The sequence below is a fragment of the Panthera leo genome, chromosome F3 (assembly GCF_018350215.1).
Source record: "Panthera leo isolate Ple1 chromosome F3, P.leo_Ple1_pat1.1, whole genome shotgun sequence".
Lineage (NCBI taxonomy): Eukaryota > Metazoa > Chordata > Mammalia > Carnivora > Felidae > Panthera > Panthera leo.
The window spans coordinates 45,984,186-46,272,543 of NC_056696.1; the positions used below are offsets into that span (position 1 = coordinate 45,984,186).

The window sequence follows — 288,358 nt, forward strand, 5'->3', positions numbered from 1 at the left end:
CAGATTGCCCTCATTTGTAAATAAGAAAATTGGAGTGATTTTTCAGTGCCTACAAGTCTGTCATGTGTTTGATTTGATGAATCATGCTTTGATTTCTGTTTCCTCCAGCATTTTTTTATTACATATATACATGGATAAATTCCTGGCTGTTTGTTATATTTTACTTTATTTTAAATTATTTATTTATTTATCTTTAATTTACCTCCAAGTTAGTTAGCATATAGTGCAACAATGATTTTAGGAGTAGATTCCTTAATGCACCTTTCCCATTTAGCCCATCCCCTCTCCCACAACCCCTCCAGCAACCCTCTGTTTGTTCTATATATAAAGAGTCTCTTATGTTTTGTCCCTCTCCCTGTTTTTATATCATTTTTGCTTCCCTTCCCTTATGTTTATCTGTTCTGTGTGTTAAAGTCCTCATATGAGTGAAGTCATATGATATTTGTCTTTCTCTGACTAAGTTCGCTTAGTATAATACCCTCCAAGTCCATCCACGTAGTTGCAAATGGCAAGATTTCATTCTTTTTGATTGCCGAGTAATATACCACATCTTCTTTATCCATTCATCCATTGATGGACATTTGGGCTCTTTCCATACTTTGGCTATTGTTGATAGTGCTGCTATAAACATGGGGGTGCCTGTGTCCCTTCGAAAAAGCACACCTGTATCCCATGGATAAATACCTTGTAGTGCAATCGCTGGGTCATAGGGTAGTTCTATTTTTAGTTTTTTGAGGAACCTCCATACTGTTTTCCAGAGTGGCTGCATCAGCTTGCTTTGGCACCAACAATGCAAAAGAGATCCTGTCTGTCCACATCCTTGCCAGCATCTGTTGTTGCCTGAGTTAATGTTAGTCCTTCTAACAGGTGTAAGGTGGTATCTCATTGTGGTTTTGATTTGTATTTCCCTGATGTTGAGTGATGTTGAGCATTTTTTCATGTGTTGATTGGCCATCTGGATGTCTTCTTTGGAGAAGTGTCTATTCATGTCTTTTGCCCATTTATTCACTGGATTATTTGTTTTTTGGGTGTTGAGTTTGGTAAATTCTTTATAGATTTTGGATACTAATGCTTTATCTGATATGTCATTTGCAAATATTGTCTCCCATTCTGTCGGTTGCCTTTTAGTTTTGCTGAATGTTTCCTTCGCTGTGCAGAAGCTTTTGATTTTGATGAGGTCCCAGAAGTTCATTTTTGCTTTTGTTTCCCTTGCCTCCAGAGACATGTTGAGTAAGAAGTTGCTGCGGCCAAGATCAAACAGGTTTTTGCCTGCTTTCTCCTCGAGGATTTTGATGGCTTCCGTCTTCCATTGAGGTATTTCATCCATTTTGAGCTTATTTTTGTGTCTGGTGTAAGAAAGTGGTCCAGGTTCATTGTTCTGCATGTCACTCTCCAGTTTTCCCAGCACCACTTGCTGAAGAGACTGACTTTATTCCATTGGATATTCTTTCCTGCTTTGTCAAAGATTAGTTGGCCATATTTTTGTGGGTCCATTTCTCAGTTCTCTATTCTTCCATTGATCTATGGGTCTATTCTTGTGCCACTACGATCCTGTCTTGATTGTTACAGCTTTGTAAACGGCTTGAGGTTTGGGATTCTGATGCCTCCTGCTTTTTCTTTTTCAAGATTGCTTTGGATATTTTCTGGTTCCATACAAACTTTAGGATTGTTGTAGCTCTGTGAAGAATTCTGGTGTTATTTTGATAGAGATTGCACCGAATATGTAGATTGCTTTGAGTAATATCGACATTTTAACAATATTTGTTCTTCCTATCCAGGAGCATGGAATCTTTTTCCATTTTTTTGTGTCTTCTTCAATTTCTTTCATAAGCTTTCTATAGTTTTCAGCGTATAGATTTTTCACCTCTTTGGTTAGATTTATTCCTAGGTATGTTATGGTTTTGGGTGCAATTGTAAATGGGATTGATTTCTCTTTCTGTTGGGTTCATTTTTGGTGTGTAGGAATGCAACCGATTTCTATGCATTGATTTTATATCCTGCAACTTTGCTGAATTCATGAATCAGTTCTAGCAGTTTTTTAGTGAAATCTTTTGGGTTTTCCATATACAGTATCATGTTATCTGCAAAGAGTGAAAGTTTGATATCCTCCTGGATTATTTGGATGCCTTTTATGTCTTTGTGTTGTCTGATTGTTGTGGCTAAGACTTCCAATACTATGTTGAATAATAGTGGTGAGAATGGACATCCCTGTCTTGTTCCTGACCTTAAGGGGAAAGCTGTCAGTTTTTCCCCATGGAGGATGATATTAGCATTGGGTCATTCATATATGGCTTTTTATGATCTCGAGGTATGATCCTTCTATCTCTACTTTCTTGGCGGTTTTTATGAAGAAAGGATGCTGTATTTTGTCAAATGCTTTCTTTGCATCTATTGAGAGGATCATCTGGTTCTTGTCCTTTCTTTTACTATGTGATGAATCACATTGGTTGTTTTGTGGATATTAAACCAGCCCTGCATCCCAGGTATAAATCCCACTTGGTCGTGGTGAATAATATTTTTTAGTGTATTGTTGGATCTGGTTGGCTACTCTCTTGTGGAGGATTTTTGCCTCCATGTTCATCAGGGAAAGTGGTATAGTTCTCCTTTTTAGTGGGGTCTTTGGTTTTGGAATCAGGGTAATTCTGGCTTCACAGAAAGAGTTTGGAAGTTTTCCTTCCATTTCTATTTTTTGGAATAGCTTCAGGAGAATAGGATGCCTGGGTGGCTGAGTCTGTTAAACGTTGACTCTTGATTTTGGCTCAGGTCATGATCCCAGGATTGTGGGACTGAGTTCCCGGTTGGGCTTCACACTGAGGATGGAGCCTGCTTGAGATTCTCTCTCCCTCCACTCCTCTCCCTTGCTTGTGCTGCCTCTAGAAAACAAACAAACAAACAAACAAACAAAAAACTAAAAAACAAAAAACAAAAAACCATTTCTACTAGAAAATTATCAACAGAGATTATAATTGACTGTTTATCATTTAACTATTGTTTATATTATGAATATGTTTGTTGATATTAATCAATGTTTAAAATGAAAGTAAAATATATAGGATTAAAATACCTTTAACATTTGTTTTAATAGAACATAGACAGCATAGACAGCATGAGAAAAATGAAAAAAAAAACATATAAAATGGCATATTTAATAATTTCCTCTGATTAGAACTCCGTTATCAAGTATAACCTAATTCTCAATTTCATACCAACCTTATTTGGAATCGTCTTGTTCAACGAATAATTATTCACCAAATACACAAAATATAACATACCATGCTATGTATAATAATTATACCTTTTTGGATTATTGGAAGGATTTAGAGAATGGGTATTTTGTATGCTACCTGGTTTTTACAGTCCCAACTTGGCTACATGATCTGGCTCAATAACGCAAAAGCTAAAACTAAAAGTTAGCTCAAACAACTAAAAGGTAACAGACACTATAAGACTGAAATTTATATTGCATATATATGTAATATATGTATATGTGTTATATTAGTATGTAATATATGTAATATATGTATGTATATAAGTTAGATACAGGCTGGCTCATGATATGTTTCAAACTTGGCTACAGAACTATTTTAATCACAAAGCAGTACACGTTGCCTTTTATTGGCTATGAATCAGCATTATGGTTCAAGCATGTCTAGAGATAAATTCAGATTTGCAACAAAGCAACTGAGAATAACCCTATGTATGTATGTGTATATATGTGTATATGTATATATATATATACACACATATATATCAATATCATTTAAAGATCTCAACACAGTGGATTTTAATAGAATACAACACAAAACCAATTAAATTATCTAAAAACCCATTTATCCTCTTTACACACACGTATTAATTGATTTGGAATTTAGGTTTAAATTTAAATTTAAACTATTTTAAATAAATTCTATAAAGAAAGGAGAAACTGTAATAGCATTAAAAGAATTCCGAGAAGAGGGTGCTGAGAATGCATGTTTGTGCATCTGTCAGTCCGTGTATCCTTGTTTTTGCCCATGTGGCTTTCAGTGCTGCTCTCTGGCAACACATAGGAAAGCCTGCCCTGAATTTCCAGCCCGCTGCCATGGTGGATGGTTCCTTCGAGGAGATGAAGCTTTCTGACTACAGATGGAAATACTTGGTCCTCTTTGTCTACCTGCTGGACTTCACCCTGGGTGACCCACAGTGATCATCGCTTTCAGTGAACATGCTGAGGATTTACTCAGGCTGGACTGTGAGGTGCTGGGGGTCTCTGTCGACTCTCAGTTCATCCCCCTGGTGGGGATCAACAAGCCCAGGAAAGAAGGCAGCTTGCCTCACCCCCCAACATCCCTCTGCTGGCAGGTGTAACCAGAAGCTTGTCCCAAGATTATGGTGTGCTGAAGGAAGATTGAAGGCATTGCATACAGGGGCCTCTTTATCACTGATGGCAGCAGTGTCCTTCGCCAGATCACTGTCAATGATTTGCCTGTGGGGAGCTCAGTGGAGGAAGCTCCTGCACCTGGTCCAGGTCTTCAGTACAGGAATGAGAGTGGGGAAGTCTGTCCACCACAGGAACGAACACGGGGAAGTCCGTCCAGTACAGGAATTAACACGGGGAAATTTGTCCTGCCGGCTGGAAGTCAGGCAGTGACACAATCAAGCCCAACGTATACAACAGCAAGGGATACTTCTCCAAACACAGCAAGGGTGGCACACAAATGGAAAGCTTGGGATGTTGGCCTGCACCTGTGCCTCTGCCTGGATACCCCATGCCAACTCAGGAAAGGTCAGACCTGCCTCTTTAAACTCCACAGTCAGTGACCCTGGAGGGTTAGACCAAGGCTGTCTCATTTTCCCAGCTGGGCTGGTCAGTGGTGAGCCCCTCCCTGAAGCCCACCTAACTAGGCACAGGCCTAGAGGTGATTCATAAAGTATTAGGACAGAAAAAAACAAACAAACCAAACCAACAACAACAACAAAAAATCCCAGAAGGGAAGGCCTTATGATAGTACACTTTTGCAATGAGAAGAAAATATGTACACACTTAGGTTTGATAAAAGACCTGTGTCTAGAATATATAAGGAATGTCTATGTCTCTTACATGTTACAAAGAAAATACACAGTTGGCCAACAGACACATGAAAATGCTCAAAATCATTAGTCATTGGAGAAGTGAAAATGAAAACCACGATATCATACCATTCCACACCATTCCACAGGCTGACATTCAAACAACTGATACTAGTGAAGATGTGGAGTTCGTAAGAATGTCAAAATGTAGAGCCACTTTGGAACATAGGTTGGTGGTTTTCTATAAAGGTAAACAATATACTTTCCTACCCAATAATCTCACCTTTCAGGTGACATGAAAATGCTAATCCATGCAAATTCTTAGACCCCAAATAATTTAGGATTACTCTTGTAGACTTACTCTTTGGGAGCTTTCAAAAGATGCTTTGTTAAAATCCCGAGAGAAAGATTCAGGATGGTTTTACTGCATAACTAGAGCACACAAAGTGAAGTATTGGTCACACCGCAAACCTGTTTTTAGTCTCTTGTGTCGCACTGGCTACAATCTCCACTCACTCAACTTGCCTTCAATTCTCCTGGTTTAAGAGTTGTCTTGGTCATGTTAATGTTATTCATGACTAAGAATTCCAGGAGAAAGGAAGGGCAAGAATCTCGAGTTGCTTCTGAAAATCTTTAACAGACATCGTTAAGTTTTAAGTTAGAATTTTAAGATTTGCTCAGAAGAAAAGTATTCGATTTTGTGTGGATACTGGTGGAAAACAATAAGATTAGTTTAAGTGATTATAAGTCTTATATAAAAAGAGTGTGTACTTAAATGTACTCAGATGAATAGAAAAAAGATTGTTATTTTGTCAATCTTAATAAATGAGCAATATTAATAAGTATGCCTTCAGATTATATTTCAAATATGATAGTCTATAGAAACAGTGAGTTTAATAAAGGGATTACTGAATAAGTAAAATAACAATTTTATTTGATTACAAGTATCTTTTAATTTCTGGGGCACCTGGGTGGCTCAGTTGGTTGGGTAAGCATCCAATTCTTGATTTCTGCTCAAGTCATGATCTCATGGTTGGTGGGATCGAGCCCCACACTGGGCTCTGTGCTGACAGTGTGGAGCCTGCTTGGGATTCTCTCTCCCTCTCTTTCTGCCCCTTCACCATGGGCATGCATGCTCATACACACTCTCTCTCTCTAAAAATAAATAAACATTTAAAAATAAATAAATAAAATCTCTTTTAGAAAAACAAATATCTTCTTATATCTTTCATCTTGTATTAAAAAGTAAAATTTTGGTTATAATAAATTCTTTGAATTATTGCATATAAAATGCAAGATACTTTATACTTGTGTGTGCATATATGTTTTTGTGTGTATCCTTTCTTTTCTATAAAAGTAGAAACTCTTTTGTTAAAAAATGATTCAATATCATGACCTTTGCAAAATTAAATCTTAAAATGAAAATAACTCTTTTACTTTGGAATTTAGTAAGATAATTACAATAGATATCGGCTCTTGCTTTGACTACCCAATAATCTTTGAATATCCTTTTAATGTTTCTTATAAATTTCAACTTTCAGATTCATGACTTTCTGAGATGAAACTAAAATCAAAGCAAACAAAACAAAAACCCTACCTTTCACAGTGTGATCCATATTTTGTAGTATTAATGCCTGCTGAAAGTAGGCATATTCTGTGACAGTAGGCAGCAATGAAAATGAAAAGTCTTCAGACACATTCAACAAACTGAATAAAACTTACAAACATGATGCTGAGTGAAAAGAAATCCATAAAAAAAGAGAATGTATTGCATGCTTCCATTAGTATAAAGTTAAAAAAATCAAAACTAAAGGATGGAGTTTGCCATCAAGGCAGCAGTTAAATTGGGGCAGGATAAATGGAACACTAATAGGAGAGGGTAAATGAGAATTCTGGGGTGACGTTGCAGTTACACCTTTTGTGGTAGCATTTACCAGGTCATATTCACTCTGTAATATTTCTGTAAATAGTAAAATTATAAATTAAGTACTTTAAATTTTTTTAAGAGAGATACAGAGACAAAGGGAGGGGCAGAGAGAGGGAGACGAAGAATCTGAAGCAGGCTTCAGGCTCTGGGCTGTCAGCACAGAGCCTGACTTGGGTCTTGAACCCATAAACTGCGAGATCATGACCTGAGCCGACATCACTGCTTAACAGACTGAACTTTTTTCTGTGTGCTTTTTTCTAAATTATGTACTTTTTTCTATGCATAATATGCTTCATTATAATTGTTTACAGAGTTTTAAGAAACACCTCTAACTGCTGGGGGTGGAGGGGAAGCCAGGTTCTTTCACACATGGCAAAGCTAGGTTCTGGGAAGCAGATTCACATACGTATGATAAGGATGAGGAAGAACATATTACATTAAATTGTTATGATGGTAATAAATTTTGTGTTCCTTATTAATATTTTAAAGATTTATTTATTTTTGAGAGAGAGAACACAAGTGGAGAAGGAGTAGAGAGAGGGGGACAGAAGATCCCAAGCAGGCTCTGCGCTGTCAGCCACCGGCCCAATACTGGGCTCAAACTCAGGAACTGTGAGATCCTGACTTGAGCCCAAGTCCGATGCTCAACTGACTGAGCCACCCAGGTGTCCCTTGTTCCTTATTAATTTTAAAGTCTATCTCCTTATAAAAAGTTCTGATTTAACCTGATAGAGTAGGAAATTAGCATACATTTGTATCCTAAGACCAAAATAAATATATAATGGTTTGCAAAACAGATCAGAGGATGGGGGTTTGGGTTGTCACTGTTGAAACGCATATTTTAACAAATTTTGTGAAGAGAAGAAAATCAGAAGAGAAATGGAATAAAGGCAGAGGATTGACAATGTAGAATCAGGGTATTGCTAAGGAGGTGGTTGATTCTAACAATAGCAAATATTAGTTTCTTCAACTCAGATACAAAATGTCCTATGCTGTGCAGGATATTTCTATATAATAAAACATTTTCTTACCCAAAATGCTTTTACTACATTCACTGAGAAAGCGGCCAGAGAGATAAGCATATTTATTGTGTGTAACTTTGCTGACATTTGTCCATTGAGATAAGCACATGAGTAAATTGTTTCTCTGTTGACATTTGTTCTCAATGAAAGTTTCCTTTTTCTTTTCTAGTAGGTAATGCCCTCACAGTGTCCACGGGGTATTAAAACTGTGTCTTTTGAAATTGGCAAAGTGGTTTTTTACACTTACAAAGTTAAATTTCTCGTTGTTTGAGGGCTTAAAAAAACACCCTTTTAGTATTCTAGCAGTATTTACAGGTTTCTAGTCAGTTGGATATTAGGAAGCTTATGACTATTATGGCATTATTTAAATTAAATGAGTAATTTATTGAAATAGTTCAGAAGCCTCCCGGAAACATTAATTAATTTCACTATATTGTGATCCCTTTTCTGAGCAGCTTGTGCTTTCAAAATTTTTCTTCAGAAGCAGAAAATATGTAAGAAGTGCTCAACTAAATGAGAATATTGCATTATTGGGGAGCCCAGCTGGCTCAGTTGGTAAATCATGTGACTCTTGATGTCAAGGTTGTGAGTTAGAGCCCCACATTGAGTGTGGAGATTGCTTAAAAAATAAAATTTAAAAAAATCTTTAATAAAGAATATTACATTATTATTTTTAACCAAATAAGTTACCTCAATTTGGATAGATGGATGATAGATAGATGATAGATAGATAGATAGATAGATAGATAGATAGATAGACAGACAAAGGGAGAGTGGGGCAGGGATTAACCTTTCTCAATGGAAAATGAGATTAGGGTTTGTAAGATTGCCTTGAAATCTAAATTGAAGTGATGGAAATAAAAGAACATTCAAGTTTCTAAGGCTTTCAGCAAATTCAGTAGTATTGAAAAAAAGAGAAAGGTAATCATGGCAGAAATTCTTCCCAGGAACAGATTGTGTGAATGTTCGGATCTTACTTTGCATAAAATCTTACTAATATCACCAAATGTGGAAAGACATCACACAAAGACGTGGCCCAAATAAACTCTACAGTTGGACCCTGTCTAAAATGCACTATAGGCAGGAAAACTGCAAGAAAGTGCAGAAACATTGTAATTGCCCATAGTTAGTTTTCTCCAATAAACAGAGGTTTTGGAAAACAGAAGTCAAAAGAGAAAATGAATAAAAAGATTTGTCAAGACAGTGGTGGCAATGGGAGAGACCTGTGCAGAGGGTTCTTTTTGGAAGTAACCTGGCTCTAACACTTAACCCAACCCTCTTGCAATTAGCATGCCCATTATTATCAATATTCTGGACATTGTTATAAAAGAAGTAGTAAGTGGAAGTGTGTTGCCTTTAGCTTTGTTTTCTCAAGATTCTTCAGCTATTCAGGAGCTTCTGTAGTTCCATACAAATTTCAGAATTGGCTTTTCTATCTCTGTGAAAAACGCCATTGGAATTTTGATAGGAATTAAATTGAACTTATCACTTTGGGTAGTATGGACACTTTAACAATACTTTTCAAATCCGTGAACACGGGCTATCTTTTCATTTATTTGAAACTTCTTCAGTTTCTTTCATCAGTATCTTACAGTTTTTGGTGTACATCTTTCACCTTCTTGGATAAGTTTATTCCTATTTTATTTTTTTCTTCATATGTTCATAAATGGGGTTGCTTTTATTTTTCTAAGGCTAGTCAAATGAAGCAGTGAGAGTCAAGAAGAAATAAATCTGTAACTGGTTGTGATCAATTAATCGTAAACACCACTGCACTTGGATCAGCTAGAATTGTTTTCTTGACTTCCTTTTGTTGGTATAAAAAATGCAACTGGTTTTTATGTGTTGATTCTGTTTTCTGCAACTTTACTGAATTTATTAGTTCTAACAGGTTTTTTTTTTTTTTTGAGACTTTAGAGTTTTCTGCATTTTGGATTATGTCATTTGCAAGCAGATATTTTTACTTGTCACTTTCCAATTTGAATGCCTTCTATTTCTTTTTCCTTTTTTCTCTTCTGGTTGCTCATCTTAGTGCTTTCAGTACTATGTTACATAGAAGTGGGGAGGGTAAGCATTCTTGCTTTATAGAAAATTTTAGAGGAAACACTTTCACTTTTTCTCCATTAATTATGATGTTAGCTGTGGATTTTTAAAATAAATGGTCTCATTGTGTTGAGGAGGTTTCCTTTTATAGCTATTTTGTTGAGAGTTTTTATCATATACATTTATACTGAACTTTTCAAATGCTTTTTCTGCTTTTATTAAGATGACATTTTAGTCTTTTATTCTGTTACTGTGGTATATCATGTCGATTGGTTTGCATATGTTAAAACAATCTTTCATCCCAGGGATAAACCCTACTTGGTCTTGGTGCAAATTCTTTTTGATATACTGTCAAATTTAATTTGCTAGTATTTTATTGAGAACTTTTGTATCTATGTTATTTATTTTGAGCCCATTTGACAGGTATGATATACGTTACTTCTTTGTCCTAAAGAAGGTATTTTATAATACAAAAAATACTTTGGCTTAATAAACAAATAAAATTAAACAAATAATTAACAGCATTCAAAAGTGACGGGGCAAGTGTCAGAGTACTGATGAAATGCTAAATTTATTTTCTACACGAAGGATTAAATGTTATGTATATTTAGGAAAAAGTGAAATAACCATAAGCACATAGATAGTTTTATAATAGCTTAAATATATTATGAGAGTGACACATATTAATTATTTATCTTAATATGAAAGGTGAAATTAATATCCAAAACAAAAAGGCAAGTACTAAATCAGAGATGTTTTTTCTTTCATCTTTTTATTTATTATTAGTAGTAAATATTATTTTCAGAATTCTTTTTTTTTTTTTCATTTTTTTAAGTTTAGTCATTTCAAGAGAGACAGGGAGAGTGAGTGGCAGTGGGGAAGAGAGAGAGGGAGAGAGAGAGAATCCGAAGCAGGCTCTGCACTCTCAGGCTGGAGCTGCATGTGGGACTTGAACTCAAGAAATGCAAGACCATGACCTGAGCCGAACCCAAGAGTTGGTTGCTTAACCAACTGAGCCACCCAGGATCCCCAACCTTTATCAGAATTCTTATTTGAGATATTTGTGCAATTCATCAAAAAACAAAAACAATTAAATTATTCCTTTAGAAAATAAAAATTCAGTAAAATAACTGTTGTCATCATCGAGAGATTAAACAAATGATATCAAGTTTAGCTCAGTGTTGTGTCTTTTCAACATTTTTCTTTAATAGCAGCTCTTTTTTAAATCTAACTTATGATTTCTTATGTAAAAATATAATTATAACTTTTCAAATTAATTAAGTTCTAGTGTATGAAATTTTTTTTTCAGTCAAAAAAAATGAGAGAATATTAAGAGCACCAGAATACTACCTATGTGCAGAAAGCAGAGGTACTTTCTGAACTCATAGGCTGTTATTTGACTCATCACATCTTTAATTAGATGGAAAAAATAATAGAGTCTCAAAGACTATATTACAGTATTTCTTAAGAGAGTAAACTTTACAGTCAGATAAAAAACAGAAAATTATGAATCCTTAAGGCTTTAGTTGTGAGGACAACTCACTGTGATGTATGAAGCTTTTATTATTAATATACCAGGGCACATTTGTAGCAATTTTACATGACATTCAGATGTGACCAAAAAAAAAAAAAAAAAAAGATATAAAAGGTTTAGCTGTTTCTAAGGTTTTTGAGGTATTTATCTTATCAGTTAAAATGCAGTGATTTAAAAATAATAAAATAAAATAAAATACATGAAATACAAAGTGATTATTTTTATATGTAAGGATGATTTAAGTCATAGAAGGTATGTCTTTTTATTCATTTATCGAATATTTGTGAAATGGCTGCTATGTAGCGTACTGTTCAATAACTGTGTGTGTGTGTGTGTGTGTGTGTGTGTGTGTGTGTGTGTGTGTGTGTGTTTAACAGCAGTGCCTAACTTAGGCACTGAGTATATACCCAATTAAAAAATATATATAGGGGTGCCTGGGTGGCTTGGTCGGTTAAGCGTCCGACTTCGGCTCAGGTCATGATCTCACGGTCCGTGGGTTCGAGCCCCGCGTCGGGCTCTGTGGTGACAGCTCAGAGCCTGGAGCCTGTTTCAGATTCTGTGTCTCCCTCTCTCTGACCCTTTCCCGTTCATGCTCTGTCTCTCTCTATCTCAAAAATGAATAAACGTTAAAAAAAAATTAAAAAAAATATATATATATACACATACACTTGAAGGAGCTCATGATCTAGTAATACACGTATTGAGTAAGTTAAACCCCAACAGAAAATTTATAGACTAGGGAGTAAATTGAACTGACAAGGGAGAACTGGATTGAGAGCAAGTTCAATGATGGTAAGTCCAATATGTCTGGGTGTCAATTAGCAACTTCAAGTGCAAGATGGTTCAGTTTAACAGCTAATTGTGAATGAAGAGTCTCTTTTCCCTATCACTTCCTGAAATGTCAAAAAATGTTGCAGATTCTACTGTAAAGCCTTAAAAGGATTCCAAAAACACCACAAAATAAGCAAAAATGCTATTAACTTAAATTGAATTAAGAAGGAACTCTGTCTCTTCTCCAGAGAAAGAGAGAGAGTGGGAGGGTTGGAAGAGAAGGGGAAGGGAAGAGGAAGAGGGGGACAAGAAGGGTGAATTCAGCAAGAAGTAGGAAAAATCAGGAGAGGGGAGGAAAGAAGAGAGATGCATTCGTATTTCATAATAAAAGTAATAAGCATTAACTGTGAAATGTTTGGAGAATATCAAAATGCATAAACAAAATGTGAAGCACCTTTAAGTCCAACATGCAATGAACTTGGCCATTAATATTGCAGCAAGTGAACTTGGAGACATACATTTTTATATGTATGCCTGAGGTAGCTCTGCTGTCAATATCTGTCTTCTTCTCTTCATCCTGGGCATACAGTTAACTTACCTTTGACATATTTTTGCACAATTACTTGAAGCCTGAATTTTGGAAAAACTGCTTGTTTTGAATTAAGGTTGAATGAGGCTGTTTTGAATTGAGGTTGAATTGAGTTGAATGAGGCTGTTCTTTTCTATACCCTGATCAGCTAGGACCTACACGAGTTTAGGAATTCAAAGTGGAAGGAGAGCCTCTCCCACAGCCGCTTGACTACAAATTCTTACACTGAACTGCTGCATAATGAGAAATAAACTTTTATTGTATAAGTTCCCTGACTTTTTTTAAAACAACAGTTTCTATACTTTTAGTAATATATCCATAATTATTTTATCATATCCTCATTTTATTATGTGTGGGGTGATTTGTTGAGCAAGCTTGACAAATAACTAAAAACTTCACAAAGCAATGATTTTGGAGAAAAGTGTACCAAATTCAATAGCATCTTCCTCTAAACAGTTATATATGCTTTTGAGGCACATGACCCATGTGCTTTGTGAAAGAACGCAAAGTGTGCAAATTAGGTACACAAAGTGCACTGAAATTATGATTTATATTTAATTTTCAATGTTACTTTGTTCAGATATTACATGTTTAGTAGTAAATACTTAATATAATGTTGGCTAACCTGTAACGATTTACTATGCTAATAAAAACGTTACTGTAAATTTTTACTATTAATTATATCAAATGATAATAATTAGAATATTTTAATTTAAAACATTTATATTGCTTTTTCTTTCCTCAAATATGATTCCTCCTAATACTTTCAACACTGGAAGAACAATGTAGTTTTTTGCAAACATCTATAGTACCTGGCATCAACTAGACTTTAAAGGCACCTTGAACTCTAAGAAACAGACTCAGTTGTAAAGTTGAATCAAGCTATAAATGGATAAACATTGTTAACAGGACTAACAAGTGATAAATTGGAATTTCACAAAAGTGAAGTGATTTGCTCTAATTCAGGATCCAATCTGTAATGACGCAGTTTTCTTTCCAAAGATCAATACCTTCAATGTCACTAGATTACACACTAAATAAGTCTTTAGGAAGAGATGATCAAAGTTCTGAAAGCAATGTGTAAAGAGGAGAGGGATTTATCTTTCTTGAGTATTTACAAGAGACATTTCGTAAGGTATACTGTACAGGGACAGAAATTGAAGTTAGCAAAGGCAAACATTTCATAGAATAGTTATTCAATGTTTAAGGTGAAAATAGAAGCACCATTTGTTTATCATCTACTATGTAATGATTTCTAATGAATAATATCTCATTTGTTTCTGTATTTTAGTTATTATCACCTCACTTTATAGAAGACAGTTGGAGAAATCTAAGCTAATAATGTTAATAAATGGTGGACTTGAAACTAGAAGGCAATTTCTCTGATCTTGTGCCAATATTATTTATGGGATAACCACAGTTACAGAATGTGGAAGACATAGACTAAAAAAAATAGTGGTCTGGGCTTGCCTGGCTGGCTGAGTCGATAGAGCATGTGACTCTTGATCTCAGGGTTGTGAGTTCAAGCCCCACATTGGGCATAGAGCTTATTTAATAAGCAAGTAAGTAAGTGAATAAATAAATGAATGAATAAATAAATAGCTCATCTTAAAAAAAACTGTTGGGCTGATTACAATGTTTGTGTAAAGTTGATTCCAGATTATATAGTTATATACCGTGGAAATTTTTAAATATTATGAAATTATGGAAGAACGCTCTGAGAATGTGCTGAGAATTTCTGTTTTCATAATATGTCCGTCAACAAGGAGAGATTTAATATCGTCTTTTAAATAGATGCCACAGGACATAATACTGTATAGTATTCTTGCCAAAATTTAGGAATGCCCAAGTACTAAATGGTGAACAAATAACAGAAGGGTGACTGATAATTTATAACTAATGTACATCGGCTTTAAGCTTTAATTTCAATAAAAATAGCACCAAATAACCCAAAACAGAAAGGACAAACCCCCAAATATTAATCTAGATTAAAAAACAAACTATAAAATTTCATCAAAAGTTTAGTGGGAACTATATGGTGACTTTCTGCTTAATAAAGTTTGCAGTGCTGCTGAAATCCTTTAATCAAAGGGAATTAAGTTCAGATTCTTATTCATTAAAGAGGCAATTACTTCAGGACAGGTTGTGCTGGAGTGACATGAATATGACAAATAAAGCCATGAGAGAAAATAGTCCACATTTTCATGAGCTATTTTCATTTATATTCTGAAATTAAAGGTATTAAAATCAATCTAATGGTTAAATAGAATATAAGGTTGCCTAATCAAGAGAGTGGGTGCTTGTACATTTACTTTGATAGCATAAAACTGAGTTAAAATATGTATAAATATGATAGTTAAAAATATTTTAGTAGTTAGTGTACTCAGCTTTGGGAGCATCCCTTATGAAGGATATTTAACATGTATGCTATGAAGGTTCCAGGTTGTGAATTTTGCCAGTGTACATTTGATACTTGGATATATCTAGGGCAGTGCTTTGCAGTACTAGCATTGAATGGTATTCAGAAGTTTAATTACTAGACAAACTTATTTCACATAACAAGTTTTTATGTCTAAAAGTTGCATGGGAAGCCCAAGTATTGTGGGCCATTTTTAGTTATCAACTTGCTTTACTCATCATTTTTGATGACCAAGCAGGTAATTTTTCTTCGCTTGGCCATGCTATCAGGCCCTGATCCTGTAACATTTTCCACGTCTGCACATTTTCATTGTACCACTCCTATGAATGAGCTCCTATGAATGTAACAGTTTCACAATACCAGTCCTTTCCAAGAATGACACCAGATACTAAATAACAACATCTGGTTATTTTACACTCAAGTTGCTAAGGTTTACCCTTTCATCTAGAATACTGTAGCATATTTTCACTTTTTGTTACTTCATTTGGAATACTCTTCTCCCCAATAACTTCCTTAATATACCTTCCTTTTCTTCTTTTAACCCTACGATCAGTCACTTATGAAAAACTTGTTCTCACCACCTGATATAAATAGTAATTTCCTTCTCTGGCATTCATTATCATCTTACCCTCTTTCATTTTACTTCATTGCACTTGGAACTTGATATTTATATGCTTATTTGTATATTTTATTTCTACTCCATTAAATTGGAAACTCCAGGAGCTCAAAGATTAAAGGATATTATTATAGTACACCCACTGTCTGTAACAGTGCTTGCCATGAAGCAGTATGTATTCAACAAATATTTGTCAGATAAAGCAACAGTATTTATTTGTCAGATAAAGGAAAGAATGGATACATTATTGGAGGCAACAGAAAAATATCTCTCTTGAGTTTCTGTGAAAGATGGCTTTTGTTAGCATGGTGAGTTCAGAAATGTTTACCATCAGCAAAATATTTAAATGTAACTAGAAATATTCTATGCATTAACCTAATTAATTCTACTTCCTACTTTTTTGGTTTTAGAAAAAAATCTAAACTTTGCCTTGATATTTTTTGCAGCAAATTTCATCCATTTATTGAAAGATATAACTGATAATTTTTGCATGAGTTTATATTTCTAATAAGAAAATGCTTGCCCAATTGGAAAGATTTGTTTTTGTCACCACTTGACAACAAATTTATAAAAAGTATTTCTTATGAGTCAAAAAAATAATAGTTTTAAGTTCTGTTGTAACAAAGTAAAAGAGTCAACTATTAATATGGTATTTTAAAGAGTCTATATAAGTGAATTGAATTTACGATTGTAAAGCAAACACAGTTTAACTAAAAAGCTGTTTCTCCACATGAAGATGACTTTCTCAAAAATATGGACTGGAATATGAATTTTTAAAATCATTTTTGTGATAAAATTTTTTACATGGTAGATCAAAAAACAGTGAAAAATAATGTTATTTTCTTAGAAAAATAACAATCTTTTACCAATTCCAAGGTATAGATTGTGTTTTGGTTTATAAGTTTTACATGATACTATGGATAAAGTAAGTTTAAGTCCTGTTTTTCATTTCTCTCTTTTACTACTAGTATGTCTAATTATGGGTGTATATAGACCACATACAAAATTGTGTCCTACCATTTATAATGACAGAATACACTGCTTAGGAAAGATATACCTACATAATTTGAAATAACTCCCTACCTATTTCTAAATCAATATGGCCCATTTTTTCTAATAACACCATTTATTAAAATATTACATCAATTTTATAAAGAGCTATTCTATTAATTATATCATAATACAGAAGTTTAGAATGTTTAAGTTATTGAGACATACTAGTCAAAGCTTAGAGACACCTTTGTAATAGTCACTTAACCATTAAATATTTAATAAAGTTAAATACTTGTCAGCTAGGAAGGCAGCATGATGTTGTACAATTATTTCTACTGTAGATCTCTAGGCTTCCTAAAAATTTTCCTATAATATCCACACACACATACACACACACAGATACACATACACAAAACACTTAAAAAATTAAATGGTTAAGTAGTTAAGTTTTAAACTGACTGGAAAGCTCTGCCCACTGCTCCCCACCCACCTCTGTCTCTCAAAACAATAAACATAAAAAAAAAAGATGCAATGATCCAGTGGAAATAGGGTGAACTTTAGAGTGACAAGACCAGAGTCTGAATTGAATATTCCTTTTGCTATCTCTATGGCCTTGTTACATGTAACTCAGGTTCAATTACTGAACCTAATCAAACTAATAATATCTGAAGAGATGTTTGCTTTTGCTTAGCCATGGGAAGAGAGAAATCTATTTCTCACTGAAAGACCATCCTTCCATGGAGGCTGATAAGGCTGTCTAAATAACAAAAAATAATAGCTACTAATATTAAGGGCCAACCATGTTTTGGACATATTTATGATCATAGAATAAAAGTTGCCTCATTAAACCTCACAACAGCCCCAGAATTAAAATTCCAGTATGATTCTCACTCTACAGATGAGAAAACTGAATTTCAGGATTGTTACCTTGCACCATATCATCCAATTAATAACATGATGGACCAGAGACTTCAATACAAGGAGTCCCGGCAGAGAACTCCAGAAACAGTCTTGTTACCTTTTACTAAGAATTGCCTTTTCTGTCAGGGGTTTCACTTCAGCACTGTAAAAAAACAACAATTATTCATGGTCATTTTGGGCCACATAGAAGTGTCTGTTGAAATATAGCTGAAAACAATCAGTAGAAAATGTGTGTGTTTAGATAATAGTTTACTATCCCAATTTCCCCCCTTGGTATCTCAGGAAAATACCCTCAAAATGAATGTCCTCTCAAAATGATCCTACCCCACAATGTGATGGTATTAGGAAGTGGGACTTTTAGTGGGTGATAAGGTCATAGGGATTGAGCCCTTGTGAATGCCTTATGAAAGGACCCCTCATTTTTTTTCCACCGTATGAAGACACAATGAGAGGTTGGCAGTGTGCAATTAGGACTCAGACCTCATCAGTAATGGAATCTGCTGGCATCTTGATCTCAGACTTCCAGCCTCCAGAATTTGAGAAATACATTTCTCTTATTTATAAGCCACCCAGACTATGGTCTTCTGTTATTTCATCCTAAATTGAATAGGGCACGCATGAAACTTAAACAAACAACACCCTCTATTGCAATAATACTAGAAACAAAAATTCTCTATTGTGCAACTTATACTTAAGTTAAAATGGGCAGATATTAAATCAATATACACTGAAATATTAAGTTGGGAATGGTTAAGGAAGAGGTGTTGTAGGAATAGTGCACAGCAGGGGTGGTTACTTGTACATCTGCTTTTCCAGGAAGATCTAAACACTGCTTCGCTTACAGGATATATCTTCTAACACACTTTAGCTGTACTCTTCAATTTATGCAGAGCAATTCTAGTTAGTAATTGTAACATTATATATATATATATATATATATATATATATATGTATATACACATATATATATATATATGTATATACACATATATATATATATTTTTGCTGAAACCATCACTAATATTTAGTTCAGAAGGAAAGGATTTTGTTAGCATGGCAGTTAAAGGAAAAAATACAATGTTTGATATCAAAACTGACCTTAAATAAAGATGTCCTATTCCAAATACTGAGCCAAAAATTAAAGTAGAATAACATTTGCTGAAACTAACAATGGATTACAAAATAGAAGAGAAAGAAAGCTGTGCATTGAAGATGATGAGTACTTTTCTAGTTTTGAGATAGGATTTACTATCAGAATTAATAGGAAAAAAATGAGATCACTCTTCCCTCATTAAAATTCATCAGTATATTTATTTAACAGGAGAAGAATTAAAAAAAAAAAACATGTAAAGATGATACATTGAGATATATGCCCAGAGGATATTTTCAGCTATTAATACATCAAACATTTTTCTATCTCATTTAACTGTCTTCTCTTTCTGGGGCTCCTTTTGGATGTATGTGGAGATCTTTTTTATGTCTAGGTAATGAGGTATGTGTTTGATCATAAAAAATCAAACGGGAAAAATAATAGCAGAATTTAAATTCATATCAGAATTATAGTTGACATTTCAGAAAAGTGGATAAAAGATCTTGGCTTCTTGTGAAAAAGAAGCACAAAGGCATTTTTTCCCAAATTTGATGAAAACATTAGCTTACACATCCAAGTATTTAATTAAATTCCTAGTAAGGTTAAAAACAACAACAGCAACAAAGAAAACCAATCTTAAACATATAATATCTAATTCAGTGACTAGTTTATAGTCAAGCACAAAGAAAATAGACTCAATAGATAAGAACAAAAACACAAAAAAGACAACAGGGATAGACATACATGCAAGATATCGACTGTTGGAAAGATAATAGATTATTTTTACTTCATTTCATTTTTTAAATAGTTAAGAGATTTTATTCTAAGAGCTACAGTTACAGTGCTTGCTTGTCAAAATGAGAACTGAAAACGAGTATACAAAACAGTTGATTGGTAATTGTGTACAGAAAGCAGTAACAGGTTCCATGACACCAAATACACCAGTTCTTAGGATTTCCCCAAGATAAAGTTTAACAGCTCCAGCTTCTTCAGTGTTTATCAAAATACAAAAGAAAAATATCAATGACAAATCTGATCCTTACAGGCTGAAGGGGTGAGTGAAAGCACAGGTCGGTGTGGGTAGGGGGAGTGGCTCTGGATCTCGGGGCACTGAGACTTCAGGATGACCACCATGTTCCATTCTGCATGGTCATGAAATGGTGCCTGTGATTCACTCTGTCTCTGGTCATCTTGCATCCTCTTGTGTTTGTGCTTGTACTTGTGCATTCACAGCTGCACAGGAGAGGGCTGAGGGCTGTGGCCACTGCTCAAGAACCCCTCAGAGGGACCCTAGCTCTCCCTTGGGTCAGCGTGAGTGTTCTGGCTTGTTCAGGGATGCCTAGGATCTCACAAGCAGGAAAGCAGAATTTTTACCATTCATCCTAGACAATTTTTACAAAGCTAGCTGATGAGTCTATAACACATAATGTCTGTATATATTTGTTTTTGCTTGTAATGTCTGCATTTTGTAGAAAATTGCCAGTTGGTACAACAGAAGAATGCTGGAGTACAGGAAAAGTGGTTGAATAACAAAAATGTAGTCATATTAGTAGTTATATCTTCTCTTAACTCTTAACATTTTTATCCATGAAGATATTTTTAGCTGACTAACAAAAGACACAAACAGAAATGGCTTAACCAATGTGCCAAGTTATTATCTGATAGATTTAGAGTCATTCCACTATTAGATCATTTAACATATCCAATATCAGCAAATCCTAAATTATTTTTTTTTCACTCTGCCTTTCTTATTAAGCTTTGTCTTAGCTCAGGCTACCATCATAAAATACCAGAGACTAAGTGGCTTAAAAAAACATTTATTTCTGGGGCGCCTGGGGGTTCAGTCGGTTAGGCCACCTACTTTGGCTCAGGTCATGATCTCACCATACGTGGGCTTGAGCCCCACATCAGGCTCTGTGCTGACAGCTTGGAACCTGAAGCCTGCTTTGAATTCTGTGTCTCCCTCTCTCTGTGCCCTTCCCCCACTTGCTCTCTCTCTCTCTCTCTCTCTCAAAAAAATAAATAAAAAATAAACATTAAAAACAAATTAAAAATAACCTTTATATTTCACAGTTCTGGAAACTGGAAGTCCAAAATGCCTGCTGATTCAGTTCCCAATGAGAGCTCTCTTCCTGGCCTGCAAATGTCTACCTCCTCACTATGTCTGTCTCCTCACACAACTTTTCCTCAGTGTAAGTCAGTGGAGAGAGAGAGAGAATGAGCTCTGGTTTCTTCCTTTTCTTACAAGGATACAAAGCTATCATGGGAGCCCCACCTATCACATCTAAACTGATTTATTCTCCCAAAATGCCCACATCCAAATACCATCACACCCACAGGTAGGGCTTCAACAAGTGAATTTGGAGGATAACGTTCAGTCCATAACAAATCTACTACTTCTCAGTGTCTCCAGATGTCCGCCAGTAATTTCTGGCTGTCAAATGCATGTATAATATTGTCAAGTAGGAGTAAAAGAAGCTTTTCTACATTAGCATCTCTCTTTTTTTCAATGTTTATTTATTTTGAAAGAGAGAGCGAGCACATGAGCAGGAGGAGGGGCAGAGAGAAAGGGAGAGAAAGAGAATCCCAAGCAGGGGTTCGAGGCAGGGCTCGAACTCATGAAAAGTGAGATTATGACCTGAGCGGAAATCAAGTGTTGGTTGGACGCTTAACCAACTCAGCCACCCAGGCTCCCCTTAGCATCTCTTTTTATCAGAGAAAACATTACTCAGATGTCTTTCATCTAATTTCTTGTTGGCCAATATTTTGCCACATCCTTTTCTGTAAAATTTCAACCAGTATAGCTGGCAGAATTACCATGATTGATTTAGATAAATTGAGAATCACTGCCTAGGTTTGCTCATTTTTCTCTGAAGCACAACTTAATTGGGTTTATATTACTAAGAGATATGGTAGGGGAAATGGATATTTTTAGGTAAGTAACATTACCTAACATAGTGACTGAATGCCTGAATAATTTTGGGAAGTCACTTAACTCTTCTCTGCCTCAATTTGCAAATTAATTATGAGTTGTGTTAATTATCTGTTGATACATAAAGGGTACCCCAAAATTCAGTAGCTTAAAACAATAAACACCTGGAGTCTCACAGTTTCTGAAGGTCAGATGGGGATGGTGGTTCAGAGTCTCATGAGATGGAAATCAATCCCTTAGCTAACTGCTGTCAACTGGAGACTCAGCTGAGCTGATTGATGTAGTTTTCAGTAGGGCTTACATCCTCTCTGGTGCCACCTGGAGATGTCAAGTTCTCCCCATGAAGATCCACCAAGAATGATACATATTTTATTCATGAAAGCTTTACCAACTTCCCTCAAATAATGCCAGAAAAACACAAATTTTATCTGGAGCTGAAGAGAACATTTTCCTAAAGGGAAAGTATTCGTAAAAGAATCTCTCACAAATTATGTGTCTGCAAAGAATTGACAAATCTGATCCTTGAAAGAATATTCTGGCTTGAAAACATTACGTATCATTTGGACTCCTTTTTCCTCACTCCCCTAAACTTTCTCCCTCAGGATTACCAAAATACTTTTACTAATTTCATTTCAAATAGCCTGAAGAGACAGAATTTGCATTCAGCGAATGTATTCAGACTTCACTAGAAAATATAGATTTTCATGAAAAAAGAAAGAGAACATAAAGGAGAAGAAAAAGCATACTCATCATTAGGATCTATGGTGAGAATAAATTATTTCCTCATCTTGTTCAAATAAGTGTTTAGATTTATAGCACTAATAAATATTTTACAAAGGTTTAGACCTTGCTAAAACAGTAGAAGCCTTCCCAGAGAGAGGAAAGTATTTAAGTTATTTGGCTATTACCATTGGATATCATGACTCTATGTTCCCTTAATAGCAAAAGAGTCAATCAGTTAGCTATAGTGTAGGTCCAATGACTAGAAAGTAGTGTGCCTTTTAAACCCAGTGAGTTAATTTGATTATCTCTGTATTTTGGTTTATATATAGTCATACTGGAATTGCAGGTACAGAAAGATTCAAATTAAGGATGTTTTAATTTATTTATTAATATTCACACCAGGATGTCTCATAGACAATTGTATTTTCTGTCTGCACTGCTAATTTCTGAGTTTAGGAATTTTTTTTATAAACCTTTTAATTATTCAAGTCAGATGAAAATAGAAGTTATCTTTACAAAACTAGTATGTTATTTTTGTAACATTATCTCAGTGAAATTATTACCTATGTCATTGTTGTGTAATAATTGAATCCAACACAATTTAGGAAAACTAAAACTTAATTTTTGTCTTAATAATCATTAACTTTATCAATAATATCATCTAAGTAGTTATTTTGCCCCATTTTCTTGTAAGAGGAATAGCCTTATAAATGAGAGTATTTTTGAACACAGTGTTTTTATGATCAGTGTTTATTTTACTCACTGTAGCTATTATTATAATATAATAATAGCTATTATGATATAATAGCTGTATCTCACACACTATGCCTATTAACACTGTATAATACTTTTGTTGATAGATCTCACTAGATTTAGATAATATTTTAGATGATAATCAATGTTAATAAGATTTTTTAATTTACGTATACATGGTTCAAACTGTTAGGAAAATTAGTGAACTTTTTGGCATTCATCATTCAATAAGTTTCTTATAGCGTCACTGTGCATCATTTCTTCTCTTCTAGGGAGAGACACACTCTTGTGGCTTATTAATATAATATATTCTTTGAAATAAGTTAGCATATATGTGTTACACTAGAATAGCACATCTCTCCAGTTTCCAATCGAGACTTTTATAAAAATAAATGGAATCATTATGTGCTTTTGAAACATATTAAGATTTTTGGTAACATTTAGAGATTTGTTATCTTAATTTCATTCTATTTAGGCTATTCAAAACTACTTTATATTCCCTAGATAAACAGAGGAAAATAGTTTCTTTTTTCTTTTTTCTCTCTAAAGAAAGAAAATAAAACTATTTCGCATTTGAGGGCTTGTGTTTCTAACCACCATGTGGTAACTGAGACTGGCACATCCCTTCTCCTTTAAATAGTCAATGAAATACATAATAAACATTAAAAAAAAATTTTTTTTTAACATTTATTTATTTTTGAGACAGAGAGGGACAGAGCATGAACAGGGGAGGGGCAGAGAGACAGGGAGACACAGAATCTGAAACAGGCTCCAGGCTCTGAGCGGTCAGCACAGAGCCCGACGCGGGGCTCGAACTCACGGACCATGAGATCATGACCTGAGCCGGAGTCGGCCGCTTAACCGACTGAACCACCCAGGTGCCCCCATAATAAACATTTTTAAATACTAGAAAACAGGAAGCACAGGAAACTGATCCATGAAAGAAGAGAAATGAAGTAGGTGAGCTCTTCACTGGTCTGTCTTGTTGCCTGGAGAGAGTTTCCGTGTTATAAAAAACAATGGGGGACCTCAAACAGAGTTTGGCGGATTTGCCGAGTTGAGGAGATGGAGGTCATTAAAGCTTAGATGGGGACTACCTTTTTGATGAGAAGCTTCGGAACTCAGGAGTGAGAGGGCCCAGTAGTGGAGAGGAAGAGGCTACAGCAAGAGAGGAAACTCAGATCTGTGTAATTGTCCACTTGACTCTTGAGCAGACTTCTGAACTATGCATGGCTGGGAAGAATTTAACCTCAGCCATGGAAGGAACCACAGAAGATGAATAAACAGGATAATCCTGAAAGCTCACACAAACTGGTGACTAGTTCATGCTCCAGTCAGCTGGATGGAAAAACCTCCTAAAATACATGATGCCTCATAGAATGTTCAAAGTGGTTTTGTTTTACTACTGCTGTAAAATCAGGCTACAACTAAAGGCTGCTTTGGACCTGCCCTAACAAAGCTTAAAAACAGATCTCTAAAGAATCAAGTGGATGAAAAGTAAACTAACTATACTTTAATAAAGTTCAATGATGTTTTCAGAAATCTAACAAAATTTAGCACCAACCAGAGTAAAATCCACAATGTATGGCATCTAATAAAAAATAACCACTCATCCAAAGGAACAATAAAATAGACCCATAACCAAGATAAACATCAATCAGCAGAAATGGACATAGAAAAAGCCCAGATTGTAGAAAAGACAGACACAGATATAATAAACCTATTGTAAGTATGGCCCATATGTTTAAGAAAGTAAAAGAAAACATGAATGTGATGAGCAGAAAAAAAGTACTATAGTGGTGAAAAATACAATACCTGAAATGAAAAATACACTGAACGGGGATAGCAGCAGATTAAACACCACAGAAGAAAAGATTACTTAAAGGATACTACAAAAGAACCTGGCCAAATATATCACAGGTATGTCAAGCAGAGAAAGACAGATACCACATGTTTTCATTCATATGTGGATTCTGAGAAACTCAACAGAAGACCAGGGGGGAGGTGGAGGGGGAAAATTACAGAGAGGGAAGGAGGCAAACCATAAGAGACTCTTAAACACTGAGAACAAACTGAGGGTTGATGGGGGTGCGAGGGAGGGGAAAGTGGGTGATGGGCATTGAGGAGGGCACCTGTTGGGATGAGCACTGGGTGTTGTATGGAAAGCAATTTGACAATAAATTTCATAAAAATAAATAAATAAATAAATGTAACTTTGAAAAATAAATCACAGGTATGTAATAAACTACAAAAAACAAAAAAGGGAAAAGTGGGCAGAACAGCAATGAATTATGTGTTAACATCAGTTGCTCTGGCATCACATAATCAGAATCCCAGAAGATGAGAGAGAGGGGATAGGAGAGAGGAAAATCTATTTGAATTAATAATGTATATATTGTTTGAAGAAAAATTGCTATATTTCTGATAAAAACATTAGCCCACTCAATTTCACATTGCTACTCTAACAGTCACAAACCTTAAGATGATACAAATTTGTTATCTAAAATTTCTAGAGATCTGAATTCTGATGTGAGGCTGTGCTAATACCATGGTGTCAAAAGTATCACACTCCTTTCTGGAGGCTCTAGGGGAAAATCACTTTTCTTGTCTTTTCCAGTGTCTGGAAGCTGCCTGCATTCCTTGCCTGGTGAGCCCTTTCAGCTTCAAAGCCAATGATGCTTTGAAATCCAATATTTTTCACACTGTATCACCCTAACACTGACTCTTCTGTTTCCAGCTTCCACTTTTAAGAACCCTTATAAGTTCTGTCAAAAATCCAGAAATAGCAAATTTTAAACCACCAAATTAATAAATAGTATTTAATAAGAATTTATTGTGCATATAAGAACAGTCCTGAAAATGGGAGCTTTCAAAAGATAAAAACTGTTATGAAGCTTAGAGACATGAATTTATAGGGTGGCTTCAAAAAGTGAAAATGAGGAAGTTGTTTGATCTCTACATGATTGATTATTCCAATGGAGATTCCCAGATGGCAGGGGATTGGTCAAAAGTGATTATTCTACACCATTTTTAGGAAAATGACAAGTTTCTCTTATGATTATCAGAGGCATTTATAAGAAATAACCTAAGTAAAGTTTCACAAAGTAAGCTTATGTTTATAAAATAAGCTAGATTTCCTTTTGCTTAAATTGTTTTGTCTGCTCAGAGAATTCTCAAGTCCAATCTCCATTTCATACTTAATTTAACATTACATTGGGCCCTCCTGGATTATCTCTAATAATCTCCCTCTCTTAAAGTTAGATTATTAGCAAACTTAATTCCATCTTCAACCTTAATTCCCCTTTTGCATGTAACATACATCTTAGCATTTTCTGTGGATTTGGACTTGGACATCTTGGGAGCCCATTATTCGACCTATCACACCTATTGATGGATTCAATAAGTTTAACATACCTCAGGCAGAAGGAGCATGAACAAAACCACATGAAGATACATCATAATCAAATTAATAAAATCAGAGAAAAAAAACTAAAAGGCAACTAGGAATTTAGGACATGGAACACTGTAAATAATGTTGCCTCTAACTCAACCGTAAGAAAAATATTATATATATTATATATATTTATAAATATTATATATATATATATAATATATATAATTATATATATAAAGTTAGCTGAGAGTGGACTTCAGAAGACAACAAAACACCCTGACTTCCAAAGAAGGAGAAGTTTCTGAAATAGTGACAAGTACATTTCAATTGTGCCAAGGTAAGGGAGAAAGTGGCAGGCAGCCATCTTGAAAGCAAATTGGAAAAAAATCAGCAAACATATTAAAGACCATGTTAATGCTAAGGTTGAGTTGCTATGAGAATTAGCAAAATCCTTGAGTATCAAATACAAGTTGAGAATCCCAAACAGTCACACAGTTCTTTTCTTTGTGATTCTACTGAGTCCTATTGAAAAAGACAGTGGATAGTGCAGGAGTTCATGGAGAGTCTCCCTCAGTGACACAAATGTTCAGTAGGTGATTGGCTGTTGCTAGGGAATGAGCACAAAGCCCCACACATATAACTGTGACCTTTTCTCCTAAGAAGTAAAATTCTTAAACTGTGGTGGGAGAAGCTTCAAATTGTCTTTCAGAACCCAGAAGAGGGAAAAAAAAATCAATTGATCCTATAAGATGAGTAAAAACAAAGCTCTTCAGTTTTTATAGAAGGGCAACTCTCTGGCACCCAGGATAAAATCAAACTTCTTTTGAAGCTCGGAGGAAGAAAGAAAATCAAATGTTTATTCTGGAGAAGAGACAACAAAGGATCTTAGGCAAAATATCCTATACCTAAACCAAACAGGGGTCTTCTATTCCTATAAGAGAAGCAGGAATCTCTTGCCCAGAATCAAATAGAAACAGAATAAAGAGTTTGACTACCATGGACTGGAGGAGGGGGAAGGGTAAAAATAATGTCAAGAAGGAATTTGGACTCCACCTAAGATTGTAACTGTACCATGACAACAGAGAATTCCCCTGCCCTTACCACAAGCTTTGCACCAAGTAATCACACAACAGTTACCTACCCCTGGAGGAGGGCCAACTGCATGAAGAGAAACCCCATGTGTGGTACAGGTGAACAGTAACAGCTGAAAGCAAAAGCAGCAAAATGGAGAGAAAAACCTCAGGACCCCAGCCCCCACTCTAAAGACAAGACAAGAAATAGCTAATAGAGGACATTGGAATATGTGCTGCACTGAAGGTAATGATAGTAACAACACAATATAAACTCAGCTCAGGGGCACCTGGGTGGTTCAGTTGGTTAAGCATCCAACTCTTGATTTTGGCTCAGGTCATGATCTCAGTTTGTGGGATCAAGCCTCACATCAGGCCCTGCACTGACAGCACGAGTCTGCTTGGGATTCTCTCTCTCCTTCTCTCTACCCTTCCCCCAACTCGCCTTGTTTCTCAAAATAAATAAACATTAAAAACAAAGAAAGCTCAACTTCTGATTATATTGACTCAATCATCACCCAAACAACCCGACAGAAATACTCATATCCAAGCATAAAGATTATGTACCTCAACTGAGGTCCCAAATGTAATATGGTAAATATGAAAAGTTAAAGAAGTATATTGTAAGCATCAGGACAACCAATATAGATGATATACTTGTTAATCATTTAAAAATAAATGTTTATAATATATACCTACAAATATAAAAGTGTTATAAGATTAAATGTATTTGTAATAAATAAATGGTTAAGAACTCATACATTTTATGAAGTTACCCTCTATGAAAATTACCCTCCAGATCTAGAATTTTTAAGTTTTTCTCTAAATTAGATTTTATTATTATAGAATACAACTCAACTCACTTGTTCCTACTGGCAAATGTAAAATATGTATATTTACATAACATTAACTATAAAAATAACTATACTTATAAAGCTACTCATGTTATCATTATATTATATTTTGATTATTTAAATTGATTAGAGCCCAGATTTTGAAATCACTACTTATACATCTTTTTAATTTCAATACTTAAAAACAATGAAAAATAATATAAAAACACATTTGTTGAGTGATCAATCATTTTGAGTTAGAAATCTAGCTACTTGAAAAACATAGTTCACAGTTATATTCATTTTTTGCCCTTAAGATAATCTAGTTAAACTTTAAAAACACGTTCTTTTTATTAATGGAAATGAGACAGACAACCTTTTGACTAGAGAGCTTGACAAAGGGCAAAATGGCTAGGCTTTATGGAAATCAAGTCTTAAAATTAAATTCAAACAACACAGAAAAAGAGGAGCCATTCAGCACCTATATTGGGATATATGAATAGTGAGGTGGGGCACTTAAAACATTTAAAATGGTCTCATTTAGTCTTTCATGACCTTAATACTATCGCTGCTCTTTTCAAATGGGCCATGTTATAAACATTTCAAGATCTGACAGTCCATGGATTTCTGTTTAGTATTAGATGAAAGTTGCACAAATTATACAGTCTGTCTACTTTGATCTAATTGGGCAGATCAGGTGTAAACAGTTCTACTTCTACCCTGTAGACAGAGCATCTCCGAAGATAAAACTGAATTAATTTTCTCATTGTTAAATAAAAATGTTTACAAAGATGTTTCATAGACATATAGAAATAAGAATACTAGACCAATTATTTTTACACTGTGAAAAGTGAAAGCAGAAAAGGGATATATTGACTCTTACTTGTAAACTATTCTTATAGATCACATAATCATAAATATTTCAGTGAAAAATAAATTATCCATCATAATTAGGAAGGCTCATTTGTTCTTCAGATGGCAAATTCCAATGATTCTTTAAGTACATAACTTACATAACTTTAGTTTCTTAACTAACCAAGCTCTAAAAGTCAGTGGCTAATATAATTAAAGTTATTTTTCCCTCATGCAAAGTCTAATGTATTGTTTTTGATTTGCTTGTGGCATTTTACACAGTCACTCAGTGACCCATATTCCCTCCAACTGGGGCTTTGCTATCACCTAGAATTTCAGAGCCTTCTTCTAAGGCTAGACACTCTGCATTAGCCAAAAGATAGGGCAATGAAACATGGCAGAAATTACAGAAGGTTTGTATGCGCCAGGCTCCAACATTCCTTATATTCACATTTTATAGCCCAGAACTTAGCAAAGTAGGCTTGCAAATGTAATGTGGCTATGTATATAGGAAAAAAAAAAAAAAAAGAGGAAAGAGATCTTGTGAGGACTCCGTAATCTGGGTGACATGTTACAGTAATTTCTGATCTTAAATAGAGTTTATTGAATCTTCTTCCTATCTTGTTACTTCAGGTTCCAGGAATGATTAATTCATTAATTTAACAATAAGTCACTCAAGAGATATTTATTAAGTGACTTCTAGTACTTGGAATGCTTATCAACTGTCCTATGTATATAGAGTAATGAGCCACCTGGTTTGCTTGGCACTGATGAGATTTCTTGGGTCTTTCAGTGCTAAAATTGGAATGATTATAGGCAAACCAGGGAGATGAATGTTCTAAAAAACAAATATTAGTTAAATTATCATTAAAGACAATTTCTGCTAGTATTCCACACTTTTACTGTAAGATGTTAGACAAGGCAGATAAAATGGAAATCTGCATATAGCCCAGTGTTAATGTTTTGGCACATAACTGTGTAGTCACTCTGTATATATGGATTCATGAAACGCATACAAGTTTCCATCTAATACTTTTATCTATAGAATTTGGTTATACTTAAAATTAGTGTGTGTCACTAACATTATTTCAGTGGCTTCATAGCATCTTAATGAATGAATGCATAGTTATTTATTGTATTAGCTTTTTATCGTCAGACATTGATTTCAGTTTTTGACAGCTACAAACTCTGAACCATGCTGGTATATACATTTTAGACATCTTGTCAAACAAACTATGGTGAGTTATCTTGTGGCATATATTCCACATATAACTGTTATTGGGAGAATCGTACAGGGTCAGGAGCAGCAGCGGTAGCAGGATTTGCCATTCCATTCTGACTAACACGTAGCATTCTACCTCAGGTTGTCAGGTTTTCAATCCACTTGATTGAGGCAGCTCCAGTTACTTCTTTAATATATCAGGGGCTAGGGTCCTTGCCTAGGACCTGCCACTCTATGGCATATTAGACCCTCAGTCTTCAATCCTGCTAAACCACCCAATATTCTATAAAAATGATTGACAATCAATGGAGCCTAAGTCTTGTGGGTTTCAGGTCCTGACTGATCTCATTGGGAGGGTAACAGCCTGTGCTCTGAGAGGCTAGCTTAGCAGACCAGTCTCAGAAAAGTTCATCTTTTTATTTCCTTTTTACATATGGGTCAGAGCTTCCATATACCACTAGCACTACACAATATATATATAAAATGGGTTTATTTGCAGAAAATGTTACTAGTAATAAATCAGTAAAGCACATAAACTCCCACATTGTCATAATGCTGCAGGTGATCTGTAGGGGCCAGGATTAGTAAGTATCCCAACAGAGAGAGACTCTGCTCCATAATAATCTACATGAATGTACTGAGGGGAGTAGAAAAGATTTGGAATCATAGCAATGGAAGTTCTTGTTCCAAGGAGTAACGTCGTGAGTAATGGGCATTCTCCTAAACTCAGCAACTGGAATCAGCCTGCTCTCCTCTTGATTCACCTCAAACCTGTTGAACCATTTCTCTGCTAAGCTACTAAACAGGGACTAAAAATGAACAACCAAAATTATCTTGATTGTCTCTCCTCCCTCTCAAGATGTCTAATAATTTAGGTAACATCAGCAATGTTATTGATTAAATGACAGAACATGTCTTTAAAATAGTTTGCATGTAAGACCTTTTTGGAGATATTTTGTCACCTTTTATAATCTTCACTGCACTTGTTGAAGAGAATGGAATTTGACTCTGATGCTGTATTTGCAATGCTTAGATAGGCTGAAATAGCTGGAAAAAGTCACTTTATTAACAGTTTGCTCAATTCCAAGAAGAATACACTTGAGGGGTGGGGATGAACGGTGAGTCTCTAGAATCATAGTGATATTAAAAAAAACCCTGTTATTTTCTTGCAAAACTATTAAGAAAAAAGCAAAGGAGCTGTGTGTTGAGAGAACCTAAGGGAATAAAGACTTTCTAATTCATGATGTCGGCCACTTCCTTTGCCACTACCATTCTGGTCTTGTGTCTTGTCATCTTTTGTTAAAAACAAAAACCAAGGGGCGCCTGGGTGGCGCAGTCGGTTAAGCGTCCGACTTCAGCCAGGTCACGATCTCGCGGTCCGTGAGTTTGAGCCCCGCGTCAGGCTCTGGGCTGATGGCTCGGAGCCTGGAGCCTGTTTCCGATTCTGTGTCTCCCTCTCTCTCTGCCCCTCCCCCATTCATGCTCTGTCTCTCTCTGTCCCAAAAATAAATAAAAAAACGTTGAAAAAAAAAATTAAAAAAAAAAAAAAAACAAAAACCAAAATACAAAACAAGCGCCCCCCCCCCCCCCAAAAAAAAAAATCGGTGTGTACAAATAAAAGGAAAAATAAGAGACGGGAAATTATTTTTTATATTATAAATGGAGACTTAGAAGTTGGCAAAATTGTAGAAAAAAAATAGAAAAAAATCTTTAAAAATTAAAGTGGCATTTATTATGAAAGCATTAGTCTTCTGATAAGGACTAAAGTTTAATTTAAAAAAATAGGAATATCAGCATGAAATGTAAGATTAATTTAAAGACCTAAAGTTAAAGAGCTTAACAATCAGATAAAATGTGAAATCTCAGTATTGAAAAATTCATGTTAAAAGACATAAGTTTAGGGACACTTGGGTGGCTCAGTCGGTTAAGCATCCAACTCTTGGTTTCAGCTCAGGTCATGATCCTGCAGTTCGTGAGTTTGATCCCCAGATGGGGCTCTGTGCTGACAGTGAGGACCCTGTTTAGGATATTCTCTCTTTCTCTCTCCTGCTTGTGCTCTCTCTCTCTCTCTCTCTCTCTCTCTCTCTCAAAATAAGTAAACTTTAAAAAAGACATAAGTTTAAGAGTTTTATGCCAACTTGTGATTATTTTATAAAAATAAATTTGATTAGTATATGTACAGGTAATGAAATAAGAATAGGTAAGATATGAAATACTATATATACTTATGGAGCTTTCCCTTCCAAATAAACCTTTCCTTTGAGAGTCTACTCATGTCCCTAAAATTAGAAGAGATTTCCACCAGCCACAGTCAAGTTAGATCCCATTTTGGGTGTGTTGTTAATAAATGCATAATTAGATAAGGGGAGGGAATAAAGAATAGAAAAAACAAACTTGGGGCACTTACACATGGCATATGAGTAGCAAATTGCATAGGGTAATCTGTCTTCTCCTAGAGGAAATTACAGTGCTTAAGTGTAAGAATAAAATTACAAGAAAAAGAAGAAGAAGAAGAAGAAGAAGAAGAAGAAGAAGAAGAAGAAGAAGAAGAAAGAGAAGAAGAAGGGGAAGAAGGAGGAGGGAGAGAAGGAAGAGGTGGAGGGGGAGGATGAGGAGGAGGAGGAGGAGGAGGAGGAAGGGGAGAAGAAGAAGAAGAAGAAGAAGAAGAAGAAGAAGAAGAAGAAGAAGAAGAAGAAAGACAACAAAAGATGTTTGCATTTTAATGATTATTCTTCAAATTCAGTGAACCTGATGATGAAACTGAGAGTTTGTACAAATGCAGATTTCAGGCCCACGGAATAAAGATTTCAATCAGTTAATATGGTTGCTGCCCGAGAATCTTCATTTGGTTATTCTCCCAAAGTTAATCTAAAGTTTAAAAGATAGTACTCCATACCGTTGAGCCTGCAATTCCAGAGAATTCCATTCCTCTATTTATCAAGCAAAAATGGAAGGTCTTATAGTATTTTTTAAATGTATCTTCAATAACCACAATTTAAAAAAATGTTCACTGCAATTGATACTAGATGGAAGAACAGTGGGAATTTCTCCCAACATCAGGATAATAGGAACAATATTTTATTGGTTAATTTAATTATTAACAGATATGAGAATTATTAAGGGTTAAAAATTACAAGGTTAATGAGTAAATTAAAATTAAATTTCCAGGGGCACCTGGTTGGCTCAGTCAGTTAAGTGTTCATCTCTCGATTTTGGTTCAGGTCGTGATCCCAGGGTCATGGGATGAAACCCTGTGTTGGGTTCTGTGCTGAGCGCTGAGTCTGCTTGGGGTTCTCTTTCTCCCCCTCTCTATGCTCCTTGCCTGCTCTCTCTTTCTCTTAAAATAAATAAATAAACATTAAAAAATAAATTTCCTATTTAAAACAATTAATAAATGTAAGATCCTACAAGGATACACACACATAAGCATCATGGTCTCAAGAACAAGTGTTGCATAACAACAACAAAAACAACAAAATCAACATAGAGACTTGCAAAAGTCTAGAATTATTACTAACAAGAGTAGCCAGGACTGAATATTGTGGTATAAAGATACAAAATAAATACAATTAATCTAACAATTTAATCTACAATTAAAGGAAGTATTTTTGTCCCTCCTTGGCTAATACCCATATCTGAGTGTCTCTAAGGTAAATTACACTACAGTTTTTACCCTTATGTATATGTATCAAATCACTTGTATTAAAAATATTAAAATCCCCATAGTGCCTGGGTGGCTCAGTCGGTTTAGTGTCCAACTCTTGATTTCAGCTCAGGTCATGATACCAAGGTTATTGGACTGAGCCTCACTTCAGGCTCTACATTGAGCTTAGAGCCTGCTTTAGATTCTCTCTCTCTCTCTCTCTCTCTCTCTCTCTCTCTCTCACCCTATGTCTCTCTCTCTCCCTCTTCCCCCTCCCCCACTTGTGTTCTCTTTGTCTAAAAAGTGTAATAATAATGATAAGTACAATTACATTAAAAAAGGCATCAAGATCCCCATTCTTTCAAGGTATTTGCTACTGAAAATTGTGTGACTATTGGCTTCAATTTTAATATTAAGTGTATCTGAATTAAAAACTGTGCCTTCAGGGGTGCCTGGGTGGCTCAGTTGGTTAAGTATCTGACTTCAACTCAAGTCATAATCTCCTGGCTGGTGGGTTTTGGCCCCTGCATTAGGCTTTGTGCTAACAGCATGGAGCCGGGAGCCTGCTTTGGATTCAGTCTCAATCTCTCTCTCTCTCTCTCTCTCTCTCTCCCTCCCTCCCTCCCTCACAAATAAACATTACAAAGTTGAAAAACTGTGATTTCATAATTTCGTCCATATCCCATGACCTCACCCCTTACAAGTGATATCAGGAAAATCTCAAAAATCATAAATCACACCCATTTTGGGCTACCAAAGATTTCCAGGGAAGGACCTTTTTTATAAACTAGATGTATGTACTCAATCAGTATTTGCAGATTTAAACGAAATAAGACCAGATACCTATATTTTTCTTGTCCCACGCTTCATTCTCTCATTATTATTGTAAACCCTCTGAGTTGTGAAAAGACTTACTTGAACTTTCAAAAATAATTTAATTTGGAAACCAGAAGAACTTTTAGTACCAGCGCTACAAATTTTCTGGGTGAGCAGAAGAGTGAATTATATAGTATATTTGTTCCAAAGGCTGCTCATTAAACTGCTCTGCCCTACCCTATTTAAAGTTGAGCTATCTAAATCAAAAGTTGAGAAGCATTTGAGTTTTTTATGAAACTTTATATTTTACTGCATCTTGTGGTTTTAAATATAATAACTGCTATTGGCAGTTCCTTTTGAACTATTCATAGAGCCATAGATTCATTATCATCCTGAAGCTAGAGTAAGAATCTGCAATTGGAAAAATAAAAAAAATAAACAGTCAGGCTAAAAGAAGAAATGTGGTACAGTTGAAAAGCACAGTAGAGAGAGAATATAAAGACTATTCTAGGCTTTATTTATTTACCCCATGAAAGTGGATAAACATTTTAATGAAAATACCATTGCTTAGTATATATTTCTATTCTGACTGTTTTGGAAATTTATCATATAAAATTAATAGACAAATCACCATACTTTTTTTTTAAAAAATGAGAATAATATAAATATACACTCAAATCCTCTTAAGCTCAATACTATGCTTCCATTTTGGATGACACATTACCTTAGTGATAGTCACTGCTTTTGGTAATTTAGCACAACAGGATAAAAATATGAGCTTTCAAGATGTTCAACGTCGCTCCTTATCAGGGAAATACAAATCAAAACCACACTCAGATACCACCTCACGCCAGTCAGAGTGGCCAAAATGAAGAAATCAGGAGACTATAGATGCTGGAGAGGATGTGGAGAAACAGGAACCCTCTTGCACTGTTGGTGGGAATGCAAATTGGTGCAGCCGCTCTGGAAAGCAGTGTGGAGGTTCCTCAGAAAATTAAAAATAGACCTACCCTATGACCCAGCAATAGCACTGCTAGGAATTTATCCAAGGGATACAGGAGTACTGATGCATAGGGGCACCTGTACCCCAATGTTTATAGCGGCACTCTCAACAATAGCCAAATTATGGAAAGAGCCTAAATGTCCATCAACTGATGAATGGATAAAGAAACTGTGGTTTATATACACAATGGAATACTACGTGGCAATGAGAAAAAATGAAATATGGCCTTTTGTAGCAACATGGATGGAACTGGAGAGTGTGATGCTAAGTGAAATAAGCCATACAGAGAAAGACAGATACCATATGGTTTCACTCTTATGTGGATCCTGAGAAACATAACAGAAACCCATGGGGGAGGGGAAGGAAAAAAAAAAAAAAAAAGAGGTTAGAGTGGGAGAGAGCCAAAGCATTAGAGACTGTTAAAAAACTGAGAACAAACTGAGGGTTGATGGGGGGTGGGAGGGAGGGCAGGGTGGGAGGGAGGACAGGGTGGGTGATGGGTATTGAGGAGGGCACCTTCTGGGATGAGCACTGGGTGTTGTATGGAAACCAATTTGACAGTAAATTTCATATATTAAAAAAAAAAATATGAGCTTTCAAAACTGTTTATCAATAATAGCCATAGGGTTTCTGTCACACCTCATTTATATATCCTGAATAAATGCTCTAAGCAAATGGCACTTAAATTTATAAATACGGACCAATGTCAAATTGCTTAAGTAGCTGTTTCCTGTTGATATTTCTAAAAGAGGTGTTTTTGTTTGTTTGTTGTGTTGTTGTTGTTGTTGTTGTTGTTGTTTTCCCCAGAGCCTATTTGCCTATTTGAAGCATGAGACATGGAAAGAAATAAAATCTACTATTTGGAAATTGCAGAAAACCATTTTTCCTCCTCCTCCTCCCCCTCCTCCTCTTCCTCCTCCTCTTCTTCTTCTCTTTCTTTCTCTTTCTTTCTTTCCTTCTTTCTTTCTTTCTTTTTTTTCTTTTTTCTTTTTTCTTTTTAAAATTTATCTCTCATGTCCATCCAGAGATGACTTTTCTGTGGCTGGCTGTGACAGTTACACAAGGGTGTCGAAGAACCAAGAACTGTCTACCTTTCTGCTTTGTGATAATTAAGCTCTGACAGTTATTCTCCTGCTTCAAATGACCGTGGCACCTCCAGGCTTCATGTCCATATTCCAGTCCTTAGGAAGGTAGGGCATATCCCTTCCTTTAAAAAATGCTTCCTGGAAGTTACTCACATCAATTCTGCTTACCAATAATTGGCCAGAACATTGTCACATGACTACATCCAGCTTCTAAGAACGCAAAGGCATGGATTTTATTTGGGGCAGTCATGTGCTCAGATAGAATTCTGGGATTTTAGAACAGAGATTATGAACAGTTAGCTATCTCTGCCACAGCCTGTCTATTTAGATACCCATCAATCCCTGCTCTTACTTTCACAAGGAAGACACTCATCCAGTTACCACGTCCAGTTTAAAGTTCACGATCTCAGGATTATATTTGGCTTCCTCTGTCATAAGGTATAACTCCTTATGGTCTTGTGATCTATATAATAAAGGATATGTCATTTGTCCCTAATACAGAGAAAGAGAATAACTGTACTTGCAAAGATCTATTTGGAAGAGAGGAATATAAGAAACACAGAGCAGTTAGTTGTCCAATGACCTTATCAAATCTCATTGAGCTGAAATAGTAAAGGTCCCTTTCTATGTCAATGGAAGAAGTTCTTTGTTTAGCCCATATGGCACAGCCTGCTCCTTTTCTGGGAAGAAATCCCTTCAGAAACATCTTCCAGGGACCATGACTCTTATTTATGGGAAGGTCTCCATTGCTCAGTAACTCCATGGCTGAATTTGAGGTAGACATTGAGTGGTCTGCCTGTCTCTGTAGCCACAAAACCTTTATGACTTATACCCTCCTGGTATATTTTTGAAATCTCAAGAGTTTCTTCAGGGATTGAACAGTTACAGAATATTTCAGGTTAGATTGACTGTCTCAGTGGCAATAAATTCCCGCAAAATTAATAGGCTTCAATTTATTTGCTTGTAGTCAGTTTTATAAATAAGCAACCGACAAAAATGGCTGTACAGATGTAAAGATGGAAACCGTGGTCTTTTACTTACTGCACTCTGTGCTATGCCCACTACCACCAACACCTGATTGGTAGCTCTTTTGAGGCCATCTAAAGTAAAAAAGTAAAACGTAAAATGGTCTTTGCTGCTATGCTGGCTCCTGCTGTCTGCTTTAGAACTCTTATGAAGGTGCTTAAAAAATTTCTAAGGCACCATTATGTTAAGGTTGCCGCTATGAGCTACTGATTATTATTGTTCCTAATTGGAATATGGATAATTTTAAAACACCAACACTCAGATCATAGACCAGTGACCATTCTATCCTGTGTAAATATGTTCTTTTCATCTCTGCGTACAAACTGACTAGTGCTAGAATTTTATAAAAATGAAGTAGAAGCAGCCAACATTCAGACCATAGTACTGTGGTACTGATTGATCAAATATTTTTCTACAGGACAAAAACATATATCATGTTTCAGTTTACAATATTTAAGTCCTTGATACCTACTTAGTGAATGTCATCAATTTTTATTTAAGTGCAGCATTTTGTATGTAGAATATAATCATTCCTAATAACCTATGTCCAGGTATGGAATTCTATATGAATTAAGTTTAGATGCGGCTATGAATGAAAAAAATAAATAAGAAGTCAAATAACAGAAACTTAAACTGGTGAGGTGTAAGTCTCCCAGTTAAAAAATCAGAAGTTACCTTTCCAGGGCTGGTAGAACATAAGTCACCAGAGACTTAGGTTCTTGCCAGCTTGCCATTCTGGCATCCCTAGGGTGTAGCAGTTTTTTTTTTCATGTTTCAGTTTTCAGTTTTATAATTTTCATGCCTATATTTTCTTTTCAATTTTTAACATCGTTAAGTAAAGTACATATAATTTCCCAGAAACCATTAGGTCAGTGTTTCTGGATCCCATGGAAAACCCAGGTGTTTCCAGAAGTAGCAATAATCCTGTCATTAGCCCTGGCAACTTAAGGGCTCAGGATAGTATAGGATAGACAGACATGATTTGGCTCAAACAGTCTTAGAATGTATTATTGCCGAAATTCCACCTGCCAAGCTAGAGATATCAACCAATGCCCAGTATAAATTAGTCTCAGAGAGGCAAACTTACACATATTTTTTGTAAACTTTAAAATATCTTCTTCAGTCTTATTTCCATGGCAACCCCAAAATAAAAATTCCCTGAGGAAAGATCTCTAATGTTTAGAATGTCCGTAGGTCTTTTCTCGTCTATTGGTATTTCTCTCTAGCTGCATCACTAGTTGCCATATTCTGTTCATTAAAGATCCCAAATCACTTAGATTTTATTTGGTAACTAGTGCAGAGGCTCTCCATGAGAATGTTAACACCACTTGAGATCATGTTAGAAGATTTAGGTGACCTTTTGTGGCTACCAGTATTGTGATACCATTATCATTATCCATAATGTGCTTGCAAGGGCCAGGGATTCACTTCTCCTGAAGTTCTCAGGAGAATCATATAAATACATAGTCTATGTAGGTAAAAAAAAAAGTTGTTTATAATTATCTGATCCTAAATCCTAACTTCATTTAACTCATGAAAATACATGAGTTTGCACAATTTGCACATGAGTTTTGCACAGTTTTAATATCCACTGAGTTTTCTAGGAAGGCACATTGAAATAAGCTAGTTCATTGCTTGATTTGGATCTTTAACAAAAGTTGTTTGCAATTTAGTAAAAAGGATCACATCATGGATAATACTTCACTTATAATAAAATGACAAATGAATCAAGCTATATCCCAAGCTATAATAATTTATATAAATATCATACTGTTTATATGTTTTCTGTGATTTGTTTCTTTTGTACAGTATTACAATATATAAGTATATAATAAATTAGTTTTTGTTCTTTTCTAGATAATCCTTTTGCTTGTTTCCAATATTTTTGTTAAAGAAAAAAAACTCGGCTATATTTTTGGACATGTCTACTTGCTATAGTCTGAATATTTGTGTCACCCCAAACTTTATATGTTGAAATCCTAACCCCTCAGGAAATTATATGAGGAAGTAGAATCTTTAGGATGTGATTGGGTCATGATGGGGGAGTCCTCATGAATGGGATTAGTGCCCTTATAAAAGAGTCCTGAAAGAATTCCCTCCTTACTTCCACTATGTGAAGTTACAACCAGGAGGTGTTGTGTATGACCCAAAAAAACATATAAACTCGCCAAAACCTGACCATACTGGCACCCTGATACTGAACTCCCAGCCTCCAGAACTGAAAGAAAAAAATTCTGTTGTTTATAAGCTGTCCAGTCTATGGCATTTTTGTTATAACAGTTCGTAGTCTTAGCCAAGTGCAAGACTCTATCAGATATTCACCTGAGTATGGACTTTCATTACGGTAAGTACAGTTTGAGCAGGAATAGAACTAAAAATATTTGACCACTCTAATGTCATGGGCAGTGCTTTATCGAATGGAAGCCAGAAAACAACTTACTAGGCTGTAAAAATGTACACCAACAGACTAATATTCATGGGTATGAATGTTTTAAAAACATTTTTCAAAGCTTACTTATTTATTTATTTTATTTTGAGAGAGAGAGAGAGAGAGAGAGAGAGAGAGAGAACGCACAAGCAAGGGAGGGGCAGAGACAGAGGGAGCGACAGAATCCCAAGGAAGCTTTGCACTGTCGGTGTACTTTGTAGAATCAAATATTTCCTTTATGATATACATGTCTTATGTGTCACTTAAGAATTATTCTCCTATCATGAGATCATATTTTTCTATACTCTTTCCTCAAATTATTTTTTATGAATTATGTATGATCAAGGTTCACTTTTTCTTTATATGGAAAATTGGTGGTTCATGAGAATCTATTGTAATGTTCATCTTTTCCACATTTTTAAAGCTTATTTATTTATTTTCAGAAAGAGAAAGAGCAAGAGAAAGAGAAAGAATAAGTGGGAAAGGGGCAGAGAGAGAGGGAGTGAGAGAATTCCAAGCAGGCATTGTGCCCAACGTGGGCTCAATCTCACAAACTGAGATAATGACCTGAGCTAAATTCAAGAGTCAGACACTGAATCGACTGAGCCACCCAGGCACCCCCATCTTTTCCACACTTATTGGCAATGGAATCTTTATCATAAAACAACTTTGCATGTAAGTGTAGATCCAGTTGTTTGTCCTATAGTCTGTCCTGTTAATTAATTTTTAATATTCACACAAATATGATTTTCATTATATTTTCAAATATGATAAGGCACATCCCTATGTCTACCTTTATTCTTTTCAATTATTTTGGCTGTTTTTAGTCTTTGGTTTTATTATAAGTATATTAAAATCAGTTTATTATAAAACATCCCGATATGATTTACTTAATTGAAAATCTTTGGTGTATATATATATATCTATATATATATATATATGGGAAAATTTTATATTTCAATTATACCAAGAATTCTAGTTTATAAACATTTACCTTGGATTTCTCTAATTTCTTTAAATAAAGTTTTGAAATTCTCTCCAAAATGAAGTGAGATATACTTTCACTGAGAATTAATTATTTAAAATATAAATCCACTAAATTCAACACAGGCAGACTGAAGAAATGTTTGAGAAAGGTTAACAGATGAAGAGAGACTTTAGTTTCCAATCCTCTGGATACCGTAGAATACCTAGTCTCCTCTGCAATACTGGATTTGTGCAAGATGACTTGAAATGTTTCTATAAAATCATATATTACTTATCAGTAATATTTGTTTTATTTTTAAATAAAAATAAATATAAGTTTCTCCCCCATCAATAATGGATTTTCTGAAGCACTGTCTTGTGGACATGCAACCCATTTTGGACATCTCAGAATACTAAATGTAGACAACTGTTTTAGTTCCATTACTAAATTAATGGAACATATTTTCTGGCCACATGAGGAACTTAGATTATTTCTTACACATGTAGTGCTCTTTCATACTAAAATCTCTGCTTAAATATTTTCTTGGCCTTAACTGTCTCCTCTTGGTTTTTGTCTGAATTTCTACTCATTCTTGGTAAACATCTTAAAATGTCTTTTCCTATGACTCACAGAAGTAGAATCAGAAGTGTTTTTTTAATTATGTTATACACATATGATTTTATAATAGTTGTTTTTGATATGACTATTTCCTTCATTAATTTGTCTGTTTAATGATATCAGAAAATAGATAATATTAATATTATATTCCAAATACTTAACACAGTGCTTATAATCTATTAGAAATGATATTTTGTCTTAAATGGATACATTAAATTCTTTTCAAATTTAAATTTTTTCTTAAGTAAATATTAACACTGCGAGAAAAATAAATTTATGTAATATATAAGACATCGTAATTTTGAAGATAGTAATCATTAAATTTATCATATTTACATGTAATATAAATTTAGATGGATATTCAGTAGGGGAAAATTAAATACCAAATTTTATATGGGTATATAATAGCTTTAAGAATTATAAGTAATTAGCATCATAGCATCCCAAAAGGTTTTCATTGTTTATACCACTTAATTCTTAAAATATAAACTCTAATTATTTTCTTATATGTATTCCAGGCTTATGCACAGAATCACAAAACATTCACATTTGAAGGGAACATGGAGAGAACCTTTTTTTCCCCTCACATTGAGCAGATAACTGTCTTTAGAGAGAAAAATAGAAGATTGTTTCTTTTATGTAATTCATTTTTTTGGATCACTTTTAGATACACAGAAAAATTGATACAAAAGTACAGAGATTTCTCATTTTTTTCTTAGGATTTCCATCTCTCTGCTTGCATTGCCATCTGTTCTTGCATGCTGTCTACTCTATCCATTAGAATCCTTGGAATATTAATAACAGTTGTGTAAAATTTTTGGTCTGATAATTCCAACATCCCTGCCATGTCTGGTTCTGATGCTTTCTCTGTCTCTTCAAATTATGTTTTTTGCCTTTTGGTGTGCCTTGTAATTTTCTCTTGATAGCTGGCCATCATGTAAAAGGAAGTGCTGTAGATAGACCTCCAGTAATGTAACGGTAAGGTGTGGGGAGAGGCAAAGCTTTCAATAGTCCTATGATTAGATCTCAGGCTTTTCCTGAGTCTATATCTCCAGATTGTGAATTTCACAAGTGTTTTCTCAGTTTTATTTTTCTTCTCCTTTAGGTGGGAGAGGATGTCTAGAGCTAACTAGAATTGGGTATTTTCCTTCTCCCATGTGAAAGGCTAGGGTGGGCTGCAGTTGGATACCTCCCTTTTCCCAAGTCAATTAGGCTCTGCTAATTCCCCCAGCCAGTTAGGCTCTGGTTAACTAGTTACCCCTGAAGACAGTCCTTTTTAAGAACAGAGTGGTCTGACATATTTCAAAATGGTCCCCTTTCCCACTTCCTGCTGGTAATTTTGAGGGGACTTCTCCTAGATATTTACCATGGGAACCCGGTGGATCTCCTTTACATAAATCTCACAGATTTGTGGAGCTTCTTATGACTGGGTCCTTGGAGATTTTAACTCTCAGAAAGAGTTGTTCACACTGAGCCTCCAACACTTCCTCAGTTACAGCGCAGGGTTTCCTGCCTTGGTTCCTGAAGTGATTTCTACTATTGAATCTCCGGTCTGGTAAGCCAACTCCTGCATTCTTCTGTCTGTCTCTTCAATCCTGGAGGCTACAGTTTGTCCTGTGTCTTCGCCACTCTTATGTATGGATCCTAGAAAAATTGATTTTTTTTCATCTGTTCATTGACATTTTCCTTGTTAGTATGGAGTGGTGACTTACAACCTCCTTACACGTAGAACAGGAAATACTTTTGTTTTGAATATGAGATTGCATTTTCTGTATGCTAAAAAGGAAATTTTACTTGGTTTTTAAATTGAGGGTTAAAGAGTTAAGTATGTAGATTATAAATATTCTTCTGGGCCTAGTTTTAAAGCAAAATTATCCTCTGAACACTTAAAAACATATAAAAAATAGGGCACTATGAGAAAATATAGAATCATTTCCCCATCTGAAACAACCACTTTTGAAAGAATGTCCATAGATTGGTGTAAGTCTCAAATTAATATTGTGTATTTAATTTTTTTAAGATATGACATGGATGGTTTGCAGATGTACATATTTGACATTTTTAATAGTAATTCATGCACTTAACTATAAATCGAGTCGTCAAAGTTATTTTCCAAAGATACATATATACAATTGTGTGCATTTATAGATCACAAATTAGTGTTTAAAATTATGAATGTTGTGTCATCCTGTTATCTGCAGTTTGTTAAAACATCATTTTAAATCATTTTAGCTCTCATTTGGAGACGCTTTCCTTTATTTACATTAGATACTGTGCTTCATAATACCTTTGTTAAATTTAGAGAAAGTCTGACACCTGAGATTTTATTCTTAATTCTACCATTGACGTGGCCATCTTGTTCCTTTGTTTTCCATCAGTAGAAGAGGTAGATATATATTTGTAAAAGAAGGTAATGAGTTATACCATATAGATGCTCACTCATGTTCTGTGTTATATTATTTTCAAGCCCTTTGTCCCATCGTTTCCAAAGTGATAGCATATATTTAGAAAGGAAGGTAGAGAAAATTTTCATTGATGCAAAGTCAGTGTTCATATTAACGAGAACAAACCAATATTACTTCATGCGGGTATATAATTGTGGTATGGTATAGAGATATGTATGGACTCATAACTGATAGGAACTGTTATGCTTTACATAAAGCTAAAATAAGAATTCAATGTTGTTCATTTTGATTTGCTCATATATTTTTGATTAATTATTTTTTAATTTTGAGATAATTGTAGATTCACAGGCAATTGTAAGAAATAATACAGAGATCCTATGTACTCTTTATTCAGTTTTCCCCAATGATAACCTCTTGCAAAACTATAGGACAATATCACAACAAAGATATCATCATTGATCTGATTAAAATACAGAACATTTGCATCACCACAACAATTTTTCATATTGTCTTTTTATATTTTCTAACTTCTTACCTGATCTCCATCCCCTCCTTAAACCCTGCCAACCACAAACATGTTTATTTCTATAATTTTTGTCATTTCAAAATGCTATATAAGAGAATAATACAGGATGTGACTTTGGGGATTGAATTTCTTACTCAGCAAAATTCTCTGGAATTTCATCCAGATTGTTGCATATACCCATGGTTTGTATCTATTAGTACTTAGTGCATCTTAGCACTCCCTTACTGTAAGACAGGTGTTTTTTTTTTCTTAGCTTAAATAATTCTCTCTCTTTTTTTCCATTTATATAAATAATCTCTTTCAAGACTTGGTTCCAAATTCCTTCCTGTAGATAATTAAGCCTTATTAACTCCCTGTCACTATAAACACTTCAATATCATATTCCCTAGGCATTTATATGGGATTTGTACAACATATTTTATTTTCATCAATAAATAAATGTGTTTGCTATTATTCCCTTGTCATTTTATATACTTTAGTAACTATATTTAAAATTATGAAAGTAAATCATAACAATTAATAGTCACTGGGTACATATTATGATCAGTTTTTGTGCTAAGCATTTCATATGCATATAACAATGCTCACAGGAACTCCTACGAAGTAGGTGCCATTATTAACCTATTTTACAGGTAATAAAACTAATGATTATCAAACACTCAACCCTTTAGACTCCAGACCTTCTATACTAGATTGTTTTGTGCTTTAGATGTACTTTTTTATTTCTTTTAAGATACAATTGACATGAGACATGTTCAACATTGTTGATTTGATACATTTGTATAATGTAATATGACTACCACTGTAGCATTAGCTAACACCTCTGTCACATCACAAATCATAATGTTGTTTTTGTGGTGAAAGTATTTAAGATCTAGCCTCTAAAGGATCTGGATTGCTGGATCATATGCTAGTTCTAGTTTTTATTTGAACACTAAAAGTTTTATTAAAACAGTAGAAGTTTTCTATAGTGGCTATACCATTTTAAATTCTCACTAGGAGTGCACAAGAATTTGCTTTTCTCCACATCTGTGTCAATATCAGTTATCTCTTGTCTTCTTGATGATAGACATTCTAACAGACATGAAGTGATATCTCACTGTGGTTTCGATTTGCACTTCCCAGATTATTAGTGATGTTAAGTATCTTTTCATGTACCTTTTGGCCATTTGGAAGTTTTCTTTGAAAAAACAAAACAAAACAAAAACCTCAGCACTCTCTCAATGTTCCCTGACTTCAGCCAACAGAGGCTGGGGCTGGTTCGCAGGTTCCTTCTGGTTTCACAGCTTATACCAATAGGTCTGTCTGCCTATTACCCAATGCACAGGTAGGCTAGAAATGTCCTGGGTCCTTTGGTGGATGGTGCTGGATCCCACAACTGCCACATGGGCACTTTTGTTTGTGGCTGTGAGCCAAATTTCAGTTGTTAAAGAAGGGATGGGAAGGGGGAGCACAAAGGAGTGTTGCCTTATCTGCCATGATGCTGATGTCATGTCTTAATAGGACAGTGTGTTTAACTATTCATCTATTGAAGGACATCTGGGTTGTTTCCAGTTTTTGACTATTGTGAATAAAACTGCTATTAACATTTCTGTTCGATTTTTCTCTGGACATGTATTTTTATTTCTCTAGGATAAATGGCTAAGAGTGCAATTCCTGGATTACATGGTAGTTCTATGATGAATTATTTTTAAGAAGCTGCTAAACTGTTTTCCAAAGGGCTCTGTTTTACATTGCTAGTTGCAGTGTACGAGTAATCTAGTTTCTGTCCATTCTTATCAATGTTTGGTATTGTCACTACTTTTTTAAGCCATTGTGATAGGTGTGTTAGTGATATCCCATTGTGTTTTTAATTTGCATTCTCTTACTGGCTAATGAAGTTGAGCATCTTTTCACATACTCATTTGCCATTGGAATACCTTCTTCGGAGAAACACCCTTTATTCTTTACCCATTTGCTAATTGGATTGTTTTTGTTCTTTATTTTTGACAACTTCTTACATATTTTTGATAATAGTTTTTGTTGGACCTCTTGTTTGTACTTTTTTTTTTTTCACCAGTGTGTTGTTTTCCTTTTTGTTGTCTTCCCCTGTCTTTTACAGAGCAAATGTTTGGAAGTACAATATATCAGTTATTCCTTTAATAGATTATACTTTTGGCGTCACGTTTAACAACTCTATGTCTATCCCTAGATCCCAAAGATACTACTATGTACTTTTCTTTCTAAAATTAGATCAAACAAAATAAACCGGTGTCACATTTGGAAGTGGTATATAAGAAAAGAAACACAGGTATGAAAATTTAAAAAAAAAAAATGTAAGCACCCTGCACCAAAAAGGGCCACATAAAGAACACACCATAATTCATTTTCAATTGCTGAATTAAGGTTATAATCATGGGTCTGAGCTTACTCTCAGACAAAGCAAGGAGAAAAACAACCAGTTAATTTGGGTTTTCTGTCTATAATATCAAATTTATTTGTTAATATTTACTATATTATCAGCAATTCAAAACTCTTTTTTCTAAATGTGAAAATTTGAGATTATTTTTACTATGGGTACAATAGAATTTACAAGTATATGTGTGTGTATGTGTGTATATATCTATCCATACTCCCAGTTTAATGATGCATATTAAAATATTGCATCCTGTTAATAATTGCTTTAATATGACAATAATATGAATCTTATAGTCAGACTTATTAAAGTTTAAATCTTGACTTTGGCAGTTACTAGCTCATCAACTATGCTTCTGCTCTGATTTTCTCAAACTAGAAAAGGAGGTTTAAAATAAGAAAAATAACATATTTAAAATTCCTAGCAGGAGCTTAGAAAAATATATATTTATATAAATTGTATGTATTGTATGTATGTATATAAATATATATGTATATAAATATATATGTATATAAATGTATATATGTGTGTATATACATATACACATATACGTACACACACACACACACACATATATATACACACACAAATATATATTTATTACCTAGGAGTGAAAAAATATATATAATATATGATATATACATATACACATATAATATGTACATATATGTTTACCATTTTCTGATTAATTATCCTGGAATAAAAGTAAAGATTATAATATTCAATATTGCCTAATGGGTATGCAGAAATCATGAGTAAGCTTTTTTGTAGCTTTCCATATAGAATAATTGAGTTATATAATGAAGATCATAATAGCTTGAGCACAAAAAATTGCTAAGTTTATTTACCCATAATGATATAGTGTATAGGGGAAAAATGCACTAGAAGATGATTACTTTAAGTTTTTTTCAGGTTTTTTGTTTTTTTGTTTTGCCTGTAATAAATAGTCTCTGATTATTCCAGTCTTCTCAGATTTTCCACAGGGTATCACACTTTGTAGAGTCCTTGTATTCTGTTCCAATTATAAAATTCCTAGGAGTGTCTCTCTGAGCTGCCATGAACTGTTCCTAAAGGCAGTCAACCAATGATCAGAGGAGGCCCACCTACTGTTAAGCAGTACATCAAAACATAGCACAGCAAAGGCAATTTATTTTCTTACTATTGTATTTGCCACCCCACAGAGGGAAGTGCAATGCTGTTGCTTCTTGCTTTCTCTTCATTTGTAGCGATAATACAGTGCAAGTAAAATTATCTCAGATACAGTCCCTCAAAGACTGACTCTCTGAAAAATGCCCCAAGTGCTCACAGTTTAGAGAATTTGACATTACATCTGTGGAACTGCATACAAATAGATCATAAGATTCCTTTCCTCTATTAGTATGGAAAATAACCATGGAGAATCAGATGAGATAGGCTTTTTTATTATACAAATGCCCCAAATATATACATTTTATATTTTACATGATCTATAGTAACCACTTTTCTCAATGATTCAAATTTTGTTGTAATTTAAATTGTGCAGATCAATTAATGTTTAATTTAACAATTATAGGATTACACTGAACAGTATATATAATTTTTTGTTGTGAACTTGTCAGTGACAGAGCCATGATTAGAAATTATTTGCCCTGAATTTTGTCTGAGGATCTGTTTTGTGTACCGTCCAGTTTTTTGTTTCCATCCTCAAATAATGCAATTGTTTGTGTCTCCAATTCCAGTATCATGAACAAAGAACTACAACAACAAAAGAGTAGAACTAATGCTGCTTGAGTAATGATTAGCTTGAAATATTCTAAGCCAAACATTTCACTTTAGATGTCATTTTCCCTGGATCCTTATTTCTAATTTACTATTTGTTGTATTCCACTAAGAAACACCTTGAATATAAGTTATTGTTGCTAAGAGCAGGGGACTGATAATTATCATAGTTTTATTAGATTTATTATATGAATACCCAATGGAAGTATATAAATATGCTATATCATTAATTGCCATAGAAATAGGATAAATATCTAGATAGTACTATTATGCTTTTTCTCAAAATTATATAAGAGGATAATAAGCCAGTAATAAGATACAAATCTTTATTAATTTTACCTCCAGGATAGTGATGATGTATTTGCACTCAAACATACCACTATTCCAAATTCTTACTTGTACATTTAATTTAATAATATTCTTTTTCTTTAATGTTTTTATTTATTTTTGAAGGAGAGAGAGACAGAGCATGAGCGGGGGAGAAGCAGAGAGAGAGGGAGACATAGAATTTGAAGCAGGCTCCAGGCTCTAATCTGTCAGCACAGAGCCCGACGTGGGGCTCGAACACATGAACTGTGAGATCATGACCTGAGCCGAAGTCGGACGCTTAACTGACTGAGCCACCCAGGTGCCCCTAATTTAATAATATTCTTATTAAGTATGTTTTAAGGTAGGAAGAATTATATACTCCATTTTAAATATTCAAAGAGCTACAGGAGATTGATATTTTAGTCTTTTTTTTTTTCTTTTTTTTTGCTTTGGTCACAAATCACCAATAACTAGTTCAGCGGATTACAACTGCAAATTGTTTCTTTTCTCATATTACAAAAGGGACATGGGTCAACTCAACTCTTTTGGTCTCTCTTGGTTTCTCTGGGCTTGGCTGGACTCACCTATACATACCTTCTCATTCTGGAACTCAGTTTCAAGGGGTAGTGACAATCTGGGTCATGTTTTTATGGTGAAAGGCAGGAGTATGAAGTTTAAGAAAAAATTACATTATGGCCTTTGCTCAGATAAAACAAATATCACATCCTTTCATACTTCATCAGTCAAAGCATGTCAAATGTCCAGGAGTGCCAATTCAATGGCATGAGAAAGTACATTACGCCTGCGAAGAAGCCTGACAAAGAATATGAGGAAATAAATAATAGTGAAGAAATAATACATGTTACTATGATTATCCTCTAATCTTGATTTTGCCTACATATTTTTATGCCCTCTAACTACGGTCTTGATAATTGCAGGCTGTATGACTATTAACATTTTATTCCTGATAAGGATAGGAATATTCCCTCTCAGATGAAAAAATTTTAATCAACTAATATTTGGTTATTTTACTTCATGTTAAGGCCTATCAATGGTTCAGAATCTTATTTCCTGGGCTGATAAGGATAAGCAGGAAGTTAAAAGGGATTGTGTATTCAGAAGTAAGAAATTATATGAGGTAGTACATAAAAAAATCGTAATCACTATGTATTTCTTTAATAGCCTGAAGCTTGAGTTTTCCAACATTAATTAAGTCATATATTTCCTCCTTAAAAACAAATGAAAAATATTTAAGCTACAATTATGTTTTCTTATAATATTACTAAATTTGTCAAAATGCATGTCTGGCATTAATACAGGAAAAGAAAGAAAAAAAGGAAGGAAAGAAAGAAAGAAAGAAAGAAAGAAAGAAAGAAAGAAAGAAAGAAAGAAAGAAAGAAAAGAAGGGAGGAAGGAAGGAAGGAACTCAGACAATAACTCCAGTGAAGATGGCATGAATTTCCATAATGGTAGGTGATTCCTGTAAGTAGCACCTAAGTATAAAACTGGACAAATTTTCAAAAACAACTTTTACATGACACTAGAAAATGACCAAGATAGACAACATCTTGAGAAGTGTTTCCTCATGAAGAATAACTACTGCTTCAAATAACAATTGTGTTTGAGGACATTTTGTCTTAGACTATTCCCACACTTCTAGGACTGGGTGTCTTTATCCAGAATAGGTGACACAGAAGAGAGACTATGGATGGAGAGGTTTTGGAAGTGAGAGATCCATAGAAAGACTGAGATTTGAAAGAACAACAGCAGTAGCAGCAGCAATAGTGACAACTCTTCCCCCACCCCTAAGTTCCTGCCGAACTAGAAACGTGGGCAAAGGACCTCAGAGGATGCTAATGAAAACTGAGAAAGTGGGGAGTTTGCAAATTTGGTGTACTTTTAAATGCATTCCTCAAGCAACACTTTCTGTGACATAAAGTGGACATTTTTGAGACATTCAATATGATTCCTTTATGGATATTGGGTGACTTCTAAACTATGCAAGTATAGAAGAGTAGGGAGCCACGGAAACAAAACCCGAAAAGAGATGTCCGTGGCTGAGCATTGCAACAAAGACATAAATGATCGCCTACTGAAATAAATACTAACAGTCCTCCAAAGAACAATTTACAATCCAAGCCAAACAACAATTTGTGTGTAATTCCAGTTTTCAATAAAAAAATCATAGGCATGAACAGAAACAGGAATTGAAACTCATTTTCAGGAATAAAAGCCATGATCAGAGACTCATTCTGACGGGGATCAGACAATTAGTTTAGCAGAGAAGAATCTTCAAATATTTATAAATGTGTTGAAAGAAGGAGAGGAAATTATTCTATTATCAAGTCAACAAATAGAGAAAGTTAACATAAAATGGCAACTATCAGGAACAACAAAATGGAAATTTCTAGAGATAAAAAGCATGATAATTGAAATGAAAATTTCACCAGGTAAAATCAACAGGAAATCTGAGATTGCAAAAGAAAGAAGCAGTGAACTTTTCTATAGATTAATTATCCAATCTAGAACCCAAAGATATATAAATTCAAAAAAAAAATGAACTAAATCTGACAAATCTGTTAAAACAGATCAATTGTTCCAACATTTGTGAAATTATAGTTGCAAAAGAGAGGAAAAAAGATGTAGAAACATTGCTCAAAATAGTAATGGATAAAAATTCCCAAACTTGTTTAAAACACTGATTTACCCATCCATGTAGTAGACTTGGTGGGTTGACTAATACCCCCTAAAGATTCTCATGTCCTAATCTCCAGACTCTATGACTATGTCACCTTATTTGACAAAAGGGACTTTGCAGAAGTACTTGAATTAATAATTTTGAGATATGAAAATTATCTTACATTATCCAGAAGGGCCCAATGTAATCCTAAGAGTCTTTATAAGAGGAGGTGGGAAGGTAAAAATAAGAAAAAAGGAGAGATGACAATGGAAGTAGATCCAGAATGAGTCCCTTTCAAGATGGAAGACAGAACCAGAAGCCCAAGGAATGCAGATGGGCTCTATAAATTGGAAAAGCAAGGAAACAGACTGTCCCCTAGGTCCTCCAGAAGGAACACAACACAGCCCTATCAACACCTTGATTTCAGCCCCATAAGACTCATTTCAGACTTACGACCTCAAGACCTATAAGATAATAAGTTTGTGTTGTTTTCAGCCACTAGGTTTGTTACAGCCACTGTAAATTAGTATACATATATACTCATATCACAGCAAAACTGGTAAAAGTCAAAAACAAAGAAAAAATAGTTAAAATACCAAAAAAGAAAAAAACAAACCCAACATGGAACAAAGATGCTATTAACAGCTGTCTTCAAATATGAAAAAATAGAGGTCATACTCAGTGTGACACACTTAGTGTACTAGATAAAGAGCTATTGGCAACAAACTGATTCAGGTGATCTATATGAATAGACAGCAGGATGTTTGATTTTAAAGTTCTAATCATGCTCAACCTCTTTAAGGCTGTTTCCACCATCCTTGACATTCAGACCTTGGCCCCTAGTTTATAGGCCGATGCCTTTGGTGTTCTTCCGTGTTTCAGTGATTGCTTGATTTATTTCTTGGTACTTAAATGTTCTCATACATACCGCAAAACAGATAAATAAATATGTGATGTAATAGATGTGTTAATTAACTAGATGGGGAAATCTTTTCAAAGTGTATACCACAATGTATATTATCACAATGTACACTTTAAGTATCTTACAATTGTATATATCAGTTTTATACCTCAGTAAAGCTGAAATACAAAAAAAGAAAAGAAAAGAAAAGGGAAAAAAGGACAAGAAAAGAAAAGGGAAAGAAAAGAAAAGAAAAGAAAAGAAAAGAAAAGAAAAGAAAAGAAAAGAAAAGAAAAGGAAACAGAAAGTGTCCCCTATCTTTTCTGAGGTTCACCTGTAGGCAAAATCTGTCACTTGGACAGGTCATAAATTATGTTGCTTCCAATCCCTTCTAGAGAAGTAAACATGTAATACAAGCAAAGATCACCCAAATCTTCCTTGGAATTAATTTATAGACAATGTGAAAGATAATTTGTATTTTAGATTAGAAGTTCTATATATGGGGCACATGGGTGGCTGAGTCGATTAAGGCCCGACTCGATTTTAGATCAGGTCATGATCTCACACTTGTGAGATCAAGCCCCACATCTGACTCCATACTGACCATGGAGCCTGCTTAAGATTCTCTACTGCTGCCCCTCCCTTGCTTGCACTTGATATCTCTCTCCCTCTCTCTTTCTCAAAAAAATCAATATTTAAAACAATGTAAAGCTGATGGCATCTATCTTTTTGGTACAATTGTAGAGAATCTATAGGCACATTCAGTGCAAGAAATGACAAGGACATCCACAAGATGGGGAAGTAGAGCTCTAATAAAATCACTTGAGCTCTTAGATCTAGTCATACCTGAGTAGACATTCTCATCACATTCTGTTACATAGATATACATTCCATTATTGACAAAGCTACATTTAAATGTTTTTATAACATGTATGGTGCCAAAATCCTTAATAATATAGAAACTGGATTTCAGAGTGGGTCACTATAAATGGCAAACCATAGAGTCAGGAATGGACTGCATCAAAGTGGGCAGAGGACAGTGAGAATTCTCTTATTCTTGTATGTTAAATTGATACTCTGCCCATTCTACTATAACATAGTCCTCCTTTTAAAATTTTATAGGTTTTGTTCTCAGACTGGATCAGGGAAACAACACTTACTTACTTTTTAACCACTGCAGAAAAGGCATGTTTGTTGATAATGAAAGGGGGAAAAAAGGTCCATATTCAAAATATACTGAGGGCTCAGTGTATATTATTATAGATAATTATTGTCATTGAAGTTACTAGTTATGAATTATTTGAAATGAATTCTATGTAGCTGATAAGATCTTTAGAAATTATTGACAGAGAATACTGGCAAACAGAAATCTATGATTTGTCTATCTCTGAATACAACCCAGCTCTTGTTACTGGGAAAAAAAAATAAAAGACTCACCTTAATAACATAGAGCTGAAATGAAGTACTCCTTTATACTCCTTTTAGAAAACATGGAACTGTGTTCATGACAAAAAATACTCAGAGAATTATAGAGTGGATAGATTTCTGGTGAAGGTACTCACTTTACTTCACAGCTGGAAGACCTTGGTATTTCACTCTAGCACAATGTGGTATATATTATGAAGTTTTGATCATTCTGTTCTTTTCTTTTTATTCTTTTTTTATGATGAAAAGTTTATATTTGGAATTATCCTCAGTTTAGATGGTCCCAATTTTGTTGGTAACATCCAAAACATCATACTTGGGAGCTAGTGGAACATATGCCTTCTTCAATCCATCAGGCTGATCAGGGTGTTGCCCTTGGCCACAGCAATGGCATAGAGTTTCTTCACAGCCTGATGGAACTAGTGCTTGTTGGTGTTGACATCCACAGTGTATTGACAACACACTGTGTTTTTGTCTTCTATCTTCTTCAGAGTGACTCAGTGGTCAGGAAGAATTTGACAAAGAGATAGTGGTAAAACTTTGCTTTTCCTAGGGGGTGCTCTTCTGAGGATATTTGGGTTGTGTTCAGAATAGTAGTGTCTTTAGCTTCTAGAAGGTGGGCAATGTGTGAATCTTCTTTTCTCCTCCTCCCCTTTTTCTCCCCTTCCTCCTCTTCCTCCTCTTCTTTCTTCTTCCTCTTCTTCCTCTTCTTCTTCTTCTTCTTCTTCTTCTTCTTCTTCTTCTTGTAGATGCCTTCAAGAACTGCATTCTTGGCTTTCAAAGTTTTTGCTTTGGTTTCAGCTTCAGAAAGGTCACGAACTTCCTTCTCCATGTTTGGTGCCATCTTTCTGGGAAAAAAAAAAGTCCCCTTTCCCTTAAATGGAGATGTTTGTTATGACTGTCCTGTAATTCCTCTTTTTGTATTGTGCAGAAAGTCTAAATTGGCATTATGATGACACTAAAGGAGAAATAACTGTCCTCTGGAAATTATGAATTATGAGAAAAATAAATAATTATCTATAGATGTAATAACGACTTCACTTTAGAACATCTTGGGAAAAAGATGAACACATTTTAGATTTAATATGGCATTTTCACTTACATAAAACAACAAACTATTTTAAATAAGGTTTGTTTGAGATAGAAAAGTAAGATCCATGGCCACAATTATAATTTGTAAACTACTCCTCTGGCTAGGGTTTACATTTGGTTGTAAGTTAAAGAGAATCAAATTAAGAGTGACTTAAATATACTGGCATTTATGTTACTCATGCCATTAGAGGTTTCCAAGTGGGTGAGTAGCAGATCAGAACTGGTGCTTCAGTTAAGGTTTTTCATGAATGGTCTATGTGTTCACTAGAATTCTACTGCAAAATCCTCATTCTCAAAGCATGAAGAGGCCCCCAGCTTCTCCAGGTTTTGGATGTATATTCCAGAAAAAAAAATAAAATGAAATTGTCAAAATACTAAGTAGTTTGTGCCAAAAATATGCTGTTTAAGATGTTTTCTTCAGAGTCCTTCCTAATTACTTACACTTACATAGTTTGACCAGAACTGTATCACGAGATCACCTCTAGTTGCCAGTGGGATCTGGAAAATTAATAAGGAGAAAATTACAAGCCAGATATGCAATGCTATTTTCAGGAAGAGGGAAGTGGAGAATTACAATTTACTAGAAGACTAGTAAAACTGTCATGGTTTCCTATCCAGAAAATAAAATCATAGTGTTCCAATTAATGACAAGATACTCTTATAAATGATCGTTCTTTACTATAATGAGAAAAACCTCTAACTTACTGATAATCATTGCAAAAATCTTCTTTGATGAATTTATACATTAGCAGATTACTTGCTTAACGATCCTTCTTCTCCTCACTCAGGAACTGGAACTTTATCACTATTTATATGACTACTGTGAGGGCTGCAGTATTTTTATGTGGACTCACCTGACTGATCACCGTGGATTCTTCTGTGTGTGTGTTGGAGGGACAGAAGACTTTTATTAAAATGGGCTGCCTAGATGATCCCACTCTCAGTAGCACAGTTGAGTGGTCCAGCGTTATGCATCTAAATCAAGCAGGAACATTTTTGAGGAATCTTTCATATTAAAACTGATAAAGCAAGTCAGTCTCTCTCTGATGATAAAAGCCTAATGTATACAAGTAATATATGTCCAGATAGGAGAGAACCAGGTTGATATATAATGAGGGGCAAGAATAAGCTATTTATTTCTGAGACTCAACTACAAAATCTGATCTGATTGCTTTGGATTATTTAAACATTCTTTATTTTATTATGTACCATGAAATTCTCTCTCTCTTTTTTTTTTTGGCATAGCTTATTTATTTGACTTTCTCTAATTTTGATCAGTAGATCAAGCAGAAGGACATTTACCTAGTTAATATTGGCTAACAATTTATACTATTTTCTTAGATATAGAAAATAAGCAAGCATCATCTGGTATCATCATTTACCTGGTATACATATCAACTAATAAAATATCAGTTGTGATTTGGCACTAGGTATTTGCATTCTATGTGTTGGGAATCCAGATAATATAGTGGTTACGAGCCATATCGGTTGAGACAACTAGGTTATACTGTAGCAATCAGCAGTACAAATTCTTAGTGACTTATAGCTATGAATAATTTTATCCTGTGGGTTAATCTCAGATTGGCACTAATTCTGTTCCACACTATCTTCGAGTTGGGATCAGGCTGACTAATGTCCTTTATCTGTCATTACACTAGTTTCATGGAAAAGGGAAGGCACATGACTATCCATGGACTAGCTCTGAAAGCTCTTCGTTGGAAGTAGCAAATGTCATTTTTACCAAATTCATTAACTAAGGCAAATTATAGGACCACTCCTGAGTTCAAAAGGTTGGGGAATCAATGAATATTTTAAGTGCTTACAGAATACTTGACAAAAAGAGAGATTCTGGAAGCTGCCTACATTCATAATGCAACCCTATAATTTAACAGCAATGTTACTTTGGGCAAGGTAAGTAACCTCTCTGTGCCATCACAATCTTTATCAAAAAGGTATACATAATTAACTTTTTTTTAATGCTTATTTATTTTTGAGAAACAGAGACAGACAGCATGAGCGGGAGAAGGGCAGAGAGAGAGAGAGAGAGAGAGAGGGAGACCCAGAATATGAAGCAGGCTCCAGGCTCTGAGCTGTCAGCACAGAGCCTGATGCGGGGCTCAAACTCACGAGCCGTGAGATCATGACCTGAGCCGAAGTCAGATGCTCAATCGACTGAGCCACCCAGGTGCCCCAAGGTATACATAATTATAGTAACAACCTCATAGAGCTGATGTGAGGATCCAATAACATAACATGCTCTAGTCAGAGCATCCATGGCATATTACCTGGCTCAAAAATATTAGCTTTTTAAAAATAAGATATCAAGCAGTATTGGCTTTAAGTTTTGATTCAAAACATTAAATCTTGACTTAGATAAAAGTAACAAATGCGCTGTAGTATTAATATACGCTTAATGAAATTACTACCCAAAGATCATATGTTAAATGCCTCTGTCAATAGCAAATTGTTTGCTTGGAGCTTTCATTGTCCATTATTTGTTCCCTCGATGGTCTCCAATCTTTTTATTTATTTTCATAAGAGACACTGATTAAAATTATCATCAGACTCATCAGCTGCTCTTGAGATGTAACATAAAAGTGAACCTCTTGTCCTTCTTTACAGAATGTAAATAATAAAAGCACAGGCTGTTACCATGGAGGCTATCTTGCCAAATAGTAAACAATTGCAGTGATTCATTTTAGTAATTGTACACTGTGCTATATAGAAGTCCGTAGAAGTGGTGTTACCACTTAGGAGTTCCTCTTCATTTTACCCTCTAAAAAATACTAACATTTTTTCATAATTTCAGCTGCTTAAAGTTAATTTGTCTTATTCTCATATGAATAGAGAATACTTTAAATTACTTTTGTATTTATCATTCCAAGAATCAAACATTCTCCTATTTACTGGATTTATCAGTTCCTTATAACATAGTTCAGCAATCCCACCACAGAAAACTAAACCAAGCTATGTCTAAAAGGAACTTGACAGCGTGGTATCTCTCAAGCCAAAGACAAACTACCTTTTGCTGTTGCTACTTACTGCCTTTTAGGATCCTATTGATTGGATTAATGTCTCTGCTTTGGCCTCTTCACTCACCATTGCTACTCTTATTGCCTCTGGGACAAGAGGAACAATATTTTCTCCTGTTTCGTCAAAACAGATGGCTTCTTACCTTTCCATTGATTCTTGTTCAGAGTGACTTGGCCAAAGATAGTTGCTTTTCCCTGACTCCAATGCAATATACAAAAATTCTTGTGAGAGGGCAATTGTTTTCATTGCATTCCCAAAAACCTTCCAGATATCAATATCATTATTCTTACAAAATAAAAAATGAAAAATAAATGTTTTAGGTATCACATTTTATTTGAATATAAAGCAGAAATTCATGCTGAGAATATGTTACAATTCTATATTGTAAATTTATAAATATTTATTTATGAATTTATATATGTATTTATAAGTTAATCTGAAATAACATTGAAAGTTTATAATTTGTTTTTAAAAATTTATCAGAAATTACTGCCTATGGTCATAGTTAAGAGAATAAGAGATTTTATTTAAGATCAAATAATAATAAGTCAGGGGGGTCTGGGTGGCTCAGTTGGTTGAGCATCTGACTCTTGATTTCTGCTCAGGTCATGATCCCAGGGTCTTGGGATGGAGCTATGTGTTGGGCTCTAGGCTGAGTGTGGAGCCTGTTTGTGATTCTCTCTCCCTGTGCCCCTCGCCTCTACTCAAGCACTCTCTCTTTCTCCAAAATAATTAATAATAATAATAAAGTTCATGTTATAGCATTTGTAAGAGATACAAAATTTGTTTTTTTATTTTATATCATGGTTAGTTCATATTTCCCAGTGTAGCTCTGAAAAGTATATGTGTTGCAAACACATATAGAAAAATGTGCTAGCTAGAAAAATCAAATAAAATAAACTGTAATTCAACAGAAACACAAACTAGTAATTCATTTATATTAAGACAAATATCACAAAGTTTTCCTTGCATACTTCATGAGAATTAGAATTGAGTTGTGCAATTTAAATATTTAATTTTATTTTTCTGTTATTGCTGTATCTTACAACTTTTGTGGTAAGGTATATGTGCACAAAGTGGAGTAGAATTATACTGAGAATGCCATTTTTTTTCACATTGGATGAGAGGAACCGCAGCTTTCTTGCTTATTAATTTTGTTTATGGGTGTCTTGGAGAACGTGATTTAACTGTTGTGGGGCTGAAGCTAGGACATTCAGCAAGATGGCATTGGAATTGAAGAAAAGACTGACTAGAATTGATTGAAAAATAAAGTAGAAAAATAGAAAAGGAAGGTAAATAGCAGCTAGCTAAATCAAAAAAAAATTTAAGATAACATTTCACTTGTCAATCAAGTCTATGTGAATAATAAATTTTTAAAGGTGTGGAAATGACAATCAAACACTATTTAGACGGTGTCCTTAAGAGTTCAGTGAAAGAAAATAGAAGGCTTTAGTTGCTTCTGGTTTAAAGGGATTTAATGCAGAGACTATATAACCTTTAAAAAATTGTTAGAACATATGAAGAATAAAAAGAGGAAGCTTACAATAGCCTTCTAGCTTTGAATCTCTGCAGTTAGTTGCTATTCCAGATGTAACAAGAGACTGGTATTGCTCTAACTAGAGGGATGTTGACAAGATCCCCACTCGGCATCTAAAGTAAAAAGGACAAAGCTGAGTGCATTGCTTACCCTAGTAAGAAGAGCTGCGCTGTTCCAAGCAGAGCAGTTAGCGGATCTTATGTAGGAATTTGGCCATGTGTGGAGTTCATAGGTCGGGTGCATTTTAGAGGTATGAGTTGGTATCATTTGGAGTTACACTGTTACTCTTGTGAAACTGTTCTTAGTTCCATAGTTGTACTTAGAGACTTGTTCATTGGTGTGACTCTTTTCCTGACTGAGATTCAAAGTGAGGGACTGATACTGCGCTGAGGCAAGTTATTATTATTTGACTGAACTATATGGAAGCTACAATGCTACCTTGAATAAAGAATGATCAGTCTTTTCCTAAGTCGGTAAGAACTTAAATCTCACTAGTGATGGGACAATGGTACACATCAGTTGGAGCCTGCGTGTCTGCATGTGAACCAAAATTAGGTTCCTAAATTCTATATCTGCCTGTAGACACATGAGCAAAAGGTTAGCCAAACTAAGCCCAGATTAGATCACACATTTGTGAACACAGTAAATGTGTATTACTGTATGCCATTAAGGTTTTGTGATTATTTGCTACACAACAAATATTGTGTAGCTAATATTGTGTATAATATTGCTACACAACAAATATTATTTAGGCAATAAAATGATGCAGGGGGACTGTAACTAGGGACTGTAGAAGATACAGTGAAGAATACTGAGGCACCTGGATGGCTCAGTCAGTTAAGTATCTGACTCTTGATTTTGGCTTAGGTCATGATCTTTCAGTTGGCGAGTTTGAGCCCCACCTCTGGCTCTGCACTGACAGCATGGAGCCTGCTTGGGATTCTCTTTCTTCCTCTCTCCCTGCCCCTCCCCAGCTTTCTCTTCTCTCTCTCTCTCTCTCTCTCTAAAAATAAATAAATAAACATTTTTTTAAAAATCAGTACTGAGCACCATTATCATGATTTGCCTCAAATCCTCAAATGTGAGCTTACTCCAATCTGGTTTTATAATACTAATTTATACTCCAATCTGGTTACTCCAATCTGGTTGAACTATCAAGAATGGCTTCACAATAGGAATAAAATTCCAAATACAGTCCAAATAATAGGTAGAAATTTGATGGGTGTTTGGATTTAAATATGAAATGGAATGAGCAGTGGCATATATTAATATAAATAAAATATCTAAACAACAGTGACTAATGGCATTTAAGTTGAGTTAGAGTAAGTACATTACCTTTTTTTTTCTTTCTTTCTTTTTTGTGGTTTCATTTCTTTCCTTTATTTAAAAAAATCATTTGGGTGTCCGGTGTGAGCAGACCACACTGGCTTCGGGGAGGACAGTTTCCAGAAGGGGTCACTGAGGAAACACAGTGGGGGAGGTACCAGGGACTTAGGGGAGGGGCTCCGTCCTCCAGCACCTCTGGACCAAGAGCCCACTCAGAGGCTGGAATTGATACTCACATTGATGAACTTTTGCCTTGGGTTCCACATACAGGAAGCAAATAAAATATTCTGAAGATAGAAACTATGGATCTTGGCAATTCACTGAATGTGAGTGACACTTATAAAATATGGGAGAGACAAAAATTACCTTAAAAGCCTATGTGACTTAGAAAGTAATGTCAACAAAAATAAGTGAGTGCAACAAAACAGACTGAGTTAAAGAAAATGCCATTTACAGCATTTGAATATGACACATATTTATCAAATTAAATTACATTATAAAATTTACCTTTACAATCTTGAATCCACTTTGACATGAAAATTTTTTGAGGGAAAATATGTGTATAGAAGAAACTAACCCCTTTACCTGTCAGTGGTCAGAGATCCTGAGGGTCTGCAGGCAGAAACTTTTGAAAGTGATGGATATGTTTATTGCATAAATTGTAGTGATGGTTTTAAACCCATCAAGTTGTATGCATTAATGACTTACAGCTTTTTTTTTTTATGACAGTCCTATCTCTATAAAGCAGTTTAAAGAAAAAAGAAGTGATATTCAGTGATAAATATAAAAATGCTTAATTTTCTTTGGATAATTAATAAATTATTCAACTAGTTCTTTGTTATTAAATACTAAAGAAATTATATTTTGTCATAATGAAAATAAAATAAATAGAACACAGGTCTATTTGTTCAATCTGATAGAGTAGCTAAGACTTTAATTAGCCACTTAATAATGCAAGATATTATATAATTAAAGCCCCAAAGTCTTGTTATGTATGAAAAATGTAACCTGAGGTTGAATAAAGGGAGATTAGTATAGTTGAATATTATAAAAATTTGGGATAATTAAATAATGTTTAAATAAGAACTTGAAGTCGTATTTGGTTAAGCAAATGTCCACAGTTAGGTATGTAAGATAGACATTCAAGACTTTCAAGAAAGGCCTAGATTTAGGTATGTCATTTTTTATTTAGGGAGTGGATTCAATTTTGGAGAGTGTTAACTGATGAGCTGAGTAGTTTGACCTGGGTCATTTTTGCAGCAGAGACATTGGTATTATTTAAGCAGGTGAATGACAGGATGCAATGGATGTGTTAGAATGGATTTGCTGGAGAGGAGGCTAAAGAAGAAAATTAATAGGAAAACCGTTGCTTTCATATCCGTATCTAGTAAGGTGTTGCGATGAGCATGGTAAGGAAATAGCAAGTTGGTATTCTATGTAGTTCAGAATATTGAACATGAAGAAAAGGTGAAGTCAAGATATATTACAAAATGTGACTCCTAAGAATATAGGGTTTATGGGGGTGCTTGCTTTATACTGAAAACTAAGAAATTCCTAGCTTAAGATAGGGAAACTCAGAAGATAATGGACTTAGGAGGAAGATGATAATTGTAGATTGATTGTGTAACCTGAGCAGTGATGAAAATTATCAAGATGAAAAAGTCTTGTAAGAGGAATACAGTATGGATATGGCATTTTCTGAAAGTCTGAGGCTTAAAATTAAACTTGTCATTATTATTTTTTACTGTCTCTTAAAAAAACAAAATAAAAACCTTAAGTCCTCATAAGCAATGAGATTATATGCATGAATCTAGTTACCTCCTTTGTGTCTAGAAAATAGTTATCAATAAGTGTTATTTCTGAATGAGGAATTATTGGTAATTAGGTAGTAATACATACAGAAATTAGAAAATATTTTAAATATCAACTAATCTGTGGTACATTTTGCATAAACCTAAACCCTTGTTTATGTATGTATGTATGTATTTAATTTGATTTTTATAATTTGATTTTTCTGGAATTAGCAGATTGTACCTTTTTCTTTAAGAGAGAAAGAGAGATTGCATGAGAGAGCGGGAGAGGAAGAAAGAATCTCCACTAGGTGATGAGCCTGACAAGAGGCTCCATCCCAAGACCTTGAGATCATGACCTGAGCTGACATCAAGAGTTGGATGCTTAACCAAGTGAGCCACCAGGACCCCTCATTTTTAGATAATAAGGCTAGCATAATTTAGTATTATAAAAATGTAGCTAGTTTATAACTTTTTTCAGTAAACAACATATTTATTTTTATAAATTTTTAATCACCTTTGCTTCAACTGGAAAGACTAATTCTCTTACTAATATTTTTAAGCTCTTTAGTTTTGTTTAATTTTTAAAAGTAGTTCATACAGTAATCTTGCATTTATATTATGTGAATAATAATATCTATCTCTAATAAATAACCTACTTTCAAAAGCATAAAATACAATGACCGACATCCAATATTTGCCAAACTATTGATTAAATTTACAATCCTTAGTTATTTGCCTGACTCCTTTTCACAAGTAAAAATGGGAGATATGACAAAAAACAGAAAATTATGTGAAATCTCCAAATTTATTTGGTAAAATTTAAATGAAAAGTAAATGAATTAAAAAATTAATGTTTATTTATTTTTGAAGGAGAGAGAGAAACAGAGCATGAGTGGTGGAAGGGCAGAGATAGAGGGAGACAGAGTATCCAAAGCAGGCTCCAGACTCTGAGGGGTCAGCACACAGCCAGACATGGGGCTTGAACTCACCAACCATGAGATCATGACCTGAACTGAAATCAGACACCCAACTGACTGAGCCACTCAGGTGCCCCAAAAGTAAATTAATTTTAAATTCAAAACTAGGAATAGGAAAGAAATTTACCTGTTTTGAAGGAGCAGTAACACATAACCTACCTGATTTCATCTAATTGATCAGAATATGCCCACATTGTGAAATGAGAGGCTGGAAAATACAATGCTTTAGTAAGGGACATCACTGCTCCCATGAAATTGGAATCTATTATTGAGAACAGGAACATTAAAATTATATATTACTACCAGACTCTCCCTCCCATTAAACAATTTAAAAAATTATTATTTATTTTTTTTTCCTGGGGCACCTAGGTGGCTCAGTCCCTTAAAGCCTCTGACTCTTGGTTTCAGTTCAGGTCATGATCTCACAGCTTCTTGGATTCAAGCCTACTGCACTGACAGTGTGGAGCCTTCTTGGGATTCACTCTCTCTTCCTATCTTTCTGCCAGATCCCTGCTCATGCTCCCTCTCTCTCAAAATAATTAAGTAAAACTTTAAAAAAATATTTTAATTATTTTTCTAGATAACATCAAAAGCAAATTGAAAGGGGTGCCTGGGTGGCTCAGTTGGTTGAGCGTCTCTCTTGATTTCAGCTCAGGTCATGATCCCAGGGTCCTGGGATTGAGCTCTGCAATGGGATCCGTGCTGATAGCATGGAGCCTGCTTAAGATTCTCTCTCTGTCTCTCTGTCTCTGTCTCTGTCTCTGTCTCTCCCTCTGTCCACTTGTGCTCTCTCTCTAAAATAAAAAGTAAAAAATAAAAGAAATTAAATGTAATTTTCTAGACCTGAGGTAAAAGTAATTAATTTGAATTTTAAAATTTTTATTTAATTGTGGTAAGAGTACCTAACATGAGATCTACCCTCTTAACACATGTTTAAGTATACAATATGTTATTGTTGACTATGGATACAGTGTTGTATAGCAGATCTCTAGAGCTGATTTAAAATTTTTTTATTATTTTTTATTTTTTTTAAGTTTATTTATTTATTTGAGAGACAGAGACAGTGCAGGTGGGGGAGGGGCAGAGAGCGAGTGAGAGAGAAAGAATCCCAAGCAGGATCCACACTACCAGCGCAGAGCCTGATGTGAGGCTCAAACCCATGAAGCCATGAGATCATGACCAGAGCCAAAACCAAGACTCGGAGACTCAAATGACTGAGCCATCCAGGCGCCCCTTATTTAAAGTTTTTAACAGCAATAATAGAGTAGATGAAAGATAAGCAAGTTTTAAATTAGAAGACAGAAGTCATAGCCCAAACTTAAAGAAAGTTTCAGATAATTTCTTCCATAACGTTTCTCTAACTTACTGATTTTAATGTTATTTCTAGTGGCATTAAGCATGTCCTTAGGTTACATTATGTTAATTGGTTTACTGCTCTATGATTATTTTCTTTCTAAAGAAATTTTTAAAACAATCAATGAAAACTTAATTTTTCTATTGACTGAAGAGGTCTCAAAGCCTTAGTATAGGATAGGCAGCTTGTGTGCTTGTACGAGATGGAAATAATTTCTCATTCGTCCTGACATGCCTAGGTTCCATGAGTGCATTAGAGTGTGCATACATAAATTTTATGCCCATTAAATTCAAACTGAAGAGAAGATATTGGAAAAAGTGGTCTTATCAACTTCAAACACACATGAACATGCACACACACGTACACTCTTTCATTGTTTTTAAGAAATGTGGAGAATATAAAAACGAAAAGTGTAGAAAGTGTAGAAAGGACAGTCATAGCCGTGTTACTATCTTTTTGTGTATAAAAATTGTATATATCTAAGCTATCCAGCTTTGATGTTTTGATATATGTATACATTGTGAAAAGATCACCACAATCCCCACATAATTACTTTTTTCATGTAAGATGTGTATGCGTGTGTGTGTAACCGTGTTGATGAACATGATTGGATCATGTCTGTCGCTATAACAAACATGCTTCTAAGTACATTTTTGCATGTCTTTTGGTGAATAAATGCATTCATTCTACTGCACTTGAAAAACTGTTTTCTAAAATGTTTTTGCCAATTTATACTTCCACCATAATGTTTGCAAGTTCTGGCTTTCAAACACTTTAGTGGCACTTAATCTTGTCTTTTTAAATTTGGATATTCTGGTTGGTGTACAAATGAGATTTTATTGCATTTAGTTTGCACTTACTGATAACTGATGAGATAGAGCACCTTTTCATGTTTATTGACCATTTCTATGTCTACTTCTCTGAAGTGCTTATGTTTAAATATTTACTTTTTTATCTCCCTCCCCACTCTCTTTTTTTGGATTGTTAGTATATCAGTCAAGATTTTCCAGAGGAGCAGTGTGCATGCACGCACACACACACCCACATACACACACAATTAGGAGATTTACATTAGGGAGTTGACTCATATGATTGTGGGGACTGGCAAGTCTGAAATCTGTAGGGCGGTCTGGCAGCCTGAAATTTAAGGCAGAGTTTCTGTGTTACAGTCTTGAAGCAGAATTCCTTCTCTAGGAAATCTTTATTTATGCTTTTAAGACCTTCAACTGATTTGATGAGATCCACACATATTATCAAGAGGAATTCCTTGAACTTAACTTAAAATCAACTGGTTTACATGTTCACCGTTGTTATTCTGATATGTCCCTTAACATAGCCATCCACCTTTCGCTGGTATCTCAATGTCACATGGAACCATCTATAAACCAATTAACTGTAAAGAATTCCTCATGTGGCCATAGGTGCAGACTGGGAAAGAGAAAGCAGTATAGTAAGAGTTGGGGCTAGGGCTATTTTGACCACTTTCCACAGTAACTTGCTTGTGCCTTGAGGGTCTGTTTGAACTTGATATTGTGTATACCACTTCCATTGGTTGATGGAGTGCTATTATGCATGCTGAACTTTATGCCTTCACGGATCAAACAATAGTTAGTTCCTGTTGGGTAGCTCAGGAAGTATGGTAACTTGGTGGGCCATGGTTAAGCATTCTGAATCACTACTACAAAATCGGTACTACAGTTGTCTAGAGAAATAGGTTTCTCCAGAGAAACTGGAACACACGATTGTGGAGGCGGACAATCTGAAACTTGGAGGGCATATTGGCAGACTGCGAACTCAGGCAGATGTTGATGCTGTGTGTCAAAGCAGAATTTCTTCTCAGAGAAATAACCCTTCCTGATTAGATGAGGCCCATCCAAATTATTGAAGGTAATCTTTATTTAAAATAAACTGATTGCAGATGTTAACCATTTATACAAAATACCTTCACAGCAATATCTAGATTGTGTTTGATTAAATAACTGGGTACAGACTGATACACAAAACTCACCATCACAGTCAGTCATTATATTTTGACCTGCAGGCATTCTTTATAAATTTATATACCAGTCTTTTTTTTCCTGATTTGTGCTTTGCAACTATGTCCTAGCAATGTCAAACCCATTATTCTTTTATTTTACATATAGTGCTTTTAATATGACCTATTTAAAAATAGTTCCCTATGCAAAGCTCATTATGATATTTCCCAATGCTTCCAATAATCATTCAAATTTGAGTCTCTGACTCATGTCAAACATTTATTGTAAACACGATTCCTTCCTCATGAATTTAGTGGCTCCTTGTCATAAATCAGATTACTGTGTATAAGTCAATCAGTTTCATGGTTCTCTTTTCTATGGGCCTCTTTTTCTATAGGTGGGCCAACACTGCACCATTTATTAGAACTTTAAAATATTTCATAAGGAATATATCTCTGTGAACTTAAAACAGGTATGTAAGCCAAATACATAATCTAATTTTGGGATTTTTTTTCCCCTGAAACCACTCCTCATACTAAATTTCTATATCAGTTGACCTGCCAAGGTACAGAAGACAAGGTACAGAATCAAACTAGGGAATTCATAGAGAATTTCACTTTTTATATATTGTTGGCAGAGTATAGGAAAACCATAAGAACACAGGTAGTATTTTGGGACTACTAACAGTAGGAATTTTTTTTTTAACCATCTTTAGGCCTGAAGGGGCAAGAGTAGGAAACAATTATTGGAACATGGAGCAAAAAGAAAGTTCTGTGAGAAGGTTGCTTAACAGAAGCTATGATGTGGTATAGTCTGCGCATGGTAATAGGGCACATAGGAAGCAGGGAAATAATTCAAACTCACTCTCCTTCCTCATCACCTGTAAGCACCTTTCTCTGAACAAACACAACAAGGAACCCAGAAGGCACTTAAACACTCCCTGAAGGGCTGCTTTGTGGAGCCAGAACAGGTTTGTATAAGGGTACAGAAGGAACCTGATGGGGAAAGTGGGAGTTATCCAGCACAAAAAGGATATAAGAGATCTGTAATAATTTATCTTCAACAAATACAAATAATGTTATCCCAGGGAAGCATCATACATTTGACCTAACTTTAAACTTTCCTTAAGTTTTAGTTTAAAAACTGGGTAATTCCAGTGAATAAGTGATCACAAAGAGAAATGATTTTAGCATGACTTATGCTAATCAGTCATTTCAAAGGAAGCAGGATTGTTTCATTTATGGTGTCCCACCACTGACCACTGATGCCTTAGCCCACGTTCTCCCCATTTCCTGTTATTAATATGCACACAAGAATTAAAATAAAACAGAACTGAGGATCAAATAAAAGAGGAATGGAAGAATGTAGTGTATCTGTTTGATCAAGGCATGCATATAATAATGAAGAATTTATAACCATTAATGGAACAAGAATTCTTTATTCTCAGACTGCTTCTGTCCCAACTTCCAGGGAAGAAAAACCCAGCCCAGTCTAACGATGTCTTTCTTTAAGAAATTGACCTACTTTCCAGGTGTGTTTACTTCTCTTCCTGGTCAAGAACCTGAGTGGCACTAAGATACATTAAAGCCTACTCTTTGTGCTGTAATTTGTAATTTTTAAACTTTACTAGTTTTGTATCTATGTGCAAGAAATGCCACTTTCTACAGAGCCACGTAAGGATTTGAGGTTGGGGAGTGGAATGGAAACTCTAACTACAGTTTTATAATCACTCGAAGTAGTACGATGAAGAAAGCATAAACCAAAAGCTGAGGTTGTATTCTAGGTCAGTGCTATTCAAAGCATGATTCATAAATTATTACTGGTATGCAAACAGTTTGTTATTGCAAGGGCATAAGCACATAAATTGAGAGTAATCATTTGGAAACCTCTATAGCAATCTGACAGTTGCATGTGTCAAAATATTCTTACTAGAAACCAGTTGTAGGATCATGCTTTAATTTCTAACAGTTAAAGGTCGGTTTGATAACTGTAACTCAAAGTGTATAAAATCTGGTATTCATTTCTTTCATGGAAAGGTACTTTACACTTAATTATAGTTATATAAGAAACATTACTGAAATTGGAAGGAAATGTTAGGTAGAAGCTAGACAGGAACAGTGGAAGGAATGCCCCTGGCAGGGTCCCAAGTCCTTGAACGGGAATGGGGAATGACAGAGCTGTGAGCTAGAGGCAAGAACAATGATAAATAAGCTACAAATTAAAAGCCGGTGGCACCAAATCCTGACCTTGTGTTTTCCAAGACCGTTGGGGGCTGACAGATCAAGAGCCACCGGTGTGCAACAAGCGCTCTCTTCTTCTACCTCTGCTTCAGGTTAACCCCTAGACTCATTATAATATATTTGCATTGTAGGGACAGCTCCGCCCAATGGAGAAAAGCTGCCTTGACAGTTTAGGTGCAAACCTTGTAGGGTCAAAATCTCTTCCCACCAACCTGTGGGAGGAGATTCCCAAATGATTAGAAACAGCCTCCATTAAGGACCACCCCACTGTACCTCCCAGCTCCTCCCAGCTCAGAGAGACCCAATAATATCCGATCCCACCAGACGGACGTATCTTGAAAGTGTATTTCCGTTTTAATAAACTGCTTTGTGCACGCTACTTTTTTCTGGCGGTGTTTATTGGAGCGCAGATCCCCACATAAATCTTCCGGTGGGGAGTCCAAGGACAAAAACTCCATTCCCACATTCACACATCAAAGACTCTCCCACCTTGAACAGGAACATTACTGAAACTGCATGGAAGTTTAAAGATGAATTTTGAAAATACAGCAACACTTGCCTCATTTTGCATTAAAGTTAAAAATGAATAGCACAAGTTTGAAGTTGTTTTAAAATCTCTTTCATTACCCATCAATATGTTTATGTGAGACTGATTGCTTTAGTATAAGTGTTACTAAAACAAAACATAGAGTATTGATTCACTTTTTTTTTTTTTTTAGGAGTGATGTTGTCTTCAACCTAACATAAGTCAACAAGCAAGATTTTATACACTTTTGAGTAATAGTTGTCAAATTATGTGTACACATTGGACAAACACAATGTATATCAATACATTGAGTGATATCAATATTTTGAGTTTTAATGTGATAGATGTGCTTGTTCAATGTGTGCATGTAGGCATTTAATAATTCATTTATAACAGAAGGAGGCAAGATGTATCAATTGTAGAGCAATTATCTATATTAATAACATGCATGCATAGTTTACAGGAATAATTTATAAAATATTTATACTTCTTTCTTCTTATATTTGTCCTGAATATATTTACTGTAATGTGATTTTCTCTCTTGCATCTAATAAAAATAGAATTTGCATTTTATGTCTTTGTAATTTGTATTTTATTTTTTTAGTATTTGTATTTATTGCATTTTACAAAATTTTTTTTCCACATTGAATTGGGGAAAGGGGTAACTGGTCCTTCACCACAGTGAGTTGGGGAAGTACTGAGTTTGGTGAAAATTCTACAAGTGAAATCGAATATTTAAAAGTAGTATGGTTGGGACGCCTGGGTGGCTCACTCTGTTAAGCATCTGACTCTTGGTTTCGGCTCAGGTCATGATCTCATGGTTTCATGGGTTCAAGCCTGCATCAGGCTCTGTGCTGGCAGCATGGAGCCTGCTTGGGGTTCTCTCTCCCTCTGTGTATCCCTACCCCACTGGTGCTGTCTCTGTCTCTCTTAAATAAATAAATAAATAAATAAATAAATAGAATTTAAAAACTAAATAAAAATAGTATGGTCTTTAAAGGAATGTAAGGAAGTAGAATCCTACTTAGTCTATATTTGACTAGCAAAAAGAAGGAAAAATAAAATATGAAGTCCAAGTTTTAAATTGCTATAATTAATAGTGGGACAACTCAGTTTGCTGGGAAATTCAGGAGGAGATGCCAGTTTGGAGAAGGGATGAGGAGCTACCAAGGTGGTTTATAAACAACTTAGATTAAAATTGTAATATATCTGCTACATATTTATATCACATATATTTGTATAAATATATGTGATATATAAATGTATAAATATATTAAAAATTCACTAATAACTAAAAAAATATATGGTGTCATCTCCTCCCTTAGAAAAGGGTCATAAAATGTCACTTGGTCTCGGGTGCTTTCTAGTTATTAGAAGTGGAATACTTCTTTCTGTTTGTCATCCTTCTCTGCTTTCCAGGTACCATACGTAACTTTAAAGATTTAGCCTGAAGGCAAATTTGAATGGCATCGCATTTAGAATCATTATTATCCTGAGATAACAAAAGCTTTGTTTGGGAATCCAAGTTTCTTTATGAAGATAGATTTCTACCAACATGACAATCAGTTTGCAAGTACAATATGTCCACATATCTGAACTCCAGCAGTGGAGAAGCTTTGTCTACATTGTGAAACTTGAGACATTATGTGTGTTTTGAATATTTCCCAAATGTCTTGGTGAAATACAAACAAATTGAAAGCAAGTGAGCATAGCTATTATCATATTTAAAGAATGAAATATATTATGCTATCAGGTTTTGCAGAGATTTTTCTGACGCTCTACTAAGATGACTATGATGACTAAGTACATCATATAATATTTCTATGCTCACTTATTAAAATTTAATAATACCTTATTGCTGTCATCTGCAGCATAGTTCAGATATCTATTTTACCTTCATTTGTGTGATTATTTTATATGTATCTGTTTCCCACCATACTGTGTTACCCCTGTTTTTTTATTATTTGTTGTTTAATGCCTAACATATTGCCTGACTGACATTAGGGGCTAAATATTTATTATACGAATAAATGAAGGATGGGCTTTATTAAATGTACAGTCTGATGTTCAGGAAAATATGTTTATTAATTAGCTAGCTCCATTTGCTTCTCTGTTGTTATCCATCTGCTTAAGATTACTAAAATGGAGGAAATGAAGTACTGGCTGTTCTTATCTTTAGACACTGCTGTTCAATGAGCTTGCTATTGATAGACAATTTATTTTCTTCTTCTGCAAAGATGAGATAGAAGTCTTAGAAGAAATTGTACTTTGAATTTTTTTTCATTCCAAAGTGATTTAAAATACATTATAGAATCTTTCTCATACCAAGAAACAGTCTCTAATGAGCTATCCTATTCCAATAATTCCAGTAGGCAACATTGGTGGAGCACGATTTTAAATTGTATAATGCAGGGCGCCCGGGTGGCTGAATTGGTTGAGTGTCTGACTTCGGCTCAGGCATGTCGCATGGTTCCTGGGTCTGAGTTGGCATCAGCTCGCTGCTGTTAGCATGGAGCCCTCTTCAGATCCTCTGACCCTTCTTTCTCTACCCCTCCTCCTCAAATGATCTCTCTCTGTCTCAAAAATAACTTAAGAATTTTTATTTATTTTATTTTATTTTATTTTTAAAATTTTTTTTTAACATTTATTTATTGTTGAGACAGAGAGAGACAGAGCATGAACGGGGGAGGGTCAGAGAGAGAGGGAGACACAGAATCTGAAACAGGCTCCAGGCTCTGAGCAGTCAGCACAGAGCCCAACACCGGGCTCGAACTCACATACCACGAGATCCTGACCTGAGCCGAAGTCCGACGCTTAACCGACTGAGCCACCCAGGCGCCCCAAGAATTTTTAAATAATAAATAAAACATTAAGAAATGAAAAAATGTGTAATGCAATATTGATCTTAACATGATTCATAATAAATATTCCATTCATATTAATACTGTACATAAAGTATATATGAATTTAACATTTACATTGAGAACACATGATTATATGATCAATTCAATCTGCCATTCGATGTTTTATATTAGGGAAATAAAAAACTGATATATTGATTTACAAAAATGTCATCTTGGTAATGATTGTGAAGAGCAAATGATTTTCTAATAAAACAGATAAAAAAACCACATAGCATATAAGGAGTGATATTTTAGAGTCAACACCGTTTAGAAATGGTATTACTGAAATGTATTATAGGTGTTGAAAGAACATCTTTCTCCGTTTAACTTAAACTTGCAGAAAGTAAACATTGTCACTAAGTTCATTAAAATAGTTTAGGTTCTCAAGTGGGTTTTATATTCCACTGTATAGTAATTACGATCACAGAAAACACATTTTCTAAGTGTGTTCTTAAAGCCGTAGGATTCTTTACAACAAATGTGATGGCAAGTCAAAAATCTCACTAAATGTTCCAATACGCTGCTCCTTAGGTTTGGATTTCCACAAACCCTGGAAAGACGTCACCCTTGTTACCCATTTCCAGGGATGCCACCTCCCTTGCTTCCCATCCCCATCACAAAGCAGTTGTACGAATCTGAGGAAAGCTTAATATTGATGTCAATAGTGAAATAATAAATTAATGTATTCTATTTATTTGCTTTCCCACCCCAAATTATGTTTTATTTGGCACCTGGCCTCATATATACTTACCTGCATGACCAAAGAGATTGCAGAACTAAAATTTGATGGTTAGAATAAGTTTGGAAAACGTAGCTCATAGTTTTTCCTTTATTTTGAGGCAAGTCCTCTGTTAAGTGTGAAGCCGTAGATATGAAGTTGGATTAAAACAAAAGATAATGCATAGAAGAAATTCTGCCCCATTCGAATCCAGAAGAGGATGGGGAAAAGGGAGTAAAGAAGAAGAAGCATTCGATTTCTTAACCTTAGATATTAATTAATAAAGGTATAATGTCTAAAGTAGATGGGGCAAGATCCAGAGAAAGTATTAGTTAAACTTGTATGATTCACCAATAGAAACAGGAGTATGATGAAACATATGGCATGTGTGTCTGGGGATGGCAATAAGTAGGTAGGTTTAAATCTAAATCTGCCATAGTGGATTCTTAGTAAGTACAACCTGAAGACCACAGATATTATTTGAAACAGAAGTGATCTCAAAGACAAATTGCAAAATGCATTGTGGAAGAACATCATTAAGAAAGCTGTTTGCCTTCTTAGCCTTCTGTAGAATTTAAAAATAATTTTAGAATGTAAATACTTAAATTATATAAATTAATTTTTTATTCATTCTGCTAAGGTAATAATGATGATAGTGACTCAAATAATAAAATGGCCAGTACATGTGTATTTTATATGTATATAATGTATTATAGTAGCATATATGTATATATTAATATGTATGCACATACATATATATGTTTATTTGCATACATAAGCATATATATCCATGTCATTCAAAAACTGAACTAGTTGAACCTACCATTCAGAATTTTTATGGACTTGGATTTGTCTTTAGGAATTTTATACTTAATATAGACAATAACCTCTTTTTTTCTATAGGTAAGTCAGAAGAGACTTTGTTAAATAACTCAGTCTAGGATAGCAATGGCATAAAAATTAGAGGGAAAAATTACACTTGAACTGTGGTGGTTACTGCAGTACCTCTGAAAAGTCCAGAGACATGTAAACAATACATTTAGGACTAGAACTGGTTTTTTTTCTTCCTTTTTGTTAGGTTAACTTCTCAAGTCCCGTTGACACCTAGTACTTTAAACAATCACAGTCATTTTTGAAAGTGAGTGATGGTCAGTGTTTCATTGTCTCAGATGACCTCATGGCTTCTATTTGAGTCTCTTGACCATGACTAGGTAATGGGTTGGAGTGGGAAGAAGGATCAATGAATTACTTCAAGATTCAGAGAAATTCTCAGAAAATACTATGTGCAGGCACATAGAAAATGTGCATATGCTAAAAGGGTTAATATCATTTGTAGCAGAGAAATAATACCATTCATGTAGATTTCTACATTAAGGCTAGTTAGGATTTAACATCTTAAATAGTGAAGTTCTTTATAAAACTGACTCACAGAAGGAGTTGATGTGAAGAATTGATACATAACATTCAATAAACGTCACTAGTGGTCTGGGGATATGTGTTTTAATAGAGGAATTATTAGCATGCCTAACAAGAGACAATAGATAAAGTGAACATTTCAGGTGTAATAGTGTTTGCATTGGAGTGATTAACAGCTGTGAATAAATATTGGACTATTTTGCAACTGTGAAAAATCATTTGAAATCTGACTGTTGAATAATGTATTAAAAAGGAAAGAAAGTGGATCTAGAAACCATCAGCATACAGTTGTCTTCAAATTCAAGATGCAGGTATATGCTTGAGAAGTTCAAGGTGAGTCAGGTATGGTCCCACCCGTTAAAGGAGGGCAGCCCTTCTCCACCCTTCCTTACCTATTAAACAAGTCAAATCATCAGAACAGAAAGTCAGACATACTTCTAAGATCTAGTTAATGTTTTAGATTGGATACCATGTCCTCAAATTTGCTTCCTTTATGGCAACCAGACACAATGCTATCACACTGCTACTTATGAAAACATTTTTCATCTGCTTTCAAACATCAGGGATCCAAGAAATTCCTGCATTAAGAAGATCAAAATAAGGAAAGAGGAGAAAGGGATAAATTGCTAACTATTCTGTGTTTGCTCTCCAGACACTACCTTTCCCCAGTTTCTCCTTAAAAACAGCTTCAGAGGACAAAAACAAAAACAAAAACAAAAGCAAAACAAAACAAAACAACAACAACAAACCAAATATACACAGTAGAATAAACCTGTTGATGGAAGGAAAAGGCTATATGTATAAAATTATTTTTTAAGAGTCAAATATGGATGCCATTGTATAAATCCCCTGCCTTGTTTTACTCCCCCTGCCCCCCCCCCAAAAAAAAGACAACAATGGATAAAGCTGATAGGACAAAAATGATTAACCTGAAATTTTACCAGGTTTCACTGGTAGGCTAATTCGCGTTTCTAACATCCCAGGGCGATATGTAAAATAACTAAAACAATGACAATGTATTTTGGTTTACTCTTTTTTTTCCCTTTAATGAAATATAAAATACATTTTTATTACTGAAAAAACAAAGTACTGAAATACAATATATACTTTTATGATGTAAATAATCCTTAATTATATATAACGAGTACTTTATTTATTTAATAATTAGTTCAGGAAATATCAGTAAAACTTGCGACTTTGTTAATTAAATAATAATAATAATACCTTAAATCTGAGATATGATTCTTCTCAGTGGTTTAAATTACTGTCCTCCTTTGTTCTTTTTTCTTCTTGCTCTTTCTTTCCACAGAAATTAGTACTCAATAAATCTGACCCAGACTTACAATGAAATAAAAAGGTCGTCTTGGTTTGAAATGGACAAGGTTAGGAGGATAGTAAATTACTATCATTTCTGTTCTCTTTCTTCTCTACCAATAGGCACTGTTGGTTGTAAAGGTAAGGGTATAACTTTGGGAGGAAAAAAAAAATAAAGTTTTGAATTAGTGATCTAATTAAAATTGTTATCTTTTTACATAAGGAAACTGAGGCAAAGAAAAACTAAAGACCTTTCCTTCAGCTATGGATATTAGATTTTAGAACTGCACTCAAGTTATTAAAAGATTGAGTGCAATCATTTTCTTAGAACTTTTTGAAGTGAAAATCTGAAGGGAAAATGATGTAGTCGTAGTAATAACAGTGTGCTGAACAATAGACTATAGATTTGTGCTTTTTAATTCATTGAATATGCTTTTAGCCCTCACGTTAAAGTCAAATCAATTTAAATTTTGTAATGGGTGGAGTACAATTATCAACGTTTTCCTCTTATTCCCTGCTTTTTACTATGACTACACATAATCGTTTAAAATTGTATCCACTCAATCTATATTCATGCAACCTCTAGAGTTTTATTGGAAGCAAGGCAGTAATAAAACAACTGACTTGAATTACTAACATGCATCAATACGAGAAAAATTAATCTGAAGAAGTGCTAGAGAAATGGTGTCGAATACGTGTTCTCTCTAATGCAAGTCAGCTAATTACACTATTACTTGAACCTCATTTCAGCCAGTTATCTTGGTCATTTAAAAAATCTGTAATAAAAATATTTCTCAAAGTGATAAATGAATCTTATTAAACATTAATTGAACAAGTGTAGTTTTTGCTTTTTTAAGTTATACTTTATCAATAGATATGCCTCATAATTCACTTTTTGTTAAAAGATTAAATATAAATATGTTATTAAGAAGTGAGTTTAAGTGGTTAGCAATTGATTCTTCAACAAACACTTATTTAGGGGTATTATGCTCAACAAGATGTAAAGATGAATCAGACCTTCAGTAATTTACTTAAGAGGAGCACTGAAGTTCCCCTAGGAGAAAAAGGACATGTACAAAAATAATTATAATACCAGGGAGAATTTGAGAATTCTCTTATAGGAAGTGTGAAATAAACCTATACAGACTCACGAATGCGGTCATTATATTTGCCTTTGGGGTGAGGGAAGTTATCATGGAGAGAAAGCTTTTTGTTTAGAACTGAAGAGGTTAATGCAGAACCGGCTAAGGACAGTCAGAAGAGGAAACTTTCATTATGAATGCTTCAGGTTATCTAAGGCCAATATAAAGGCTAAAATTAATTTCAGGAGTCCTAATGTCTGTTTTTTTCTTGTTTATAGAAAACTGAACAACTAAAGGAGTGAAGGGAGTGAAGAAATAACTTAATCTGACCACTTTTTTAAAGATAGATATATTCAGTTTCAAAATGTTCAATTGACTTTCCCACTCTCATGTAACTAATTAATATCAGAACCGGGTCTAGAAGGTACGATTGAATGAGCATCATGTACTCACGTTATTTAGGATCTGTAGAAATTATGCATCTTTTTAACTCCAGTTTTTTGCATGTTCTCTGCTTTTTCATGTTCTGCTTTTCCTATTTGCCTTAAATCTTGATTTTGATAATGATTACCCGAGGGAATCTTCCATAACCTTCCCCCCTTGAAAGTCTTCTAGTTACAGGGCCTCCTGTCCTATATTCCTTTTGCAGCCAGCACTTATCTCCTCCAATTGACTATAATTCAGCATTCCGAATCCGAATAACTGCTGTCTTCCTTTTTTTAGTTTCTAAGCTTATTGATGACTAACTCTGAACTTCATTTGATGTTACCTCAAAACCCAGACAGATATTTAATACTAATAGACAGGCAATCAACAGTCTACTGCATACAAAATTACAAAATTATAAACTGACTTATATTGCTTTTTCATTATTTATAGTGCATGTTTTTATCTCATAAACCAGATTATTTGCTAAGAAGGGCTATGTTTCATATCACAGAACCATAGCAGTATTTACTGTCACAATACATTCAAAAGAGACCTATTGATTGACTAATGTAATTAATATTTTTTTTATTTTTAAAGCTAAAATGGAAGAATAAGTTTTATGAAATATATGATTTCATATATATCCCATTCACATTATATTCAATTAATAATATACATTGAACTATAGTGGCTATGTTATTCAAATAAATAGCTGGATAATAAAAATGAACTATATAGCATTGAATATATTTATTCAATTAAGTATCTTTCTCCTGTAGAACTTAAAATCTAATTAAAAAAGCTTAATCTCACTATTTCATATTAAACTGAGTAATCACATTCAGCTATCTACATTTTAATCAATCTACAACTACTCATCTTCATGAATAAACTAATGATGTTTCACTAACTTTTAAACTTCAGCACAAAAATCAATCTATGGGGAATTTTATTCATTGTGAGTTGGCTGATTGTTGAATGAACTATCAAAACTTGGTTATTGAATCCATTAGTTCATAATATTATACTATTATAAAACCCTAGAAAATTCAAGTAATAGATTTAAATAAGTAGTTTTATAACACATTGATATTATGCTTGGATTTCATATAGTGTAAAGATTAGTCAGAGAAATTCAAATCAAAACCACAATGAGACATCATCTCACACCTATTAGAATGGTCATTATCAAAACGACAAAAAGTAAGTGTTGGCAAGGATGGAGAGTAAGGGGAACTCTTGTGTGCTGTTGCTGAAAATGCAAATTGATGGAGCCATTATGGAAAGACTATGAAGTTTCCTCAAAAAATTAAAACTGTACCTAACATATGATCTAACAATTCCACTACTTGGTATATATCCAAAGGAAATGAAAAAACTAACTCAAAATGATATATACACTCCCATATTTATAGTAGCATTACTTATAATAGCCAAGACATGGAAACAACCTAAGTGTTCATTGATGGATAAATGAATAAAAAAATATATGATTCTGAAATTTGAAAGTACATGGGTGACCCTTAAGTAAAATAAGTGAGACACGGAAAGATGAATATCACATGATCTCACTTATATATGGAATTTAGATAAACAAATGAAATCAAATAAACAAACAAAAATGGAATTCACAGGGAACAGATTGGTGGTTGCCAGAGGTAGGTGGTAGGGAGGTGGACAATATGGATGCAAGGGGTCAAAAGATACAAACTTCCAGTTATAAAATAAATAAGTCCTGGGGATTTAATGTACAGCATGGTGACTATAGTTAATAATACTGTATTGTACATTTGAAAGTTGCTAAGAGAATAGTTTTCATCATAAAAAATTTGTAACTATGTGTGGCGATGACCGTTAACTACAATTATTGTGATGATCGTTTCACAATATATACACATATGAAATCATTATGTTGTACACCAAAAAACAATATGTCTATTATATCTCAATAAAATTATTGCTAGACATGAAGTATAAATGACAAAAATGATAAATTTGCAAATGAGTTAAATTTCTAGCTTGTACTGTCTAGCCTTGAGAAAATGGGTTAGTATTAAAATTTTTTAAGTTTCATTCTGAATCACAACTGTGGTGCTTCTCTCACTAAAGTTCCTATTCAGACCAAGTGGAACACTAGTTTACACAGTACAGCTCCATATTTACTATATAAAATCTTGATGACATGAAGCTCTATCATTGTCATAAGATGAATATTTATAAATTTTGCTACAAACAACGAATATAATAATGAGTATTTACCACATGTCTATTTTTTCCATACATTTTTGCCATTTATCATTATCAGAAATATTGTTAAACATGTATTTTATTATTGATGACTTAATATTTCTGTGTTTGAAGTATGAAATGCCACTTATTTATATTTAATCACTTCGACCTCATAAACATCATCCAAGTTCCTATAACACATGTAAATTAAAGTTTTAACAACGTAACCAACAGAATCCTACAATATAACATTGTAACAGATCTAAAATCTCTTTGGAAAAGGAAGGTGGAGACGGTGGGCCAAAGAATGCTAAAACGCTTTCCCTATAAAGTCTTTGCCTTTCAATTGGAAAAGGCAAGTGTCGTTCAAGGGAATTCCGTGTGAACTTTCTACACTATATTGTATACAGTCAACTAAAGATGCAAGGGAATAGAAAAATGAGTATTTTTTAGATGTAAAAACTACAGACGTAAAGAAATCTATGGCTTTTTTTTTTTTAGTACAGAATAAGGGGGAATAGGTCCTGAGCATGCAAACAGTATCACTTACTATTCTGACCATTAATTTGAATTTGCAGACACTTCTATGAATTGTCTTAGTCAATGAAAGTGAATTAGGTTAGAACCTTCAAATAGAGCAAGAAACAGACTCATTTACTAATACAGTGTTCTGTCATTTAAAGCTGAATTGTGATTTGCGAAATAACCTATAAATAACAGTGACCTACTTTCAATGATACAATCCTTAATATTCATCTTGTTTCCTCTAAAATAAAGCACTCACACAGTTCATTTTATCATGCTACCTATAGAGCATGGAATAAATAACTCTCATTAATCCTCAGCTATTTTTAAGTAAACTGAGTAGAGATCACACAATTATTTGGATTATATTTTACCATAATTTATTTTATTATTCTAAATAATTTTGAAAGAAAACATTATATGTTACTTATAATCTGAATCAATACAAAACCCTCAAGTATGCATGGACACGCATATATAAAACTAGAATTAATATTTTATAACCGCTAGTATCATGTGGAAAAAGCAAATTAATAATATATATGACAAATGTGCTATTTTAAAAGGGAAGTATTAATTTCAGACTTTTTTTCCTACTAACTTTCTTACTTTAAGCAGGAAGTTTAATATGAGGGGAAATTTTTAAGAGAATTCATATAGTTTGGGGGAAGTGATGAAAATTCTTTTTAACTCTTGTTCTTTAGATGTATAAATGCCTTATAATTTATTGGAAGAAGGTATAATATCTTATATTTGACCTAAAGAAGGCAAAAATAGGACCATGTTTTGGAAATCAGATGTGTCTAACAGATTGAGTCTCACGGTGTGGAGGAATAGTGTATTTAGGATCTAGAGTGTGTTGGAAAGGATGACACCAGGTGGTTGAAAGCTATTGATGTTAACTGTCGGTGGTTATTTTGTTCAGCTAGAGGTAATGCAGAGATGAAGGCCAGGAGGCAGTTACATAGCTGCAAGCACCCAATAGGAGTATCTTAACCATATTTTCTTGGTAGAAATGAAGTCATACATCTGGAAAAGTGGAAGTCGGTGAAAAAACAAACAAACAAGTGCCGAAAGAACTCTAGCACTAATCACGTTTTCCAAACATACTCCAAATGACCAGATATGCTCACGGCTTGGCTAAATAAAAGTACACACTCACAGCAGAGTTAGAGCCAAGGTTGATTGGATGCTAAGTGTCCTATGTACTTAAATTAGATGGAGAATTTTAATTTACTTGGTATCCTTATCCTTCAGGCAATTCTTCCCAGCGAAACAGGAAGGATGTGGCCGAAACTTTTAGGTGGAAGTTGAGTAGTCAGAAATTAGAGGAACATTAGGTATGTGGGGGTGGGGGGAGGAATGTTCCTCTTGCATTATTGTAATAAGATTTTGAGGACTTTGATATCTTGTGTCTGTTTTTCTCTGTATATACAAATGCTCCCTTTTATGGTGACATATCAGAAGTTTGACTGGCATAGCTGAAGAGGCACAGGGTAATACTTACAAAAAATAATTTTTATGCCACTTGACCTTAATCATAATGGATCAAAATTATATTTAATTTTTTTAACGTTTATTTATTTTTGAGATAGAGAGAGACAGAGCATGAACAGGGGAGGGGCAGAGAGAGAGGGAGAAACAGAATCCGAAGCAGGCTCCAGGCTCTGAGCAGTCAGCCCAGAGCCCGACGCAGGGCTCGAACTCACGGATCGTGAGATCATGACCTGAGCCGAAGTCAGACGCTTAACCGACCGAGCCACCCAGGCGCCCCCAAAATTGTATTTTAATTTGAGACTAGTTGTACTACAATAGCTACCTCCACCTAAAGGAATAATCTATTGGTAAAATGGTGTGAAACAGGCATATGAGCATGGCACAGAGGAATTTTTATTTTTTTCCAAATATGTCCGTAGTAATGATGAATAAATTTCCCTCTCAAGATTAGGTTTTTGATCTCTCAGAAGAATTGTATTTGTTTTCATGGCATATTTTTAACTGTTTGTCTCAAAAGAGAGTTATTGTGCTATCACTGCTAAAAATGTTAAAAAGAGATTTTGCACACAGCATCTTTGAACTTGCTGATCATTCTTACTAGCAGGTACTACCCCATGTATATATCTTGCTTCCTTTCATCCTTCCAGGCTTCATCAAATGTCACCTTCACTGTGAGATATTCCCTAGCCACTCAAATGCAGCCCTCCCCAGCGCCTTTATTCCTGTTTTATGTTTCTCTTAAAGTTCTCACCACTATTTAAGCTACAGTGTTTTCCTGATACATCTTACTTACACAATGATTTCCACCACACGATTGGAAGCTCCATTCAGAGATTTCCTTTATTAAAATTTTGTTGTTATTGTTGTTCTCAACAAACATCTAGAATAGTGCCTGACCATAAAAGTGCTCATTAAATATTCATTTCATGAATAAGTGAACTGTGAAAGGATAAATAATTGTGATGGTATTCTGTAAGTAGTGAAGAATACCACTTTCATGAACTAACCCTCTCTCCTAGTGAAAAACAAACAAAACTAAATGTTTAACAAAACAAAACTAAAAAGATTTCTTGATTTCAATCCATTCGGTCTTAGAGGGAAAGAGTTAACTTGTATATGTTTAAAGAAATGAAACTAGTTTAACATTACGAAAGTTATTTTCTTCTTACATGCAACAGAGGAAAAACAAATTTAAAATAAGTAAATGAAGAGGAGTTCAGCCTTATTATTATCAGGGAAATAGAAATGAAACAAAAATAATACAACGTTTCATCCACAAGACTAACAAAATACAGTAAGCATAAACATGTCATGTTTTGTCAAAGATGTGAGAAATGAGAACTAGTGTATTGATAGTGCTTCAGCTACAGTCATATTTGATGTGGGAATGTTGTGGTTCAGAGAGAATGGTCCAGAAAGAATTCTTGAGACATCTTTAGTGCAAAAAGGTGGTTTTATTAAAGCACAGGGACAGGAACCCCGGGCAGAAAAAGAGCTACAGTGGGGTTGTGAGAGGTGTCTGACTGTATACTTTCAAGTTAGGAGGGGGTCAGGGATAGCATTAAGTCTCTAAGGAATTTTGGAAGCAAGGTTTCCAGGACCTTAAGGAGCCAACTGTTGTCAGGAAAAGGTAAAAAACCTTAGTCCTGAGACCCTGTAGATATCTATCAGTGATCTATATGTTTAGAGGTTGATTGCAAACATGTATCTTGGGGGCTTAGAGACAAAGGAAGTTTCTAAAGAAATGTTTATATGTTAAAAGAGACTTAACAGGATCCTGGAGGTCAGGCTAATGTTAAGCTAAGATTGCCTTTTGCCCTTAGCAAAGTATTAACATCAAGGCAGTTGAGTTCCTAGAGGAAGGTCACTCTGGCTCTCTCAAGGACTTTTCAATGGGCTGTAAATTGTAAGGAAATTTAATTTGTTTTCTTTTGCCTTTGTTCCCCACATCGATATTGAAACCTAAGGAAGCACACTCTAGAACTCAGCAATTCCTCTTTCCTTATGTGGTCCCAGGAGATATGTACATGGTGACATTGTGTATAATATGAAATTATAAGGGGGGTGGGGGGGAAGGAAGGGCAAAAAGAAAAGACCATGAAGTTCCATTAACAAGGCAATAGCTAATTTAATTTTGGCATTGTTATAAAAGATAAAATATAATAGTTAAATGGAAAATCAGATGGAGTAGAAATATAGTCACTTTATAATCTATCTGATAAAAACGTCCCAGTTTGTAGTGTTTGCCAATTTGCATGTTGTAAATGCTCCCACTATGGCTGATTTCATGCTCCCAATGTGAAAATGCTGTAATGGGCTTTTTCAAGTTAATGCTAGCCAGCTCCAGACCAACGCTTAATAAAGTTACAGCTCAAAACTTAAAAAAAGGACACATTTCCTCAACTGTATTTTGAAAACCATCATGAGAATATAGAGTTACGTTATAATATTACATTCTATGCATAGATACAAATATGCTATATTTGTATATATGACTGGGAGAATATATCCAATATTTATTTTAGTTGTTTTTTTTTTCTTTTTGTTTTTGAGGAGATAAAATATTTTTTGAGGGAATGATGAAGTGAAAATAATTAGAAATCATGGTCAAAGATCATTTCATATATATCTATAATATTTTATTTTATCCATTGAAACAATTATTTGAAGGACACATAAATATTGTTAAAATTATTAATTATGAATGACAGGAATATGGTTATTTTTGTTTTTTTACCTTCTCTAGTTTTTGTATTTTAAAAATTTCTTTTAAATAAAATTTAAGATAAAAAATATCTACTCTAAAAGAAGTCTGAAATATAGATATAAGTGTCATAGTAGCACAGACTTATTTGAAATCACTGGTGATTTGAAATATCGTGGTGAAAGTGGTTATAATATCACATGAGTTCTTAGCTATCACATTCTTGGATACGTGCCCTAGAAAATCAAGAGCTATAAATTAGGAAAGTTTTAATGATTGTTTAGTGAAGAAACAGTCCTTTAAAAATGGAGGATCTTGATGTAGTTTTGTTGACTAACCTACAACAAATACCAGAAAATGGGAAAACATTCTAAAGTCAGAATGATCCTGGTGTTTTTCAGAGAACAATGGAAGGTACAAAAACAAACAAACAAAACAAAACAAAATTCTAGCTTTGGATATAATTGTATAATCTTGTACTTCGAAAAAATGTGACAGAAATTTCAGAACACTAATTTGGGAGTGACAACCCTGCTTATAAATTAGGGTGACTGTATAATTTATCAACAAAACTGAGAATCGTGGTAACTTCAGAATGAAACATGGTACTGTGAGTAATTATGCCTGGGCAAGAGTTATAAACCTGTAAATGGGGAACTTAGAGCCAAACTATTTAGAACTGACAATTTTTGTGAAATATATCACATGGATGCGAAATGAGAAAGCATAGATTTCAAGGTCACAGTGAAATCATCCGCAGTTTAGGCATGATGTGTGATTGGATCAAGATCATATGAAAGAGAACTGAGAAGAAAAGACAGATGAGAAAACAAATATCTAATAGATTTGTTCAATTACTTAAGGAAGTTATCAAGCAGAAAATAATCAGAAAGGACAAAAATATCATTAATTTACATTTTAAGTAGGCTTGTGAAATATGAATATGTTCTTTGACAAAGGCACTAGTGCGAACATCTCCTATATCATTTATGTTTGACCTGTTTTTTTTTAAATTTCACAAAGTGTATCTTTATTAGTATTACAAACCGCTTTTGAAATATTTTTGTTCTGTGATTTAATTCAGAGAGATTATCATAGCAGTATTTTCTAAAACTGGACAGATACCATTTTCTTTGATATCTCAGATTTTCTAAAGGAAAGAGAATCTCTGCCTATGAATTTGAGTTAAAAAAAATCTGCAATATTTTTTTGTCAAAGTGTTTAATTGATGAATTGGGTTTAGTAAATTGTAAAACTACCCAACTTTCTTGTTCTTGTGGTTGTCTGCTCTGGCGCTGTGGGCAGTACTTTTTTTTTCCTTTGTATTTTACAAAGTAAGAAATATTTCTTCTATTCTTTAAAGTTATACTTTCTTCAACCACTGCAGAGAATTCTTAAGTCATGGAAAACTATGCAACCTACTTTCTACTCTCTTGGGCAATTACATACACATGAAAATAATTCAAATTCCTTCTTAGTGATACAAATATCCCAATGAATTCCGGTGTGTTTAAGTGAATCATCTTTTTGAACTCATTCTTAAATTACACAAAATAAAAAGTCAAAATAAAACTTCCAATTGTAGTCATGGTATATGTATATGTATGTACATATATATATGAATAAGAAATTACTTATAAGACACGTGCAGATGTGCAGTATGCACTTTCAGTCATGAAGAAAATTTCAGAACGGGGAAAATAATGCTGACTTATTTATCATCTCAAGAAATATACATATCATTTACTAATAAGAGAGGGAAAATCCTCATAAATATGAAGAGCTAGATTTTACTGGTGAGAAAATACAATGGCAAAACAGTAAGTTTGCTTTTGAGTACAGAAAGTATATTATAGTCTTTAAAACAACATTCTCATATCAATTCCACCTCCAAAACTCAATTTTAACATAATTATAATTAAGCCAGCCTTATGGTCTGATATTATGTAAGACAATTGCATTTTGTAACTTATTTCAGCATTTTTTTTCAGGTTTTATAACAACTAAGAGATTTTTTTTTCTTATTGCAACACCTCTTCTTTAAAGATGAGCTGTTACTTGCTAATATTCAATGGTACTTGTGCTCATAGAAATATTACTCCCATAATTTAAAAAAATAGTGAAAGCTGTTCAATCTCTACTTTTCCTTCATGATTAATTTGGAAGCCATTAACTATTTTCTTACTTCTTAATCTTTTAATCTATCAAATAATTTCAATGTTGTTTGAACCTACAATAAGCTTGCCATGTCTCTGTGTCATATATTAAATTCCAATTTAGTATAGAATACAGAAAAATAAATATTTATTATTCTCACTATAATCTTGTACGAAGACAATTTGATTCAGTAGCGCAAAATACTTCTTACCCACCAAAAGGCTTAAAAATGAGGTTAGAATATTCAGGTTCCCTCCACCCCACAAATGATCAACATATTTTTTTAATGTCTTTTATTTATTTTTTGAGAGACAGAGCGCAAGTGGGGGAGGGCAGAGAGAGAGGGAGACACAGAATCTGAAGCAGATTCCAGGCTCTGAGCTGTCAGCACAGAGCCAGATCCGGGGCTTGAGCCCACAAACCGTGAGATCATGACCTGAGCCGAAGTTGGACGCTTAACAACTGAGCCACCCAGGTGCCCCTCAACATGGTTTTTTTTTTTGTTGTTTTTTTTAAAGAAAATTAAAGAACAGCTGAAATTGTTCTGTTTTATCATATTGAGTTTTACATTTCGTTCACATAGTCCTATTGGTAAATATAAAAATAAAAGTAAAGCAACTAACAGGGTATAATTCTGACAAACACTTTTGTTAAATCTTGAATCTGAAACATTCATCAAAGAGTCCCATTTAGATATATGCCCAATAAATTTTTCTGTCATACAGATTTCAAAAATCTTAATGTATTTCAAATTATTCAAATGTGATAGTGTTTTGTTTTCTACTATCAGTATACTAATTACTGGGAAAGATGGAACTAATATTTGAAAAGAATAATTTAAATTCATAAAGATTGCATACTCCTTCAGAGTGAAATAATAACTTTATTTTTTATATATTTTATTTATTATTATAATAATTTTTATTACTTCCATGGTATAATTTTCATTAAAAAAATTTCTGCTTACCTATACCTATTATTTCCTTAAATTTTATCTGAAGAATTTGGGACATTTGATGCATAGAGTTTCCCACATTCATGATTTTGCATATTCTATAGCTATTTTGCAAACCACTGTAGCCCTCTGTTCTCTGTATAACCTGCAAATTGTCAGGTTGCATCCTGGGACATGACTGGAGGTTTTAGAGTTTTCTTTCACAAGGAGGCATGTAATATCTAGGTTTCTCTCCTCATGCCCAGTTACTAATGCTCCGCATCCAATTCCATAATTTGTGGAAGAGGTAAAAATGAAGATATTCAAATTCCATGTTTGTTTTTATTTATTGCCTATAAGAATTTCATAAGAATATTCTTTCTTCATCTACTATTTGATGTACAACAATGTAACTCAACCAAGAATGGCAGAATAAATGCCGGATTCTCTTCTTGAATTACCCATCTTACAAGATAACAAATTGTTTGTCATCTTCAGAAGTTTGCTCCTTATTTATTTCCCTAATTTTTTTTGAAGCCATGAATGTAAGCATTTTGTAGTTCTTATGTTTATTAAATCTAAGAGTATTCCAATTTTAGCCAGCAGGAGCCTCTTCAATTTGACGCCTGAGTCTTTTTGCGTAAATGCCCCAAATATTTTTCCCTTGTCTTGAATTCAATAATCTTACTCTAGACTTCATGTTGGTTATTCTTGGTCAATATTATCATGTAAATATTGTTCTTTCAATATGCAGTTTTAAGTCATGTTTTATTTTAGAAAGCTCTATTTAATTCGGTTTAGTAGTTTTTTTTTTCTGTTCTTTTGCTTTCCCCCCCTTCAATTACCCTGTTATATTTTTGCTGTATAATTTATTTTACTTCTTTTTATATTTGGATATTTAAACCTTTCCTCCTTTTCACCTTTGCTGTTTATAATACCTTATCTATTGTATTTACATTCTTCTAGTTTAGCCTTCATTTCTAAAGTAAGTGTTTTTCTTTGAACTCTAATTCTTTCTAAATTTTTGCCACATCTTTTTCTACATTGTCTAGTTATCATTTATATTTTTATATTATATAATTTGCTTAATATCTTTAAACTCACTATCATAATATGTTACAGATTTATGTCTTTTGTTAGCATGTTTTTCTGACCTGCATTCTCTGTCTGTAGGGATGTTACTTCCCTTCTTATTTTTCTTTACTAATTTTTATTTGACCTTAATACTTTTATGTTTCCAATTTTTCTATAAATCTAGTTTTCCTAAATTTTGGCAGATAATATCCTTTTTAACTGCACAGTGCCCTTTTATGTATGTATCCTTGTGCGTGTGTGTGTGCGTGAGTGAGTGTATGTATGATAAACAATTTGGTGAATTGTTTTCTGAGATGTCATGGCTATTTCCCTCTACCACTTTTACCTGGACCTTTTCTCTTTAATTTGACTCTATTTTCTCTGTGGTACTCAATTTTAATTCTACTCTCAGCCATTTAAAATTTTCCCAAATGGGAAGTATGAGCCCTACAAGTATGTGAGAGCTAGACTATTCTAGCCCACTTCTCACTGCATACCCATTTAACTCATCTAGTAGGAGACTGGACAGGACACCTTCTGGTTTCAGTTGCTATTTTCCTTTTGACCATTGAACTTCCCTATAATTATCTTTTAGCTATTTTATAGTTTTCTTATTTTCATCAAATGTCCTGTCACTTCCCTCTGCTTTTTCCTATACAGACATCAATAACATGCTGGTCATGTAGCTGTTGGTGGTTATTGTCAATGTTCATGGGTTTTTGCTTTTGATACCTAATTGCTTGTGTATTTTAATGTAATCACAAATACCTAAAACTGTTACTATGACTGCTGCATTTTTCCAAAAATGGTTTCCCTTAGCCCTTTACATAGACATCTATTCTGCCAATTCAGATATCAATCCCTAAACAAGCAACACCAAAAATAAACAAAGCAAACAAAACAAAAACAAAACAAAACACAAAAAAAAACTTTTTAAAAGCTAACTCATTATAACTCCATGGTCTCTAATTTGATAGAGGATTAAATATTGCTTGATAATCCTTTTGTTAAATCCTAAAACATTTCCCATTGACTGATAGACTTAGCTTCTACTATATGGTACAACCAATCTTGTCTTAAGACAGTAAGACTTTGAGGTTGGGGGAAATAAATTATAGACAGGAAGATTTGGGATGGAGGTACCAAACTTTTGTCTTTTGATTTTGTTCTTGCAACTTAGTTCTAACAAATGAGCTATTTTTTTTCTCATTTGTGTATCCTACAGTTCATATTATGCAACTTGATGTCTATTCATGTGTCTAAGTATTATTTAGTATATAGTAGTTTTCTAGGACTGCAAGTGTGTGCTACATGCCTATTCCTTACATCAAAATGCTAATATCTAGCACAGTTGCTTAATTTCTATTATTATACAGATTTCTTAATGATAATCTTACATTCCAAAAAACTTACTCTCACATTTCCCACTGACATGTAATATATAATGGAATATTATGCAGTTATAAAAAATAAAATCTTTTCTTGGGGATGCATAACATAGATGGGCCTTGAGAGCATTATTGTAAAATTTATTTATTTATTTATTTATTTATTTATTTATTTATTTTTTGAAAGAGAGAGAGACAGCACCATCTGCATATGGGGCAGAAAGACAGGGAGAGAGAGAATCCCAAGCAGGATCTGCACCATCAGCGCAGAGACTGATGCAAGGCTTGATCTCACAAACCATGATATCATGACCTGAGCCAAGATCAAGAGTCAGATGCTTAACTGACTGAACCACCTGGGTGCCCCTTGAGAGCATTATTCTAAATGAAATAAGTCAGACAGAGAAAGACAAATAGTATATTATCTCTTTTATATGTGGGGTCTAAAAAAATAAAAGCCAATACAACAACAAAAAACCAAGCTCATAGATATAGAGAACAGACTGGGGCAGTTGTAAGAAGTGGGGAGCTAGCAGGAGAAATGAACATTTTTTTTTAAACTTAAATAAATTGAATAAAAATTTAAAAAAGAAACTAATATTCCTGTAAATACATTTTGATTATGTAATATTTATTTTAAAATAACCTTTAATTTTTACTAGATATGGTAGCTAGCAAAATGCAACAAGTCAAAGATGAAAAATAAGTCAAAGATTCAATTATCAGAAGCAAAGCCTCATTAATTGTTACTTAACCTCTTGGAGATCTATTAGAAGGGATATAAATTTGTGAGTTCCCTGGAAGTGTCAAAGAATATTGAATAATTATAATGAGGAATGTTGATTAAATTGCCTTCTACAAATTATTTATTACTGTCCATATGTAAATGGAAGATATCTACTTTGAACAAGCTTAGGTGAACAGGTGACTTAATTTAGAATGCTTGCTGCTCCCAAGTGAGGGCATGGGGATAGTTGGGTCACAGTTATTACTGGAAATAGGCACTTGCAAGGTAAAGGGGCATATTCTCCCCATCTGTTGTTCCTCATTTGTATTGTACTTTTATTCACTTATCAATTGAGCATCTCAACATGGTAGAAGCCATACTACTAACAGCTTCATATTTTCCATGTCTTTATACCAGATCAGGGTTCCCCATTTTGTATGAGTTTAAATTTTTGAAAACCAATCAAAATAAAGATGTCTGTTACTGTTTACCCTTTGGTCAGGCATATAGACACACATACATGCACAGAATCATAATTTTTTCCCCTCTCACATTCAAATAAAAAATGTCCCAGATAACCTAATTTAAAACCATATTCAGGAGGGAATATGTAGCTATGATATTAGCATTTTGGTGTAATGTCCATTCCTGTCAAACGGATCTTTTTAGATCTATTATCTGAATAGAATAACTCTCAGGATAGGACATGAAAGAAATGATTTGTTTTCACCTTTTCCACCATAATAAAAGCAAAATAGTGAAGAAAGTATGAAAGGATAACTGTAAAAAAAAAAAGTGCTTATTTAAATTGGGAATTGTAGTTATAAAGATAAATCTTACCCTTAACTGGGCTGGGTAGTATTTTTTTGCATTTCTATATTCCATCTTTCAGTGTTATATGGCCTGAGAAATAAGCTCTTTATTCTGCACCAAGCAGATTTTCTTGCCTTCTGGTTAGTATGGTCAACGGGAACACTGAAGGTCTGAGGGAGTAAGAGTAGAGAGGTTGGTTCTTGGTCTTGCTCAGAAATCTTAAGCAGTGTATAATTTGTCATAGGGTCCATAGGAAAGAAGTAGTTGGTAGTATGTTAAAGTGCTATTTAACACACATAAATTTTAGGTCTATTGGAGGAACTCGACTCAGTTGACTGTACAGAAATTTCCTATTTTCTTATCACATTTTCAAATTGAGGCCAGCTTATAGAACTGGGTTTCCTTGATTGAGGGGATAGATCATCATTTGAAGAAGTACTCTGCCATGTAGCCACAATGAATCTCTCTTCAAGTTTCCCCTGGTAAGACCTGCAACCATTTACCAAAGTATTTATTATAAAAAATAAAATATTTTGAATTCCCATGGAATTATAAAGTAATAACTCAAAATTGATGTCAATCCCTGAAAACTCTAACACCAGCCACAAGTGAAGTTTCATAATTTATGGAGTGTTAGTCTGAGACTGTTTCCCAGTTGGTCCAGTGGAGCCATGATTTATACTACTACTAAGGATACTTGTTTAGTTCCAGAAGGTATTGTCAGAAAAAGTGTAATTAAAAAAACTGGAAATTTTCTGATATCGAACCCTAATTCAGGAGTGATATTATAAAAGAAAGGGCCAAATAATAAGTCCTTAGAACTCCCTCCCATCTATGTCCCCTTAGATCACAAAAGAAAAAAAAACGTCAATACAGTATCTCCAAAAAAAATAACTACAGAAATTAGTGCCAAAACCAAGGACTTTAAAAGTTGCAGGATTGACCATTTATATCCCATAACTCTCTACCTCACCTTTTGCCTGTGCAAAAGTCAAACAGGTAATGAAAATGACTATGCATTATTATAAACCAAATCTGAAATCACACCAATTCCAGCCATGGTTCTATATGTGGTATATTTGCTGGAGCAAAACACAATAGATAACAGACATTTGGTGTGTACCTCTTGACCTTACTAACAGCAAGAGTAATCAGAAGCAATATATATTCGTGGGGCAAAGAATATATCAATTTTCTTGCACTCTGATACATTTCTTGTTTGATATCCTTCACAATAATACCCTTGACCCCACAAACTCATTTCATGATGATATAGAACCACAAGAAATTTACAGAGATTAACATGTGTCCATCAACAAGAAGTAACTGACTTGAAGGAATAATGGAATAACATGCCAGCTGAGATATGACATGTGCAAAGTCAGGGTAATTTCCTACAGGATATGAGTATTTTCTCTCTTAACTATTGACAAATACATGATCTAACGCTTCTCCACAACCTTGAGAAGAAAGAAAGGAATGGCAGCATTCCCTTTCACAATTAAGCCTAATAATTCCTTTAAGGATATTTTGTTTCCTGTTCCTGTGAATTTTGAATCAACAGGTTTTGATGACCTAGTAGTATTCAAGGAAGAAATGCTTATACCAGAGAACACAGCTATGGCTCCATTGATTTAGAAGCTAACATTACACAGCCATTCTGAATTCTTTATGCATAGTATCCAATAGAGTAAAGGCTTTAATCCACTGGCTGGTTGCTTGATTCCAAAGATGAAGAATAATTTGAATTGATGCCTCATAGAGTAAGAAGTACTTATCTAGCATTTATGGAGTTCACATCAACACTTCCTAGGTCCTCTTGTCCAACAATACTGGTCACTGTGAATCTGCAGTAGCCATTAAGAATAGGACCATTGTGATCTGGGATCCTGGAATTAAGTTTTAGGTTAATTTAACGGATGTCTATAGTAGATTAAAAATGACTTCAACTTCTTTGTCTTTTCTCCCTTTGAGAAGTGAAATAGAAATTGTCTTCCAATTGAATTGGCTGTATCTAATAACAGCTTTGATTAAGAGCACAAGGAAGAAATAAAACTGTACCAGTACAAGCCCAGACTTTAAGAAACTATCATGAGTTTCATGCATGAGTGGAGTGAGGTGGAGAGAGGGAGAGAGAGAATCCCAAGCAGGCTCCACACTGTCAGTGCAGAACCCGACATGGGCTCCACCTCACAAACCGTGAGATCATGAACTGAGCCGAAATCAGGAGTCATATGCTAAACTGACTGAGCCACCTAGGCACCCTTTGATTTTTGAATCATGGTCATGTGGTAATAACATAGAGGCTAGAATCCTCTCTCCATAATCCACCCCCCACCCCCGACACACACACACTTTAACAGAGGCTATGGAGTTTAACTAGTTATATGATAAGGACTTTGGACTAACCAGACATTCCAAGATCCATTTATAAGGTCATTTCCAATTTCCTAATATTAATCCATATATTAAGGTTCTGAGGAATAACGAAATTCAAATGGTACATACCCTTATCCAACTACAAAGTGGTTTCACATATTTAAGCTCTTCTGGCTTGCTGTAGCCATGATGTAAAGAAATGTAAAGTGGAAACATATTTGTCAACATCTCTAACAGAACCCAGAAGGCCATGCATGACCCAAATTCTGTACATAGTTTATTTAGAAGGACTGAGATTTCAAGGTCTGACCCCCTTTGTACCATAACTCCTGATACTATTCATCCAAAGGGTTTGTTGATTTTTATAGTTTTTTTTTTTTTAAGTTTATTTTTGAGAGTGAAAGCGAGCACAAGCAGGGGAGGGGCAGAGAGAGAGAGGGAGACACAGAATCCAAAGCAGCACAGAGTCCAACACGGGGCTCGAACTCACGAGCCCTGAGATCATGACCTGAGCCAAAGATGGTCACTTAACAGACTGAGCCACGTAGGTGCCCCAAGGGTTTGTTACAACAAGGGCGGCTATTCATCAGATGAGTGGTATCATGCTAATCTAATTTTTCTATTTCTCATCAGAGTCACTTTATCTTAGGTGTGCTGAAAATATCTGTTTCAGTGTTTATCTGAAACCTTAGAACACAACAAGTTATTAATAGAATAGAAAAAAAGTGTTACATTGACTTGTACAATGTGTGCATGCTTACATAACATCAGAGTGAGAAAATCTGGATTGCTATAATTTTAAACATTGAAACTATTTTAGACATTATATTTTTAGTTAAGGGGAAGTATTTTTGGTGAGAGTAAACATTTCCTGCCCTTACAAGATTTTACCAAGATCTCAGTAGTACCTAATTAGAATCTGAACATATAAGAATGTGATGGTTCTTTAATTTATATGGTGTATTTTAATACAGAACCTGTGAAAGCCTGTCTGTTGAGAAATGTGGACTGAAGGAGATGTCTTGTATACAATGCTATAATTTGTTAGTGTACTTTTTAAAAATTAGGTGTTGTATAAATGAGAAAGGAGGTGCTAAATTATTCTGTATCCACACCGGGCGTTTTGAGTTCACCATCCCTGCAAGATTAGTTTGACATTTGTGACACGGCCTTAGTGGTAATCAAACATCTGATATGATTTGCATAAAACTTAATCATTGGCTACTAGCCTCTCTCTGGCTAAACCTGCACACATACTCAATTGGAGTTTATCATTGCCACAATCAGTCTATATCTGTCACTGTAAGTTTCCAATTATCAGTCGCTTGGAGAGAAAATTCTGGCTTAACTAGAAAAATTAGCTCTGCACATTCAAGAAATGATTATTTGTCTTGGTTTTTGTTCCTGTTGTTCTGTGTTGTTCTTGTTTTGCCCCGTGACAGGAATAGCCCCCCAACATACCATTCAATCCATACATAAAGTCAGTTATGTACTTTGTACTCCAGGATGCAGGCAGCGATGCTGGGAGGTGCTTGTAGGAAGAACACAATGTGCTGGAAACGAAGGTCTCTTAGCACTACTGTGCCCGTGGCCTGCCTCTCCTTTTCCATTAGCAGTCTGAAATAGATAAAGATATTATGTCATCGTTGCCTTTTATTCAGCTTTGTGACTTTCAAATTGATGTTAGGAATTTTGTAAAATGCCCTCATTTTAGAACCCCTTATTTAAAATGACACAGCTAATCGCGGCTATGCTGAGAATTCAGTTTTTACCAAATGATTAGCACAATAATTTTAAAAAATGTTTCACTAATCATCAAGAATATCTACCTCATACAGCATTTTATATCATGTCTTCATTGTCAATCATAAAACCTCCTGGAGCGATTGCCAATAAGGTTTTAGGTTGCATTTATCATTCTGACTGAGAAAAGACTAACTGGCTGGCCCTTGACTGTCTCAGTCAGCTTTTGCTAATTATTGATTAATCTATTTATAACTGTAATATCATCAATTTTTCAAATTAAGATACAGTTCCAAAATGCCAAGTTTGGACTTTTTAATAATTACTTATGTCCTTTCTGCTGACCTTTGTCTTTTGTGTTGTTAATGTTTTGCCGATGCAGGTTCTTTCTGAACAGAGCTACAGCAGATTAAGTGGTGCTCTTCTTTTGAAGTGAATATATCTTCTGACAGCTTTTGATTTAATCAAACTGTGTGCTTACTCTCTTATTTTATTCCTTGTACCTAAGTGGCCATTCAAACTATTTGTTGTATGTATGTATGTATGTATGTATGCGTGTGTGTGTGTGTGTGTGTGTGTGTAATGCATTGTTTTTCTTCTAAGCATACCTAGAAATGTACAGAAATTTTAAATGTTAGAAAATTTTATTTCCCTGGTCATTGACTTTACTTGCCATAATCATCTATATTATTCTATAGTATCCATTTCCCCAATCAACACTATTCGGACACTGACTTTTCCAACTTTTAAAAAGGTTCTTCCAGTCATATATTCCTTGCCACAGTTTTATAGACAATGCTGCGACTCAGTGACTGGACAATATGCTTTTTAGGATAGAGTTAATTTTATCCAGAAAAGGTGGTCTTTGAGATATGATATAATTTCAGTGGAAGTAATTTTAAATGTAAACTGTGGTTGGACAAAATGTCCTCTCTAAAAACTTTGATTGCTACTATACTTGAACTTTTATCACAAACATTCCTTATTTTAAAATAAATAAAAACAAAGATGGCATGAAATTAGTTTCCACAGTATGAAATTATTTACAGCAGCAGTAGACCAGTTCTCAGATAAAGTCATTGAAATGTGTGTGTCTGAAAGGACGGGAATTTATGCAGCTTGACTCGATTGCATCTGGAGGTCGACAGCTGGTTATTATGTACACCTAATTTACCGGAGCGGTAAATACTGCAAGTGAAGAGATCAATTCACCAAAGGTCTATGGTTCAATAGGTTTAGCACTTCATGTTGAAAATAAAATGTGGAATAAATTAGGAGAAAACCTTTCTCACACTGCCTCAATAATAAAAGAACCCCCACAGTGGAAAAAGGCGCTAAATGAAGTGTCTTTGATATAATTAGGTGGATGGTAATAAACCCAGTCTTGATCTGCTTTATGAAGCTATTGTAATAATATTAATGATGTTTAACCATGTAACAATCCCTGGACAAATGGCAAATCTATTTTCAATACCAAATTACTCATCTTTAAAAGAAAATAGATGAATAGCATTTCGTACTTATAAGACATTACAAGAAAATTAAATTAATGAAGCTTTAGTGCATGCAGAAAAGAAAAAAAACAGTTTTTAAAGGAAACGCAGAATTTTATTGAGCTTCATGTTTAGTCATTTGTGTTAACTTGGGAAATCAGCTAATAGTTTAGAATATGGGTCCAATTTACGGATTAGTTCTTTTCACCATATAAGCCATGAAGGAAAATGATTATAAAATGAAGCCTAGCTTCTAATCTTAAAAGGATTGTTCAAATTTTACGTATAAAACAGTGCATATGTATCTCATCTCCATCTTTTTATATGATAATCAAAAATTTAATGAGTACAAGGTCACCGATAAGGGTAACCACTAATAAATATCTCCCACAATTAACACTCAGATAAGCCATTCTTATTCATACCTGATAGTACATGATCTTTATTTTTTATAGAATCAGCTTTATGTTGTTGAATCACTATATTATACATGTGAAACTAATATAACGTATGTTAACTGGAATTAAAATGAAAACTTTTTAAAAAAATGAAATCAGCTTTATGGAACTAGATTTTACATTCAATAGACCTTACTGCTTTTTAAAGGGAGATTTCACTGGGTTCTGACACCTGTATATAGGCACGTGGCCACCACGAAAATCCAGATATAGAATAAGCCTATTGCCTCAAAAAATTCCTTGAGCACCTTTGCATTTTATCCCATGACCCCCAAACCCATCATTTCTCAATGACCATTCTGTTCATTATACCTAATGATTTTTCTTCTCTAGAATATCATTTAAATGCAGCTATGCAGCAGGTAGCCTCTTGGGTCCAGCTTCTTTCATCTAGCATAATGTGTTCAAGATTAATGCATGCTCTGGTCAATGCAGAAATAGGATTCTTCTTTTACTATCAAAAATTATATAGGATCATTTCTTAATCAAATTTGCAACTTCTGATGTGACTTTAGCCATTTCTATTGTTCTGCTCTTTAAAAATCTTACCTATGTTTTTGTGAGTGTGCTTGATGCTCAAAGTAGGTTTGAGAGTGAATCAGGGGATGGATCTTTTTGAGATATAAATAACAGCATGTAAGCTATCGTCACTAGAAAATATAAAATCTTTTCCTTATTATGTGCTTATTTTGTTGAATCTGGAACTATTTTTTAATCATCTTATATAATTTTCAAAATATAATACACATTTTCTCAAGCTAAGGACAACATATTTTTATTTAAAATATTAAAGGCTTGTTCCATCTGTCCCTACTTTGTTGAGGGTTTTTGTCAAGGATAGATGGTTTTTTTTTTTTTTTGTTTTTGTTTTTTTTGTCAAATGCTTTTCTGCATCTATTGAGAGGATGATATGGTTCGTATCCTTTCTTTTATGAATGGGTATATCATGTTGATTGATTTGCAAATATTAAACCACCCCTGCATCCAGGAATAGATCGTGGTGAATAATTCTTTTACTGTACTGTTGCATTTGATTTGCTAGGATCTTGTTGAGAATTTTTGCATCCATGTTCATCAGGGATATTGGCCTGTAATTCTCTTTTTTAGTGGGGTCTTTGTCTGGTTTTGGAGTCAAGGTAATGCTGACCTCACAGAATGAGTTTGGAAGCTTTCCTTCCATTTCTATTTTTTGGAACAATTTGAGAAGAAAGGTATTAACTCTTCTTTAAATCTCTGGTGGAATTCCATAGTGCAATTGCTGGGTTGTAGGGTAGTTCTATTTTTAATTTTTGAGGAATCTCCATACTGTTTTCTACAGTGGCTGAATTGTCGTAGACTCTAAGTCTAAAGTTCTCTTTTGGCTGGCAAAAGAGTGGGACTCAGGATTAAAGTGAGAGATGATGTTTGGGAAAAGACAAGAGCCTGAGTAAGGGTACTTGCCCTGTATTTATTCAGATCAGAAGGCTTACAAACATGATAGGCATGCGCAAAGAGACAAAGGAACAGTGAACATTAACTTGGGGATGTGAGGGAAAGGGGGTTTTTGAAGATAGACTGTGTTTGGGGTTTGGGTCAGTATAAAACAAAATCCTGCTGCCGGGCAGATGGGCAGATGGTTGTTAATGGCAGACAGGAGGCCCCGTGTCTGTTTACCTTAGCTAGCCTAGGTGATGAGACAGATAGAGGGAATAACCTCAGGGTTAATAAGGCACCTTTTCTTTTGTTAACCATTTCCATCTCCGCTCTGGGCTGCTTTGCCTGCAGCACAGTGGTCCATAGTCCAATTCACCAGTTTACCACCTTGGCCCTTTCCTCCTGTGAAAGCAGCTTTTCTACTATAGTACTAAATTGGGGAGCATTTTTGCCCGCATGCCTGATCTTGCTTACCTCATATACCTTTGTATTGCGAGCCTTTGCGCCCATTCCTATTTTGGACCTTTGCCCCTCCCTCTCTATTATGGGGGCTCTGCACCCCTCTCTATTCTGGGGTGCCTTTGCATCACCCTATTCTTGGGGTGCCAATCTGGTTTACCCAAACTTGGGTGTGAGCATTCCATGGCTTTGTATTTCTTTAGGCCTTGTTAACCTGTTGGTGTAAGCCTGGAGGATTCCTAAGCCTATCCCCCACACTGAATCAGTTTGCGATCCTACCAACAGTGTAAGCGAGTTCCCCTGTCTCCACATTCTCACCAACATTTGTTGTTTCCTGTGTTAATTTTAGCCATTTTGACAGATGTGAAGTGGTATCTCATTGTGGTTTTGATTTGTATTTCTCTGATGATGAGTGGTGGTGAGCACCTTTCCATGTGTCTGTTAACCACCTGTATATCTTTGTAAAGACATCTGTTCATGTCTTCTGCCCATTTCTTAACTGGATTACTTATTTTTTGAGTATTGAGTTTGGTAAGTTCTTTATAGATTTTGGATACTAACCCTTTATCTGATATGTCATTTGCAAATATCTTCTCCTATTCCATAGGCCATTTTTAGTTTTGTTGATTTTTTCCTTTACTGTGCAGAAGCTTTTTATCTGGATAAGTCTCGGTAGTTTGTTTTTACTTTTGTTTCCCTTGCCTCCTGAGACATGTCTAGTAAGAAGTTGCTATGGTCTAGATCAAAGAGGTTACTTCCTATGTTTTTCTCTAAGATTTTGATGGTTTCCTGTCATTTAGGTATTTCATCCATTTTGAATTTATTTTTGTGTATGGTATTAAAAAATGGTCCATTTTCATTCCTTAATTCATTCATTAATTGACCATATAGTTTTGAGTCCAATAAGAGGCTCTTAAGGATAGAGAACAAGAGAGTGGATGGAAGGAGGTGGGTGGGAGGATGGGCTACATGGGTGATGGCCATTAAGGAGTTCACTTCTGATGAGCACTGGGTGTTATATATGTGATGAATCACTAAAATCTACACCTGAAACCCTTTTTACCACATACATTAACTAACTAGAATTTAAATAAAAACTTAAAAAAAATTAAATAGTAAGAGTTTAGTGACTTCTCTGTTTCAAAATATTTCAGAGACTCTCATTTTAAACTAATATCAAACTGGTTAGCTACTTCCCGTGTGAAGATATCTTTTGTTATTTAATGTATTTGTATTTCCATGCACTTGTTTTAAAATCCCAATTTACTACATTTAATTTCAAAATTTGTAAGCTACAATCTTGTTATTAAGAGTCACTTAAAAATAAAAACACTAATAGAAAAAAATGTAAAAAAATCTAGTGGTGTTTGGATTGTAAAGAGTGAACATCCTTGAACTTCTTAAATAAGCAGACCTAGAGATTTTAAGATGAAAACCAACCAATGTAACTGCTGAGGATTGTTTTTATGTCTCATAGTTAGAGCTTCTCTTTCTTTCTTTCTTTCTTTCTTTCTTTCTTTCTTTCTTTCTTTTTCTTTCTTTTTTGTATTAATGCTACATTAATACAAATGTATTTTGTATTAATGCTACATTAATACAAATACATTTCCTTTCTATAATTAGAAAGCTGTTCATTTTTTCTAGGCATGATCACTAACCAACATGGAGATTTAATTATATACAGTTGACCGTTGAACAATGTGTTTTAGAACTGTGCGGGTCCATTTACATGTGGGTTGCTTTTGATAAATACAGTACAGTACTGTAAATGTATTTTCTTTTCCTTATGATTTTCTTAATGACATTTTCTTTTCTCTAGCTTATGTTATTGTATGAATACAGTATATAATACATACAACATACAATATCTGTTATCGGTAAGACTTCTGGTCAACAGTAGACTATTAGTAGTTAAGTTTGGGGGGAGTCAGCAGTTATACAGATATTTTCAGCTGCACAGTGTCAGCAGTCCTAATCCTGGCATGTTCAAGGGTCAACTTTAACTGTTATACTCAAAGTTACAGTGTTATTCTTGGTGTCTAGATAGACAGACACTGGTCTTCCTTAGCCCTCATTCCCTAAAAACATCCCTGCTGTTGATGTATCTCATTTCTTTCTCTGTCTCACTCTCTCTCTTGCCCCCTCCCTCCCTCTCTCCCTCTAGCTCTCTGTCTTCTGGAGGTCCCACTATTTTTGTTTTCTCTTGTGCTTTTGGCCTTTTCTCTCTTTATTTTACTGGTTCCATTCTTACTCCTAATATCGATGAAATCCTTATATTTTATCCCCCTTCATTATTCTCTCTTTTACTTTTAGGTCTCATCTACCATAATGGATTTATCAATCACTCCTGTATTTATAACTTCCAAATATAAATATCTAGTCATGAACTTTTATTCAGAATTCTGATTTTGAATTTTCATGCAGAATTCTCCATCTGGATGTTTTAGCCTCAAATTAAGCAAGCATAAAATCAACTCCATGTTTTACCATAATCACATTCTTCTCTGGGCTTTCTAATTTCTTTTCATGATACTCTTGTCTCTTAATTGCTGGGTTCTAAAACGATGCAGCATTTTTCTTTTTTTTTTTTTGTTTTCCATTTAATTAGTCACTGGATCCTGTTGATTTTTCTCTCTAAATTATTATTCATCTACATCTATTCCTTTCCTAGTGTAGTCACTGTATTTTCTCTACCTCAGGCCAATGTCACCCTGGTTTTGAATGATTGTAATAGTTTACTTTGTTCCTTTTCCACTCTTCCTTAATCCATTCTGTATGTTTAGATACATTCATCTTATAAAATGTAACTTTCTTTGTTCCACACTCATGCCTACAAAAGTTTAATGCCTATATTAAATGTCAAGGTTCAAACTAGGACAATTTACTAATCGAAGCTAGAAGTTGGCTGGTTGTAAATAAGAAAGGGCTCCATGTTATTAAATCAGGTTTAGTGGCTGAATAATGAATAATGGTTGCAGATTTAGCTGTACTTGAACATGAGGCAGGTGAAGAAAGCAAGTAATAAATATGTCAAATGCAATTTTTGGTCTTGGCCTGTGGGACCAGGTTTTGAAATTTAATAGTTATACATAAAGGACTTGTAACAATAAGTTAATTCAGGATGGTGAGAGCCAAAAATGTCAGTAAAAAAAGAGCCAGATAAGTGGAGCATGGTAATCAAGTCAAGGATGATACTGAAGAAAAAAATAGAAAATGAAGAGTTAGTTACATTATGATAAGAAGCATTGGTTCCTAAATGTTCCAAAGGTGTGTTGTACTGATTGAGACTTGCTCTTAAAGGCCACAAATAATTGATGCAACATGGGATTCCTTTGAAAGTCTCATTTTAGGGAGCTCTGTTTAATGCTTGGCAATCCATCAGATTAAATACCAAAGGTATATATCTGCTTAACTCACCGTGCTCTACAAGAATGTTTTTCTGTGGTAATGCCACTACCTAATTAAGAGATCATTTTCTTTCATGGGTCAACTTTCAAAGTCATTGCTGTTGAAATCATTCATAATGCTAAAGGTCCATGTAGTATGATTGACCAAGATATAAAATTTACTCATAAATTCTTCCTACATAGAAAAGTTCCTTTCAATGCTTAGAACATTGCATTATACATTTCAAAACTTACTAAGAGTAATCTGAATGTTTAAATAAATGGTTCTATAATTAGAAGTGTCTTATGAACTATTCTAGTGCTATATCTAAAACAATGTCTATTTTAATGAAATTATCCATACCGAACAAATCATTCTTCCAATATCCAAACATTTTATAATTAAGAATCCCTCCACAAATAATGCTGTTCTCTTGTTTTCTATTGACTCATAAGGTTGATGCTTTGAAGCTCATTTATCTAATGGACCTATTTCAGTGATTTCTTCATCTTCTGAAATGCAATAGAATATTTTATTTTTAATACTCAAACAGCATTAAAAGTGTTTATTATTATTGTACTTTTTTGAGTATTTTTTATCTACAAAGCTTAGTTGCAAGTTTCTCAAAACTGAAATGCCATCTTACGTGTCTCCATCCCTTAGATAATGTTCATTGTAGTCTGTCGGGAGTTGCTGAGAAAAAGTTGATATTTTTATGGTCGACAGATTAATCCCTCTTCCAGTGTTTTAAAGAGCAATGCATGTTTTACTGAAGGTTGCCAATATCTAGGAATAAGGAAAATCCTAACCCTGAGAAATGCAGTACAATGGTCACAGGGTACAGTCATAATAGCATCAAAATGCAAATCAAAATACTTAAGTTCTGGTTTTAGTTCTAGGCGTAAACTATGAGTTACTTCTTTCTTTGCCACAAATCTCTCTTTTTTAAAACGTTTACTCATTTATTTTGAAAGAAAGAGACAGCACAAAGCCTGACATGGGGCTCAATCCCACAAACCATGAGATCATGACATGAGCTGAAATCAAGAGTAAGACAATTAACCGACTGACCACCCAGGGTGCCCCTGCTACATATCTCTTGAGACGGATTACTTACTGATAAAAGATTTTATTATTCTATGACTATATTATCCCTACATCTTTTTCAGCTCTCAAATTTCTTTGTTTTAAAAATAAGCTATTTCATTTGTAAAATGCCATGACTTTCTTATCATTTTATTACCTGAACTTACTTTTTTATTCATATTTAAATGAAGAATGCTTCATAATCATCTCAATCAGTATGCATTTACTGTTTGTGTGCTGTACACATTCATTTTCTCTCTCGTAATCACTTACTATGTTCCTACTATGTTCTGATACTATTACTTATTTCATAATCCCAATAACCATAGGAAATTATGCCACTCATTTAGATGTCTATTAATGCTTTTGATTGAAATAACTCTCATGGGAAAATTAGCAAATAAAACATGATATCCCCCACTATTTCCTTACAGCAACTGTCATAGGGAAGTTTAGGCAAAAATAAATGTCATGAGTATTAAGACAAATCAAGTTAATTTAAAATGCTACAAGTTCCATATACTGTCTTAAAGATCTTATTCATCATCCCAAAAAGAAAGAGTTATGCTTAGAAATAAATTGTACCATGAGTTGTACAGCTTGTCCCTTCAGCTTGAGACCCAGAAGGAGGAGACATAGGAACAGAGCCCTGAGCTAGTGTCTTAGTCAGTTGGAGCTGTTGTAACAAGAATGCCATAGCTGAGAAGTTAAGATAGTGAAGAAGTACGGGGACAGGGATTTCCTTTGTCCCTCAAAAACAGCTGTGTTGAGGTCCGATCACTTAGAACACCCAGGAAATCTCTCTGTGAAGTGGCAGAAAGATCTCCACAGGTGGAGGGAGACGGCTTGGTGGACCAAGGTGCATGTATGTGAATTGGGAGGAGATAAAACAGACACAGAGGGGAGGGAACCTCTTCTATTGAGAGACAAAGGGAAAAGACAGAGAGGCTGTGGATTGAGGTATTGAGTTAGTACAAAAGGAAAACCTCTCTGGACTATGGACTGGGGAACAAGAAATATAGAAAGTGCCAGTTTCAATTTTGCAAGCAGCGTCAAGAGCTGAAGATTAGAGATTTCAATAGTGTACTACTTTCTCTGAACCAGAGCTGTCATCATGTGTGTGCACCTGGCGGGGAGGGGAACCAGCCCCGGGCACAGTAGCAAGCTCAGGGTCACACTGGAAGAGAACAGTCCTCTTCCTTGAGTACTGTGGGAAGAGGTTTTATTGCCTCCCCAAGGACAACAGACCCTGCACGTAGGTGCTAGCCAAAGGCCTTTTATCAGCAGGGTGGAGTGGCTACTCCAGAACAGGGTCCATGCAGTGCAGAGCCCTTAAGAAGTCAGGTTTTGAGACTTAGCCTAGCACCTGAAAGATATGGGAGACTGTGGGACGGGACAAGCAACCAGCACACGCTACTCTGTGAGGGCTGCCTAACAGCATGGTTTGAGACACCCAGTCTGTGGAGATTGGGGTGTTGCTATTTTTCTCCCCATCACCAACAGGGTGTGGCTTCAGAGAGCATCACAGTGGCCTCCAGTGGAGGCAGGACCCGCTTACACCAAACCCTGCCCCTCTGTGCCTGGTAACTGCTTATCTCCTGGACTGGGACTGACACTGACCAAACCAGAAGGCATCTCCTCCAGACCAGCACAACCACCAGTCCTAGGCACCACCAGATGACTGTCCTGTGTTTTTGTCTATTTGTTTTTTTGTCTTTTTTGTCCGATTCTTTTTTCTTTTCTTTTCTTTTCTTCTCTTTTCTTTTCTTTTCTTTTCTTCATTTCTCTTTTTTTTTCCTACCTTCTTTTTTTTTTCTTTCTTTTTAATGTTTATTTATTTTGGAGAGAGAGAGAGAGAGAGAGTGCAAGTGGGGGAGGAGCAGAGAGAGAGGGGGACACAGAATCTGAAGCAGGCTCCAGGTCCGAGCTGTCAGCACAGAGCACGATGTAGGGCTCAAACTCACAAACCATGAGATCATGACCTGAGCCAGAGTTGGAAGCTTAACCTACTGAGCCACCCAGTCACCCCGACCTGGGTGTTTTTTCTATTTGAATCGGGTTCATATTTTCTGATTTGGTTTTTGGTCAATTCTTAATCAGGCATTTTTACTCTATTCTTTTTTACACATTTTCTATATCTCCTTCTTTATTTTCCTTTATCTCTCTCTGGACTAAACCATATAGTTTTTTTGATTCTCTTCTTGGTCTTCCCCCTCCCTTTCATTTTTCTTTTTTTATGGGATAGGCTCCCATTTGCCCCCCCCCCCACCCACTTTCCTTTTTTCCAGCATTATTGCAATGAACAAACCAAAGCACATCAGGTGGAAGATCCAAACACTCCACCACTATAAGAAAGGAGGAAGGAGCTTTGCAAAAAACTGACCAGGGGAATGAGCCACCAAAATGCAATAACAGAGTACACTCAACACATTCCAAAAACACTTCCTCAGGTGTCAGGTACTGGACAGTGTATGACCCTTTTTTTAATATAGTAGCACGCACAGGTGCAGGACACATAACAAGATATTAAAACACGTAAAAGACAGAAACCTAGCCAAAATGACAAAATGAAAGAATTCTCCTCAAAAGAAAATCCAGGAAGAAATGACAGCCAGAGAATTGCTCAAAACAGATATGTTGTTTGTATATTGAGGTACTGAGGTATTGAGGAAAAAAAATTTAGACTAACAGTCATAAGACTAATAGCTGGCCTTGAAAAAAAAAAACATAGAAGACAGCAGAGAATCTATTGCTGCAGAGATCAAAGATCTAACATATAGTCATGATGAGTTAAATGCTCTAAATGAGATGCAGAAGACACTAGATGCATTGACAGCAAGGATGGAAGAAGCAAAGGGGAGAATAGGTGAAATAGAAAATAAAATTATGGAAAATGGTGAAGCTGAAAGAAAGAGGGTACAGAAATTACTGGACCACAAGGGGAGAATTAGAGACCTAGATGATTCAATGAAATGAAATAATATTTGTATCATAGGAGTTCCAGAAGAAGAAAAAGAGAGAGAAAGGGACAGAAGGTTTATTTGAATGAATTATAGCTGAGAACTTCCCTAATTTGGGGAAGAATAATTGAATCGGATATCAAAAACTTTCCAACAAATAAGAGTCCTGGGCCAGATGGATTCCCAGGGGAATTCACCAGACATTTAAAGCAGACTTAACACTTATTCTTCTCAAATTGTTCCAAAAAATAGAAATGGAAGGAAAGCTTCTAGACTCATTCTACAAAGTCAGCATTACTTTGATTCCAAAATCAGACAAAGACCCCAATAAAAAGGAGAATTACATGCCAATATCCCTGATGAACAGGGATGCTAAAATTCTCAACAAGATAGTAGCAAATCAAATTCAACAGTACATTAAAACAATTATTCACCATGATCAAATGGGATTCATTCCTGGGCTTCAGGGCTTGTTCAATATTCATAAATCAATGAACGTGATACATCACATTAATAGAAGAAAGGATAAGAGCTATATGATCCTGTCAATAGATGCAGAGACAAAGCATTGACAAAATACAGCATCTTTTGTTAATAAAAACCCTCAAGAAAGTCAGGATAGCAGGACATTAAGAACATACCTTAACATCATAAAAGCCATATATGGAAGGCCCACAGCTAATATCATCCTCAGTGGGAAAAAAACTAAGAGCTTTTCCCCTGAGATCAGGAACATGACAAGGACCACGGTTGTTTAACATTATGTTGGAAGTCCTAGCTTCAGCAATCAGACAACAAAGTGAAATAAAAGGCATCTAAACTGACAAAGAAGTCAAACTTTTACTCTTCGCAGATGACATGATACTCTACATGGAAAACCCAAAGACTCCACCAAGAAACTGCTAGAACTGATCCATGAATTCAGCAAAGTCACAGGGTATAAAATCAATGTACAGAAATCAGTTGCATTTCCATACACTAATAATGAGGCAACAGAAAGAGATTATCAGGGAATTGATCCCATTTACACTTGTATCAAAAACCATGAAATACCTAGTATAAACCTAATCAAAGAGGTAAAAGGTCTGTATGCTGAAAACTTTAGAAAGCTTATAAAATAAATTGAAGGAGACACCCATAAAAAATGGAAAAACATTCCATGCTCATGGGTTGGAAGAAAAAATATTGTTAAAATGTCAATACTAACAAAAGCAATCTACACATACAATGCAATCTCACTCAAAATAGCATGAGCATTCTTCACAGAGCTATAACAAACAATCCTAAAATTTGTATAGAACCAAAAAGACCCCAAATAGCTAGAGTAATGTTGAAAAAGAAAACCAAAGTGGGAAGCATCACAATCCTGGACTTCAGCCTGTATTACAAAGCTGTAATCATCAAGACAGTATAGTATTGGCACAAAAACAGACACGTAGACCAATGGGATAGAATAGAGAGCCCACAAATGGACCCACAAATGTATGGCCAACTAATCTTTGACAAAGCAGTAAAGAGTATCAATGGAAAAAAGGACAGTGTCTTTAGCAAATTGTGCTGGGAGAACTGGATAGCAACATGCAGAAGAATGAAACTGGACCACTCTCTTGCATCATACACAAAAATAAATTCAAAATGGATGAAAGACCTAAATGTGAGACAGGAAACCATCAAAATCCTACAGGAGAAACAGGCAGCAACCTCTTTGACCTAGGCCGCAACAACTTCTTACTTGACATGTGTTCCAAAGGCAAGGGAAATAAAGGCAAAATGAACTATTGGGACCTCATCAAAATAAAAAGTTTCTGAACAGCAAAGGAAACAACAAAACTGAAAGGCAACTGACAGAATGGGAGAAGATGTTTGCAAATGACATATCAGATAAAGGGTTAGTACCCAAAATCTATAAAGAACTTACCAATTTCAACACCCACAAAACAAATAATCCAGTGATGGGCAGAAGACATGAATAGACACTTTTCCAAAGAAGACATCCAGATAGCAGACATGAAAAGAAGCTCAACATTGGTCATCATCAAGGAAATACAAATCAAACCACATTGAGAAAGCATCTCACACCAGTCATAGTAGCTGGAAAGGGGAACCATTTTACGTTGTTGGTGGAAATGCAAACTGGTGCAGCCACTCTGGAAAACAGTGTGGAGGTTCCTCAAATAATTAGAAGTAGAATTACCCTACCACCCAGCAGTAGCACTATTATGAATTTATCCAAAGGATACAGGAGTGCTGATTTGAAGGGGCACATGTACCCCAATGTTTACAGCAGCACTATCAACAATAGCCAAAGTATGGAAAGAGCCCAATGTGGTTAAACTGATGAATGGATAAAGAAGATGTTGTATACTTGGTGAAGAAATAGAATGAAAAATTGCCATTTGCAACAACATGGATGGAACTGGAGGGTGTTAGCTAAGTGAAATAAGTCAGTCAGAGAAAGACAGATATCAAATGATTTCATTTATATGTGGAATTTGAGAAACTTAACAGATGATCATAGGGGAAGGGTAGGAAAAATAACATAAAAACACAGAGATGCAAGCCATAAGAGACTCTTAAATACAGAGAACAAACTGAAGGTTGTTGGGGTGGGGAAATGGGTAATGGGCATTAAGGAGGGCACTTGCTGGGATTAGCACTCGGTGTTATATGTAAGGGATGAATTGCTGGAATCTACTGAAGGCAAGACTACACTGTATGTTAGCTAACTTGAGAATAAATTAAATAAAATACATAGAATTAAAATACAATTCAAAAAAGAAATAAATTGTAACTTAAATGCAACCTAAAAGCAAACTAACAATCAGCATAGTGAATGATAGTTGTAATTTACCCCTCCCTCATGGTCTCTTATGCAGATAAAGTATTATGTACCCTCAACCAAAAGTTTCTATTTTCAAAAGCTTCTAGTAAACAATCACTGCCTGTTCATTACTGTGTAGACTTCTAATCAGTATTTACACAACAAACATGTTTACTAAAGGCAAAGACAGGTAACAGTCCAATAACTTTTTCTACCTAAAAGAAACACATTTGCTCAAGTTGAACATTCTCTAAACTTGTTTTTTCTTTCCCATACTTCCATATCATAATAACACTTTTGTGTTACTGCTCTTTCTCGGGTTAACAACTACTCCCAATTGAGCATTATCCATGAATTTAATTAGCATGCAATACAGCTTTACATATTATTAATTGGGAGGTAAAAAAGGAAGCAGCTGTGGCAGAACAACTATTTTTAAAGTGTTTAAACTTATCAACATCCTAATTCATTAGTAACTTTATTTTTTTTTTTAACGTTTATTTATTTTTGAGACAGAGACAGAGCATGAACGGGGAGGGTCAGAGAGAGAGGGAGACACAGAATCTGAAACAGGCTCCAGGCTCCGAGCTGTCAGCACAGAGCCCGACGCAGGGCTGACGCAGGGCTCGAACTCGCGGACCGCGAGATCATGACCTGAGCTGAAGTTGGCCGCTCAACCAACTGAGCCACCCAGGCGCCCCTCATTAGTAACTTTAAAAGGGAACAGTAGAGGGGCGCCTGGATGGCTCAGTCGGTTAAGCGTCCGACTTCAGCTCAGGTTACGATCTCCGCGGTCCGCGAGTTCGAGCCCCGCGTCGGGCTCTGGGCTGATGGCTCAGAGCCTGGAGCTTGCTTCCGATTCTGTCTCTCCCTCTCTCTCTGCCCCTCCCCTGTTCATGCCGTGTCTCTCTCTGTCTCAAAAATAAATAAACGTTAAAAAAAAAAAAAAGGGAACAGTAGAGAGCCAAAATATGAAAATCTTCTATCTCAGTTTTTTTTTATGTAGTTCAAGTGCATATGAAGTATAAATGTGGCTCATACGAAAAATAATTCAAGAAAGTGGAAATAGTGATCTTAGAAATATATATTCAAATTTGAAAGGATTACTCTTCTTAATTTAGGGGGAAAATAATCAAGAAGGAAAATCAGAATGTAATCAGAGGATTAGGAAATTTTTTAGAAAAAAATCATAGATGATGCTTCATAACATAATTTGTCCCATTCTAGAAAAAAAAAAATCCTTGACATTCTTGAGAAAAATGGAAAAACAGAGTGGGAGGCAGAAAGAAGCCAAATCACATATTGTGGGCTCCATAAAACTAGGAATATGGGTCAAGTAGGTGTTCATATTGTCAGTCAAATTTGACTTTTTTTTTTTATTATTTTTTTATTTTTTTAATTTTTTTTTCTTTTTTCAACGTTTTTAATTTATTTTTGGGACAGAGAGAGACAGAGCATGAACGGGGGAGGGGCAGAGAGAGAGGGAGACACAGAATCGGAAACAGGCTCCAGGCTCCGAGCCATCAGCCCAGAGCCTGACGCGGGGCTCGAACTCGCGGACCGCGAGATCGTGACCTGGCTGAAGTCGGACGCTCAACCGACTGCGCCACCCAGGCGCCCCTCAAATTTGACTTTTTTTAATGAAAGGAAATTGTATATGATGAGAACTTTTCATGGAAATTTTGGTATTTATTTTGTAAATAACCCTTTTCCGTATCTATAATACAGTCTCTCTATTCCCACTCATAGCCCAACATTTTGTCTCTTCAGTATAAGAACATTTAAGAAAATTTTAAAGAACAAAAACAAAAAGCATGCAGGAAAACCTGGATAATTATTACAGGGATTTATTTTCCAAATGTAAAATGAAGAGTTTGGAGAACTCAGGCATCACTGAGAGTTAAAATACTTAGAGATAGCAGCTGTCATTGATGACTTCTGCCGTGATGCTAGCGAGCAACTACTTCACTATCAGAACCCAAATTCCTCAGTTAATTTACCAATCCCCTAAGTAGGTGAAACCATCCATGAGTGCCTTCCATCTGTTCCAACAGGTCCCTATGTTTGTTATTTCTTAGATGGGTGCACACCATCCAACTGTGACACAAACTCACAAATCAGCTGTCAGGTAGTTGTGAAGACAAAGGCATAGGAAAGTATTCTCAACTTTGAAAGCACTCTTACTCATAAAAATATCAGAATCAAACCTTTTATTACTAAATGCTATAGCTTATTACTGACCTGATATAAACTGCCTTAAATAGCAAGTTGTATGTTATGATTATCGCAATCCATTACTGATGATTATTTTGACCCAAAACATTCTTTATGATTTACTAAATTGCACTGAGCTCCACAAAATAAGGCATAGCTAGAAATGAAGGGAATATTTTTGTATCTACTTTGAAAATCTCAATTTTGCAAGATTATAATCACTCTCTTGTTTGTCAAGGACAAATGAATAATTTTGGTAAGAAAATAAGGAGATATATAATTGCAATAAAACATAGAATCACAGAGATGAAATTGTGCCTCAGGTGAGATCAGTTTTAATGAGGATGTCAAAGACCATTGATCCACATGCTGTCTATTGTGTCTTTGAAGATTCTTATACAATCTACCCATTATTAAAGTTCCAGTTAGATGTTATCTCTGCTCTTTAACACTTTATTGATTATTCCTAGCAAAGTTAATTATTATCAACGATCACTTCTAATTATTGTCAATGTTACCCCCATAATTATTTGATTTCTGTGCAAAATTTGATTTTCTGGCCTGTATAGCTCTTTTCTTAAATGGACACAGATTTTTCTAATCATATTGCATATTCTGGTCATGAGAACGTTGTTGCTTATGCTTACACTTAAATATGTTGACAGACAATCGTGGGTTTTCCAGCTGGTTCATATACTTCCTTACTTTCTATTTGACCTTCCATTATTTATTCTGTCTTGGCTTTAGTCTTCTCAGATGAAACTACTACATTTAATATTATATACCACTAAGTTTGATGAAGATTGAGTTAGATAAAGAAAAACACCTATTACAGTGTTTTAAGCACAGCCACTCAATTAAAAATAGCTATTATTGCATGGTTGATATCAAGGAAAACGTAGCTTAAGACATTATTCAACAATTGTGCATGTGCATTGTATGGTACATTTCAGTATTTCCTGCTTGAGAACACTCACAAGAATGCTGTACAAAGAAGATAGTTAATTTAAATAGCGCTAACAAACCTGATTTCCATTATCAGCATACGGGTACTGAGAGATACGTAGTTGCTCTGGAGAGTCCCACCATATAGGATGTCACACGCTCCCCAGTGGTGGAGGGGACCTGTCAGAGGTTCCTGCTTTTCCCATCCAGAAATGGCTCTGATATAGGGTTCTGTTCCTAGAATTCCTCCGATACACTGTCTTCCTTCCGTGGCAGAGGTCTATCCTGCTGTATTCTCCCAGCTGATAGTGTTGTTGCTGATCCTTCCTAAATGCATCACGTTGGACAGGAGAAGGTAAGCATGAAAGGAAGAAAACTTCTGTTTCTTCACAGCATCCCTATAGTGTCCATTGCTACTAGAAATAAGGGAGTAAAATATATATATACATATATATATATATACGTATATAGATATATATATGTATATATATATATGTATATATATACGTATATATACGTATATATATATATATATATATATATATATATATATGTGTGTGTGTGTGTGTGTATTCTCTCTGAACTCTCACATGATTCTGACAGAGGTTTTGGGTCTTTATAATTAGAGCTTCTTTCTAGTGACCCTTTTTCCACAATTCCAGGTCTTACCGAAGCCCCACTCCTCTTACCCCCTGGCCAAATATGGTAGTGCTTCTCATGTCTAGGAATCCATAAGTGCCTCAGCAATTCCATGGGTCTCCATAACATTACCTATACCTTTTTAAAATTAAATTTAAATATTAAATTCTCGGGGTGCCTGGGTGGCTCAGTTGGTTGGGCATCTGACTTGGGCTCAGGTCATGATCTTGCAGTTTGTGAGTTTGACCCCTGTGTCGGGCTCTGTGCTGACAGCTCAGAGCCTGAAGCCTGCTTCGGATTCTGTGTCTCATTCTCCCTCTGCCCCTCCCCCACCTTGTGCTCTGTCTCTGTCTCTCAAAAATAAATAAAATAAATGTTAAAAAAATTAAACATTAAGTTCTCCTCATCCAAGTTGAGTGTGTCTCCATATTCTCATCTCAATTAATTGTTTCAGGTCCTCTGCCTTGCCAGGATTCTGACAAATATCTAGCATGTCTCATTGGAGCTATTTCAATATTTTGGTGTTTTTTGTTTGTTTGTTTTTTTGCCAATTATCTTATCTTATATTGTGCCCAGGTAAAAATTCTATCTTCCATGAAGTCACAGGGTAATTTATTTAAATTACAACTCTGACTGAGCCATTCTTCGATTTAAAATCTTTATATGGCACAATGTCATCTAGAAGAAAAAGTGCAAATAAACGCATTTCCTGTGCCCTTTCTTCTTCCTATAGTAATGCGATGTGAATCAATGTGATGTTCGGAATGATATCCAGAAGATCCAATTCTCTAACCATATTGTGGCTGAGAATTGACACAGCTCTGAGGCGTTCAGAGGGAGAGAACCAAAAAACTGAAGTGTACATAGTTGTGCATTTCATCTGAATGCTGTTTCTGATCTCTTTTCTTATCGGAATGGAAAATAATTTGTTTCTCAAATCTAGAAAAAATACAACATATGACACAGCAGCTGCATTTGAGAGCACAATTTGATTAAATTTGGGTAGTCTATTATCAGTCTTCAGGATCAGTCTGGTTTCTGCAGGGGCCAGATGGTAAATTTAATAGAAAAATGTTGGGGGCCAGCATCTCTGTATCCTTTAGAATCTAGACGATGCGCAGATATCCGCTATCTTACCCCGTGATATGATACTGCTTTTGATTTGTTACCTTACAGGGAATGACCGAAGCTTACATTTGGTATCGCTTTTTCTGATAGTGCTTATCCTTCAAGCCATGAGACTCATTTGGGAATTTCAACAACTCAATACCCCACTGTCAACCCCCACTGTCTGCTGAATCATGTGAAGGAATACATTTATTACCTGGTATCTCCAGTCAAACAGGGTATCATAGTGATTCTTCAGATCTTGAGGAATTCATGTTACTTTAAACCCTCTGAAAAATCATTCTCTGAAGTGTGAGTGTTCTACTTTCCTCATGCAGTCATTCAAGTAAATGGCCATAGGTGCCTTTTAGAGGAGGTCTGCAGGAAGCATTAGCGTATGATATTGCAGTGATGTTGCAGGTTCCTTCCTTCTGAAGTTCTGGCCTCCTTTTTCATAAAAGGCTTCTGGGTTTGAAAATGAGTTCAGGTCTGGAATATGGGCACAGAATTGTAACTTTTTAGAGAAAAACAACCAAAGGTCATCCATCTGATTGCTCCTAAAGTATAAGGTAGTGCTCTTTTGGACTGCCTAAATATTTTCCATCTATGATAACGGTGTTCTTTTTACTATCTCCATAAACATCTGTGAGTTAGACAGTTCTCTCCTATGCTAATCTAAACCTTTGCTATTCATAATAATTGCATTCACCTAGCTATAGGTGGTTGGGCACTTTTACTAAATCCATACAGTTTGGGGTTCTGGTTCTATAACTGTCTCTCATACAATCATTCCTGGTTTGCTGAAGACAGAAACTAATGAACATTTTAATGATACTGGTGACACTCTCACAAGCATGTGTGTTATGGCCTTGGCAAATGTTGAATCCTTCAGGCCTTCCTGTGGAATGTAATCATCTGGTGAGATTTACTGCCTTACATATTGCAACCACTCAAGCAGTTCCTCTTCCTCAAGGCTTTGAATTTTTTCTTCTACTGTCTGCAGTGGGAATTGGGCATTTTGCCTTCACTTAGCCTGCTCTCTGCTCTTTCCAGCTTCCAGGAGCTATCCTTGTAGCCATTTCACACCATCTTCTGGGGTCCTTGCCAGGGTATTAAAATGTAGATCTTCAAAAATTTCTCCTGAATAAATTCCATTGTATTCAATCTTATATTCTGACCTCCGGATCAAGAATTCTCAGAATTAAATTCTATTTGTACTCCCCCAGCTACTGCTGGTACATGCTGATTAGGTCCTTTGAGATATCATCCTCTCGCTTTCTCATGAGGCTCAGCAAATTCCTAGCTGGGTTATGTCACAACTTAATATTAGTTTATGTCTAGTGTACAGCAGAGAAGGATGAGGCTGATCCCAAGGAGAAATGTACCTTCTCCTACATTTAAGTTATTATAGAGTGCTAACTCTTGGTACCAGCATCCATCTAAACGTACCCATCTCAATTATCAGGGTTCTGTCGTTTTCTAAATTTGCTTCTGACACTGGCATTGGGCATTGTCCTTGGTTGGGCATTAAGCTTCTCTAGAGTTTGAATGCTAGGGCAAGTCCTAGGCCTGGTTCATACCATTTTTTAAATGCTTGCTGTAGAAGATGTGACAGAGCCCTTTGTTGAAGCTTGGTTTTAATCTTTGTGAAGGAAAATCTACATCAGGTTTTCTATTAGTCATTTTGAACTATATATTTCTTAAACATTTTTGACTTGCTCTGGATATAGACTGTATGAGATTTTCCATATCTTTTAAATTATATATATGTGTATATATGTATATGTGTGTATATATATATATATATATACACACACACATATATATATGTTGTATGGAATGTCTATGGTCACATTTAGATAATAGTTTTGTGATTTTATTTTCTATTTTTTTTCTTTTCTCAGTTACAGGAACTCAATGCTATCTTCAGAAAAGTGGAGTTTTAAAGTCATAAAACATCATATTGAATTGGTTGTAGACTATGGTACAATCATCAAGTACTCTTATTGATTCTCCCAGTTGGAAGGGAAAGGCAAGCTTCATTATATTCAGGATAAGAGTCTAATCATAAAGGTGCAATAAAAGAACAAAAGGTCATACAAATGTATAGGTAAGACAAGGCAGGTTGATAATAAAAGAGATGTTTCAGGATAATTGGTATAGTGACATAGCATTTTGAGGTAAAAATGGGGATTAGATTGGTGTGAAAATAATAAGGAAATATTTCCAAATATTTATTTAGGACTTTCTATATTCTATGTACTCTTGGAGTTCCTTTGGATGGAATAGGGAATAAACATATGTATCTCCTCAGGTAGATTATATTTTTGTGTGTGGAGGTAAGGGAGCTGAGGGATGGGTGAGAGACAAATAAAATAACACGGCCTCCCTGCAGAAAATATGTCGTTGAAACACTGATTTTATTTGTATTTATGTAGAATATCATTTTTACCTATTCTTTTATTTTCAAACTTTCCAGTATACTATATGTAAGAGATTTGTCTTATAAGTGGCATATATTTAGTTTTTCATCCATTTATACAATCTTTGTGTAAGTGCTCGTATATTTGGGTTAAATCTTCCATATCAATATTCATTTTCTATTTTACTCATGTTTCTTTTTCCCTTTTCACTTTTATTGCTTTCTTTTTGACTGATCAATTCCATTTTTCCACCTATATATTTGCTATTCTTTAGTGGTTACTGAAAGGCAACAACAAACTTTTCCTATTCTAGTCTACCTTGAACTGATACCTTTGCCAATTTTTGGATAATTCAAGAACTTTAAAACAGGATATTCCATTTATCCCTTGCATACTTTTCATGTACAATATTTTAATGTCACATATAGTTTAAATTCCACAATATATTTCTTAGACTTGTTTTAAAAATTCAATAGTAATTCAGATTTCTCACATATTTACACTTTCTGGTGATTTACAATACAACCTCCATTATCAAATTCCTGTTTGGGAACATTATTCTTCTATATAATGGATTTTCTTTATTTTATGACGTTTGCATGGAAGTTAATTCTCTCAAATTTTGTGTTTTTTTGAAAGTGCTTTGATTTCATCATTGCATTTCAAGGGTACATTCATTGCATACATCAGCATTTAATTTTTGTCAGCATGCTAAAGATACGATTCCATTTTTTAATTTTTTTTGGTCTCCAGTCATTTCTTGATAAGCCATCTATCTGTCACTATTTTGAGGCTCAAGTGTCTGTGTCTAGCTGTTTTTTAAGATTTTTCTTTACCTTTAATTATCAGATATTTTACTATAATGTACATTTGGTGTGCTTTTCCTTGTATTTATATTGCTTTAAATTTTTGAAATTTTTTTAAGCTTTATTTTTGAGAGAGAGAGACAGACAGAGCATGAGTGGGGGAGGAACAGAAAGAGAGGGGGACACAGAATCCGAAGCAGGCTCCAGGCTCTGAGCTGTCAGCACAGAGCCTGACGCAGGGCTCAAATTCACAGACCATGAGATCATGACCTGAGCCAAAGTCGAATGCTCAACCGACTGAGCCACCCAGGCTCCCCAATATTACTTTGTATTTAAATTGGTTGATATAGCATAACTGTAATCTGTGGTTTCATGTCTTTTTTCTGTGATTTTGGAAAATTTTGTGACAATATTACATCATCACTCTTTCTGTCTTTCCCTTTTATTGTAAGACATCACTTATATATACGTGTAAATGTCTATCCCCTCAGTCTCTTATCTTCTTGTAGGTATTTTTCTTCCTATTTCTCTATGTACTTCAATTTTGATATTTTCTACTGTTATTCTGGGTTTTCTACCCTATTAAACTTATCTAGCAGATCCTCAATTTCCTTTCTTATATTACTCCCCCTATAATCTTCATTAACTCCATTTTACATATTAAATTGACTTCATGTTTTCATTTATTAATTATATTATTGTTGGTTACTTTATTATTATTTTTATTTTTTAATTTAAAAATATTGGGGTGCCTGGGTGGCTCAGTCGGTTAAGCGGCCGACTTTGGTTCAGGTCATGATCTGGCGGTCCGTGAGTTCGAGCCCCGCGTCGGGCTCTGTGCTGAGAGCTCAGAGCCTGGAGCCTGTTTCAGATTCTGTGTCTCCCTCTCTCTGACCCTCCCCTGTTCATGCTCTGTCTCTCCCTGTCTCAAAAATAAATAAAACGTTTAAAAAAATTAAAAAAATATTTTAATGTTTATTTTTGAAAGAGAGAGAGAGAGAGAAAGAGAGCACGCACAAGTGGGTAAGGGGCAGAGGGAGAAGGAGACACAGAATCCAAAGCAGGGTGCAGGCTCTGAGCTTTCAGCACAGAGCCGGATATGGGGTTCGAACCCACCAACCATGAGATTATGACCTAGGCTGAAGTCGGAGGCTTAACCTACTGATCCACCCAGGCACCCCTATTGTTGGTTATTTTAAAATCTTAATCAAATAACTCGAATATCCTGATTGTATGTGAGTCTGCTATTAGTGTACATTTTTTTCTCTATTCTTTAAGTCATCTGAATATTTTTCTTGGCATACTTAATAATATATTACTAAATATCATCTATTTTGTTGAAAAATTTTTGAGATATAAATATTACCTTCCTAGGGGCACCTGCGTGGCTCAGTCAGTTAAGCGTCCGACTTTGGCTCAGGTCATGATCTCGTGGTTCATGAGTTTGAGCCTCATGTTGGGCTCTGTACTGACAGCTCAGAACCTGAAGCCTGCTTTGGATTCTGTGTCTCCCTTTCTCCCTGCCCCTTCGCCGCTCGCACTCTCATGGGCTCTCTCTCTCAAAAATAAATAAACATTAGAAAAAAAAAGAGAGATGAACCCTACAATTGTTGCAGCTTACTGCCTGAGAGAGAATTCCCAGGCTACAGCAAGAGAAGGGGAAAGAACCACCAGAAACAATTTGTAGCCTTATGATCAGAAATATACTAGAAAAGGATTTCTAAGTATTGTAGTTCTCAGTAGCTAAGCTGACACGTTAAAAAGCCATCACACAATACAATTGCAGTTACATAATATTGCCAAAAATGCAAACAGATCTACAGTGACAGAAAGTAGATCCGTAGTTGCCTGGGGATTATGATATGAGATGCTGGAATGCAGGACTTAGTGACAAAAAATGGTCACGAGGAATTTTTTGGGAGTGACGGATTATGTTCATTAATTTGACTGAGCTGATAGTTTCACAGGTGGAAGCATATACCAAAACTTAAATTGTACACTTTAAGGGTAATTTATTTTATTTAAATTATGCTTTAACAAAGCTGTGAAAATATATAGATTCCCAGCTGGTAAATCTCTAGATTGTTGGCAAAGAAAGGAAGAAACAGACCAACTGAAAGCTTTTTTGCAATAGTTTAGATAATAAAGAATGGTTTTGACAAAGCTTCAAGCCATGAAAATGTTAACAAAGCTAGATGGGGAATCTACTCTGGAAATTGGGAACAGTCATGAGAAGTTTTAGATACCCATATCTAAATGTAGATATCTGTATACTATGCAACAGATATTTATCTAGAACCTATTTTATGCCAGCCTAGACTAAGACACTAGTAACATGAAGTCTGACATAACTTTCTGGATACTTTTGCAAGCTGGTAGTGGTATAGTAGGTTTTTATCATAATCACAGATGAAACAAGTCAGGGAGCATGGCTTCTGACCCTGACATAAGCCAAATGTGAATAGAAGAAACTACTTAGAAGAATCCTAAGGGAGACTCTATTTCCCAGAACTTGCTAGGATCCAGTTAAGAAGAGGCATTTATTTTTTCTGGAGGGGAGTGGATAATGTGAAGGATGTAGGAATTTTATTGATCACAAAGAGGAGTTCAAAAGGACACAATAAAATGCTTTAACAGAAAGAAGTGGATTTTACCTTAGAGAAATACAGACTATAAGGAATGAAGAGACAGAGACAGAAGATATATGAAGGACTTGGGAAAAAAAAATAAACCTTATTTATTTTCTACAATGACAAGAGGATTTAAAATAGGTTAAGTAACATTAAGTAAGAGTAATATTATTTTTCTGTAACATATGTACTGCAGTGTATGCAAAGTCACATTCAGGTCCATGGTAAATTTTCAAATCAAAGAAAGAAAACAGCAAATAATATATGTAAGACCCTCTTCTCTAAATTTTAAATAAGTATGAGCAGAAACTATACGCAAAATACAAAGAATAATCTATATCATCAATCTATTTTCCATGCCCTTGATTTGATAGCTTCTGACAATAATCCTGAATTAAGTGGTGAGTTTTCAATATATGTGTTCAATTACCTTTATCTATATTTAGCTCTAGCCTATGATATCATTCACTTTAAAGAGTCTCTGCCTGCAGAATATTTGCCAGTATATCATGGATTTTCATATTTAGTTTTTATACTTTTTTTTACTGGATGTAATAAATTAGTTGTATTGTTTTATTTACACATGAGTGCATTGCAATTCAAAGACCTTGGCGGCATTTTAGAATTACAATGAAATCATCATGGGGATCAGATATTCATTGCCTTTTTTTCCAAACTGTCACTAAGCCATGCCAAGTAAAGAGGAGCACACACATAAATACATATATTGAATATAAACCTATTTCATATTCACGATGTGGAGATGTGGGGAAAATGGTGAACTAGCATTGGAGGCTAAGGGCTTAGGAAGAAATAAAAATAAATAAACATTTTTTTGTTGTTTTTCAAAAGGTCTTAAAGTTCAAGTTACAAATCTTACTATTTGGTATGTAACTTGTAATTTTACCATACGGATAAAATAAGTGTTTCCTTTCAAAAATAAAGATAATGATAGTCAAACTTTTGCAATTCACTTTGCAAATACATACAGACAGTGGGGATTTAGAAAATATATTTTACGATTCCTAAAAGAAACTGAGTGACAGGACACTGTGAGATTTTCTTTTTTCAGAGATATTTAAACAAACTACTCAGGCAATACTGAAATGTGGTAATATTTTTTATAATTATTACGTTTTAAAATGCAAAAATAAGAATGTCTATAGTTTTGCTAAAATCGTCAGGATAATTAAATTTGCCTTTATAGACTGAAGAGAGAAAAAAAATGGCACTTCAAAATAATGATGGTATACACTCCAGAAAAATTCTTCCATTCCAGAAAAATTATAAATTTCTTAAAGAGTCTAGATAGAACATGTACAGAGTTTTTGGTTCTATCTGCGCACAACTAATTGCTTAATAGAACTGAGATCTGTCTAGGACTTTGCAATGTCCATATGCACTCAGAAATGTCAGCTCAACTTCATTCTTCCAATTAATTTATAAATGTAACTGCCCTAATTATCAGCACTACCTGATGTATACCATTATCAAACTTGTATTCATATTCCTATCCCATTTTTGAGCTCTGGACTCCTTTCCAGGAATTAGAAAAATATGTGACTTCATTCTGTGCATGAGAATCCAGATATCATATTAAATCTTTTATAAGATAGTAAAGAAATAATGATCAAGTTTGTCAATGTTTGTCAATTGAATTAAACCAATGAATGTAATTGCCAGTACCCCATCATAGCCATTGTTTAAAAGACTATGGAAAACTTAATTATGAGGAACCACTTACTTGCTGAAGGAACTTACAACTAATATAAAGCTTTGGTCATGCCTGTAAAGGCTAAATACATAACATTATGTAAATCATACCTGGACTCATTAGAATGAAGCAAATTATCTTTGCAGATTATCTTAGTATGGATTTTAAAAATGAAGCCGTATCATCTGGCAGTAAGTAAGTAAGAGTGAAATAACAGAATCTTGGAAATAAGCACTACTTTGCAGCAAATGTATTTTTTAAAAAAATCTTATGAATAGAAGTCACCGTGATGATTGAGTAAAAAAATCGGTGGCTTTGAAATATTGTCATTGCTGGACAAGATTCCACTACTTTATAAATGTCACACTGCAGGACATCATTCCCCTTCATTCATATTATTTCAGATAATTAGATAATAGCCAACCCCAAGAATTTACACATATTTAGACTGCACTGTGCCCATCTCTTTCCAATTGCTAGGAAAGATTGATGAGTAAAAAAATGTGAAAGCACCCTTAAATGTTTTGCTTTACCTGGGGATATCCTCACCATTCACTATTCGACAATAACTCTTTAATGTGTGAAATATGTATTGTAAATTGTGATTAGATAAGCATGTTATAACCAGATTTAGGATTTTCTAGTATCAGTTATAATTTATTTTTATTAAAAATTTTTTTTTACATTTATTCATTTTTGAGAGACAGACACAGAGCACAAGTGGGGGAGGGGCAGAGAGAGAGGGAGACAGAATCTGAAGCAGGCTCTAGGCTCTCAGCTACCAGCACAGAGCCCGATGCGGGGCTCCAACTCAAAAACCGTGAGATCATGACCTGAGCTGAAGTCGGACGCTCAACCGACTGAGCCACCCAGATGCCCCTAATATCAGCTATAATTTAAATACCTATAAAAGTAAATTAACAGAGCTTGAGAAATCCCATGGTATTTATGTCTTACATTTCCCTTTGGCTTTTTCTTAAGCTTTCTACACTTTATTATCTCTGTTAGACAATCAATTTATCACTACTGGAAATAAAATGGAAAAGTATATAGGCATTAACAATTTTAATTATATTGGTTGTAAATGATGGATCAGGGAACTCTGAAGGAAGATGTGACAACCAGGTCATGTGCTTGCGTAGGGATAGGCAACTTTTTAAACTAAGCTAAAACAAGGTATCCAGTCTCATTCAGACATTTGAATCCATTCAAGAAGAATCTCAAGCACAGAGAGCTGAAACTGTACATGCATTGTTTAAATATAATTACTAATAACTATTCATGATATCTTAATTGAAAAAGACAAAGACATGGTGAAAAAACTTTTTCATCAAATGCTTGACCCTTGGAATTTTGAACCTTTCGTTTCCTCCATTGCAAAGACAAAATATTCCCTTGAGTCCTGGATGTATATGCTAATGCAAAATGTATATAAATCTGGACAAGGTGAGAAACAGAAAAACGTGGTCATTCATGGTAATTAAATTTATGCCATGAGAATCTCTGAGAATAAAGTGTACTTACTGTGCCCTGGCAGAGTCATTCATGGACTAATCAAACTTGAGTGGAATGACATTGTGCCAGGACTGAGCTGAAGTTTAAGAGGAATAACATGCTTCTCTAATCTCCAGTCTATCTTCTATACTAAAAAATGCTTTGTCCCCAGAGTTTTGCATGCTATTGGCTATATTTTAAAATATTTTAAAAGAAACATGTCAACAAATAATTGCTAGTTTGCAAGCAGAACTTGGAGGTAGTGTAGCAAGCCCCTGTCCCTAAATTTGGAATTTTTAGAGTTAACACGTTGAACATCTTTTCATCTTCTTTATTAAAACTAAAATTACTAAAAGCCATCTCCTAATGAATATTGGTACTTAAATAATTTCTCAATTATATTTTTAACTATTGTAACTAAAACAAGGACATGTGACTTATTTAAAAACAAATTAGCGGCGAGACTATCAGATTGCTCTTTATTCAAAACTCTAGAGTGTAATGTGGTTCCTAGGAAGTCCATTCAGCTGGACAAAAAATTTCATTGAAAAAAGTTAGGATATATCCTTTATTTTTTAGACGCACACACTGAAAGAGAGAGAGAGAGAGAAACAGAGGAGAGGCAGAGGGAGAGAGAGAATCTCAAGCAGGCTCCCTGCCCAGAGCATAGAGCCCAATATGGGGCTCAATCTCATGATTCTGGGATCATAACCTGAGTCACTGAATTGAAATCTAGAGTTGGTCCCAGACTCCCCAGAGTATGTCCATATTAATACAGAAATTATATAAGTAGTAAAGAAGCAACAGTAAACCATTTCCAACTACATGTATTTTTTTTAAATATAATTTATTGGCAAGTTAGCTAACATACAGTGTATACAGTGTGCTCTTGTTTTCCGGGGGTAGAGTCCTATGATTCATTGCTTACATACAACACCCAGTGTGCCTCCCAACAAATGTCCTCCTCAATGCCCATCACACATTTTCCCCTCTCCCCTGCCATCAACCCTCAATTTGTTCTCTGTATTTAAGAGTCTTTTATGGCTTGCCTTCCTCTCTGTTTGAAACTATTTTTTCTTCTTCCCTTCTCCCATGGTCTTCTGTCAAGTTTCTCAAATTACATATATGAGTGAAATCATATGATATTTGTCTTTCTGTGACTAACTTATTTCACTTAGCATAATACCCTCCAGTTCCATCCGTGTTGTTGTAAATGGTAAGATTTCATTCTTTCTCATCACCAATTAGTATTCAATTTTATATATATATATATATATATATATATATATATATATATATATATATATATCACATCTTCTTTTTTAACTTTTTATTATTAAATATAATTTATTGTCAAGTTGCTTGCCATACAACACCCAGTGCTCATCCAAACAGATCCCTCCTCAATGCCCATCACTCACTTTCCCCTCTCCCCCACCTCCCATCAACCCTCAGTTCCTTCTCAGTATTTAAGAGTCTTTATGGTTTGCCTCCTTCCCTCTCTGTAACATTTTCTCCCCCTTCCCCTCTCCCATGGTCTTCTGTTAAGTTTTTCAGGATCCACATATGAGTGGAAACGTATGGTATCTGTCTTTCTCTGCCTGATGTATTTCACTTAACATAAACCACATCTTCTTTATCCATTCATCAGTTAATGGACATTTGGGTTGTTTCCATAATTTGGCTGTTGTTGAAAGTGCTGCTGTAAACATTGGGGTACATGCGCCCCTTTGAAACAGCACTCCTGTATCCTCTGGATGAATTGCTACTAGTGCTATTGCTGGGTTGTAGGGTAGTTCTATTTTTAATTTTTTTTTTTTTTTCAGAACCGCCACACTGTTTTCCGGAGGGAGCTGCACCAGTTTACATTTCCACCAACAGTGTAAGACAGTTTCCATTTCTCCACATCCTTGCCAACATCTGTTGTTGCCTGAGTTGTTAAGTTTAGCCACTCTGACTGGTGTGAGGTGGTATCTCACTGTGGTTTTGATGTGTATTTCCCTGATGATGAGTGACGTTGAGCATCTTTTTCATGTGTCTGTTGGCCATCTGGATGTCTTCTTTGGAAAAGTGTCTATTCATGTCATCTGCCCATCACTGGATTATTTGTTTTTTGGGTGTTGATTTTGATGAGTTCTTTAGAGATTTGGGGTGCTAACCTTTTATTTGACATGCCATTTGCAAATATCTTCTCCAATTCCATCAGTTGCCTTCTAGTTTTGTTGATTGTTTCCTTTGCTGTGCAGAAACTTTTTATCCTGATGAGGTCCCAATACTTCATTTTTGCTTTTATTTCCCTTGCCGTTTGAGACATGTTGAGTAAGAAGTTCCTGTAGCTGAGGTCAAAAATGTTGTTGCCTGTTTTCTCTTGTAGGGTTTTGATGGTTTCCTGTCTTAACATTTAGGTCCTGCATCCATTTGTGTATGGTGTAAGAAAGTGGCCCAGCTTCATTCTCCTTCATGTTGCTGTCCAGTTATCCCAGCACCATTTGTTAAAGAGACTGTCATTTTTCCATTGGATACTCTTTCCTGCTTTGTCAAAGATTAGTTGGCCATAAATTTGTGGGTCCAATTCTGGGTTCTCTATTCTATTCTATTGGTCTATATGTCTGTTTTTGTGCCAATACCATACTGTCTTGATGATTACAACTTTGTAATACAGGCTAAAGATCAGGATTGTGATGCCTTCTGCTTTGGTTTTCTTTTTCAACATTACTTTGACTATTCAGGGTCTTTTGTGGTTCCATACAAATTTGCTCTGAGAAGAATGCCGGTGCAATTTTGCTTGGGATTGCATTGAATGTGTAGATTGTTTTGGGTAGTGTTGACATTTTAACAATGTTTGTTCATCCAATCCACGAGTATGGAATGTTTTTCCATTTTTTTGTGTCTTTAATTTCTTTCATAAGTTTTCTATAGTTTTCAGCATATAGGTCTTTTACATCTTTGGTTAGGTTTATTCCTAGGTAGTTTATGGTTCTTGGTACAATTGTAAATGGGAACAATTTCTTGATTTCTCTTTCTGTTGCTTCATTATTGGTGTATAGAAATGCAACCTATTTATATACACTGGTTTTATATCCTGCTACTTTGCTGAATTCATGAATCAGTTCTAGCAGCTTTTTGGTGGAGGTTTTTGGGTTTTCCATGTAGAGTAGCATGTCATCTGTGAAAAGTGAAAGTTTGACTTCTTTTCCGGTTTGGATGCACTTTATTTTATTTTGTTTTCTGATTGCTGAGGCTAGGACTTCCAACACTATGTTAAACAACAGTAGTAAGAGTGGACATCCTGCTGTGTTCCTTCTCAGGGGAAAGCCCTCAGTTTTTACCAATGAGGAAGATATTAGCAATGGGCTTTTCATTTATGGCTCTTATGATGTTAAGGTATGTTCCTTTTATCCTGACTTTCCTGAGAGTTTTTAAGAGAGGATGCTGTATTTTGTCGAATGCTTTTTCTGCATGTATGGACGAGATCATATGGTTCTTATACTTTCTTCTATTAATGTGATGTATCACCTTGATTGCTTCGTGAATACTGAACCAGACCTATGGTCCAGGAATGAAACCCACTGGATCATGGTGAAAAATTCTTTAAATATACTGCTGAATTCAATTTACTAGTATCTTGTTGATCAGCTAGCATCCATGTTCATCAGGGATATTGACCTATAGTTCTCCCTTTTAATGGGATCTCTGTCTGTTTGGGGATCAAGGTCTTGCTGGCTTCATAGAATGAGTCGGGAATCTTTCCTTCCATTTCTGGTTTTTGGAATAGCTTGAGAAGGATAGGTATTAACTCTGCTTTAAATGTCTGGTAGAATTCCCCTGGGAGGCCATCTGTCCCAGGACTCTTATTTATTGGGGGATTTTTGATAACTGATTCAATTTCTTTGCTGGTTATGGGTCTATTCAAATTTTCTATTTCTTCCCATTTGAGTTTTTGTGGTGTGTGTGTGTGTGTGTGTGTGTAGGAAATTGTCCATTTCTTCCAGGTTGTCCAGTTTGTTGGCATATAATTTTTCATAGTATTCTCTAATAATTGTATTTCTGTCGTATTGATCATGATTTCTTCTCTTTAATTTGTGATTTTATCTATTTGGGTTCTCTCTCATCTCTTTTTGAGAAGTCTAAGTGTTTATCAACTTTGTTTATTCTTTCAAAAAAACAGCTCTTAGATTTATTGATCTGTTATATTGATTTTTGGATTCTATATTGCTTATTTCTGTTCTAATCTTTATTACTTCTCTTCTTTTGCTGGTTTTGGGGTTTCTTTGTTGTTCTGCTTCTAGTTCCTTTAGGTGTATGGTTAGGTTTTGTATTTGGAGTTTTCTTTGTTTCTTGAGATAGGCCTGGATTGCAATGTATTTTCCTCTTAGGACTGCCTTTGCTGCATCCCAAATGTTTGGACTGTCATGTTTTCCTTTTCATTTGCTTCCATATATTTTTTAATTTCTTCCTTAATTGCCTGGTTGACCCATTCATTCTTTAGTAAGATGTTCTTTAACCTCCATGCATTTGGAGGCTTTCCAACTTATTTTCTTGTGGTTGATTTCAAGTTTCATAGCGTTGTGTTCTGAAAATATGCATGGTATGATCTCAGTTCTTTCATATTTATTGAAGGCTGTTTCATGATTCAGTATGTGACCTATCTTGGAGAATGTTCCATGTGCACTCAAGGAGAATGTGTATTCTGCTGCTTTTGGATGAAAAGTTCTGAACATATCTGTCAAATCCATCTGGTCCAGTGTAATATTCAAGTCTATTGTTTCTTTATTGATTTTCTGCCTAGTTGATCTATCCATTGTTGTAAGTGGAGTATTAAAGTCCCCTGCAATTACCATATTCTTATCAATAAGATTGCTTATGTTTGTGACTAATTGATTTATATATTTGGGTTTTTCAAGTTGGGGGCAGAAACATTTTTGATTCTTAGCTCTTCTTGATGGATAGACCCTGTAATTATGATATAATGTCCTTTTTCATCTCTTGTTACAACCTTTAGTTTAAAATCTAGTTTTTTTTTGATATAAGTATGGCTGCTCCAGCTTTCTTTTGACTTCCAGTAGCATGATCGATAGTTCTCCACCCCCTCACTTTCAATCTGTAGGTATCCTCATGTCTAAAATGAGTCTCTTGAAGACACATATAGATGGATCCTGGTATTTTATCCATTCTGATACCCTTTGTCTTTTGATTGGGGCATTTAGTCCATTTACATTCAGAGTTATTATTGAAAGATATGGGTTTAGTGTCATTGTGTTATCTCTAGGTTTCATGCTTGTGGAGTGTCTCTGGTCCTTCATAGTCTTTGCAGCATTCCACTCACAGAGTCCCCCTTAGGATCTCCTTCAGGGCTGGTTTAGTGGTTATTAACTCCTTCAGTTTTTGTCTGGGAAAGCTTTTATCTCTCCTTTTATTCTGAATGACAGCTTTTCTGGGTAAAGGATTCTTGGCTGCATATTTTTCTTATTCAGCATATTGAATATTTCTTGCCATTACTTTTGGCCTGCCAAGTTTCAGTGGACAGGTCTGCTACTATCCTATGTTTCCTTGTAGGTTAAGGCCCATTTGTCTCTATCTGATTTCAGAATTATCTCTTTATCTTTGTATTTTGCCAGTTTCACCATGACATGCTTGGGAGAAGACCTATTCTTAGTGAATCTGAAGGGAGTTCTCTGTGCCTCCTGGATCTGGATATTTGCTTCCTTCCCCAGATAAGGGAAGTTCTCAACTATAGTTTGTACAGGTAAACTGTTGCCCCTTTCTCTCTCTCTTCTTCTGGAACGCCTGTGATATGCATATTATTATCTTTCAGTGAATCACTTAGTTCTCTAATTCTCCTCTTGTGGTCTAGTATTATCTCTCTTTTTCTAGGCTTCATCATTTTCCATAATTTTATCTTCTATTTCATGTATTCTCCCCCTGCTTCCCCCCATCCTCACTGTCACTGCATCTAGTTTATTTTGCACCTCATTTATAGCATTTCTTAATTCGTGTTGACTATTTCTTAGTTCCTTGATCTCTGCAGCAATAGATTCTCTGCTGTCTTCTATGCTTTTCTCAAGCTCAGCTATTTATCTTATGACTATTACTCTAAATTCTTGATCAGATATATTATTTATATATGTTTTGAGCACTTCTCTAGCTGTCATTTCTTCTTGGAATTTCTTTTGAGGAGAATTTTTCCATTGACATGGGCAGGGAAAAAGAAAAGAAGAAAAAAAAAATTGACCAGGCAGAGAATCAGAGAAACTATATAGTTCCATACAGAGAGAGAGGGGAAAATAAAGGAGAAGGAGATACAGATAATATATAATATTAATATAATATAATTAATATATATAGCATATAATATTAATTATTAATATATAATATATGTAAAATAAGAATTGACCAAGAATCAGATCAGAAAATTCAAACCCTCTGTACAGATATCTGATGATGCCTTGGAACCAATGGCTAAACTGGTCTGCAGGAGGGGCTATCTGGTTTGATAAGTGTCAGTCTTGCTCTAGTATATACAGTTACCAGCAAAGAGAGGTGTGGTTTTGTGTACACAGGTCTGCCTCCACTGTGGGCCTGCTGTCTGTACCCTGAAGTCCCGCCTTGCCTTGTTGATGATGGAAGAAAAATGGCAACACTACAGTCTCTCCTCCCTGGACCAAGTGTCCCAGACCACTCTGTTCAGGCTGTCCTCCCAGTGCCACGTGGACATGAGCAGGCTGGTTTGTCCCATTCCATTGTCTCCCACGCCTCCTATGCCTTCGGTTGGGATTGAAACCCCAATGTCTTAAAGGATCCCACTCTGTGTGACCTAGTTCCAGAGTGGTATAAAGGTCCCAGGCAGCTGACAAAGGGCCTCTGGATGTCAGTTGCCTCAGGATCTTTTGTCCTCAGAGAGGCTAAGTAGTTTCTTCCCACAACACTCAAAGGAGAGGACTTATCTCTCTCTGACTGTGCCTCTGAGCTAACTATCAGGACTGGGCTCTCTCCCTCCTCCCCAGGTTGGGAAACAGGGCTGAAGGCCCCAGTCCAGAGTAAGACCTGCAACCCTGGATGGCGTTAGAAACTGGTTCCTTTTACATTTTTTCCATTCCCTTATCCGTGGTTTTTCTCTTGTCCGAATACAATCCTACACTTCCACAGTCTCTCTTTCCCTTCCTTTTGTCTCTCCACAGAAGGGAATCCCTCCCTTCCATGCCTATACCCCCTGTTTTATCACTCCCAGTTTGCAATCCTGCACCTATGGCCCGTGAAGTTGTCCTGGTATGCCCCTGGAGAGATTTTTCTGTCATTCTTTAGGCTGGATTCCTGGAATTCCAAGTCTTCTGGCCTCAATATTGCTGTGTTCGATGGACAAGGGAACTTCAGATTCCCCTACTTCTCCACCATGTTGAGTCCTCCAACTACATGTATTTTTTCATTAAATTAAAAACACCTATAGATAGATGATTCACATGGTATTGTAAGAAATAATACAGAGATTTTGTTTAACTTTTATAAAATAAAAGTTCCCCAATGGAAACATCTTACAATATTATATTATTACAACCAGAATATTGGCTTGATTAAATCAGTTACAAAACAACTTCATCACCACAGAAAACCTCTTATTACTCTTTAGTAGCCACACAATTCTCTCTTCCCCCATCCTTAACCTTTGGCAACCACTAATCCCACTGATCTGTCCCCTGTTTCTATTTTCTTTTAATTATGAGAATACTGTGTAAGTGAAATCATGCAGTATGAAACATTTTGAGACTAGCTTCTGTTCACTCAGCATAATTCTATGGAGATTCATCCAAGTTGTTGCATACACAATAGTTTTTTCATTTTATTGCTGGCTAGTATTCCATGGTATGGATGTATCACTGTTTAACCATTCACCCACTGAAGGATACATGGCTTGTTTCCAGGTTTTTGCTGTTATGAGTATGGTTAACATCAACGTCTGTCTAAAACTCTTCTTTGTGAACCTAAATTTTCATTATCTCTGGGATAAAGGCACAAGGGAACATTATATTTTTTAAGTTAGATGGTAGTTTCATGTTTTGTTATTTGAGAATTTGCCAATCATTTTGCAGAGTGGCTATTCTATTTTATATTTCCTCACAGTATATGAGTGATCAAAGTTCTCAGAATCCCCACCAGCATTTGGTGTTGTCACTTATATATTAGCTTTTCTGATAAGTGTGTAGTGGTATCATATTGTGTTTTTAATTTGCATTTTCCTGATGGCTAATGATATCGAACCCCATGAAATGGAGTTTTCAGGGAACAACCTTGAGAAATGAAATAATGTCTCCTTCTGGAGCAAAGGACAGTTTTGCTTACTGTTTGCTATAAAGGGGTTTTTCCAAGCTCAGTGCTTCACTCCTGTAAAGCAACCTACTGGGTGGTCTCCACAGTACATAGAGACAAAGGGAACCAATGCAAACATGACAGTTATGATGCCTACTTTGCTATGAATAATGAAGTCAATAGATTCTCACCTATGGCTCCTGGTCTGACACCATCTATGAAACAGTAATAGATTAACTTAATATTGTTATGGGGGGATAAAATTAAAACCCATGCTTATCATTTACTACTAAACTCTAAGTCATTAGAGGGAAACACATTTCAAGCCTTTCATCATTGGAATTTAACCATTATATATTATGCATTTAATAATTACATGTAATATAATTGATGAGCTACAGATAAGAGGAGAAGAAAGTAGATGTGACATATATACACTCAATGATTTGGACAGAGTGCATAAGAAAAGGAAGCAAGAGGAACTAAGGAAGGGTGTCATGTGAGATTCTTTCACTGAAAGTCAACTGATTCTATTTGATTTTGGCCCGCTAAACGCTAATATTAAACCTTATGACATTATTACTTATTAATATTATTTTAATTTTTAATCATCTTCTCTAAAGTTTGTCTCATTTTATCCTTACAGCAGGAGCATGAGTTAGACAGGACATTATTTTTCAAAGGATGAAAATAAGTTCCACAGAGATTAAATGACATGCTTCAAATTAAATAATTCACAAATCAGTTCCACGGTAATATAAAGAATGCATTAGTAGGATTCGCACAGTAAGTTCCTTCAAATTGGAATTCTGAACTTTTATACCTAAGATTGGAGATGCATTCGTTTATAACACCCATTCTTACCACCTTACCACCTGAGATGATGTCAAGAACTTTTGTTGTTAATGTGTAGTCTTTTTCTTATTATCTAAGATTTTATTTTATTTTAGATTTTCCCAAATCATCTCATACAAATTATCTGAAATCTATTTCAAATTCTCTTTATTTTAAATTATCTTTTGCCTATATTTGATATAAACTAATGACTTCATTAAACTTCCAGTTTGTTAAAAAGAATTTAGTGAACTACCTTGCCTGAGGCAATATTGTCTTTCACATATTTTATAAATATAGAGAATTCTTTTTTAAGTTTTTTAAAAATTTATTTATTTTTTTAGTAATCTCTGCACCCAACGTGGGGCTATGGTAATGAGGTAGAAGTAATGTCCCCAGTACTTTATGACCTATATCTAACCACCTTTATGCCTCGAATGATTATTACATTTTTGTTGAAAAATGATGACACCAACAGATAAGCAAAAATAAAAGCTCCCTTAATATAATGATAATATTGATAAATTATGACAATAATAGCAGCTAACAGTTATATAGTGCTTACTCTGTATAGACACTATTCTAAACACTTTTAATGATTAATATATTTAAACCTCAAAATAACTCCAGAAGTATACAACAGTAATAGAAGGAGGAGGAGGGGGAGGAGATGTATTTGCATTCCATAGAGAAGAAACTATTGATAAGGAATGCCATTAATCTAGGTAAATGTTTACATATTTCAGTAGATATATGTGTTCTTTGTTTGGGACACATGTTTCCCTTACCGTAAATTTCCCTTGAAAGCCACACGTGTTGATTGGAGTGAAAAATTCCATCAGATGTTTATAAGAAATTCAAACCATGCCTTTTTTTTTTTTTTTTTTTTTTTGAGAGAGCATGTGTGAGTGAGGGCAGAGGGGGAGATCATGACCTGAGCTGAAGTTGGATGCTTAACCGACTGAGCCACCCAGGCACAGAGAACCTTAAAGAGAGCCCAACCTGGGGCTCAATTCCATGACCCTGGGATCATGACCTGAGCCAAAATCAAAAGTTGGAGGCACCCCTACCCATGTCATTCTTAAAGTATTAGAGAGGAATGGCTTTGCCCTTCTGTGACTATCATCATGAGAGGCTTTTAGGGATTCTCAGTACTTTCTGGTCTGGTATGGGAATACACAAGTCATAATCAGTTGACCTGATTGTCAAGCATCAATCTAGCTTGCCTCAGAGACATCCATGTCTGTCCTCCTCCTCTACATGAGCAGCTGTCCAAATGAGTTCCAGGATAGTCTAAAGCAGAAACTTCAGCTTGAATTGTTTCAGATCATCTCTAAACATAACTGGGTTCTGGCATCTGCAAGCCAGAAGAGATTTCAGGTCTGTCTTACATTTCTGTACCCACAAACCTGAAGTCTTACCCCATGCTCACTACTTCCTACTGTAGTAATTGTCATACAGGCTTCCTCAGACTGTAATGAATTTTCCCAGCAAATGCAGGATCGTCATGTTGTACATTTAAATTTCCTGCTCTCCATTTGGTGTTCTCTTTCTTGTGTTCTTAGGAGAGACCTAATTATCTAAGAATATAGTACACTCATAATTATTCAGGTAATTCCTTCTCTGTCTTCCCATTGATTTTTTTTAATTCATCAGATCCTTTAACATAATGGGTTATAATTATTTCTTCAAGTGTCTTTCTTAACAACTAGAATAGGATCTCTTCAAGGCAAGATACCTTTTGAATTGTTATTAGTACTTGGTTCTTATAGCTCCTGGCATATGTTAACTTCTCCCCAAATATTTGGTTAATCCTTTCATTAATGAATTATTTATTTAAAAATCATAGAAAATCTACTAGAAATTCAACTACCATGAGTCAGAATATGATTTTATATATTTTGGTGGAACTTTGGAAGTTTTTTGTTTGTTTGCTTGTTAAATTGTTTTTTAATGCTTATTTGTGAGGGAGAGAGAGAAAGTGAGCATGAGCAGGGGAGGGACAGAAAGAGGGAAACAGAATGTGAAGCAAGCCCCAGGCTCTGAACTGTCAGCACAGAGCACTGAACAGGGCTCGAACTCGTGAACTGGGAGATCATGACCTGAGCCGAAGTTGAACGCCCATCTGACTGAGCAACCCGGGTGCCCCTTGTTTGTGTGCTTGTTAAAACATATTTGTTTCTATTTACTTTTCATGATGGTAATGAGGATTAGATAAAAGAAAGCTAAATTATTTTTATTCTATAATAAAAATGTAATATATATTGACTATTTTCAAATTTCTTGTTCTGTTGAAATTTGGTTGCACTTTTAAAATGTTTTTCAATAAAACAATTAGATAACCATGAAACATAGGAAGAGAACAGTCAAAAATGACAGGACTTTAGTGAATTTGAACTACAAAGGCAGTATGTCCCATGCTGACATTATAGTTAAAATTTTGTTTTATGAACATGCTTAGGAAATTTAAAAGTTTTTAACAACTCTAATTATGGACCTATGGAAATATCAAATAACAAAGTCCATCAGCAATATTCCTATATATTTTAATCAATCACTTCTCTTGAATATTTGCTCACACCAATATTAAGGCAATATACCTGACTCAAGTCATTGTATCCATTTTAGGAAATAAGAAATTTTGAAAGATAAATTGGCGGGGCATCTGGCTGGATCAGTTTGTAGAGCATGTGAGTCTTGATCTCATGGTCGTCAGTTCAAGCCCCACTTTGGGAATAGAACTTACATTAAAAAAAGAAGGGGTGTGGTGGTTCCTGGGTGGCTCATTCGGTTGAGCCTCTGACTCTTGATTTCAGCTCAGGTCATGATCTCATGGCTTGTGAGTTTGAGTCGCACGCCAGGCTCTCTGCTGTCAGCACAGAACGCTCTTCGGATCCTCTGTCTCCCTCTCTCTGCCCTCCCCTGCTCGTGCTCTCTCTCTCTTTCTCAGAAATAAACATTGAAAGAAAATAATTGGATTGTTTGAAATTAGATGTGTTAGACAAGGGAGTGAATAAAAATTAGTTTGCTTTTAAAAATATGCCATGGGGGATCCATCTTTAGATCAGTGCTCTAAACATTATTTGTCCTGTAGATTATTTTCCTGGGTTTTTCAGAAAATCTCTTCTGACATGATAACTTCACAGCATTGGCAAAGGTCCTTTTGATCAGGGTTTCGTCATTTAACATCTGAATATCTAACCTAAAAAGAAAGACTATATTATGAATGGTTATGAACCTGGCATAACAAAATTGAGTTCAAATATCGGGTTCTGTAGAGGAAAATACTTTATTTTCATATATCTGTTTCTTTATTTATAAAAAAAGTATGTTTCCTAATGCCATTTTGAGAATTAATAGTGATAGTTAATATTAATTCAGACTTTATATGATCTCATTTCATTTCATTTCATTTTAACAGTGTTAAAAAAAAAATTCAACTGAGTAAGTTTTAGACATCTTATTGCTTAAGTCAATGATTCATGAATCAGGAAGCATCTCATCTTGCAGATGGAAAGGAACTCTGAGGAGCTGTACAAAATGAAAGACTTATAGGCAGAAGGGAACAGAAACAAGGAAATTATACTAGCAAAAAGGTGGATTCATTGTGACAAGTTCATGTTCCTTCAGGGGATATCAGGGGTCTATCAGGCAGACTACCTCAATAGTGCTGATCATCAGATGACTCCTGATTGACTGGTTTAAGACTTCACTTCTGGGAGAGGTCAAAATTCTAATTAAGTCAAGTCTCAGTTTGTTGACATGGGACTTGGCAAAATTAACTCCATTTGGGAGCTGTTGTCTTGTTTTTAACAATAATCATATGAAGTTGGTGCTACTATTATACTCATTTTACAGGTGAGGAAACAGTACTTAAAGGTTAAAGCCATATGCCCAAGGTAATGTAGCCAATAAACAGAATGACTAGGATAGGAACATTCGATCCTCAGTTATTTTAAAAATCAATGAAAATTATCTAGTAAGCCTTACAAAGTAATAATTATTATGGTCACAATCAGTACTGAAACTAGCCCATTAGAATAATTAAATTCAATAAGACAAAGGAATGAATGATCTTTTTTCTTCTACTACTGTTTTCAGTTGAATCATCTTGTCATCTGCCCTTTGACAAGATCTTTGGATAGAAGTGCCTTACTGCTTTATAAGTATTGAAAATAGTTATCCATAAAGGCTGGAGTAGCTTGCTCTGGTGATGCCCAGGCCCTTGCAGGCATCCTCTGTTCAGTGCTCAGAGCTCTGGCTCCCTTTGAGGAAGAAAGCTGCTGGTGGCTGGATCCACAGATGCTGCCACTGCACACACCATTTTCTGGCTGGAAATCTCCTAAGTCCTTGGCTAACAGGCTGAGGGAGATGCTCTGGCGCCCTGCTCCTTCTCCCTGGAGCACCAAGGACTTTCAAATCAGTGCAAAAATACATATGTTCACCAAGGTCCAATAGTTCAGAGCTCAGCCAATGTTTACATCCAATTCTGGTGTAGGTGTTATTGGTTTAACGATTCCATCATGTAGAGAAGTGTCTTTACTGAAGCAACAGATACTAAATGAAAGCCAGAACTGGTCAAGAAGAAAAAGGTAGGGGAGGAGGGGGGGGGGGGGGGGAGAGGTGAGGACCTCTTATGAAAAGGAGTAGAAGAACAAAATGGAGTATTCCAAATGTTGATGGTATTGGAAAACAGCTAGGTAGAGGTTAATGGTAACAACAAGTGGTGTCTCACGCCATCAACTGTCTGGACTCAAATTGGGTCAGCCAGAGCTTGAAAGCAAATCTCAGAGGCAAATATAGTTCTTGCTGCTATTGGAGATCCTAGTGCTTGTCCTTGGACTGGTGATTCCATTAGAACAGGTGTCATGGTATTCTCATTCCCAAAGCTCTACAATCTGATGTTTGGCCAGGTTGAAGGTTTGGGGCAACAGTTGTAACTGAGCTCTTTGCTTACACTTTCTGAGATGAATTTAGAGTAGACATGTGTTTGGGTGGACGGGATGCACATCATTAACACTACATATACACTTCAAGGCAAACAAACAATCTCTGTGGTTTCTGTAGAGGTTGGCACCAAGTGGAATATTGCAGACATGTGAGATATTTCCCTGATAGCAAAATAATGATAATGGCATCTATGGTTTAAGAAGAGGAGAACCAACTGATTCAATTTTGCTGGGTCATTATCATTTGTCACAAGAAACAAGATATCAGACCAAATCATTTGCTATTAGACTAAGAAACAAGCATAAGAACAGTTTCCCACAAATATAGTTTGTGTTATCATTGTGATGGAAGAAGTACATCAAAATTTTCAAGTAGGAATGCAGGTAACTTCCAGTGGCCGTTAGATCTTCAACCCATTTGTCCGGCTACATCATTCTTGTCACATTACTGACAGCCCACTGGTTACACTGCAGGGACCATGTTGAGATTGACAAAGATATCTAATATCTCTTTGTTGTTTGTAATTACATTGTGTTATCAAAGAAAGTCTCTTTAAGGCATTGACTTCATTTCTTATGTAATTCTCACATAAATAAATGTATGGGACAAAATTTTAAATTTACATTTATTTTTCATTGTGAAGGAATTTGAGAGCATGTTCATTATTACTTATTTACTTAAATAATTTGTTGGTTCTTTAAGTTGTTTTTTGAAATTATAAATTGCTTAAACACATTTATGTTATGAAAACCATTAATGTGTGGTTCTAATCCAATCTGTTTTCAAGAAGATAGATAAGCAGTAGTCTGTCAAATCAGCACATTCCTAGAGACCTGCCTGATTACCACCATATTTATATGTATCATAGAACTACAGTAGAATTTTTCTTCTTTTTTTAAAATTTTTATTAAAAAAATTTTAATATAGTTGACACATAATGTTACAATAGTTTCGGGTGTACAATACAGTGACTCAACAACTCTATACATTATGCTATGCTCATCACAAATGTAGCTACCATCTGTCATCATACAACACTGTTACAGTTCCATTGACTATATTCATTCCATAATGGGAAGCTTGTATGTCCTACTCTCCTTCACCCATTTTGTCCATCCCTCAACACCCTCCCCTCTGACAACCATCAGTTTCTTCTCTGTATTTATTGGTCTGATTCGGGGACAAGCACTTTATTTTATGCATGATTTTGTTAGTGACTATGCACTGAAGGCTCAAAACGTCCAAATCCATTCTATATTCGTTTGCAATTTTTGACTAGAGAATGCAGTGTTGTTTTCCTTTCAAATTAAAAGCAAACAGACATTAATATAAAATGAATAAATAACATATTTTGAGCTAAGTTCACTTGAGGAGGGTCATTGGACCCCATGTATCATTTTGAAAAATAGTCTAGTATAAATAATATTTTAAACTCACATCCAATTTAAAGTATTCCTCTTCTTTTCTCAAGGCTGACAACAGTAAGGGAACAACCTCTAGGTAAGAAGGAATAATTCTGTCCATTTGCGTCATTCCATTTCACTTCCTCTCTCTCTTTCCTTGTCTTCTGCTTATGTTGCTTTGGGGGGAATAGGGCAGAGGGGCAGGCAAAGGAAAAGAGAGGGCAAGGGGAATGCCCCTCCCCCACCACATGTTCTCCCAGGGATTCTTTTGTTTTCATGCTCATTTGGCTGAAGTAGGAGGCAGTTGATATGCACAGCAATCTCCACATTCCTTTTAAAAATTACTTGTCTCTATCAAATCTCTCACATTCTCTTATTCTTTCAGGAGTTATGGTGGTACACACAACTTTCTTTTTCTTAATTGCAATCGAAATTCTGAGACAGCAGGAACATTTTAAAATAACATGAAGTTTTAATATTATCAGCAGCAGCAACTTCCTTATAATTTTAATTTTGATCCGATGAAAATATAATTATATTTTAATACAAAAGCTAAAATTTTGATATGTCTGGGATATTGATAGGTCCATATCACAGGAAGTCATTCCCCTCTTAGGGAAAGGAAAACTGCAAGATCTAAATAACCTAATCTAAATGATAAAATTTTGGCTAAAATCCTTTCCTTTTGTTTAGAGCCAAATAATAATTTGAGAATAACAAATTGTGAATAAGATTTTCAACTAGTTGTTTAAGTCTAAATAATACGGAATCAAAAGGTATGTATTTTCCCCCATATGTTCATTATTTTGTTTCTTTTTTTTAAATTTTTTTTTTTTTTTACGTTTATTTATTTTTGAGACAGAGAGAGACAGAGCATGAACAGGGGAGGGTCAGAGAGAGAGGGAGACACAGAATCTGAAACAGGCTCCAGGCTCCGAGCTGTCAGCACAGAGCCCGATGCAGGGCTCAAACTCACGGACCGCGAGATCGTGACCTGAGCTGAAGTTGGCCACTCAACCGACTGAGCCACCCAGGCGCCCCCATTATTTTGTTTCTTAAATTCCACATATGAGTGAAATCATATGGTATTTGTCTTTCTCTGACTGATTTATTTCACTTAGCATAATACTGTCTAGCCCTATCCATGTCGTTGCAAATGGCAAGATTTCAGTCTTTTTGTTGGGTGAGTAATATGTCATTGTATATATATGTATATAGACAGTGTCTTCTTTATCCATTCATCAGTTGATGGACATTTGGCTCTTTCCATAATTTGGCTGTTGTTGAGAAGGTTGCTATAAACATTGGGGTTCATGTATCCCTTTGAATCAGTTTTGACTCATAACTATAAAGAACAAACTGAGAATCTCTGGAGGGGTGGTAGGTTGGGGAGATGGGTCAAATGGGTGATGGGTATTAAGGAGGGCACTTCTCATGAGCACTGGGTATTGTATGTAAGTGATGAGTCACTAAATTCTACATCTGAAACTAATATTATACTGTATGTTAACTAATTGGAATTTAAATAAAAATTTGGAGAAAAAAGATATGTAAATATTTTAGTTCACAATGTATGGCTTGATATATTTAGTCATATGCTTCCACAGTACAAATGGAAATATCTAGATTTTAAACTATCTTTCCCATTTATTCTTATTCAATGACTAACATATACCTAGAGATATAGATAAAAATATAGGTAGATATACACAGATATATATGCCTTATATATTTTATATATGACATATATAATACATAAGGCTTATATATTATGTATATGTCTGGAAGATGTCTGGAATAGTTGTCAGGTATTTAAATGTCAAGTGGGACTTACAAGTCTTTGATTTGGGGGAAGTTTCCATATCTTGAAAATTTTCTAGCATCTTTGTCTTCAGACTTAAATCCAAGTGATGTCCCCAAAAATGTCCCTACAAATTTTTAAAGTGCACCTTATGAGACAGTATTTCCCTGCTGAGATTCATTGCACCATAAGTCTACCCTGTCTTCTGTCCTAAAAATGATGGTTGCTTACAGTCAGTAAACATGTTACAAGGAAAAAAAATCAGATTTGCATTTCCTTGTTCCTAATAAAAGCTTCAAATATGTTAATTTACCTCAAGTTTTCACCATCAAAACAAAAAGGTTGCCCCTGAATAATATTAAATGACCCAGATAATCAGTGATTGCTGTGGATCTGATTACATGTTTAGGAGTTTTCACATCTAATCTTTCACTTTCCATGGGTTCAGTTCACTCTAGTTTGAAATTTGGGATTACTTCACAGTCATGGATGAAACCAGTACAGGTCCTTTCGAAAAGAGACTTAGTGTTCTAAACTATGCTTTCTTTACTTCCCCTCACACCCCTTTCCCCTATATACACATGAAAAGTTTTCACCCCAGAAATAGCTTAAGGCTTCTCTTATTTTCTGAGAAAAGTATGTGACTTTGTTTCTTGTTCCCCAAAAGTAGCAGCATTGTAAGGTGGTGCAACAGATGGGGTTTACAAACACTATATATATATTATTTTTAGTGTAGGAAGAATTTAGAATTATATGAGATATTCTCTAACTACTTGGTAGGACATTAACAGTTCTTTATAATGTTTTCACCTTTTCAAAGGATACTCAAACCTTTATGATATGATTTTGCTCTAAAAAATCAGAATACTTTTACAATTTCACATAATGGATTTTTATACAAAAGAAGATTCATATTCATAATTCAAGGGTCCTTAATAATAATTTAGAATGATTGAAGTTAAACTTATTTTCATAAATTAGAAGATCACAGAATGCAATTTGGAACATAGGCTATGAATATTTTGCTTAACCTACAGATCAAGATGTTGAGAGATCAAATATAATTTCTTTTTTTTTAATATTCATTTTTATTTTTGAGAGAGAATGAGTGAGTGAGCGTGAGTGGGGAATGGGAACAGAGAGAGGGAGATACAGAATCTGAAGCAGGCTCCAGGCTCTGAGCTGTCAGCAAAGAACCATGCTCACGAACTGTGAGATCATGATCTGAGCCAAGGTCGGATGCTTAACCAACTGAGCCACCCAGGCGCCCCTCATATATAATTTCTAAAGAGAATTGACTCATTCCAAAAAGATTCCTTTAATAATGGAAATAAAAGGTCATGAGTTCATTAAAAGAAAGATAATTGTTTTTGCACAACTAAAAACTAAAATTGATTTAATGTATTTTGTTTATCGTTTGTGATTCTACCAGGAGAGGAATATAATCTATTGTTTCACAGCCATATGCCCACAAATTTATTTTCATGCAAGAAAGGACAGTTATCTTCTAAATAAATGAGATACTTTTTTAACTATTCTAGTCAGCTGGTGAACAATTTCACCTATTCTTAGAGTTCCTCAGTAAGGTTTTATCGGGAGTGAATGGAGACATGGATCCAAATTCAATTGATGCTCAGAGTAGTTTTCTGTTAAAAAAAAGTGTTTTATATTTTAGCAAGTATTTAACAGTAATGAATATAGCATGTTAGATTTTTATTTAATATGTCAAATTAGAAGTGCCTTAGTAAAATTAGTGAAATTAAATGAAATAATATATCTTAATAATTTCGCCAATTCTAACTTTTAACTGAGTTGCTTGATAAATATTTAATAAACATAATAAAATATAAACATAAATAAAATGAACATAATAAAATAAAATAGCAAAACTTTTTCTGTAATTGCAGATTTTAAAAGTGAAAGTGATTTAAAATCAACCCTACAAAAATAAAAATTATCTCAATACTCCTGAAAATATACAAAAATTTTGAATTTACTGTTGTTTTCCAAAAATAATACATTGCCTTTAAAATGAATTTATGATGTGACAGTCAATACATTTTGATTTGCAAAAAGATAAGATGTTCTCCTTTCTAATTTTTGCTTTCTTGCATTTTATTTAGAATTACCAAGATAAGTTATTATGAGAGAGGGCAATTTGCTCTCAATCAGTAGGTTTTATTTAACATTTTGCATAACACAATGGCTGAATGTGCAGGAGAGTTTATATGTCTCCTCCACCAGTTAGTAGACATGTAACCTAAGCAAGTGTTTTAAACTTCTATGTGCTTCAATTTTACCCATGGATATCATGGATATAGATTTTATCAAAGGATATCCAAAATATATCCATCGTCACAATCATAGCTTTCTCATGCTTATAAACATGAGACAGTATTTCACCACTAGGCTTGGGTGCCATTTTAAAGAGTGAAATCACCAACAAAAGCACAAAAATACAGAAAAAAAACAAAACAAACAAAAAACCTCGCACTAAGCAGACTGAAGAAAGGATACTTGTTTATAGTATAAGTTGAAACAGGAAGCAGAGGACCATCTTGTTCATTTTCAGCTAGGAATGTGTGCATAGGGCAACTCCGATTTTTTGCCCCTCTGTGCAAAAAATGTTCCAGATAACTGTGAAAGCACTGCGAGTATTGATCTGATTTTACAAGTAAAATTTTGCGAGTAGACGAATGTACATATGGGTAAGGAGTGAACAGTCTGGATCGATTGTTAACTCCATAGGAACAAGTAGGATTAAGGTCAATCTGTACATAGGTCTAAGTGACCCTAAATTAAACAAAAATAACCTTGAAAGAGCATTCCTTCTAATACTATTCCATCTGGTGTTTACTCTTTTTAGTTTTCCAGTTGATGACAGCAAGTCTTGACTCAGATTTAGTTCTCTACAGGGTCCACTACTCTGGCGGCAAAGCTCACTGAAACAATATTACTTTTATGTCTTTTAACTGAAATTACAACCAAGAACATATATGGCCACCAATTGGTTTAGAAACCGTAATCGTGGAGGGAGGGCTTACTAGAGGACCTTTAGCTATTATAAATTGGGCAAACTTCCTGTGAGGCTTTGTAAAAGTTAACTTTATGTTCTTATTGCCTCCTCATCGGAACACTTTGGACTCATTTCCGGTTCAGCATAATCAGACCTGTAAAAGTGTATAATCTACACCTGCAGGAACGGGATATTACTGTAACAAAAACAATCAGTTTTCTTGCTTTATTCATTTCTTAGTAAGGAATCTTCCTGTTTTCTTCATTTATTTTGATGAAAAAGTCAGGTTTTTCAAAATAAGACAGCATTAAATATTTGTAGTTGAAAAAATAGTTAAGCTTCAACAAAAATAGTTGATTTTGGGCTTGGTAATTAGAGTTTAGATACAAAATCAAATGCATGATATAATCCATGAAAGAAAAATTGGTAAGGTGAAATTTTGAAAAACTGTTAAGAGAAAGAAAAGACACAGACCAGGCAGAAATATTTGCAAAACACCCATCTGATAAATTTCAACAATAATGAAACAAGTGAAATTTAAAATGAACAAGGGGATTTTTTTTTAACTGAGTTCAAATATATGTTAAAAGATCCCTTTCAAAAAACCTTTTTTTAAAGTTTATTTATTTATTTTGAGACAGAGAGACAGAGACAGAGCATATGAGCAGGGTAAGGGCAGAGAGAGAGGGAGAGAGAGAGAATCCCAAGCAGGCTCCACACTGCCAGTGCACAGTCCAATGTGGGGCTCGAACCATGAACTTTGAGATCATGACCTGAGTCGAAGTCAAAAGCCAGATGCTTATCTGACTGAGTCACCCAGGTGTCCCAAAGAACCTTTTTGAAATATGTGGCTATGACTGCCTTGTCATCCTCCTCACTTTTTTTTTTTTATCCTGATAACATGGTGAATTATTTTGATTGCTTTTCAAATGTTAAATGAGCCTTGAATAAACTTCACTTGGTCTTGAGGAATTACTGTATATGTTTTCGATTTCTATTTGATAATATTTTGTTAAGATTTTTAAAAATAATTCATGAAGTAATTTGGCTTCACTCCTCTCTTAACGCAGTTTTGTCTGGTTTTAGTATCAAGGTAAAACTAACTTCCTAAAATGAATTGGAGAATGATTTCTCATTTTCTGCTTTTTGAAAGGATTGTGTATAAATAGAGTTACTTCATATTTAAACACTTGGTGTGATTTTCCAATAAAAGAATCTGAAACTGGAAATTTATTTGGCAAGTTTGAAAATTACAAATTCAACTTCCTTAATAGTTGTAGAACTATTCAAATGATCTCTTTTATTGGGTAAGTTATGGCAGTTAGTGTTTTGGAAGACTTAGTCAAATATGTTGCTAAATATGTGTGCATATAGCATTTTCATAGTACTCCTTTATTATCCTTCTGATGCCTGTGGTTTCATAGTGATGTCTCTTGTTCCATTCCTGCTAACTTGTGTCTTCTCTTTTTTGATTTGTCAATACTATTAGAGGTTTGTCAATTGTACTGATCTTTTCAGCTTTGTTTCACTGACTTACTCTGTCATTTTATTTTCAATTTCATTGATTTCTGCGTTTATATTTATTAGTTCCTTCCATTTGCTAGTTTGGGATTTTTCTCCTCTTTTACTAGGTTCTTGAAGTAGAAAGCTAGAGGATTGGCTTGAGTGACACTTAAGGGTCCAAGAGGTTTTTGAAACAGCCCATTGCAAGATACAAACAATGATTAATGATTATAACAATCATATTCTATCAGCCAAGTGCCATTTGGCACTATGACACTATCCTGCAGGACATCTCTGGGCTCACATTTCCTAGTCAGCTGTTCCCTAAAATGAATCCTTTCAACTCAAGATCCTAACACAAAGGGATTCCAGAAACCACTATAAGGGAAAGTGGCTCCCAAAGCCCCGCCATTCTTGTCAGTGTGGGGAGGGGGAAGGGGGATTGAAATTCTATAGGACAAGGTGAATTTCCAAACTTGGTAAGAGAAAAATAAATGTGACCCCAAGGTCCCAGGTAGGTCTTCTGGGTCTGAGGCAGGGGTCTGGGGACAAGAGAGGCAAAATGGCAGTGGCTGGGAACAGGTTTCTCTTTTCTACTTCTTTCTCCTTCTCTCCTTGAGGGCCAGGTGGATGGCATTGCTGTTGGTCATGTTATGGTAAACCAGCAAGGTGGGCTCGAGCCCCACCGCACATTGGGCTCTATGCTGACAGTGCAGAGCCTGTTTGGGATTCTCTCTCTTCCTCTCTCAGCCCCTCCCCCACTTTCTCTTTCCCTCAAAATAAATAATTAAACATTTAAAATAATAATAATAAAATGATTATTACCATAGCTGGATTAACATAAACATATTCATAATTGTTTTCTATTTATTGACAGAAGCTTCTTTTTCTTTCTTATCGGGTTTTAACTGAACATTTTATATGATCCCATTTTACTTTTTTATTTATCATGACAGTTCTTTTAGCATTTACAATGTTCATTTTTTACTGATCTAAGTCCTCCTTCAAATAACGTATTATTTCATGTTTAGTATAGATCTATACTTATAAATATATATATATATTAGTATATCATTAGTAGTATATATAATAGTATATTTCACATCTGTATATTATTAATATGCATCTATATATAAGTAGAGTAAATAATATATAAATATATTATAACAGAATGTTTCCAATTCCTCCCTCCGAACCTTTGTGTCATTGTTGTTATTTATTATACTTTCCACATCCTATAAATCAATTGTTGCTATTTGTGATTTAAACAAACATTGTATTCAGTTGAATACATACTTATATTTAACAGGATTGTTGTGCTATCTAAGTTTTGGAATTGGTCCTTCAAAGTGCTTTTGAATTTTATTTTGATAGATACTCCGGGGTGTTATCGATCTGTGATCACTCCCATGATTTTTAATGATTTTCTTTATCTCCTAAACTTTGATCCATTTGAGTGGTTGATACTGGTACTCTCTCCCATCATTTCTCCAGGGAATACATTTACTTAACTATTGAGTGAATTGATTGATGATCATTGCCATAAGGGACCCAAGCATGACGATTTATTAACAATATGCTGAGTTCTTAGTCTTCACTGCAGCATAACAAATTATAATCCATAATGAAACATCTTGCTAAGGACTTTAGGCCTGAGGATTATCCATTTCCCCTGCATATTCTAATGATCAGTCAATCATGGTCATTCTGCTGGCTGAGCATCATAGGAGAAAATGGAGAATGCACATTCTGGCTGCCATGTCCTCTATACCTATTACCTGCTAAGCTTTTGTAAATCAAGATTAAATTTGAGAGATGAGAGTTGTATATAATTTGTAAAATCACAGATACATAATTGTATATTTAATTATGTAACATGTAAGTGACATTGCAAATAACCTCAGTTTTATCTTCAAAGTATTTATTTTCATGTTTAAAAGGAGCTAATTATTTGAGAGAAATGATAACAAAAGTTAATTTCATGATTGGAGAAACTATCATAGATGTGGTATTTCCTCTAATTTTGCAGGAAACCAGCTTGCCTATTTTCCATTCCCTTTAGGCAATGAGGATCTCATTATTGAGACCACCTACAGATGGTATGATTGAAATTTTGAATCTGTGCATAATCACCTCATCATTTTGATCTTTTGATGCAAATCTCTAGATAATCATGGACATTACACAAAAATAAAACTTAGAGAGTTCAATTTTAGCCCTAAATTGCTCATATTTCAAATTTGCCCTATATAAATCTGAAATATTGCTGGTAGGCCTAACTTCTATCAAGTATTTAAAAAAACTGCTCTCTAAAGTTTCTGTGATTGACAACTTATTTTATTTTATGCATTACATGAAGTTAGAGCATCAAGTATTATCATGCTTGGAAAATTTTTGTTTTAAATAATGTGTTATACGTTTGATTGATATAAAGTCTCAACATTTTACAGCTCATATTACCCTGTATTGTTTTGTCAGTGTGTTAGAAGTTTGAAAATTAGTGTTTCTTCTTTACCTTCAGTTTTATATTGAAAAAATTAGTTTTATATTAAAAGAATTGAATAGCACCTGTTAACATGCCAAAATATTATTTCAAATGAGGAAAATCTTTAAATATTAAAGGGTCCCATAGCTTACTCTTCCCATTTGTTGTAATTTTATTTAATTATTACAGGTAGACTTATGAAATTTTATATTTTTAAAAATGTTTTAAATTACTAGTAAAACACCATCAACCAGTATTATTTTATAAAACATTTTTAAAATTGTCAATTAGATATACTAAAGAATATTGTGTGCATGAAAGCTACATTATAACCTTAATTATATTTCAGTTAAGACCCAGCATTGTTTACTATAATAAAGTCTATATTATTCACCCAACATAATCAGCACCTTTTATTATAATTACTGAGACAAAATAATTAGCTAAATTTAATTAGTGCCAAAATAACACATAAAAGTCAAATATGTGATTTAATTTACCTTACACTCTATTGGAATATAAAATGTAATTTGTTGCTTTTTAAAGACTGCATTTTTAAAGCAATTTTGGCTTACAATAAAATTAAGAAGAAGACATGGAGATTTCCCAGATACCCCCAAGCCATAGGCATGCAGAACCTTCCACATTATCGACATCAAAATGGTACGTTTTTTACCAAGGATAAACCGACATTGATACGTCATAATTATCCAAAGTCCAATGATTTACCTTAGAATTCACTCTTAGTATTGTATATTCAGTGTTTTGGAACAAATGTATAATGACATATACCCATCATTATAATGACATACAGAGTATTTTCGCTGCCTTAAATATCCTCTGTGCTCTGCCTATTCATCTCTCTTCCCCATTTGCTGTTACCTAAAATGGCCACTGATCTTTTCATTTTCTCCATAGTTTTACCTTTTCCAGAATGTAATTGGAGTCATATGGTATGTACCATCTCAGATGGACTTCTTTCACTGAGTAATATGCATTTAAGATTTATCCATGTGTTTGTATGGCTTGACAGTTTATTTCTTTTTAGTACTGATTAATATTGCTTTGTCTAGATGTACCACAGTTTATTTATCCATTCACCTAATGAAGGACTTCATGGTTCCTTCCAAATTTGAGCAACTATACATACAGCTACTATAAACAACCATGTGCAGATTTTTTTGTAGACACGTTTTCAACTGCTTTGGATAAATACCAATGGGCACAGTTGCTGGATCATATATCTTCCAAAATGGCTGCACCATTTTGCATTTCCAATCACTATTGCTTCAAATATTTTTCCTGTTCCTCTTCCTCTTTCTTCTCTTTCTGGTGTTTATGTGTATGTTACACCTTTTGTAGTTATTCTACAGGTTTTGGACCTTCCAATCTGTTATTTTCTGTAAGCATTCTCTTTGTTTTTCAGTTTTTGTACTTTCTATTGAGGATTCTATCATCTGGCTCAGAGATTCTTTCCTCACCTGTGTCCAATCTACTAGTAAGCCCATTGGAAGCATTCTTTATTTCTGTTTTTTTCTTTTCTTTTTTTAATCTCTAGAATTTTGTTTTCTTCTTTCTTAGTATTTCCCACTCTCTGCTTACTTTGCCATTCTGTTCTTGTATGCTGCCTACTTTATCCATTAGAGCCCTCAGTATATCAATCATAGTTGTTTTAAATTCCCAGTCTGATGATGCTGCCATGTCTTATTCTGATGCTCGCTCTTTCTCTTCAAATTGTGGTTTTTCCCTTTTGGTATGCTTTGTAATTTTTTCTTGATAACTGGGCATGATGTACAGAGTAAAAGGAACTGCTATAGACTTCTTGTAACGTGATGATAAGGTACGAAAGGAGAGGAATCATTCTACAGTTCTATAATTAGATCCCAGTTTTTGTTTTTTTAATTTTTTTTTTCAACTTTTTTTATTTATTTTTGGGACAGAGAGAGACAGAGCATGAACGGGGGAGGGGCAGAGAGAGAGGGAGACACACAGAATTGGAAACAGGCTCCAGGCTCCGAGCCATCAGCCCAGAGCCTGACGCGGGGCTCGAACTCACAGACCGCGAGATCGTGACCTGGCTGAAGTCGGACGCTTAACCGACTGCGCCACCCAGGCGCCCCAATTAGATCCCAGTTTTCAGTGAGCCTATGCCTATGGACTATGAATTTCACAAGCGTTTTTCTGTTTTCCCCCGCCTCCCTTCTTAGTTGGGTCAGAGTGGATAGAAAAGGCTAAAATTGGATATTTCTCTTCCCCATGCGGAAACCTTGAGCCAGCTGGAGCTGGTTGTTTCCTTTCCCCAGATCAGTTAAACTCTGACAATAATACTTTAGCAGATTAGGCTTTAGTTAACTAGTTTCCTCTGAGGGCAGGCCTTGCTAAGAACAAAATGCTCTGGTGTAGTTCAAAATGGTTTCCTTTCCTAAGGCTCTGCCAGAAGCCTGAGGGGATGATTATCTGACATTTACTGTGGGAACCTGGTAGACCTCCTGGAGTTAAATTTCACAATACTCTGAAGATTCCCCTTGGCTGGGTCCCCCCTGGAGTTTTCAACTCTCAGACTTGTCCTCACTGAGCCTCCAACAAATCATCAGTACAATGTAGGTGTTTCTACCCTGGCACTGGATCCTGCAGGGGATCGGCTCCCAAGTCTCTGCTCCGGGAAGCTGTGCCTGCAGAAGTTGCCTGTCCTTTCTGTTTTGGTAGCCTCAGGTTTTCCTGCACCCTACTCTTTCTTATGGATAGAAGAAGAGTTGTTGATTTTTCAATCTGTTTAGTTTTTTCACTTGCTGTTGGGATGCGGTGACCACTTCCAAATCTCTTATATGGAGAAGCAGAAAACCAGAAGTCCATTTGTTGTTTTTAAGAGAAAAAAAATTCTATACAACTTAAAAAAAAATATATTCCATGAGTGCTATGATTCAAATAGGCTTTAGAAAAATGTATTTTGCTTAATTGATCATAGAAAAGTACCTGGGAAAAAAAGTTTTCTTTCCTTAAATTGCAAACTAAAGATACGTGTATGCATTAACATAGAATTAGATGTAATGCTTGATACAAGTTTGCAAGAATAATAATGAATGAAAATTTGCTTTCAGTAGGACAGATTGTGAATTTTGTTTGTGAACTTCCAAGCATAGCCAAAATGGAAGAGGAAACGTAGCCAAAATGGAAGAGGAAAAATGGGATTGAGGATAATATTTCTTGGGATGTATTACACCCTGTTGGACTATAAATCAGACCCTCTTTGTGCATTAGTTAATTTAATATAAAATCAACTTGATAGCTAAATTCTGCTACTTGAATTATAGGCTATTGAAGTAAAGGCATGCTAAATTCACAGTTTATGAAGTACTAAGTGAAATAGGATGTCATCCCAGATGGTCTGACTTGAAGATGGGAGCTTTGTAATAAATAAACATATTTATTGGAAGTGTTCCTAATAATTACTTTGCAAAATAAGCATTTTTAAATGTTGCTTCAGAAGATGTCAGACTTGAATAAAGGCAGGTGGCTATTAGTATCATTGTGTGTAAAATTAAATATATTTTTGTTGATGTCCAAGCATTTCTTAAAATATGTCCACTTTTTTGTCCTCTAGCAAGGATCTAACTTTCTATTTCTTTTATTCTCTCAATATGTTGTATGTGCATAGTTTCAGTTCCATATTCTTGAGCAAATATAAGAGTAGACCAAAATTGTCTTCTGTGTCTATATTTAATCTAGTAGATCATTGCTTGAATTTTTTTCTTTTTTTCTTTACTTATTTGGAGAGAGAGAGAGAGACTGAGGCAGAGAATGTGTATGCACACGAGATGGGGGGAGGCAGGGAGAGAGGGAGAGAGAAATTCCACGCAGGGTCTGTACTGTCAGAGTGCAGAAACCAACGCTGCCAGTGCAGAGAAAGTGACGCAGGCTCCAACTCACCCAGGGTGAGATCATGAGCTGAGCTGGAACCAAGAGTCAGACCCTTAACCAACTGAGCCACCCAGGCACCCCAATCACTGATTGAATTTGGTAACTATACATCATAGATTGTATATGTCTCTCAGTTCAGTGTTTTGGGCTAATGTTTACACGGAAACATTTATATTTTACTTTAAAATATAAATAAAATATTAAATGCATATGTAGGAAAAATCTAGAATTGTATTCCAAATTCAGTTGGTAGCAACCAGCAATTGTATGTAGCTATTTGAAGAACTCACTGTATATCTAGAAAGGTTTGTCTGTCTTGGATATTGTTGGCTTTAAGAGAGGCATCCCAATGTTGTACTCAGTGTAATGACGTTCTGCAACCCCATGCTTGTTCAGAATGCATTTCCACATTGCCTTGCATATTTAATCCATACTTTTGTTAATGTGTACAGTGAATATCCAAAGATTAAAAAATGTGCTGAATAAATTTGTAGACAAGAGAGCAAAGGGAAAGAGAAATATTTTTCTAAACATACAAGGCAATTGTTTAACGGCATAATGACATTTTGGTGGTCAGGCAACTATGGTTTAAGCATTTTGTATCAAAATATCTAACACCATAGATTGTTTTGTATTTGTATGCATGTGTATATGTGTGTTTTGCTATTTTAGGTATATTTTCAGAAAATAGATTGGAGATATGTTGTCAATGCATAAATTACCTACTGAGAAATAGTATTTCAATTAGTATTTATATCCAAAATCTAAATTTTCAGAAACAACTTGCTGGTGTTCAGCAGGAAATACCTTCTATGTTATTTTTTGAATCCCAGTGGCCTAGTATCTTTCTTTCTAGTTTTTACATATTCCTTTTTCAGACTAATTCATGAAATATATAGTTGTTCCCAATATACCTTGACACTAAGTTAATAAGTTGATAATTTGGCAATTTTATTCTTTTTAATATTATATTTTGATACTTTTGTACTTATGCCCTATAAAATTTTAGTGTAAATCTTAATTGCCTTATTTTTTATTTCTTCATATTTTTAATTACATATGGATATTAAACAAATATTTTATTTCATTGTAACAAAATTGCCAAAAATTTAAGACACCTTCCAAAAACTGATACATAAAGGTGTTAAATTAATATTTGTAGGAAAATGATCTTCAGAGTCTTATGGCTTTTATTTTTTGTATGTGTATATGTGTATGTTGCAACTTTTACTGTATGGACAGACATTATGCCATGATATTCTGGAAGATGACTGTAGAATATTTATTTTAGTTTGTCCTGAAAATTATTAGGTAATTTTTTACAAAGCCAAAAATATTAATAGGGTATATACTCTTGAAAATGATTAAATTCCCAGTCAGTTAATGGGATTGAAAAAGTCATAAAATATATTCAATTGCTTTCTTTAATTTTCTAAATAAACATTGTATAGGATAACTTTGGGAAATATTGTTTGTATATATGCAGAAAACTTCCTATTACTATTAGGAAAAATCTGCCAAGATGTGTTAAGAAAAGACTACATATGTATACACTCTCTCTCCCTCCGTCAAACACACACACACACACACACACACACACACACACACAGCGTTTCAGTGTTAAATCTGATACATTCTCAGTTTGATTTCATTGTCATACATTTTGCTTTAGTGAATTCTCATCACATTTGAGGCTCCTTTCTGACCCCACATTTGTATAAGTTTACTATTTGAACTGCTATTAGCTTTTTTTCTTATAACTATTATGATTAGAATGGTTGAGAATAAGTAAATATTAGTACTATAATTAATAATGCTTCACTGCAAATTATTTTGATATAAACAGGATTTTTCATTATTTTTATTATAGCATTATTATTGGAGCATTATTTTTTGTTATCTATTATAATTCTAATATAAGTTCTGATGACATTGCTTCATTTTGTATCTTATATCGTTTTCCTATTGTCCAAATTTTGTTGAGTTGATAAAGATGAAAAAAAGAAATGAAAAAAAATTGTAACAGAAAAAACATGAAGTCTTATTGCTCAAAAAAAGACAATACTTCTATTTTAAGATCATTGGATTATGGATAAATTGTTAAGTGTCAACAGAAAAGGAATTTCAAAAGTCAAAAGTTGCTATTCTCAGATATCTGTTGTTAGGTGCATATATATTTATAATCGTTATATCTCTTGGATGGATGAACTGATGCTTTTATCAATCTATAATGTCCTTCTTTGTCTCTTGTACCAGTTTGTGACTTAAAAGTCTATTTCTTATGTTGTTAGTACAGCTGGCCCAGTTCTCTCCCAGTTACTATTTGCATGGCATATCTTTTCCCCTCCTTTCATTCTCAACTATTTCAGTTTGGATTAATTTTCCTATGAGTAAGGATTTTTTTTGCCTGCTTTATAGTTGTTTCTTGAAATTTGGACATTTTGAATATTATAATGTATTAATTTTAGAAGTCAGATTCTTCTTCCACCTCAGTATTTGTGGTTGTGGTTGCTTTCTTTGCCTTCTAATTGATTGTTTGTTTGGTAACTTTTCTAAACTATATTTGCAAAGACTGTATTATTTGTTATGTGTGGTCTCTGAAGTCTCTGTTCCGTTATCTTTGGTTAGCTGTTGAAAGATTTACTTGAATTCTTGAAGCCAAAAACAAAAACTCTTTTAGTCTTTGCACATTGGATATGTGCCATAACACTCTTTCAACACTGAGCTAGGCTGCTTACCATCCTGCCTTAGTCTTTATTTCCAGCTTGTACAGAGCCCAAAGATGGGTCTGAGGTGAAAGCCTAGGATATTCTCGGGTCTTTTCTGAACACACATTCTGCTTTGGGCATATACATAACGTTCTATGTTCCCCAATATTCATGTGATATTTTCAATGCTATAACTCTTCAAAGATTCTTCATAGATTTTCTTCTCAGACTGTTGGCATATCTATCATTGTTTCTCAAATTTCAATCATTTGCTCCACACAGGAGTGGGTTCTTCAATTGTCTTTCAGAATTTCCAAGGAATGTACTCTGTGTAGCCACTTTTCTGCCCTAAGAGAATTCTGAATCAGGTGAAACAAAAGCAAGTGCTTTTGTCAGTCCTTCAGGTGGCCACTTTACAAATTGAAATAGATGAACACAATTCTTTGAGAACAAAATCTGTTTTGCTTCTGTTCTGAGGGACCAGTGTACCAGGAACATGGGTTACCATGTTTAAGACCACTGCTGATCTAGAGAAGAAGGGAGGTAAAACAAAGGCAGGCAAAAATACTTTAAAGCTCTCCAACTATTTTTAAGTTGTTTTCTTGCTTCACTGTTTATTTGGTCTTTATAAACCTTTGACTCTTTTCCAGAATTCCAAAATTTAATTCTAACAATTTTTGCACACTTTTACTATGTTTGTAAAGGGACAGCTCCTTGGAGCTAAATACTCCACCATTTTCACTGAGATTTATATGCAAGCTACTAGCATATGAAATTTTTTACTATTTGAAAGAAAGGCCAATAAATTTTTTAATACCTCTGTGGAATCTGTGTGTGTCTGTTATTACATTTTTTTCAGTCTTCATCACTTTCTAATATATTTCTATAAAAATATTTTAACTAGACATATTTCATTAAGGTAACTATATCATTTGAAGAAAAATAATTGAAAGGTCAAATCTAAATTGATTCTGGGAAAATATAAGATGTTTACAATCTCCTATTTTCACTTAGGTGTGGGTTTGTTCAACATAAAACAAAATTTTCATAAATGCTACCTTAGTTTCACATTCTGTACCAAAGTCTTAGATGATTAAGTAGAGGCAAGTGTAAGAAAGTAATATATTGAGGCACGTTGGTGGCTCAGGTGGTTAAGCATCAAACTCTTGGTTTCAGATCAGGCCAACATCTCAGGGCTTATGAGACAGAGTCCGATATCAAGGGGCTCTGCAGAGCCTGCTTGGAATTATCTCTCTCCCTCCCCTTTGCCCCTCCCCCACTTGTGCTCTCTTGTGCTCTCTCTCTCAAAATAAAAAATAAATAAACTAAAAAGAAACGAAAGATATTTATTTAACATCTAAGGAATTCAATAATTTGGAATGTGAAGTCTCAGTTTTGTTTTCTAATCTATCTCTTCAGGCTTATCTCCAAGGCACCCCAACAAATTGCTTGCAAGTTTGTCCCCACAGTCTAAAGCCAAATTTGAAGGATACAGAATTGAGTAACCTAGGTCTCTATCATTAAGGAAATTCAAATGTAGTAGGGGAAAATAAGATACGTAAAGGGACTTATTTCCAGTTTGGTACACTGAGCAACGTAGATATATATCCAGGATTCTACAGGAGCACAGATCAGCACTTGACATAACCTGGTGTTTAAAGCATTGCTGCTTAATATGTTACTTGAAAGGTGAATCTTGAATTATTGGAAGGTTGTTACAGATAGAGAGCAGCATGAGAAAAGGCACAGAGACCCAAAATAGGATTAAATTTGTCAGAAAAGAAACTATTGCTAGAGAAAATCAAAAGTGCACCATTGCTGATGGTTATGAAGAGAAATAACAGGGATGCCACTGAAGCAAGGTTGTATGTATGTCAGTATCACTTATTGTCAGGGGGCAATAAAGACTTCAGTGATTCTTTACATCTTCCTGAATTAACTTTGTTTATCTGTTACTTGAGGTGAAAACTCAGAATGGTAATTATTAGAGAAGTGTGAACTGAGATGTAAAGGTCATTACCTACTTTAATTTTACCACAATATGTTCACTAGAGTTATGCATAAAGATCACTTTCTCAGTCAAGATTTTGCTTGAAAACTACTGCAATTATGTGTCTGAGGAGCCATAACTGAGTGGCAGCTTTGGACAATGACACAAATAGAGTATAAACTCATTAGTATGTGTTAACTGTGTGTGTGATTCTGTCTTCCTTTCAACTAATTTAAGAAAACAAATTTCCTTTTTTTATTTTAGGATTTTTATTTTGAGGTCCTTGATATAACCTCACCCAATTGTTTACATAAATTTTTGAAGATAATTCAGACTAAATTATAGTATTAAATGATTGAACATAAGAGCAAGATAAGATATATCATGAGAAGAAAATTTTTATTAACATTTCTTACAATAACTTGTAACTTAAAAAAATCTTTGTCTCCGAATTATTTCTGGTGATTTTTATTCTATATATTATAGATACTTTTATGTCCTGAGGTATACATTTGGATATAAAAAAGTACTCGGCTCTCTCTTTCATCAAAAGTAATTGAATTTTGACTCCAAAATCCTTTGTGTCAAAATCAGAGAGCATACAATGGATAAACAATTTCTATAGTTCTTTATCAGTATTGAGGATCATTCTTACATTACACATTAAGATAGATTAAAAACAAAATCTAACTGTAATATTTGGACTATGTCCACATTATTTATGTAAAATCTTTTTGGGGAAAAATATAGAATGCATTCTAAACTATGTTCATGCCATCAGTAGCCATTATCTTAGTGCTAGAGGCAATTTCTTAGTATATATTTTCTGTCTTTATATTTTATTCTACTGTCTTCTTCAATATTCAATATATTCTCAACCCAATCCTCAGCTCTTAGCAGTTCTCCAGTTCTCATCTAATCCTGACTTTTTCTGCTTTTCACCTCAATCTTATCTTCTTTAGCTTTTCACAGTTATCCGTGGGCATCTGTATCTTCCTCTTATTATATACCATAGATAGCATTTCACAAATATCAATACTATGAATTTGAAAATTTGATATTTTCAATCTGTCACACTTTTATGTACTAGCATGTGTTCTCAAGTTGTTTCCTGCTATATCTGTTCTAAAGTTGTTAAGTTCTGAATCAGTTAGGATTATTTTAACTAAATGAAACAGAAAACAACAAGAATTATCTTAATGGCAGTATATTTTGTCTCACAAAAGAGAAAATCTAGAGTGATGACTGGCTGTACAGCTGGTCAATGTTACAGCTAAGTGACATGTTGAGGGATCCCATTTCTTCCTATCATTTCATTCTGCCACCCACAGCACTGGCTTATTGTGAACTCTCATTCTCTTCCTAATTATAGGATATTTATGAGACTGAAACAAGAAAAACTTTCTCATTCGCAGTTTTTAAGGCTATCTATTTATCTTAGTCCATTCAAACCGATATAAAAAAATCTCATAAACTGGGTGGGTTATAAACAACAGAAATTTATTTCTCACAGCTCTGAAGGCCGGAAAGTTCAAGATCAAGACTCTGGCGTATCCAGTGTCTGGTGAAAGCCCACTTCCTGGTTAATACATGGCATCTACCTGCTGTATCTTTACATGGTAGAAGGAGAAAGCAACTTCCCAGGCCTATTTTATAAACGCAATCACCTTCCAAAGGCCCATCTCCTCATTCTATCACCTTGGGAGTTAGCATTTTAACATATAAACTTGGGGGAGACACAAACTTCAGGCAATAGCACATTGATTCTTATGGTATAAAGAAAAGCTTGCTCTTATGTACCAGGTTGGATTCTGTGTCGATTTCTGGACCAGTCTCTACTGACAGACAGAGGAATGAAATTAGAGAATAACATTAGGCCTATATTCCCCACAAAACAAAAAATAAATTAATTAATTAAATAAATAAAGCAAAACAACAGCAGCCAACAAACAAAAACCTATCAAGGGATATCAGATAACCAAAACTGACTTCTAATCATGAAGGTCCAACCAGAAAAGGGGAATGCTAAATTAAATTTTACAGTAAATTAGAATGCTTTAAATTTAAGAAACCAACAACAGTATTTACTTCCATTGCCTTAAAGACCAGAGCTGGTCAAAGTGATAGTTAAGATGTCTTAAAGTTTAATATTTCCTAAAATCTGAGATGTAAAATTACCAAGATAGAACGACTTAATCTTTCCAATTCAGCATAATATCAATGGCAAAAACTTTTGTGGAAACTAGAAAATTATGCAATTTTAAAAAATGTGATGATAATTATGTTGGATTATAGAATGCTCTTAATTTATATTGCAGCCGACTCTATATTGCGGGAGATTGGAGAAGACATAATGTCTTCTCCCTGTCTATAGCAGTATACAAATCAAATTTGGAAGAGAAGTTACTTTTCCAGAATGTGATAGAACTAGCTTGAAACTATTTCTTGGCTAAAAATAAAAGAAAGTTGACAAAAAAGAATACAAAAAAAAAAAAAAGCAAAGCAAAGACAATAATTTAATAGTCTTATTTGAATATGTACTTGTATAATGCCTAGTAATCATATTATCTTTTTTAAATGAATTTTTTTTGAGAAAGAGAGAGAGAGAGAGCGAGCATGTGCACATACAAATAGGGGAGGGGCAGAGAGAGAGACAGGGAGATAGAATCTCAAGCAGTCTCGATGCTGTTAGCACAGAGTCTCATGAGGGTCTCAATCTCAAGAACCATATGATCATGACCTGAGCCTAAATCAAGAGCCAGTTAACCAACTGAGCCACTCAGGCACCCAATCATATTATCTTAATGATTATTTACAAATTGAAGATCTTTATTTTTCCTTACCTGATCTTTATTAGGAAATGATGTTGTATAAGCCTGTTGTATCAGTTGGACAATGGTGGTATTGCTTCAGCATTCTGGATGCGGACAGAAAATAACTGAGAAAGAGCTGAAACAGACTATGTGAAAATAATAGTTGGGGGTTCCAGAGTGCTGAATAACAGTGTACTTAAAAACTCAAATTTGGGGGCACCTTGGTGGTTCAGTCAGTTAAGCAGCTGACTTCAGCTCAGGTCATGATCTCACAGCCCGAGTTCCAGCCACACGTAGGGCTCTATGCTGACAGCTCAGAGCCTGGAGCCTGCTTTGCATTCTGTGTCTCCCTCTCTCTCTGCCCCTCCCCTGCTTGTGCTCTGCCCCTCGGCAGAGAGAGAGGGAGACACAGAATGCAAAACAGGCTCCAGGCTCCGATCTGGAGAGACCAATGTGGGGTTGGAAGTCACGAGCTGTGAGATCATGACCTGAGCTGACGTCAGATGCTTAACTGACTGAGCCGCCCAGGTGCCCCAACATTAAAAAAAATCTTAAAAAAAAAACCTCAAGGGGCCCCCGGGTGGCTCAGTCAGTTGAGCGTCCGACGTCAGCTCAGGTCATGATCTCACAGTCTGTGTGCTCGAGCCCCGCATCGGGCTCTGTGCCGACAGCTCGGAGCCTGAAGCCTGCTTGGGATTCTGTGTCTCCCTCTCTCTCTGCCCCTCCCCTGCTCATGCTGTCTCTCTCTCTGTCTCAAAAGTAAATAAAAACATTAAAAAAATAAATTTAAAAAAACACTCAAATTTGATAAATGTAGCTATTATGGTCATATGTTAAGTGATACTGAAAATATCATTGAACTAATCTCTTTAGTTTGATTACCATTTTTAAAGTATCTGTAATTTTTTTCCACATCTACTATTTGAAGTACAAGTTTAAGAGTTAGGTGGCAATATCCATACGTTGAAAATGATTACTCATATACTAAGCAAATGAGTAAATTTGCTTCGATTTTCTCTTCTTTTGGCAAGATCATAGTTGAGATTATATAGATGCTGATTAATGTGCTATGCCTTAGACAGATGAGAAAAGTAAACTTGTGGGGTCAATATTTTTTTGTTCATTACCCAGGGAAATATAAAGTAATTTACACTCAGGTTGCTTTCAGAATGTAGTCTCAAAATAATTATCCAAAAACAAAGCAGGAAAAAAAAATATTTCAAAATTTAGGAAGTCAGAAATAAGAGGATATAATGCCTTGAAAATTGCCTGAAGGAGGGTAAAATATGGCTTAGCCAGATGGAAAAGGAAAAAAAATCTATAAATGTTAATTTTATATGAAGAGAAAGTTGAATACTACTTTTTTCTCTTCTTTTTGTATTTAGTCAATTTGAAAACCTATACATATATTTTTATTTAATATGTAATATTATATATTTGTATTTAATATATACTCTAAAGTAACTTATGGAAATGCACATACATATATAATTTACATATAATTATATATAATTAAATATATGTATTTAAAGTGACTAAAAATTACGTTTGTTTTAATATTATTAGAAATTAATAAAACAATTATAAAATAAAATGATCTTTTTCAGTTACTTAATACAGGTCATGCTGTCTGAGCAAACTTTTTTGTCTAAGTCAACATAAGAGACTTCAAGTTTCATGACAAACATTTTAAAGCATTTAAACTAAAAATAGTTCAAGTAAAGCAAAAAATCTCAAAAGGTAGTCAAATATATAGAGTATTAGAAAAGAAACATAAAACATCTAAAAGAACCAAATGGAAGTATTGTAACTGAAAAATGCAATAACCAAAATAAGTCTTCATGCAAGAGCTTAGTAGAAGAATGGATATGACTGAGGAAAGAACCAGAGAACTTGAAGATAGATGAATAGAAATTAATCTAAAAAAATAGATTGAGAATAGATGTAAAAAATAAACTGAGATCCAGGGGCTTGTGAGATCATAACACAACATTCTAACATTAATGTTTGGTAAGTCCCAGGGGAGGAAACAAAAACATCAGACTGAAAATATACTTAAAAAATCAATGTTTTGGGTGCCTGGGTGGCTCAGTCGGTTGAGCATCTGACTTTGGCTAGGTCACGATCTCGCGGTCTGTGAGTTCAAGCCCCACATCGGGCTCTGTGCTGACAGCTCAGAGCCTGGAGCCCGCTTCAGATTCTGTGTCTCCCTCTCTCTCTGCCCCTCCCCTGCTCATGCTCTGTCTCTCTCTCTCTCTCTCTCTCTCTCTCTGTCAAAAATATACATTTAAAAAATTAAAAAAAAAAAATGTCTAAAACTTTTCTAAATTTGATGAAAGACAAAAACCTACACAAATTCCAAAAGGTGAGTGAACCCCATACAGGATAAACCCTAAGAAATTTACACTCAGACATGTCACAGTCAAAACTTGGAAAACTAAAGTCAAAGAAATAAGCTTAAAATCTTCCAGATGCCAATGGCATATTACCTGTAAGAGAAGAATAAATCCAGTGAAAGAAAGACAGATTGATTATCTGTACGTGGTATCATTTGGAGTCCTGAGTTTCATTCACTGTGGTTGCTCATACAGATAGAATGGCTACATGACCAGGTCTCTGTAAAAGCCTCAGACATAAGACTTAACTGGGTTTCCCTTGAGAGGGACATTTCACATATGCTCCCATGGTTCACTAGAGTGAAAATTGCATCCTGTGTGACCTGGTGGGGGAAAATCTAAAAGTTTACTCTTGATTTTTCTGGACTTCAGCCAGTATAAATCTTTCTTCTCTTGTTTGTTTTTTTGTTTCCTTTACTGTAATAAACCCTAATTTTGTTATTGACCCTTGTGAGATTTTCTAGCAAAACAGAACAAAACAAAAAACAACCAAACACAATCAAACTTGAGAGCGGTCATGTAAATCACAAAGCAAATGCAAGCAATAATTAAAATAAAGCTGGAATGGTTAAGTGAGTACCCTAGAAAACAAACTTCAGAGCAAAATAAACTACAGACAACAAGGTGATTACATAAAGATAAACTGGTCAATCCACCAAGAAGATATAACTCAATTTAAGTATATGTATATGAATAAAAGAATTGAGTTTCAATCAATAATCAACAACAGAAAGATAATAGACAATTCTACAAATAATTGTAAATTTAAAAGAAAAAATACACTTCTAAATAATCATAGGTCAAAGAGGATGTTTAAGAACTCCAAAAGAATATATTGTCCTGAATAGCAATGAAAATACAATATATCAAAATCTGTTAAATAGAGTGAAAGCAATGCTGAGAAAAAAATTTGCAGCACTGACTGTTCACATTGCCAGAACAATAAGAAAACAAGGAAGTAAAAGTATAACAGATTGGAGAGTAAGAGAATAATTTGCTTCTGTTTGCTGGTGACATGAATATCTACATAAAAAATACTAATGAATCTCCCAAAAAGAAAATTCTAGAGTCCTAGACAAATAAGTAAGTTAGGCAAGGTTGCAGAATATGTGGTAAACGGATACAAGCAAATGATTTTCTATATATTAACAAAGTCTATAGGAAAACTAAATTTAAAAACAGTATCATTTGTCATTACTTACTCCAAAAAAATAAAATATGCAGGGATAAACATACCAAAACACGTACAATACCTGAATGTCAAAAAAACTACCAAAAGCTAATGCAGGAAATCCAAGAAGACCTAAATAAATGGAGAAACATGCCATGTTTGTGGGTTTGAAAATTCAAACTAGTAATAATGTCAATTCTCTTTAAGTTGATCTATAAATTTAAACAATTCCTACTAAAATCCAAACACAATGCTTTGTAGATGTAAATAAGTTCCATATTTTATAAAATAAAAGAACCAAGATTATTTTGAAAAGGACAAATAAATTTGGAAGAATTATGGTAACTGACTTTAAGACTTAATTTACAGCTACAGTCAAAACAAAAAATCTACAGCCATGGTAATTAAGAATATAGTATTGGCAGGACGAAAGACACATGGATCAAAAGACTAGCATAAAGAGGCCAGAAATTGACACCCACAAAATAGTCAACATTTGATTTTAGGCAAATTGCAAAAGCAATTAAGTGGAATAAATATGGTCTTTTCAACAAATGGTTTTGAATATTGATAAGTAAGGATAAATAACAACCCAAAATTCACTGGTTATTCAAATATTACTAAAATGCATAAAACAAAGCAATAAAAATGCAAAAGAAAGCATAAGAGAAAACCATTGGTGTATAAGACAAGGAGAAATGTTCTCACTCAAGACACCAAAGGCATGATCACTAAAATTTTTAAGCTATATAAATTGACTTAAAGTTAAAATTGTTCTTCATAAAGAGCATGTTATGTGAGTTAAAACACAAGACAAAGATTGGGAGAAACTATTTGCAAATCACGTATCTGACAAATGATTTGCATTCAGAGTGTGTCAGTAATTCTCTGTATTAATTTTAACGCTGCCTTAACAAAGTACCATGGAATGGGAGCCTTAAACAAGTATTTATTTCACTGTAGCCTGAAGGCCAAGAAGACCAGGATCTGGCTGTTAGTTGGTTTGGTTTCTTCTGAGGCCTTTTATCCTGACTTGTAGACAATTGTCTTCTCTCTGTGTCTTCACACATTCTTTTCTTTACACATGCTGTGTTCAGATTTTCTCTTCTTACAAGAACACCAGTCATGTTGGGTTAAGGCCTACCCTAATGACATCATGACATCACTTTAATTAATTAGCTCTGTAAGGATCCTATCTCCAAACACAGTCACATTCTGAATTACAATATATGAATTTTGAGGGAACATGATTAAGTCTGTAACACTCTCAAAACTCAATAGTAAGAAAGCAAGTAATTCAATTAAAAAATGTCAAAATGAACAGATAATTGTCTAAAGAATATACACAAATGGCCAGTACATTGAAAGGTGTTCATCACCATTAGCCATTCAAGAAATGTAAATTAAAATCACAATGATGTATCACTACATACCTCTTAGAATAGTCAAAGTTAATGACAATATCAAAGATGCAGAGAAATTGGATTTCTTGTACATTGTTGGTGAAGATTGAAATGGTGTAGTTACTCGTGAAACAAGTTTCGTGGTTTTAAGTTAAATATACACATAACCATATGATCCTAACATCATACTCCTTGGTATTTTCCTGAGAGAAATAAAAATTTATGCTCACATAAAAATCTGTCCATGAATTTTAATGGCAGCTTTACTTGTAATAGCCCCAAACTAGAAAAAAATACAAATATCATCTACTGGATGAGAGGACAAAGACACTGTGGTGCATCCATACAATGGAATACTATTTCAGCCAGAAAAAGGAATGAGCAGTTAATTAGCTAGAAGATGGATCTTAGAGAACTGTGCTGATTCTAAATTGTTACATCATGTGTATTTCTGTTTCTATAGTTTTCTCAAAGTGACCAAGTTATAATGATAGAGAATATTTTGGCAATTTGGTTTGAGGGAAGGACACAACCATTAAGGGTGACACAGGAAGTTTCTAGTGATAGGACGTTTTTGTGTCTTGATTCTGCTGGTGGTTCCTCAGACCTACACGTGTGGTAAATTTTTATAGAACTATACAACAAACCAAACCAAACCCAAAATGAAACAAAACCAAAGCATGTAAAAACTGTTGAAACAAAATAAGATCTGTATGTGAGTTAATAAAATTGTATTAACGTATATTTCCTCGTTTAGAGAGTGAAATATGGTTATGTGAGATATATCGCTGAAGGAAGCTGAGTGAAAGATGCACATAAGAAATTCTTATTTTATTTTCTTGCAGCTTCTTGCAAGTCTTCTTTGAAATTAACAAGTTGTTAAAACATTAGGATAGCTTCAGTCATACTGTGGTGCATTAATCTCTTAGTGATAATATTTAGTTAATCCTTAAATAATATAATTATGCTGAGCATATTGTTAAATAAGGAAAAGCCAATGCCACTGTTTTCCACTATTGTTTCTACTATTTTTTTCCAAAATCTATATGGCTCACGTGATTTTGAAATGTTATAAAAATTGATAATCAGACTTTTATCAATACAATTCTTTTTTTGTTTGTTTTTGCTTGTCCTAAGAACATATATCTCTCATGAAATAAATTTCTTGGGACCTAAGTAACACCTATGTTACTTCACTGATTTGGAAACTCTTATGTTACAGATGATTTTATTTTATCCTGTCTAAACAGTCTTCATGTTTTAACCTGATTATGTGTTTTTAACCTACACATTGGCCTTGGAAAGTATAAAAGAAAAGGGACCTGTGTTTTGTTGAGAACTCAAAATATAGAATCTGCACCAATCGTCCACCACACACAAAATAGATTAAGGTTGACTAATTTGGTTGTTCCACAGAATGGAAGTCATTGGAATGGAACAACTAAAATGCTAACAGCCGGTTTAGTCCAACAATTAACTGTTAGTGTCACATATTTTCATTTGCTTTGCTTGCTCAAGGCAAGAATATTGAATTAAGCCTTAAAATCATCAGAAAAAAAAGTATACATCACAATAATACCACTCACTGATTAATCTTAGTTTTTTATAATATCTTTACCCCTCCTATCAGCACATACTTCATAAAAGAGTTCCTTTATCCATAATATATAAGTGCTTATTAAAAGAGAATGGTATTTCATTATTAAATTACTTTGAAATCCAGAATTTGGCAATATCTCTAATGCTACTAATTTTACATCCTGATATTCTTGATTAGGACAAAATCGCCAGTGGTGCATTGTTCGAGTTAAATTTATAACGTACTCAGATACAACTCTGAACATTACTCTGCCAGGGTTTCTCTTTTTCTAGATACTTGGTGGGTGCCACATAGCACTATTCTGACCTAAGAAGCTCTTCCTACAAAAGCTGACATTTGTTTGGACAACCTTTTTGCAGCCAAGGTTAGATAATCACAAACATGAATTCTAAAAGCTTATATTATATACCAAATCATATAAGGCCACTTAGACTGCTACATTCCTATTCTTAGGTCACTAAAAATTATTCAGTACCCTGGGGTAATAATTACTATTCAGGGAACTTCTAAATCAGAAAGTTATTAATGGAGCTATTAGCCATAGCAGAACTAACTTGAATCTTACTTTTTCTCTTTCCCATATTATTCCTTAATTTAGATGATCATGAGTAGGAAATGTCCAAAAATGTATGGGAGGGTAGAAGAAAGAAAAATAAGATGTTTGAATAATTCACAGAACTGAGAATAACCCCAAATTTGAGTCTTTTCTGATTCTTTGAGATATTAGTTAACCTAGATGGAACCTCTACTTTTATAACTTGGTGAATTCAGTAATCTCTACATTGCATTTGTGAATTTTCCAACACATACCTTCATGATATCTGTTAACTGTGCTCTCTGGTCCTTTGAAGTCAATTGACTCTGCCCTTTTCAAGAAGAAGGGGGAGAAGCACCCACATTTCAACATTTCAACTGTTTCCAGAAAATAGTTCTATAACTGGCTTTGTGATGAAATGGTTTATAATTAAAGAGTGAGTGAAAGCAAAAGAGAGAGGGTTCACAACCTAGATCTTGGAATTATTCACTGTTTCACTAGAACTTCCATATTTCTTCATTTGACCACAGCCAATCCAAGAAAACTCAGTCTCCTATCCAATACCTTGTTCTCTATAGGGAGGAGGAGGAAATAAGAAAAAATATACACACTACATATTAATTTGTGTAATCTAGATAACTTTGATCTTGAAATGCACTCATCCTGCTCATCGTTTCTTCTCCTAAGCACTAGGTTTTTGTTTGTTTTTTGTTTGTTTTATTTTTGTTTTGTTTTGTTTTGTTTTTCAAGAATAGGAAAAAACTTTCTCTTTCCTAAATTCATTTTGGGGGATTGCCTCCTGGCTTGAACTCATGTCTTTCATAAATCAAAATGCTCCAGTCCCTTTCTTGGAGCACTAGTTCCTGTCATTTGGTCTCATATGTTAGCACAACCGGCAAGTGCTTGTTTGGCATCACAAGAAGCACTTAGAAATATTTGAGTAGGTATGAAATGTGGAGGGTCAAATTTAAAAAAAAAAAACTGTCATTATGCTGGCAGGCATAATAAATTCTGATTTTAAATGGTCTGTCATAATTTTTTTTTGTCCTCCCAGATAGGACTCATCAAGTGTCTGAGACTTCTATTGCCTGGGAAGTGGCATCTTCTGGTGGGAGCCTCGACTTCTTAGAATCTCTCTCCAGAAGCTATGTCTTCCACAGGAAGGGAATCAGTACTAGTGCACTTTTATACTCAAGAGGTCAGATTTGCTTTGCACTTTGTTTTTGCTTTATTTAGATAGTACATTCTTCAGGTTAATATTTTCTTCTTTAGAATTCAACCTGAAGAGGGCAAATGCTATTACGTGAGATTCACCCACTTACTATGTGACCCTGTAAATCTATTCTTACTTGATCTCAATATCAATCACCTGTGAAATCATCAAAATAGTTCTTGCTGCAGCAGAAACAAATTCTAACCTCAGGGCCACTGACATTGCAAGGCAATCATGGCCTATTTCTGTAATCCATTCACTCATCCTCTCTCCTAATTGACTCTTCTCTTCTAAAATATTTGACATCACTCCTCAATCACTGCTCTCAACAGATGCCTTGCTTCCTATGTCAAGGAGAAAATTGAAGCAATTATAAAAGCACTTCTATTAGCCACCTTGCCAAATCAAACAATCCACCTACCTTTCCTTCTTACTGTAGCTACTGTTCCCGCATCCCTTTACTTGGGAATAAGTCTCAGCCAACTATACCAAGTTAAGGATGTTACTTAAGTAGTTCTTTTTCCCCATCATTTTTTCCTTCTCTACTCGATCATATGAATTATCATACAAGAAATGTATTTTGTTTTTTATTACAAGAAAAAAATTAACCTACATTTATCCCCCAAGTTCTCGATTCATTTATTTGCTCCCTTTTGCAGCAAAGTTCCCGAGGAGTGGTTTAGTCTCTCTGTTTCCAAATTTTCCTCCTATTCTTTCTCAAATCTTCAGGTGTTTCTAAACACTCCTCTGAAAATGGTCTTTTTGTGGTCACCATAACCACAGGGTTATAAAGCTATGAACAGTGAACTCTCAGTCTTAATCTTACTTAAACTATCAGTATTATTTAACATGCTATGTGACTCTTCTTAGAAACCTAGTAAGAAAACCTCCATTTTCTTTGATCATTTTTCTTCTTCTCCCAGACTTCTTAGCGGTAGAGTGCTCAACTTCTATATATTTCTTCTTTATCTGCAAACACTGTGCTGGTGATCTTATTCAGATTCTTGGGTTGACAGGCTTTATGATTGGCTTCAGCCCCCACTTCTCCATGAAAATCCTGATCTGATAGTTCCACTCAAATGTCTAGTAGGCACTCCAGACATACCAGGTCAAATTGAATTTCTCATTTTCTTCTACATGTCTCTCCAAATCCCTCACTCACAATCTTCAGCATCTCAGTTATTGGTAATTCTATCCTTATAGGCCAAACAGTTGCAATCATAATTAATTACTCTTTCTCCCATAATTCTAATTAATCCATCCAAAAATCCTGTGGGCTCTATTTTCAAAACAATGCTAGAGTCTAATTGCCTTCCATTATCCCATAGCTAGCATGTGGTCTTAGTTACCATCATCTCTGATGTATATTATTTCAATAACCTCCTACTGTTTGCCCTTCTTCCGCTTTTGTTTCCATAGAGACTATTTTCAACACATCACTCAGAATGATCCTATTAATAACTAGTTTAGATGATACCAGACTCCTCTCAGTTTCCCCCCAGTAGATCCTTATTTTTCTCAGAGTAGAAACCAAAAGTTTCATAATGACCTACTGGGCTCTGCAGAGTCTGGATCCATGTTAACTCTGTAGCTTTTTTATTCTACTCCAGTTAATTCAGCCTCTTTGATGTTCCTTAAACACTGCAACACTCTTGCCACATGAACTTTTCACTGACTGAACCCTTAAATTGGGGATGTTTTCCTCCATATATTTGTATGGTTATTTCTCTCACCTCTTTCTCTTCACCATTCAAATATTACCTCAGTGTGGTCTGCTTTACATAACTCTATAAATTATGCCTTGTATTTTTGATCTCTGTTTTAACTTTTGTCCAGGGCATTTATCACAGTTTATTATATAATTTACTTACTTAAGAATTATACTTTTTATTTATTCTCATTAGAATATAAACTCCGTGTGGGCAGATAGGGGTTTTTGCCAGTTTAACTCAACAATGTATTCTTAGCACCTAGGACAGTAGCTGACACATACTAAGTGTTCAATAATCTATTTTGAATTACCTAATTAATTATTACCTCTTTTACCTTCCAGAAAGAGGTACAAATTCTTAAAATAGTAGGGTCTGTAATTATGTCTACAATGCAATCTTGGAAGACAGTTTACCCTAAAAAAGATTGCTCTGTGGTAGAGATACATTACACTGTGTTCAATGGGCTTTCTTGCTGCACATCTGCTTTCAAGTTCTCATTCTGTTGTTAGACTGAGCCTAGCGGTTTGGAAATCATGGAGGAAATGCATTGTTGATTCACTTCAATGGTAATGACTTTATATGATAAGCACCTTATGTCAAAGGGTGTGAGAAAGTAACACATCATTTAGAAATTTTGTGCTTCCTCATATTTGGGTAAATTTTCCCAGTCACTGATTTCACAACTGGAGTAAAGGCCTTACTCTTCCCACAATGAGAAAAATGCCATGCTTATTGTGTCATGGCTCTCTTTGAGTCTCTCCTGAGTCTACCTCTTAACACATCCAGAAATGAAGCTCTGTCCTTGCTTGGTCAAACAGTAGAATCACATTGTGGATATTAATTTGCTGAAGAGCTAGGGTCTAGCTCTGATTGAAGGAATTTGCTCGATAGGACACACAGTTGGCTCTTGCCACCTTTTTGGCATCCAGTATTTCATCCTGCCCGGAGTCCATCTGATCTCTCTCTCCCATTCTTGAAGCTTAGGCTTAGTTCTAGCAAACCCATATTTACAACATTTAGGAGGGTGAAATATCAATAGCATAGCATCACCAAAAATTCTCTGAATATTTTATCTTTTTCATTAATACATAATAAAATTAGTTCGGTAACAGGCTCAGTCCTTTCAGGCATTTTAAAATTACCAATAACTCATGAGGTGCATGCAAAGCAAACAAGAATCATGTTGATTTGACACTTTAATAAACAATAATGAGGTTTAAGACTAAAATAGAAATTGATCATGTGTACTTTATATCTACACTGCCATCAAACTTAATAACATGTGACATTTTTATTAACCTAGGAGTCTTACTTGTTTACTTTATTATATTGTAGAATGAGTGCTTGCTGGTGTTCAGTGATTCGTCCTTTAAATTTGCATAGTTAAACACTCTCTCCCATCTTTGCTTTATAAGCAAAATATATTTTTTAAAGGTAAAACAGAAATTTTTAAAATCTATTAAAGCAAACCCATGAAAGAGAAATATCACTTTGTCAAGAGCCTAATTTCTAAAGAAAGAAATTCAAATTATTTTATTTTGAGACTTATGTAATACAACTTCAAATCTAATTGAAAGTAAAAGAGGAAGTTATCAAGGCTTTTCATAGTACACAAAGGTTAGTCGCTAAATTAGAAAGTAATATTAGAAAATAATATTTTTGAGAATATTAGTGAAAAAGATTTATTTACAATATCTATTTGAAACAAATGCTTACTTAATTTATTGAAACCATAATGTTATTGAAAACTCAATGTCTTTGGCTACCAGTGTAATATAACATGAAAATAATTACATTAATTTTATTAATTCACATATTAATCATTTCAGATCAATAAAATCATTGCTGGAATTATAAAGATAAAATAAATATATTAGATTTTTCTATCAGTCTATGGAGAAAGTCTTGGGTGGCACACAAAATTTTCAGGATAATTGTCTTTTAATTCATTTTCCCATAACCACACACGTGTATCTGCCAACCTCAAGTTTGGGTAACTCCAAGCAACTTATGATTTCACAATGCCTAGCACCTTAACTAAAGTTTTGCTGAGGTTAACAAAGTGTCATTGGATATTTGGCAAAACTAACGTGCTGTAGTGATTTTTAGACCTTGCATCTCACACTACGCATACCCCCATCCTGGTGACAAATGTTGGTGTGGGTTCCACAAGTATACCAAAGTTGCTGGATTTCCTAAACAGTCATCCTAGCCATCTGATTTATTCCAGAATATTTACCTATATTCCTTAGGATAGTGCTTATCTTTTTCCTTCTCATGAAAATTTGCCTCCTTTTTTAAACTTTATTTAAAAAAATTTTTTTTTAACATTTTTATTTATTTTTGAGACAGGGAGAGACAGAGCATGAACAGGGGAGGGTCAGAGAGAGGGAGACACAGAATCTGAAACAGGCTCCAGGCTCTGAGCTGTCAGCACAGAGCCCGACGTGGGGCTCGAACTCACGGACTGCAAGATCATGACCTGAGCTGAAGTCGGCCGCTCAACCGACTGAGCCACCCAGGCGCCCCAAACTTTATTTATTTTTAATTAGCTTCTGTGCAAACTTCTCATTGGCTGTCCTTTAGTTCTAGAAAATTAAGTTGTTTCTAACTTCAGAGTATCTGGCACAGCTAGAATCTTCTTTTACTCTTAAACTCACTCTGCTTCCAGCTGGAAAAGAGGCTGTGAATCATTCTTGACTCCTCTCTTTCTTGCACCTCCAAATTTTACTTTGTAAAGTCTTCATATTGCCGTCCCCTATTAGAATATTTCTAAATAATGTTTCCCATTTCCACTGGTGGGATTTCAATAGTCTCTTCCTAGGGTCCCAATTTCAGTTGCCTCTTCCTGAAACTATTCTCCACCCGACTATCAGTGAACTTCTAAAAATGGATTCTGCATTTACTGCAGGAAACATTTCCATATTCTGTATCCTCACTCACCACCAAAACCTAACTATGTCTCTGCCCAAAGTACCTTCAACGTAATATCAATACTATAATATACTTTTAAAGTGTGTGCATGGGAAGATATGGTATTATCTGTATAAAGAATCTGATTCATGAGATCTATACAATCTCTCATGTATATTCAAATTTTGCTTTTGAGTTAGAATGCAGACAAGCAAAAACATTCAGGTAGTGATGCTGGTACAAGGGAAGACCAAAGCATCAGGCTTACAAGAAGCATACACTAAGGTAATTTATATAATTAATTTTATAATTTGTACTTGTAATAAATATATTCACAATGAAATATATTATTTTACTGATGACTTTGTTTTTGCTAGTGTTTCTGTCTTGGATTATTTCAAGCTATCAGGAATTCAAAGATAACCTATAGCAAAGGACTAGTACCTTTTTTGGAAACAAAAAATACAGATTTTGATGATAAAAGTCTTTCAAATCCATGGCATTTCATGCTACAGTTGGGTCCCATTTTGTATGGTGTGCAAAAACACCTTTCACATTTATAAAAGGTTTTTCTCTACAGAAAAGTAAAAGCTGGATTTTAATATTTGAATTGTACCTGCCAAGCCCAAACTGTGCTTTTCTTCTCTAAGTCTATATCTTGAAGAACATGTGCATGATTTTTGATTTATTATAACAGAGTTTTGGCTTAACATTAAAAGTTTTATTTATGTGGATCTGTTATTTCTTTTCTTTGAATTCTATTTTTTGTTGCTCTATCCTTTGCATACATATGCTAGTATTTAGGTAAATTATTAACAATAATTTCATAATAATAAATATAGGGAATAAATGAAATTTGTGCCTATGGATGCACATTATTTAGAGCATCTGAAGTACTTATGTAAATTTAATGATCAAAAACTTGAGTAAAATATGATGTATCATTTTTGCATATTTTATGTATTATAAAATTTATGCTAGGGGACTGAATTTATATATATATATACACACACACATATATATATATATACATGTATATATATATATATGTGTGTGTATAAATATATAATACACACCTCTAAATAGAATGGATATATGTGCATATATATATATATATACACACACCTATAAAAAGAATGAATGAATTTCAGATTCTTAACTAGTGTAATTGGTGACTGGGGATGTCATTCTCTGAGATAAACTAACAAATGTGGAGGAACTGATGTGTTATTTGGGGGCGGCTGTTTCAGTAAATAATCTTTTAGGAAGTGGTGAGGTCACCTACAGGATATGTACAAAATAAAAAGAGAAGAAATATAATTTAGGTTTCACAATTAGGAAAGTGTGACCTTGGTGAGAGCAGTTCAACTCTTGGCTGAAGATTGAGGCCATCTGGAAGCAGATAACAGGCTAAGGATGAGTAAAATGGGAGTAAATGTAGAAAATAGAGTGTTTGGAGTAAATAAGGAGCCAAAGACATGTCTTGTTTGTTGATTTGTTTGTTAGATTTTCTTTTGATTTCACTTAAAGTAAAGGTGAAAGTCTTCTACTTCCAGGGTAGAATATAAGAAACGGGAGCCATCACTCCTCATCAACACTGTAAAAAAGCTGAACAAACTTAAAATCAACATTATTTTTTTTAGCTCCAGTAGAAAATTTAAGTCACAAGGCAAACTGCTACCCCCACAATTGGAGAGACAGACAATTGGATACAGAAAATCACAGGTTATCTGGAGAGAAGACCAAGGGCAAAAACCTTTTCAGGAACTAGCACCAGGATGGGAAAACTTAAACTGTATTTGGTGAAATTGTTGACAACTACAAGTGTGGACAAATATAAGAATGAAAAACTCCTAGGGGAGACCAGTCTTTGCCTCCCACCACACTCACACACATTCACACATTTTTGTGGGTTGTGCCTCCAGGAGCCCTATCAGACTCTCACAATAAAGATCTGAGAAAATTGCCCTGTGCTTCCCTTCCTGAGAAAAAGAAGAGGAAAGTAGCTATTTTGAAATGTGTAAATGAAAAATGCCTTTGATGGATTCACCATTAGGACATGGCCAAGGAAGGTATAAGTGAAATTCAAGAAATATCAAGGAAAATTTCTGAAACTGAAATGAAAAGAAAAAAAAAAAGATGGAATAAGATATCCAAAAGATGTGGGACACTTAAGAAAAAAGTGTAACATATATGTAATGAGCATGCTAGACAGAGAAGAAAGATGAGGGAATAGAAAAAAAATTGAATGAAAATTAGTTAGTTAGTTAGTTATAGGCAGCAAACCACAGATCCAGGAAGCTCAGAGAGCACCAAGCAGTAAAAATATTAAAAATATCTAATTTGGGGCACCCGGGGGCTCAGTGGGTTAAGCATCTGACTCTTGCTTTTGGCTCAGGTCATGATCTCCCGGTTTGTGAGTTTAAACCCTTTCTTTGGGCTCTGTACGGTCAACATGGAGCCTGCTTGGGACTCACTCTCTCTCTCTCTCTCTCTCTCTGCTCCCTGTTTTCTCTCTCTCTCTCTCAAAACTAATAAATAAATATTTTAAAACATCTAATTTAGGTATGATGGTTACTGTTATGTGTCAATTTGACTAACCTGTGGTGCCCAGTTGTTCAGGTAAACACTAGTATAGTTTTTTCTGTGAAAGTATTTTTTAGACATAATTAACATTAAAATCAATAGACAGCAGATTACTCTATTTACAGTGAGTGGGATTCATCCAACCAGTGGAAGGCTTTAAGAGCAAAGACTGAGGTATCCCACAAAGCTGGAATTCTCAAGACAGCAATAAAGCAATGTGATATCAAAAATGAAATAATGAAACATAAATTTCTGCCTGAATTTCCAGCCTCTAGCCTGCTCTACCGATTTTGAAGTTACCCACCCCTACAATTGCTTAAGGAATTTATTTAAAATATTAAAATAAACCTCCCCCACATATATGTGTATATGTGTACATGTAATAACATATTCAAACTGTGGAAAATCTAAGATAAGGAGGAAAATCTAGAAGGAAGTCAGGAAGTCTCTTCCCTAGAGAGCAACAAGGGTAAGAATTACATGGAAATTTTCATCAGAAACCATACAGGGAAGACAGTGGGCAAAATACTTACAGTGTTGAAAGAAAAAAAAACCCATCAAACTGGAATTTTGTATACAGTGTATTATCTTCCATAAATGAAAGGTAAATAAAGGCCTTCTTAGAACAACAACAACAACAACAAAAATGAGAGAGTTTTTTGCCAATAGTTCTGCCTTGTAAGAAGTGTTAAACAAAGTTTTTCAGAAAGAAATTAAATAAGTCAGAAACTTAGATTTACCCAAAGAAAGGAAGGGATTTATAGAAGGAATCAAGGAGGATAAAGTAAGATCTTCTTCATGCTTATTCTTGATCTAAAAAATAGCAATTTATTCAAAATAATAACAACAATTTATTCAGTAATTATCACTAATAAATAAGTGATATGAAAGAATCAGTAAGAGTCAGGAATAAAGAATTAGTAATACTCTTCTATAAGAGTATTATTACACACATGACCCATGAAGTGCTATAGTGTTATTTGAAAGAGGACTTGGACCAATTGTAAATTCATATTGCAAATTTAAGGATACACTAAAAAGAGAAATAAAGTATAATTGGTATGATAGGATAGGAGAAAAATGGACTTAGATTAATGCTTAATTAAAACCAAAAAAAATGCATAAAAATAGTGGAAAACAAAAAAAATAAAGAAAAAGGAGTAGAAAACAATATAAAGCATAGTAGATATTATTCCAACTATAGTAAGAAAAATCACTTCAAATATCAGTGCTCTAAATACACCAATGAAAAGACAGAGATTATCAGAGTAGATAAAAACAAAAACAAAAACAAAAACACCCACATGACCCAACTATATGTTGTTTACAAAAAGAAAAAAGTGGTTGATATAAAGACATATGTACATTACAAGTAAATTGATGAAGAAAGAGATACTATTCAAATACTAATCGAAGGAAGCTAGATTAGCTAGATTAATTTCAGAAGGAGACCTTATAGTAAAGAATATTATTAGGGATAAAGGAGGACATTGAATAATAGTAAAGGTGACAATTCTCCAACTATCCTGTGTATGTTTGTGTGTATTCTTTGATGAGGTGTCTTTTGCATCATTTGCCCATTTTTTAATTGAGTTGTTTGTTTTCTTATTATTTAATATTAAGATTTCTTTGTATAATTAGGATAGTAGTACTTTATCAGTCACTTGTTTTACAAAGCTTTTATCAAAGTCTTTGGGTTTCTCTTTTTATTCTTTTAATAGTGTCATTTATAGAGCAGAAGTTTTTAATTTTAATGAAGTCTGACTTATACATTTTTTTCATTAATGGTGCTCTTGTGTTGTACCTAAAAAGTAATCATGAAAGCCAAGGACATCAGTTTTCTTCTATGTTATCTTCTAGAAGTTTTATAGGTTTGCATTTTACTTTAAGGTCTTTTATTCATTTTGTGTTAATTTTTGTGAAGGGTAGAAGGTCTATGTTTAGTTTAATCATTTTGTATGATGATGCCAGTTATGTCAGCACCATTTGTTGAAAAGACGTTCTTTCTCTCTCGAATTGTCTTTGCTACTGTGTCAAATAAGAGTAGCAGAAGAGAACATCCCTGCCTTGTTTCTGATCTTAGTAAGGAAGCATCTAGTTTCTCACCATTAAGTATGATGCTATTTGTAGATTTTTGTTGATGTCCTTTATCAAGCTCAGGAAATTTCCTTCTATTCCTATTTTGCTGAGAGTTTTCATAACCACTAGGTCAAATACATTTTCAGCACCTATTATTATAGTGTTTTTAATGTTTTTTTAATCTGTTGATGTGATGGATTATGTTAATTACTTTTTGAATGTTGAACCAGCCTTGCATACCTGGAATAAGTTCCACTTGGTCATGGTGCATAGTTCTTTTTCTACCTTATTGAATGGGATTTTCTAACATTCTGTTTTACATCTATGTTTGTGATAGATATTGGTCTATAATTTTCCTTTCTTATAATGATTTGTCTGTTTTTGTTATTAGGATAATGCAGGTCCTATAGAAAGTGTTAGGAAGTATTTCCTCTGCTTTTCATTTCTGTAAGAGATTGTGGAAAATTTGTGTAATATGTTCCCAAAATAGGTGATGCCCAAATTTGACAGTTCCAACATTCTAGGAGTGTATATGCTTAGTATCAGGTTTCCATCACTTATACAACACCTACAAACATAAATGATCCAGATGTGTTTACAAGGTCACAGACATGATGCCAGTCACATTTCATGACTTTTTTTCTTTCCCACTCAACCCTAATCATAGTTATGTGAAGTTTATACAGACAAGGAAACTAAGACTTGGCTTAAAAACTGTGTGCATGGAACTGAAATGGTGTAAATGATGTAAGTCAAACTGCTGTATCTGACACCCTGCAACCAATCTAATAGCAAAGAACATATGAAAACACACTTTTCTCTTGGTTATGACAAGTCTATGCATGGCAAAGGTGCTGAGGTACTGTTACCGCTTCAGTGCAATGCTGTGTTCTCAAGAAATCAAATTACATTTAGAAAATCTGTTCCTTTTCAAAAATAATTGTTTTTCTGTATTCCACTCTACCCTCCTGGTGTTTGCAATACAAGCACGGCTAGATTGCATTTAGTTTGGTAAACACAGAAAGCATTTCAAATAGCCATTTTCTCCCTAAGTTCTTTCTATTGCCCAAATCTTTTTGTTCTGTTTCCTAAATGGTCAATTCTTATTTTTACCATTTAAGAGTTTTACTAGTTTTTTTTTTTTTCCTTTGGGAATCTTTCTCTGACTATCCCTATACTTCAAGCAAAGTTAAATCACTCTTCCTCGAAATTACTTTGCTAATCTGTGCCTACATTTTATGTCTGTGTATATCACAGATTTAAAATTTTTAGAATTGTGTGATCCTTCTTATATGTACATCTCCTTGAGATGGAAAATCATGATTTAGTTGTGGTTATGTCCCTGGTATCTTACATAAATTACAGCAAAGGGTCAATATTAGACAAATCACTTACTTCACAAACATAGGGCTTCCTATTGAGAAGTAGAATCTGAGGAGAGTTTTAAGAAGCTTTTTTAAAGCATATTCCAGGGGTGATCGGGTGGCTCAGTAAGTTAAGTGTCCGGCTTTCGCTCAGGTCATGATCTCACCATTCGTGAGTTCTAGCTTGGCGTTAGACGGCTTGTGCTGATGGCTCAGAGCCTGGAGCCTGCCTCAGATTCTGTGTCTCCCTCTCTCTATGCCCCTCCCCCACTCGTGCTCTGTCTCTCTCTCTCTGAAAAGTAAAAAAATAAACATTAAAAATTAACATTAAAGCATGTTTCCAGAATCACCAGCTCCAGAAAGAGCTGATGTATTTATAAAATACACAGATTCATGTGTCACAAGACATGCTTTCTATAAGAAGATCTCTGTGTGGAGAAAATAAATTTTTATCAAGCTCCCCAATGATTCTTGTGCATTATATTTGTAGTTTGATTCCTACCTAAATCATCCAACATGTTCTCTTATAAGTTACATTGAGCACTGGACTATTAACAGCTTGGATGTTAAGATAGTGTCTTGTGTCCTTTCAGTGTTGTCTCCTCACACAATCCAATCCATTTTTCTGTGTCTTTGCTCATCCATTCACACCATCCATCAGATACTTTATCACTTTTTTTCAGAACACTCACTTTTACAAATATTTTTCTCATGCTTGAGCCTACCTCAAATATTTTTATTGCTATTTAAAAATAACTCCAATGTTATATACCTGAAACTAATATTACACTGTATGTCAACTGACTTGAATTTAAATAGAAACATAAAAAAAAAAAATAACTCCAAATGGTTGTCCAGTTTTTCTACCTCAAACAGATACCTAAGGGAAGTATAATGGGGAAAGTTAGCTCCCTTTGCTGAACCAAGTACATTAACCAAAGACTAGATCAGTATGGAGGAAGGGTCCCTTTTCTAATTTGTTCACCCAGATGGACAAGTTTTCTGTCCAACGTGGATATTTTTGTTATATACCTACAGATCTTCTGTGTATTTGCTCAGATCCTGTTATCATTTATTGACATCTAGTGTCAGTTACTATGCTAAAATCTTGATATTTTCTTATTCAGTCACCTAATAACCTTACCATATGGGTCACATTTCTCAGGGTAGGACAACAGCAGAAACGAAAACAGCCCAAAATAAACAGTAATTCAAATAGAAGAAATGTGTTTCTTGTTCTCATAAGAAGACCAAAGCGACTCAAAATTTCTGTCCACAGACTACATAGTGAACATGGAGGTGGCTGTTCACACAGTTATTTAGGGATAAGTGCGAATGAAGAGGCTGCCATATATACTTTATAAGTGGATTTCAAGTTTACTCTGGACTATGGCCTCCAGCCCATAGGTGAAAAAGCTCGAAGGATTGTCTATGGGTTTTGGTTTTGTTTGTTTGTTGTGTATATGACTCAATTTTGTAAGTATTGCACATCACTTTGGTTCATTGTCCATTGACTAGAACTCAATTCGGTGCTATGTGTGACTGCAAAAAGGTTTGAAAAATAGTACAGTAGTGTTTACAGGAAGGAAAAATGGGGTTGTTTAATATCTTCCAGTCTCTATGTCATAGGTAAGTCTCTTTTGGCAACTAAGTCAACAAAATCTTAATAAGTTTAAGAAACTGGCTTATCCTTTTATATATAGCACATTTTGAAATTGGACTTTGAAGACTTTTCTGCTTTTTAAAGCCAGAGCTTTGACAGATGCTTCAAGATTTAGCTTTAAAAAATACCCTGTGAACGAGGTGCCTAGGTGGCTCAGTTGGTTAAGCATGCAACTCTTGATTTTGGCTCAGGTCATGGTCTATTATTTGTGAGATCCAGCCCTGCATCAGGCTCTGTGCTGACAGTGGGGAGCCTGTTTGAGATGCTCTCACTCCCTCTTTCTCTCTCTGTGTCCCTTCCCCCTTACTCCTCTCTCTGTCTCTCAAAATAAATAAATAAACTAAAAAAAAAAAAAAAAAAGACCCTGTAAAGTCTTTCCTGAATGAATTAATTTATAGATGTCATGCAATATACCAGACCCAGAGAAAAAGCCTAAGAAGTCTGTGGAAGCTAAACAGAAATCATCGATGTATTTTTAGCACCATATGCCTCTTTGATTTTTCTAATTCAATATATTACCTAGAAGTAGTCCCAATTATGCTAGAATTTTAAGAAAATAAATGGTTTTTAAATCTTTTCATAGGGGAAAGTTAATTACCAAATAGCTACCTATAAAACATTGGTAACTGAGTACATTGGCAACTAAAATACGTTATCATGAAAAGCGTGTAAAATCGCTTTTACCTGACTCAAATAATTATTGGCACAATCATAGAATTGCTTTGAAAAAAATGATATGTTTTGGGATGCATACACACTGATAAATATTTTGCTGTCATTTCTTTTAAAATGGTTCAAGGTTTTTATTTATTTTCATTTGTCTATATATTCATATACATGCGTATATGTACTTATGTATAAATATTAGTTTATATATTTGCATCTATATACACTTTTTAATAAATTTTGCCATCTTACTTCCAGGAATAATGCCTAATTTTGTAGTAAAGTGGCATTAACATTTCATTGCTTTATATGATATACTGGGACTAGACTGGAAATTGAGATATCTGCGCTGTATTAAAAACTCTGTAATAACTAGTTATATAATATTAATCAGTTCTCTCTGTTATTTTGGAGTCAAGTTTTCTTATTGCTATAGGAAATATTTTCTCTAAAAGTAGGCCAATCTATCTGTTCTAGGTCAAATCATTTTAGTTTTTTCTTAATTGTAGCCCACATGTTAAGTAATTTCTCTTATTTAAATTATTCTTGTTATAAACTATTGTCTTATCATAAGGGTTTGGATATTTTACAACATTTTGTAATATATGTTATTATAGTTTTCCTGCCCCCTATTTGGGGAATACTGAACATATATGTATTATTGACAAAGGAATGTGCAGTGTTTTGGGGTAATACTTTTGAGAATATTATTTTTCATTACACTGGTGACATTGTATGGTATTGTAGAAAATAGAATATTTAATTTGAGCTAACAATAAATGATTTCAGTACTAATTGATCTTAGCAAGTAACCTCTCTGAGCTTCAGGTTTCTCACCTGTAGAAAATCGTAGATCCGTCTTAGGAATTTGGTGATACATAAGTGTGTAAATTGATTTTTATGATTAGACTATGTTATATTTGGGGAGGAAGAACACAAAGAGTACTATTTTCATCACATATCATATCGAGGGGTACACTTTTAACATGACTTATCACTGTTGATGTTAACCTTGATCATCTGGATGAGGTAGTGTTGTCAGGGTCTACACCATAATCTTTTCTTTTTCTGCCTGTTTTTTGAATGGGAATGGTGAATATTCATCAGCTTCTCAATGGCAGGTTATCTATGAATTATTTGGGATTGTTCAACATGGGAGTTTTGTCCCTTCTTCCCATTTACTTATTAATTCAATTATTTGTTTATGTAAGTACAGACCCATGGGTATTTGTTTTATACTTCAGGGTATAATGCAATACTTATTTATTTATTTATTTATTTATTTATTTACTTTGGTGCACCCTCATCATTGCTGATTTTTTGTTTTTGTTTTTGTTTTTGTTTTTACATAGATGCAGCAAGCTCATGTATATTTCCTGTCCTAGTCCTAGAATCAACAATTTCTTGAGTTGCACTGGTGACTTTTCTTAGGGACTATTATTAGACACCAAGATATGGGCACAGTGCATGTTACTGTGGATCACTGCATTGAGGTTCTATCTGCGGAGAATAAGGTACGTGAATGTAAAGCCCAGTGTATATACACCTATATATACATATTTCTATGTGTATGTATCTGTATCTGAATATATTTAGTAAGCTAAATATGAGTTCATACTGATGCCTCCAGCTTTTACCCATTATGACATGGATTATTCTAGTTTTTCTCTTTGCTTATCTGTAAATTCTCATGCCAACAGTGAAAACTCTGGCTCCCATGCCCCACCATCATCCATTTACCTAATTGTTCAATCCCAGAATATATGCATAGCACATAAGTATCCTAAATCTATACCCTCGTGGGAAAAAAACTTTATTAAATAGAGTACACTGCTTATGCAAGTTTCTTTTTTCTTTAGTTTTATAGACTCCACTCATTTTCAAAGTTATTTAGGTCAGTGCTTTTTCTTACACTCCCTTCAGTGAGGTTGTTCAATATATTTATAATATGGTTATTGTTTTATCACTTTCTGCATTCCATCCTAGAATAGACATTTTCTATGTGTACCTTAAGGTTCATGCTGTAAAGTTCCCTGTATACTGAAAAATTCACAGTGCCCTGTATCCACAAGCACAGTATCCTAGAGAATCAGTGTATTGCTCTAAATAGATTGCTTTTGCTTCGAGTATTCAACCCTTCTCCCCAACATTAAACACCTGGCAACCACTGATTATTTTATCATCTACATGGCATTGCCTTCTGGGAGTTAGTTTTTAAAACAAATTCTTGCTATGAGGCAATAGATGTATTCCTGCTATGAGGCAATTACAATAGATGTAATTCATCTATTTCATTAGAAATAGATGAGAAGTTTGATGTCATGTACATATACAGTAGCATTGATGAAAGACAGACCAACAAGATGTGCATGTATTTCAAAGGCAAAACAAAAGAAGCTCGGTGGTGTATTCACAGAGCAACATAAATTCTAGCTTGTAACAGAACAAGTGTATATTCTAGCTTCCTGAATTTATATATATATATATATATATAATATTTAATAAATATAACATATAAAACATTTTTTATATGTTCCCCTAAACTTTTCTGCTAGAAAACAAATTGAAATATGTTAAGAAGGCAACAAATGTAGTAGATTTTAATTCACCTTACTTGAAAGAACTACACAATTTATTATGCTCTAGACATAGATTTGATTTTAAGGAAGACAAGGTGAAAAATATACTTTACTAAAAATAAATCCATAACCTATGAGGAGAAAATGCAACATACTTGCATTTGCCTTCCTTATTGAATTAGTAGCATTGTTCTGAAAAGATGTATATTAATTAGTACCATTAATCAAAAAATAGTATGTTAAAATATATGAGTAAAATAATCCAATCACAACTCACCTCTATTGACCACTTTCTAAGAACGATAGGTTATACTATATATTTTATATACATTGATCCTCCAAAAATTAATAAAAACAGTCAAGTGAATAAATAAACATAAAATGTGTTCAAGCATTTTTCTACCATCTGATAAGAAACCTAGTATGATGAATATTAACTACTTCTCCCAAAGTCACACATCTAACAAATACAAACACTTAATTTCAGTCTTTATTCTTAAACCATCGCAGTAATTTTTTCTTGCTTCCATGTGATTTCCTTTTCACCTTATATTTAAATATCTTTGACGACAATTTCAATTTTTCCAGTGTTGTCTGGTAATTTTTATGATTTTTAATATTTGTAAGTATTATTTTTGTTGTTATAATTTGAGCATTTTCACTAATCTTTTTCAGTATAAGCTATTTTTGTCTATTAGAAAGCAAAAAGGACTTTCAAAGTAATAATTTGGTTTCACGTTATGATCCACAAAATAATTAAGTTTTATGCTATTCATTAAAATCACTGCTCACATTGAAACAATATTATGTGTATTATGAGGGTGTGTGCATTTTAAGGCAAAAAGTGCCATTATGCAACTTCTATAGCCAATTTTGCATACAAAAAGTATATCACGGTTTTGATTAATGCTTCATTTTATCAATTACAATATATGCAAATATATTTTTCTGACAATCAAGTAATAGATAGCCCTCCACTTTTCTAGATTGTAATGGAACACATCCAAAGATGAACCATAATTAAAAGTGTATATTGAACCAAAGAGATTACTACATTTTGGATGATAAATCACCTCATTTGGGAAATTGGTACCAATCAATTAAAATAGCTGCTAAAAAAGAATCCCTAAGAAAAAGACATAATTCATATTTCTAAGACCTTTGATAAAAATTTTCAAATGGGAAATGTTGTAATTCCAGATGGGTACAAAGTGATACTAATACTAAAAAGATAAAATGAAAGACGAGGATTATTAGTAATGGAGAAAAATATAATTATGTCATTTTAATTTAGAAATTATATCCATTAGGTAATAAAATAACATCATAACTTATAGAGATGACTCCAAATGCTCACCATTAACCTGAGAATTATTTAAAAATTCTTATACTTCATAGATTCATAATCAAGCTAAGAATATCAATGAGGCCAATTTGCTGCTATCAGTAATTCTGGACATTGATGAGATCCTGATGCTTATCATTATAAGTGCATCTCAGAAAAATCCTGTATCAGTGAAACTAATACGTCTAAAGTTGTCACTTAATGAGTTTACAGTATATTTATACACAGTTCCAACATCTTGGTGGTTTTAGAATGTTGCTGCATGTTACTTATTTTAATTTTATAATAAATATCTAATAGAATATTTAAGAAAATAAACATTTTAAAAATGGGATTATTTAATGATTAGTGTGCTGGATATTCTGTTTGAGATACCCCTTCCGTCCTAGCTCCCAGACACAGTTTTCTGCCCACATCCACCCTGCTCTGTACTCAGAAAGACTAATCCCTACTGATTACATTTTCCTTCACAAGCCACCTCAATACTGCTGCTCACTTCTGGCCAGGTTAGAGCAATAGGAGGGGAAAAAAAAGTGGGGTGGAGGAGGAGAAAAAGGAAGGCAAAATTGCTAGAGGCTGAAGTAATTCTTCTCCCACTCCCTCTGTGCCATCTCTCAGTACATGTATCCATCTCTGTGTTGCCAATAGTCTTTGGGCTCCAGTAAAAATATTTACTATCCTTGTCTCTTCAGCAAAAGGCTGTGATAGTTCCTCCGTAGTAGTTTTCTAGGTATCTTCTCATCCACTTGTTGTTATTTTTTTTATTTATTTTTTTAATGTTTTATTTATTCTTGAGAGAGAGAGAGAAACAGAGCATGAGTAGGGGAGGGCCAGAGAGAAAGGGAGACAGAACCTGAAAGCAGGTTCCAGGCTCTGAGCTTTCAGCACAGAGCCTGATGCGGGTCTTGAACTCATGAACCATGAGACCATGACTTGAGCCGAAGTTGGATGGTTAACCGACTGAGTCACCCAGGCGCCTCTTCTAATCGTTTGCTTTTACCCCTGATGACATATTCACCAACTTTTGAGGGAAGTGTGTCCACAAAGTCTCTTCATTTGAAATGTTTGTGGTGAATTCTAATTTCTGTCAAAACTCAGTCTAAAATATCTTCAAATAACAACTTTTGAAACTTTGGTGAATATTCTCTGTGCATATATACACTATATTTCTACCTCTACAACTATACATAGGTGAACGATCTGTTCTGGATTATTTTTTTTTATTTTAATTCCAGTATAGTTAACATACAGTATTGTATTAATTCCAGATTCAACAATTCTATACATTTTTCAGTGCTCATCATGATGAGTATACTCCTAATGCCCTTCACCTATTTCCCCCATTCCCTCATCCACCTCCTCTCTGGTAACCATCAGTTTGTTCTCTATGGTTAAGAGTCTGTTTTGGGGTTTATCTCTTTTTTGCTTTGTTCATTTGTTTTATTTTTTAAATTCTACGTATGATTGAAATCGTATGGTATTTGTCTTTGTCTAATTTATTTCACTTAGTGTTATACTCTCTAGATCCATCCATGTTGCAAATGGAAATATTTCATTTTTTTATGGATGAGTAATATTCCATTGTATATATACACCACTCTTCTTTATCCATTTATGTATCAATGGACACTTGGGATGCTTTTATAATCTGGCTATTATAAATAATGCTCCAATAAACATAGGGTGCATGCATCTTTTCAAGTTAGTGTTTTCATATTCTTTGGGTAAATATCCAGTAGTGACCTTACTGGATGATATGGTATTTCTATTTTTAATTTAAAAATTTTGTTGATGTTTATCTATTTTTGAGAGAGGAAGGGAGACAGAGTGTGAGCAGAGAAGGGGCAGAGAGAGAGAGGGAGACACAGAATCTGAAGCAGGCTCCAGGCACTGAGCTGTCAGCACAGAGCCTGACGTGGGCCTCAAACCCATGAACCGTGAGATCATGACCTGAGCCAAAGTTCAGTGCTTAACCAACTAAGCCACCCAGGTGCCTCTATTTTTAATTTTTAAAGGAAACCCAATACTGTTTTCCACAGTGGCTGCACCCAGTTTCATTGCCACCAACAAGGCATGAGGATTCCTTTTTCTCCACATCTTTATTAACACTTGTTTCTTATTTTTGATTTTAGATATTCTGACAGGTGTGAGGTGATATCTCACTGTAGTTTTGACTTCCATTTCCCTGACGATGAGTGATGGTTTGCCTCTTTTTTCCCCAACTATGTTTTTTTTTTTTTTTTGTCTTAAATTCCACATATGAGTGAAATCATATGGTATTTGTCTTTCTCTGACTGACTTATCTTGCTTAGCATAATACTTTCTAGTTCCATGCAGGTCATTGCAAATTTTTATGGCTGAATAATATTCATTTGCACTTCATATGAAGTCTTTTCATTTGAACTGTCTGTGGTGAATTCTTTATCCATTCTTTTTTATCCATTCATTAGTTACTGGACATTTGGTTTCTTTCCATACTTTGGCTGTTGTTGATAATGCTGGTACAACATTGGGGTCCATACATCCCTCTGAATTGTTATTTTTTTATCCTTTCAGTAATACCTAGTAGTGCAATTGCTGAATTTTAGGGTAGTTCTATTTTTAACTTTTGAGAAACCTCCATATTGTTTTCAACAGTGGCTCACCAGTTGCATTCCCACCAACAGTGTAAGAAGGTTCCCCTTTCTCTGCAACCTTGCCAACACCTATTGTTTACTGTGTTGTTAATTTTACCATTCTGACTGGTGTGAGGTGATATCTCATCATAGTTTTGATTTGTATACCCCTGACGATCAATGATGTTGAGCATCTTTTCATGTGCCTATTGGCCATCTTGATGACTTCTTTGGAAAAATGTCTATCATATCTTCTGCTCATTTCTTAACTGGATTATTTGGTTTTGGGGTGTTCAGTTTGATAAGTTCTTCATAGATTTTGGATACTAGCTCTTTACCAGATATGTCATTTACAAATATCTTCTCCCATTCCATAGGCTGACTTTGTTTCATTAATTGTTAACTTCACTGTGCAGAAGTTTTTTATTTCGATGTAGTCCCGATAATGTATTTGTACTTTTGTTTCCCTTGCCTCAAGACACATCTTTAGAAAAATGTTGCTATGTCCAATGTCAGAGAAATTACTATCTGTACTCTCTTCTAGGATTTTTATGGTTTCAGGTCTCACAGTTAGGTCTTCAATCCATCTTGAGCTTATTTTTGTGTGTGGTGTAAGAAAGTGGTCTAATTTCATTCTTTTGTATGTTGCTGTCCAGTTTTCCCAAAACCGTTTGTTGAAGAGACTGTCTTTTTTCTATTGCATATCCTTGCCTTTTTTGGTCAAAGATTAATTGACCAAACAATCATGGGTTTATTTTTGGGCTCTCTATTATCTTCCATGGATCTATGTATCTATTTTTGTGCCACTACCTTACTGTTTTACTCACTACAACTTCATAGTATATCTTGATATCTGGGATTGTGATATTTCCAGTTTTGTTCTTTTTTTCAAGACTGCTTTGGCTAATCAGGATCTTTTGTGGTTCCATAGGAATTTTAAGATTATTTGTTCTAGTTCTGTGAAAAATGCTGTTGGTATTTTGATAGGGATTGAATTAAATCTGTAGATTTCTTTGGACATTTTTTTCAAGTTTTTAATTTTTTATTTAAATTCCAGTTAGTTAACTTATGGTATAATATTAATTTCAAGTGTACATTATAGTAAACCAACAAGTGTGGACTTTTTTTAAAATTTTTATTTAAATTCCAGTTGGTTAACATATGGTATAATATTAATTTCAAGCACACACTATAGTAAATCAACACTTCCATACAACACCCAGTGCTCATCACAACAAGTGCACTCCTTAATCCTCATCACCTATTTAACCTATCCCCGCACTACCCTCCCCTCTGGTAACCATCAGTTTGTTCTCTATAGTTGAGTTTGCTTCTTGGTTTGCCTCTCTCTCCCTTTTTTTTTCCCCCTATGCTTTTGCAGTCACTCTGCAAAAACAGTGCAGATGTTCCTCAGAAAGTTAAAAATAGAAGTACCCTACAATCCAGCAATTGCACCACTAGATATTTACCCAAAAAATACAAAAATACTAATTCAAAAGGTATTATGGACATTTTAACAATATTTGTCTCCCAATCCATGAGCATGGACTATCTTTCCATTTGTTTATGTCGTCTTCAGTGTATTTCATCAGTGTTTTATAGTTTTCAGAGTATGGGTCTTTCACTTCTTTGGTTAAATATATTCTGAAGTGTTTTATTATTTTTGGTTCAATTGTAAATGGGATTGTTTACTTAATTTGTCTTTCTGCTACTTCATTATTGGTGTATAGAAATGCAATGGATATCTGTATATTAATTTTGTATCCTGCAACCTTACCAAATTGTTTTATCAGTGTTAGTAGTCTTTTGGTGGAGTCTTTAGGGTTTTCTATGTTTATTATATTTTCTATATTTCACTATTTGTCATCTGCCAAATAGTGAAAGTTTTCTCCCGTATCAATTTGGATGCCTTTTATTTCTTTTTCTTGTCTGATTGTTGTGGTTAAGAGTTCCAGTGCTATGTTGAATAAAAGTGGTGAGAGTGGACATCCCTGTCTTATGCCTGATCTTAGGGGAGGTCTCTCAGTTTTTCACCATTGAGTATGATGTTGGCTGTGGGTTTCGTATATGGCCTTTATTATGTTGAGGTATGTTCCGTCTAACCCTACTTTATTGAGGGTTTTTGTTATGAATGAATGTTGTACTTTGTTAAATGCTTTTTCTGATTCTATTGAAATGATCATATTTTTTTTTAATCTTTCTATGTATCACATTGATTTATTTGTGAACATTGAGCCACCCTTACATCCCAGGAATAAAACTCACTTGATTGTGAGGAATAATTTTTTTTAGTATTGCTGCATTCAGCTTGCCAGTATTTTGTTAAGGATTTTTACTTCTATGTTTATCAGAGATACTGGCCGGTAGTTCTACTTTTTTGTAGTGTCTTTGTCTGGTTTTGGTATTAGGATAATTCTGGTCTCATAGAATGAATTTGGAAGCTTTTCTCCCTATGGTAATTTTTGGAATAATTGGAGAAGAATAAATATTAACTGTTCTTTAAATGTTTGGTAGAATTCACCTATGATGCTATCTGGTCCCAGATTTTTGTTCATTGGGAGTTTTTGTTTACTGATACAATTTCATTGCTGGTAATGTCCATTCAAATTTTCTATTTCTTCCTGACTCAAGTTGGGATGTTATGTGTTTCTTGGAACTTATCCCTTTCTTCAAGGTTGTCCAAATTGTTGGCATGTACTTTTTCATAATATTCTCTTAATTCTTTGTATTTCTGTGCCATTGGTTGTTATTTCTTCTCTTTCATTTCTGATTGCATTTGAGTAATGTTTCTTTCTTTCTTCCTTCCTTTCTTTCTTTCTTTCTTTCTTTTTTGATAATATGGCTAAATGTTTATCAATTTTGTTGATCTTTTCAATGAAACAGCTCCTGGTTTTACTGATCTGTTCTAGTGTTTTTAGTTTGTACACTGTTTACTTCTGCTCTAATCTTTATTATTTCCTTCCTTCTACTGGTTTTGGGTTTTGTTTGTTCTTTTTCTAGCTTCTTTAGGTGTAAGGTTAGATTTATTTGAGATTTTTCTTGTTTCTTGGGGTTGGCCTGTACTGCTATAAACTTCCCTCTTAGAACATCTTTCACTGCACCCAAAAGATTTTAAAATGTTATGTTTTCATTCTCGTTTGTCTCCATGTATTTCATTATTTAATCTTTTACTTCTTGGTTGGCCCATTCATTGTTTAATAGCATGTTATTTAACCTCCATATATTTGTATACTTTCCTGATTTTATCTTGTGGTTGATTTCTACTTTCAAAATATTGTGGCTGTTGTGCATTTTTAATTCATTTTTACATTCCCTCCGTGTGATATAATGGTTAGCAGAACTTGCTTTGGAGTCAAATGCCTCAATTAAAATCTCATTTCTGTCACTTACTAGTTGTGTGACCTTAGAAAAACATTTTTAAACACTTTGTGTCTTAGATTCCTAGTCTGTGAAATGGAGATGATAAGAACACCTGCCTCATCAAGTGTTTGAGTACTGAGTTAATAAAGATAAAATACTTGTAAAAATGTACTGCATAAGCCTTCAATAAATTATAAGGTTTTTTTATTTTGATACTTTGTTATTACTTTGTCACTAATATTATTGTCATTACCTTCACTTTCCAATGGTATAGGAGAATCCTGAGATGCTCAAAAAAGATAAATTTACACATCAAAGAATGCATAAGAATATATATTCTAATAAGTCCCATAAAGTAGTGGTGGTTTTCAGTATTTTAAACTTTGGTTTATCTTATGAGATAAGATCTCATTTGTATTATGCAGTAATTAGTAATGCAAATAGGTATATTTTCTAATAGTTATGATTTGCATTTCTTCTTTTTACTTGACTTAATTCCACCTAATACTTTTGTTGTACAATTCTCAATGATACTATTTTTTGTTTTAATGAAAAGGAAAACTAAGCCATTTGCCATTATTTTTCTACTCATTTTCAAGTATTCATTTTTTGTCAACTTTACTAATGGTATATCTTATATTACACAATTTTGTAATTATATCTGTTCAATAAATCATTCATGTTCTTAAGTCTTCTGATTTATATGGTATATTTAGAAAAATGTCTAAACAAAAAATGGGTTTTTTTTTACCCATTGTACTTTTAGTAATTTTTTTTTTTGTTTTGTTTTTTATTTTGGTCATGGTGTAAATACTTTCTTAATATAGAATATATTTTTATTTTGTAGTAAGGAAACATAACATTTCCATGTCACTTTTATTTAATTTTTTCCTTTGGTGGTTTGAAATGCCATTAAAATTTTCACATGAAAAATAGTTTTTCACGAACCTGAGCCTAACTATATCTGTGTTGTCTCTTTAAATATCAGAATCTGATAGATTTTACAAAATGTATGGAATCAGATTCTTTGGTTTATGGGAAAATTTTTCTTAATTTACAATGTGCATATTATTTGTTTTTTTCATTCACTTCACTTTTTATCACTTTATCACAAAAAGTTAATAATTATGTACTCTGGATTCTCATATCAGTTTCTGATTACTACTCCTTGGGGATTCTTAGTAAATTTTTTCATTTCTACACCTGTATATCTTTGTTTCTCTTTTCTTATGAATTTTTACATTCTTTTTCTATCTTCTCTTTTTAAAAAAAATTCTAGTGTTTTATTAACTAATCAATCAAAAGTTATAATAATCATTGTAGAGTCAATCTTTACAGAATAATGCTAAATAAAAATAAAACAAAATATTTATAGAATTAGTGACTGTGTAGCCAAAAATAGTAGAAACCTAATATTGAATCAGTACCTCATTTCCAGTATCAATGATCTCTATCATGGTAATTTTGAGTTCCAAAATAAAAGGAAGAACCTTGTATATATAGATGAAAGAAAATGCCATCCTTTTTTTACTCATATGAACACAAAAAGGAAAACACTTTTTAAATTACTTCAAGTAAATGATTGGTATATTTTCTTCCTTAAGTTAAAGACTCAAAATGAATGAAGTGGATTCATTCTAAAATACTTTCTGGTGGTCCAAAATAACATTTGTTTCCCCCCTGTCATATATATATATATACGTATATATACATATATATATATATATATATACGTATATATATATATATACATATATATACGTATATATATATGTATATGTATATATATACATATATATATGTGGCAAGAGTGTTAGTTACATATATATATGTATATAATATACATTCTCCAGGGAATATGTAATATGTAGAGACTTTACACTGGAGATATTTATATATATAAGGTAACAAAACAAAAAGCAGTATGTTATAGAAACGAAACAATTTCCAAAATAAATAAAATGGTAATTATATGGATATATGCATATATATAAACACATATCTATACATTTATGTCTACAGTTCTATTCAAATAGGCTGCAGGATAATTCATATTTTAGGACACAGTCAAGGTGTATTTATGAGAATTTTCATTTTTTATAAGAAGCCTTATTTATCATCATAACTCAAGCCTGCTGTAGCAGCAGATTCATTTCCTTTACAATACATTTTGCTATGAATCCCGACAATAAAGAAAAATTCCATTCATAATTTCACCAAGTTCTCTACATTCTTCCTAAAGGTGACAATTTTAGGAGATAACTTTCTTTAGCATACATCACACCAGGTTTAAGAACCCACAGGTGTTAAATTATAATTACTTCAGTGATATTTAAAAATAATGGATAATAACGTTAATGAGTGGCAAAAAAATCTCACATTTTCATCCACGTAAAAAACTTAGCCATTATTTTTTAAGTAATGCTCTATTAAAGAAATATGTGGCAAGAGTGTTAGTTGCTAAGGAAACCATCCTCCATGAAATTGAATATAAAATAGAAACTTTTGGAAAAGATATCTAAAATGCACACTGAATATTTTGTATCAGCTTCTTTTGACTTTGTTGTTGGTATTGGTGTCTTTTGGAATATATTTTTAATATCAGATACAATGAAATTTACTTAGGGCAGTGAAATGTGCATTGGGTTTCAAAGTTTTTCTAATCGAGTAAATATGAACCTTGGAGAATTTCATGAAACAAATGTCTTTAATATCATGAATTCAGCTTGCCAGAGTAAGTAAGCTACAGCAGAATCATTGCAGAATGACTTAATATTTCTACATTTTCTGTTCTACTACAAGGTTTAAGATTAAATCTTATTCATTAATATATTATTTATATTTTGATTTTTACTTCTAAATAAATCTAAATAAATATTATTTAAGTGAATATAAGATTAACATCAATAGAAAACGTATTTATTTATTTATTTATTTTACTTTCAAGTTTTTATTTAAATTCCAGTTAGTTAATATACTAGGTAATATTAGTTTCAGGTGTGCAATGTAGTGATTCATCACTTACATGTAATACCCAGTGCTCATCACCACAAGTATTCTCCTTAATGCCCATCACCTATTTAACCCATCCCCCACCTACCTCCCCTCCAGCAACCCTCCCTTTGTTCTCTATCGTTAGGAGTCTGCTTTATGGCTAGCCTCTCCTCTTTTCTCCCCTTGGCGTCCATTTGTTTTGTTTCTTAAATTCCCCATCTGAGTGAAATACAGCATTTAAAAAAAATTTTTTTTTAACATTTATTTATTTTTGAGACAGAGAGAGAGCATGAACAGGGGAGGGTCAGAGAAAGAGGGAGACACAGAATATGAAACAGGCTCCAGGCTCTGAGCTGTCAGCACAGAGCCTGACGCGGGGCTCAAACCCGCAGACCGCGAGATCATGACCTGAGCCGAAGTCGGACGCTCAACCGACTGAGCCACCCAGGCGCCCCTAAATACAGTATTTTTAACCTTGCATCTTTTCATTAGTCTCCAGATAAGCCAGAATATTTTAGTATTCATAAATCAATTGATTTCGCAACTAGATTAATTCCTAAATTATAGTGGAACACAACTTCTTTTAAACTTTTGTAAACATTTGAAATAAATCACTGTACATGTCTTTTAAATATTTTGTATGTTGTTTATAAATTACACATATAATAATATATTAACTTTGTGAAAGAGTTGAACATTGAAAATAAAGAAATGTTGCCCCTTGACTGCCCAATACAATAAGCAGAAGAATAGTAATAGGAGTAGTAGCAGAATAAAGTATCTGTTAAGAACATTTTGTTTATCCAGTAGGCTATTAATTGGGTATCTGGAGCATTTTCAGGTTGTATATATTATAAATAAAGCTGCTAAAAACTTTCTTGTGAATATATTTTTGTGATCTTATGTGTTTATTTCTTTTTAGTGGACATTTGTTTTCATTTATTTTTGCTGAACGCATAGAATTGAAATAATTTGGTCATACATAGGTTTAGTGTATGTTTAGGTTAAACAAATATATTAGATATTTCTTCAAAGAGTTTTATAAAACGTGCCAGTTAACAGTGGTCCCATAGCCTCACAAATATTAGTGTTGTGAGAGTTTGAAGATTTCAGCTATCGTAGTTTGTATGTGATATGTCATTACTGCTTTCAGTTGCATCTTTCTGGGAGCTAATGGTCTAGTGGTGTTTCCATGTTCTTTTTAGCCATTTGTACACCATTTTTGTGAATTAAAAATCTTAAACCATTCTTTTTTTCAATCGTATTAATAACTTTTTTTTAATTGTGTGGCTTACTTTATGTAATCTAGGTACAAGCAGTGTGTCAGGTGCATACATCATAAATACTTTATTCCTGAGTCAATATTTTATAATCCTAAAGACTTTGTTTAATAAGATCCCCTGATCTTAAGGCAAAATATACCTTATTTAACCACTAGGTGTTATTTATAGATTTTTAAAATATATTCATTGAATTGAAAAAGTCCCTTTCTATTTCAATATTTCTGATATACATATTTCTATCATGAAGATGTGTTGAATTATGTCAGTTTCTCTCTCAGCTACTGAGATGATTGCATATTTCTTCTTCATTATTTTATTAATGTGTTAATTCACATTGGGTTTTTTGAACATTAAACCAACATTGCTGCATTACTATAAAATGATTGAATTGTCACATAAATCATAAATCATCTGTAACGCCAAACTTTAGGAACTACTCAAAAATTTCAAACAATATAGAAATACCACCTTCTTTCTGGAGAGGCCAAAACCCATCAGAAGCAGTTTCTAAGTGTTCCTGTCTCCCACATTGGGATGATGACAACATGAGCACTTAACCATGTGTCCACAAAATTACTGTTAGTTGGGGTGACTTTTAGTATTCTTACTCCATCTGCTTGACTAACTTTCCTTTCCAGCTGGCCAAGTTCTATCAATCCTTAAATTCTGGGCTTATTTACCATAAGACAGCCAGATAGACAAACCATTTCTTGCCAAAATGCAAGAACTCTCAGCATACACATTTCCATTTGTGAATGCCATTAGCTTAGTAACTAAGAGGTCTGCTCTAGTTCAATTATTGCCTCTGCACTCCCAAAGTAGGAGGCAATAAATCACAGCCCAACTGTTAGCTTTCCTTCCCAGCCCACCCACAGATCTTGGTCATTAACTGCTTGGCAAACTTTTCTATGTATCATTTCATAATTTGTTTTTAAAACAGTTTTCTGAAAATATTTCCTGCAAGGTTTTATACAAACGAGTCTCTAAACATTCTGATGACCAATAGAATTTGAACCATCTAATGGAAAATGAGAAGTATTCTTGTTATAAAGCAGTTTAGTCATGGCTATAACCTTTCATAGGTCTTTTGATTTTTTTTACAACTTGATTGTTCACTTTGTCATCAAGGATTATTTGGACACATTATTTGCATATGTGCATGGAAACGTGTGATTTTTCTAAAGCATTCTTCTGACCCATCCATATTGATATGTACAACATCAATGGTTTAATCAAGGGCCTCAAATAAATCCCAAAATATTTTCTCATTCTGATTGGGACAAGAAGTTGACTTTTATTGACTACTAAAGTTAATAGAGTAAAATAGAGACTTTAACATAATATTTGACATACCATGCATAAATTAAAATTATATTATACATTTCTTTTTCATGTACTTATCATATGTACACATAATTCCAATACCTGGGGTGGTTACTGGAAGCCATTTAAAAACAAAAACAAAAAAAGAATCCCTTCCCCCTCAAAAAAAAAAACTAAACAAAAACCCCCAAACAAATACAAAACCTCCAGATTCGCCCTGATATTTGAAGATAACCATAACATTATTTCTCACATAGTACAAGTTCTTACTAACACAGGGTTTCAAATAATATTATGTAGTTCTACACATTTTCTTCCCAATTGTGATTGACATGGTGAGTCTGTATGTTATTCTCCTGACAATTTGAACCATTAGGGAAGTCATTACTTTTTATATGTAGTACCTGGGTACTTCAAGAACAATAATGAAAGGCCACACTGTCACCGTAAATGTATCTTTCTAGCATAAACCTCTAATACACCTGGCCAATGACCTTTAAGGAGATGAAATTTCACAGTGATTAGATTTCCCAATTCCATTCCCTGAGAAATGGCATAAACCTTCCTTCATCATTGTTAATGCATATAATTTTCTTTCAGGTATGAGGCTTCTTTCTCTTATCCATTCACAAATCCTTCATCATTCTCCTGTACTAAATTCTATTTGCAAACAATCTACTGGAAAATTACTTCTTCTATCATCCACATTTGGCTAACAATTCTTCTCATCATAACATTACATATGTGATGTAGCAATTTTCACATTGGTAAATTTAAATACACGGTATTCACCAAAAGTTATGGTAATTCCTTGAAGCTTTATTCAGCATATTCCACAGTCTGGATATCATTCCCATAAGTGCCCCCAAAAGGAACATCACCGGTGAATAGTAGTTATCATATCACTCCCTAAAACCATCTGAGTATCATTTCCCCTTTATTTGAAAGCATTATAACCACACTAAAATTTGTGGTTTAAACATTATATTTCCCTCATGTTACTTGGAAAAAAAATGTAACACAGACCCAAAACCATACGTCAAATGATCACTCCAACTGACCAACTGTTAGTTAACTGAATCATCGGTGGGCTTTTCACTCTCAGTGCAGAGACCAATGATGCAGGGCTCAAACACACAAACCATGAGATCATGACCTGAGCCCAAGTCAGTCACTTAACAGACTGAGCCACCCAGGTGTCCCTTGACTTGGTGGAATTTTACCTAGTGCTATCATTGAATGATATCTTTCACATTAGCACTAAGGAAAATCTCTTACCATATTAGCACCTTCAGTGAATGTGAAGGAAATGTACCATTGTTTGTTTTCTCTGTACATGCACCCTCCTCTTCTTAGAAATTCTAAGAGAATTTCTGTAGGATTATTAGTATTTTTTTCATGTTTTGTAGATTTCATAACTGAAATAATCTAGATGTCAGGTTTTATCTGTGAAAATATTTTTGATTATTTATTTACAAGATCACAAACATTTTGTAATTTTTCTTGCCAGATTTTAAAAGTAGTGATCTTGAATTAATCTATTTCTTCTAAGTTTAGTGAATTAATCGACATAAAGTTTCAATTACATCTCCTTATTATGTTAATATTATCACCAGCTTCCTCCTGATGCCTCCTCTATCATTCCTGATATTGATAAATTTTGTATTTTCTATCTTTTGTTTAATTATTTGCTGAAATTTATCAATTATATTTATCATTTCAAAGAACAATTTTTTTGCCTTCCTGATATTTCTTTATTTCAATTTTTAATTATTTATATTCCCTCTACTTCTATTTTTATTTCATTAATCCCTTCCTTCATGAGGTGAAAATTTGCCGTTTAAATTATAGTCTGTTCTAAAAATACACGTGAATTTGCTCATTTCTAAGTACTGCTTTAGATACAGCCCACAAATGCTGATATATTAAAAATTTTAAATAATATAATTCTAATTCTTTACACTTTGGTCCACATTCTTTTTATTTTTTTTTCACAAAATTCACTTAATTTTTTAAATTAAGTAAATTATATTTACTGACATACATAGGATAGCCAGTGTTTTTTATTCTTTACATTGTATCAAAGTTCCATCTGCTGTCATTTTTCTCTATTCTCAATAATTTCTTTGCAAGTTTTTAGTGTATTTTGTGTGTGTGTGGGAGGGGTGAGTCTTATGAAAACAAATTCCCTCTTAATTTTGCCTTTGTTTTGAAGCTTTATTTTTATTGATTTGTTTGCTTATTTGTTTTACTGGCTATAGAATTCTAAGTTTAGAGCTTACTTTTTTCTTTCATCATTTTACATATCAATGTATATATGTAAATGTAAATATAAATATATATTTAAAAAATTTTCTTTGTCTTCATTGTTTTCATTATCGTTCCTTTGAATGTAAAGTGTTTTTTTTTTATTCCCCTAGTTTTTTAAAAGTTCCTCTTTATCTACAGTTTTTCTGAAGTTTGACTATTATGTTCATAGGCTTTTCTTAGTAGTTATTCTGGGTTTTGTTGTTGTTTTGTTCAAACCTGAACTTCTTAGAGATGTGAATTTCTGTCGTTAATCTAAATTATTTTATTTAGATATCTATTTTATCTTCTATTTTATCATCATCTATTTATCGTCATCTATTTTATCTTCAAATATTTTTTTCTTCTTCATTTCCCTCTGTCCATTTGTCCTGGGCCTCATTTATGTTAGACCACTTTATTGTGCCTTGCACGTGACTGATGATCCGCTGTATGAAATGTTTTCTTTCTGTGCTGTATATTAGATCATTTCTGTTGACCTTTATTCAAGTTTTCTATTCCTTATTTTTATGATTTCGAATAGGTTTCTAAGTTCATTACAGTGAAATTTTTATTTCAAGTATTTTATTTTTAAGTAGTAAAATTCCTATTTGTTTCTTTTTTAGAGGGGACATTTTTCTCCTGAAAATTTCCATTCTCTTATACTTTATGTCTATCTTCTAGAGTAAATTATTTCACATGTTAAATGTCCATTTTACAGTTCTCACTTGGTAATTCCCATATCTTGGCCATCTAACTATTGGCCTCTCTTGATGGCATTTTCTGTATGATGTGTCACATTTTCCTTTCTTTTGCATATAGCAAATTATTCATATTTTTCATATGTGTTTAAAGGTGCAGTGGAAACCAAAAGTATAGTTGTTATATTCTTGTTTGTTACAGAGGGTACCAAGTGCACCCTCTTTGGCAGCTAGGTTGAGGTATTGATTGATTATTCTGAAGCCACCTGAAATGGAGGGAAATCTGAGGCTATGCCACAGTTATAATTAAAATGAGTTAATCTATGGTGACTTTAACCCCTAACTTCCAAGAAAACCACCAGTGAGGACTTAATTTCTTTTAATTTGTCAGTTTTTGAAGTGAGGAGGTTTAGACCCCTATTTTTAATAGTTTTGGTTCATCTTTCTATTAAGCTGAGTCCAGAACCCATAGCCCACATTAAGACTTTTCCAAATTCTCAATCCTTTCTAGATCCTCCCCCCACGACCGTCTTCTAAGCATTTTTTCTTGGGTGTGTGTGGTGGTGGGAGAGATTGATTATCAAGCATATTGATTTATTTTTGAACATTGAACTCTTTCAGATTCCAATCTGTACCTCCAGCCTGTCATTAGAGATTCAGCTGCTTTTAACTTCTCTGACAAAGGCTTTATAGTAGAACTTCTCTTCTTCCTGTCCATCTCCAGACAGTTTGTCCTTGGAGTAGAAGCTGACATGGCTCTCTACTTGCCTATGAGGCTTTGAAATTCAGGTCACAGGTAATAGGAACATAAAAAATATGAGCTTAGTTTACATGATCCCACTCCCCCCCTTTTTTTCTTTGCCATGGGAATGAAGGTCTTTAATATTTATATGCATTCTATCTGGAATCAGGAGTCTTCTATATTACTTTACTATATATATATATATATATATATATATATATATATATATATAGTATATACAGTATAGCTAGAGCTAGAGAGCAAATTTCTCCAAAAAGGATAACCATAGGAATGAGGTAAAAAACTAGTACATATTATGGGGTACCTGAGTGGCTCAGTCGGTTAAGCTTCTGACTTCGGCTCAGGTCATGATGTCACAGTTTGTGGGTTCGAGCCCTGCATCAGTCTCTGTGCTGACAGCTTAGAGCCTGGAGCCTGCTTTGAATTCTGTCTCCCTCTCTCTCTGTTCCTCCCCTGCTCATGCTCTGTCTCTCTCACTCTCTCAAAAATAAATAAAAACATTAATTAAAAAAAATTAAAAACTAATACATATTAAAACATTTGCTAGTGATTATACTCCCCTAAAAATTTAGAGCTCTTTTCTATCATACCAAGACACACGTATTTAAGATGATCAAAACATAAAAATTATAGGTTTTTGTGAACTAAAAATTAAGAATTAAGTGGGAACTGAATATTTAGTAATCAGTGTGGCATCAGACATAGATATGTGTCATTGAAACTGCGTATAGGCTTTTATCTCTTAGGTAAACCCAGGAAACTGTTTCTCTTTTCCAATGTAATACCAAGCTGGAATGAATGTCCTTGTATAAAGACAGACTCGTAAGAGAGATTTCTGAGGAAGTAAAGAAACTGATCATCTTCTGGAGATTCTAAATCCTGAGATGTAAGGTCTGAATTGTTACCCCTTGCTTCTTTTTTTTTTTTTTTTTTTTTTAACATTTATTTATTTTTGAGACAGAGAGAGGCAGAGCATGAGCAGGGGAGGATCAGAGAGAGAGGGAGACACAGAATCCGAAACAGGCTCCAGGCTCTGAGCTGTCAGCCCAGAGCCCGATGTGGGGCTCAAACTCACGGACCACGATATCATGACCTGAGCCGAAGTCGGACGCCCAACCGACTGAGCCACCCAGGCGCCCCACCCCTTGCTTCTTAAAGTTACTCAGCATAAGGATTTAACATGAATAGCCACCCTTTCCTGGTAAAATTCCTCGAAATTTACCAGATGCATATTTGAAACTTCTATGCAGTTACGTTTCCATACTCTAGGACACATAGGGCTCTCAGAGACAAAACAAAACAAAAAACACCAAAAATACAAAGCCAAAACTTCCCTAATGATGATTTCAAATAATAAAATTAAAACCATATGAGTAAACACACCACCATGAGTGATACAGAAAAAAATTATGAAAATTAAATAGAAGACACTATGTGACTGATGTCTTGTAAATAGAGTTTTCTGTATTAAACACAGAGGTTAAAACAATATTGGCCTCAAGTAATAAGTGAGGCTGACAAGAGAGAATAATATTTTAGGTTAAGTGTTTCAACTGAATCTTTTCTATTTGTTTGGAAGATATTATTTCAATGTTTGGGTGTTATGGAGGGGGAAATGTGGTCATAGATGATGGATTAAATTTCGTATAAAAGCAGCAAGATTTGTGTGTGTGTATCATATGTGTGCATGTGTATGTATTCAAGGTTGTCCTCCAAATGTATTTGGACAGATTTCTCATACATCATTCATTTATCACTGAATCATATGCAGGTATTTGGAGCCCTCTTGGGTGGATTGGATTGTGACAATGGTGGAGTGCATCGTTGGCATTCAGTGAGTGTGAACCAGGGAGGCTAAAGACCTACAATGCAGGCACCCAGCTTCACAGTCAACAACTACTTAATCCAAACTGCAAATAGTGACCCCCACTGAGAAATAGGATGCTATAGAAGTTATTCATGCTGATATGTCACCACTTTTTTCTTAAGTCATGTCAACCACTGGGGTCCGTAACATGTCTCTGGTTACACACACATTGTCAAAATTGCCCCTTTCCTAATAAGACTACCATATTTAATTGTCAGTTGTCTCATCAGTAGTCACATACAACGACTCCAAGTTCAGCCACCTACATGTTGTAGTCTAAAAATCTGTATTTAAAATAGATGTATTTTTATAAGAAATAGCAAGAACAGAGGCAATAGAATATATTGATAAACTACAAATATTTTAATTTTGACTGAAAGCAGCCCTCCCTAGGGACTTGGACTACATTGAATTTTACTAGTCTCTGGCTCACATTACCTGCGCTTCCTATCTCAAACAGCCCATAACTTTGTCATATTGTCTTGCTGTTTCATTCTTTAATGTGTCCAAGTTTTGTCTTTTCAACAAGAATATACCATCCTTGAGAGATAAAAACATAAGTGATGCAATTTTATACCCCTCAAACCAGCTTGCAGGTTATAGGTTATTTTGTTGGTTGATTAAACCATAAATATTGAGGCGCCTGGGGGGGCTCAGTCAGTTAAGTGCCGAACTTCAGCACAGATCATGATCTCATGGTTCGTGGGTTCGAGTCTCATGTTGGGCTCTGCGCTGACAGCTCAGAGCCTAGAGCCTGCTTTGGAATATGTGTCTCCCTCTCTCTCTGTTCCTCCCCCACTCATGCTCTGTCTCTGCCTCTGTCTCTCTCTCTCTCTCGAAAATAAATGAACACTAAAAATTAAAAAAAACAAACAAACCATAAATAGGAAGAATATTTGAATGTAAAAAGAAATGTTTTCCAAAAAATCAGTTATTATGTTTATTATTCAAAATATCTGACATGGTTTTTCCAATTAAATATATAAGCTTATCTTTCAGATTTTTCTAACGGATTAAAAATTGCATCCACTTATTAGGTATCTTACACATGCACTTTTTTATATTAAAACATTTTTCTCTATCTTCACCCACAACACACCCACCACACAACTATGAAGTGAGAATAGCTGTCTAAAAAGAATGAAGAGATTTGCCTATTTCAAAACTCATCAAATTGTACACATTGAATATGTGCAGTTCTTTGTATATCAATTATAACTCAAAAAAAGCTGTTAAAAAGAAATGAAAGAATTGAGGCTTGGAAAAGGTAACTAACTTGTCAGATTGTAAACACCTCATTAGCAGCTCAGCCAGGTATGTCTGATTCTAAAGCAGACACTTTGTGTAGGAAGTACCACAAATCTCTGTGAATCTTTAATAAGAATTTTTAAGAAGAGTAGCGTAATATTATCTACTCTTGAATACATTAAAGAAATTAAATATCTTTCTCTGCCACATTCTTTTTTGTATAGATTCACAGTTTTAAACCTTGACACATAAATGCCAAAGTGTTTCATTAGGCACCACAGACTACAATCGCATCTGTTGGAAGTTTGAGGAATTGTGTAAAACATCTTCAGCAAGACAATGTTTAAAAGAGGGACATGTCTGGGATTCATTTGGTGCCCTTGAGAGAGATATGTTTATTTTTTCAAACCTCACTGCACATTTTTTTTTTTTTTTTTTTGGAATTTGGAATCAAACAGATTGCCATTTATTTTCTCGCAAGCAATGTTTCTACTTTTCCTCACAAACACATATCAGGTTGCTGCTTTGGCTAGAATTAAACAAACACAGGTGCTAAAATTATCAGTTTCCTCATATTTTTTCTACCTACTTGTGCTATGCAAAGTCATTTAGTTTCTGTAAAAGACACATTTTCCCAATTCATTACACCTAAAGAAACTGCCAGGCAGAATGTGCTGCCAATGCACGAGCCGCTGCAGACTTCCCATATGCGTTTTGTAAGCAGGTGTTTCATTTTCAATGTGCCAGAAACAAACTGTTTTTCAGGTGCATAGAGGATATCATCTCTGTACAAAAAGGAATAGTAATAACTACTCCTGGTTGAGTTTTTCTCAATAGGAGAGCAATATGGAGTTGTTAGATAAAGGACTGAAACGAACATAATGTTTAACAGCCTAAGTGCACCCATCCAGTCAGGTTCCATGTTAATTACTCAGCCCAGACTGGATGCAGATAAAACACCAGTATAGAGCCAGAAAGAAGATAGAGATTAACGTTTTTAAAGTAACTTTTATGTAAAATACAGTGCATTTCTATATCCCTATGAGTGAGGTGCTATTATGTGTACTTGATTAATGGCAAAACTCTGGGTCAAATGTTATGCAACTTTCTCAAAGTCACACAGTTAATAAGGATTTTACCAGAATTCATACCCATGTCATTCATTATAAAGCCTAATTTCAAGGACTAGGATTTGGCTTGGGTTTGAATTCTCTGGAAGCTGTGCTTCCAGGAATTGGAATACTTTGTATAAAGACCTAATAGTGAATGAGATTTTGCAATTCTATGGAGAAACCAGTGAAAATGACCAATAGTCTTTCTTGCATTTCCAAGATTTTGGATTAGAGCCTGAATCAGCACCTGGGTACTGTGTCTTTGTTCATTTTATCTTTCCTTTTGTGTTGACAAGTTGCATATGACTAGGCTTATATTCACAGCTCCTATGTTACTATAAAGCCTAATGGCAATTTGTATTTGTCTTTTGCTCTAAACTTCTACATATTTGAAATAGTAATTCTTATATCTTGCAAAGAGTCTCAAGATATAATACTTACCATCTCATCAAAAGTATCACTGTGCTGGCCCATAGGAAGCAGAAACCAGAGGCCAGTAAAATGCTGAAAAACACTAGTAACATCACATCTGCCCAAGACTAGTGACCACACAGTGGCAAACCGCTTCTGCTAAATCTCATGCATACACATGCCTCCAACCACCTTTATAATTTTGTGTATGTAGCTCAATGAAACATTCTAAGCTTTATCCAGAACCACAGAAGCAAAAATCTCCCCTTATCTCTCCCCTGCCACAGAGAGGAGAGAATAATAGGAGAGTTCAGTGTTATGGAAGTTGAATGATGACAATGACTATGAACCATTTACACTATTTAAGTGCCTATGCAATATATTTACTTTGCTTTTCCAAAAGCACCTTAAAATTCACATATTAAAAAAAACAACAACTCATCTTTGTTGTTTCCCAAATATGCTCCATATTTAAGTTATTCTTATCTCTCAGCTCTCCTGCTTCCAATGACATGGTTCAGATTTGTAGTTTGTCACATTTTCTTAATAATAAATTATATTTAATATTGATTTTACATTTCCACTACTTCTATTAATTCATCCTTATATGATACCACTATTATCTTTCTATAATTTATTTATTTATTTATCTTTGTTTATTGATTTTTTTGTTTATTTATTATTTTAGTGAGAGAGAGAGCACGAGTCAAAGAGAGGGGCAGAGGAGGAGAGAGAAAGAGAGAGAGAGAGAGAGAGAGAGAGAGAGAGAGAGAGAATCCCAAGCCGGCTCCATGCTTAGCACAGAGCCCAACACACAGCTCAATCCCATGACTCTGGGATCATGTCCTGATTGAAATCAAGAGTCTGATGCTCAAACCACTGAATCATCCAGGTGCCCCTATAATTTTTATTAACTCTAGAATGAATTCAAACTTTTATCTTGTCATTTATGGCCATTCATAATTTGACTCTTGGAAATCTTTCAAGGCTTATATTTAGCCTCTCTTCCACATCTTTCTACCTTTCATTCATATTAAAATATTTGAGTATGCTCAAATAAGCCATATTCTATGTGATACCTTCATGTCTGATCATGTAGCTTTTCCTTCTACTGGTTATGTTCTTTCTTAAAAACATCTGCATGAGGGGCGCCTGGGTGGCTCAATTGGTTAAGTGTGGGACGTTGGCTGGGATCATAATCACCCAGTTCGTGGGTTTGAGCCCCGTGTAGGGCTCCATGTTGACAGCTTAGAGCCTGAAGCCTGCTTCAGATTCTGTATCTCCCTCTCTTTCTGCCCCTCCCCCACTCATGCTCTCTGTCTCTCTGTCTCTCTCAGATAAAAATAAACACTAAAAAATTAAAAAAAAAAAACACACATCAGCATGAGTAACTTCCAAACAACATTCAAGAGTCATTATATGAACTATCTTCTCTGGAATATTTTTCTGTCAGTCAAGTCTAGATTATATACGTTTACTCTCATAACTTTAGCTTCCTATGTACAACCTCTACCTTATTATTTACAATGAGTTATTACAAAAAAATTCCATTTACTTGTCTATAAGCCCCTCATCATTATGTACTCCTGAATGTCTACATCCCTAAAATTTATAAGGCGGTTTATGTTCCAACATATTCAAGTATGTTAATAATTGAATAAAATAACATTGATGATAATATCTGAAAACCAATAAATGTATAATATATAAGCATTTTAAAACATGAACAAATTATTACTTAGCCAAGATCGGTAAGATGAACAAAATATAAAGTATCCTTGGAATTATATGGAATATATTATAATTTGTATGGACATGTTCTATTTCAAGAAAAATGGATATGAATGACAACATTAGCAACATAGGTTTGTGTTTATAATCACAGTGAATGTATGCAGAACTTAAAGGAGAATATATTGTCTTTTGATTTGCTGTGCCTAAAAAGTTTTAACAATGTTATGGCAAGAGATTGCTTGAGAGTGATGTGCCTGTATGGAATTGGAGAGGCAGGTAGATATTAAACAGAAGAACACTGAGTGGCCATTTGAATCAAAATACGTATTATGAAGTTGGCTATCTCGTTTCTACAAAGGAATTGGTTCTCAGTTTTATCTCAAGAATTTAGTGTCAGATACTGGTTTTGGTCATGTGATTTTTTAAAAGATACTTATCCCCTTGACTGAATGTCAACTCTTGCATATATTCTTAATGATGTGTAGACTTGGCTGCATCCACGTGTGTCTTCAGCTAATCCCTATAAAATTAAAAACACATGATTACTGGTGAATATATTATTTATTCTACTTGTTAATAGTTTGAGCTCTAAAATTTAGTTAGCTTAAGTACAACTCAAAAACTCTAATATGAATGTAAATATAAGTGCTAATTATGGGACAGCTGCTTTAATAGTAAAATGATGCCTAATGGAATAGGATCATTTACTACACCAAAGGAGATAAAAATGGTTTTAACCAAAGGTATAACATGAAAATTAAATGATTTTTTTAATATCACTTTTAACACTGCTGATCTAAAATGAGTCTTTGAAATATATTATTACCCTTCAAAATCAATCAGAATCACATATAGTCAATACCAATAATGGCAGAGTTTGAATAAAAATTTCTAACAGTTTTTCATTTTCCATATTTAATGAAACATATATGTGAATTATAGAATGAAATTTGATGTCAATATTTGTGGTAAAACAGAAACAAATGTACTTTGATTCATTTTAAATATTTGTGCAATCAGTGCTAATCACCATAATGAAATTTGGACTCAGCAATCTACATCTTTACGAAGAGCGTAGAAAGAATACTTCAGATAAGCCAGAGCTTGTTCATTTGAGGTGTACACCAAATTTTGTTGACAATAACTGAAGCTCAAAATGTGTTCAGACATTTGAATTATCTCTCATAAGCTCCTAGTAATTTATCGGCTTAAGTGGCATCTGATATATAGTTATTCACTGAAAAATATTACTCTGTCTTGCATAAATACTTCTGTTTCTAGTATTTTGACTGGCTTTTCAGCTGTTATACATGAATATCAATTTTCATATCTGGTAATAGTTATATGGTTACTTTTTCAATCAAAAAAGAAATAGTTGACTTCAGTCACTCCCAACTTGGCCTAGGTAGTAACATGCACATGCACACACACCTACGTATACACACATATACACACAATATTTGAATGTCACAAAAATACTCACGAAGTTGAGGACTAACATATTACATTGTTTCTCATTTTTATTTACATCAGTAAATAGAAAGGTATGTGATATAAGCTACTTAGAATATTTAGAACAATACTTTGAGACTGAATTGTTATAGCATCCCCAAATAAGAAACACAAGTATCATCTTTAACAAGATGAAATTTTGCCTGTAGCTAAAAGTATAAGAAAGTAGGAAGGGGTCTAAAACAATTTTGAGTAACAAATATATCTGAAAATAGATTTTAAAAAAATGTCATCTTAGGATATTTGGATATTTGGAGGAACAAATATAATTACAAAGTTTACACATTGGCTATGGAAAATGATAAGCTAAGAGATGACATGTTTATTTATGTTTGTATGTTAGCCCACATAATATACCTTGGAGATTAAGTTTTATTGCTATTGATAAAGAAGAGTATTTTTTAATAAAATTAGTTTAGATAAAATGTTTTTTTAAAGGGGATTTGGAATTGTTGTGTTTGTATTTTGAAAAGTGGATGTGTAAATATGTGAAATACATTTTTATCCAATCAAATTGAGCAAAGCCTCCATGCCAACAATAAGACATTAGTCTTGAACCCCAAAGAAATTTAAAGCACTATACCTAGACAAACTATATAAATATAGTTCAATATTGGTAAAACAATAATGGTAATTATATTAATAAGCCTTATTATTGACTTATATAACCATTGTAGCAAGTATGTATAATATTTTTCTTGTATGTATATTGTATATGTATATGGAATGTATATGTACTTATCTATCACTTTTAAAGAAACTCACTAATGTATTTATATAACCAGAATATATAGTGGAAATGTAGACAGAGATGTAGATATATACATATATAAATATATTACTAAGAGGGAAACATATATATTGAACTGACTGACTGACAGAAAATTCCCACAATGCTCTACTCAATACTAGTGACTCTGGCCTGGACATCATCAGACATACAACAGAGGAGACCCTACCCCACTCTTTGCTTTCCCCAAGAATACCTTCCCACAACCACCACCATCACTGTTCTTAGACAAAACATGACAGTTGTGTCCAAGAGATCATCTAGGTTAATGTCATCAATAGCCATATTTCTGCATATAATTTTTTTGTTTTGTTTTGTTTTGTTTTGTTTTGTTTTTCAGCTATTTGAGGTCGTTTGTGGTACCATATGAATTTTAGTACTGTTTGTTCCATTTTTATAAAAATTGTCATTGGAATTTTGGCAGATCTGTAAATCTGTAGATTGCTTTGAGTAGTATGGATATTTTAACAGCATTAAGTTTTCTGATTCATGAACATGGGAAGTCTTTCCATTTGTGTCTTTTTGAGTTTCTTTTATCATTGATTTGTAGACTGTCACCACCTTGGTTAAGTTTATTCTTAAGTATTTTATGCTTTTTGTTGCTGTTGTCAATTGGATTGTTATCATTTCTTTTCAGATAGTTCATTGTTAGTGTATATAAACACAATTTAGTTTTGTATTTGACAGGAATAAATAGAATTATGTCTGTTTGTAGATGACATTATATATATATATATATATATATATATATATATATGTAGAAGATTCTAAGAACTCCTGAAAAAAGAATTAGAACCAATAAATAAATTAAGTAATTTAGCATAATTGCTGACACAATACAGAAATATATTGAGACTATAGAGAAAAACAAGAACCTCAAAAGAAACTGTAGATTAGGACTTGACTTCATAGTTGCTGTTGTTGTGTACATCCCCCAAAGAAAGTTTCTATGAAATCTGAACAAAAATACATTTTTCCATTTGTTTACATTCTAGCTCTCTTACAAAGAAAATTGTAATAAAATAAATTAAGACACAATAGATTAATGAATTAAATAGAAGAAAAATATCTAAGAAAACGAATTATTAGAAATTAAAAAAAACTAATAAAACATGAAATAACAAAAATAACAAAACAAAATTAAGCAGTAGTGAAGGCTAATAAAGTAGCACTGATTAGATAAATTCCATAGAGAAATAGAGAAAATTATATTGACACTTATGTGACTTTTTAAAGACTTGTTAACCTAAACTAATTTTTTGGAAAGGAGACTGCTTGCTTAATTATGAGGAAAATATTGGTTTCAGGACCATAATATTTTACAATGTTTTATTGTAATAATTGATGTTACTGCTGTTATCTGTCTTCAATTTCATCAAATAGAAGCCAACATATTTCAGATTACTTTTCATCACACATATTTTGCTTCTTTTATTATAAAATTTCAAATATTAAAAAAAATTAAATTAGAGAATTTATTATTATTGTCTGAATAAACTAATTCTAATATGCAAAACATGGTAATTTCATGAGCAAGCCGAGTTACGCATAATACAATTTTAATGATCTTTAGCAAACCCTGGCCAACTGAATTATGAATAATTAAAATGTATATTCCTAAGTAGCTTTTTGATCTATAATAGTAACAAAAGTAAAACTGAAATATATTTAATCAGCCCCAACATTTAATTTGTCCTTAAATATTCATATTCTGACTGAAAAAACATTTTTATTTTAATATCTTCAAAATTTCTCTGGATTGTTATATTTTGCTCTAGTGGCATATTGGAGCATTGCATGGCTTCTCCTTTGCATATAGTCTTATAAATTCACTTTCATGGAGCACCTTCTAGGACTCTTTGGACAAATATCCAAGTATTAACAAAATTTTCAGGGTACATTCTTAAATTTTGTGAATATTTCTTTCATACATTAAAAAAAAAACACTGGACATGGAAAATAACAGGTATGACTTATGATTCTACAGACTTTTAATCCAGGAATGCACAATCTAGAGGAAAAGATGGACATGAATTCATTCTGAGATGAATTATTGCTTCATATAACAATGTAAGAAGGGGTACCTGGGTGGCTCAGTCAGTTAAGCGTCCGACTTCGGCTCAGGTCATGGTCTCACAGTTTGTGGGTTCGAGCCCCACGTCGGGCTCTGTGCTGCTCTGTGCTGACAGCTCAGAGCCTGGAGCCTGCTTTGGATTCTGTGTCTCCCTCTCTCTCTCTCTGCCCCTCTCCCACTCATGCTCTGTCTCTTTAAGTAAATGTTAAACAAAACAAAACAAAAAAAACAAAAAAAACAAAACAATGTAAGAAAAATACAGTGTATCAAGGTGACTTCTGACTATGGCTACAGAAGAGGTAAGAGATACATGACCCAGTACTATTTATGCAGATTTTAAAGTGCAAGGATTCTAAACAACAGCACACATTTTGGAAGTATAAAAAACAGAAATTAAAAAAATATATTTCTAAGCAAACTTTGATAAGGAAGGAGAGTGTGAATATTTTATTTTTTAATGTTTATTTATTTTGAGAGAGGAGGGGAGGATCAGAGAGGCAGTGAGGGAGAAAGAAAATTCCAAGCAGGCTCCACACTCTCAGGACAAAGCCCAATGTGGGACTCAATTCCAGGAACTGTGAGATCATGATCTGAGCCTAAATCAGGAGTCAGATGCTAAACGGACTGAGCCACCTGGGTGCCCCGAGAGCGTGAATATTTCAAATGTGAATAAATAAGGAATAAAATTAGGCATGGACTTGTCCAGAACTAACTGTGAAATATTCAGTTAGGTAAATGATGTGATTAAATAAACTTTGTGTCTGAAGTCAGAAAATAATCACAATAATTGTTTCTATTTTAGTTGAGTTTCCCATGCCATTATTACATGATTATTATAACGGATGCCCACTTTATTTTCATGAGTTAGCAGTTATTAATTCCTACTTGGGCATGGCATTCTGCTTTAAAATTAACAGAATAAGTAGTCCTTTCCACTAAAGCAATATTATGCATATTTTTATTTTTTATAGATTCTATTGTCTAGAAAATTCAGTAGCCCAAGTGTTGTTTTTTTTAAACAAAAGTAAATTTTTAAATAATGCAATTTGGAGTACTTTGTATCATAATTTGGTAAGAAAAAGAAGCATATTTTTTAATAATTATAATGAAATGAAAAATGTAGTTGAAAAACAAATATATGTGTACTGTAAACCTACATACACTTAATGGAAATTTAGTGAAGGATAGTTTGCAAAAAAACAAGTCTCTCTGGTGTTCACAACTTGGAAGCAGTTATTAGTTGAAACTACGTTAGAATTGCTGCAGTACAGAAACAATTAAATATAGCACTCTTGTATGATTTAACACTTTCTTTTATTAAGAGTTCTGATGAACTATAGAGCTCTCAGGCTGAAAAGCAAACTGCATAAAGATATGTCAGAAACACAGCAAAGTACTTCCTGACCTGCTTGTGACGGCTGCTTATTGAATATCGTCCTTAGCAGAGGTGACAACAGTTAAATGGACATCTTTTTTTTCCCCCATTTTTTATTGTGGTAAAATTGGTGAACATTATATTCATTTTACATGTGGAATAGAATAACTTCATATTTGTATACACTGCAAAGTGATCACCAGAATAGTTACCATCCATCACTATACAACTGACTGTTTTTACCCTTTCCCTCCACCTGCCAACCCCCTTCGCCTCTCATAACCACCAATCTGTTCTTTGTACCTTTGAGTATTGTTTTGTTTTCTTTACTCATTTTGTTTTTTAGATTATACATATGGGGGAAATCATATGGCATCTACCTTTCCCTGTCTAACTGATTTTACTTAGCATCGTATACACATCTTGGCTATTGTAAATAATGATGTAAAGAACATAAGGGTGCATGCACCTTTTTAATTTAGTGGGGTTTTTTCTTCAGACAAATACTCAGAAGTGAAATAGCTATGTCATATGGTCAGTCTATTTTTAATTTTTTGAGAAAACTCCATGTTTTTTTATAGTGAATAAACCAATTTGCATTCCCACCAAGAATGTAGAAGGGTCCCTTTGCTCTACATCTTCTCCAACGTATTTCTTGGTTTTTTGTTAAAGCCATTCTAACAGGTATGAGGTTGTATCTCATTATGGTTTGTAATATAGTCTGAAATCAGAGAGCATGGTGCCTCCAGTTATGTTTTTCTTTCCTCAAAATTACTTTGGCTATTCAGACTCTTCTGTTGTTGTATACAAGTTTTAGGATTCTGTGTTCTATTGCTGTGAAATATGCCATTTATATTTTGATAGGGATTGCATTGAATCTGTGTATTACCTTGATTATTATGGATACTTTAACAGTATTAATTCTTCCAATTCATGACCATGGAATCTCTTTTCATTTATTTGTGTCTTCTTCAATTTATTTCTTCAATGGCTTAAAGCTTTCAGCATATAGGCCTGTCGCCCCCTTGTTTAAATGTATTCCTACGTATTTTATTCTTCTTTGAGGTCATTGTAAATGGGATTGTTTTCTTAATTTCTCTGTCTAGTACTTGTTAGTGTAAAGAAACACAACAGATTTCTGTATATTGATCTTGTATCCTGCAACTTAATAATTTAACAGGGTTGTGTTTTTCTGTCTGTTTTGTTTTGTTTTGTTTTGTTTTTTAGAGAGAAAGAGAATGTGTACAAGTCAGGAAGGAGCAGAGAAAGAGAGGGAGAATACCAAGCAGGTTCCACACCAGCAGAATGGAGCCTGATGCAGGGCTCAAACTCATGAACAGTGAGATCATGACTTGATCCCAAACTAGGAGTCAGACTCTTAACAAACTGAGCCACCCAGTTTAGCAGTTTTTTGGTAAAGTCATTAAGGTTTTCTAAATACAATATCATGTCATCTGTAAATAGTGACAGTTTTACTTCTTTCTTTCTAATTTGGATAACTTTTATTTATTTTTCTTGCCTAACTGCCCTGGCTAGGACTTCCAATGCTATTTTGAATAAAAGTGGTGGGACTGGGCATCCTTGTCTTGCTCTTGATTTTAGAAGAAAAGCTTTCAGTATGATGGTAACTGTGGGATTGTCATATATGGTCTTTATTTTTTATTGACGTATGCTCCCTCTATACACACTTTATTGAGTGTTGTCATTATAACTGGGTGCTGAATTTTGTCAGATCCTTTGGTGTTTTATGATCATCTTAGTTCAAATTTTTAAAAGTCCAGTCAAACCGATTTTAAATTTCATCCCATGTGATTTTCCAACCTCATCTATTCTCTTCCCTTTCTCCAAAATGAGCCAGGGTTTGTATTAATAGACTCGGCAAAGATGACGTATACAGCATACTTTTAGGCTCCATCCTGCCTCTCATAGATTCTGTCCTCTTCCAAATGTCCCTGCTTTTTTAGCTTATGCTGGCTGTTTATCAACACCCTCTGGATTATAGAAATACAAATCCTGCTTTTAACATAGGACAGCACGCATAAGGTCTTCACATAACCTGCAAGGGAATTCCTTGACGTGGGAAACCTACCTCCTTTTGGCCTTCTAGATTTATTAACTCTCACCCTGTTAAGTTTTAAAGTCTCTGTCTACTGAAGTCCCATAGTCCAGGAGAAGTTATCTTGAACGGAGCACTAAAAAGGTAACTCAAACACAATGACATTCTCTGATGCCATTATCCCACAGGAAATAACAGAAATGTAAATTGCTCTACCATTATCCCACTCATTTCCTGCCATCTCACTCTATTTTCTGTTGTCCCTTTCAATTGGTGGGTACTGAAGGGAAAACAGAAATTCTCTTGCTAATCAGTCAAATACTGGTCTCCAGTTTCAAACACCCTGAACACTTGCCAGAGATTTTCCTGGAGCTGCCATTACTTGGCCTGAGCAAAGAAACATGCTCTCCAATCGAGTGAATTGGGAAGGATAAGGCACAGCTTTCTCTCACTAGATTTTTTTATTCACATTTTCCACAATTTCCCTCCTCTATCCATCTAATATTCCATTTACATATACTTTTGAATATCAGGACTGTCTTAATTTGATTTTCCCTCAAAAGAAGGCCCTGAGACAGGAATTTAGGTGAAGTTTAGTTGAAAGATAACCCCGGAGCACACAAATGAGAAGGGAGGAACAAAATAAAGGGAAGAGAGAAAAGCCAATAGAGAGGGTGTCACTGAGAAGTTGACCATTGTGGACAACTAGGGCTCAACCCCAGTGGAGATGGTGGGAATGGAGAATCCATTGAAGATTCCAACTCTATTTCTATATTGGTTGAGGATATCCCTTGAAGGTAGTAAACTCCTCAAAAGTTAAGCGTTAGTCCTGCTCACTGCCCAGCAAGTTGTGTAGTGACAAAGAAAGTAATCAATCAGGCATGAAGAGAAAAGGAAAGTTGGAGATCTGTCCGCATGGTTTAAACCCTCCACCATAGCAGACACTGAACTCAAGTGAGCAGAGAAGAGATGGGGAAAGAATCTTTGGTGTGCTATGAGGCTCAGGAGTAATTATGTGAACTCCCGGTCACTTATTTATAAACCCTAACATGAGTAGGGCCAAAAGTAGTTATAGCTTTCCTTTGAATGTACCCTATAGAGGTTTTAATTATTTATTTGTTTGTTTGTTTGTTTGTTTGTTTGTTTTTGTCTGCTTTAGGGCTTACTTACCCATTTGGGAGCAAAAGGAATTCAACTCCACATTCTATTACATAGTTTGTCCTCATTATGTATCCCAGAAGCCAATGAAGCAGAGAAGGAATCAATTAAAAGCAGGTAATAGCTGTTGGCTAGAAAGCACTTTTAACAATCCAAAGAGTGGTGACAAAAAAAGTTTAGAAATTTTGTCCTCTTTATTTTAAATTTAGCTTGAAAGAGGGTTGAAAATGATAAAAGCATATTTCACTAATATGAAAGAATCAGCATAGTCTTTCAAATATTTCTTTCCTTAAGTGCAAACAAGCTTGAAAACTTGTCATAACTCTGTTATTTAGCTAATAATATGTATCCTTAAACCTTCTATTAATATTGCTTTCAATGATACAGCTTCTTTCTTTTGTCACATCTGAGTAAGATAGAAATTAGTGAAGATACAATTAAACATTTTCTAAAACAGTAAAGCATAGAAAAAGAAATAGTGCTGTAAGTTTCAATATACCATAATTATGTAAGTGTCTTTACCCTTTTCCTTTGAGGGAATTATTTTTAAAACGTGTCTGGATTTGTGACGAGGAATGCCTTTTTGCGTAGATGCTTAGTTTGGAAATTGCTTTCTCCCCTCACCAGCTGACTTCAACTATATTTATATTAACCAGAAAGAAGTCCTGGAACATAGCCCATGAATCAACATTGAAATATTGTCTCTAAAGACACAGTACTAGTAGAAGGGACAAGCTTGATAAATGAATGACAGACAGTGACATACATGAGTGGAAACTGCATAATTGCAAACAGGAAGTGGAGAAGAAATACTTAAAGGTTTTTCACAGAAAACTGAGATTTGGGAAGCTCAGGACAACTGTGAAATAATACCAATGAACAAAACAATTTGTCTTAAGTTGTTTGGGTAAATAATTACTGAAAGTGATTGAGAGAATTCCATCAGTACATACTGATGTACTGATACATCAGTACATACAAAGGTAAAGCCTATTGTAACAGTAGATTAATAGGCTTTACGTTTGAAGAAAACGGAAAGGATTGTTAGTCTGGTTCACATATTCATTTTTTCATCAAACATGTTAAATATCGAGGATTATCATCTTTGTGAGAAATGTGAGAAGGAGTACGTTTTAATTTTAAAGTAATTCCATCAAAATGAATATACGAGTACACACATGGCTATTCAATGCGACAACTACATTTTGCATCTCTGCTAAGCAAACACATGCAAAATAATACTAATTTTCTCTTCATAAGCTGTAGGAAAATATAGTTTATAGAAATATTTTCACATACAACACATTTTGTAATTATAAATTACAAATGTCACAAAAATTTGGAAATTAATTGATATAAAACAAATTGTAGTGCACATATGTTGCCAATTCTTTAACATTATTAACATCATGACAAAAATAAAACTGTGTAAAATTATACAAAGAAATGTAAAGTGAAATGTCATATTAATTTTATTTTGATAAAAGTAATGAAAACACAAACATCAGATATCAAAACATTGATTTTGACAATGTAGTCATTGAGTAATATATGGTCTTTAGAAATGTATAACGTGATTAGTAAGCAAAAATATGAAAAGTAATATACTAAGCTTCCCAATAAAAAGAAAAAAAAAGGAAGGAAATTAAAAATTAACTAATAATTTGATAAAATTTAAAAAACATAATACCAGAATAGAACTTTTTTTAAAAGCTAAAAGCTGGTTTTTGAAGGCAAAAATTTAAAAAAATATATATTGGCAAGTAAATTCAAGGAAAAAAAGACACAATGTACAAATAAATAGCTTTAGAAAATTTTAAAAAGCATTTAACTGTAAATACAAAAGAAATCAAATTATTTTAAAATACATTGTAAATAACTTTAAACCAATAGAGTTGAAAACCTATATGACATTGGCATTGTATGGGAAAAATAAAGAAGTCAAAGTTGTTGAAATAAATAGGAAATCTTCTTCAAAGAAACCAAGACTATAACGTCAATAAATTATCTCTCCCTCACAATACACCACCATCTCAATCAGACAGAAATGGATACAATACACGTAGCCAGGTCAAAATAGAGTTTATCATACTCTGTGCAAAAATTTGTGTTTTATAAAAAGAAATTAGGTTTATGGAGTGAAGTTTGTCATTCTTTTGTTAGCTTCATCCCTTCGTTCCACATCATGTTTGTACAAAATTAGAACAAAAACTCTTACCTTGAAGCTTGTAAGGAAGGAAAATTTTCCTAACCCTCTTAAGGTTCTTGACTGTGTCCAAAATTAAGCTGACAAAGACATATTAACCAGAGAAAAGTATACAAATTTAATTAATATAAATTAATGTGGCACAGGAGTCTTCATAAGGAAGGCTGAACAAACAGAGCTCAGTGCAGCATCATTATGCTAGGTTTGATGAAGAGTGGGTAGTCATGGAGGAATACGATAGGTCAGAGAGCACAAGGTTAGGGTAGTAAACTGGGGGAAATTTAGCAAGGCCTTTTTGTTAGGAGATAGGGAAGCTCCTTTTCTCCAGCTACAGAGAAGGCACCTCTCACATGAAGGTTTCAGGGGAGAAAGGTAAGGGAGAAGTCAAAATGCCCTTCCTGCTTCTGCTGTTTTGTCAAATTCCTTCTCTACTTAAAATATTCAGTATGCCAAGATATGGTATTTTGGGGTAGCGTGTCTTGAACCCCATCAGGCTGCTGTAGAAAAATATATTGTAGTGAGCCAACCGTAGATGCCTGGAGACCAGTTAGAAGGCTCCAAGGCAGCTTGCTATGAAGTTTTAAATCTACTTGCTCCTGCTTGCGCCCTTCTGCAAGCCTTTTTTTTTTTTTTATGGTTTTTATTTAAACTCTAGTTAGTTGACATACAGCGTAATACTAGTTTCAAGTGTACAGTACAGTGAATCAACACTTCCACACAACACCCAGTGCTCATCACAAGTGCACTCCTTAATCCCATCCCCTATTTAACCCATTCCACTCCCACCACCCCTCTGGTAGCTATCAGTTTGTTCTTTGTAGTTAAGTCTGTTTCTTGGCTTGTCTATCTTTCTTTCTGTATTTTGTTTCCCTTTACTTGTTTTGTTCTTAAATTCCACTTAAGAATGAAATCATACGGTATTTGTCTTTCTGTGACTTATTTTATTTAGCATAATGCTCCCTAACTCCATCCATGTCATTACAAATGACAAAGTTTCATTATTCTTAAGGCTAAGTGATATTCCATTGTATATATGCCACATCTGCTTTATCCATTCACCAGTGGATGGGCAATTGGGCTGTTTCCATAATTTGACTATTATAGATAATGCTGCTATAAACATCAGGGTGCATGTATCCCTTCGAATTAGTATTTTTGTATTCTTTGGGTAAATACCTAATAGAGAAATTGCTGGATCATAAGGTAGCTCTATTTTTAACTTTTTGAGGAACCTCCATACTGTTTTCCAGAGTGGCTGCACCAGTTTGCATTCCCACTAACAGTGCATGAATGTTCCTTTTTCTCCACAACCTTGCCAACATCTGTTGTTTCTTGTGTTGTTGATTTTAGCCATTCTGACAGGTGTGAGGTGATACCTCACTGTAGTTATGATTTGTATTTCCCTGATGATCAGGTTGGTTGAGAATATTTTTATGTGGCCATCTGCGTGTCTTCTTTGGAAAAATACCTATTCATGTCTTCTGCCCATTTCTTAACTGAATTATTTGTTTTTTGGGTGTTGAGTTTTAGAAGTTCTTATCTGTTTTGGATACTAACCCTATATCAGATATATCATTTGCAAATGTATTCTCCCATTCAGTAGGTTTTCTTTAGTTTTGTTGATTATTTCCCTTGCTGTGCAGAAGCTCTTTATTTTGATGAAGTCCCAATAGTTTATTTTTGTTTTTCTTTCCCTTGTCTCAGGAGTCATATCTAGAAAGAAGTTGCTACAACCAATGTCAAAGTTGTGTTTGATATTGTTCTCTAGAATTTTTATGGAGCCAGGCCTCACATTTAGGTCTTTCATCTATTTTGAATTTATTTTTGTATATGGTGTGATAAACTGGTCCAATTTCGTTCTTCTGCGTGTTGCTGTCCAGTTTTCTCAACACCATTTGTTGAAGAAACTGTCTTTTTTCCATTGAATATTCTTTTCTGATTTATTGAAGATTAACTGACCATATAGTTAGTTGTGAGTTCATTTCTGGGTTTTCTATTCTGTTCTATTGATCTATGTGTCTGTTTTTGTGACAGTACCATACTATTTTGATTACTACAGATTTGTAATGTAACTTGAATTCCAGAATTGTGATGTTTCCAGCTTTGCTTTTCTTTTTCAAGGTTGCTTTGGCTACTTGGACTCTTTTGTGGTTCCATACAAATTTTAGGATTGTTTGTTCTAACTCTGTGAAAAATGCTGGTGGTATTTTGATAAGGATTCCATTAAATATGTAGATTGCTTTGGGTAGAGTGAATTTTAAATAATATTTGTTCTTCCAATCCATGAGCATGGAATGCCTTTCCATTACTTTGTGTCATCTTCAATTTCTTTTATCAGTGTCTTATATTTTTCAGAGTACAAGTCTTTCACATCTTTGGTTAGTTTTACTCCTACGTATTTTATTTTGGTGCAATTGTAAATGGGATTGATTCCTTAATTTATTTCTGCTGCTTCATTGTTGGTATACAGAAATGCAACAGATTTCTGTATGTTGATTTTATATCCTGCAACTGTACTGTATTTGTGTATCTGTTCTAAGCAGTTTCTTGGTGGAGTCTTTTAAGTTTTCTGTGTAGAGTATTATGTCATCTGCAAATAGTGAGTTTTACTTCTTCTTTGCCAATTTGGATGCCTTTTATTTCTTTTTGTTGTCTGAGTGCTGTGGCTAGGACTTCCAGTACCATGTTAAATAACAGTGGTGAGAGTGAACATTCCTATCTTGTTCCTGACCCTAAAGGAAAAGATCTCCATTTTTCCCCATTGAGGATGATATTAGCTGTGGGTTTTCATATGTGGCCTTTATTATGTTGAAGTATGTTCCCTCTAACCCTACTCTGTTGAGGATTGTTATCATGAATGGATGTTGCACTTTGTCAAATGCTTTTCCTGCATCTATTGAAAGGATCATATGGTCTTATCCTTTCTTTTATTAATATGGTGTATGTTGATTGATTTACAAATATTTATAAATATTAAACCACACTTGCAACCCATGAATAAACCCCAGTTGATCGTGGTGAATGCTTTTTTTAACGCATTGTTGGACTCTGTTTGCTAGTATTTTATCGAGAATTTTGCCATCCATGTTCATCAGGGATATTGGCCTCTAGTTCTCTTTCTTAGTGGAACCTTCCTGCAAAATGCTACTTTATCAATTTTGTCTTCCCTGACCACCATATTTAATTTTTTTTAATGTTTATTTTATTTTGAGAGACAGACAGACAGATGGAGCGTGAGTGGGTGAGGGGCAGAGAGAGAGAGGGAGACACAGAATCTGTAGCAGGCTCCAGTCTCTGAGCTGTCAACACAGAGCCTGATGCAGGGCTCAAACTCATGAACCATGAGATCATGACCTGAGCCGAAGTTGGACACTTAACTGACTGAACCACCCAGGTGCCTTGGCACCATATTTAATGCTGCAACCTGTACCCACCACACACACTATAATCAAACAAACCTTCCAGACTGAGATCCTGAAATACTATATCCTTCTAACATTCTGCATGTATGTATTTAAGAGATCCTGGTATCTTTCCTTATGTTATAATATAGTTTCTACAATACTAAGGATCATATTCTGTTTACTAATAAGCATACTACAAATGTTTCTTTTTGAATCAAATCCTGAAATATTCATATTTTTAATTATTTTCTAATTCTTCTTACTGTTTCCACCCTTGATGACCTTTTATTATATATGTCATATTTAAAGATAAGCTCTGTATCAGTTTTGTGTTTTTCTCCTCCATTTTTAAGCAATTAAACTACATATTGGAAAGAAAAGAAAAAACATAATTCAAATTTGAAATACAGTTCCATTTGATGATTTCAACAATATAAAATGAATGTGATGGGTGAAGAACAATTAACCACAAGATAACGTGAATGAATAACTGCTATTTTTCTGCCAGCCTGAAAAGATACAGTGATTTATTTATTTCTATTGCATCTTTCATCATAGTCCAAATTATTGACATTTTAAGAAGTAGTGTAATTAGAAATTGAATTTCTAAGGAGATAATAGCTCAGAATGAAATTGATCTTTCCTCTCAGACAAAGATTCTCTCTTTGATCAAACTCGAGTCAGGCTTCTCTGAGTTCTGAGTCCAAGAGGCCCCATCGTTACACTTGTCTTTGAGAGCCCAATTTTATTAAGAATCCTGCTAAGTCAGTTTAGCCGGAATACCCCACCTACAATATCTGATTACCCCAAATATCTGACCAACTTTCTCATCCCCAACCTTTCCCAGGTGATGTCTGATCACTCTGGCATTCAGTAAGAATCCTATTAGATGGGTTTAGCCAGAATCCCCTGCCACCTCCCCCTTCCCCCACCCCACCCCACCCTGATGTCTCCTCTTAGAAATTCTCCATTCACTGACTACCCCACCCCACAGCCCTTCCTTGGTTATAAATTCCTACTCTTCTTCATTGAGGAAGGAAATCTGAGTTGAGCCCAACCTCTTCCCATTCTCAAAACCCTATTGTAGGTCCCTTATCTAGTGCAGCAGCCTCCCTGACTAAAGTCAGCCTTATTGTTTTAACAAATGTCATGAGTAGTATGTTCTTTTACATCTCCAAAGTTAGAAAAAATGCTGGTGAACCTCCAGATGCCTCATTATAAGCCAGGTATAGCCCAGACCTAATTTAATGCCAGGCATATTCAGAACGGGCTGTGAAACTGGCAGAGGCTGAGCTTACAAATTATGGACTCAGCATCTGAAGGAGTGATGGGACCAGGGAGTGAGGGGGCAGTGATTAATACCATGGCATTTATTGATGGATGTTTACATGCATTTCTCTAATTTTAAAAATGTTTGAGTATGAAGAGTCGTCTGAACTAATTTATAAATCACTTTCAGGGCTTGAATAAAATTCCAATTGGTCAAAAAAATTTAATTAATATCCTAACCTTGTCTTCTGTTCATCATAAACAGAGAGTGGTGTATATGTTTTCAAAAGAGTTAAAATGTCTTTGAAATTGTTCCAATGCTTCTCATTTTATGGAGTTTAATATACATTTAGAGCCATATGTCTCTTCTCATTTGAAAGTCAGATAGAATGTGTTGAATTAAAAAAGGTTTTGGCATTTAGATGATTATCTGCATATAAATTAATGTGTTAATTACACATTCCTGAATCACATATGAAAGGATTTGCACAAGAGTCAATGTTAATTTTGAAGAATGGACATTATTATTGAGTGCTAGAATCTCACCTGAGTATATTTGTGAGAATTGTTTGTCGATAGGCAGATGCAAATCATAAAAAGAGTTCAAATTGTCATATCAAAGAACAAATAGGCTGATAGAGAATAGAGAACTCAGAGACAAATGCAAGAATATTTGGAAAACCCATCTTACAAATGTGTTATATTCATAAAATGAAATTATTTAATCTTTATAAATATTATATTTCAATCAAGCCAGCTCTCAAGTTCAAACACCGGGTCCCCAGGGGGACCAGGGGGACCACCTGGTCTCAAGTCCCCCACCTGGTCAGTGGCACAAAAATAAGTCCATCTATTAGATAAATAGTATCATTTATGTTCAAGTTAATGCTTATTGCTCTTAATTCGTTTGTCCCCTAAGAGCTTCATCTTACTTTGCAAAAACCCAGTAACAAAAGACATTTTATTTCATGAAACTTTTAGCTGTATTTGAATTGGAGGGAAAGTCTTCAACACTGTGTAATCTGCCACCTTGGCAGGAGCAGAAATCCTAGCTTTATTGCTTTCATTCTCATCCTTTTATATATCCCATTCTATTATTTAAGGAGAAACCAGAAGAAATGCAGCGATGAGATTTATTAGCTTAAGTTCAAGGATTGTATTTCCAACAAGATAGTGTTGGCTTCTTTCAATGTTAAATTACAAATAAGAATAGTTTGTATGAATAGTGAACATAGAGTATAAATAGCACATTTATCAGGGTCATGTTTCATACTACATAAATAATCAGAATATTATCAAAACTTTATTTTTATTATAATTGAAATAATTACAACTTGTTAAAAACTCATAGTAGATAGGGGCACCTGAGTGGCTCAGTCGGTTAAGCATCCAAATTCGTCTCAGGTCATTATCTCCCAGTTCGTGAGTTCCAGCTCCATGTCGGGCTCTGTGCTGACAGCTCAGAGCCTGGAGTCTGCTTCAGATTCTGTGTCTCCCTCTCCCTCTCTGTCCCCTCCCCCACTCATGCTCTATCTCTGTCTCTTTCAAAAATAGACATTAAAAAAATGAGAAAAAAAACCAAAACAGTAGGTATTCGGGCTATAAAACGTTGTCCTTTTCAAAAGCTCATGACAGGAAGTAATGTACCTGAAAAATTTCTATTGTTTTTCAAGTAATAGATTAGAAATACTTAAGATTTTATAAAAATGATGCTCTTATTCTTTATGCCTACTGTATATAATTATACACCCCTAAACTAGGTATTAGAATCTACTGGGGTTTTGTTAAAAAGAAATGACCTACCTATATCATGTGGTTAAATTACTATCTTCTATTTCTGATTCTAACATATTCTTATTACTATTGCTTATCATTCAATAAGAGGTTGAATTTTGGAATATATTAGCTCTGCTGTGTCAAGTTAATGATTATTTTTTCCCAGAGAGATATTTTCATAGTTACTTATTTAATTTACATATATCCCTGTATTTATTTATTTAAAAACCACTTATCTTTAAAACATAAAAATATTTCTTAAATTTTGATGTACATTGAGATGTTCAAGCATTATACTCAATTTTTTTAAATGTGAATTTAGGTTCTCCCTTTGAATATAATTTTGCACATTCTTTTGAATTGATATATTCCTAAAAATCTGCTTTAAAGCCATTGAGTTTTTAATAGTTTATTTTTTCACGCTTTTACTTTTTAAGACCTTATGTCCTTCTCATATCTTATTATTCAGAAATTAATCTGGCACCTCTCCCCCCTAACTTCAATAACACTATGTAGTATTTAAAACTTATTAACATATATGTGCCATCTGTTCTCAATTTAAATATCACACATTGAGATTTCTAAATTTGTACATCTTAAGATATTCTTCTTTTTATTTTTTATAATTTTTCTAGAAATTTCTTCATGTTCTTACAACACAATGATTTTACTTTTCAGACCTGAGCTGCAATTTAAGTAAAATTATATTACAAATATGGGACAATGTGATTATAATGGTGCAGTAAAAAGAGCAGAGATGGAGTAAGGCAGAATGTGAATTTGAATCTTGGCTCTGTCGCTTACAGTTTTGTGATGGTATTTACATAAATGTGTACATATATATGTGTATAGATAGATATATAAATATGTGACACAAATTCTTTAAATATCAGGTTATTTCTGCTACTGCACAATATTTATAAAGGAGAAAGTAAATACCTAACACGCAAAGTTGCTATGAAGATTAATAATGATAAAATAATAATTAACATTATTGTTATTGCAAACGATATAAATGTTTTCTGTTTTAACTCCTTCCTCACAACTCTCACTGTCTATCAGGTTGAACAAGATAAATATTAAGAATTTTGCATTTTCATTCTAAAAGTGACTTTTTGTGTTACAGTTTGGAATGGCTGTTGTGCTATCAGCTAATTCTTCTCCTGTTTACAAGTCAATGGCAGAAAAAGAAATATATTTTGGACTTAGGATTCTAAAAGAAAGAAATTTAGCAAATGCAAAGCCAAATGTCATTGTAGGCAGAAATTCTGTCACAGAATCCCCCTTCTCTCATTTTGTTCTCATTTCTACCAAACATTTTGATGGCATTTAACTTTCCCGAAAAACTAGAACAAATGCAAAATTGACTCTACAAAAATAACAAAGGAACTTCATTTTTGTTGTATGTTTATGTATCAGTGTCTATATGCTCATGACAATAGATGTCTTGAAACCACATTCATTCCCCATATTTTGTTGATTGAATCAGATTAACTCAGCAATTGTAATGGAAGTATGTATATTAGAAGACCATGGGTTTACATAGTAACCATTTAAGACACATAATAAAAATGTAAATTCTCAGGGTGCCTGGGTGGCTCAGTCATTTGAGCCTCGGACTTTGGCTCAGGTCTCACAGTTTGTGAGTTCGAGCCCTGCATTGGGCTCTGTACTGACAGCTCAGAGCCTGGAGCCTGCTTCAGATTCTGTGTTCCCGCCCACCCCCCCCCCCCCCCCCCCGCACCTCCCCCACTCACACTCTGTCTCTGTCTCTCTCTCTCTCAAAAATAAACAAACATTAAAAAAATTTTAATGTAAATTCTTATTCTCCACCTCCAGACAAATCTATGATTCATGATATTAATTATAAAAGCATGTAGTCAACATTACTTGAAAATTTTAGATTACATATCTAAAAACTTATTTTTTCATAATTTGTGTTTGTTTCAATAACACCATTGATGAGTCTATGAAATATATGAACTTCTCAGTTCTTGATGTATCCTGGTATAATGATTATATCTTCTGCCTTGATTATCTACAACTGCTAATGTCAGTTTGTCCATAGTATCAATTTCTAATCTCTCTCCTTTCAATCAGTATAATTTATCTTTCCAGATCATCCCTCTCTTCCTATTATTTCAAACATTTGTGTACACTGGGACCTTCAGTTCATTGATTCAGTCTTCTTTAACTTTATTTCCTCTATCTCCACTTTGAATCTATCCTTTCTTATTTACCTACTTTATCTCTCAGTGGTACATCAGTGCAATCCAGAGCTATTTACCCTCTTTACCATTAAACAGTTGCTAAATTACTATCATCAGTGTATTCTTACCCCTATTATTCACCTCAAAATCAACCTTTCCCCACCTCATGTTTATCAAAATAATCTTTTAAAGATCACCTGTAATCATAATATTATTAAATCCAATGGTCAATTATTAGGATGTATTTTACTGGGCCTATAAAGACCATTTATCACAGTTGATAATTCCTTCCTTCTTAAAATATATTTTCTTCATTAGTTTCCACTTTGTTTTGATTTTCCTCCTACTTTACTGCCTGTTTTTTCTGTTATTTTTATTGATTTCTCCTCACTTCTCTGATGTTAGAACTCAGTTCTGATTCCTCTATGTTCTTACCATACATGCTCCTATTCATTTGGATGATTTTAAATACTTTCTCGTGCCTATGGATATCAAATATCTACCTATTGTCCATACTTCTTCTGTGAGCTCCATATCAGTATAGGCAAGAGAACTCCTGGTTTTCATATAAAGCATGGTTTTCATGAAGTCTTTTCTAACTCAGAAATGACAGCTCTGTTACTTTAGTTATTCAGGCCAAAACTTAGTCCTCTTTAACATTTATTTTCTTTTATACAATACAATATCTCTATCTCTTTAAGCCTGTGTGTATGTTTGTGTGGGGTGTGTGTGTGTGTGTCTATGTGTGTGTGTGTGTGTGTGTGACATTGAACACTGTTCACCATTTCTGCCATTAACATCTTAGACAAGTTAACTGGTAACTCTCCCTGGATTACTATAATAGACTTATAATGTCTGTCCATTCTTTTATTTTTGACTTTTATTCTCTGTTCAACAAAGCAACCAGGTTATCCTTAGCAGGGGAAAAAAAAAAAAAGCGTATCAATTATCTTTTCAAAGCTATTTCATTGCTTTCCATTTCAGTGAAAGTAAAATACAGTCCATATTTGGCCATATTTATGCCCTTGCTATTTCACTGACATGTTTTATGACCTACCTCCTCCCTTTGCCTGCTCCAGACAAACCAGCATCCTTGTTACCTGGCAATATGTGGAGTATGCTGTTGAGGCAGGCCTTTTGCACTTGTTTCCTTTCTCTGAAATGTTCTTCGCCTACCACTTGCATGACCTGCTTCCTTATTTCCTTTAGGCTCTCTGCTTTCCCTCACTTTCTTATAAGTATGAATAATCATTTATTGCCTTTGGGTTCCAAATCAGCATTTATTGCCTCTGGGCTCCATATCATCATTTCATTATTTCAATGGAACTTGCCCATTAAATATTTTCCCTTGTCTCGCCAGCTGTCTGTTAAGCGTTGTCAACAGAGAGCATTGAAGAGAAGTGGAAAGGAGTTTTGCTTCCTAGCTCTGGTGTGTTCTGCCATCTTCCTCCTGATGCTTGTATGCTTCCTGGATCGGTTGTGCTATATGAGAAAGCAGATAGCTTTCATAGCGCATGCAGCACGTTGACTGCACCAGCGTGCAGTCAGCAACAAGCAACTTCCCCTGAACTCCTCTAAGGTGATTTTGTAGTAAAATGTCTTTGGTGAGACACATCTCAGTGAACAGCTTTTCCCAGCACCCCAGAGGACAGATTTGCAGGAAATTCCACTGGTGTGGCACCAGAGTGACCTATTTGCCATCCAATGCGCCACAGCCATGGCCTGTCCAACAGGGACTGGATCTCAATCCTTAGGTGAAGAAGGAGAAGCCTCTTCCTTTTGTGCCTCATCTCAGTCCTAGAGGTCAGGTGGCTGCTTCCAAATGTACAATCCCTATGTTCTTTAGTTTCCTTCACTTCCTAGCTGCTAAGTCCTCGTTACTTTAGTCTCCTTTTATAGTTAATAATTCTTAAGGTTGAATTTTTCTCTGCTCAAACTACTATATGGTTTCTGTCCCCTAATAAGAGAGACTTTTCTTGAGCACATTATAGAAAATATCATTCTCGATTCACATAGTTATTTTTAATCTAATTTGCCTTGCTTTATTTGTGTTTAAGACAGTTACCACCATGTGACATTCTAGGTATTGATATATTGTCTGCCTCCCTCCCACATACTAGACAGTCCATGAGGCATAAGTACTTTCTTGTTTTTATTGCTGTATCCATTGAACCTAGAGCAGTACCTGATATTTAATAGGCATTCAAAGTGTATTTGGATAACAAATGAATATAAAAATTCATTCATAATATAGAAAACATTGTTCAAAGATAATACGTGGAAAGATACATAAAAGTCACATCAAAACCCCATCCTGACAGACAGTAATGAAAACATATATAAAAATATTGTATATTTTTAAATCTATATAGTGGTAAAATATTATGGTTTATGGAATATTAGTAGTTTTTTCATGTGTAACAGGATAATTATTTAAAGTGGGAACAATTTTCCTATTTTTCATAGCAAGTACCATATATTAACAGGAATTGAAAGAGAGATTATATACATACATATATATATATATATATATATACATATATAATATACATGTTAATGTTTGTAAAATGTGTGCTGATTTTTGTTACTGGAAAGGTTTAAACGAGAAAAAGATGTCTTATTGGTCACTATAATTTTGCATCAGATTGTTAATATAGAAAATATTTCTTAGAAAATTTTATTTATGATTAGATCTTCTAGTGTGATGATAAACAAATGTCATTGTGAGTTCCCAACTCCTAGTAGTTTGTGCTTGTAAAAACGTTTCCTGTTTCTCAATGCGAGTTTAGCCACATCCATCATGAGTGGGGAAGATGCCCCTTCCTTATCCTCTACGTTTATCAGACTTTTCACATAGTTACATAAAAGAGATCACTTAAATAAACAATTTAATATAGACAAAATGCAGTGTTCTATGGATATAAATTTAAAAATAAGCCAACACATTTATCTTATATTCGACAACATACTTTTTAAGAAAAGACACATTTCTTATTTATTTGGTTATTCTGTTTATAATGTCAAAGTAACTGAGTTTTGGCATTCCCTAGATTACTAAAAGTTTCAAGTTCTTTTCTTTTTTCTGTTTGACACTATGTAGAAGCAAATTGAGAAGTCAGTCATTTTTGAGGATTCATCATATGTGTTTATGCACAGTATTGATGAGCTGGATCATCTCACAAGAATATATAAATGTATATTTATTTCTGACACTTCTGGTTCATGGAGTTTAAATCTCAAGTTTAAAAACAAATTAACTTTCAAAGCTTCAAAGGCAGAATGACATTCATCCTCACTCTACTGAAGCTACATCAGTAGTAATTGAAGAAGAAAATGGTAATGCAGACGTCAAGGCCCCCTGAGCAATAAGGATTCAGCAGACTACTTAGTGGGAAAAGACTATTGGGTCATAACTTTAATAACTTACACATATCTAGTTTTAATTAGTCCTTGGCAGATTGGATGACCTCTATAAAGCAGTTAAGGGATATTTCTATGCTATCAGGCCATTGAAAATTGCCCATGAGCGATACACCACTGCCTCTTTTCCTGGAAAAACATACCTTATCCCAGGATGTACAAGGAAAAGCCTAATTAATCTCTGGCCTTGGTATTTATAGGCTTTAGCCAACTTAAGTTCAGTTACCTCTGAGCAAATCATGTGTACATTCATTATCTCAATTTGTATTTCAGTTTCTACATAGCCTTCCCAATACATGTCACTTTGGTACTTTTTTCCTCATTATTCCTGTATCTATAAAAATAAAAGCAAAATCACTATTTCTATCTTTTACCATATTATATTCCTATCTTCAGTATGTACATTTTGAAGCTTAATATTATTGAATTTATATAAAATATAGCTAGGTTGTAATATGTGTAGAATTGATTCTCTGAGTTGTTTGCCAAAACTTTGCAACAATGATACCAGTTTCATGCATTTTTTAAAAATCAGTGGTTGTAATAGCTGCCCTTGCCAAGTCTATATTCAGTTTAATATCTTCTCTTCACTCTTCCCGAAAACAAAAGTTAATGCGTAAGTGAGAAGAAACAAATAAAAATAATACAAACAAGAAGAACCATAGAAAAATATCTTGCTACAAATATCTTTCACTGAAACTTTCCTCCATGTATTTTTTGATACTCTCTTCTCGTCTCTAAGGAAAATTTCTGAAGTTACCCTAAATTTTATAGGAAAACTTTTAAAAAGAACACCTCTCCAAAGTCCTTTAAAGTAAGTGTGTGCTTCTAGAACAGCTCTGTGTTTTCTGAACAGATACTTTAATTATGTGGTTATAAGACTCTTTAGTTTTATCTCCACATGCAGCTTGGGCCCTCAAAAGTATGCCTGATGATTTTTTTCTTTATAGTACATTTTGCTCGCTCTAATTTGTTTATGTAGATATGAAGTGCAAAAAGGAGAACATTTTATAAGGAAATAGTATTTCTGAGAATATTTGAGAAAAAGCAAAAAAGGAAGAACACAGGTGTTCAACAAAACATTAAGGTTGAGCATGTTATTGCCAATATTGAATATTCACATAATATTATCTAGTCAGTGATGTTTCTTACTCTATTTGCTATGTAATGACACTAATATCACACATCTCTGCCTGTCTCTTATAATAATGTCTTTGTCTCTGAGTTAAAAATTAACTCTGTCACTTTAATATAGATAGCTTCACACATCAAATATCATTTAACATGCGTGACTATACATTGTAGGCACATTTCTACTGAAAATATATGACATACATGCAAAATATATATGCCAAAGAGCATTATGTATATGTTCAACTTTGCATGAGAAACTTTTAATCAAGGTGTTTTTGAGAGAGATTTTTTGTTTTGTTTTGTATTTGATATTATATAGGTATATCTGTAAATAATAAATAAAAGTATTCAGAAAATAACTATGAAATAAGGCCAAAACAAGTCACAAAACTCTATATGTAGAGAATCCATTTCTAACCAGTATAGTTAACATAAATAGCCTCTGAAAGTCTATGAAAGACAAAACTGACTTGGTTAGAAAATCAAGCCTATCATTAAAGATTGCAAGAAGGATGTTTTATGTGCATTTGTATAATTTTTATTATGAGCTCATGTCATTGTGACTTGAATGACATAATAAATAATAATTGAGCAACAATTACAAAGCACAGAAGACAATTTGATATTTTGGAAATATACAACCCCTAGTTCTCCAGGCTAGAGGGGATATGGTCCTAGATTTTATAGAACTATAGGGCAAATCAGTAAAAATAGAAGGTAGTTCATAACAAAGACATGAATGATTGGTGTGACTTTTGTTTAAAGTGAAAGGGGTTTAGTGGCAAGGAGGATTTTAATTTAGCTAAACTGAGTTGATTCTTTGGAGAAACAAAGATCAGGACCAGAACTTGTAAAAGATCAAAAAGAAGGAAAGACATCCTGGAAGAACTGAACAACAAGAATCTGGCCATCCATTCCTTTTAGGAATCGGGGAGCAAAGTCAGTATAGCCACTTATGAAAGCACCCCTCCCCAAAGGGGAAACTCTAGTATTAATTTCAGGTAAAATGATTACTTCTATGTCTCTAAACAGATAAATAATGAAGGAATATGTTTTAGGCTTCTTCTTAAACACTGATAATTTTATATCTGGTGTCCTTTCTTTTCTTTCTTTTTTTTTTTTTTTTTAAATTTAGGATCAAGTAGAACACTTTGCTTTTGATAGTTACTTATACATATTGCTGAATCAATGAGATCCCTAACTATCCTGAGGTATCCATTATATCAGTGATGATATTGACAATAATAATGAGGAGGAGGATAGCCAAAATGAGGACAAGATCGTGGTGGAAGAGAAAGGAGAGAAGAAGAGGAGATGTGAAGGCAGGAGAAATGTGGAGGAAGAGGAGGAAATAAAGGCAAAAGTTCACAATTGCCATATAGAGCATGTCCTTATATGGATCTGCATAAATGATTATTTAATTCTCTCAAAAATCCTATGAAGAATGTATTACAATTATCCTTATTTCATAAATGCATAAGTAAGGGTAGCATTTTAAAGTAACTCATTTGTGTAAAGATTTTATTTTTAAGTAATCTCTACACCCAATGTGGGACTCAAACTCACAACCCTGAGATCAAGAGTCACATGCCCTATGGACTGAGCCAGCCAGGTGCCCATAGCATTTTAAATTCAGATGAGTTAAAAATTCAAAACAGAATGCCAGTCTGATTCTACAAGCCTTACTTCTAACAATTATACTCTAGAATTTTTTGTAGAATATAATCAATCATATTCATTATTCAGTAGTGTTCAGGAAAAATACATGACCTCAAGTACTTTCTTTTGGCCTCCAAATGTAAAACAAAATGAAATCACAAACATAAAAGCACAAATGAATGTCTATCTTCTCCTATGTAACAAAAACTAAACAAAATAAAATAAGAACAAATAATGTGTTGCAATTCCATGAAGGGTACCAGAGAAGGTCAATTTTTATAGCAATTTTGAACAACATGGAGGGCTAGATTATGAAAATGGATAATGACTAAGCATGATAAATTCTGGGTTTTGATAGAAAATATTCAAGGGAAGGAAGGTGTCACTCACACTAAGAGTAACAGAAAAGGTCTAGCAGGAAAGTAAAATTTCTCTGGATAGAAAAAGAAAATAAGGATCTGTTTTTGACTTTGATAAAAGCACTAATTATAGAATATTGAATCTCTTATTAGTGAAAATGTATAAAATAAAAAAGTACCTACAATAGAAGATGAAAGAAGCATTAATGGAAATAAAACTTTACTGTTCATCTTGAGAAGAGTAACATTTAACACAGCCGTAGTACTTTACTTCCAATTTCAATAAATAATAATATGCTTCTGAGATATTCCCATTGACATATTTTCCCTATTCCTGTCTTACTTAGATATATTAAATAATCTAATATGTAGTATTTTTTAGTTTTCAACTTTTTAAATTATTATTATAAACATGTGAGTGAATTTAAATATTGATTTAAAAAATAAGTATCATTACCATACATACCTCTTTTATTTCAAAATATAACAGAAATATAAGGTGGTATTATAAAATACCACTATAAGGTGGTATTATAAGCAATGTATATAATACATACGTACTTCCTAAAACAAATTGTTTACTTAATCTATTTAACCAATGAAGCATTTAGATGTCTGGTTACAGTGTGGTCTGTAGTCTTATACTAGGTGAGAGAAAGCATTATGCATTCAAATAATATACCACTCAGAATTTTTGTTTTTAGTGATATAAAAGCCTTAGATTAAAATAATTTTGAGTTGAAGAATTAGATCACCTGATTATGTTCATTTAAAACCTGTCACTGATTCCTGGTGTCCTTCTTCAAATATAGACTGAGAATTAGACATTGTGAAGGTCATTTAATTCTTGTAGCTTCTTTATATTCCTCACTGCAGCTAATCTTCTCTGTTCTTCTGAAATTTCTGAAATTGATACTGGTGCACCATATCATTAGAAGATGAAGGAGCAGTCAACACTTACCAGATAACATTCTTCTTACCAAATTTGGGGATACATTCCGTGCTAAATTTGGCAGTTGTAAATATAGAGTTATGATTGTGTTCCTTTCATAGAAAAAAGCTGAAATTTATTAAATGATATTAAAAATACTCATTATCCTGTCTAATTTTACTTTGGAGCACTTAACCCATTACTGGATATTATATGACATATTCTTTTATATTGTTTATTTCTTTCTTCCTATAAACTCAACTCTGGAGAAATGGGACTTTTTTTGTTTGCTGTTGTAACCAAGATGTTCAAATACTAACTGAGATAAATAATCTTCAGTAACTATTTGGTACGAAATTAAATTTGATATTTAGTTGTTTCTAATGTTTACTGTTATAAATACTATAATAATATCCTAGAGTAAGCATCATTTTCTAAACCTTTTTATAAAAATTCTGATCATTTGTTCTAAAACTATATTGTATCAATGTATTTAAACAAAGCATAATATATATATATATATGTATATATATACATATATGTATATATACTCATTAAATGATTTAAGTTCTTCAAACTGAAGAACTCTGTATGAGATATGGTTATTTCTCTTGCCCAGTGAGATATTAAATCTCAAGCTATATCCTTACAACTGACACATAAAGAGAAGAATACTGTGAATTTTTATTATGTGCTGAGATTTTCTTAGGACAATATATTTACAATCTATATAAATGATAAATAATAATTCTATCCTTGTTTCCACCCTTGTAGAGTATAATATCAAGCAAACTGAGTTCAAGAAATAAGTTACTGGTTTTTCCTCTGTCTTTTGCATAATGCAGTCCTCTACTTGTAAGATGATAAATTACTAGTAATATACAAATGCCAAAAATAGCACAGTTAGAGTCTCTGATACAAATAAAAGCAAAGGGAATATTTGTGACAGTGAAGAATAAAAATTCACACAGAAAAAACAAATTAGCTTTGAATCATTGAGCTTCAAATGGTATAACTAAACAAATTCTAGAAAGTGATGGTATAAGAGTGTGACAACAGATGCAAACATAATTGTGAAGGTGACTATACAGATGCCAGTCTCACATTCATAATTCATACCATACAGAGTGAGTTTATAACAGATTCATGGTGTCTCTCCACCCCCACATACCAATATAAAGTATTAATGTATACCTAGTATAGAAAGTCCAACATTAGGTATAATTTGAATATCTGACTTAACCATTTAGAAATATTCTCTAATCTTCTCAGATTACAAATTCCTTCTCTTTCTTTTATTCTTGCAAATGAGTATTTTAGGTAAGGGGAGGGGGAAGAAGCCTTCCTCAAAGCTCAAATAATAGACCCTTCCATCAGTGTGAATGATTCACTTAGGTCAAATGTCCATCCTTGAACTAATAATAGTCACCTGGGGTTCCCTGAGCTGGTTGTTTTAGTCTAAACAGAATCTGAAACTGTGTATGGGCAATTCATGTAGGAAGGAAAGTGAGAAATGGATGTCAGATAAACTATCTCAGGGCACTCCATTCATTCTGAGGTGGGAAAGTAGCTTGATACCCCTTTTTCCTCAATAACAAGAGAGGTCAGCTATAGATTCTTAGCATAAATATCACTTGTCAAAAAAAAAGCCTTCCATAAAAACTTTCTATAATATAGTACCCTCTGGTAAGACCCCATGACTTTTCTTCTTGAAGAGTAGTTAATTTAAGAACTTTTTTATTATTTATTTAATAATTTATCTCACTCACTGCTGCCTCACGACAGCAGGCACGTTAGCTCTCTGGGTCACTACTTCACTGCTCATTTTAGTACTTGACATTTGAAAAATATTTGTTGACTGAATAAGCAAGTTAATAAAAATACCTGAATAATTATATTCAATGGCTGATTATATATGTAGTTTGCAACTAAATATAATATGAGCTATCTATCTATCACCATTAATAGTACCCAAATTCAGTGGCTTAAAACAATAGTTATTTGGGGGGCACGGGGGGTTCCGTGGATTAAGCATCTGACTCTTGATCTCAGCTCAGGTCTTGATCTGAGGGTTATGAGTACAAGCCCTGTATGGGACTCCACGTTGGGTGTGAAGATTACTTAAAAACAAACACACAAACAAACACTCAGTTTCATGGATCTGTGGATTAAATGGCCAGTGAAGAACATATCCACTTCAAGCTATGGCATGTGAAGTGACCGTGCTTCTTATGCAGAATGATGGATTGATCAGCTCAAGGGACTTACTCCGGAATTTGAAGTCTAGCCTCTAGAAGCCACTTTTTATGATATATTAGAAGTGCAAGAGACCAAGCCTTATTTGCATCAAAATGTATTAAGGTCCTGCTTTTTCATGTCTACCAGTACCCAATTAGCCAAAACAAGACACATGGTCAAGCCAAATCTGAAAGATAGAAGAATACATTCCATTGTTTTTGGAAGAAACTGGAAAGTTTCATGGTAAAAAAAAAAATCTGGACACAGGGTAAGATCAAGCATTTGGCAAAAAATGTATTCTATCACCCCATCTTGCATACAATCTGTGTTATTTCTATATTATTTAATGTCTTCATTTCCACTCCATCTCCCATAACAGAATTCACTCTATCTAGCTTAAGCAGAATGAGATTTATGGAGAACATTAGGGAGCTTCAAGATTTCTGGAAAAATCAGGGACTCAAGCATGGATACTATACAGTTTGGAACCACACAGCCTAGAAAATGACCCGTCTTTTTTTTTTCAAATATTTTATTTTTATTTTTTAAATTTATTATTGAAGTACAGTTGACATACAATGTTACATTAGTTTCAAGTGTACAACATAGTCGTTCAAAAATTCTATACATTAGTCAGTGCTCACCATGTAAGTGTAGTCACCATCTGTCACCATTGACTATTATTATAGTATCATTGACTATATTCCCTATGCTGTACTTTTCATCTCTGTGACTTATTTGGTTTACTGGAAGTTGGTACCTCTTAATTACCTTTACCTATTTTACCATCTTTCCACCCACCTTTCTTCTGGTAACCACCAGTTTTTCCTCTATAGTTAAAAACATATTTGGTGTTTGTTGTTTTTTTGTTTTGTTTTGTTTTGTTGATTTCAGATATAAGTGAAGTCATATGGTATTTATCTTGCTCTGTTTGTCTTATTTCACCTAGCATGATACCTTTAAGATCCATCCATATTGTCAAAATGGCAAGATTTCATTCTTTTGTGTGGCTGAGTACTATTCCAGTGTGTGTGTGTGTGTGTGTGTGTGTGTGTGTACACCACACCCTCTTTATTTATTCCTCTACTGATGAACACTTGCAGCCCAGGTTTTTTCTAACAGAAAGCCCTATGGTGCAAAAGGTCTAGAAAAGAAGACCTCAATTACAGCTCCCCCAAGGAAGATGATTTCTCCATTACAGACCTGGTCTTCCTTGTCATGGTCGCCACCTCATGTTGGTCAGGCTGCAGTATGATTCTCCTGCTACATTCTCATCCCATCATGACTATTTGCACTAAATTACTATAATATTTCTCAAAACAGTCTAATGTCTTGCACTTTTGTTTTTATATATCCACTCTCCCTCATGAGCCAGTGATCTTAAAATGTTAAATCATGACAGAAAACATGATTATGGTGATGGTTACATTTGTCAAAACCTATTGATTATTAAATTTAAAATATATGAATTTTGTTTATATAAAATATACCTCAGTAAAATTGATTGAAATATAAAGATCAGTAAAATCCCAGTCTTTCATGAGGAAACCCCTTGAAGGCCTTCTCATTTTAGGAGGATCAAATCCAAAATTCTTGCCCTAAACTTCAGAGCAATACATGATCTTGTGGTCCCTTACACTTGTCTGGCTTCTGCTCCTTGTCACCTAGCTCCTACACATTTTTAGCTGTTGTTCTGCAAACACAAATATCTGGCCTGCCTCAGTTTTTTCTATTTCTATTATTTTTAACTGGCTTTGTATTTTTATACTGCATTCATAGTTCAGATCTCCACTGAGTTCTTTCCTGGCTACTTTATTTACATCAATGTCTTCCTCTTCTTCCTTGGGGAATGAGCAGTAATTAGTGTACTTATCACTATATTTATTCATATTTGATATTATTTGTGTCCTCAGTCATTATTTGTCTGTCCTTTAGGAAAAAGCAAGTTTCTTCAATGCTTTTTGTTTTGTATCTGGATGGCCTACAAGAGCTTATGGTATATAATAGGTAATAAATAAGAATGCCTTGGGAAAAATATAATCACAAGATAATGCCCCTTATTGTGTGCAGATAGGAAGCTTTATACAGAAATAAAGTCATCTGCTTAATACCCATCACCTTTAGGAATAAAATCTTAGTCTTTTCGCTTTTAGAAAACCTTTACCAGACCCATTCTAGTCCAAGAGGAAAGGGGGTAACATCAGATTTTCTTTAAATGTTGTTAATAATTTCGCCACATGTCTTTTATAAATTTAAACTTCAGTTGAGCTATTTTCTTTTTGCCCACAAAAGATTTTTGTAAAGTCAACAAATAGTCAAAATAAGGGAAGTGTAGACAGGAATCTACGGGATTGAAATTTTACAGAGATTGAAAAATAGGCAGCAAATGAGATGATAATTAAATGTCAAGGACTTTACACCAGAGAAGTGATCTTAGAAAATTGCTGTGAGCATCATGGTTTGATAACTTAGGAGCTATGCTGAATCAGGCTTCTCTGCAGCTGAAACTAGTCTTTGAGTTTGGGGCATTTCATAATGTCAATCCCATGGCCTGTACCTGCCAGCAACAGGATTTCTAGAAAGGTGGGGATTGTCCTTTATTCAGCAACAACACACTCAGCAGCCAACTGTCCAGGAGGGGCAATCCCACCAAGGATCCCCTTATGAGACGTTTTGCTGGTATTCCAGAACTCTCATATATGTATTTCAGATCTATACTGTGTAGCCACAGTTGGAAGACAGTGGATTTTAACATTACGAGATAATTTCCCAAATGTATCTAGATGTCATAAAAGGGTATTATTAAGCTTCTATAAAAATACTCAAAGCTATTCATTCATTCTATAGTTTTTGAATTATTTATAATGCACAAATTCTCATTACAGAATTATGTTAATAAAAATAATTTGTGTGGTAGAATTGAGACTGTAGAAATGGTGCCACAAATTAAAAGGGAGGGGAGAAACAAGCAGAAAATTAGCAAAAATATCTTTATTTGCAATAAGAGATATTATCCGGGAAATCAAAAGATGATTTTTATTTTTTTTCATTTATTTTTTTTCATTTTTGAGAGACAAAGAGAGACAGAACACGAGTGGAGGAGGGCCAGAGAGACGGGACACAGAATCTGAGGCAGACTCCAGGCTCCAAGCTGTCAGCACAGAGCCCTACACAGGGCTCAAACCCACAAACCGCAAGATCATGACCTGAGCCAAAGTCAGACGCTTAACCGAATAAGCCACTCAGGTGCCCCCAAAGATGATTTTTAAAATACCTATCATCCTCTGTATTTCTAGGACAAAAAAAGATTTTTACTGCTCTCTCTCTTTTGTGCACACTGTAGATGCCCAACGTTTCTCAACTCCACCAAGCATTGAAACAAGACTGTATTTCCAGTTTAATATGATCTGTCAGTATATAGAATTTTCAGAATTTATAAAATTACAAATCCTACGACTAAAACTTTTAGTTTATGTTTTCTGTCTTGTAGATTTAAGTCAAATTTACTTTGTATTCTATAGTCTGTTTACCAAAAATGTTAAATAAAGAGGAGAAGGCTCACTTTCCATTTATGCCTGACCCTGTTAAATCATTCTCTCTGCTCAGTTGTATTGACCGATGCATCTTTTAGATTTCTCTTTCCTAAATATTAAAAAAAAAAATTAAAAAGGAAGGGCACCTGGGTGGCTCAGTCAGTTAAGCATCTGATGTCAGCTGAGGTCATGGTGACATCAAGGCTCGTGAGTTTAAGCCTGGGTTGGACTCTGTGCTGACAGCTCGGAGCCTGGAGCCTGCTTCAGATTCTGTGTCTCCCTCTCTCTCTGTCCCTCCCCCTTTGTCTCTCTCTCTCTCTCTCTCTCAAAAATAAATAAACATTAAAAAAATTTAAATCTCTCCGCCTTATATAATTTTTTCAATAAATCCACGATTTCCTAGATCATTTCCAACTTTAATGGCTAGTTATTCTCAGGATGTCTTGTGGTTTGATCTTTCTTCTCTTAACTCCTAAGTTTTGGTTTTCCCTGGTGGACCCTCTTCTATTTTCTATACACTCTCTCTAGAAAATTTCATCCATGTAGAGCATTTAAAAATTTTTTTAATGTTTATTTATTTTTGAGAGAGAGACAGAGCATGGGCAAGGGAGAGGCAGAGAGAGAGGGAGACACAGAATCCGAAGCAGGCTCCAAGGTCCAAGCTGTCAGCACAGAGACCAATGCAGGGCTCAAACTCACTGAAACTGTGAGATCATCACCTGAGCCAAAGTCAGATGCTTAACTGAGCCATCCAGACGCCTCTCATCCATGTAAAGCATTTAATTCTCATCTATTTTGTAAATCTATACTTTATATCAGCAATCCATCTTTCTGTTTCAGAATTCTCTTCAACTCCTGGACATGTATACTAATGCATTATATATATAGATAGATAGATAGATAGATAGATAGATATAGATATAGATATATAGATATATAGATATTACATAATAGTTGTTCCTGGACATTTTTAGTGATGTCCCTATCTGCATCACAAATGCAGCTGTTTTCCAAATAAATTATCTTTCCTATATTCTCAAACTTAGTGAATGGATTCACTATCTTTTCATTCACCTTAGTCAGGAAACTGATTTACTGAAGATATCTTTTCTCTTTGATTCCCCAGACCCAATCACCAATCCTTATTACTTGTGCCTTATTTCAGGTCAGTACTCTTCTCTTTATCTAAACCATTGTCAGTATTATTTAAGCACATGTCTTCTGTCTGCCTCAGTAGTCTCCACATGTTTTCTCTCTCCTTATTCAAACCTTGTTATCCTACAGTCCAACCTTGTCACTGCTTCTGAAGGTATCTATTTGTAGTACAATTCTGAACGTGTTGATCTGTGGTCTCAAACCTACAGTAGCCCCCTAGATTTCCATAAGATGGTTTCTAAAGTCATTCACACATAAAAACTCTTTGTTATCCTTATTGCCTACCAATTCAGTCAGAGCTCTTATTTTTCTTCCTTCCACATCTTATACACATGTGCCCATGTAAACACACACACACACATACACACACACTTTTTGATCCAGTAACACTGAACTACTTCAGTTACCCAATACCTTTGCAAACACTTTTTTTCTGTTTTGTCGACTTGGCCACCCAGTGTGAAGAACTCAGCCTATGAAAAAGCCCCTGACTCTTCCTCACATATTTAAGTACACCTTTCTCTATCAGTGATTATAGCAATCACTGTAAATATGTAATTTCCTGTGCATATATCAGCCTTTTCACTTTTCATCACGCTGCTTTTTTTTTTTTTCTCCACATCTCTGTGCTATCATGACACTCTTACATCTTGAATACAAGAACCACTATTTTTTCCCTCTCTTTCTTGGAAACTAGTAAACTATCTGGAAGATATAAAAGCCTCAGTGATAAATAAAATATTGACTAAAGAACTGACTATATTTTAGATAACATAAAGTTAATATATTTTACATTTAATTCTGCAATATACTTTTATACATTTATAAAATATTTTGTAATATTTTATAATCAATGTTAATCTTGTGTGCATTATTTCATTCTTTTTTTGAGTGTTAGTTAAATCTCATCATGCATCATTTTCTGGGATACATATACTACTAAGTTTATGTATTCTCATACAGTTCTCTAGCAAGGACACTTTTTTTTCTTCTGTTCGAGTAAGTGCTCTCAATACATTGAAAAGTACTTTATTTTAATAATTCACTTAGCATATATTCTGACACATTATAAATTCATGAGACAGCCACATGAATGTCATAAGGTTTTTTTACATGCTTTTTATTGTAATCTGGTGTATTTATGATGCCATTGAACTCATAACCTGAGCCATGCATTACTGAAAGGTTAGAACTCCCTTGAAGTCTGTCCTTGGTTGAGATGTTTTTGAGACTAATGGATAAGAACAGCATAATATTTGAGTATTGTAAGCCATTTGTTCACTAGAGAAAAAAATACCTTTCAAGGTTAAATTTTATACTGAAGAGTTTTCATTTTTTTAAGATGACTAAGAACTTTGTTTTTTATTTTATAAATTAATGATTACATAGGTGATAAAATGGAGAGATAAAGAAATCTAGATATAGATGTGTGTGTATGTATGTCTATCAAATCTGTAAAACAATTGAAAGCCAATTGATGAGGACAGGTAAAGAAATATCTGAAACTCATAATAGTGTAAAGAATCTCTAATTTTATTAAAAATAATAGTATATACTAATATATTTATGTATCACACAAGTTTAACTATATAATAAATATTTTAAGCTCTTTATCTTTTTTGATGAGAAAATATACATACACATTAAGTAGAAATAATTAATTAGTTAAATCAATTAATAAAAACTAACATTAGGAAATCAATTTCTTCTAAGAATCCCCATCTCTCTATAAACATGAAAATAGGGTCATTTTATATTTAGGTTACCTTCTAAAATAAAACTTACCCCATGGGGGAACCTGACTGGCTCAGTGGGTAGAGCATGGAACTCTTGATCTTGGGGTTGTGAGTTCTACCCAACGTTGGGTGTAGAGATTACTTAAAAATAAAATCTTTAAAATAAAACCTCTATCAGAGCTCCTGGGTGGCTCAGTCATTTAAGCATCCCACTTCGACTCAGGTCATGATCTCGTGGTTCTTGAGTTGGAGCCCCTCATCGGGCTCTCTGCTGACAGCTCAGAGCCTGGAGCTTGTTTCAGATTCTGTGTCTCCCTCTCTCTCTGTTCCTCCCCCTCTCACACTCTCTCTCTCTCTCAAATAAATAAACATTAAAAAATAAAATAAAATAAAACCTCTACCATTCAGCCAGAGGATGTTCAATATTTTTAACATAAACTTTTTCACTTCTCCAGATGGTTTCATATTGAAACTATTCCTTTGTTCCAATCTCAGCATCTATCAGTATATTCAACGCGCTTGTAAAATGTTTAAGTTTTCTTATTATTCAATAGTTTGTGTTACGGCCACTCAAAGTATATTTGTAGGTATTAAAGGACATGGAAGCCTTGACCCAAGGCTTAGAAATTTCCAGAATTCTCTAGTGACAAGATTGATTAAAAGATATCACATTTACAGAGATGCAACAGCCTTATTTATACATCACAATACCCCTAAAAAGCAAATGATTTTTCCTGTTTTACAGATGAAAAACTGCAAATTAAAAGAAATTAAGTAGCCTACCTTTGTGAAGCGATCAATAAATAACATTGCTGAGATTTTAATCTAGCTGTATTTTGAAGATTGCTATTTTCTCTGATTGATTGTTTGAAGTTGTTTTAGGTTGGCGGCAATATTCCTCAAAATAAGTCCTCAGCAGAAATAAGAATGTCATTGCCATGTTAGCTGTCTTTCAGCTGCACATTATGATATTTAAATTAACTCTTGCAAGGAAGTTCAATGGGAAACAGGTGATGACTTTTCCATTCTGTTTTTCTCTGTCATACAACTTAAAATTTAGATATTTTATCCTTGAAAGAAATGGGTTGACATATTTCAATAAATGCCCGACTATTTTTATGGTAAGCTCTATGCTTATATTCTGCATGTATTCATTTAAATTGGCGTTCTGGTATGCTTATGATCTGTTCTTATTCCAGCCTGCAGACATAAGCCATGATTCTTAAAGTAATAATAGTTAAAAACTGGCCTCAAGTTACAATAAAATAGAAACCGCAAAACTCTATGCCCTTGATCTTTAGGAAAAGTTAAAAAGCTTTGAGAATAAATCTGAATGCTAGTATCAAAGGGATGTCATTTTGATAAAAAATTTACACCAGTGTGATTAATCTAGTGTTAAGGTAATTCTGATTTCCTCTTTAAATATAATGTTTCTAATTATCAGTAATTGAAACTAATTTTGGTATACAGCTCTTATTAAATAAGACAAATGCTGCATGAGAAATGGCATGACCTTTTCATTGTTGCTTTATCAGGACATTTCTCTAGACATCTTTTTTTTCATTTCAAAGCTTTCTATGTCTTCAAAGAACTCAGTAATGTATAGCTTGCTCTTGCTGTGACTCCAGACTTGTACATTTGAAAAGAGGACTTATAATTTACCACAGACAGCAAAATATTGTAGCATGAGGTAAATATCAAAACAAATTATTTTATCGTAGAAAGACATGCATATTTGAAGAGAATGTTTTTTTTTTTTTTAATGTTTATTTATTTTTGAGAGAGACAGAGACAGAAAGCGAGCGGGTTGGGGCAGAGAGAGAGGGAGGCACAGAATCCGAAGCAGGCTCCAGGCTCTGAGCTGTCAGCACAGAGCCCAATGCAGGGCTTGAATCCAGGAACCGCAAGATCATGACCTGAGCCAAAGTCGGATGCTCAGCAGACTGAGTCACCCAGGCGCCCAGAAGAGAAAGTATTAAAGACATTGATGCAGGCTGCCTAGGTCCGGAAACGCGATGGGGTCCTGTGGGACCAGCCAAGAGGGTCTCTGGCTTCATTCAGGATAGAAATCAAATGCAAGCTGAGAGGAAGTGTGAGCAGAATTTATTAAAGGCAGAGTGAGGGTGTAGATACAAAGTGTCCAAGAGACTAGGAAAGGAAAGGAGAGTGAGTCTTAATGTTTGCTTGGGGCCTGGGGTTTTTATCGAAGATTCTGGTCTGGTGCTTGTGTCTTTTCAGTAATCCAGGAACAAACGCAAGTGTTTAGATGTTCTCCATAAGTCACTTATGCCCTGGAACCAGGGATCTTGATGAGCTGGTCTTAGAAAACCTTCGTGAGGACTCTGTTGGGTCACTTCTTAGATGTTGTCTCATTCTGGAAGACACCAAAAAAATCCTTAACTCCTTGACCTTTACAAGGAGGACATACATTATCTGTTCTATAAGGCGTGTGTAAGGCAGGGGGATACAGATCCTAGCAAGATCAGAAGCAAGAAAAGGAACAAAGAAAAAAGAGCTTTCTTCGTGGGGTCCCTTCAGTTTCCCTGTCTCAACATGAAGAATTGTGTTTATGTGCAGTGATAATTTGGGATTTTATTCTGCTAAATATTCTCAGAATGCTTATATGTTTCAGAACTCATCTGATATGTCCCCTAGTGGAATATTCACATTGAATCACTACTGGATAATTTCCCATAGCATATGATGAATGGGAAAGAGTGTTTGAAATTCATCATTGCATTCCTGGAAGTTGTAGAGGCTGCTTTTAGGCCACAGGCTTGGGCGATGGAAACTTGAGCAAGGCAAAAGGGGTCCGAGTGACCACCGGGCTGACTGCAAATAGATGCATTAAGCAACCCACCTTGAAACAGCCATAGGCCCTAACTGATCAATTAACCAGGCACAGTTTTTAAGATTACCAAAAAAGGTAAAATTCCATATGTCTCCATACTCCCTCCCTCTGCCCTATAACTGTGGCCCCTTATGATAGGGGAAGATAGGATTCAGTAGGCAGAGTGGGAAAGATTAGGAACCGAGGTCCTTGGGTGGAGGAAAATACCTATTTTGGAACAATGCTGGGAGTGTCTGACCACAGCAAACCCCCTCAGGTGTAAGGTTCCTCTTAAGAATGTAACAGACCCCACCTACGCCCCCTCAGGTTTCCCTCATGAATTTGACAAAAGACCTAAGTATGGCCATAGGCCACCCCTCATACAACGGCAATAAGCCAATCAGGAATGGACAACCTAGCACCTAGAGTTATCTAGCCAATAAGGGTAGAACCTGAGAAGGGTCAAGGGGGAAGGGAGGGGAAGGGCTGGCCAGAACCTTCGAAAGGACCCTTGTCTATAGTCTTAGGGCATTCACTTTCGAATGTCCCCTCTCTGTAAAGAGAGCTTTCCTACTATTCTTCTTTTCTGATTCTAATAAACTTTTGCCTGCTGCTCATTTTGTGTCCACCTCTTCCTTCTTTGAAGCTGCTAGACAACAAATCCTGGGTATTGAGGTAAGAAGAAATCCTACAACACTCTCACCACTTCCTTGTCGCTGACAGTCTGTCCTTTGCTGTCCAGCTTGCTGCACACTTGCAGTGTATTCAGTAAACTTCTATCTCTTTTGTTCTGCCTTCAGTGGATTCTCTCACCACTGTGCTGCTGGCCCCCCACCCATTTGGCACACCTACATTTGGTGGCCCTTCATCTGATTGGAGAGCCCCGTGGGAGCAATTGATTAACTTTTTGCTTTGTCAGTTAAACCTCCAGCCTGTGGAGGCAGCTAGTGTCTTCTTCATCATCTTTAGTCCTTTTTACTCTCTTTTCTTTAAGTTATCCTAACTGAATTTGTGATAATTTAATAAAAAAATACCATGTTTAAAATAGAGTGCATTACTTAATCAGAAATGGTTTGAATTTAAATGGTTTGAATTAAATGTATTCACTTAATTGTATGAATACTCAGGACTAGCTATCAACTCAAGTGAATCTTTACTTGTAGAAATTATGGAATAATGTTCTCAAATGGAAGGAAAGAGGGCTGGGAAGAAAAAAGAGTATATTTTATCATCCTGTGCTTTTTGGTTGAGACTGTTTCCCTGACATTTTTTGGCATTAACAGAAAAGTAAGCAAAATCAGCAAAAACAAAAGATAAAGAAGTCAGTGCCTACAACTTTGTAAAAGGCTTTCAAATCAATGTGCCCTGTATAAAGACAGCCTTCACTGAATAAATTCAAGAAAAAGGTATGGGTCTCATCTTCTTTCCCTGATGTCTGATCTCCATAGCAAGAACTGCTCTTCTTTTAGGGATAGGTATTATTCCTCACTGCTTGGGGCAATTACCCAGACCCAGCCTCCAGGGCGGGCCCCTGGAGCTCTGAATCTCCAGAATCCTTTCCTTAGGCCTTGCTTTTCCTGCATTTTGCAACATCAGAACATCTTAATTTCAATACCATGTAGTTCTACTTTTTTTTTTTAAGATAACACACTAAATGTGTAATTAGTGTAATTACCACTTAAAGGGAGGCAGAGTAACAATAGTTGTGTATAGCATGATGACATTTATGAACATAAACGGCATTTTAGTTACTCATGGAAGCACACAAAGGACTACAAGAACACACAGCACCTAGGGCATATCTTTGGGAGGAAGGTGATATCTAATTGGATGACATGAAATTCATTTTTTTTGGTTCTAAATATTTGTTTTCTAAATTAAAAAAAAAAAAAGTGTCACCAGCTGGACTCCCAGACCGGATCTTTAACAACTTCCTGCTTTTACTCACCAAACTTTGTCCCACATTTTTTCTTGAATTCTTCTTTCCAGCTTATCTCTTAACTTAAGCAAAAGACCCTAAGGGCATAACATCTCAGTGATGGAAACCAAAGCTACCCCTCAATCAATAGCAACTGTCTGGAGGAGCCCTGGTGTCCCAGACCACTCAGACCAGTTTGAGCTAAACCCTGGACTCACACCTGCCCAGATGGACCATGGAGTGACCTCTGGAATGGCCAACTATTACCTTTACCTGATCTTAATACTAAAATCTCCATCCAAAGGGGAGCACAAGCCTCATTTACATAACATACAATATATATATGGACATGTTAATTAAAGCTGCTGTGCAATCTTATACCTGCCTCTCTATGTGATGACAAGGTTCCCCTCTCTAAATATTCATCCTAACCTTAAATAAAAGGCACCCACTACCTCTTGCTTGGAGTCACGGCTTTGGAAGTTATTCCCTGTGATGTCTTCATTTGCTGCAGACAAAGCCTACCTTGTGTGACAACTCCACCTGGTATGGTATCTTTCTGGGGTTCACTGGGGAGTAAACTCACATTAGGTCAGTTACAAAAGCACATATAGTTTTCAATTAAAGGTGTATGAAACAGATGCTATATAAAATTGAGTCCTTAAAAATAAGGTTAATTAAAAAATGTAATAATAAATTAGTTATAAACATCAAAAGGATTGAAAATACACCAGGGCTATTTGTATGTCTAGGTTAGGACTGCTACTTCAGTTGTACTCTCTAAAACAAGAACTGTATATTTCTACATATATAGTGTTTGGGTTCTCTTCTCTCTCAGATAAGAGCGTAGATAACATTTCTAAACAAAGCAAATTCAGTGCTAATGAACTGCATCTGTTTCAGGCTTCACAAATTCTTTCATCTCAAAAAGCAAGACCAATATGAGAAAAATTTGAAAAACCAACCAGAATACTGATGGAAAGGCTGCACAACTGGAGAAATTCAAAATAAAAATTACCTGAATCTATTTTGTGGAATACATTTTTTTAGGCTCCTAGCCAAAAGAAAATACTTCTTACTTTACCATTGGGAGTATTAAATTTCTCAGAAAAATGGAGGGATGCTATTAGGTAGGTTTTTCTATCTTTAGAGAAGGACTTTTGGCAATTTTTTCTTGTTATTGCTGTTCAGTTAAAAAATATTGATTATTCTAAGGATGTTCACTTTGTTTCAGTTGTCTGTTATTTAGTGTTATGTTACTGAATAGGTCCCTCATGTCACTTCGTTTCCTGAGCAATGAAGTTGTGCAAAAATTTTCTTTTTTTTTTTAATTTTTTAATGTTTTTATTTATTTTTGAGACAGAGAGAGACAGAGCATGAGCAGGGGAGGGGCAGAGAGAGAGGAAGACCCAGAATTCGAAGCAGGTTCCAGGCTCTGAGCTGTCAGCACAGAGCCCAACGTGGGGCTTGAACTCACAGACCATGAGATCATGACCTGAGCTGAAGTCAGACGCTTAACTGACTGAGCCACCCAGGCACTTCCCCCTGCCCCCCTTTTTTTTTTTAATTTTTTAACGTTTTAAAAATTTTCTAATTAAAGCCACACTAGTTCTATGCATGGAAGATTATGTCATCAAAAGTAGAAAACTCTATTTTAAAGTTAACCATACAATCTTCATCTTTAATAAAAGCAGCTCCTATAAGATATATTAGATACATGGATGAATATATCTGTATATCTTAAGAAAGAATATAAATGTATGTTTCACCATTTCTTTCTTTCTTTCTTTTTTTTTTTTTTTTTTGAGAGAGAGAGAGAGAGAGAGCGAGAGAGAGAGCACGTGTGCACAAGCAGGGGGTGGCTGAAGGAGGGAGAGAGAGAGAGAGAGAGAGAGAGAGAGAAGGAGAGACACAGAGAAAGAGAAGGAGAGAATATTAAGCAGGCTCCATGCACCAGTGTGTAGCTCAAAGCAGGGCTCAATCTGATGACAGTGAGATCATGACCTGAGCCAAAATCAAGAGCTGGGTATTTAACCCAACTGAACCACCCAGACACCCCTTTGTCACACTATCTCCATATCTACATCTAAATCTGTAGTTCTTTACATGCCCTAAAGAGGAAAAGACCATTGAACACAGATGTTAAAAGTTATTTTTAGCTTTATGTAATATCAGGAATTTACTAAAATCTCATGTTTCTCAAAATACCTACTCTTATCTACTGGACAAAACCAGAATTTTTCCTTTCGGTCTATATTCATTGAAATATATATTATTTATTTCTTTATTACTTATCATTTATTATTATATGTAATGTATTTAATAATATATAAAATAAATTTATTATTTTATTATTGTATATAATATATATTTTATATTTTATAATATATATTTTTAAGGCCAGTTTTCATCATGTGCTGTTCAGTGTAAACAGTTGCAGATATTATGTTAAAGGTTAAAGCATAAAGATGAATCCACTGTGCAGAGAAATAAAAGAAGTAATGTCATGAAGGCATGAAAAGAAAAAAAAAGATGAGGCTATTAGAGGCCCAGAGCACATCTTACAGTTTTGATAAGGATTTGTCTTATTACAAATTTTTAATTTGCTCTAAATATTTAAAATTATCTTTATGAATGAAGAGAAGTTCAGCATCACTATAGCTTAATTATGATGGTCAATTTTGCAATCTTTTACACTGGTGCTGCATATATATACTTTTTTTTTTCTTTCTCAGAAGAAAGACAAGGGATTTTTGCAAGAAGCATTTATATTTTATTTATTTTTTACTTACTTTTTAAAGTTTATTTATTTATTTTGAGAGAGAGAGAGAGAGAGGCAGAGAGAGAGAGAGAGAGAGAGAGAATCCCAAGCAGGCTCTACACTGTCAGCACAGAACCTGACATGGGCTCAAACTCACAAACCCATGAGATCATACCTGAGCCAAAATCAAGAGTTGGAGGCTTAACCAACTGAGCCACCCAGGCGCTCCAGCAAGAAGCATTTATATTTTAATTAAACAGTGGAATATAGGCAATTTAACCCGCGGTGAAGTGAGCACTAATTTATGTATAAAAATTGTATATCTTCCTCTTCCTCTTTGAATGATTTCTCCTCCTCTCATTGTGTACTCCTCCTACCTCTATCTTTAGTCTCAGGCCTAGTTTGGATTTCAAATATTATGTGGTATAGTGGAAGAAGCATATGTTTTGGTGTCTGAGAGGAAGTAAATCCCAGTTTTATTATTATATTTTGCTATTTGTTTATTTTGAGAGAGGGGGAAAGGGGCAGAGAGAGAGAGGGAGAGACAGAATCTCAAGTCTCCATCTCAGGAACCAGGAGATCATGACCTGAGCTGAAACCAAGAGTTGGACACTTAACTGACTGAGCCACCCAGGCACGCCCAAGTCTTATTATTTAATAGCTACATGAGAGATTATAGGCTTAATTGTGTTCTCCTATACATTATTTTATTGAAGTCCTAACCCCCAATACCTTAGAATCTGACTATATTTCACCACAGGGCCTTTTGCAATTAAATAAGTAATTAAAATTAAATGAGGTCACATGGGTAGGTTCTAATCCAATATGACTGCTAAGAAGAGGAAGAGACACTAGGAACATTTGCATACAGAGAAAAGGCCATGGGAGGACATAATGAGAAGGCAGCATCTTCAAGCCAAGGAGAGAGAGTTTGGGAAAAACCAACCCTGCAGACATCTTGATCTTGAACTTTCATTTCAGCCTCCAGAATGTGAGAAATTTGTTGCTTAAACCACCCAGTCTGTGGCATTTCTGTTATGGCAGCCTTAACAAACTAAGACAATAACATTTAAAAAGTTTATATAGCCTTTCTGAATCTTACTTTCCTTATCTATTTATAATGGACTATATTGAGGAATAAGTAAAATAATCTAAAGGGTGCAATAATGTACATATTCATAAATCATATTTCCCCCTCTTGTGTTTTTGTTCTGACTTCCAACTCTAATTACCATTCACTAAACTCCTGCCCACTCACTCAACTCATTTTCTCTAAGGGCAGAGTAAATAGAAGAAGTTAATAGGCAAATGCATTTAGAGAAAGTTCACAAAATATTATTGAAATAATATTTTACTTCATTTTTATTTTCTTCAAGTTCTGATAATCTTATTCTTGATGAATACATCCATTAGCACAATTTTTTTCTCCTAAGGTGATAATTTCAAAACTAATAACACCTTATCATATCTTACATTTACACTATTGAGTATAAGTAAATATAAAATGAAGAAAATTTCATCTTATTGTATAAGCAATTAATGAAACATTTTTTTTTTTTTGCCTCAGAGCATTAAATACCAGTTTATTGGGGTTCCTGAATGTATATTTTCTCCGACCTTCTGAACTATAGTCAACTGTCCACTCAACATAAAGTATCTTTCCCTGCCTGAATTTCCTCCGTTATCTTGGGGCAATTAGCTCCCACTTGGTAAAGAGGACACCTTTCCCGGCAGTGGAGAAAGCCCTGCAGCTGCCCCTCAAAGATCATCTTGCCTATCAACACCGGTGCCCTCCTTCCCTAGCAATGTGCTCTAGCAACATGAATCTTTTACTTTTCCACTGGCAGTTAGGCATCAGCTCTGAATCAGCTAAACTTCAAACAATCAGAGAAAATAGCAATCTTCAAAATACAGCTAGATTAAAATCTCAGCAATGTTATTTATTGATCGCTTCACAAAGGTAGGCTACTTAATTTCTTGTAATTTGCAGTTTTTCATCTGTAAAACAGGAAAAATCATTTGCTTTTTAGGGCTATTGTGATGTATAAATAAGGTTGTTGCATCTCTGTAAATGTGATATCTTTTAATCAATCTTGTCACTAGAATTCTGGAAATTTCTAAGCCTTGGGTCAAGGCTTCCATGTCCTTTAATACCTACAAATATACTTTGAGTGGCCATAACACAAACTATTGAATAATAAGAAAACAAACATTTTACAAGTGCGTTGAATATACTGATAGATGCTGAGATTAGAACAAAGGAATAGTTTCAATATGAAACCATCTGGAGAAGTGAAAGAAAGTTTATGTTAAAAATATTGAACATATTCTGGCTAAATGGTACAGGTTTTATTTTAAAGATCTTATTTTTAATATCTACACCCAACACTGGGTTTGAACTCACAACCCCAGATCAAGAGTCCCAGGCTCTACCCACTAAGCCAGCTAGGTGCCCCCATGGTGGAGGTTTTATTTTAGAAGGTAACCTAAACATAAAATGACCCCATTTTCATGTTGAGAGAGAGAGAGGATGTGGGGGCTACTGTTAGTACCAATTCCTATAAGGCTACATCTCCACTAAATTTGGACTTTATTCCTTTTGTTCCCCCCTTGCCTGAAACAGTGGTGTGATTAATCTAACACTGGTTTGGAGTATGTTATTTTGAAACCGCTTAAAAGCATAACGTTGAACAAAATCAAAATGGCTGCACTAATGCTTTAGCAAAGCTGGATTTTAAAGGAAACTTTTTCCTCATTTCTGCAAATCTCCCTTCTCCCTTTTTAGCCTTTTGTTTCAGGAATCCAGTACCACCCTGAAAAAGCTGCTGGCAGCACACAGTTCCTGTTGAAACTGGCTTGATCCTGTTATTTCCCCCATAAACCACCCCAGCTGCTTTCTCCAGGTGAGCATGCAATTCTTGGAAAGCCATAGGCTGCTATACTTTGCCTGGCAAAACAATAAAACTATCATTCCTCCTTACCCCAAACTCTGTCTTCATGTTATATCTTGGCTCCAAACACAGAGGTCCGTTTTCAACAATTTCTTTATTAGTTAACATGAAACATCCTGTAAAATTTGGGCTTATGAATTTCCCACAGTGGATCTGTGTTTAAATAAACTGTGGCAGGGGCACATGGGTGGCTCAGTTGGTTAAGCCTCTGCTTTGGCTCCTCCCCTGCTTGCACTCTGTCTCTCTCTCTCAAAAAAATAAACATTAAAAAAACAACTTTTAAAAAAATAATGAATAAATAAATTGTAGCAAAGACAGACAGTCTCTGAGTATAATTTGCCTCCCACACAATATACATAATGAAGGGAAAACTACCCTCTCTTCTCTCTTCATAAAACTCTTCAAATTCTTCATTAAGACTTTTTTTTTTTTTTTTTTTTTTTAGAAAGGAGAGTTTATAAGAGAATATCTTCTGAATGTAGGAGGAAATTTAGCCTCACATAACCGTAACCAAAATGAGTATAATGTAATGAAGGTAAGGCTGACAACTCACAGGACAAATTGTATGAAAAAGTTAAATCATTTATGGCACTTTCTATTGCAGCTGAAGAGCTCAGATATATATATAGCACCATCCAATTAGCTCTATCATTTGGTGATGTCAATGAAAATTTTGATGTGAAAGAAAAGCTCTTGAACATGGTGTCATGACAATCACAAGCAACTTAGCCCTGTGTTAAACCATGTCTTAATGATTTTAATAGAAACTGGTCAAAATTAGTACATATGACTATGGAGAGTGTTCCCAAAATGGTCAAAGCTAATGTTTTCAAATTTAAACTCAGGTGGCAACCTTTTTCAAGGGCATGAACTGAAGTCAGTTCCTTGCATGTATGACCCAGAGTTACTCTGCTAGAAAATTAAAATAGAGCACATACTGGTTGTAATAATTAAGTCTATGAACTTTATGCCCTTTTATGGTCAGATCCACAAGTAGTTCAGTCCTTTGGTTGATGAATTGGTTGGGCAATAACACCTAGTACTAAGCTGCCCAGGCCCCCCGAAAATGTAACATTATTTGAAGGGACACTGGAAACAAATGTTCCAGAGGCAGAAGTCTATGTGTTCTCAATGATACATCAAAACACCAATTTAGTGTAATTAAATGTCCATTTATTTTCAAATATACTTTTAAGTATATATAATATATTAATGAGTGATAAAAATATATATAAATTTATAATTAGTTAATAATGTAGTCAGTGTTATAATTGTCAATTTAGGCATTATTCTCCAATTTCAGTTCCGAAAAATATACACATACATATATATTTACTGTATTTTTATTTCATAATATATAAATAAATTTTAATTTTTCTAAGCAAAGTGATATGAAGGGATTTCAATTCTACCTATGACTAGGTTTAATTACACTGCAAATTTTCTTTATGGTGTATTTTTTAAGTAATTTATTATAAAAATCAGGGACACCTGGGTGGCTCAGTTTCGTTAAGTATTCGACTCTTGATTTCAGCTCAGGTCGTGATCGTGAGTTCGAGCCCTGTATCAGGTTCTGTGCTGACAGCATGGAGCCTGATTGGGATTCTCTGTCTCCCTCTCCCTCTGCCCCCCTCTCTCTCTCAAAAATAAATAAACATTAAATAATAAAAATAATAATAAGTTATTATAAAATTCAATACTATCTTTTAATTTTCCCTCATGTTATATATAATTTTTCAAATTTCACTCCTCTTATCCCAAAAATTTCCTGGCGTTTATTATAATATCATCAGTTATACTTGTTTCCCCTGGTAAAGAATATGTAGGTTACTATTACCTTTTTTTATTTGACATTGATTTTCTGAGTTTGCAAAATATCCTCTCAATTGCAGAAAATAACTTAGTATAAAGGTAGCTTTTGAGGTCACTGTAATTTTTATCCTTTATTTCACCCATATTATAATTTAGTGGGAAGTGTGGTATATCAGGCACTTCTAGTCAGGCATCATTGAATATGTTTCTTCATACATATTTGTGTGTATATGTGTGTGTGTATTTTGAGCGCAAGAAAGTCATAATATACCAAAATGTAATTTAGAAAGAAACAAGGAAAGAAAAAAATGCAAAAATCATGTGGTTGTCATGATAATTTCCTAATGAGATTAATAGGAAATTTTGCTTTCAAAAAGATTTCAAAAGCAATCAGAAAGGCTGCTATTTAAATAATTGTCTTAAACTGGTATACCTTCAATCTGTTTGAGCTTTACATATGTAAAAACCTCAACTTGCCTTCTGTCTCTGATATGGTTTACGGACACAGTTATTAGGATTACGTTGTAACACAACCATACATTAAATCAACTCACATATTTTTGAATTATTATTCTGTGGTAGTGCTGTTCTATGTCTTCATTCAGGTCTTCATCCTTGAAGTGTGAATAAGAGATGCAGGCATGTCAAGGAATGACTAAAGTGTCAGGTAAAGTGGTAAACTAAAGGTTAAAAGCATTGTCACATAGCTTCATAGTCAATTTCATCAAAACAAATCCAAACAAGGAATACATCATCTGTTTTCCTATGATAATTGCAGCCGCAAAGTCTCTTTACAGTAGCTCCTAGTTCGTGTGTGATTGAATAATTGGGAGGTGCATGTACTCAACAAAAGTAGGTTTGAACCTCCTTGAATTCTCACAATAATATATTTGTGTAGCCAAACCTATGTAGAAATATACTAGAAAAAGAATTCTGGAAGATGCAGGTCAGCCAAGTCAAGTTGGTTCATCAAAAAGCTCCACATTTCACACTTTGGTAATTTGCCATTCATACATATATCCTCATATATTTAGGCTCCAAACAAAGATAAGCAAGTAATACTCCTGGATAACATAATAAAACTACTCCATGCAGAACCCAGAACACCACAGCATTTCCCCTATAAAGATACAAAGTCCTTAGATGTCTTCCCTTTAATGTACTATAATTTTAATACTGAGATATAAAGTTAACTATTAATAATAACACTTTTCATATTAGATAATAAGGGGATACCAGAGAGAACACAGGAAAAAATATAAACACATAGATAGATAGATAGATAGATGATAGATAGATACAGGTATCTAGATTGATCTAGATCTAAATCAAGATAAGCCAGAGATAGAAAAAGAAAGACAGAGATAGATTGCAAACACATTCATATAAAGACAAGAAAGAACAAATTATAAATATTTCAGTCCTCATTCTGCAACTCTTTCTTGGGCACATCTGTTATTTACAGCTATCTTCTTCAATTACCCATTTCATGTATTCTCTGTCTTAAGCAAATATCTCAATTGGTTGTGGTTCTCTGCCTGATGAAGTGACCCAAACCTTGATTTCTGAAATATCTGGATGATTAGCAATCATGCCTGAATTATGTTTTTTGTAGTTTCCCTTGACTTTAATCACAGGACATAGTCATAATTAGAGACATCTTTAGGGATTTCCTGTATTCCAAACTAATCTTAGTTCTATCAAATGTACAGCAAAAACCCTATTTTCTCTTCGTAGTAATTATCAACCACACTAACCAGTACAGTAACCACTTTCTTTGCCTATTCGGAGGCATGAAGAGACTAAAATGACCAGGTGGTCACAATTTTCAGTTCAATTAAATCGTTTTTGCTTTTTTTTTTTTTTTTCAACTTAATTCTCTAACGAATAGGGGCTGAAGTCATAGAGACAAGAGACAGAATTTTGTCAGCTGAACACCAGGAGTGATACTAAGTAATACCATTTCCATTACCAGCCCTTAATTCTTAACCCATGAATCCTGGTGATGGGAGAAACAGCATCATGTACTGGATGCTGGTTTAGAGAATTTACTACATTCTGGAGGATATTATTTCTGGCATGCAAGGTCTTGCTACCTAGCCAATATCATGACTAAGACTTCAGAAGACCATTTTTTCCCATTCCAGCAAGCCAGATGCTTCAGGATAGGTGGGAACATGGTAAGATTAAATGCCATGAGCATGGGCCCAATACTGCATGGGATACCAAGATAGTGGACATGGCAGGCATGGTAGTTTGGATGGGAGCATGGTGGGCAAGGAAGGCAAATACATTTCCAGAGAAAGTTATATTCTAGTAAAAACAAGGTCTTATCCATCCCATATAGAAAGTTCTCTAACATAGTCAACCTGCCACCAGGTACCTGGTGAATCACCCCAGCAAATGGTGCCATATGAAGACTGAGGCCAGTCTCTATTACTGGAATATTGGATGTTTAACAGTTGCCAGGACAGCCTTGGTGAATGGAAGTCAAAATTGCTAAGCCCATGCCAAATTTCCATCCTTGCCACCATAGGGACATTGTTCATGAGTCACTGGGCAATGACAGAAATGGTTACAGAAGATACTAATAGATATCCACAAAATAGACCTTTTTGTTCATTTGTATATTAAAATACCCCTCTGATAAACTCATCTTATTATTATTTTCTTTTTTTGGTAAATCACATAGAACACAACTATCTTCATATCCTGTGCCCAAAAAGGTTTATTGATTTATACCCATACCTTCCCCAAGAATATTTTCATCAATTTCCAAATTCTGTATTTTCTAAATCTCTGTCCACTCAGCCAAACCATTGGCCATATCTCATGAATTGGTACTGACTCGGCCATTTGGCATCTCTCTTTCTAGGCAAAACTGAACACAGTTTCACTGACAGAAATTGCAGGATTTCCCTTCCCAACTGTCCTTCAGAGATGCCCCTAAAAAGAGACTACAGTGTTACTGCCGTCAACTTTTGAGCAGTACTGTCATATTGTGCAGTAGTGTCTACACTGGACTCAAGAAGGTGAAATATCAGTAATAGGGGCCATGGGCATTTGAGCTACTTCTTTATGCAACTTACTTTTCTGGTCTGTACTTGTTCAAGTCCCATCACATATATAGCACTTCCATTTGATAATGGAGTGCTGTCGTATATGCCCAACTTCATGCCTTGGTACGTCAGAAAATTCTACTTCATGATGGACAGCTTAGTTTTCATGGTAGTTTGGTGGCCTATAATTAAACATTTAGTCTCTACTAAAGGCCCCAAAAGCCAAAAGCCATTGCTCAAAAAGGACACTAGTTATCTACATACAATCTCTGGGCTTTACTCCAAAACCGTAAAGGATTTGAGATGTGATTCACCTATTGGGACTTGCCAATGGCTCCAAACAATGTCTCTATCTGCCAATAATGCTTCAAGTACCATTAGCTTTTCTGGCTCCTACAGCTTAAGTGGCAGCGCAGTTTCGGTTAGTGCCTCAGGGGCTGCAGTCTGCCCTTTTTGAACTGCCTGTCTGTGGGTATTAAGAGTCAGCCCGATGACAAATATTCCTTCAATGTTAATGAATATTGCCTTAATATGTGAGTAGAAGCAAGATATTTAAATGTTTCTGAATTTAATTATTATTACAATGTTTATCTGTTCCTGTCTTCAAGCAAACAAGTGCTCCTCGAGTGAAAAGGATGTTCTTTTTTTTTTTTTAACCGTAGTTTTACAACCATCTAACATTTAATGCCTGTTGTATAGTAGGCATTTTAAATTTATTGAGTTCATCTGAATTTCATATATATTTCTGATGATTATAATTATCCACATGCATATACAGATTGCTCGGACGCAGTCATGCACACACATGTGCATAGCCATTCACGTACCCAGAGTCCTGAAGGAAGAAATTATTCAGTCTTTCCACATGAAGCTGTATTCAATACTCTTTCCTTAGGCTAAGTCCCTGATAACTGAAGATTTTTGAAATCATGTTATCTCACTAATTTCATACCCACTTATCTATACATCCACTTTAAAATTCCTATTGTGTCTGTTTATCATAAGCCACACTTAGTGAATCCTACATGGATACCATTTCCTAGTTGAACTAAGGTCATTGAAAAATCGCAAGGTTATACATTAGCTGTTTCTCATGAACATATTTTAGATGATTAATATAATTAGTCTGAGTAATTATGGGATTGATACATTCACAGATTGGTCTAATTAGCCTTTGAACGGACTGATGGCTCAATTGAAGAGCTAATAAATTATCTGGCTGAACTCCACACACCTTTCATACTTGGTTTGATTAATAACCAAGCTTTTGGCAAAGTAACTGGGCCAAAGGCTAAAACTTATTCTATCAATTTTCAATAATCACATTGTGTTAGTGAGTATTTATGCTTCCTGAATCTTTATTCTTTTTGTTTTAATAGGTATTTTTGATGCTTATGACAAGGATCAGAAATTTTCATTTATTTGCACATAGATTAGTACTATTAGAAGACTTCTGTGAGACTGTATATCATATATGAGGAATCCTTGAAAACTTAGAAACACCATATAAAATGCAGGAAATTAAACAATATATTAGTTCTGTGTCATTTGGCATTTCTCATAGAATTTATTTGCAAATTTCTTTTGCTTTTACAAATAATATTGACTCCCCCAGTTTTTATTTTTACCTAATTCTATTTATGGGTAGCATAATAAATAAAAGTGTGTTTCAAAATTATTTGTGTATCTTCATAAAGAAATTAAAATAATAATAATAATAATTAATAGTAATATATGTATACAACTTCTGATATTGTTTCTATCTCACTGAGTAAATCTATCTATACTGTATTTACATTTGTTTAATTAAATTTTCAAAATGTTAACTATCGTATATATGAAAATCTCCTTGGCACTCAGTTAAGTCCATTTACAGTGATAAATCCACCAATGCACTGCACTCAGCTCAGGCAGTAAATGAAAACTATTTAAGTGTAGCCCTCTAATTATAATGCAAAAGCTGCTGTATGATCAGAGCTCATTCACCCTGATGTAAGTAATACAGATTTTTATTCATTCCTATATTGCTTTAAACCTAACTAAATTTGTACCTATTCTTAAGATACACTCCTATAACAAGTTATGTAAACTCTGTACATTATGCATTTAACTTAGAAGCTATTGATCAGCTATAAATCATAAACTGTTTTTTATCAGAAAAAATATTTTCATTTGATGCTATAATAGTGTCTCTTCAATTACAGAAGTAACTGGTGGTAGGCTAATGGTATGTTTAATAGAATTCCTATTAGTGACACAGTAACTTACTCTTCTCATAGATGCATTGTTATTATTCAAAGCCTTAATTTTGCCTATTACACACAATTTATTTGCCATATATACATTCTCTTATACCTATCTTATCTTATATTTCTTATATCTTATATATCTTATATCTATCATCTATCTACCTATCATCTATACATCCTACCCTGCTCAAAATTTTCATGAAGCACACAGATTGAGTTCATTTTCTCCTTTCCAATCATTTTATCAACCATGTTTGTTTGCTAGCATTCCTGAAACATGGTTTTTTGTTTTTCTCACAATGTCTCTCTCCTCAATATCTTCTGCCACTTCCCTTATTTAAACCATAATAATGTTTTCCCTTTCAGCCAATAACATCATACTTGGACCAATTTAATCAGAATGTATTAATTTCACCTCATTTTCACATTCATCTCTATTTACTTTTATCCTGAGAACTGTATATTGAGCTATCTTTGTTTCAATTCCATTTTACCAATAGGTTCTATATTTTCCTTCCTCACTTCAGTGTCCAAATCCTGCTGCTACTTTATTAGACTATTCCAAATCACATGTAGCAAGTATATATTATGTATTTTACATTTTATTTATTCTATAAATTCTGAAACAGAGCATTAGATGTGGAAGCTATTTACTAAATATTAAACTAAAACACATTATAATTTATATCAAATGATTTTTTTAATCCTCAAATTTAGGATCTTTTATTTTATTTTTAACATTTTATGATGAAAACAATATATGTTCGTCCACTTTTAAGAGTCAGATTTTACCACAGGCCTGTAATGACAAAACACCATCCCATGTCTCTCTATCCATAAGATAGCACTTTCAATTTTTTAAGCATTTTCTCCTGAGTCTGGTACCCTGTTAACAGTCCCATGCCTTCCTTTTCTATGCCTTCCTTTTCATCTGTTTTGTGAAAGCACATTCTCAATCAGTTATCTTAGAACAAATGTAAGAGGGGTAAAATATTTGGGAATTTATGACTTAGAAAACTTAAGAGATGTTTTAGCTTATGTAGAATTCTGTGCTGTTACTCCATTTTTTTTTTTCTCAGAAAATTGAAAGCATTGTTATATTGTGTTCTGGTTTCATGGATTCTGTTGATGATACTATATTTATAATTTCTGACTTAGCATGTGATCGGATTTATATAGCCTCTCAAAAAACTTTTAGGATTTTATCTTGATCCTTGTTGGAATTCCAAAATGATATACTGTACTTGGATGTCTTAATAAGAATGTCTTCTATTAAGATGAGAAAGTTTCCTTCTATATTAGTTTTCTTTCTTTTTTTTTTTTTTAAGTTTATTTATTTTGAAAGAGACAGAGACAGCGTGAGCGGGAGAGGGGCAGAGAGGGAGAAAACATAGAATCCCAAGCAGGCAGTGGCACCCGACATGGGGCTCGAACTCACAAAACCACAAGATCATGACCTGAGCTGAAACCAAGCGTTGTACACTTAATCAACTGAGCCACCCCAGAGCCCCCTCTGTATTAGTTTTTTTAGAGCCGCTTTTACAAATGACAATCTGGGTAATTTAAAACAACAGAAATTTATTCTGTGTCAGTTCTGAAGCCTGAAAGTCAAAAACAAGGTGTCTGTAGGGTTGGTTTTCTCGAGAGGCCCTGAGTGACAAGTCATCTCATGGCTGTCTCCTACCTTCTGCTGGTTATTAGCAAATCCATGGTGTTTCATGGCTTGTTCATGCAGCTTTATTATCTCTGCCTTCTTCTTCATATTGTGTTGTCCCCTGAGGGTGCTGTCTCTGTGTGTCCTCTCCTCTTCTTATAAGCACACTATTATTTGTATTTAGGATCCTCTCTAATCTACATCTTAACTAATTACATCAACAAAGACCCGATTTCCAGAAAGTCACATTCTGATGTTCAGGGTAGGCATGATTTTACAGGAACACCCACTCTATCTTCTAGTCGTACTTTGCTGAGAATTTTTATAGTGAATCTGTGCTAAAATTTGTTAAATATTTGATCTGTTTCTGTAGACATGGATTGGCAATTTTCTTGTGTTTACACTTTTGAACTGTACAGCCCAGTGGTTTTTGCTATCTTCACAACACTGTGGCACCGTTACCACTATCTAATTTCACATTTTCTTCACACCCAAAAGAAACTTTGTATCCGTTAACATCTCTCCTCCTTTGTATACCCTCCCCCTACTCCCACTGGCAACCACTAATCTACTCTCCCTCTTTATATGTGTATGTGTGTATCGTGAGCATTTTATGTAAATGAAGTCATATAATATATGGCCTTTTTTAACTAGTTGCTTTTACTTATCATAATATGGTCAACACACATCTATGTTGTAGAAGACAACTATACTTCATTTTATTTTTTACTGAATAATATTCCATTATATGGATATATTACCTTTTACTGATCCATTTTCAACTGATGGGAACTTGTCTTTTTTTCTAGTTTTTGGCTAGTTATAAATAATGCCGCTATAGACATTTATTACAAGCTTTGTGTGGATTTGTTTTGAATTGTCTTAAGTATACGTGCATAATTAAAATTGCTGAGTCATACGATCCCTCCGTGCTTCATTTTTGATGGACCACCAAAAAGGGCAGCTCCACCATCTGTTCCAGCAGTAGGTAAGTATTCCAACCCAATCCAACAGTTTATTTTTTTATCACTATCATGTGCTTTTTGGATTGCAGCAATCCTCATCAGTGTGAAGAGTATCACATTGTAGTATCGACTTGCATTCCCCCTATGACTAATTTTGAGCATATTTTCATGTGCTATTGGCCATTTGTATGTATTTTTGAAGAAGGGTTTCTCAAATCTTTTGCCCGATTTTTAATTAGGTTGTCTTTTTATTATTGAATTGTAAAATTCTTTAAATATCTTAGAGACTAGTCCACTACCTGAGATATAATTTACATATATTTACTCCCATTCTCTGGGTAGCCTTTCACTTTCTTGATAGTGTTCTTTGAAAAACATTTTAAAATTTTGATGTAATCAAATTTATCATTTTCTTTCCTTTCTTGCTTTTGTGCCATACTTAGGAATCCATTGCCTAATCAAAGATCATTACTATGTATGTTACATTTTCTTCTAAGAGTTTAGAATTTTTTAGTCTTATGTTTATTATACCTAAGCTACATTTTGAGTTACTACTTAGATGGTGTGAAATAAGGGCTCAACTTTACTTCTTCTTGTGAATATCTAATTGTTCTAGCACCATTTGTTGAAAATAAATCTCTGTACTTTATGAGAGCCCTAGGAGTTATACAGTTTATACCATCACCCAGTCATCTTTCCTAATCTCATAACCTTTCAACATACATGCCACTTAGCATTCAGCAAAGACTCAGTGCAGTTGATCTGCAGAATTCTCACTCTCTTCCTGTGTAGAACTATGTTGAACTCTGCCTTGCAACTGAAGCCTTAGTGTCCCTCAGCTTTAATCTTTACCTTCTTAGCTCAATGTTATTACTGTGTTCTACTTGGGATCGCTGTCTCTGCATTGCGGTTCATAATACATCTCTAGGCAATTTTATTTCTCACATCACTGATTTTCCTGCTTTCTGGGACCACAACCTTATGCTTTCAGTTATCCAAGGTTTACTTTTGTTTGCTTGCTTTTCTTTGAGCTTTTCCCCCTGTTCTCTTATTATTTATGTTGAAAGTTAAGTCTAGAAATCTTACTGTATCATGGTCATAAGCAGACATCTATTTTATAAATTTTTAATTATATATTAATTCAGGAAACAGCTCCCTCACTCTTTCTGTCTTACACACACTTATAATTAACATATAGGTTAGTAGTTGAGTAAATTTTACATTTTTTTTATTGTTGATAGTGAGATTTTTTGATAGATTTTTAAATCCTTGTTTTATTTTTCCAAGTACATTTGTATTAAAGTAGTTATGTGTGCATGAAATATAGCCAATAAATTACAAAACAAAGTACTTTCTATGAATTCTTTAATATTTAATGCCATTTTCTGACTTGCTTTAAGAATAATTTAACTTTGTCCCTTGACTTTAATAATACCTATGGCATTGGTAGTTCAAAAATATATATATTTCATTTTACATTTTATTGGGCATAATTTTAATGAAGAAACTAGTAAAAACTATGTGAGATATAGAAGAAATTTTAGAATTCTGGAATCAGACTGACAGAATGTGAAGCCCTACTCTACCATTTACTACCTTTATGATCTAAGAAAAGCTAGCTACACTTTTTGTACCTCATCTGCATAATAAGGGTCATAATATTTATTTCATGTGGTTGTTGTGAAGTATAAAATATGTGTGTGTATTAAAATAGTCAGAACAATCTAATAGATATAAAAATACCATTTCTGTACACAGAGAAAATATAAAGGGGAGAAATTACAGAATTACAGTTTCAATATAGAAAACATGTGACAGGGGCGCCTGGGTGGCTTGGTCGGTTAAGCGTCCGACTTCGGCTCAGGTCATGATCTCATGGTCCGTGAGTTCGAGCCCCGCGTCGGCCTCTGTGCTGACAGCTCAGAGCCTGGAGCCTGTTTCAGATTCTGTGTCTCCCTCTCTCTCTGCCCCTCACCTGTTCATGCTCTGTCTCTCTCTGTCTCAAAAAATAAATAAACGTTAAAAAATAAATAAATAAAAAGAAAAAGAAAAAAAAAGAAAACATGTGACAAAGTAACTTTTGAAATATAATTAAATCCATTTTATGATCAAAAAGTCATTGATGAGTCACAATAAATAACAATTCTGTTAATCCCTCAAGTTCTGAAACAATTGAAATAAGACAAAAATATCATGGTAAAAGAGCAGAATATCGCTTATATCACTATAAAATTAGAGCATGGTTTGATGTGAGAGTTCATCAAGCTAACGGAATCCTTATAAAGCATCACATAAAGGATAGAGAGAAAGAAACAGACCAAGTACCCTGAGTTCACTAATATTGGTAAGTTAGTTCCAACCACTTGAGTAATATACAAGCCACTCTAACTCTCTGAGAAAGAACAAAGAATGGGGAAAAGAGAAGAATATTTTAATACAAGACCTCTCATTTTCATAGAAAGAAACATAAAACAATGGAGAATAATTTAAAAATATTTTTTTAAAAAACAACAAATACTGTGCTAGTAATTGTCACTAGTACTCATTTCTATCGAGGATCATGATTTTTACCCTTTCCATGCACTTTGTCCTTATGGGCTTATGCATTTAAAAAAAAATTCATTATGTTTATTACATTTAGGTTTGGGGATAAGTAGAACTGAATTCATATACTTAACCTTCCACTTTTAAGTGGAAGTCCTCCTTATATTCCTCAATCTGATATGTATAAAAGTTGTGACCAAACCTTTAACTGAGAGTGTTTTTATAATGCAGAAAATAGCCACTCTATGGTTAAAGCTTTGCTTTGTAAAATCACATAGCCCAACCAAAATAAAACACGTTATTATATACTGCTCACTAACTTGGCTATATATCGCTATCCTACCTAATTTGCCTAACAAAGTTAAAAGTTGTTATGCCAGAGACTTTATGGCTGACATTAGTTTATGATGGTGAGGTAGCAGAATATATAATTTGTTTTGCATAGACCAAAATCTGTTGTAAGTAATGAAGAATTATGTTAATAGCAAAGTCAGCATAACTGACATTGTAGTCAAAGAGTAAAGGAATTTATGTACCATCAAGCTATCATGTTGATAAAGTGAATTTTCCTCCCAGAGACATTTAAATGCCTTAGTAAAACAGTGCATAGAAGCAGCTTTTATATCGTCTAGTTTTTATCAAATTATGTTTTCTTATAACAGGTATCTGATTGGTGTATCCAATTGCAGGGTACCACGTATGTAAGAAATAATTAGGTTAAAAATTTTATAACAAAATTTCTTAATTCAATTATAAATTTTAACTGTTATGTAGGAATTTTGCATTTATTTACAATGTTTAATGTCAAAATTCCATCAATCTACTTATAAATTTTTGAATATGTCTCAATAATAAAATCCAATTTACTGTGAGACTTTGTAAACAAACACAAACAAATGTTCTCCTTGTTTGTCCTAACTGTAAGATATGATATTTGGACTGAACAGAACTTAATTAATATTAAACAAATAGATCAAAATTCATGAACGGCTGAATACAATTATCAAATGAACACTAATGATTGCTAAAAGCTTACATAGTGCCTTTCCCAAGAATATTTGTTTCCCATACTATTTGAATCTCCTGTGGTGTCTTTACAAGCCAAACTGAGAAAGTCACCAACTATGTGGCCTCTATGGGGCATTATGTACAAGTAAATTTATCTTTATATCACTTACTGTAACTTTCCCCAGTAAGAAAAAAAGAGCAGACTATGCAGCCAAAATAGTTCAAAGTAAAGGAGAAAAGTGATGATACAGTATGCATATTAGTATACAAGATTACAGTAACAATATTACTGAGGAAGTTATATACAAACCTAAAACATGTACAATTTCTTATCTAAATGATCAAGTAGCATGGATATAAATGTTACTAATGCTACCTGAAATTTTTCAGTGGTTCCTCACAATTATAAAGATGAAGTTAATATGACATAGAATGATCATCATTATACAGTCTTTTACAGTCTTTGGTTACCCATTGTTTTTTGTTTATTTCTGTTTTTTTTTTCTTTTTTATTCTTTTTTTTTAGAGAGAGGCACGCACAAGCAAGCAAGAAGGAGAGGAGAGGGAGAGGGAGAGAGCTAAGGAGAGGGTGAGGGACAGGGTGAGGGGGAGGGAGAGGAAGAGAGAGACTCTGAAGCAGGCTCCAAGCCCAGCACAAAACCCTATGTGGGACTCAATCCCATGACCTTGAGATCATGACCTGAGCCCAGATCAAGAGTAGGACTCTCAACCGACCGAGCCACCCTGGCACCCTACCTATTGTTTTTTAATAACCACCCAGTCCTCACTGTGCTCTCAAGAAACACTGAACTTCTTTCTCATAATTGAAGTGTGCATGCTCTTTCTCACACCCAAGCAATGTTGACACTCAGCCCAAACAGCTGAGGCAATATGGCACACTTACTGTCAGCTTTGATGTTGTGCTTTGCTCTAAACCCAGAGCGACTACATATGTGAAGAAAACTAAAAAAGCCATGTTGGATTCGTATGCCAGGTAAACCTCTGAGGACAGCAAATTCATCTTTCACATAGATTTTCTCCTGTTTGGTAAGAGCCCTAAATTACTCTTTACAAAATTGGGGACATGAGATTAGCTCAGTACTTGCAGCCAGTATTTCCACTTTTAGCAGTGAACAAAAGGAGAAAAGATTTTTAAATGTTATTAAATACATTGTAAGACCATAGTTCTTCAGAAGGCAAATGATTTAAAACTGCTAAACCGAGGGAAAAGGAAATAAAATCTCTTACCGAAAATGAACTCTCAATACAAATTTTAAAAAAAGAAATGGAATGCTAAAAATTCCAGCAAAATTCACAGTCAAAAATTTAATTTATTCCTGATAAAATTAACTTTTAAAGAATAATATTTAAAAGACTTGGTGTGAGTGGGAAAAAAGATGTTCAAAATTATAACGGAAAGTATAACTTAGATTTAAATGGAAAATAAATTATGAAATAAAAAAGGTGAAGTTGAATATTGATAGAGATTCAAATAAATAGAAACTTTACGCAGAAATTTTACGCAGAAATTTTAGAAGTGAAAAACAGTCATCGAAGGAAGATAAACACAGACCTGAAGAACAGAAAGTGATTTAATGAAAGATGATATTACACTATTTATAAATGCTTTGATATGAAAATAAAACTGCAAGAATGCGAGACACACAATATTATCAGGAGTGAAACTCTGGAAAGTAAAATTTTAAATTATGCTAGAGCAAAGATCTAGATTCAATAGTAGTGGTAATCTTGTAGTTCTTAAAATTATTGGTAGACGTTCATTTTCTGACTACTCTTTATAATTCATTTATATAAATATATTACCTTAAAGTTAATAAAAAGAAAAGAATAAAAGAAAAAAATCCTAGATAAGTTTTGTTAAGCAATTATTTTTTTATAGCTATTGTTAGCCATAGATCAAACATATTAAAAATATGCCAGGTTAGTTCTCCATAACTTCTGAATTCAAAACCTGGAAAAAAAGGGGTTGGGGAATTAAAAAACATAAAACACTAAAATACTAAATTTAAGAAGCTCAGAATTTATGTTAATGTCAAGGAAAAAAATGTGTTCAAGCAAAAAACAATAGGATCAGTGGATATCATATCATGATAATATGATAGCGTCAATTTTCCTCAAAAAATCACTATAAGAAACATAATCCCAATCAATGAAAGAGAAGAAGAAGGACAAGAGAAGAATCATTTGTTTTTACAAGATATAAAGACATATTAATAGTATGGTAATCAAGAGATTATAGCACTGATATTGGAAATTATAAAGAGAACATTAAATAAAAAAAGAACAGAAAGTAACTAATAAAATATGGAAACAATTTATGATAGCATGCATTAATCAAGAGAAACAATATTAATAAAAGCATCTAGAAAAATGAGACTTCTAATGAATACACAATGCAATAAAACATTCAAGTGAACAAAATTATAAAAAATCAAAATCTTCATTTTAAATATTTTCTAAGATAAATGGTAATATACTTATGATCCTGTACATAAGGAAGAATTTCTTAGAAAAGACAGAAAATCAAAAAGATATAGAGGGCAATTAATCAACAATTATGGCTATATTAGAATTTAAAATATTGTCACAAAAACGAAATTATAGAAAAAATAAGTGACCTAGAAAGCCTCCAAAAAATATTTCAATGTATATTATCAGAAAATATTACTTCCAAAGGTATATATTAAATATTTATGCATAAATAATAAAAAAAAAGACCAATGATACAATTGATAAAATCTTTGGGTTGGCAGAAATTCACAGAATACCTCAATAGTCAGGGGTGCCTGGGTGGCTCAGTTGGTTGAGCATCTGACTTTGGCTCAGGTCATGATCTCACGATTTCTGGGTTCGAGCCCCACCTCAGGCTCTGTATTGACAGCTCAGAGCCTACTTCAGATTCTGTGTCTCCCTCTCTCTCTGCCCCTCCCCTGCTCACGCTCTGTCTCTCTCTCAAAAACAAATAAACATTAAAAAAAAAAACAAAAACAAAAAGGAATACCTAAATAGTCAGCAAACAAACAGAAATATAATTAATCTCATTGACAAGAAAATGCAAATTAAAAGCACTATAGAATACCATTATACACCTATAAAGTTGATTTAAAATAAAAAGACTGACAATACTAATTTCCTATGAAGAAGGAAAATCAAGGGAACTCTAACACATGTGTGGCATATAAATAGCAAATTTTTATAGTACGTTTGGATTACATTTGTCTATATGTGGTAAAGTTGAGAATTCATGAGCCTAAAATTCAATTTCCAGGTATCTACCCTAGAATTACTCTTATGCAAAGACCTTAGTACCAGAATGTTCAGACAAGCAACCTTTAGGGAAAAAAGGAAGCAATTTGAAGATGTCTTCCATTGTTTCATCATTACAATGAATAGCTAACTGATTATGCATTAAATGGAATGTTACAGAGTGCTTGTTTCTCTCTGGTTCCCTATCACTTTCTTTTTTTCTTTTAAAATGGCAGTGATGCCTGGTCTCTGTAGCCACAGGGCATTATCAGAAGAAATGAATATTGGTGTAGATTAACCAGATGTCCCTGGACTTTCAGTTCTCTTTATTTCTTGTCTCTAAATCACCATGAATTAAATGCGTCTCCAGTTGTTATTAATGGAGTTGCCCAGTGGAGTGGTAGGATGTGCAAATAAAAATGGTCTGATGGAAGTTCTAGGAAGCAATGCAGTATAGTAGCAGAACTACTTTCAAGGTTAACCCAAATTCATAGGTGCTTAAATGAGAATTTAGGAGTGCCAGAATCTTCATTCTGTTCAATGACCACTATGCTATATTAAGTGCAGACCATTCAGTCTGGGGATAGGATAGAGAAACATGCATGAATGCCAAATGACAACAAATAAATCAAATAACATAGAAATAGTTCCATCAACATGCCTATTTATAGGTACGTATGGCCAATCTAAGTGAATCCAAATTTATTTTAAATCTTAAAACATGTTATGTGTTTCTAAAGAACTATTCTGATTCACGGGTCTCCTGTGTCATGTATGGTATTCATTTTATAGTTACAAAGTGTAACAGAAGGGGAAAGAGCAAAGGAATGTGAGCTTCTAGTTAACAAACAAACAAACAAACAAAAACCCACCTTAGCTATAAAGTTAAATGTCTGCAATAAGTTTTTATCACAACCATATGAATCCTTACGAATCACACTGGGTAATTCTCCAGTTAATGCCATCAAATATAAGGCCAGAACCTCTGTCTACACACAAACTCTGAGATTATATTTGTTGCCCTGACAGCTTTCAACACATTATAATAACTCCTAAAATTGAAGGCCTGTACTATTCTCAAATATTTTGTACATTCACTTTCCAACTTATACTCAAAAGAAACTCTTAAGAATATATATATTCTGTCTATGAAGTCATAGACAGTGTTCAACCTCTTGTCAATATCAACTATAATATAAAAACCCTAACTGGAAAAAGTCTTTCTATACAGATTACCTAAACTTTACCACTGAGCAGTGTAATTTTGAGAATTAGGATCTTAATCTTCTGCTACCTGGAAGAAAAAGTAATGTGAAAAGAGATGTAACTTAACTCTTTCAATTTATTTTCCAATAAACTGTCACCTTCAAAGTTTTGGCCAAAAAAAAAAAAAAAAAAGAAAAAGAAAAAAGAAAAGAAAAAGAAAAAGAAAAAAGCTCCTATGGGGTTTCCACTAAATAACGGAGATGTCTTTTAAACTGGTTACTTACTTTTACATAAACTAGAAATGAGACCAGCTAGAGCCTTGCCGGCAACTGTTTCCTTATCCATAATTTCAGATGACACGACTGATATTCCCAGGGTGGCATGACATCTGAGACTCTATTTAAAAGTAAAAATAATAAAATATTATGTAAAACATAATTATAAAAATGGTCTAATTTATTAAAGCAAATATTTACTTAAGAAGATAAATACTGTATTAGTAATATCAAGTAGGTGTGAAAACAAGTACATAATCAAAAGGAGAATTAAAGTATAGAAAATTTGGCACAGATAGAGAATGCATTTTTTGAACTTGAAAAATAGATAAACTCCATCAAAGAAAGTAGAAAGAGATAGATATATGATAGAAAAGATAAAATCATACATAAAGAATATAGTGGTAGAAGTGACAAAATTGGGGCTGTAGGAACTCTAGGAAAAAAGTAATGATAGAGAAATTGGAATACTTGCCCAGAATTAGAAAGAGATGAAAAACTGCACATTAAAGAGCCACAGGGAGTTCCAAGATGGAGGCATAATGGGAAAATAGAAAAATTAAAAAAAAAAAAAAAAGAAAAAGAAAGGAAAATACAGAATAAAATTTGAGCAAATAAAAATTTTATAGTAAATATTAAAGCTTCCAAGAAGACAGGAGATCATCAACAAAGAAATGAGCATTGGGCAGATATCTAGCTCCCAATAGCAATAGTGGATATAGGAGTATAATATCTTTAATGTATTTAGAGAAAATACTCTTGGACTTAGAATTCTATCAACTGAATTGTCTTTAAATATGACAGGATACTTCACATATTTTTTTCTCAGATATGCCCTTGCTCAAAAGAGTTATCACATAAATATCCACATTGAAATATGTATTTGAAGTAATAATAAGAACAAATATTATACAACTATGGTGTAAGATATATGAGAAGCAATGTGGTCAAGTATTTAACATTTTGTTTCCTTTTATTTTATTTTTTGTACATTTATTTATTTTTGAGAGACAGAGCGCAAGCAGGGGAGGGGCAGGGAGACACAGAATCTGAAGGAGACTCCAGGATCTGAGCTGTCAGCACAGAGCCCGATATGGGGCTCCCACCCACAAATGGTGAGATCAAGACTTGAGCCAGACCCTGAACTGACTGAGCCACCCAGGTGCCACTAACATTTTGTTTTCTTGAAAAATTAATAATAAAAAAGAATATAAAAATAGAAAGTATATGGAACAGAAATGGTTCCAGGAAATACACCCTTTATGGATACGAATCTGGAATTGCTTATCTGCTTTGGTTAGGTTCAAAGAGATTAATGGCTTTAATTTAATGGAACTAGGATACTGGAAGTTCAGGGCCAGCAGTGGCAAATAGCTACTTAAATTATCACCAGAAGTCTTCTGGAATGAAGCATCTATTAATGTTACAGCTTTAGGAGAACAATAACTGTTGTAACAGATTTTGATGAAACTGTAGATGAGAAGGATTGTTAGGTGAAATGGCTACTCCTCACTAACTTCCAGATAATATAGTAAAGAAAATGAAAAATTTGGCACAGGCAGAGAACCACAGTACTTCTATGAATGCTCAAAAGAATCTCTCATGTCTCGAATATGCAGAAAATATTACCTGAAATCAGGACTTTGAATTTTAGGGGCACTTGGCTGGCTCAGTCGGTTAGACATCCGACTCTTGATTTCGGCTCAGGTCATGATCTCACGATTTATGGGTTTGAGTCCAGCATTGGGCTCTGTCCTGACAGCACAGACCCTTCTTGAGATTCTCTTTCCCTCTCTCTCTCTCTGCCCCTACCTAGCTCATTTTCTCTCTGTATCAAAAATAAATAAATAAACATTAAAAAAAAAGACTGAATTTTATCATCCAAGTTGCAAAACTATAATGTAATTCAAATGTTCTTTTTAATGAAATTTGTAGTATTAATTGGGAAAATGTAAGGTCCTGAGAATTAGAGTAGTGATTCTATTTGGTAGATTTCAATTAATCTGAGGACAAGAGTATATTCACACTTGCACGCCTTTCTCACCTTTGGGGGGATTAGATAGATGACTCTTCAAAAGTCTCTAATGCCTTTATCTGAGGCAGATTTTTTCAAGGGGATGCTGATTCTTTCAAGAAACATTAACTCTCATTTCCCCAGACTTGTAGCTAGAACAGGATTCCAATGGAACGTAAAACATTGAATAAAAAGCCTTATCCAAGAAGAGATATCATGTATTCTGAAAGAATCTTGATATTTTGTAAGGTGAGCCTATAAACCAGATGTACTATATGGATTCCACAGATTTGTGTGGCCTCATTTCAAACTTACGTAAGACAGTCTGAGGCAGTCGGTATTTTTAATTTTGAAGTACTGGGGAGATAGAGGAGGGGAAGTTGATTCTACAAGGAGGCAGGATTGTTTATTGTGCCATGACAGAAGGTTTTTTGACTATGTTTTTCATGCTTTTTGAATATTTTGGAAACCACATGGCTTTTCCAGGACAATGAAAACTATGCTTTTTTTATTGTTTTGAAGAATGTGGAGTTTTTTTAGTTTGATAAAATGCCATTGCCACCCAGAAATAGGTAAGCATCTATACTCCTCATTCAATTCCCCTTATATCCCAGTGTCTGAACCACAAGAAGGTCTCCGTTCTTACTTCTACCCAGTTGCTCATTTTTCTTGATCACAGAATAAAGGGGAGGTGGTTGTATGTGTGAATGGTGTGTGTGCATGTGTGTAAGAGTTGTAAAACACCCTTGGAATTTTATCAGAGTCTACTTCCCTATCCATACCAACTCCTTTAGACCTTAACAGATCCATCAACTTCCAGGAATGCCCTCCTCCAGAACTCCCTCACATATTGCTTCCTTCCATGACTTTATTAGACAACTTTTAATCACGTTTCAAGATCAAATGATTATTTTCTACATATTTTCTCTTTCCTTTTTGATTTGAGTCACATTTTTCTTTATGTTTCAATAACACTTGGACATTACCTTTATTACCATTCTACTCAAGTTTTATATATGTAATCCTTCCCTCCATCTACCTCTCCTCTGGCTCCTTTTATATTGTGAGTTTTCTTTGGGAAAGGAATGGTTATTGTTTTTCCTGGACAACTATAGGGTCTAACACAGTTGGCATCAGTTATAATCACTATACTTTTTATATTTGTTTTTCTCTTTTATAAATATATATGAATAAAAACATATAATTAAAATAACGACTAAATTACCTAAAATCTAAATAGGAAATAAACCCTACTAAAAACCATGACTTCTCTTTAATTTTTTCTTAATCTTCCATTATTTAGGAGAAAGGATCATGTTGTGATTTCATCATTAAACCAATTCCCAAAGGGAATAAAATACTAAACTTCCATATTTCAGAGTCATATCATGTACAGATACTGAGAATGTTTCAATGTCGAAAATGTATTCCATCTGCCACTGGATGGTTGATACACAGTGATATAGCTATTTTTATTGACTATTAGAAATATATAACTGTTAAATATATTGTATCCTGAAATTTTAAAATGTTTATATGGTTCCAAAATTTATTTTCTTTTTTTTCTAGATAATGGCAAATGTACCCAATATTTATTGAAGAGTTTTTTTCTACATATTTAACTAACCTAGTCTTATTTATTTTAACTCTATAGTGTTTTTAATCCTGGTCATTAAACAGTATTTAAACTGATATTTTTCTGGAGTATAAAGCCAAGTAAAGATACAGATCACATTAAAGTTTTGTTTTTTTTTTTTTTTTTAATTAAAAGGAAAGATAAAAAGCACATCTGGTAGGCAACAGTAGCCAAAGGGAAGAAACTAGAGAATAATATAATAAAACAGTAAAAATACCACCTGCTTATGATTTCTGCCTCTTTTTCTAGCAGTAGTTCCATAGTATATTACAGAACTTGGCACAAGAATCTATTTTATGTATGCTAGGCAGCTGTGCTGCCCTGGATATCTCCAAATGTGTTAGTCAAATATAGTCATTAAAATTTCTATTTATATAATTTTTTGGTACATAAAAGTCTAGTTAATGCCATATAAGCAGTAATATGTAAATACCTTCAATCTGCTTGAAAACTTTGAATCTATATATTATTAAGATATCTAAATACATCTGTGACTTTTACAATCATCATATACTTATGACTACATATTATAATATTATTAAATGTATTCCTTACAATATCACAGGTGAGTATAGGCATTTGGTGAGGTTTGATTTTTCAAAACATTTCCTCAAAGTCTTAGAAGCTGCTAAAAAAAAGTCTGAAAAGCTGCTAATGTGAGGCATTAACCATTTTTCTTACTGAGAATAAATAATTTGTCTCATTTCATATGGAGTTTATGTGTGCAACAACCACCTCTGGACTCATGAATCATGAAAGGTAAAAACAGGAGAACATATGGTGGCTTTGCATATTTTCTCCAGAGAGCTCATTCTAAAGTTTTTCAGAATTTGTCTTAAATTTGACAGAATTACTCAACCAGTTTTCACAACGAGTTTCTTTTTAGATACTGAAGAGGAAAGCTGCAAAGGTAAATTTGGTTATATTAATGTGCATATATCAACCTATACTTGTATAACACTTTATAGTTTGACAAGAAATCAACACATGTAATCTCAGTCTTCAGTACAACCATCTGATTGGATAATCTATTCATTTTAAAGACTATTAAAGACAATTTTAGCATTAGACATTGGCTTAGGTTTAGATCACTTAAAAACTGATCTCTCCCTAATAAGTCATGGACAAGTCACAATCTTCATTAATGAGCTCACGCTATTTCAGATATGCAAGATGAAAAAATCACCAATCACATTGCAGTAAACAAGAGATATATGACACTATTAACAATAGTCATAGGGCTCTTCTTATGTTCTCGCTACTAACCTAAGCATATTATCACCACCTCATTATAATGCATGTATGAGGTAGGCTCTATTATTTCCATTACACAGTTGGAAATTAAATTATTTTCCCATTAGTAGTAATAGAAGGTAAGGATAAGGTCCAATCCCACAATATGACATCAGAACCCAAAAGTCCATGAAAAAGGGACAGTTGGTTATGGAAATTACTTTTTGTGCCAGAGAGGACAATGTGGAGTGTAGATGTGTTCATAATAAAAGTGAAGCACAAGCTTATTCTTGAAATGTAACCAAGAATGCCATGTGAATATAGTGAGAAAGATACCGCAAACAAAAAATCAACTCATACAAAGAAAAGGTCTTGTCTAAATATGGATGCAGGTTCCTCAAAAAGTTAAAAATAGAACTACTCTATGGCCAAGAAATTACACTACTAGGTATTTATCCAAAGGATACAAAAATACTGATTCATATGGGCTCATGCACCCCAATGTTTATAGCAGCACTATCAACAATAGCTAAATTATGGAGAGAGCTCAATGTCTATCAACTGATGAGTGGATAAAGAAGATTATATATGTGTGTGTGTATATATATATATATATATATACTCAGCTATAAAAAATAATGAAATCTTGGCATTTGCAATGATGTGGATGGAACTAGACTGTATTATGCTAAGCAAGTAAGTCAGTCAGAGAAAAACAAATACTATATGATTTCACTCATATGTGGAATTTTAGAAACAAAACAGATGAACATAGGGGAAGGGAAACAGAGAGGGAGACAAATCATGAGATTTAACTATAGAGAACAAACTGAGGGTTGTTGGAGGGGAGGTGGGTGGGGGGATGGGTTAAATGGGGGGTGGGAATTAAGGGCACTTGTGATGAGCATTGGGTGTTATATGTAAGTGATGAAACATTAAATTCTACTCCTGAAACCAATACTACACTGTATGTTAACTAGCTTGGATTTAAACAAAAACTCGGAAGAAAAAAAAGTTCAGAGAGAAAAGAAAATATGATGTCTTTGCGATTGTTTGGTGTGTATAGTGACTTATGTGTATAATATGCACAAAAATGTGGTGAAAGTGAGGATGGAAAGTTAGAATATGCCAAGTTTTAAGAATGGAAAACGGGGACAATACATGTATATTTATAGGCAGAATTAGCAGAACTCGGTAACTAATATGAGAGAGGTGAGTCATCTTGAAATTATTGACATATTTCTTATTGTCAATGTTTAATTATAAAAGTGATATAGAAACATTCACCCATTTAATCTTAATGTGCTTTCTCCTTGATTTACAGTAATGTTGATAGCTTAAATTCAATAAACTATATGTATGACATATTAAACAGGTCTCCAATATAAATTTAAAAAAATTCCATGTGACCGGGGCTTCTAGTTCACTTTCTCCTTGTAACTGTAAGAAAAAAACCCAGATCTTCCTTTCATCCTTGCTCCCCAAGTCTAGGAACAATTTCTTAAATATGGGAATCATAAAGCATATTAATCCATTTGTTACCAAGTAATATAACAGTGGAACTGAGCTGTCACATAGATCTTAGATAGTGTGAAAGAAATCTCATAAGTATTTTTTGGGGGGATAACATTAAAGAAAAAAGATGTAAGTAAACAGATCTGGGATAACTGGTCACTACACCTGGATTTGATGTGGTTACATTTTATGACACTTGGCATGGCATTTTCAGTAAAGTATTTCCACTGAAAATAACTTTCTCATCCTAAAGTTGAGTTTAGGTATCAGAATGGAAAACAAAAAGCAGATAAGGCAAAATGATTTTACAGCAAAAAGTATTACTAGTGAGATAGAAAGCCACTATTTAATGATAATATGTTCACCAGGAAATTAAAGTAGCCCTTCCATTTAATAGCATAAAGAAGAATTGCATAAAACAAACAAAAAATGGTACCACAATAATTAGTATCATCATCATCAAATACCAGATATCAAGACTCTTACAAAGCATTGGTATACAATACAGTGAGGTATTAGTGCAAGAATACAAAAAGATGACCAATGAAATAGAAAAGAGAAACCAGACAGACACACATTGTATGATTACCTGATGTGTGACAAATATGCTTTTGCAGTGAAAAGAGAGGCAAGAGTGGTGTTTTAAGAAATACTACTAGTTCACTTAAACAGCCATAAGGCAAATTTAAAAAATGTTGTGACCCCTACCTCATGCCAAACATAAAAATATATTCAAAATAGTGCTCAGATCTAAGTGTGAATATAAAAAGAATTATCTCTTGGAAGATGACACATAGAAAAATATCACCAAAATCTGAGTAGAAATCATTTCTCAGTCAGGACTTGACAAGCAGTAGCCATACAAGCAAGCATAATAAATTAGGCTATATTAAAAATAAGAACTCCTCTTCATCAAAGATATTTTATAGAAATAAATGCACAAGTCAAAGAAAGTATGGATGAAAGTACTTGAAATACATGTTTTTTCCTAAGAAAAGACGCATATCCCTAACTACAAAGGATTTTAATGTATTAATAATAAAAGGTAAATAGTCCAACAAAAAAAGCCAAAAATGACCCAAAACATCATTAGTTGCCAAGAAAAATGTATATTAAAGCAAAAGTGAAATTCATTCCCTACTCAGTAGGATGGCTAAAATAAAATAGAGAATACCAAGAGATGATAAATGTGTTGAACAACTGGAATACATATACATTACTGTTTTGGAGTATAAATTCATAGAACACCTTTGGAAAACTGGTATTGTGTACGAGATTAAACATATGCATACCTATAATAAAATTACCTAAAATAAAATGTTCATATATCTATAGGAACATTATCAGTAATAGTTAATGACTGGAAACTGTCCAAATGTTTCTCATGAATAGAACAGATAAACAAGTTATATTTCATTCAAATAACAAAACAGTATGAGATTTTCCACACTAAAAAGTATCCAATAGTATAGATAAAGTTCAAAACCATAATGTTGAGTGAAAGAAATTGAACACAAAAAAGTATATTCTTTATGATTCATTTTATGTAAAGCTCCAATATAGGTAGAGTTCAAGATAGTGATTGTCCTTGGAAGATATTGACTGGTAGGTGACATGAAGGTATTTTGGGGGTGTGTCAATATTTGTTTTTCATCTGAAGCTGCTGGATGGAAGGATGGGTTAATTTTCTGAAACTTCGGCATGCTGTAAACTGGATTATACATTTTTTGGATTAAACAAATCTCTTCAAATATTGATAGTGGTTATTTCATTATCAAATTTGCAGAATTTCTTTCTTCTTGTGCTTCTTTATTTATTGCTTGAATTTTACTACTGAACATGCACTGTTTCCTCAGAAATAATATTATTTTCAAAAATTGTCATTGTTTTCCTTCAAGTTTATTCATAAAACCAAGATGTTAACCATTTGCTTGAATAAAGACACTTCCACATCAATTCACTTAATCAAGAATGGGATTTCCAGCATATCACCCTAAGGGAGAGACTGCCAAGACATTAGTTAGTTAATGTATCAGTAATAATGCATAATTTATGCTTATACCTAATATATCTTTTGATTTCAGTTAATAGAAAACAATTGACAAAAACTATTATTAGAGCGTATATAGAAAACTTTTAAATGATGCTTTAATCTAATGACAAACTTTTTTTTTTAATAACACATACCTGTTAGTAGAGAGTGCAACCTGTGGTTTGTGGATAGTGTATATATTTCTTGAACAATGTTAAAAAGACTTTAAAAATATTTTTAAAAATTTTGGGTTTAAAATTTTTCTCTTCCATGAGACACTTTCTGAAAATTAGAAATTATTTCCTAAAGTAAAATACCATGAATGACAAACTTTTCATGATTTGAGGATGTAGAATTAGTTATCATATATACTTACTTTTACAAAAAGATGCTTATGAGTAACTAACAATATCTTTCAGTGATATAGTATCTTCAATGGGCTCTGCAATAAAAAATATCAAAGAAGCATAGTCCCAACCCTTATGTTGCTTGCAAATAGTTATAAAAAAATAGAGAAAAAGTGAGCAGTGAATGGTATGGATATGCCTTTAACTGTAACAATTCATACATGCAAAGACCAGTTGGGCAGGCAATATGGCAAAAGAAAAAAAAAATTAGAAGGCATTGTATTCAAGTTGAAGATAGAATGATATGCGTGTTTTAAATAAGTGCAGAAGTCAACAAACTTTTTGTTTATGGGTCCAACAGAAAATTGTTTTGGCTTTGTGGACCATACAGACTCTGATACACTACAAAACTCAGCATTTATAGCACAAAGGCAGCCTTAGATGATATGTAAACATATGTAAACAAATGTGCAAGTGTGTATTACAATAAAACTTATTTTAGAAAGAAATAGGTGGCAGGCCAGATTAGGTCTACAGGCTAGTTTTCAAACTCGCGAAATACAGTACGAGACTTAGTTTCTAAGTTTTCTATTTATTAAAGGTCTTCTTTTATTACAAGTTTCTACTTCATCCCCAAACTCTTTGAATTTATGAACCCATTCAGTTTAAGAAAAGTATTATCATGCCAACAATTATTTCCAACAATTTAGAGTGCTTTTTTACCTATATTAAACTTAAGATTTGATAGCAAACTTAACACTTCTACTACTTTTCCTCTTTAAGCTAGCCAGGAAATAAATGAAAGAAAAATCAGTTTGGGGGCTGTTTTGTGCAAGCCGTTGATATTTACTAAATGGGTAGTAGCTGCATACACAAATCTGCTGGCAGAAAATCAAAGACGAAGTTTTAAATGAGTATGCTTGTATATTTTACCGTACATGAAGTTTCCCCTTAAAATGAAGTTGTTGTTTTTTTTTTCCCATTACACTGGTGAATTTGAATACGGGTTTTTTTTCCCCTTGCGATTTCCTTTCCTTGATTTGACTTTCTTTTCCTTCTTCTCTCTCCACCTTCTCTTCTAGCATTCTTGAAATTAAGAGTCTGTGATCTATAACAGAGCTTGTCACCGGACAAAGCAGCAAAATATCTCTTTCTTCCAGTAACTTGTTATGAAATCAACAAATTGAAAGTTTTCTATCACCAAATCAGACAAAAGTTTAAGTAAGGATGAACAGTGAAGATAAAGCACTATTAAGGAAACCAAGACTTAAAGTTTACGTTTCTCTATAGTTAATAGTTTCTTATGTTAATAGCTTCTAATCATACTCTTTGAATATCAGGATCACCCCCAAAATGCTTCAATAGATGTGGATATGGATTTCTATCTGAAAATGGCCATATTCTCAGCTGAAGAATGTCTTTTGATTTATAAAGAAAGGCATACCAAAAAAAAAATAAAAAGTCAGTTTTCTGCCTAGAGTTGTTAATTATGAAAGTGCATAATGTTATTGGAGACAAACATACTGGTAACAAAAGTATGTGTTTATTCAATCACCAAGGCTTTGAAAAGACAACAGAAATAATCTTCAAACCAAACAAAAGTAAATTACATTTTGAAAATTAATTTGTGAAACAGGATCTCCTGGCGTCAATAGACTCATGTAAACTGTAACTACTTTGGAGAACACTTCTTTGCATTTATTAGAATTTTACTTTCTTTCATGTGTAAGTGGCATAAAGATAATTCAAATATTGAAATACCTATTAAACTATACATAAATTAAACATTGAAAATGTGTTAATCTATAAAGATATTCCCTACAAAAATCTTTTTTAGTTATATTTAATATTCGATAAGTGAATTCAATAGTAATTGTAAAAATAAACATTCATATTTTAATTTTTTAACCTTGAGGAAGGGCTTTATTTTATTTATTTAGCACTAATCAATTTAATATTTCCTACTACTTGGCAAGATCCATAATACAAATATGTCTTGTGGTATTTGTTACAGTATTTATTAGGAGCTGGGAAAAAGCAAGAGAAAACTCTGAGGGCCAACCCCCCATAGACATCCCCCGACATATTTTTTTTCAGAACAGGAGTTGAGGCTGAGTCATGAGGACGAGAATGCCAATACTGAAGAAGTTTACAGTTACAGGATTCATAGGGCAAAATGAAGTATAATGCACCATGAGAGGGAAAATGAGCATTTGTGCAATTGATGAGAGTAAGTACTAGGCAAAGCTGTCTGTTGAATGCCTGAAACCCACTAAGAAGTGGAAAATCGACTAACAAGGTGGCAAGCAATGAGAAAAACATACATAAACGGAAATAATGACTTTTAACTTTTTCAAAGTATAACCTTAGCAAAATGGGATTAGATAACAAACAAGAACAAAAATCTTCAAAGAATGTTTCTGCATCAACTAACATAATTCTTCCCCAGATAGTGCTTCCTTATACTCATACACATATATTCTGGCAAAACATAATCCGTTGCAATCTTACATTAAGGAGCCAGTCATTTTGGTTAGTACTGAAATCATTACAAATTCAGATATAATTGTAGTTTTAGTCAGTAACTGACAATATGATATTGAGACTTTACTATATATAATTTAAGGATTATTAGCAAATTTTTCTTTTTTTATGTTTACTTATTTATTTTGAAGAAAGAGAGAATGTGCGAGCGGGGCAGAGAGAGAGTGGGAGAGAGAGAATCCCAAGAAGATTCCTCACTGTAAATGTGAAGCCTGACAAGGGGCTTGAACTCACAAAACCATAAGATCATGACTTGAACTGAAACCAAAAGTCGGATGCATAACCAACTGAGCCACCCTGGCACCCCAGGTTTCTCTTTTCTTATGTTCAAAGCCATTGACCTTTCTTTTCTGTGAACTATTTTTATACTTTCTGCCATTTTTTCTCATCTCCTTTTCTTTATTTCTAGGAGCTTTTCTTTTCTCATCTCTTTTTCTTTATTTCTAGAAGAAACAACTTCTTTGAAGAGCCTCATTAGCTCTACAAAAAATCTTAAACAACCACAAAGAAAAAAATGTCAAATTGGGTTTTTACAATGCAAACATGCATGCCTTTGTGTACACACAAACCCCCATTAAAATAAAGTTATTCCTATAATACAAGTTTCATTAAATACTGCCACACTAATGAGAGGCACTCACATCTAAGGGCGTAGGAGAGCTTTATAGATCCTGTTTCAAAGATGACAGAGTCTGAGACTGAAGGAAAAACACTTAATATTTACATGGAAAGGCCAAGTCTCTACAAAAAAAAATGTTCAAAATAGTAGGTCTTTGTGTTTAAACAATGCACTATTAAAATCAAAACAACAAAACAAAACAGTTCACCATTATTTTACATTCTAAAGGGCTAAAGATAAATAGAAATAGAATGATTTCATTGTCTATGCTATGTTCTTCATTTTTCTCCATTTTGTCATCACTTGTAGACTTTGGTGTTTTGTTCAAGTATTTATTTTATAAAGTCAATTGTGCCCTTTTTTCCCTACATTTTTTCAGGGTTTTGAATCCTATTTAGATTGCATTTAGATTGGCCACTTCAATCTAAGGTAATACATGAATTTAGCCATGTTTTCTTCTAATATTTATATGGCTTTATATTTAGCTCTCTGATCACTAGGGGATTGTTTTTTCTGGTTTATGTAGTGGGATCTGGATGCAATTTCTCTTTCTTTCCTTCTTTCCTTTTCTTTCTTTCTAATAGCAATCAATTTTCCCCTTGTGACTTTTTAAATGCTGATATTTACCCCACTGAAAGAAAATGCTACTTTAACATACACATTCCCATCTGTATCTGGTGTACTTCTGGACATTCTCACCTGATCATGTCATCTGCCTACTCATGTGCCAGTAAAGCTCTCCCATCACCCTCCTCTGGGCTCCCTGGAGAAGGGAAATCTACTCAATTTAGGTGATGCTTACAGAATTTCTTTCTGAGGCTGGGCCTCTCTCAATAAATCCACAGACATTTGAGATTCATGAGCCTCTGCACCTGAGAGGCTCTTTCAGAGACAGTTTACCAGTGCCCATATGGCAGTACTCATAAGCACTAGGATTTTCTGTCTCCTAAGGTGACTGAAAATACACTCCTGGGTGTTTGTTTCTTATTCTATTTTTTTGCCTCAATAGTTTTTAGAGAATTGTGAAGGTTTCCCAAGTTTGAATACTTGAATTCTGCATAACACATAAGGCTTTCACTGAAAGGCAGAGTTACAGTGCAGCAAGAGAGAGTGCAGGCAAGGTTTGCAAGGTCCAGGTGCAAGCTCGCCAGGGTGCTTATTCATGTAAGCCAATGCTTGTCTCTACATGGGACCATGAAGTCTATACAAGGGATCTGGGCTTGAGAAAACTTAAAGTATAAATTTTCAGGGCTGTTATTTTCTTATTGTTGTTAATGCCCTTCTGGTTGTATACGCATGCCAGGCTAATTGGTTAGGTCAATGACAACAGTCAGTGACCCAACTGCTCCTGGTGGTTGCCAGGAGGGTTTTGGACTTAATGTCAAAATCCCAGTGCTCTTATCTTGATCAAGAGTCAGACAGCCTTCTTCAGATATAAAGAGAGAGCTTGCCAGGTATAGAACTATACCATATTCTCCAGAGAAGGGTGAAAATTCAGAATGAGACTGTTAATGGTATTCCTAGTGAAACTTGACTTAATATGTGCATTTTCAATTTTTACATAGTTAAATTATCCTCCAAATCAGCTGTATTAATTACACCCCCACCAGCAATGTGGAAGTGACTCTTCCTCTACATCCATAACATCACTGTTTGTTACTACCTTTTCATTTCTTTTGTCCTTACGATAGGTTAAAAATAGGAATATGTCATGTAAATTTAACTTCTATAAATCTTATTACAAATAAGAATAGTTTACGGGGCACCTGGGTGGCTCAGTTGGTTAAGTGTCCAACTTCAGCTCAGGTCATGATCTCACGGTTCGTGGGTTCAAGCCCCGCATCGGGCTCTGTGTTGACAGCTCGGTGCCTGGGGCCTGCTTCAGATTCTGTGTCTCCTTCTCTCTGTGCCCCTCCCCCGCTCACGCTCTGTCTCACTCTGTCTTTCAAAAATAAATAAATAATAGATAAATAAAGAAAATTTTAAAAAATGAGAATTTTTTTTTTCATGTTTAACTTCCACTTGTGCTCTTTCACTTAGTGTTCTATAAATTCAGCTTTTCCTCTTCATAAAAGTTAATGTTTTTGAAGTGTAATTCAAGTATTTTTCTAATTTGTCTTTGTCTTTATTACAGTGACTTCTACTTATATCATGTAAACATTTAATTTCATTTTTAAATAATCAGTAATTCATATACATTCATATGTATATGAATATATGTATAATGTATATGTACATTTGCATATTCATATGTATATGTATATCCATATGTGTATGACTATATATTCATATGTAATATATACATATATATAGCAACTCCTTCTTTCTCTTTCTCTCTCTCATCTGAAGATGTATGTCAAGAAGTGTTAATGAATATTTTAGAATAAGGATACTTCTTTCCCAGAAACAATATGTGAGTCAGAACTATCCTAGTACATTCATAAAATAAGCTGTTTTTTATAAAGCACATGTTGTAACTTATATATCAAACAAAAACTCAGAACATTTTGGAAGTGATAATGATGGTGCATCAATAATTTATTCATTTGAATAGATTAGATTTATGGTGTATCTATTCATCAGATAATGAACGTGTAGGTGTTTGCAGAATAAAGGGGGCCATCCTCAATGAAAGTTAGAGAACATTGAACAAATCTGTGATTAAAATAAATTTGTAAATGTCTTATTATTGACCTCAAGAGTGGAGAATTAACAGTTTTAATATAGATTCATTTGCCAAGTAGATTGGTATTTTCTTTGGCCAAACAACATATGGGTTTTCTAAAAGTCTTCCTATAGTTAACTCAACAAAAGTTTTAAAAAGTTGGTGAATTTTTAAAGCAATTAATTTGAGCAAAATGGGTAAAAATAATAAAGTAAAATCAATTTGGAGAACATTATTCTTTAAATGAAGAGTGCCATAGGCATTCTAAGTAAATTTTGCTGATCATAGGAGTGCCTAGGTGGCTCAGATGGTTAAGCATCCGACTTTGGCTCAGGTCATGATCTCATGATTTGTGAATTCGAATCCCATATCAGGCTCTGTGCTGACATCTCAGAGCCTAGAGCCTGCTTCAGATTCTGTGTCTTACTTTCTCTCTGCCCGTCTCCTGCTCACTCTCTCTCTCTGTCTCTCTCTCTCTCTTTCAAAAATAAACATTAAATTTTTTTATGTTAAGAAAACTTGCTGATCATAAATAACATCAGCTATTATTATGGGCTATATCTATGTGTCTCTCCAGAAGAGAAACCCTAACCTACAGGATGTGGGGCCTTTGGAAGGTAATTAGGTCATGAGAATGGAGTCCTCAGATGCAATTAAAGTTTTTAGGAGAAAAGGAAGGCGCTAACCCTTTCTCTCTTTCTGCCATGTGAGGACACAATGAGAAAATGACAATGTACAAACAACCAAGAGGGCATTCACCAGATCCTGAACTTGTTGGCACCCTAATCTGGAATTTCCAGCCTCCAGAGTTGTGAGAAATAAATATCTGTCATTTAAGCTACCTTGTTATTCTGTTACAGCAGCCCAAACTAAGACAACTATCGTATTGATTTTGAGAATAAGATTTATTTCTTTGGTTAGTTATTTTTTAATAGAAAACAGTCACGGATCTTTCAAAGAAAAATTGCACTAGACAGAGTTAAATAATAGGCAAGGATGATGTCTTCCAATACTATTGCAATAAGGGTCTCAAATATTGCCAAGGGGAGAGACTGAACTCAATTACACTGAAAGAAAAGGAAGATAATTTTTAAACACAGATGTGAGTTAATGAAAATGTGCTGCAGGACAAGAGTCTGAAGGTTGTCCGTCTGTGCTTGCTTATTAGCACTTATGGAAGTTAAACTCCTTCCCTCCCACAAAGACAGGGACCGGGCCCTATTTTTCTTTTTCTTTCTTCCTTCCTCTCTCTCTTCCTCCCTCTCTTTCTTTCTTTCTTTCTTTCTTTCTTTCTTTCTTTCTTTTTCTTTTTCTTTCTCCCAGATTTTATTTTTAAGTAATCTCTACACCAAACGTGGGGCTCGAACTCACAACCTCGAGATCAAGAGTTGCATGCTCCACTGACTGAGCCAGCCAGGTGCCCCGAGGTCCTATCTTTCTTGATGATGACATTTCAGAGGGACAGCTTCCAGATTGTCCAAGAAAGACATTCCTTGATTTACAGCTCAAGGGAGTAGAGAAAGAATTCACAACTGCAAGTTGTTCAAAGTAAATAAGGCGATCAAGAAGAAACCTATGTCAAGTTTAGTTCTTGTTCTTGCCCTTAAAAACTTGAGAGACAGCAAAACTAAACAACAAACAAAAATCTGTCGAGGTGATAAGAAATGTACTGCTGATCATTTTACCTTATGGATTATTCATCAGGAACATCTGCATTAATGAAGTAGCAAAAATAATCCCTAAGCATTCCCCATAATACCTCCCTATTAATACATGATTTATAATTATGCATGTTTATGAGTAATAAGTGAAATAATAACCACAAATTACATCTTCTGGATGTTTTTATAAATTATAATTGTATTACATATTATAATCACTATTCTCATAATGGTAACAGTATGAGGGGCTGCAAATAACATCAAGCCTACCAGACTTCCTCTAT

General features: G+C 34.3%; 1 non-coding gene and 1 pseudogene across 1 annotated transcript; both read left to right on the top strand.

Moving 5' to 3' along the window:
- The first annotated feature begins 3,967 nt into the window (after nucleotides 1–3,967).
- On the top strand, nucleotides 3,968–4,784 carry LOC122211543 (annotated as a pseudogene).
- Nucleotides 4,785–269,865: 265,081 nt separating this feature from the next.
- Nucleotides 269,866–269,950, top strand: TRNAQ-UUG. The gene has a single exon. It is a non-coding gene; the product is annotated as a tRNA-Gln (tRNA).
- Nucleotides 269,951–288,358: the final 18,408 nt, after the last annotated feature.